The sequence below is a fragment of the Peromyscus californicus genome, unplaced genomic scaffold (genome assembly GCF_007827085.1).
Source record: "Peromyscus californicus insignis strain IS unplaced genomic scaffold, ASM782708v3 Scaffold_12__1_contigs__length_115047231, whole genome shotgun sequence".
Taxonomy (NCBI): domain Eukaryota; kingdom Metazoa; phylum Chordata; class Mammalia; order Rodentia; family Cricetidae; genus Peromyscus; species Peromyscus californicus.
This window is the reverse complement of record NW_026294413.1, coordinates 4,427,392-4,715,749: the sequence shown is the minus strand read 5'-3', so window position 1 is coordinate 4,715,749 and position 288,358 is coordinate 4,427,392. Positions and strand designations below refer to the sequence as shown.

General features: G+C 43.3%; 1 protein-coding gene and 1 pseudogene across 9 annotated transcripts; both read left to right on the top strand.

Annotated features, from left to right (window-relative positions):
• The first annotated feature begins 5,223 nt into the window (after nt 1-5,223).
• Nucleotides 5,224-5,643, top strand: LOC128107819 (60S ribosomal protein L34-like; annotated as a pseudogene).
• An 82,468-nt stretch (nt 5,644-88,111) lies between these two features.
• On the top strand, nt 88,112-256,860 carry Mbnl2 (muscleblind like splicing regulator 2). 9 transcript variants are annotated; one of them, XM_052732455.1, is made up of 10 exons: nt 88,113-88,349; nt 142,717-143,337; nt 199,853-200,017; nt 208,159-208,359; nt 212,476-212,739; nt 219,991-220,044; nt 220,695-220,851; nt 227,826-227,861; nt 229,131-229,225; nt 254,095-256,860. In XM_052732455.1, the coding sequence occupies exons 2-10, from the start codon at nt 143,164-143,166 to the stop codon at nt 254,107-254,109; spliced, it is 1,161 nt and encodes a 386-aa protein (XP_052588415.1). In that variant the 5' UTR covers nt 88,113-88,349; nt 142,717-143,163; the 3' UTR covers nt 254,110-256,860. The 9 variants fall into 9 exon arrangements, with proteins under 9 accessions (XP_052588418.1, XP_052588413.1, XP_052588415.1 ...); XM_052732458.1 differs by lacking the exon at nt 227,826-227,861 and having other exon boundaries at nt 88,112-88,349; XM_052732453.1 differs by lacking the exon at nt 229,131-229,225 and having other exon boundaries at nt 88,112-88,349.
• Nucleotides 256,861-288,358: the final 31,498 nt, after the last annotated feature.

Sequence of the window (288,358 nt, the reverse complement as noted above, 5' to 3'; positions counted from 1 at the left end):
ATCTCAGCACCTTTTGCTTAATTTTGCTATGAACCTAAAAGTACCCTGAAAATAAATCTTCTTTAAAACAAAGACTAAAACCCATCATCCTACTGTTAAGAGATGGTCTCATATAAAAGTTTCACTGATATTACCCAATTTGGTAAAAAAAAAAAAAATACCCCCAAAAATGTTTATACTAAGGAATGCCTAATACTTCCAGAGTGAGTGAGTAATGTTCACAGGATGTAATGGAATCCAAAATGATATTTGGTGGTAGTAATTAGTATTAATAAAAACTAAAACATGGGTTAATTTGTTCCATTCTTGGTACGAATACAAGTGTAGTCCAGTATACATTACCATATATTCGTACACACACACACACACACACACACACACACACACACACACACGGAGGCGAGAAAGGGAGAGAGGGGAGGGAGGGAGGGAGGGAGGGAGAGAGGGAGAGAGAGACAGAGAGAGAGAGAGAGAGAGAGAGAGAGAGAGAGAGAGAGAGAGAGAGAGAGAGAGAGATTCTTCTTTTGAATTAAAAATGCCAGGGCAAGAGCCAAGGCTTCAACCCACCTGTGAACTTGGGGACTTTCCACACAGTCTGCTTGCTGGGTGTATGTGGGTTTGATGAAACATGCCTATACTGGAGCCAAGCTCCATTGTTACTGTCACTGTTTATCTGGGAGACACAGTGCTTTGCCAGTGGACTGTGTGGGTGTAAAGTGAGGGGAGAGAGAGTGGCAGGCTAGGATTCCAGCCTGGCAGGCGCTGAGGAGGCACCTTCCCCTTGGTGATTGGATGAGGGTGTGCTCATGCTCAGCTGTTTGGTGCTTTGCCGTAAGTGAAGTATTCCTGGAGATAAATCCATCTGCCTTGCATGCCGTGTGTGCTTAGTAAATACTGAATGTCAACACTGCGTCCTGCTCAGGTTCACTAAGTCACTCTCTGTTATCTGATACTTCCCCAGAAAGAAGACGCAGCTTCCGGAGCGAATACATCACTTGCAGCTTCAGTGGTGACTCTGAGCCATCTGGAGCCAGGCAAGCCATCCATGGCAACCGAGTACCAGAGAAAACACCTAAAGGCTGCTGAGCCAGCATACGGTCACGGGCTCCTTTGTCCCTACTCCTTACAGCAAGTTTACAGGGTGCTGCTTCTCAGTGATTTCTAGATGGTGACCAGTTTAGAGGAGGCCAGTAGTTCAGAGAAAACTTCACGGAGCTGGTGTGGCAGAGGCTAGGCCCTAAGCCTACCTTATTCCCATTATCACAGTCGGACAACTCACAGCTCTACCCCATAAAGCACAGCTTTTACCCTAATGACATCACCCATCTTCTCGGTCTCACGCAGTTATTTTCTAAGAAGATGGATACCTTTCTCTGCTGTCTGTGCAGGGGACTTGTTCTCCTGGAAGTGAAACTAGGCAATCTGGTGAAGTATACCACTGCGTCACCTGTCAACCTGTGAATCAAGGCATGTGAAAGTCTGGGCCAATAGTTTAGAGTATGTTCTCCCCTTGTAGGTTAGAGCCACAGTGTGACGGGAGGGAGGGAGGGAAGGAAGGAGGGAGGGAGAGAGAGAGAGAGAGACAGAGAGACAGAGAGACAGAGAGAGACAGAGAGACAGAGACAGAGAGAGACAGAGAGAGAGACACAGAGAGAGAGAGTTGGAAATTGTTGCCACCCTCATAACCAAACATGGAGAGCTTCTCCAACCCAGAGTAACCAGCCATCCCACACTCCACCACAGCTAGGTCCATGGGACACAGGATGAAAGGAATAAGCAAGGCTGTTTACTTGCCCAGCACACATTCATGTTAAGTGATTTACCCAGAAATGCCATTTGCTCTTTGCAGTTATTCATGCTGTGATGCCTCCTTACCTTTTGGAGCTGCAAACCTGAATTTAACAGCATGCATGGTGTGAACTGCGAGGCTGCGTGAAGCGGGAACAAGATTAACTATTTCCCAATTGCCAGATGCATTCTAACCAATCTGGAAGCCTACAGGCAATGGCTCAAATCCACACAGTCTCCTTGGGTTGCCTTGAGACATGGGAACTTTTCCAAGAGAAAAATACAGGTATTTTACAAAGACCAGGGGACTGTCAGTAGTCATAGAATTAGAAAATCTGTAGTAGTTGGCCAAGCCCTGTACATCGTGAGCCAGCAGTTACATGGTACATAGTGATGCTGTCTCATTGGATGTCTTCCTGACCCTGGGGACGATCTTGACCCACAACTTAGTTCTGTGTTGCCTGGATTGATGAATCTATATGTTATTATTTGTGGTCCAGAAAAGGTGCTCTTGGTTATAGAGGTGCACTAGGCCTTTTACTTCTATATTGGCTCAGAAATGGAGTTTTGTTTCTGTTTTTCTTTTTCTAGACAGCTCGAGACTTTTTACCCTTAAAGAAATGGGAGACCATCAACTTTTTATTCAGTTGGACTTTGGGGTAAAAAGGAAAATTGAGCTTGTGTTTTCTTTCCTTCTGTCTCAAAACACTACAAATGTTAGAAATATTAGCCCTTACCGAAGAAGAACAGAGGCAAGATGCAAAGCTAGATTGGCTCGGTGTGTTGCCGGCCACTTTGCCAACAGCTGGTGATGCCAGGAAGTGTCCAGGCACTCAGAATGGCAGCACTTCGTGTTTTTAAGGTAAGTGTGAAGAGAGAGGACTGAAAGCATCAGAACTGTTTAATGTCTGGTTAAGAGTTCTAAAACCCACATGTCCTCTCTAGCTCTGCAAAACTCCATGGTCATGTTCCTTTCCTCTCACACTAGCAGAAGACTAAAAGTTTATTTATTAGAGTGGGTAAGAAGAAAAAGTTTGTGCATAGAGAAAACTCAGCACTATGCCTGAATGGTGCCCTGATCATGTGTAATGTTTCATCTAATAGGATATTTAATCCCAAATGATCATCCCTACTCATAGGTGCATAGGAGCAACACTGAAATTAGATTGTGTATATCTATGTCTATAAAATCTATAACTATACCTATATCTATACTGTAGCAGGAATCTTAAAAAGTTCTTATTAATAAGATCAAACCTGGGCCAGGTATTGGGGTGAATGCTGGAGTATCAGAGAAGCAGAACAAGCCACAGCTTCCTCGCCTCGACAGTTCCTCAGCTGATCCTGTTTCCTCAGATTGGAAGCTTCTATGCCCTCATTCCAATGGCTCTCAGCTGAACTGCTGCTCGAAAGCCTAAAAGCTTAACCAGCCAAATGCTTAACCAGCCAAATGCTTCTAGTTTATGGTCCTCATGCCTTATATATCTTTCTGCTTTCTGCCATCACTCCCTGGGTTTAAAGGCTCACTTTCTGGGATTAAAGGCGTGAGTCACTACACCTGGCTGTTTCCAATGTGGCCTTGAACTCACAAAGATCCAGAGGGATTTCTACCTCTAGAATGCTAGGATTAAAGGTGTGAGTGCCACCATTTTCTAGCCTTTGTATCTAGTGGCTGTTCTGTCTCTGACCCCAGATAAGTTTATTAGGGTGCACAATATTTTGGGGAACAAAATACCACCACATTTCCCCTTATTTTGTCTAAAATTAAAAAAAGCTTATAACTAATACAAGAAAAACTATCCAATAAGTATATACAATATATACAGTCAAAAACTACATTAACGATGTCTAGTCCATTAACATTTGACAGATTCATATAAAAAATTCCATTATATATATATATATATCTATATATATAACAATGTCAAGTCTAGTAACATTTGATAAACTCAGACAAAAATTTTTCATTACTTATCCTATGTAAAACAAGTAGTTCCTTTTTTAAAAGTAGATTCAAAAATTGATCTTTTTATCTTATCTCTATACCTGTATCTGTATATGCCCAAGTCACCCATAGTACTATAAGGATCCCTCCAACCATGTTTCTGTAAGTAACCCAATAAACTCATTGGTTAACCAGGCTAGGTTTGGGTGGAATAATATCTTTGTTCTGTCTTTGGTGCTCTGTGTATGATGAATAGACATTTGTTCTCACAACCCCAGGAAAAGTCATGCATAGCACTACATAAAGTAAATGAGCACAGAGCAAAGAAGAGATACAAAGAACCTTTGTGAAAAGGGTCACAGTGGCCGCAGGACCATGAACATAGTGAACACAGAGAAATTAGAGAAATCTAACATTCAGATGTGTGAGAAACACTTCATTTTTATCTCTTTTCTCTAGTTGATACTCATATTCTAGCAATGACAATAACACCTCCCAGGAAGTAAATTGGAATGTTGTTCGCTGAAGAATCTGACAGGTTAATGAACCTGGGATTATTTGTAGTCAAGAATACCTGACACTCTACTTGGAATTTTTTCCAAAAATAATCCCATTCAACAGGTGCTGTGGGATGGTCTGTACGTCAAGTGTGTTGCTGATTGGTCAATAAATAAATCACTGATTGGCCATTGGCTAGGCAGGAAGTATAGGAAGGACAAGGAGGAGAATAAAGCTGGGAAGTGGAAGGCTGAGTCAGAGAGACACTGTCAGCTGCCATGATGAGAAACAGCATGTGAAGATGCCGGTAAGCCACAAGCTACGTGGCAAGGTATAGATTTATGGAAATGGATTAATTTAAGCTGGAAGAACAGTTAGCAAGAAGCCTGCCACGGCCATACAGTTTGTAACCAATATAAGTCTCTGTGTTTACTTGGTTGGGTCTGAGCGGCTGTGGGACTGGCAGGTGAGAGAGATTTGTCCTGACTGTGGGCCAGGCAGGAAAACTCTAGCTACAAACAGATATCTTCCAGGGGTAACAAGGCCAACTCATGCATAAGCATACCTGAAAAGAGAATCAGTCATTTCAGGGGATCTGAAAAGCTGGAAGTGGAAAAATATGGAGTTTGGAATTAAAAAAAAAATCACAAATGCTTTGAAAAAATTAAGAATCATTACTATTTTCACAACATGAGAAAACAAAGTTCTTAGAAAGGACCATTCTGAAAGTAGAAAGAAAAAACAGCACCCCCAACAAGTGGTGCTGAGAAAATTGGATTTCCACATGTAGATGACTGAAATACGACACATATGTATCACTGTAACCAAATGGATCAAAGACCTCAATCTAAAAACAAAACACTAAAACTATTAGAAGAAAATATAGGCAACGTATAGGTGCAGGAAAGTACTGTCTGGTAGGACTCCATTCCCTCAAGAATTAAGGCCAACAGTTGACAAATGGGACCCCATAAAACCAAAATGCTCTTTTCCTCTTCTGGGGACGGTGCTTAGAGGCACTCAGAATGGTCCAGCGTTTGACATACTGTCATAGGCTTTCCTACAACACAGCCTCTAACAAGACTAGGCTGTCTCGAACCCCTGGCAATAGGATTGTTTACCTTTATACCAAGAAGGTTGGAAAAGCACCTAAATCGGCATGTGGTGTGTGCCCAGGCAGGCTTCAAGGGGTTCATGCTGTGAGACCGAAAGTCCTTAAGAGGTTGTCTTAAGAACCAAGAAGCATGTCAGCAGGGCCTATGGTGGGTCCATGTGTGCCAAGTGTGTCTGTGACAGGATCAAGCGGGCTTTCCTTATTGAGGAGCAGAAAATTGTTGTGAAGGTGTTGAAGGCACAAGCACAGAGTCAGAAAGCAAAATAAATATGCAGCTTTTTTAAATAATAAAGGTCAAGGCTTGGAAAAGAAAAAAAACCAAAATGCTTCTGTATAGCAAAGGAAACAATCAGCTGAGTTAAAAGAAATCCCCAAGAGTAGAAAGAATCTTTGACAGCTATGTTCTAGTAAGAGGATTAATATCCAAAATACACAAAAATAGTCAAGGAAACAAATGACCCTATTTAAAAATAGGCTAAGGATGCAAACAGAGAGTTCTCAGAAGAAGAAATAAAAATGGCGGCTAAATATCTTTAAAACAGTTCAAATTCAAACTCTTTGGAATTTCCTCTTACCCCAGTCAGAATGTCTAAAATCCAGAAAAGAACTGACAACAAATGCTGACAGGGATGTGGTGAAAGGAGAGCCCACATTCACTACTGTAAGATTGTAAATTGGTACAGCCCCCATAGACATCAGTGTGGAGAATGCCCACATTCACTACTGTAGGGTTGTAAATTGGTACAGCCCCCATAGACATCAGTGTGGAGAATTCTCACAAAGCTAAAAGTAAATCTACCATATGACCTAGCTATACCATCCTGTGGCATATGCACAGAGAGTAATCTTATACAACACAAATAAAACAAGACAAGAAAAAAAGAAGTTCTCAATATATGAATTGGAAAACAGAGCTCAGGGAACATTCTATAAGGAATGGATAAAATACAAATAGACAACTAGAGGAGAGAAAAAAATATTTCAAGATCCTCCATGTGTAATTCAGTTGATACAGTACATTTCTAACATGCACAGTACTTTGGCTTCCATTTACTGAACCATGTAAACCAGGCATGGTGGCACAGATCCAGTAAATGTAGCACTTGTGAAGTGGAGACAGGAAGATCAGAAGTTCAATATGATCCCTGGCTACATAATGAGTTTGAGGCCAGCTTCAGCTACTTCAGACCTGGACTCAAAAAAAAATTAAAGCTAGGATGTTAATTTATATATTTCAAAATCATGTAATGTAAACTTGAATTAGAAAAAAAGAGAGAGGGAAAAGTATCTAGGAAACGCTACAAATAAAATTTATAAAACTGAAGTACAGGAGTTTCTACAGTAACAATGCTTCCGAGTACAGACACAAATCACAGAAAGGCTCCTGCCCCCACACACTATTCTCACATTTCAGAATACTAGCTACGAAAACAAATTCATGAAGCTTTTTGAAAGTAAAACCAAATGATCAATATTCAGGGTAAAGAGTTCTCAATCCCCTGCTGGAAAGTAAAGATAAATAGTCAATACACAACCTCGTAATTCTCAACAGAATGTGGTTCCCAATCTAATTTTCTATAGGCAGCCCCACCCTCATTTTTGTGGGAGGACTAAAAAGGGAAGATATCAGACATTCAGGGTTCATGATTCCTCTTTGCACCTCTTCTCAGGAGGCTGTTGGAGAAAAGGAGCCTCTCGAACAAAGCAGTCAATTGATTTCTTTTAAGTTATTGTATCTAGGACACAAGTAATACCACAAAGAGCAGGCAAAGAAATTCACAAAGATGGTGGAGAAGAGAGAGCCCAAAACAACATCTCCGCACAAATATAGGCAGCATAGACTCGGGGTTGGAGCACGAAGGCAAAGACTCTGGGGAGATGGCTCAAAACAGAACCAGTCTCATCCCATTTGTGTGTGTGTACGTGTGAGTGCAAACGTGTGTATCTGCACGCATGTGTGTATGTGTCTGTCTCTGTGTACATCTGTATGTGTGTGTTTCTGTGTGGAGGGGTGTTTGTGTGTGTATCTGTGTAGGGGATGTGGGAAGGGTGTGTTGGAGTGTCTGTGTGTGTTCCAGGAAAGGGTAAAAGCCCTAATTTCTCATCTGCCATAAAAAAACTGAAATTTAAGAAAAGAGACATAGCACATTACTAGGATAAACTGATAGTACAAAACTAGTTATAAATTGGCATCAGAAGAAACTGTTGAGACATTTAGCTAAGCTTTGAAGGATATTTATTTTTAAGGAATATATATATATGATTTTGATTTAAAAGTAGATAATCATAAAGAAACGTATTACATTTAGAAGAAAGACTGCATAGGAAATGAGGCACTGAGGTTGGAGTGTATCCTCCTTAGCTCATAGGCAGAAAAGCTAATTCCCAGTGCAGCAGCACTGAGAGACAGGCTTTGCCGATGTGATTAAGTCACACGGGGTTGTTCTCATAAACGTGTCAGTGTTCTTCCCATGAGTGTGTTGAAAATGACTGGGTTCTTGTGACAGTGTGGACTACGCTCCCTTCCCCTCTCCGGCATCTGTCTTGTGTGCAGGCCTCTTGTCCTCAGTCGTGGGATGGTGCAGTCACAAGGCCCTCACCTGAGATGCCACCTCAGTCTTGGGCTTCACAGCCACTAGAACTGTAAGAGACAAACTCCTGCTCTTTATAAGTTTCCCAGACTCAGAAAGTCTTTTGCAGAAGCACAAAATAGACTACGACACAAGGTGCCAACGATCTGTGCGTGCTTGAATATTTCCTTAAATAAATAAATGACAGTATAGACTCCCACCCGGAGCAAGCCTTCAAGAGTTCTGCCAACCCCTAAGATCTAGTGCTCATTCACAAGGAGAAGGAAACTACTACATGACAACTACGCCGTGTTTGCCCTGCCGAGCAATTTTCTAAAGTGTGGACAGTTTGTCAGTGTGTCAGCTCCCAGGTAAGTTATGCCTACACACTTTCTCCTGTGCCCCTCCGCTGCCCTTCAGTACACCTCCATAATGAAGAAAATGGCCAAACTCAATCTAATGATCAACTTGTAAGTCTGTCTCCTCCCTCAGATGTTGAGTCTGAGTTGAGTTTTGGGTACTAAATACTGGCATTCACACTTAGCAGTGCTTACTGGACGTGTATCTAATGGGTCTAGAAGTTACGGAAATTCATTGAATGAAACAGGAAGGTGTCCTTTGGCTTCATCATCAGAAAAGGGTTGATTTTTTAAAATTCAGATTGGAAATAGACTGACTTTCTGATTCTTATAGGAATATTTAAAAAAGGCCTTTTAGCTTTCATAGAATTTTAGTCCTAGTAATTTTTTTACCCCCATTGATTTTTAAATATGGATTCTCATCAACCATAAAGAGCAGAAAATTATTAAATATACCAGTGTAACATGGAAGGCAACATAGAAGTATGCCATGCCCTGCATCTATCACACATGCCTAGCAAAGTCCCTGGCACAGGGTTGGTGCTCTATAAATGTTGAGTTAGGGTAAGTACTGATGCGTGGAAGGATGGATGAATGTATGCATGAATGCACAGATGATGGGTCCATGCATGCATGAGTATATGAGTTGATGGCCTATCTCACCTCAACTAAAAGAAGCAGTCCCAACATTGGGAGACCACCACATGAGATTATATAAACAGTATTTAACAGGTTATAAGAACAGAGAGTAATTTTGATTATCCAGAAAGAAATGTTCTAGATAGGTTTGCTAGTTCTTTGACTTCTAGTGAGCCAACACTTGAACAGTGTAGCCCTGTCAGCCGCATAAGTCTAATTGTAAACTGAGTCCAACTCCTGGGGCCATGCCTCTCAAGACATTCATCTCAAAGGCTCTTGTTTCCTTGCTTTAGATTCTAGGGAGCCAAGGGTCTAATTTCACAGATGGACTTTGGGAGTTCTTTCAGCTATTTTTATTTGAGTTGGAAACACATTTTCCATTTTCTCATTCCAGGTTGTTCTCTTTACTGATGGTTAATATATATATTTGAACCACATTTTAAATATTTTTCTGTTCCAGATTCAATCCAATTCCACACTTTCTCATTCATGTGTCATTTCAAGGTCATTATACTTACTGAGTATAATGTTATTTTCTTATGTCTAAAAGACAGTTTTGATGGTAGGGGAAAGACTTCCAGGGTGACTGAGCCTTCTTTATGGCTGTGTCTCAAACCAGTTGTGTGATTTAAGCTGAGTTGTAAGGAAAATGCAGACTGTATATGGCTTCCTTTGTTGCACTGGCTGCTTCCATGGTCATTGTCAAAGGAAGAAGCAATTATTATTAAATGATTATTAAACATCAAGACGCTTTCATGGAAAGAGATCACTGCTTCAAAATGAGAAGAGATATAGAGCCACCAGAACAGGATGCTTCCTGCTTACTGGAAGTGATGAGCACTTGGGCCTAATTTCTTTATTTCTGTCTAACTATATTTAGGTTGCACTTAACTTATTAAAAGTTCAGTGAAGTAACACAAAATCAAGTAGTTGAGATGCACCTAAACACATGCACTCTTATGCACGCGCACACACACACACACACACACACACACACACACACACACACACACACACTGAAGCAAGTGAGCCTATGAATTTGCTTTAAAGGTGTCTAGTCATCTTTTAAAGGCATCTTTTAAAACTTAAAAACATCTCCTCCATAATTCTCCTTTGGATGACTGCTCTTAGCTCCTTTGGGCTCATAGGTGGATCACTGGAGACAACCTTCTGACCATCGTGTTTGTACAATGTAATTTATGTGATCATAAAAGCCATTTAAGGCTAACGTCAGCCCACACTGGTTCTCCAAGTGAGGGTGTGCTGTCCTGATGTCCACACACAAGTCCTCCTTGATCTGGGGTCATGCTTCTAATGGACGTTGGCATCATGGGCAGATCTGGCTGACCCACATCCTTCTGTCCTAACAGCATCGAACACTGAAAAAGTGTTTTCTGCTCCCTGAGAGTGAACCCAGTGTTTCATCTGCACTGGTCAAGAATGTTACAACTGACCTACATCCTACAGCAGAGAAATAAACACATTTCCCACTCGTGGCTGCTAAGAACTCAGTGTCATCTCTTGGCCACACACATCTATAGGCTTTGAGGTATGGCTCTGTTCTCATTGATTGTCTAACAAAATCATTAACTGAATTCTCCTTGTTCCAAAATTGTACCTCATTGTGGAGACTGAGGCACATCCTTGGTGCATGTCAAGTGTCATACTGGAACTCTTACTTGACCCTAAAGTAATAACATCTTATTTTCTTCTGGTTCCATTAGGGGGAAAAAAACCTGTGCACACAATGCTGAGTTGTCTTGTTATAATTACTGGAACTCGAACAATTCTATGAACGAATAAGTTTAGGTATCACCTTGGAAGTGTCTAAAAGATGTATTTATCACAGAACAGCATGATCTGCATGGCAATGAATGCCTTTCATTACCCAATAGAATGTGAGCATCCCAGATAAGAACAGATGACAAAAAAAGTACTTGTTAAGCCCTGAGTTGGTCCATGCTGTTCAGTGGGCATTGGTAAAGATGTACCTACATGAAGTTTTGGGTTCACTTTTTACTACAGGAAGATGGAGATTTAAAAACATAAAGGCCCTATATTTTAGCATAGGGGTATAGAGACAGAAGAGCACATCCAACTGAGATCCTCACCAAACTGACCGTAAGAATGAAATGCATGAAGGGAGAATGGGAAACAGAATGCTTACCAGGTCCCAACCATGTGGAAATAGAAAGGGGAAAATGTTATCAGGGGTTCATATGTCTAACTTCTGTAGAGAGAACAGTCCTATGTGAACAGGCAAGTGAATGGGCATACTTTAACGTGTAAGTTTGTTTCTCCTGTGATGGCAGACCCTGCTGCTCATGCCTGAAGGAAATCACAAAATTGTGAAGAATGGATCTAAAAACTCCACTCTGGGGTTCATGAGAATCTAGTGCTCTTCACAGTTCCTTCACAGCCCCAAGAGGAAGACAGGGTGACCATGTAGGAGGGGAAGACACACATAGCATGTCTGGCCTCTCTCTACCAATGCAGACTGTAGCTAATATATACATTGTTGTGCAATGCTTACAGGAGAATAAACTTTTGCAAATCAATTTACTAGCAGTTAATTTTAAGGATCTAGCACAATACAGGGTCATTTTAACACCTAATGAGATCCGGGTGATCAGAGATCTCACATGTGGGGGCAGGCAACGATGGAAAGAAACAAATGCCTTGCAAATCACCAGCTTCCTGGGCGCCATGTTCTGGTGATCAGGGAAGTAAAGACTAATGAGACACTAGGAAAACTATTCCATCTGTTAATAAGGGCATTGCACAACTTCAGCTACAAAGTGATCAGATTTGTAGACCACCCGCAAACAACAACAAAGAACACACACTGTGTCTTAGTTAGAGTTCCCAAAATGTAGTTAAAGGGAAATGGGATAATTTAAGTTAGAAAAGCTGGCTAGCAACAAGCCAAGCTAAGGCCAGACATTCGTAAGTAAGAATAAGTCTCCATGTATTTATTTGGGAGCTGAGTCACAGGTCCCCAAAGAATAAAAACCCAACTACATTTTGGTGTACCAATGTGAGACTCTTGAATATCCATCTAGAGCCCGAGAAACCTGAAAAACAAAAAAAGGGATATGACTCCTTTAAGAAACTCTGCAGTATAGCTGAGCATTGAAACAGCCTTTTCCACAATAAGTAGAAACAAAAAAAAAACTAAGTAAAAAACACCTGCCACACTGCAGGGCACTGGCATTCCAGGTCTGGGGGGAATGAATGAAGTTCTTGATTATCTACCTCCAACCAGGCCTTCGAGCTTTAGGCTTGGCTTTCATGGACCCAAGAAGTGAGCAGAGCCAGCTGCCAAAGCCACATCAGTGGTCCTAATCATGCTGCTTAGCAGTTTCAAGGCTCATGTGGTCAAAAAAGCCTAGAGATACGCAGTCAAGAGGTTCAGACAGAAAAAAAAAACTCTCTAAACAGGTTGCAGTGTGTTTAATAATTGCTCATAGGCTTAAGAAAGAAAAGAGAAAGGACATAGACAGTCATAGAAAGAAAGAAAGAAAGAAAGAAAGAAAAACTTTATTATAGTTTAAAAATAATAAAGACATTAAAGAGAGGAGTAAAGTAATATGAAAAAAAAGAAAAAACCAAGTAGCAATGGGAAATACACAGAGAGTCCGGATTCTGTACATTGCTGCATTGGCCTTGAATTTTTTGATTGCTGATAAGCAAACAACAGTGACTAAGAGACATGAGATTAAAAGGGGGACTGTTGAAATAAATCATACTTTAAGAATGCCTTTGCTTTAAAATGGAAGTCAAAAAATTATTTGTCAAATGGAAGTCAAAAATGCTTTGGGGAAGAGGTTTTGCTTTTGTTTCCACAGGAAACAAGAGGCTGTGGATTCCTTGAGATTTAATGTGGATCAGGTTTGATCAGGGGAGACCTCCTGAATCTTGACGGGTGATGTATACCAATGAAGATTACAGATGGTCTTCCCAGGACTTGGCCATTATCTCAATTTTCTCAGGGACCCCAAAAAATGACTTCACCCAAAGACAGCTGGCACCAGTCTAGAGAAGATAATGCCCACATTCCCAAGAGATGGAATGGGTGGTTGTTGGTTATTTGGTGGATTATGGATGTTTGTTATCATTTAGGGGAATATAGGAATATAGGATAATCTCAGATATTTTACATTAGCATAAATTTTGGTATATTGATACAAATTTCAAGTCATTTTTGTTATACTGTATATATGTTTCTACTCTTGTTTGTGGTATTGTGCTTATGCAACTCATTTAAAAATGCAATGGATAACTAAGAAATGCAGTTAGGCCAGGCTGTGGTGGCGCATGCCTTTAATCCCAGCACTCCGGAGGCAGAGGCAGGCGAATTTCTGTGAGCTGGAGGCCAGCCTGGGCTACAGAGTGAGTTCCAGGAAAGACGCCAAAGCTACACAAAGAAACCCTGTCTCAAAAAACAAACAAACAACAACAATAGCAACAAAAAGAAATGACGTTAGTAGTTAATCTATAATAAACTTGTAGTCACAGTCACATTAGGTATGTTTTCAAGGTTATGCAGGAATATTTTAGACAGATGATTTTCGAACACTTCAAAGACCTACAGAATATGGCATTTAAGATGTTTAATAACTTGTTTTTCATGAAAATGAGACACATCTGTTCTTGATAGCACCAGTGTACTTCATAAAAGGATGATGGGCATCAAAGAAACTCTGTATGGAGCTTGCTTTCAATGTGGCAAGGTTAGCCATTTGGGCGAGAAAATGCTCTTGCCTTGACTGCTGACAGTGTGCTGTACAGACTGCACAAGCATCACACAGGAAAAAGACTGTTGAATTTTGCCAAGACAGTCCTTCCAGATTCCTACTTCACAGAAGAGTCTGCTGGATATTCTTTAGGACATAGAGGAAAGCAACTGGCAAATTGTGCCAATACAAGGCTGGACAGTCCTACATATTTCCTCCTTCACTGAAAAGTCTGCCAGATATTCTAGGTCTGTAGGCCGAAGATGGATGCCCCAATCCATTCATCCCCTATCCAGGCAGCCAGATGTCTCTATTGTTAGGTAATATTATATTCTTTTGGGGTCTTCAATGGAGTTAAAAACTAAATAGAGTTGTAGTTTTCCTTAGTTATGAGAGAAAGTAACTAGATATAAAACTTTGAAATCACTAAGATAAGATAGATAATGGAGTATTTACTCTGAATTTGTTAAATACAAATGGACTGAATATTGTTAAACATAATTCTTACATGATAACTGTTTTTGTTGTATACAGTTTTACTATGTTAAAGTTAAAACCTTTCATTTTTATTTAGACAAAAAGGGGGAAATGTTGTGGAATATTAGTTTAAGATGTGTTATATTCATTTATGCTGTGGAATATTTGTTTAATGATGTAAAGATGTGTTGCATTCTTTTACATTGCATTTGTTTAGCTCTGTGAAACTGTGTTACTTTGCCTGCCTAAAACATCTGATTGGTTCAATAGAGAACTGAAGCACCAATGGCTAGGCAGGAGAGAGAATAAATAGAAGGAGAAAGCCTAGGCTAGAGAAGAAGAGAATGGGAAGAGTGAGAAAGGGAGAAGGAGAGGATAATGCCAGGGGCCAGCCACAGAGTAAGAAGGAAAGAAAGCTACATAGAACAAAGGAAAGTAAAAATCCCAGAGGCAAAATAGAGTTAAAGGGAAACAGGATAATTTAAGTTAGAAAACCTGGCTAGAAACAAGCCAAGCTAAGGCCAGGAATTCATAAATAAGAATAAGTCTCTGTGTATTTATTTGGGAGCTGGGTGGCAGGCCCTCCAAAGAGTAAAATAACCAGCTATACACCATGACAACAGCAACTGTTATGAAGAAAAACATTTAATTGTATGACATACAGTTCAGAGGTTCAGTCCATTATCATCATGGTGGGACATGTGGTGTGCAGGCAGATATGGTGCTGGAGAGGTAGCTGACAGTTCTCCATCTTGTGCAGGCAACAGGAAGTGATATGCCACACTGGGTTTGGCTTAAGCATATATGAGAACTCACAGTCCACCTCCACAATGACACACTTCCTCTAACAAGACCATACCTACTCCAACAAGGCCACACCTCTTACTAGTGACACTCTCTTTTGGGGGACATTTTCTTTCAAACCATCACATTCCACTCCCTGGCCCCATAGGCTTGTAGCCATATCATAATGCAAAAATGCATTCTGTCCAACTTGAAAGGTCCCCATAGTCTATTACAGTCACAAATTTATTTAAAAGCCTAAAGTTCAAAGTCTCTTCTGAGATTCATGCAGTCTCTTAACTGTAATCCCCTTTAAAATCAAAAAGCAGATCACATACTTCCAACAAATAATGGCACAGGATATACATTACCATTCCAAATTGTGGGGAATGGAGCACAGTGAGGAAATTCTGGACTGAAAATGCAAGACAAAAAACCAGCTGGACAAACTCCAAACTCTGCATCTCCATGTCTGATGTCAAAATGCTCTTCAGATCTCCAACTCCTTTCAGCTTTGTTGACTGCAATGTACTGCTTTCTCTTGGGCTGTTTCCACTCCCTGTTAGCAGCTTTCCTTGGCAGACATCCCACGGCTCTGGCCTCTCCAGCATCTTGGGGTCTCTATTGTGGGGATTAACAAGGCAACTCCATGTAGTAAAAAGGAGGTTTATTTTGGGGTAACTTACAGCCAGTAAAGGGATTGGTTACAGGACCCAGGAAAGGTAAGATGTAGTCCAGTGGGGTTCTCTGTAGAGCTCTGCTCGGTCTGCCATCCAGCATCCAGGATCACCAGGAACCAAGAGGGCTGGCACAACCCGATTTTGGGTCTTAAGGACTCTGGTCTCAGCCCTGCCCCAGGGGCATGTCATAAGTATGCTTGTCAGTTACCAGAAGCCTCAATAGGGGTAGTACTTCCAGGTCAAAGCTGGAACAGCTACCCACTAAAGGTCTCCAAGGTAATCCAGGTTTCAACTTCACAGCTTCATGCAATGGCTTCTCTGGGCCTCCATCATGCCTTGACACATGCCTCAGTGGCTTTCCTTAGTTGCAGGGGAGATTTCACAACCCTTTTTTTCAATCCTTGACTCTAAAGCCAGAACCACATGACCAAAGTGGCCAAGTTCTGCTGCTTGCTGGGGCTGGAACATGGCCCCTTGTTCAACCACATACATCTTCATCAGCTTTCTGTTTTCAATGGTTACCTTAACTGCTTAAGTTTGGCTACCCTGGAACTTGCTCTGTAGACCAATCTTGCCTCAAACTCAGAGGTCTGCCTGCCTCTGCCTCCAGAGTGATGGGCTCTTGCTCGAGGTCCCCACTGTCTTTATCTCATTTCTTAACCTGTTTATCTCCTTGAACACAGAACTTAACTCTATTCCACTTTTGGCACTTCTTTTCTCCTCAAATAGTACATTTTGTATTTTCCTTGCATAGCTTGTTCCTTTTCATTATAAATCTTTGTAAGCATGAATACTTGTAACCATATGACAAAGTTTTGAGATTTTTTTCTGAGAACAGAATTAATCCAAATCTTTTCAATTTAGCTTCAGGTAGACTCTTCTAACAAGGATAAAAAGCAACCACATTCTTCACCAAAATATGACAAGAATGATCTCTAGGCAACATACTAAAATTCTTCTCCTCTGAATCCTCTTGAGCCAAGCACCCACAGTTCAAATCACCCTCAGCACCTCTGTCTTCCATACTCCTACTAGATGCTCCATTAAGTAGCACTGAAAACGTTCAACTGCTTTTCTTATCTACAGTCACAAGGTCCATATTCCTTCAAACAAAAGCAAATCAGGCCTATAACATCAATACCTCAGTTCCTGGCACCAACTTCTGTCTTAGTTAGGGTTTCTGTTGAAGAGACACTATGACCATGGCAACTCTTATAAAGGAAAATATTTAATTGTGTGGCTTATAGTTCAGAGGTTTAGTCTATTATCATGATGATGGGACATGGTGGCATGCAGGCAGACATGGTGCTGGAAAGGAAGCAGAGAGTTCTACCTCTTGCACAGGGAACAAGAAGTAGTCTTTCACACTGGGCATGGCTTGAATATAAATGAGACCTCAAAGCTTTCCTCTACAGTAACACTTCCTTCAACAAGACCACATGCCCTTCAACAAGGCCACACCTCCTACTAGAGCCATTCCCTGTGGGGGCCATTTTCTTTCAAACCACCACACTGTGCTATAAGACTCAAAGGAAAACAAAACTAAATCAAAAACAGATTCCAATTAACAAGCTTCAAGTTGCAGTTGCCAAAGGATAATCATTTTCATAATCTGGCCCCACCTTTCCTGTTTCTTTTCTAGGTTCATATATTTATGGGCTGTACAAAAGAGTAAATGGGGACCCAGCTACTGTGTATTTGATATTCAAATTAAAAAGGGATTCATCCTGAAGCCAAGGAACCCTGTCTTTCTGACACAGGCTTGCCATTCAGGAGCTTTGGAGGGAGGTAGCACTCATCTGCCAGGTCTAGACAAGTAGCTGCTGGCTCAGGTGTAGGAGTGCTCTGTGGTGGCTAGATTCATGAACTCCAGGAGGGGGGCTGACCTGTGAAAATATCATATGTGGTGACAACCAAGCAGGTGTCCTGAATCTATAGTCTGTATTTCCAGCTCAGGATTTTTTTTTTAAATCTGCTACCTCAGCACATGGAAAGAGGTTTCAGATGTTGAATCAATTTGCCAACCACTAACCTGTGCAGTTAGAAATGATCAACTTTAGAGAGAAGATCCGTGGCTGAACCACTTTACACAAGGTGCACTGCCCTGAACAGTCTGGGCAAGACCTTCCACACCTATCCCTGGCCCTCTGGCCTACTGGGCCAGTTTGGCTGCGAATCCATCGCTGGTAGTTCCATTTGCTCAACTGGTCACCACATGAGTAAACAATGTCTCCCAAGAGCATGCTGCCAGCATTTAATGCCAGCAATCACATTAAAGCCAGGGTCACAGCCTTATATTGCTTATGCCCCAGTTTAGGTAACTATATAATCTCCTGACGTGCCACTATCAACTGTGGGAGGCCAGCTCCCACTTTTTCCAGGGTTCCTATGAGGAGGAGAGAGGGATAAGAAAATATTAGCTAGAAAGATAGCAAAGAGGAGAAAGACAGAAACACAGGATAGCATTGGGAGGACCTGAGTCAATACCCACTGGCCTTTTCCATTTATTCAAAAGGTCTTTTTAAAACAATGCCAAGGGACAGGGCAAAAGACTTCCCCCTTGCAAGACCAAATCACGCTGCACAGCCAAGTGTAAACCCTTCCAAACACCTGGTAACCACGCCCGTGGTCAAATCATCCCCTTATGCAGCCCTGCTGGGTAAAGCAAGCTCAGGTTCTTGGACCCTGAGCAATTTGGGTCTCTGCAATCAACAAGTGACATTTTGCTGATGGCACTGCCATTGCCTGGAATGCACATCACTTACCTCAACCACGACACATGTATGTGCATTCTCATGCACTTCTGCCACTTGCTCTGCAATCCTCACTTATTCCACAGAATCCAATACTGTGATCTGTGTTCATCTTCATTCTCTCCATAAAGGAAGGAAGTCGGTGTTGATATTCTAACTGAACTGCCTCAAAAGTGACAATATTTGGAAGTAGAGCAGTGGCCAACGATATCAGTTAAAGACAAAGGAGAGATGAGGGTGGTAGCTCAGTTGGTAAAGCATTTACCACAGGCACATATACCTGACTTCAACTTCCAGTACCCACATTGAAGTCTTATGTGTCAGAATGCACTTACAATCCCAGGGCTGGGGAGGTGGAGAAAGCAGTACCCCTAGAGCTTGCTAGCCAGCCGGAATAGTTAAGTTAATGAATTCCAGGGACACTAATAGAACCTGTCTCAAACATAAATAAATAATAAAGTGGAGAAGCAATATAGGAATAGCATTTGATGTCAACCTTTTGCTGACACATGTACATGTACATACATATGCACAGACACAATGCACACACATACACACACAAAAATAAATACATAGATGGATGGATAGGTAGATAGATATGTAGGTGGGTAGATGGATGGATGGATGGATGGATGGGTGGATGGATGGATGGATGAATAGTGTGATGATGTTATATGGAAGAGAGTGGATCCTTAATCCAAATGACATATCTTTATTATTAAAAGAAGAGGATAATTTGGACACAGACAGAAGCACAAGAAAATAGGAACTCATATGAGAACAAGTTAGTAATCTGAGTGATTATCAGCAGTCCAGCGATGTCTGGGGCTCTGAGAAGCTGGAGCAGTCAATGAAGCATCCATCCCACAGATAGAGCAGAGGGAAGGAGCATAGCCACGCTGATGCTTTACTTTCTGACTTCTAGTGACAGTGATCCTAAATTGCTCTTGAAGCTACCAGATTCTGCCACATTGATGGGAAAGCTCTACTTAAAGAATGTAGTCACCATGCTCAACACTGCTGGGCGTGCTTCCTTGGCTTTTCTTGGTGATACCAACTCATTGTTGAGTATAACAACTACACTATATAAATTAGCATGTCCTAGCACAGTGTCTGAAACACAGTGGTACCTAGTAAATAGAGAATGAATGGACAGATGGAGGATGGATGGATGGGTGGGTGGATGATGGATGTTGGATGGATGAATGGATAGATGGATGGATGGATGGATGGACAATTGAGAAGATACAGGCAAAGGCAAGCTTTGCAAATGTTTGGGTGCAGAAGCATCCAAGGCATGAGGGGGAGCATAGTGAAAATATCTTTACTAAATTATAGACTGCTACGACTTTTAAAACATACTGATTGCAATAATTTTTATATTTTTCTTCTTTTATGTTGAGCCAAATTTAGACACATTTTTAGTATTTAAGAGCTTTTGACTCATTTTCTCTAATCCTAAATAATGCCAGGAGGGAAATGCCTCTTATCCTTGAGAAATCCAGTTCTGATTTTATCCTGATCTGGTGCCTGTCCATGACCTAGTCTACTTGACCACATAAATAGATCTGGTAGCAGCCTCCTGGGGGCAAAATGTCCCCACACATGTCCCCACATGGAGAAAAATAAAACAAGCTCTATTTACAAAACAAACTTTTAAGAGGTTGAGCAAAAATATAGCCTGGGGAAAATGAAGAGAAATTAGTGTTTTCATAATAATTCCTTCAAAGGGGAAATGTCACCTTAATTTAATTGGGGCTTTGCTATTATATTTCTTCTCTATCTGTGACACAGTTAAACTCTATTATCTAAAGCAGTGACCCAAGATGAGCTACTTTTCTCAAGGAAAAAAAAAAAAAAAGAAAAAACCTTGCTGACATCATTTTCCCCAAGTCTTTTGTGAGTCCTCTGGTTCTGAATTAATAATTCAGAAGAAGAGAGAGTGAGAGTAAGAATTTCAGTTGGAAGATTTGGGGCATGTGTAGTTTGAAAGCACATTTACCATTGTAGTAGAGATTTATCCCTAAAAAATTTAAATTAATGGTTTAATAATATAAATTATGCAGAGAAAGCCGAGCATGGTGGTATATCCCTGTTTCTAGCATTGATGAGGCTGAAGAAGAAGCATTCCTTGGAGTTCAAAGCCAGCCTGCGCTACTTAGCGAGTACCAGACTATTCAGGGGACATAACCAGACTGTCTCAAAACAACAAAAAAATCCAGATCAGCAAGTGCTCACTAACAGGGACAAGAAATGGCAGTCATAGTACCAGCAATTCCCTCACATCCAGTAAGCAGGACAAGCCCAAGAAGGATGCTGCTTATCCAAATCTTGAATTGAAAACAGCAAGCTATTGAAACCAAGCACATGCTTTGAAAAATATCCCACCCTGTGCAATCTTACTTTTTGTGTACACAACTCATACTGAGCACAGCAGGCTGGTCCACTGGGTGAGTCTCCTCCCAAACCTGGGAGCTGTCTCTGTCATGCATAGCTGTTGAAATGGTGGTTGTCTCCTCTCAGGCTATTGTTTACAATGATTTCAGACGCACAAGCCGCAATGCTTCCCGATCACATGGAATGGTTGCTACGCAAACACTAAACAGCAGTCACGCGTTCCTTAAAAATCCCAGCTGCCATGGAAAAACACCACAGAAATCACTTTAGAATATCGATGTGCTACTCCAGGTTGATCAAAGACAGTACTAGGGACAGACACTATTTTTTATTGTTCAACTTCAGCGATGTATCATTTTGAATGTTTCCTCCCAAGTTAAGCATATTATCAGATAGTGTGTAAACAGTGTAAATTCAGAAGATCCTTTCAGGGTCTAGTAATATGATCACATACTACAATAGCCCATCCCAGTCACCTGTTTTCATCATCATCCTTAGAACCAGGTGTGGATGAGACAGGTATTTGAGGCTAGGATGCCGACTGAACAAGATAACAGGTTTTTCTCTTGTGAGTGATTCTGAATGTGTAAAATATTGATGGGAAAGCCACAACTAGAAGGTCAAAAACACCTTTGAAATTCTTTTAATCCACCATGGTTCTCCTTCACTAAGCTCTCATAACAAAACTGACATCAGAGAAATGTCTTGACTGCTACCCAACATGGATGGATGTCCAATAATGTTGAACTAAGTAAGGAATGAATGGATATTAAAATATTAGGCAGCCACCTAGCTGAATACAAAATAACAATTTTTTCATTGAAAAAAAACTCAGGAATTTAACCCAGGTAACTAAAATAACAAAGTTAACAAAATGTGATGAACGTAGGAGAGTGCCTTTATCCTTAAAGAGATGAGTAAGCTGATTGCTGTAAGAACCACATGATCCAGAGTTCATATACATGATCCACACGGCTAACATTGCCATTGCCCAAACATGAGGTCAGTTAATACTTTTTGAAAAAGTAGATAGATATAAATGGGAACCACAAAACTGAAATTCTTACAGAAAACCAAAAGAGGGCGAGAGAGAAGTCTCCGCCGTGAAGAGTGCTGGCTGTTCTTGCAGAGGACCTCGGTCTGGCGCTCAGTACTCTGGGCACTGGGCAACTGGCGAAACTCCAGGGAATCAGGTCCTCTCTTCAGCAGCTGCAGGCACCTGCACTCATGTGCACAAACCTATACATGGACACATACCGTGCTCATAGTTAAGAGTAAGAGAATACTTTCAAAGAAAATATAAAATATAAAGAGGCATCAAGTGGGGTGGAGAGAGAGAATTCCCCTTCATTCCACAAATTCACATTTTACTGGGTTTTTGTTTTTGTTGTTGTTTTGAAAACAACTCAGGTATATTTTTTCCTTCAAAAAGATCAACTTGTTTAACACATTTAGACATGTTATAGATGAATTTTATATTTAATTGTGCAACTATTTTTTTTTAGAGGAAATCATCCTGGAGGGATCACAGACATGGCCTAAGAAGGACAGCCGTGCTCTCCTATTCCTCAGAGCTCCGTGCATCCTCAATGATTGGGAACATTTTGAAAATGGAAAATGAAGTCAGAAAAATAAGTGCATTCCATGTCTCTGAAAAGGTTTGTACAATTTGTTCCTGAATCTATCTATTTATCAATTTTAAATGGATTAGTTTCCTACAAAATTAGCAATATTGCAGTAGAGGAAAAAGATGCTTGGATGTTTTCTGCTGGCATGTGTTTGTTTCATTTCTGTTGTTTTTTTAAGTGGTCTAAAAAGAAGAATTTCAAAACTCATCAAACCTAATTAATCCCCAAATTAACTTCCAAGTCTCTTGTGGCTCTCCAGATTTGTCAAAAAATGAAGATCAACGAAAATAGAGGAGACACTGTGTAACCAGGAGGGACCAGAACTATCATACAAATATTGTATTTCTACCTGCCATTGCCTTCCTTTCTGACTTTACTTTTCCCCCAGGACTTGTCGGATTTTAATATTCTACCTCACTTTTGTTGGTGCTTATATTCCTATCACCTGTGTTCTGATTTAATCTCTGCTGTCGTGATAACCATTCGGACCAAAAGCAACTCAGAAAAGGAAAGGATTTATTTGTCTTACACTTCTGGGTCACGGTCCCTCATTAAGGGAAGTCCAGGCAGGAACTAAACTAGGAACTTGAAGGAGAAACCATGGAGGAACGCGGTTGCTGGGTTCTTCACAGGCCCACACTTCAGCTAGCTTTCTTATACAGCCCAAGACCGCCTGCCTAAGGACGGTGCTTGCATCAATTAATAATCAAGACAAGCCCCCACAGACATGCCCACAGGCCAGTCTGATGTAGGCAATTTCTCAACTGAGGCTCTCCTCTCAGATGACTCCAGGTTGTGCCAAGTTGACAATAAGGTTGAACAGGACACCCTGTTGAAAATAAATTTAGCCAAGACAGTTTTCTGGTGTGGTGGTTTTAAGCAGCACCTGGCACACAGGAGGCACTTGGACTTGCTGAAACAAATAAGCATGGTAAAGATCTAAAACTGATTGATGTGTTGACAAACAACGGCCCTGATCCGAGTTTGTTCCTTCCTTCCTTCTTCTCTCTCTCCTCTCTCTTTCTTTCTTCCTTCCTTCCTTCCTTCCTTCCTTCCTTCCTTCCTTCCTTCCTTCCTTCCTTCCTTCCTTCCTTCCTTCCTTTCTTTCTTTCTTTCTTTCTTTTTCTTTCTTTCTTTCTTTCTCTTTCTTTCTTTCTTTCTTTCTTTCTATGAAAGCCAGAGGTCACCCTTTGGTGTATTTCCTCAGACACCTCCACCTTTTCTTCATTTTTAGCACAGTCTCTCACTGCCTTTGAGCTCAAAATTCAGGCTGGGCGTCTGGCCAGAGACCCCCTGCCTTTGTCCCTGTGGTACTGGTATTACAAGCACACGCCTCTGTGCCTGGCTTTCTTTATTAAGTTTTTAAAATTTTCTAAGTCGGGCTGGAGAGATGGTTCAGTGGTTAAGACTACTGGCTGCTCTTCCAGAGAGGTCTTGGGTTCAATTCCCAGCAACCACAGGGTGGCTCAAAACCTCTGTAATGAGATCTTGTGCCCTCTACTGGTGGGCAGGCATACATGCAGGCAGAACCATGTATGGATTGTAAATAAATCATTAAACATTTAAAAAAAAAAAAAAAAAAAAAAAAAGCCGGGCGGTGGTGGCGCACGCCTTTAATCCCAGCACTCGGGAGGCAGAGCCAGGCGGATCTCTGTGAGTTTGAGGCCAGCCTGGGCTACCAAGTGAGTTCCAGGAAAGGCGCAAAGCTACACAGAGAAACCCTGTCTCGAAAAACCAAAAAAAAAAAAAAAAAAAAAATTCTAAGTCTAATTAATCCTTTCAAATTCTTTTTGTTTAACTTTCTAAATACTTTTTTAACTTTTGAGATCATAATAATACATTTCTCTCTTCCCTTTCCTCCCCCTCACTCTGTTCCCCTCCTTGATCTCTTTCAAATTCATGGCTTCTTTTCTCATTAATTGTTATTATATGCATGTATCTTGGCACATATATATCCCCAAATGTAACATGCTCAGTCTGTGTAGTGTTACTTGTATGTATGTTTTCAGAGTGACTCATTTGGTATTCGATAACCAGCTGGCATGCTCTTCCCTGGAGAAGACTCTTTCTCCCTCCCCCAACATTCCTCAGTTTCCTGTAATCCTTTCCCCCTTTCACACTGGCATGTTATTGGGCCTTCCCTTGTACAGCTTATCTTTGCTTCCTCCTGGCTTTTTTTTTTTTTTTTTTTTTTTTTTTTTTTTGGTTTTTTAAGACAGGGTTTCTCCATGTAGTTTTGGTGTCTGTCCTGGATCTCGCTCTGTAGACCAGGCTGGCCTCAAACTCACAGAGATCCATCCGTCTGTCTCTGCCTCTGAGTGCTGGGATTAAAGGCGTGCACCACCGCAGTCCAGCCCTCCTGGCTTTCTTAAGCATGTTCCAAATCCAGGTCCTCATGCTCACATGGCAAGTGCTTTTCCAACCGTGACATCTCCCCACTCACCCCACCTCTGAGTCCAGATTTCCTATCAGCTTTATCTGGAGCAGAATATGGTGCGCTGTTCCTTCAAGGACTCACTCCCAAAGTGCTTTACAGAAACAATAAGTTAAACCACAATCTATGATTCTTCAGCAAAGTGCTTTCCTATGTATTGCGTCATGTATGGCCTAGGAACCGCCATGCTACAAGGAGGTTACTAAAATCAGGGAAGTTACAAGGATTTCTCTCAAAGCACCAAACCCAGAAAACGCTGGAGACCAAGCATGGGGCCGGACTCTTTTGAAAGCCAAGTGTATCTCCTCTCCATACAGTCACACAGCTTCCCAGTTCTGAATGTCCTTCAGGCTGTGTGGGCTGTACCCAAGCTGCCTCTGTACAGCATCCCTGTCAGTGGCCGATTCAGGAGCCAATGGCTGCTCATCCCAGTATACACAGCACGACTGCTGGGAAGGCTTATCTGTAGTGGTCCCTGTGTGAGAGCCTTGTCCTCACTGTCTGCTCTGTTTTTACTGGATACATTTTTTTTTGTCACATGAAATAGAGAGGCTAATTATCTCTGGTGAGTTGGTTTTATTCACATCCCACCACAGTGGATTGAAAAAAATAAGGCAAAAGTGTGTCCAGACACTCAGCTAGACATTGGGCATAAAGTGATGATCAAGACAGACTTAAAAACAGACAACCCGTTTAACCTTTCCCTATCAGCATTTGGGCTCTTCTCCAAATGACTCCAACCAGAAGTAAATTAGAAATTTAAAAAAAAATTTCTCCACACTCATAACTTTGCGAGAAAATTCAAACAAGTCACAGCCAAATGTGTTACTCTTTTGAAAACTTTCTATGTCCCTATACGGCATCATGGGCTCAAAAAGATAGTGTAATTAACTTTCACATTTAAATATTTCATCTTTCCCATTGTTTATGACTGTGTTTGCAAGAAGGTCAAGTTGGGAAGTGCACAGGATTCCTGAAATCTGCCCATCCCCTTCCCAAATGCTGTCTGTTCTCTCTTTTCCTTTCTCTCTCCCTCTCTCTCCCTACCTCTCTCTCTCCCCACCTCTTTCTCTCTCCCTCTCCATCCTTCCTTCCCACTTCCACCATCTCTTGTTATTTTTTGCAGTTTTGGTAACTGAACCAAGAGCTTTGTGCACTCAGCTACATCCCCAGATCGGGCTCCCCTGTTTCACTGGCTGCCAAAAGGGGGTTTTATGGGAGAAAATGTCTTTGTGACACTACATTGTCTGACATGGCCTGTCAGCCCTTGTTTTAGGACAACTGTATAGATATAACAAGATCTATAAGACCGAGTAATCCACAAGGAGCACAACTTCATTTCTCACAGCTCTGGAGACTAGAAAGTACATGTTCAAGGAGTGAGCAGATAAGCATGCAATTCTGTCCCCTTCTTAAGGTGACCACTCATGTGCCAGAAGGTAAAGAGGCAAATAATATTAATAATAATAATCTAAACTGTTTCTTTGTACCATTTTATGTCATTCATCTCACCTTTCACTAGAATGGAGCTTTCACTCATGGTTGAACCCATGCCCAAAGTCCACATCTCTTAATGTCATACAATGGAGATTGAGTTTCATGAAATTGGAGGGGACATTCAGATAAAAATAGTAGGGAACTCACCATGTTACATTCAGTTTCACGACTTTAATCTTAATGAGACAGCTTCAATTTAATGCATTTTTCGAAAGAAATCCAATTGCTAAGAAAAGTGTCTGCTGAGCTGTGCTCACACTGCAGCCACATCCTTACAACCCCCTGTACTGTCCCAAGCTCCAAGGACAGTTTTAAGTGACTGTCCTGGTCATTCTGACGCCGCACACCACAGGGATACTGTGAGACAGGGCTACCCCGAGTCCTTCCATTTGGACACTTTTCTGTGACTAGGATATCCACTTTCTTACTTACTGAGCTCATGCATCATCCTGTGTACATTCATAATGGTGTTCAAGGCATGTGTGTATGTGAATAGTATCAGCTCCAGGTATTTAATATTAACTATGAAGCAGTCATTAAGTGAAGCGTTTCATGTTTCTATCTCATTTAATACCCCCATGAACCATTGTGGAACATAATTACACCCAGACTGGGTGAGTAATGTGCCCACAGTTCACAACAGAATCGTCGGCTTGTGTGAGCTGAAGCCTTGCATAGGATGTTTCTCTGTACTTAGAACTTTCTCCAGAGTTCACCCATGTCCAGTTAATCACCGTAATTAACTTTTTTTTTTTTTTTTTTGGTTTTTCGAGACAAGGTTTCTCTATATAGCTTTGTGCCTTCCCTGGATCTCATTCTGTAGCCCAGACTGGCCTTGAACTCACAGAGATCCACCTGCCTCTGCCTTCCAAGTGCTGGAATTAAAGGCATGCACCACCACTGCCTGGCCTGTAATTAACTCTTTACAGCTTAATGCTTTATAGCAACTTCTAATGTCCACATTTGACATGTGACTCCTCTTCATTAATAGTTAATATGGAGCAGTCACCCTGAGTGAGGCACCACAGCATATAACCTTGCTTAATACTTAGATACAATCATTGCTAGAGTTGAGAAAATTGAGGCACAAGGAGAGGTTAAGGATCTTGCTCAAAATCAGCCAGCTTATATATAGATCATGGAATTTAAACTTGTAATCAAACATTCTGTTATTGAAGTGTTGGCTGAAAATCATTGTATCAGTGCACTGGCTTCTTGGATTATCAGTATCTCCAAAAACAGCTTTATCAAACCATGAGAGCTAGAGATTGTTTTCTTTGAAGCTATCTATGTTCATGTACATATATGTTACACACACACACACACACACACACACACACACACACACACACACACTTCAAACTTTTCCTGGTGCCTTCAACCACAGGAGCTGAGTGGCTGTGTGTGGCAGTACACACCTAGAATTCTAATACTCAGGAGATTGCAGCAGGAGATTCCTGAGTTTAAAGCAAACCTTACCTAGATAGGAAGACCCCACACAACCAAAATAAAAACAATTTACTTCAGGAATCACTTAGCTTTTGAAACTCACAAAACCAAATATATCCCTCCTAGCTAGAAATGGCCCCTGTGTATGCTTTGCCTAGATTCCTATAGATACCAACAAAACCCCATATAAAGAAGGATGAGTCTACGGACAGGACATTTTGGGTCTGCCATTTTATTGTCAACAGCCCACTGCAGGATGTGAGCACAGAATGTACTGCTGAGACAGATGCCAGGATCAGTGGACACAGGAGGGGCGACCCCAGAGACAGGGTGCTCAGGGTTCTGCCTGATGCTGAATCAAGTCCATGAACTCTTACTAGCTCCACTCTTGTTCCAGAGCCTTCTTCCACCCAGCCCCAGGGACACTCCTGTCTCTTCAGTTCTGTTCTCCAGGTAAAGTGCTGGCATTCTATCCATGGCAGAGCACTGATTTGGATGTCAAATAAAATTGATTGATTTTATGATTCTGTAAAGGTCACCTCAAAGGGTGAAGTGATTTCTGCTGCAGAGGATCACCTATAAATCCAAGCTATTGTGACAAGCTTTGTCCTACTAGAAGAAGATGGATTCTCAGATCTGTCCTAGAAAAGACACCCGACTTCTTGCTGCTCTCTCTCCCCTCTCTCTCCTTCCCAGGGCTGGGATAGAACCCCAGGGACTTCCATAAGCTAGACAACCATCCTACCACCTAGCTACACCCTTAGCCTCAAATTTTTCCATTGGATGTGGCTCTGAGTCTCATGATCTTCTGGTGTGATGGTGTGAATAAGAAAAGTCTCATCTATTTGAATGCTTAGTCATCAGGGAGTGGAACTGTTTGAAAGGATTAGAAGGATTAGGAGGTGTGGACTTGTTGGGGGAAGTCTATCACTGGGGGTGGACTTCAAAGTTTCAAAAGTTCATGCCAGGTCCAGCCTGTCTGTCTGTCTGTCTGTCTCTCTCTCTCTCTCTCTCTCTCTCTCTCTCTCTCTCTCTCTCTCTCCCTGCAGATCAGGATGTAAATCGTTCAGCTATTGCTCCAGTACCATGCCATGATGATAGTGGACTGACTTCTAAAACTGTAAGCAATTAAATGTTTTCCTTTATAAGAGTTCCCTTGGTTATAGTGTCTCTTCACAGCAATAAAACAGTGAGTGACAAAGACATCTGGTGTCAGGGAAGTTTAAATATCTTACGACACAATTGCTCAATGAAAATTTGTTGTCTGGACGTAGAACTGTGGGAATGAAAACTTAAACCACCGCACTATTCTTTGGCATTAATAAAAGGATATCTGACATACCTGTTGATTACCCCATCATTGTCACTTAAAGTCCTGATCATGAGTTCTACAAATGACTGAGAAGGTCACTGTGTGGGCAGATGTGCTGAAAAGTGAAGATATGAGGCACATGTTATTGAGTGGTATTGTTTGTGGCATCTTTAAAGACAGAAAAATGACAGATATGTGACTAGCGGACACTGGTCTAAACAAGATGACCCATGCTTGAATTATCATTCTGTGCTCCTAAAACAAGGACCAACCAAAGGTAAGACACTGGGGGAACTTCAAGGTCTAAGGAGCAAGAAGGAAATGAAACTACAGCTCTGTACCCAGGGATGTGCTCGGGACAAGTAGACTAGGTCACTCCCCTCCCAGATGGGTAGAACTAGGTAAAAGACAGAGATCATGGTTCCAACTGTATGGGAAAGATGCTGAATAGCTTAATCCACAGATAATTGGCAGACGGGTCCTGGCATAAGCGTCTGATGTCAGTGATCCTACTCAATTCCCATGATTATCACTTTTACTTGCTAGTGTGCCCTGCACACTCTGTAGAGCCTACAGCCCAAGAGAAGCTTCTAATATCCATATCCAACTTGTCACTCTTCTTGGATTCCTTGAAACATTAGCAAAGGATCCCGTGGTCCACCCCTTACTGCTTACCCTTTCTGCCTCTTCCAAAATGACTCCCAGGCTCCTTCTTTGCCCCTGTCCCCAGTGTTCACACTTCCAGAGCCTAGTTGCTCTACTGCCTCCTTTTGTGGCATCTGCTCCTCGGTCTTTACCTGGCTGGCTTAGGTGGGATCTCACTTCTTCCAGGAATCTTCCTGTATCCCCCCTAAACCTGTATACCATAAACATTTACCACGCTATATAAAGCAGTCTAAATCATCCATATCACTGGGCTGTGGGTTATTTAAAGGCCAGAACCAAATACCACACAGTGCCTGTAACTACCTACCTATGTGTGAGAGAGAAAGATGAGTCTCACACTATGTGGCCCAAGCTGGATTGGAACTTATGTTTTTGAATTTGTACACTATTGTGTAGCTCAGGTTGACCGCAAACTTGTGATCTTACTGCCCCTCAGCCTTTGGAGTTTGGGTATTACAGGAATGTTTTAACATGCCTGATTCATAAATGACATTTTTGAAAGCTGTACTTTTTTAATATAAAAGAATCATAAAGATAGGGGATTTTTTAGAATAAAACGGTGTCATCTGTTAATAGGATCATCTTTAATGATGATGGTGGGTGGGAGAGAAGACATGCTAACAAAAGGAAGATTGCAAGAACCTTCAGGAGGGGAGAGCCTCAGCTTCCCACACTACAGACACAGCTTGTCAGTGTCTGTGATCAGTTCTTTCCTCCTTTCTTCTGACCACATGCAGGGCCTGATCCTTCTCACCACTGAAGCTGTACCACTTCCTCCCCCAAACCTAAATATAAAGGACAAAAATGGTGCAGAATCCTGGGACAAGGATAAACAGGAAAGAAGTCTGCAGTGGAAGAGAAATGGTTACCTTCTAGGAAGGTGAAGAGAGGATTCACAAATGACTGTTGAATTAGCAGAGGGAAGAAGAGCAGGAAGCTCCGTGTCTGCAGAGAAACGCTAACAAGAAACAAATTGATTCTTGCTGTGTATCCCAAGGCAAGCTGAAGGGCTGGAGGCATGGGGTGCTTGGACGGCAGGCTTGGAGTGGGAGGGAAAAGCAAGATGAGCTGTAGAAAGGGTCTTTAGTTCTCACCTCTCAATCCCAGCCAATGAGTCAGAATCAGAAGGCTTCTTTCCTACAAATTCTCAGCAAAGAGCCTCTAGCCTGAGAAAGATTGAGTCCATAAGAGAGAAGTGCTGAGTCACTGTCCTGGGAACAAGGACATCCAGGGAAAATGCGCACACTGGCTGTAGCATCCTCATAGTTTCAAAGGTTTCTAGTAACCAGACCTGTGTTCTTTTGATAATTCTGGAGAAGGATTCGTGGTCTTGTGCATGCTGGGCAAGCACTTTACCACTGGACTACAGCCTCTCCCCCCATAACCTCCCCTTCCTGGGACATTTCTGTTTAACATTATCTCTCTAGTAGCAGCCCCGAACGTGTAACTTGGTTTTCCTTAAAAAGAATGTCTGTGGAGGACATACTTATTCTGAGCACACATTTTGCAACTGATAACTGAGTACCTCAGAGACCTGAGCCCAACACAGGACTCTTCCAATGGGCAAACTCCCCGGCAGTCTAGTCAAGATATTTCCCACACAAACCTCTCCACCGCCATGGTCCCCTGCATGATTCGGAGGCGCTTCCCTTGCTGCCTCTCCTTGCCTCCTTCATCCTTCATCACCATCTCCACGGATTCCTCCTGTCACAGCTCGTCCCAACTTTGTGACTTTTTCTTAGAGGGTCTGAACCAACACAGTGTTTTGAAGAGTGGTGTGAGGAAGTAGGTACTAAGCTGGAGACAGGGAGCTGGCTCATTCACTACCTGGCTAACAAGGGTTCCTCCCCTGACCCTTCTCAAGATGGAGCCTGAGTACGGTACTGCTGGCTGAGGCAATGGCCAGACCACTGAAGATTTCATGGGTGGCAACCAAATGTTCCAGGAACCAGCAACATGAATACCCTTTGCTAGTATAATGATTCCAAATAATCAGGCATTTACAAGCTAAGAGAACAATGCCCACCCCCATTGTGGAACTGGCCCACGAATGCTAATTTGTACTGACACACTACAGGATGCTGAGAATCCCAGAGCAACAAACACACAATGAGAGGCTACTTATGAAAGCTGGAGGCCTTCTTCTTGCTGTCCCTGAAGGATGGGCACAGTCAGGGAGCAGACCCTGGACCAGACAGAGCTGTAGACCTCCAGATACACCTAAATACACAGGCAAGGAAGGTTCATTATCCAAGGCCAGTGTAACGGTTTACCTCCATGGTCAAATTAACTGTATTTAGAATCATCATAGACGTACACCTCTGGAGGTGTTACCAGAAAGGATAAACAGAGCAGACAAGACCTACCCTAAATATGGACAGCAGCTTCCAAGAGCAGGGATCCAAGCCTGAATATAAAAGTAAAATCAAGCAGAGTACCAGCATTCAGTTCCCTCTGCTTCTTGACTGAAGGTGCAATGTAAGTAGCTACCTCACGACTTGCCACCAGCCACCTCATGGCTGCCACCAGCCACCTCATGGCTGCCACCAGCCACCTCATGGCTGCCACCAACCACCTCATGGTCCACCACCATACCTTCCCACCATGATGAACTGTATCCTTGAACTGTGAACCAAATTAGCCTTTTTTCCCTCAAGTCATTTCCACTGCATATTTTGTCACAACAATGAGAAATCACTAACACAGCCAGCATCCTGGTTCAGAAAACCCAGAGCCCTGAATTCTGAAAGATGCAGAAGTATTTCCTCAAGGCTGTTAGCTCTGCACACATCCCTGATCCCTCAAAACATTCTGACTTATTCTTCCCATCTGTAGTGAAAACATTATTTCCTCTGGAAAGCTGCTTCTGAGCCTTGTTCTCTGTAAGGCAAGTGCCTCCTCCTTTTCTGCCTACAGTCATGAAACCCATGGTGAGCATCACAGCATCAGAATGTGCTTAGTCCTCATGAAGAAAATAATTACTAACCAAAGATGCAGAAAGATTTAGCAGGCGTCTTTTGAGTGGAGTCAACAGGGAACCAAGAGATGAGATTTTGATCCCCCACCTATCAAGAACATACTGTCTTGGTGGCACCATCTTGCAACACAAGATTAAGTACCATGTCCAGGGTCCCAAGGTTTGTGTCATAGTCACCATTTTGAGAAGTTTAAACAAACATAGACTCTATTGAATAAACAAGAAAATGCTTCCCCTTTACTCCCAAAGCTCAGCAGTCTGGCAGAAGAGGGGATGGAAAGACTGTCAGGGCCAGAGGTGGTGGATGGCTTCACGGAAGCAGTGCTTCCTGGACACAACAGGAAAGCTGGGTACATGAACTCACAGTGCTTGTCACAGCATGCACAAGACCCATGCGAGTCAAACCAGACGATGCCAGAATGTAGGGTGGGGTGTGAAATTCCATCACTAAGTGAGGAGCTACTGATCCCTCAGAGTCAGTTTCTTTAATGGTGAAACCCCTGATAGGTAGACTACATTCCAGGGCAGGTCCCACTCTCAAGAGTAGACAACATAAATTGGACTCCACAAGTTATTGTTCTATTAAGAATAAAACTCAGGGTTGGGTGTGTAGCAACAAGGAAGGGGCATGGAGAGGGATTGGAGATGGGGAATGAATATGATCAAAACATATTGTGTGAAGTTCTCAAAGAACTAATAAAAATACTATTTTAAAAAGACACAAGAAAAATGACCATATTTCCTTGGATTGACAGAGGTAGACACATAAAGCCAAGCACAAAGGTCTGCCAGGGTGGATATACTACACCATAGGAGAATGGAAGTACTTTCTGAGGACCCCCGTTAAGGGCCCAGGGAATAGTCAACCAATCCTTTACAAGTATTATGGCCAGAGAGCAAACAACAGTGCTGTTTTGAAGTACAGAACTCAAAAAACTCAAAAAAGCAACCGAGGCATGGAGCAAGAAGGTAGAGAAGTCAGGGAGCAGCTGCAAAGCGGTGGTCATGGCGGCACTAGAGGGCTCTCTTTGTGTTTGCTTGACTGAGAAGGGCATCCGGTTACATTGCAGCATTGGTGGGGTAATTAATGATCAGCTCACAGAAAGGTAATTAAAAAACAAATAAGCTACCCATGGAATAAAAAGCAATGAAAGTGTACTTTGTAGTGCAACATGAATAATTATTAGTGAACACCATATTTATTTAAGTAATAATTTGTTTTACAACCCTTTGGGGAAAAATGGAGGAGAAAAAAAAATGTGAGGGTGAATACTGAATTTTTCCAAACCTCCTCCAATCTCACTCTAAAAGGAAGGAACCAATAGAAATGTCTTAAATGAGCCAGGTGTGGTGGCTCACATCTGTAATTATGGGGGCTAAGGCTGGGGGTGGCCATGAATACAAGAGCAGCCTGTGCTTCAGAGAGAGATTGTGTTGATAGGGGTGGAGAGAGAAGGGTCTAAAGTTAATATCACTAAACGTTGTGATTTAAATGTAAATTATGCCCCCTCAGACTCATGTGTTTAAAGATATGGTCCCCAAGGAGGCAGCACTATTTTGAGCAGCTATGGGACACTTCTGGAGAGTTGATGGGAGGAGGGGTTTTTGAAATTGATACTTACTTCTAGTTCTCACAAAACCTCTGCTCCCTGATGTACCAAGATGTAAAGAGCCCTGATCACAGGCTTCTGCTATCATGTTTTTCCCACCCTGACAGCCCATTAAATCTATGAGCATTTCTCCCCTTCAGATGCTTATAGTTTGTCAAGGAGATGAAAAAAAAAAAAAACAATAAACACACTTAGAAACACAATGGTGGGCAGAAAAATCACTCAGTTTAATGTGACAGTGGTAAGTAAGTCTTAGAGGAGAAAAATTATATGCATTCTTAATTTGTCCTTGAGATGGTTGACTTTTTAAAACTTGGTACATGAATTGCTTTGATTAAAATTAAATAATTGAAGATTGTCTGTTGCTAGAGTTTTCCTGCCTGGCCCACAGTCTGGACAAATCTCTCACCCGCCAGTCCCAAGCCGCTCAAACCCGATCAAGTAAACACAGAGACTTATATTGGTTACAAACTGTATGGCCGTGGCAGGCTTCTTGTTAACTGTTCTTACAGCTTAAATTAATCCATTTCTATTAATCTATACCTTGCCACGTGGCTTGTGGCTTACCGGTACTTTACATCTTCCTTATCCTGATGGCGGCTGGCAGTGTCTCCTCACTCAGCCTTCCACTTCCCAGCTCTATTCCCCTCCTTGTCCCGCCTATACTTCCTGCCTGGCCACTGACCAATCAGTGATTTATTTATTGACCAATCAGCAACACATTTGACATACAGACCATCCCACAGCACTTCCCCTTTTCTTTTCTTAAAAAGGAAGGTTTTAACCTTTACATATCTCCAAAGTCAGTTTGGTATATTTGGGAATTTGGGCGTAGTTTCTCTTACTACTTCCTGCTGGAGGGGGGCGCTGTATCTTATGGGGACACAAAGAATATTTTAGGATTATGGAGTAGTCCATGAGGGTGTATCATCTGAGCCAGTTGCTTTGAAACGGTTCTGGATGTTGGATCATCTGGGCCATGGTGTCATCGGAGACCTTTCAGGGGGTCTTGGCTGGTCAAACCTGATGTGTCTTAATCTGGAACAAATCCATAGCCTCTGGCTTTCTGTGGAAACAAAAGCAGAATCTCCTTTCCAAAGCAACATATCTTTATATCCAAATTTTGAAGTCAAGGTACCTTTAAAATATACATTTTGGCATAACTCAACAGCTTTTGTAATCAAATGTTTTTCTTTAGTTACGAATATCAAAGAGAACATAATCCAGATTCTTTGTGTGGTAGCCATCTTTACGTGGCTTATTTTTTTTATATTAGCTTGAGCCTATTGCTTTGAACTGCAGCCTTCTAAGCCTGAAACGGCGCTGGTGCTGTGGCTGCTGGCTCCGCCCACCTCAGCTTCCCAACATGGCGGCGGTATGCTTACCGCCAGCTCTGGGAGCCATCGTGGGTCTATGCTTTTATGCAAGCAGCATGTAGCCCAGAAACCTTTTTTTTTGTTTTGTACTAGCAAAGGCTAAATCCACAATGTAGCTTAATGTGCCACTTGCAGAGGCCTCATTCCCGCCATATGGCGGCAGGTCGAGCGCGCACGCTAGGAACCCGCCAGTAGCTCAAACAGGCAGCTGCCGCCCATTTGAGAGAGACAATTAGGAACTGTTTTTAGCTCCGTTTTAGAATCCTTTTTCTCAGTTTTTAGGTGGAAACTCTTGCCACCACGTTGGACGCCATTTGTAGCTTGAGTTTTCCTGCCTGGCCCACAGTCTGGACAAATCTCTCACCCGCCAGTCCCAAGCCGCTCAAACCCGATCAAGTAAACACAGAGACTTATATTGGTTACAAACTGTATGGCCGTGGCAGGCTTCTTGTTAACTGTTCTTACAGCTTAAATTAATCCATTTCTATTAATCTATACCTTGCCACGTGGCTTGTGGCTTACCGGTACTTTACATCTTCCTTATCCTGATGACGGCTCAGGACTCAGCCTTCCACTTCCCAGCTCTATTCCCCTCCTTGTCCCGCCTATACTTCCTGCCTGGCCACTGACCAATCAGTGATTTATTTATTGACCAATCAGCAACACATTTGACATACAGACCATCCCACAGCAATTGTCCTGGGTGACTTTGAACTGTCAGCTTGACACAGCCTAGAACCAACCAAGAGGAAAGCCTGGACCAAGGAATTTCCTAGATCAGATCACCCTATGGGCATGTCTTTGGGGGACTGTTTGGTTATGAATTGATGTAGAAAGACCCAGCCTACTGTGGGCAGCTCTATTCCCTAGGCAGGTCTATAAAAAGCTTTCTGAGCATAAGTCTGCCTGCCAGCCAAAAGAAGCATTCTCTATGGCTCCTGCCTCCCTTTTTGGCTGTGAAGTAAGTTCTTTGGTCAGAGGTAATGCTATGAGGGAGAGAAACCAATCTTGCCTTCAAGTTCCTGCCCTTGAGTTCTTGCCTTGCCTTCTCTGCATAATGGAGGGTGACCTGGAACCTAAAATAAAAAATAAACTCCTTTCATCCCCTAAGTTGTTTTAGGTCAGAGAATTTTATCACAGCCACAGAAATGAAACCAGAGCAAGGACCAAATCACAGCAGCAAGGGGAACTTAGGGATAAATCACATGCTAAGCATGCTCTTCCCATCTGAAGAAAACAGCATTCCTGATGTGGGATGGTCTATATGTCAAATGTGTTGCTGATTGGTCAATGAATAAATCACTGATTGGCAGTGGCCAGGCAGGAAGTATAGGTGGGACTAACAGAGAGGAAAATTGAGAGAACAGGAAGCTGGGAGGGGAGACACTGCCAGCCGCCATCAGGACAAGGAACATGTAAAGATGCCGGTAAGCCACGAGCCATGTGGCAAGGTATAGATTAATGGAAATGGATTAATTTAAGCTGTAAGAACAGTTAGCAAGAAGCCTGCCACGGCCATACAGTTTGTAACCAATATAAGTCTCTGTGTTTACTTGGTCGGGTTTGAGCGGCTTGGGACTGGCGGGTGAGAGAGATTTGTCCTGACTGTGGGCCAGGCAGGAAAACTCTAGCAACAAATGGCGTCCAACGTGGTGGCAAGAGTTTCCACCTAAAACCTGAGAAAAAAGATTCTAAAACAGAGCTAAAAACAGCTTCCTAATTGTCTCTCTCAAATGAGCGGCAGCTGCCGGTTTGAGCTACTGGCGGGTTGCTGGTGTGCGCGCTCGACATGCAGTATGGCGGGAATGAGGCCTCTGCAAGTGGCACATTAAGCTACATTGTGGATTTAGCCTTTGCTAGTACAAAACAAAAAAAGAGGTTTCTGGGCTACACGCTGCTTGGATAAAAGCATAGACCCACGATGGCTCCCAGAGCTGGCGGTAAGCATACCGCCGCCATGTTGGGAAGCTGAGGTGGGCGGAGCCAGCAGCCACAGCTGCTGCAGCTTAAAGCAACAGATTCACAAAAAGACAGATTCAGATGTAATAGTTTAAAATGTGTGTAAAATATACGTAGGCTTGAAAGAGATTTAAAAGGTGATATATACAGTTACAAAAACAAATACATAGTTTTAAAAAATAAAGTCTTTAAAGAGACAGTAAAATTAATATAAAAATAAGCCACGTAAAGATGGCTACCACACAAAGAATCTGGATTATGTTCTCTTTGATATTCGTAACTAAAGAAAAACATTTGATTACAAAAGCTGTTGAGTTATGCCAAAATGTATATTTTAAAGGTACCTTGACTTCAAAATTTGGATATAAGGATATGTTGCTTTGGAAAAGAGTCTCTTTTGTTTCCACAGAAAGCAAGAGGCTATGGATTTGTTCCAGATTAAGACACATCAGGTTTGACCAGCCAAGACCACCTGAAAGGTCTCCGATGACACCATGGCCCAGATGATCCAACATCCAGAACCGTTTCAAGGCAACTGGCTCAGATGATACAGCCTCACGGACTACTCTATGATCCTAAAATTTTCTTTGTTTCCCCAGAAGATACAGCGCCCCCCTCCAGCAGGAAGTAGTAAGAGAAGCTACGCCCAAATTCCCAAATATACCAAGCTGACTTTGGAGATGTGTAAAGGTTAAAACCTTCCTTTTTAAGAAAAGAAAAGGGGAAGTGATGTGGGATGGTCTATATGTCAAATGTGTTGCTGATTGGTCAATGAATAAATCACTGATTGGCAGTGGCCAGGCAGGAAGTATAGGTGGGACTAACAGAGAGGAAAATTGAGAGAACAGGAAGCTGGGAGGGGAGACACTGCCAGCCGCCATCAGGACAAGGAACATGTAAAGATGCCGGTAAGCCACGAGCCATGTGGCAAGGTATAGATTAATGGAAATGGATTAATTTAAGCTGTAAGAACAGTTAGCAAGAAGCCTGCCACGGCCATACAGTTTGTAACCAATATAAGTCTCTGTGTTTACTTGGTCGGGTTTGAGCGGCTTGGGACTGGCGGGTGAGAGAGATTTGTCCTGACTGTGGGCCAGGCAGGAAAACTCTAGCAACACATTCCCCTTCAAATTCCGGCTTCTGCAACCTACTATTCTCTTTATAGACTCATGCTGTCATCGTTGGCTGTGCACAGTCTCTGCTACTCAATGGCCACTTTCCAGTCTACCCACCGATGTCATTGACCACTCTCTTTGACCTGTTGATCTCTCTTTCCTGATTTCATGCTGTTCAGTCATCTTCTGGCTTAGGTACCACAGTTTTCTTTTCTCTCTCCCTCTGGGCAATTCTCATCTCCCTACACCACCATTGAAGGGTCTGCTATTTTTGTTTGATGTATGAATGTGGTCAGGGAGTGCCCTGTTCAGCTGAGGGAAATTTGTTTTGTAGGTAGCATGAGAGGACCTTCCCATTCCAGTTTCCTCACCAAGGTTTCCCCTGGACTATGTGCTGGGGCTGATCCTAGCCATGTGTCTTCTCTCTGATTCCTTGGACTTGAATTCCAGACTTTCTTGCTTCCCCACTTGCCCTCACCTAAAGGTAGTTCATAAGGTCCCTGTAACTGTATCCTGAATCCCTGTGCCTCTTGGTCATTTCCCTGTCCAGTCCTCCTGAGCCACTGAGACAGGTTACTGCTTGTCCTCAGAGGTGACTCTAGAGAGAAAAGCAATGTGGTCTGTTAAGAGGACAATAAAAGAGGCCAAGGGAGGCTAGAGACAAGATAATGAAAATAATTATGCATAAGGATGATGCAGGGGAAAATGGACCGGACAACAAATCTGAAATCGGAGCCACTTAGAGGCAGAAAATTCATCTTCTTTTGCCATTAAGACCTAAAATAGAAAAACACTGAATGGTTTGGAGCATGGACAAGTTGTAATTTCCATAAACTTGGAGGTGAAATGAGGCACTGAGAATATGTAAGATTCATATGAGAAAAAGCAATTTGACATGGTGCAGATGAAGGATAACTGGATTAAGAAGGGGGCGGAAGGGAAGAAGAAGTGTTTGTAGCCCAGAGATGAAGGAGGTAAAATCAATAAAACTTCACAATGATTCAACTTGAGCTGATGAGAGAAAAAGCTGTAACAATGACCCCGGGATTCCGGCTTGAATAATTCTGAAGTCGACGGTCCCACTCAAAGGACAAGAGGACACTGGAGCAGTACCTCATTTGGAGCAGCACCCCGCTTTGAGCTTGAGGCATACCTGAGACATCGTAGTGATGGTTTCTAAGAAGCCAATTGCATACATAGTTTTGGAATGTAGAAGAAAGTCTGAGTTTACAATCGAAAGTGAGGGAGTAGCTGGTGGAACACCTTCCTCGTTGCCAAAATCTGTTAGTGGCTTTAGAAACCACAGGTCTATTACCATTTAGTTCTGTGGGTTAGAAGTCCAAAGTAAGTTTCCCTTCCATTCCACGTGGAAGCCCTAGGCAGGGTCTGTCCCGTCGCCTTACCCTCTAGAGAGCACATGCATTCTGCTTTCATCGCTCTGTAAGGCAATGTAGTCACAGCTTTCCTGGCTAGACTGTAAGCACCTCCGAGGGACTGTTACTCTGTCTACACAGATGGGGAAACACAACTTTCTTGATGTTTATTAAGTGGGGGACTTTTTGAAAGGAATGAGACATTTTAAATGAGATGTTGTTTTCCCCAAGTCTGATCAACAAGGATCAAGAGGTAGCTTAAGTCTAGGGAACAATGAACTTTTTAGTATTCCTATGCCTCCTCATTACACCTCATGAATTTTTTGTGGAAGTTTCATGTCCTGCCCCTGCAACTCTTACATCTGCTGGCTGAGGCAGCTTAGGGCGCAAGAGTATTGGACTTCATTGGGGGACGTAGAGTGGCTCTGACAGAGTAGCGCTTTTCCCCAATCTCGTTAGCTTGGGCCCCTGTGTAAGCCCAACAAGTGAGCAAAACAGAGTTACTGTCTCAGCTGGTGCTGACCTTGACTCCAAGCCATTGAAAAACTGCAGCCACACCAATTTGGAAGGACAATGTAAGGGTAGAACCCAGGCCTTTCCCTGGCCAGTGGGTGACTTGTGCAACCTGAGCACATCGATCCAGTAAAGAGCTCATCAAAGCAAAACTAGAATGGAGGTGGAAGGAGGAAGCCTCATGAGAACTCAGCTTGCACCCATTGACAAGTCACAGCAGTCATGAGCACAGCCGTCAGTCATTCCACTGCTGTTCTGCGTGGATTAAGTGTTCCGTTTGCTCAATCCCTCTGTCTTCCTCCCTCCATCCCTCCTTCTTTCCCTCCCTTCCTCCACCATCTTTCACAGTGAATATTGAGTATCAGTGACAAAGTGACGACAATGTCAAGTGGGGGTGAGGGTTGCATCACTCGGATGAGAACCACTTGGAGATGGATGACTTGAAGTGGTAATAAAGCTCTGGGAGAGCTTCCTTTCTCAGGAATGGTTAGTTCACTGATGTATCAGAAGAGTTGTGTTAGTCCATGTGGGACATTTTTGATCTGCCAAGGCAAGGCTCAAAATGCTGTAGGACAATCAAGAACCAGGCTTTTACGGAACAACTTTATGGTGCTGCCATTGCTACCACCAAACTTTCCAGTCAACCATGACGTCCTTCCTGGGAATAAGTCCCCTCTATTATGTTTTAGGTCTTGGCAAGGGACCTGGGTTTATCTTGGAAAGGAGAACACAGGCCACCATCCAGTAATTTAAAAAAAAAAAAAAAGACGATGAACAAGTATAATTTGTAAGTTACAGCAAGTATAGACATGTTTATTGCTATATTTAGAAGAAAATTAAGCTCAAGGCTTTTATTCTGTCGATAAAAATACCTGATTTGCTATTGTAGACTGAAAGTATATGTGGTTTACTGAGAAATTGCTACACAGTCTCACCAGGCATGATCACAGTACAGAAATCATGCGTTGCAGAGTATGGCTCCATTATGAACCTGAATCATTCAACAAGAAACTGAGGAAAGCTTAATATAGTTGTGCTTCGCCACTGTTTCCTTTCCCACTTCCACTGTTCAGTTCAACTGATCTTTGCCTGTCTCAACCACTCTTCCCTTCCGTGAGGGAGATAATAGAGATTGCAGCAAATTTCATCTCTGGAGGTAACTACTCAAACTGCAGCTGCCCTGTCTCCCAAGCCCTTCTTACCTCACTTCATCACAAACTTCAGATCATTGCCCCCCTTGTGCATGGCATGAGAAGCCATTACATTCCTTCCCTTTACTTGCTGCCTAAAGCTTGGGTTTCCATTTAGGAGATGCAGATTGGCAAACAACTTCTCTTCATCCCACTGACCTCTCTTCCTCTGAGCCCCTCGCACTTACATCCCACTGAACCCCCACAGGCTCCTCCCTCTACCCTCCATCCCACTCCACCACCACAGGCTCCTCCCTCTACCCTCCATACCACTCCACCACCACAGGCTCCTCCCTCTACCCTCCATCCCACTCTGCCCCCACAGGCTCCTCCCTCTACCCTCAATCCCACTCCACCCCCACGGGCTCCTTCCTCCCACCCACATCCCACTCCACCACCACCACCACCACCACCACCACAACAACAACAACAACAATGAACTTTTAATTAAAACAATCACCGAGCTTCAGTGAACTCCAGTGATGTGTGACTCTTACCTTCCCTCCCACAGCAGAAGTCCCCAGCTGCTGTCCTGTGGTTTATACCATGTCCTCATCCTGTAACCTGTGTTCCCACCCCAACCCCAAAACCAGACCTCCACCAATCACCAGTGACCAGAGCGTTTCCACCCCAATCCAAAACCAGACCTCCACCAATCACCAGTGACCAGAGCATTTCCACCCCAATCCAAAACCAGACCTTCACCAATCACCAGTGACCAGAGCGTTTCCACCCCAATCCAAAACCAGACCTCCACCAATCACCAGTGACCAGAGCATTTCCACCCCAATCCAAAACCAGACCTTCACCAATCACCAGTGACCAGAGCGTTTCCACCCCAATCCAAAACCAGACCTCCACCAATCACCAGTGACCAGAGCATTTTCACCCCAATCCAAAACCAGACCTCCACCAATCACCAGTGACCAGAGCGTTTCCACCCCAATCCAAAACCAACCTCCACCAATCACCAGTGACCAGAGCGTTTCCACCCCAATTCAAAACCAGACCTTCACCAATCACCAGTGACCAGAGCGTTTCCACCCCAATTCAAAACCAGATCTCCACCAATCACCAGATCTCACCAGAGCCTTTCCACTCCAATCCAAAAGCAGATCTCCACCAATGACCAGATCTCACCAGTGCCCAGAGGCCTTTCAAATCACAGGGTTCCTGTGTTCACTACTTTTCGCTTCTTGTCTTCATTTGGCACTAAGGACTTATTTCTCCATCTCTTCCATGAATCAAATATGTATTCTTTGGCATCTTATGAAACTGTGTGACTTTTTTGATTATAGGATGCATAAGAAATAGAGATTAGAACCAAATCATGGCATATACCTACATGTTTGTAATGAAATAACAGTTTCTGGTTGGATATATTTCCTTTGGATATATTATCACATTTTCTATAAGTAACCTCAGCTGTTTGAGGGGTTTCTATGTTTTTAATTATTATAATTATTGCATCATATTCAATAACACTATCATACTTTCATTTACAATGACACATGATATCCAGAATAAAGAATAAAATTCATATCTAAAAGACAATAGACAATTGTTCCTAGATCCATAAAGTATGCATAATTTATTCTAACACCAGACCCTAAGTAAGATCTAGACCCATGTGTCCAATCACTTATTGGGTGTGTCTTCCTGGATTTCTTAAAAATGCTTAGATTCAACATATCTAAAGCTGATTTAGATATGTTAATGATTTCACCAAATATTTATTACTCTAGGAAGACCCTCAAAATGACAGTTAAATACAAAATGTGATGATCTGAAACTGACTTAATTTTTTTTTTTACTTAATACATGTAATTTCATTTTTTAAAAAGGCAAATGGTCCCCAACTTGTAATGACTTGACATATGATTTGATTTGACTTCATAATGGTGCAAAAGTGACATTCATCAGTAGAATCCATACTTCAGACTTTTTATTTGTATTTTTTCTCAAGTTAAGAATGTGTAGCATGATATTCAGCAGCAACAGTGACCTGAGGTTCCCAGGCATTCCCACGATGGTGAGCAGAAACAACAGGCACTCTACAGCATACAGAGTTACTAAGCTAGGACCCTCAGTATCAATTTACAGTATTTTCATGTTACTGTGAGCTTAACAGGACCCATTCCCATCATAAATCAAGCAGCACCCAGTTTCTTAAAGCTGGAATAACTTTGAGTGGGAATCTTGTTGTCCAGGTTGCTCTAAGTCTGCTCAAGAATCTGAATAAGCCTCAAGCTCATACCCTAGAGTATGCAACCCACCGTTATGTTCCTTTACATGGTAAAAGAAATGAGATTGTCTTAAATTATCCACACTAGCCTCAACAGAATCACAGGCATCCTTTCAAGGGAGGAGAAAAGAGCCTGGGAAATGGTATGTGACCATGAAACTGAGATTGGAAGATGTGATTTGAAGGTTGAGACCATCAGCCAAGGAGCACAGGCCACCCTAGAAGCTGGAAAAGTCAAAGGAAGAGACTTTCCATTGGAGCCTTGAGAGGAAATGCAGGGCTTCCAACGCCCATCTCAGAAGTACATCATAATACGTTCATGTGCTCGGAGCCACTAACTTCCTGGAAGTTTGCTACAGCAGCCACAGGAAACATGACCCTCCTCCCTACTGAAAGTCAAAAGTACAGGAGCCCCACCCAACACCCAGCTTCAGAGGCTGGGCATCTCCACGAGAACTTGTCCCCTCCTTCCATTCCACTACCCCACTTCTTTTTGTAATATTTGTCCCAGACTCTCCTCTAGCTACTTTTGATTTAGATGGCTGAACCAGGTAGCCTTTAACCTAGACTCACTGTCTTGAAAACATGCTCTTTTCCTTTGACAGGCAGCAGGAGCACCCAGACTTTCCACCAGTAATAAACAGCTGTCTGACTCACCATTTGTCCAAAAGGCACCAACTGCACAAAGGTTTCTAGATCCATAAGCCACATACACTTTTCCTGAGATCTGGAATCATGTGTCCACACAGCTCTTCCTGTGTGTGCTTAAAGACATGTCTAAAACAAAAGGAATGGTTCTCACACCTTCTCCCTTCCTCTGCAACTCCAGTTCTGGTTATCAGCAAGCCAGTTGCCTCCACCACAAACCAAATCAATTTAGAACCTCCCGTCTTCCATTCCCAGGCTTCAAAACAAAAAACCATCCAGCTGTTTGCTTTGGGTTATCTATATTTTCTGATTAAAAAAGACTTTTGTTAGCCGGGTGGTGGTGGCGCACACCTTTAATCCCAGCACTTGGGAGGCAGAGGCAGGCAGATCTCTGAGTTCGAGGCCAGCCTGGTCTACAGAGTGAGATCCAGGAAAGGCACCAAAACTACAGTGAGAAACCCTGTCTTGAAAAACCAAAAAAAAAAAAAAAAAGAAAAAGTTTTGTTACTATTTTTACTAGAATTAAGCTATCAATGGGCATTGATAAAAATTATATATGGCTTTATATAAGAATAAATATAATACTAAAAGTGCTTTACCAATTAATGGAAGACTTTTCCACCCATGGAAATAGGTGCACATCTGTAAGGCAGAGGCAGGAGGAGTCCTTCAAGGCCAGCCTTCATTACATAGTGAGTTACAGGCCAAATTGAACTACGTAGCAGGACCCTGCTCCAATAAACAATGCCATAATCTTAAACAATGAACGCTGTTAACCTGTGGGACCTAAATGACATATGACATATGTTAGATGCATTATTTGCTTCCTAACTGGAACATTGCCCTGAGCCATCAAGGGCCGATTCCCAGGCTCATCCCTCTCCACTTGTGGGAACTTTCAAATTTAAGATTAGTCTAATATTAAAGAAAGAGGTTATTCCTTTTCTCATGTTACTCTGATGAATATTAAAAACAAACATTCAACTTCATTAAGATCATAACCTATTCCAGGAAAGAAACATTCCATTCTTGTTACCTCCTGTGCGCCCCCCAATAAGGCAATATAATGAAATTGGGCCCCAGGGTTTACCCAAGGAATCACTCAGTGACCCTATTGGTTTCTACTGACTCCTTTCCCTCCTTAAGGACAAGAATGAGACTTTCACCCAAAGGCATCCCTGCGCATTACATTTTTCTCATCTAGGTGATGGCATTCTTGAAGATTCTTCCTGAGTTTTGATGACATCTTAGAATGTTCAAAGTGCAGACAATATGGAAATGTGCACACCATGTTCTTTTGTAGCCTAGAAGAGAAAGCATGGGACTCTACTTTTCCAAATGGGTGCTAGTCATATGGTTTTCCTGCTTATAAAAAGTCCATTTCTTGGGGCTGAGGAGATGACTCAGAGGCGAAAATGCTCGCCAGACAAGTGAGAAGACCTGAGTTCAAATCTCTAGAACTCATGTACAAGCCAGATGCAAAGATTCTGTAGTCACAGTACTTCTGGGGGGAGACGGGAGGCTGAGACAGGGAAATTCTGAAAAATCAGGGGTCAGCTAGTCTGGAATACTAGGTAGAAAAACAAAGAAACCCTGTCTCAAATATAATAGAAGTCCAGGACTGACACCCAAAGTCATCCGCTGACCTCCATACAAATGAATGAGCACACACACATTTTGATTTATTTTTAAAGTCTACCTCTCATTATTAGAAAATAATATTTATAGAGAAGTACCAACTAATAGAGTTGTCTGTTGAAAAAGCACCATCTTATTAACAAATAAAAACAAATTAAAACCACTGGCATGTATTTGCTTTTGGTTTATATCCTCATGTTTTTATCTAGCTAACAAGTAACTCAGTTTTTGTCTGTGTCAGAGAGGGAAGAAATGAACCAGAGAAGCTATAAGGTTCAAAAATAGGAAAAGCAATCTCCTATCTGTGTCATGGCAGCAAGCGCAAGGACTCAGAGCCCAGAGCCACGCATAATACTCCCTAATGTAATTAGGAAGACAGGCCTATCTATTTCCCTCTGCCACTGGGAACTTCAAACTATGCAACAGGGGGAAAAGTGAAGGTAGTGCAGCATCATGCCCACAGTGCACCAATAGCTGAGATATTAGACCCCAGCCTACGGGAACCGGTGGACCGCTTGGTTTACTGGGAGACTCTGCCAGGGGACATTGTGTTTCTCATTGGCCCTGTTGACAGATTCATGCTCAGAGCAAGGTTGGTTTGGGTTTCATGGGGAATATTTTCCCTAAATTCACTCACAGAGCGATTGTCCTCTGAATAAAGCTACAAAGGGTGAATGATGCTTGGGAAGTGCCGGTGACGGATGGCCCAGCTACAGTCATTGTCAGGAATCAGGGAGCTTCTAAACGCTCAGCAGACCTCAGCTCCCCTCTCTTGTTTGCAGTAGCATGAGTAACCTGTGGGCAGGGCACCTCAGAGAATGCTTCCCTAGGTGACAGCCCACAAGTGAGGACACGCAAATGCATGCTGTCACTCAGATGCATGAGAAATTATTACCTCTTCTAGAGCTGTAATCATACTGTCATCTCGGAAGGCTGGACCTTGCTGGACACATGCACTCTCCCCTCTGCCTTATGTAACAGCTCAGAATCACAGACCCACATTCGCCACACTTACTGAAATGCCCATCACCTGACCTCTCGCATCTTATAGCCTCTTGAAGAAGCTGGCAGAATGAACCAAACATCTGCCCGCAACTAACGTGTGAATAATTTTTCCCACAAAATCAGCCACACACACACCAAGCCAAACAGAAAGCAGAGACCGGTGACCAGAAGGTCTGTCTTGGAAGCTTGTTTTTCTCTAAGCCCACACTAATTTCTTTCTGGCTAGGGACCAATGTCTCCTCAAGCACCAAATCTCCTCACATCTAGTCGCCATTACTCCATGCCTGTCGGTCCCCTCCATGTCATCCTTCACCGTCCCATGGTCCCATGCCTGACATCTTGCTCTCACCCATACACCCCCACCCTCTCCACAACACCAGCATACCATAACTTACACATACCTTGATCTGGCATCTTCCCCATGTGGGCTCCATGCTCCGTGCTGCTTGCACCGGGCATCAGGATGCCCATTTGCTCTATTCTAGTGGCCACTTTAGTTGTCTTGCTCACTGGTGGAACAGGAGAGAGGACCTTCCACTCTGTTCTATAAGGACATGTGTGTAGTTGGAAGCAGTAGATTCCTATGGCAAGGAAGGAAGGAAAGAAGGAAGGAAGGAAGGAAGGAAGGAAGAAGGGAGGGACAAAGTGAGAAAAAGAAGAAACCAAGGAGGGAATATGGAAATTAAAGGTGCAAGTGATACTTTTAGCTTTGTTAAGATAAAACTGATATCTGATAGAAGAACCAAAATAATTTCATGTCTCTATGGAGAAGGTTGTATATGTATAGTTATATTTATGTTTATGTGTGCATGGATACACATATAGATATGCACAAATATGTATATGTGTGTGTCTATGTTACTTGTATACCTGTATGCATTCTTCATGTTTTGTCTGTATACAAATATATGTGTGTATACACATTCATATTTGCAAACACACACTAACTTACACAAATTCTTAGTCTTCCTGCCTCATCTATCAGGCCAGCTACAGAACCCACACCATGCACATTAGTATGATTCCAACTTAAAGGGACACATAAGGACTTTTAATCAATTTTCAGCCTGTGGTTACTGGTGTTTACTTTTGGGAGCATCTGAGCAGCTTGGAAGACTATGTAGGCCACCTGCTACCTAGAGCTTTCTCAATCGCGCCTGATTATGACGGTGAGGGAGAAAAACACCCGTGAGCTCAGGCTGATATGTATTTTATCATTCAGTGTGAGTTTGGGCAAAGAAGTTCAAACCATGGATGTCAGCTGCAATATAAGATGCATGTGGCTCTGGCCACCTGCCACAGCAGGTCCTTGGCACAGTGTCCACGTGCTCTGTTAGCATGGCAGAAAACAAACTCCAACTGGCCACAGTAGGTGACAAGAGCTAGCATCCGGCCCTCCCTGAGAGGACCCATGCCCTCGCTGACAATGCCAATGATAAGAATACATTTTCCAGATCCTTTGTTCCATGTAAATAAGTATGTAAAAAGAAATAACAATCATTTAGACACAAAACCCTTGGCAAGGGCCAGCAGCAATCCTACCTCTCTCCTTCAGCTGGCACTTCACAGTTTGTCCAGTGTTTTGCATGCAGCGCTGCCCTGACTCCCTCCCACAGTGAAGGAAGAGAGGTGGAATGATTTTGTTTGTTTTCATAAGAAATAAAGAAAATCAGATCAGAAAGGTGAAGTTAATTTCCCAGAATTATCCCCTATAAGACTTGAAGAGCCAGGTTTATTTCCGATCCGAGATTTATTTGAAACTAGACATGCAGCCTCATACCAAAACGACAGATTTGGAGGAAGACAATTCCAGGTTGGTGCACATACAGCTTTGTGACCTGAGGCCGCTCATTTACCTTGTCTGGACCTGATGATCTCGTTGTTAAAATGGACGCATCTCCCATTCACATCAAGAAGATGCTCTCCTGGAAAGAGCAGCACACATTAGACAATCACAGTCCCTGTAGGGAGGACCACTGCATGCCCCCTCCTCATGCACTGTCACTTCTTCCCAGGGCCAGCTGGACGGGTTCAAGCCTGAGGCTGGTCTTACCGTATCCAGAATCAACCCCCAGCAATCTGCGCAAAGGAGATCAGGCCACACATTTGTAACTCAGGACCAGAATTTATCTTTCATTATAATTTATTATCTGTTGACTAGCACAGTCCCCTGTTGTTTTGAATACAGATAATAATAGCATAAAGATTTGTTGCTAGTGTGTGTGTGTGTGTGTGTGTGTGTGTGTGTGTGGTGAGGTTGGTGGAGGGGCACCAGGGAATGCATGTGCCCTTTTTACACACTTATTTACATGGAACAAAGGATCTGGAAAATGTATTCTTATCATTGGCATTGTCAGCGAGGGCATGGGCTGGAAAACAACTCTGTGAAGTTACTTCTCTGTTTCCACCTTCATGTAGGTTCTAGGGATGAACTCGCATAAGCCAGCCTTGGGCAGCAAGCACCTTAAATTGAGGTTTTAATGAGAGACGAATACTTTATTTAAAGTAAGTCAGACCGGGCGGTGGTGGTGCATGCTTTTAATCCCAGCACTCGGGAGGCAGAGACAGGCGGATCTTTGTGAGTTCTAGGCCAGCCTGGTCTACAGAGCGAGATCCAGGAAAGGCACAAAGCTACACAGAGAAACCCTGTCTCGAAAAACCAAAAAAAAAAGTAAGTCAGATGAAGTCGGGGCTGGAGAGATGGCCCTGTCTGTGAGGTGGCTGTGCACATTCAGAACTCCGACACACACGGGAAAGCCAAGTGCAGCATGGGAAGGTAAGACAGGCAGATACCTCGGGCTCACTGGCTAGTCAATCTAGACACTCAGTGAGCTCTGGGTACAGAGACCTTGCCTCAGAAAACAGCCTTGAGGGCCACCGGCTAAGGAGACAAATGTGCTTCACTCTAAGCTGGACTCACAGACTCACATGTTAGGAGAGAACTGACTCCTGACAATTCTCCTGTAACCTGCACATGGACACTATGCTTTCTGTGCACTCTCATACATGTACACACCATACCCACCCACCCCTACACACAAACAAATAATAACAAATAAAATGTTAAAATATGTTGAATAAGGTAGATAGTGACATCAACCTCTGACCTCCACAAATACGCTCACACATGTGCATCCACACACTTTCAAACACATACACACCAATGAATAAATCACTTTCCTGTTACAATTATACTACCTTGTATGCAACAGAGAAGGACTCATTCTGACAAGGGTTGCCACCAGAACCTTGCCCACATCAAAGTCACTTCAACCCACACTGTGTCATGTTTCAAATGTTCACTTCTAAGTGGCTTGCTTGAAGTTTAACCTCAAGTGTATCCAGGTCTGGCCACCCTTCTCATGAGGATACCATCACAGCATGGACAGAATGCTAGAGTAGTGGTCCTTCTGTGCTTTGCCTTAGAGGAAAGTCTGCACCAAACAAGGTTGTTTATCACCGTCTCTAGGGCAGACATGTTTGTGAATGGTAACACAAGATGTCACAGTGACATTCCTATTTTCAGGACAGTGAGGAAAGATGCCACCCTGCCAATAAGAAGACACTAGGGAAAGGAGATTCCCTCTCCAGCTGCAGCAAGCATTTGGCACAGGGCCAGAAGGGATCACCCACCCTGCATCTGCTGCGGTCTCTCAAGAAGAAAAACAACATGTTCCAGGCACACACTGGGGCCCAGAGCAAGACGCTCCTATATATAGGACACTCACAGTTTAGGTGTTTGTGGGCTGGGGAGCGACTGTGCTGCCTTTTCTAACCTTTATTCCTTGCTACTCCTTGTTACAGACACAGACACTCGTTAGCTGGAAGATCTGAAACACAGAAATACCCTGACCCCAGGATGACCAGTCCTGTTACTATGGCAGCTTGGCTGGTCTTTATAGGTTACCACCTAGACCGTCCACTGGAAGAAAGCAGAGGGAGAAAATAGTATCCTAAGAAGTTGAGGCATAATCTGTATCAAAGGGTATTTACCCAATAAAAATAAGGGATAAAAAGAAAAAAATATTCATTGTTCATTCTTTCACAAAAAATGTACCAGCTATTTTATTTATCCTTGATCCGACACAGTCACCTATTCTGGTGACACATTCATTGCTACCAAGATGGAGAGGGTTCAGGTGGGAACTGACCCGTTGCTGGAGACCAGATCAGATGGAGCCCACCTGGCAGGTAGCAATGTAAACGATCAGAAGCTGAAATGAGACCTAATCATTTGAAACTGCAGGCTGGGCTAACACCAGAGCTTAGAAAAATAATTATTATCTCACGGATAATGCCAGGTAGAAAGCAGAGAGAACTGAGGAGCCTGGTACACACAGAGGACTCTGATATTTCTGAATCTAGGCAGCCTTGTAGATGCCCAAGTGAGCTGCCCTAGTACTGCCCCAGATCCTAAGAGAGTACTGGAAAGATCTTTGAGATTATACAGCAAAGAATAGAATTGCTCAAGAACTCACCAGCACATGGCACACCTCCCTATGAGTTGCTACTGTTTAGGGAGCATGCAAAGGCACCCAAAGTAATACAGGCTACTGCCATTGCTCCTGGCTGCTCACTGTAAGTAGATGAAAAGACCTTAGTGCTGAAAACAGACATACTTCCATCAGAGCACAGAGAGAAATCAAGGTGGGTCTGACCTGAAAACTCCCTCTCTCCTAACTCACTTTCACAATACCAGAAGGTGCCATACAGGCCACTGGGGAAAAGTCACCAACTGTCTCATACAGTGGTGAAGACTGCATGGTGCAATACTGAACTACCAAGCAATATGTGCCTATGGGTGACATCACAGTATGGATATTAGGGCAACCAACTGCCTTTGATTGGAGTTGAGGCCCTCTCTACAGGTGGGGATTAATGCCTAATATTGTAAAGCTAATCAAAAGCCCATGGCTGTAGAGGCACATGCCTTGCTAAATGACTATGATGTTAAACCACCTTCCAAATTCATCCTTGATCAGTGGGCAGCAGTTAATGCAGAGGCTCCTAGTTGCTCAAAATGCTAAGAACAGGTGACTGTTGAAGGTCCAGCTATAAACAGAACATCTTTATCATGCACACTGTGCTGAATAGTTTTATGTCAACTTGACACAAACTAAAGTCATTTGAAAGGAGGGCGCCTCAATTAAGAAAATGCCTCCATAGGATCATGATGTAAGTAAGCCTGTAGGACATTTTCTTAATTAGTGATTGTGGGTGGTGCTATCCCTGGACTGTGGTCCTATAGGTTCTATAGGAAAGCAGGCTGAGCATGCCATGGGGAACAAGCCAGAAAGCAGCTCCCCTCCACGGCCTCTGCATCAGCTCCTACCTCCAGGTTCCCATCCTGTCTGAGTTCCTGTCCTGACTTCCTTCAAAGATATACAGTGCTGTGTAAGTGTAAGCCAAGTAAATCCTTTCCTCCCAAGTTGTTTGGGTCATGGTGTCTCATCGCAGCAATAGTAACCCTCACTAAGATACACACCAATTCCCACAGGCACAGGGAACTTTAGGAAAGAGGCAGGGAGGACCATTCTGAGAGCCAGAGAGGATGGAGGAGTGCTGTGTTCTGAATGAGACTCGGCTGTTACATTCATGGACACACAGCTGCTGTGGTTACTGCACAAGATGGTACCTGTCTACATTCCAGCATGGATGGGGAGGGGTACCTGGAGCCTCACCTCTCACTGAGGAGCTATTGGCAGATAATGGCTTCTTGGGAGGAGAGTCATTTTATTTAGTGGCATAGCCACTAGTAAGTTGCCTGTACTCCAACAAATAGCCCACATCTATGCTTATGCAGGCAACCATCCTTAAAGTCAATGAGTCATTTTAAGGAAAAAAAAAACACGAATGTAGGAGGTTTCTTGTTGGAAGAAAAGGGAGTCTAGAAGGGGCCAGAAGGAGATAAGAGAGGGTAGTAGGGAGTGAATGTTATCAAAATACACCATATATATGTATTGTTACCGACAAATAAATACAAGTATTTTAAAAATAGAACTCACTTGTAGATATTCTGATTCATTGCCCTATGCTGGGCTTAGGAGCTGGTGGTCCACACATAGAAGAGTGATTACCCAGAACAGGAGTTGTTTTGAGAGAAGGTGACAGTCAAGGAGTCATGATCAGCATCAGACTGGACATGGATTATTAGGAAGAGTCAGAAAGAGAGGAAAAAGAAGGCCAGCAGGCATGGAAGCCAGAGAGCTGTTGACTGAGGTGTTCTCTGAAATGCCTTCCTTGGGGGTGGAGACTCTCTAGATGGCATCTGGGTTCTGATGCATTAGGAGGACCTGGCCGGGGGGGGGGGGGGGGGGGGGGGGGCATGTATGGCCACAGTATTAAGGTCAAACCTCGGAAGGCGTGCTTGCTGAACACAGGGCTGGTAGGGACACAGGCAAAGACATTTCAGATTCCACAGGGATCAAAGCTGAGCCAGTGGGGCTGGGCCTGGGACTCATCGCATTGAGTACCTGCCTTGCTTTAGTTCTGAGTGTGATCCTCAGCAATGCGAACACCAGGTGTAATAGTGCACACCTGTAATCACAGACCTCAGCAGGTAGAAATGGGAGAATCAGAAGTTCAAGGTCATTTGGGGCTACATATTGAATTTGAGGCCGGCCTGGGCTACATGAGATGCCATCTCAAGACAGGAAATAAACGCTGAGCAATTAGGATAAAGTTCCATGAAGGAGTGAAGAGAGAAGGCTGTAACTGGATTTGACTGATGTTCTCACTGCCTGGGTTGAGTAACCAAAAGCAAAAATACTTGAATTTCAAATACTTTATCAGTAGCATGCAAGCAATTATAGTGCCCACTTCTTGGGGCTTTGTAGGGATTAAACATGATAAGCACAATAGCTGACGATTATTAGGTAGATGCTACCTGGGATAGATATGGTTACATTAAGGAGTTTCTTCTTTGCTCATTCAGTCCTGTCTTTATTAATCACCCTCCTTCTCAAGTGCTCTCAGACTATTGACTTGCTCCCCTTAGCGGATATATGCGCTGGAATCAGCCTGCATTTCCCACTTCAGTCCAACTTCACTTTCAAATGAAGCTGCTTGAGAGGTTCATCTCTATTCTGCCCTTTCCTCATATACCACTGTCCTCTTTACCACCCTACCCATTAAAATGCTTTTAAATGGTTCCGTAGAATTTTTACCTAACCTGTAGGCATGTGCAAGAAGGTTTCATAGAGGGCCCTCTGCCTACTTCCTACTTCTTACTTCTGTTTCCATCCTTCTTACCCACCCAACAGGTTCACCTCTTCTCTACTCAGTAATCAAATTGGACCTTGTCAACATGTTTTGGGCCTTCTCAATGGCCTCCACCATGTATTGTCACTCTGGGCTCCTCATTTCTCACTGTATTTTCCTCTATTGTAGCCAGAGCCTCAGTGTGTCCATTAGGATAGCCTCCTTAGCCTTACCATGGGAAATGCCCCTGTCTAGAAGTCTCCCTATCTCTCCAGGCCTCCCACACTCCTCAAATCTTAGTAAATCTACTAAATACCAAACAAGATTTTATGCCTAAAATGTTGATTTATTATATCTTGCCCCCACTCCTAGATGTCTGCATTTGAGTAATTTTACCACTGACAAAGTCATCCAGGTCAAACAACCCAGAATTGGCTAATGAAATGCTTTCCGCAACAGCCCACGTCCAAGTTTCAGAGGACAGAACAGTGCTACCCCAGAAAGCACACCCACTACAGCCATTTCTGCGGCCACCACCTAAACTCTCACACACTGTGGCAGCCTTCTTTCTCAGCTTGCTTCCGCTCCTGACAAATGGAGTCCATTCTCTACCTAGCAGCTAAGGTCACACCTTCTTACTGTTTACTGTGTTTAAACATCTTCCTGGAGCACCTTCAATGAACCCTTAAGATGTTTTGTGTAGCTGGTGGCATCCTCCCTTGATCAAAGCCCTCCCAGGAGCCCTCCAATGCTTCCTGGTTGGTATCTTTCTCCTCCCTCTAGCAATGCTCCAGCTTCACTGGTCTTTCTGCAGCTGAAACAGGTCAAGGTCCTCAACATTCATGGCATACTCTCACTTGAGCATTCTTCTACATGGAGGATTCTTCACCCACTTGGTGTATGGGTGTATCATTCTCAGCCTTAAAGCACTTCAATCATATCTCCTCATAAAGATGTCTTCTGAATATCCAATCCTAACCTATCCTCATGATCCACAGTGCTCAATGCCAACACCACCTTCCTCCATATCATTAACAACATCTTATACTTATTTATCCAATTCATTAGAGCTGCTTCACCCCCAACTGCACCCTCATTAAGATCAAAGGTCCAAAATTCCCTTCTGTTCAATCATATCCTGACCCCTGGCGTTCTACCTAGTTAAGTAGGCTCCTCAAAATACTTGTTAAGCAACCAAAAGAATTAAACTTACTAAAACTTCAGAGATGTTCTGAGGCTGCTTAGCATGGCTCAAACTCTTTAGCACACATATACCGAGGCCACCTATCTAGCCCCGTTCTCTGAACACCTGTTTGTATAGTCTGTACCTCCGCCATATCAATCCCATGCATCTTTTCAATGAACATCCTCTCTTGGGGCATTACTTCCTTGAACATTCTGTCTATGCCTTGTCCTCCTTGAGAATTTAGATGTTACCTCATCTGAGACTTATCCCAGTGTTCTATAATTCCCCGGCTCACTCGGCTTACACATCAGACACCCTCATGCAGTATGACCTGATTTTTCCCCTTGAAAGTATTTCATCTGTCTACAACCCTCCTTTCCTTTGTGTTGTGTCCCAAGGACATACTATTTGTTACTATATCATCAGAGTTGATGACCTTACATACTACATAAGTGGTACTCAGAAAAATTTATCAAATTTTAATGAATGAATGAGCATGTCTTTCTCAGCAGGGTTCTTGGAACAATTATTTCAAGTTACTCCTTTTCAGTCTTACTACAATCAATATGTTGATAATTTTAGGCTAAGAATTCAATATGGCACACAGGGTGAATTAGCATGATGTAAGCCATGGTACTAAAATTATACATAATAGTGTAATTATAGCTGGCTGGTATCAGATAAGTAGATGTGACAAGTTACCTTAAAAGGTTTGAGATGCATTTTTCACTAATGGTTGATTCTTGGTAATCTTGGGCATTTTAATATTGTCGATTGATATGTAACTCAGTGATGATCCATTTTACTTGTGGGAGTCTCATTTCTGCAAACTGTTGTTGTTTTTCTCTAATGGCACCACCACTATGGTTCTATACATTAATTACCCTGGACAGCATCAGAAAAAGGTAACTAGAAAACAATCCAAAGACAATTCCCAGAGCCTCAGGAAGATGAACATGTCCAAATAGCTACATTCCTTCTAGCCCAGAGAATGTTATTTTTCAAATAATTTAGTAAATTTTTTTCTTGAATAATTTTATACACATATAATGTATTCTAATTGCTGTCCCCTACACCCTTTCTTGTCTCTTTCCCATCCCCATTATCCTGCACCTTCCTAAAAGTCCCTTTCCCACATGTCGCTTTGAGACCCAGAGATTTTAACCAGGGCTACCTGTGAGACTATAGATCAAGAACTAGTCGATAAAATCCTGTTATTTAAAAACACACACTCCTTTCTTGCAAAATAACTAAAAAATTAAGCTGGAACTGAGCTGGAAGCTTCTTCCTGCTGGCCGCTTTCATACTACTGGAAGGTACAATGAAGGCCGCTAGAGGAGAAAAGGAGGTATCAGCGGTCTGACTCAGCTGAGAGCCCCGCAAACTACAATACCAACTTAGCATTCAGGACGTGCCCACTAGGCAATAGTGGCATGACCCTTCTGTGTGTAACCAAGTACTTCTGATTCATTTGAGGCCCATTCCACAAGAAGGGATTTATGCTTGCAGCTGTAAACTTGGTTTAAAAACACATCTGAGGAGGTTTTAGGCTGTAGGGGAAGACCTACTACTGTTGTTTGTCCAAATTAATACAGATCCAAGCCACTCTCTAAATACTTATGTGCATACCTATATTTACATATTATTCTTAGCCATCATTAAGGAAGCCTCTTTTGTAATGCATGGCAGTAAACACAGACTCAGATCGTACAAGATGGTCAGATCAAGTGATGGCTGAATGCTCTACCATAATCCTCTCGGCACGTGTTCTTTCTGAAATGTTGAAGGGCCCATTATTGTTGGTGGACATGAGCAAAACATCAAAACAGAAACCACTGTTCTAAGTGCAAGATGGAGCTAAATGATAAGAGAAACAAAAACCTTTACATACAGCCTATAAATCATCAATAGTTTCTGTACATAAATATTGATTGCATCAGATTGGAAGTACAGTGGAAAATACTTTGTAGATTATAAGATTACACTTCAATATTTCTTCCCCTCTTAAAAATTGCTTGGCACTCTTATATCATTCAGGAAAGCAAAATCTATTTTAAATTGATTGGAAGATTTTAAGCAATGGTCTATATTTATAGATGGATTGTCTTAGGGAAAGGCACCTATAAGAGATACCGAGGCACCCAGGGATTAGTAACAGTGAGAATGCACTATCCCCTTAGATCCATAGCAGAGAAGGAAGGAACCACAGAAAAGAAACACAGCAGCCACTGAAGCTACTGAGCTTCCCAGTGACTTCCAGAAATGTGCTCAGAACCAGGAACTAGAGCGCTTCTTCCTGGATTCAGGCCACAGACGTCAATCTCCGGACAGGTAGGAACGAGGGCGACAAGAAAGGACAATCACTAGTCATTCTTCTGTACCCCCTATGTACACACTTCTTCCAGAACAGTTTCCATTTCCAAGATGTTGTTTGCTCTCACATGGTTCTGCAGATCATCTTTGAGAGTCAGCAGCCTAGAAAGATGCAATTTAAACTGAAGGTCTCTCTAAAGTCACTTCTATGATCTTTGTTATTCAGATTGTTTACAAAGACCAAGGGTCACCAATTACTTTGCCCCCAGAGCTAGATTGTGGAATGCCAGGAAATTGCTTTCAGTGATACTGCAAATTAAAAAGCAGAGTCACAGAACCTCCAAAGACATCGATTATCCAGTCTGCTGCTTCAGGAGTGAGGTCAGATGCCTCCCACATTAGCTCTCCTATCTGTAAACTCAGCTGGGTGTTTTTCTCTAGTTTGAGTAAAAAATACACTTTGTTTGGGGGGTAGAGAAATTGTCTTGATATTATGCTTCTGCTTTTACTTAGAAAATTATTACTCTCTACGTGTGTAATTACCCTGCCTTATAGCCTACTCTCTCCACTAAATCAGAACAAACTGAAGAATAAATCCATAATCTCTACAGTGGATGCACATTTTGAAATAACATTATCCATCCTACAACCAGTTTAAACATGGTTTCTGGCTCCTAGCTGTTGAGTTTCTGTGTTTATCCATCTGTGTGTCAAGATCCACTTGATGTTTATTCATTTTCCTGGAACCATATTGATAATCTCTCATAAGTTTTCTGCTACAATTGGTTTTCTTTTCATTTGTTCCATAGACAGTTTTTCATTTGTTCAGGCATTTTCTGATTAGCTCATTTTTCCAGCCCGTTTTGTGCTCATGTTCTCTGCTTTCTCTCTGGTATTTACGTCTCTTAATATAAATCACACAAACACTGTCTCTGTGTTCTTTGATCTGCAAATGTGCCACGACTTTATCTGAAGTATTTCTAATTCCCCTAGTTTTGATTTTAGCAGTGTAGTGTTTCTCTAGGGAGTGGTATCATTGGGTATTTGGATTGTATCAGGATCCAATTAGACTAGTTAAGGTTATTAACTTCTTAAATGTTTGCCTGATTTTGACCCCTGTTTTCTCTCCGCCTCCGTGGTTGTGAGAGTGCACTTCACTGCTGTTTGATGCGAATACTGAGCAAGGTCAGACCCTGTTAGCAGGGAAGTTTAGTAAAAATGGGTCTGCAACTTCGGGCTCTTATTCTTCCACACTCTTTTGCACATTCAGGAGGCATCTATGATGCTTAGTTTTATATGTCAACTTGACTGGGACATGAACTGCCCGAATATTTGGGCCAACGCTATTGGGACATTTCTGTGTGGATGTTTTTGGTTGGCATTTAAATCAATGAGTTGAACAAGCAGGTGGTGAGCTTGTCTATTCAGTTGACAGGATGAGTAGAACAAAACTATATCCTTGAACTAGAGGCAATTTTCCTTTTTGTTCTGACTCTCTGGAAAATTCTGACTAATAAGTCACTTCAAATTTCACACACCTTTAACCAATTTTTTTTTTTTAAATTTTCATCTGCCAATCTTCTCTAATAGTCTCCCTGGTTTCAATAAATGTCAATTCCATCTTTCCAGATTCTTGGGATAACATTCATGCAATCATTCTTGGCTTCTAGTTTTCTAGTACATTCTACAATAATTCTTCAGAAACTCCATTGTATCTGACTCCAAAATACAAGCAGACACTGCGTTTGCCATCTCCTCTGCACCCGCTCTGACGCAAGTCATCATTGCCCCAAGTCCTACAGTAGTCAACTACCTCCTAATTGGCCACCATGTTTCTAATTGTCTATTGAAATATGGATGAGATCAGTCACTCTTCTGCTTATCAAACCACCAGACCCCCAACAAAAGCAACAGAGAGACCTTTCCCCAGCTGCCTCTCTGTCCTTACCTCTCCCGCCCCGGCCCTTCCCATGTGCGTTGGTTGCCATGCTGGTCTTCTAGTTGTGCCTCCAGCGGTACCATCCCCCTCTGCTCCAGGATTTTTCACAAATACTGTTCTGTTTTCCTGGGTTCTCACCCTCATCTGTATGGCAGTAGCCGTCTGTCAGGAAGCCTAGCAATTGGGAAAGAGCAGCCCTCTCTTCCTGTGGCCATCTCACCTCCCTTACCTTCTCCATTGCACCTGTCACGACTACACACAGTACAGTTATGTGCTGACCTCTTGGCCCCTGCACTGGATTATAAACTCCATGACGGTAAAAGTCAGTGTGGGACCTGTTCCCTGTTGGTTCTCTAGCATCAAGATCTTGCCTGGCACAAAGCAGGTACTTAGGAAATATTTGCTGACTGGATTAATGAACATTTATAAGTGATCATTGAGTATAAAAATGAGTAATTGTACATTTCTGAACAATGTGCTGTGGATGTGAGGGAAAGAGAAGACTCTTATCTAGAGACGGAAAGGAAGGCTCATCCCCAGGAAGCCCTAATCTTCCATGAACAATTTTCACTGTAGAACATGATGGAAGGTGACAGCAATACCACAGGAAGCTGACAGCACAGTGTTATCACTTGAGCTTCCAGTTAGACAGCCGTAGATTCACATCCCGACCCTGCCACTTGCTTACAAGCTAAGGGTCCTTTGGCTAAGCTCTTCACCTGCCCTCCATTTCCTGCGGTGTAACTGCACAGAAATGCCCCTTTCCTGAGGTTAACCTGCGAACTGTAGAAGACCGTGTGGTACGGGGCCAAAGTCTGACAAACCTGAAACATGGTACCTTTTTTTGGATGAGCAAAGAGGCATCACAGGGGAGAGACAAAGAAATGAAAGTTGTCGGACACAGGCGCTCAAGCTTCATGTTGTTGAACTTGGCAGTTACACAGGGAACGCTCAACCAGTGGGATCTTCATCCAAAGGTTCCAGTAAGTCATCGAGGGTATTGAGCAGGATTACTGCAATAATGACATGATGGACTCCTGCTAGTCAGTGTGAAAAAGGAGTAACACGTGCAAATATATTGCAGGGCTTCTAACCTAAGCCTTGCAATATTTATCAAGGTGTCCCCCATCTGCTCTCTGATATAGAGATTAAATGTACTTCTCCATATAAAAAGCTTAAGACATTCTGGCATAGTCACACTACTACAGTACTACTACTACTGAAGACACCAAGGACATTATCAGCAGCACTCCAAGGCCCCTGAACTGAAACTGACCTGAATGTCTTCTCCCTGAGTACTAGCTTTCCCGGAACCAGAAGGCAAACTTCCTGGAAGGGAGGCCACCAACAGTCCCACACAGCTATGTCACCTCTAAATAGCAACCTACAACTGCCACTTTACCAAACCAGCACAATCCCTAACGACATTCTAAACATTTGTCCTGAAACTCACAGATAAGTATAGTCCTCACTCATAATCAGGGAAACTTTTCTTTTAACACATGGAGACTATTACAGAAAACCACACCAATCAAAATGCAGCGTTGTGAACCCCAGTCCCAATGGAGACCTCTACAGTACAACTCCTATACCTAAGACTCAGAGATCATTACAGAAGAGGGGCTGGAGAGGAAGAAGCCAGTGGAACTGAGAAGTTACTGTGAGATTGTGTCCCCTAGGAATGTAGGAAACTATATTCATAAAGTACCACCAGTATGACTGTCTAAACATGAGCTGAACAAAGAAAGCAACACTAGACCTAATGTGGACAGGATGGTGCTAAACCCAGGAAGCCTCAACCTTACACAAAGAGCTACAGGCAAATAAGGAGAGCTGAGCGTAGGAGAAATAGTCTTCCCAGGTAAGAGCTCACCAACTGGTTATCCAATACCAAATGGTCTGTCTTGAAAATATGTATGGACAAGTAACAATATATGGACTGAGTAGTGCTGTGGGATGTCTTTCTGTACACTGTGAATATGTGTTGCTACCATTGGTTAATAAAGAAGCTGCTCTGGCCTATGGTAAGACAGGTTATAGCCAGGCGGGAAATCCAAGAGAGATACAGGGAGAAGAAAGGCAGGATCAGAGGAGATGCTGAGTGCTGCTGGGGGAGCAAGATGTAATGGAACACAGGTAAAGCCATGAGACGTGTGGCAATACATAGATTAATAGAAATGGGTTAATAAGATGTAAGAGCTAGCTAGCAAGTAGCCTGAGCCATAGACCAAACAGTTTGTAATTAATATAATCCTCTGGTGTGTTTATTTGTGACCTAATGGCTGCGGGACACAGAAAAACTTCTGACTATAGAGCAGGTTGTATTTATATATTTAGGAATATATGTATAGATAACAATTGACGAAAACAGAGGCTATGAATTTGAACAAAAGAGAGAAGCGTATGGGAGGGCTTGGAGGGGAGAGAGGGAAGAGGAAAATGATGTAATTACATCATAATCTCAAACATTAGAATAAAAATTAATGAACAAATTAAATAAAGTTCAAAAAGGGGTAGGCCATTCTGACCTAGGAATATTACTTTTGACTATCTCCAGAACCTCCCTAAAATAGTGACATTGGGATAGATGAGAACACATTCTTAGAACCTGTCTATACATAGAGGCAACTAGACTTAGATCTTGCAACTGCTCAGAACAAAAGCAAATTTGGGTGTTTTTGTTTTCATCCCTCCACCAGTAAGTGTCTTTAATTACAATTCAGAATGCCTGCCCTGACGGCACTGAGTGACTGACCCTACAACTAAACTCATGTCGTCATCAGATGCACCGAGAACCAGGTCTGAAGACGATTTCAGAGCAACCGTACACAGAGCATACTGCAGACTCTACTGTTGCCATGGAGAACAGACGTAATTCACACCTCTGAGCAAGGTGATAGAAGCCAGCACCTCCACCTTTGCATCCTGGAAAGCAGAAAGCATCCAGCTGATCCCTTCACAATTCCAAGCAGGATCTACTAGAGTCCAGGGTTGTCCTCTAAGTGGAGGTCCATTAAACAGGGACAGGCCCAGGTCACACTAGAGCTGTGAATAAGGCCAGCAAAGAGATCATCCTGAGCTGGGACCCAGGATGAAGACAATTCCCAGACACAGATAAAAGACATTTTTTTCTCAAAAAGTATTCTCAAAGAGCACACAAACAACAGTTTCTACTGCTCATAGGAATTGCAAAGCCAGGGTGAAAGAATATTAACTAGGAGTGAGAAGACTCTGGAAAGTTGAGTTTAGGGTTTCAATTCCTGAGGAATGTCGGTGGGATATGTGTGGCAGACATCTGGAACAGGGACTGACATCTGGAGAAGTCACACACGTGAAGATGGATAGGTGCAAGTGGAAGCAGTTGTTTGCTGAATCCTTGAGAGGAGTTTATGTACACTTGTCCTTGATAGCAGTTTTCAATTCCAAGAATATATGTATAGCTAGTGGAGTAAAATTTAAAATGAGACTCAGAAATTCATAGATTTTAACATTGCTAAGTGATAAATGTGTCTCTTATTAGCTACAATAATGTCAAATAAATTGAGAAGCTCTGGAATTCTTTCATTAAGACTAAGCTGTTAGTCTTAATGGACATACTATTGATTAATAATTATGTTGATACATTGAAAAAATAAAGTTAGCTATTAGACTTGGTATTATTAATTTGCCAATTTGGGCGCTTCTTACACAGACTTGAGAGGATTTTCTTCCCTCCTGCTCTCAATGAATTTTAGTTTTGAATGGTTTCCCTATTTCTTCAGATGGTTGTGTCAGTCAAGGATTGGTCAAGAAGCAGAATTACCACTCACTAAAATGTAAAGGAGTTGCAGGTGCTCAGCCTTTACGTCTTAGTGGAAGCTGGAGATGGGGGCAGCTGGAGCTGCAGACTTGGCTTAGAATGTACCCTGGAGCCTAAAGTATGGAAACCATTGGGTATGTTAGACCAGTAAGTACAGAAGAAAGCTGGGTATGACAAAAAAAAAAAAGAAGGGCAAATAAGACATTACTCTGATAAACTAGATCCCCACAAGGTCAATTGGGAAAATCTGGAGACTCCATCTGTGTCTCACGACCTCTAACTCTGAGGTCTGGTGAGACCTTCTAGAGGAGGGCATAACTCTCAATACAGAGTTACACATACACATTCTCCATGTCCTGGTGAAGTTGAAGGAGCTGATCTCCTGGGAACTGGGGGAACATGAGGTCAGCTGCTGAGTCATAAAATCCAAACCAGCTAGCATAGAAAGATGGCTTCCAGTTAACTCTGCTTCAGATGTAAATGTCAACTGCCTCTTATGGCCTGAACTAATCCAGAACCTTACATGGAAAGGAATCTGAGGAAATGTAGAACCACCCCACCCCCATTTGGCTAGACTGATTCATTACAGTTTGTAGAATATCTACTCATAATATTTACATTTTATAGTTCATTTGACTCTATGAAATATTAATCCACATTGAACAAAAACCCTGGGTTACATTCTTCACAAATTATATTTGTCATGAATTGACTATAAACATTTTTTGAGACAGGGTCTTACTGTGTAGCCCTGGCTGTCCTAGAACTTACTATGTATGACCAGTCTAGCCTCAAACTCACAGAGATCTGTTCACCAATGCCTCCTGAATGTTAGGATTAAAGGCATTTGTCATCACACCTAGCTTACAAACATTTTTGAAAGATGTATTTATTTTATTTTATGTGTATGAATGTCTTACCTAAAGTATGTCTGTGTACCACACACATGCCTAGTAGCCACAAAGGCCAAAAGAGGACATTGAGTCGCCTGGAATTGGAGTAACGAATGTTTGTAAGCTGACATGTAGATACTTAGAATCAAGCCCAGGTCAGTTGGAAGAGCAGCAAGTACCCTTGATCTCTAAGCCATTTCTCCAGCCCCTTAATAGAAATTTTGAATATATATCTTTAAAGAATCTATGGTGTTCTCAATGTCTCAAGCATGCATTTCATTTGAGTACTTAATTTAATATTCTAGCGATACTTCATTATTCTTTGCCCATTCATCTCTTTTTCCCACTTACAAGCTCAGATTGACTTCTCTCCTTGATATCATTTCCCTCTCTGACTCATTAAGATCATGAAATCAAGAAAGGAAGAAGAAAAAGGAGGAGGAAGAGGAGGAGGAGGAGGAGGAGGAGGAGGAGGAGGAGGAGGAGGAGGAGGAAAAGAAAACTTTCTTTGAAAGCCACATCTTCCTTGAAGACCTTGAGTGATGGGTGTTTAATGGCCTATCATTTTCTTCTTGGTGACATGAGGCTGGAGGCAGAGCCATCTAGTCAATGGAGGAAAAGCAGAGTCTCAAATGACCATCTTACCTTTGGAGGCACACAAACCCTTTCTGGGTTGCATCTGAGCTTGCAATTGTTTATTTTTCCCCTTCATAACACATAATAAACCAATGTTCTTCTTGTTTTAGACTATGAGAAGCAATAGTTTCCTTACACATAGTACTTTTAAAGCCCCTTCAGATGAGCATGATGTTGCATCTGTAATCCCAACAACTTGGCAGGATGAGGCAAGAGGATTGAGAGTTCAAGGCCAGCCTGGCCCATGTCATAAGACTTCGTGACAAAAATAATTAAATATGTAAAAACTAGTTTTAGACATGTATCTTGCTGTGTGTGCAGCTAGAAACACAGGTCAAGAGGTAAGTGAATGTGTTGGCAGATGGCAGGTGTGTTCACACACACAGGTACAACAGCAGAGAAAAGGGAACCACTTCAAGTCACTTACTTAATGTTAATTTTAAATACTAACATTTCTGCCTTTACAAATCTTCATAGATATTTTCTATTGGTGGATTTTTTTATTAAATAAAATTCTTTAGGACTTTGCCAGATCTGTTAACAATATAATCTGCAGAAGGTTTGAGGATTTAAGATTTTTACATTATAAACCAGTGATAATTGAAGCCCCTTCATTGTGCGCAGACCACAGGGGTTGCCAGGGTGTTTATGAGGCATGTAAACATGGGAACCAAAATTTTTAATGTTGGCTTTCTAAATCACATTTCTGTCACCACATAGACAAATACACTGCCTAAGTAACTTGCATGTGAAATAGTCTCATTTGATCAAACATTGTTGATGTGCAATGCCTGAATACAGATGTTGTGATTAATGGGGTGCTAGATTTAGGTTTTTCTCCTGTATAATGTCACACAATACCTACTAGACCACGGCCTTGTAGTTAAACCACAGCGTGAGAGGAGAAATTTGAAATGAGAGACTTCTCATAAATATTTTTAGATGTGATAATGGTACCATGATTATATACATTAATATATTTTTTAAGTTCTCATTTAGAAACACATGCTGGGATATTTACACATGAAATGCTCTGGTATCTTGGATTTAATTCAAAATATTATTTCGCTGGAGAAAAAAATAGACGAACAGGACTGGTTTCTGTGATAATTACTGAGGTCGAGCGATGCATGCATGAGGGCTTATTATGTTCACCCCACTGCTTCTGTTCATGTTCAGGGTTTTCCATGACAAAAACTTAAAAAATATAAACCTCAGTACTAGAACATGGGGCGGGTGAGAATGGACCCTAGGATTAAAATGAGCAAGACTGTAATTGCAGACTGGCCAGTTCCTAGCTCTCCAAGTAGAAGAGGGGTGTGAAGCTTAAATGGAGTGCCTGCAAAACATCTTCAAATAGCCCAAGGACACTTGTCATCATTACTCAGCGTCACCTAATACGTATGTCATCACTGTCACCGTCATTATTCAGAAGAAACCTTTTTCTCTGTAGCAACCTCATCTCCATGTCGCTGCAGCATGGAGTAAGTGTTAGGTAAATAAAAGACGCCAATGACCTTTGCAGGGCCTGAGATAGACGGGATGCTTGGGAAGGGTGTCAGACACTGTGCAGTGGGGAAGTAAACTATGCTGTAGGGTGGAAAGGGAAGGAAACAGGAAAAGCTCTTTATCATGAAGACAAACTCTTATCCAGATCAAAACGGTGTGGTACCGCACCCCCAGCTGTGAAGTGAGTCTCTTCACTGGGAAGCATCTTCAGTACATTTGGTCTGGGGCTGGATGATAGCACAACCCTGCAGGATTCCTTCTTTGCCAAAGAAATTGTCCAACGTTGAACCCTTCTCTCCCCTTCCAGGTCTGTGTTTCCTTCCCATTCTGATCTTCTTGTCCTTCCTTTATGGGGAACAATGTTGTTAGAGTAATGAAGGCCCTGGGTAAACAGACACACGTGTCTCCAGTGACAGGGAAGTTATAACTAGAATCAATGTTCTGAACTTTCTTCTCAATACAGACCACTTGTATGTGAAAAGTCAAAGTGAATTGCTTTGCAGAAGACATCTAGGTATTTAGGTGAGGGAGATCATCAGGATTTTCCAAAGCTCATCTTAGTGTATAGATGTATGTGGAAACAAACCCTGGTATTGCATTTCATGTACGGATTTGTAAATTTAATGCATAAACTACCCTAAGAACCGAGGTCCAGACCTTCAGAAGACTGTCTCAGCTTATGCCCTGTGTGGAACACCTTGACCCTCCTCCTATTACCACTGGCCTGCCCTCCTTTCCAAACACTTCAATTGCTGCCTCTCTGTGCTCCAGGAGAGCACGTCTTCACCTTGAGATCCACAAGCTGCTGTTTCCTCTGATCTTTCAGAAACACCCTCCTCCCTGGTGTCTCCATGGCTTGCTTCCCTGCTTCCTCTTGGTGCTGATCAAATGCAGGTTTCTTAGTGTGGTTGCCTCTGACAGCTGATTGATATTAGAGGCACCTACCTGACCCTATTCTGTATCCTTTTTCTCTGACTAATTAGTCTGTATCACATTTACCATGTTTAAACGTGGTGTTTCATTTAGTTATTTACTATCAGTCTTTCCTTTCTCTATAAAGGTATGTGTCTATGGATGTCTTACACTTTTTAAAAATTGTATTATATTATTGCATGCATGTATTTTGCCTACATGGATGTATGTGCACCATCTGCATGTAATGCCTGTAGAAGCCAGGAGAGGACATCAGATTCCTTGGAACTGGAGTTATAGTCGGTTATGAGGCAGCATGTGAGTCTTGGGAAATGAACTCAAGTCCCTTGCTCAAGCAGCAAGTGTTCTTAAGCACTGAGTCATCTCTCCAATCCTTATTCTTAAGCTCCTCAGTATTTACAGCCCTGCCTGGCACATAGCCTGAAAAATACAGATTTAACTGAGTGAATGATGAATGAACAAGTTAAGCCATCAAGGAAAATAGGCACAAAAATGTACAATTTGGAATTATACACATTAGCTCATTCATTTATTCATTTTATTCTACATCTCTTCATGATAAAATCCTCAACAAATTAAGCACAGAGAGAACATACTTCCATATGATACTAAATGTTTCAAACCCACAGACAGCATCATACTGAACCTGGGAACATGAAACACATTTTCTCTAAAATCTGGAACAAGAGAAAGGATTTTCTGTTTTGTCATGTCTGTTCAACACACTAGAAGTCCTAGCCAGAGCAATTAGGCAAGAGAGAGAAATAAATAACATCTAAATTGGAAAGGAGGAAGACAAATTATCCCTGTTTGCGGACAGAATAATCTTATATAGAGAAAAATCTAAGTTCTCTACCAAGAAAACTGTTTGGACTGGTAAATCCAGTAGTTACAGGACACAAAATCAACATGCGAAAACCTGCAACATTGCTGTGAGTCAACAGTACACTAGCTAAAAAGGAAATGGAGAAAGCAATCCCATTTCCAACTGCTACCCAAGAAACTATGAATAAATTTTACCAAGGAGACAAAAGAAATCTACAATGAAAATTGTAAGACACTAAGGAAAGATGTGGAAGATGGCACCAAAATGTGGAATGACATATCTTGTTCATGGATTGGAAGAGTGAATATTAAAATACCCATATTACTCAAAGTGGTCTGCATAGTATGTCTCCATAAAAGTTTGGTGCTATTCGTCACGTGAATAGAGAAGACTCATAAAATCCATATGTGAGCACAGACGTCCCTAATTAGCCAGAGCAACCATGAGCAAAGGTGACAGAGCTGGCTTCACGTACACAGCGGAGCCACAGCAACCAGAGCAGCTGCTGCTCTGAGCAGAGGTGGGTCACTTCTGCCGTCCACCTACATCTGCCTCCCAAGGCCAAACGGCAGTCTGAGATATTGGGTACAGTGATGCATGTCTCCTTCCTGGGAGGTAAAGCCATGGGACCTTCTCCTGAAATCTACACATAAGATGATTTTCTCTGTGCAGTTGGTTCCATGTTTCCACTGAGCAGCACAGGTAGAATGAGGCTGGGGTTTGTCAACGCATCCTAGAGCATCTCTGTGTTTTAAATATTTCCAACATCTATTCAAAAGCAGACAGTCTTATTCAGCCATGGGCATCTCATCAAGCTGTTAGTGATGTGTAAGCAAGCTGAAGACTCCTACCTTGTTTCCTAAACATAAAGAATTCATTTTTTATTAGGGAATTTGTTTTCATATGCTGGTTAAATTTACAGTTTGAGGGAAAAAAGAAACACTATTTTAAGAATGTTGAAAACTTCTGTTAATTGTGTAGCAATTAAATGACAGATCAAAGGGCATGGAGAGATGACTCAGAGGTTAAGAGAGGTTGCTGCTTTTACCAGAGACCAGAGACTGGTTCCCAACATCCACATCCAGTGGCTTACAACCATCTGTAACTCCAGCTACCAGGGATCCAGTGCCCGTTTTCGGCCATGACTGGTACTGCACTCGGGCACACAAACTTGTACACAGATACACACAGATACAAATAATTTTAAAAATAGTTAAAATGACTGGTGGACTTTTTCATGGAAACTCTTCTTAGTGAGTAGGAAGTAGTACTACCCACCTCACATCAGCCTGACTCCAAATCTTTGTAGATGTTGAATTCTGAGTCAATGCAGCAAGCTATAGAGTTATTGAGTGGTGTTTGCAGAGTTCTGCGTATAAAACAAGGCAGAAGCCAGGCGTTGTGACACACCCAGTTGCTGGAGCATCACCACAAGCTTGTTCTGTCCCAGGATCCAAAACAATGTAAAATACAATGGGGAGCTTGGGAGTTGGCTCAATTGTTAAGAGCACTTTGTGTATAAACATGAGGCCCTGAGTTCAAATCCCCAGCACCTACATAAAAGCCAGGCATGGTTGTAAGTGTGTAAGTGTGAGACCCTGTGTCAAGCAAATAGGCAGAGGGTGATTTAAAAAAAAGTCTGACATCCTTCTATCTGACTTCCAAATGTGTGTGCAGATCTCCATGCATGCCCCCTACCCACCTACACACACACACACACACACACACACACACACACACACACACACACACACAAAAGTAAATAAAAGGCAAGAACAAAGTGTTCCCCTTGACCTCACTCCTTGAATTATATTCCTTTTGAACAGGAAGCTGGGGTCTATCTGGTGGGCACTTATCACAGAGCACCTTTTAATGGACTCTAAATAGGGCGTTGCTGTTGGATTGCAGCCCTTCTCCTATTTTCCCTCATAAGAAAAAACTCTCGTTCAGAACAGTATCGTCAGGGGTGGCAGCTGTTTCTGCTGGATGTAGAATTAAGTAAAGTTACGACAGCGGGGCTTTTACTAAGATGATTTAATAAAGCTCATTAATGTTGTCGATTTACTCAGCTGACCCAGATAGAATACAAAACTCAACCCTGCTCCACAGTGATGTGTCATCAAAACAGATCTATGTGTTAAATGCACACCCAAAGTTAAATTTTAATTTCAAATTTAATCGTATGTTAAGACATATGTGGAGTGCCAAGGGAAAAAATATTGGTAAACCTGGCGAACATTCTCTACCTGTTTTTTATGTTTTCTAACCCAAGTATTTGTTCTCCCTCATTAGGTCAGCTTCACTCTTATGTAACACAAACAGTTATTTCTGAGATCAAAGATCAGAGCTATTAAATCAGTCGATAGAAAGCCAATGAGTAGCTAGAAATGGCGTCAGCTCTCAGTAAACATCCCTTCTTGTCTTTCAATTGTATCCATAGTCATGACTCAGCAAGAAATCACCTGACCCAGCAAGATCTACCTGTGATGCATTTGCTACTGAGGAAGGAAGGAAACATGGGTGTTTTCTGTCTCTAGGCAATCTTTGCCCACCTAATTCACCACATGGCTGCTGGGGCTATCACTGAGGCTACTCCAGGAGGCTGTGGTTCAATTACAATAGATTATTATCTCTCAGCCCTCCTTCAGCTGATGGGAGTGGAAAGAGGAGGAAGTCCACATTTTGTTACTGGCAGTAAAAATCAAGCCCCAACTGTAAAATTTGCATAATATTAGAATTAGGCAATGAGCCACATTAATAATAACAGGCACTGTTTATTGAGTATTTATTATTTCCTGAGCACTAATGCACTTAGTTCTCTGAAGTGTCCCTCCCCATGGCAGGAATGAAGATTCCTGGGGACTAGGGGTCTCAGGCTGATCTAGAATAGGTGCACCTGAACTTGAGTGCTGATTGGCACCTGTATCCACCCACGTTTCTCAGATGCCTCTTTGATTGATCACCTTGATAATGTTAACAACAGTGTAGTAGCACAAGTATCAAAGTGGGAAAGAGCTAAGGAAAAGAATGGGATTAGGGGTCAGCAGCAGGAGTTCACATTAAAGCACCCAGCTGCAGCAGACCTTGAACAAGGAATTCAGTAAGCCTAGGCCAAGCAACAGGCGTGGCTTTCCTGGGTGCTCTGAGTCTCTGGTGTGTCTCCTTTTCTTCCACTCATTGTCTTCTCCTATACTCCAGTCTCCCTCCCACTCCCCACATGGACACCATGGTAAAACCCCACCGGCGTGTGGAAATCCCAAGTATCTAGTTGCATTGTGTTTGCTAAAATGGACCTGAAAATGCCAGCTACTCAGACAGAGTGAGTCCAAAGGATTGTTTCAGCTCAGACAGAGAATCCTTCTTCACTGAATTTGTTTTTCTGAAGACTTGTGTTTCTCGAGGTATAACTGTTATATCAGTAGGAGTTACCCATTGGACATTCAACAACATCAAACATTTCTTTCCTGCAGGACTTCTCAGAGCCTTTATGACTCCAATGTACACTGGGAATCTCCAAATATGCAAATTTCCTAAATAAATCTCCTAACAATGCCTTTTTAAATCTTCTTAAATTATCTTTCAGGGTGGTATTTTAGCAAGAAAAACTGTGGGAATGTCTTGGAGTTGGGAGGTACTGATTAATAAATGCAGGACTCAAGGATTGTATATCCAATCTGTAACTTGGAAGATGGGGTGACTTCATAGCCTGGTGATTCATTCACACCTGTGCTTCATTCATACCCTTGGTTCATTTGCAGAGCTGAAACTGGAGCTTTTTGAGAGACCTATAGCCTGGCCCTGATAATACAATAGAACAGGGCTGCTCCTTGAATTCTAGAGGGCTAATTCATTGTTTATCTCACTAGCCTCCTGAGATATGGAAACCTGGTCCCTAGTCCCTACACCATTAGGGACAATGGGGAGGAATCTCAGTGGAAGATACATGTGGGTCAAGGCCTTGAGAAGAATTTGAGAGAATCAGAAGAAAACTGAAAAAGAATCAGAGAAGAAACAGAGTATATCCAAAAGTGGCCAGCCCCTAATAGAATCTACCTGGTTCAACCTTTACCCAGTGCAGCTGACTGGGCAGGTGTAAAGGTTGTACAGGTTGTGTACTACCCAACTCTGAGTGTGCACATACTTCAATAACGTTGACTTTGAAGGAATGACTAATATCTGAGTAATGTTCTAGAGATTTAGGCATATGATGCCATGGTTACAAGAATGTGTAACCCCATGATTACAAGAGTGTGTAACCCCATGGTTGCAAGAATTAACCCCACAGATACAAGAGTGTGTAACCCCAGGTTATGAGAATGTTTAACACATGGTTACAATAATTTGTGACCCCCTGGTTACAGAGTGTTTAACCCATGGTTACAAGAGTGTGTAACTCCATGGTTATAAGAGTATGTAATCCATGGTTGCAAGAAGGTGTAACCCATGGTTACAAGACTGTTTAACCTCAAAATTGCAAGAATGAACTTGAATATTCATTCAGCAACCAAATGGACCAAGAACGAATTCTTACAAAGCACTGTTTTGGTTGAGTGGTAGCTATGTTTTCCATTAAATACATTCTTTTTATTTTTCCAGACACAGGGTTTCTCTGTGTATCCCTGACTCTCCGGAAACTCACTTTGTAGATCAAGCTGACCCAGAACTCAGAGATCTGCTTGCCTCTGCCTTCTGACCACCATTAAACATATTTTTAAAGATGGGATCAAAAACTCTAACTGACCACCTCACCAGCCTACAAGACACAAGAAATGATCAGAATTCCCATGAGGATATGATTTGAACAAATCAACTGCATTTTAGTTTAATCTCTGTGTTTCTTTCATAATATTTCAGTAAATTTTGTACATTTCTGTTTTCCAAAGACAATCTTATCCTTATTTTCCTCTATATAAACAAGAGTGTACATCAAAGTTTCACTTGCCAAATTCTAGCTTAGTACCATCAAACTTGAGATAAATCTTTGCATGAGATTTAGAGCTAGCCTGTACGTGAGAACAGGTTCAAGTTTACAGAGGGGCTGCCCCACACTCTCCTGGATACTTAGGATTATCTATAATTTGCTTGACTCCCTTTCCATACCTGAAAGAAGTCACTTCCCAGATCCACTTGGAAATGATAAATTACTGGAAAGCCTGCTTCAAGCATGTGTGATGAATGCTTAACAATCGTTCCAGGACTGCAGACTGGAAGATAAATCAGCTAGCTCTTTTGTCCCTTTGAAAGTAGTGACATAGTCCTCGTTGGGGCATCAGGTTGTCCTATTAAAGTAGTAAGTACTTGTTAGTTGGGTCAGAATGAAAAATGTGTGCTCATCACCCATTTGGTAAACTTTCACATTTTCCTACAAGTTTAGTAACTCTATTTTTAGTTATTCTTAATAACAAAACTTTTCTTTAAGTGTTAGAGAGATGGTCAGTGGTTAAAGGCTCCTGATGTCAAACCTGATGACTTCAAGTCAACCCCAAGAATCCACATGGTATAAGGAGGACCAAGTCTCACACTTTGTCTTCTGACCTCCACAAGCATGCTGTGTCAAGCATCCACCCCACAGACACACAGAAAATAAGTAAATAAATGAATGTAAAGTAAGAAATTTCAAAGTCCTTTAAAAGAAAGACATTGGTTTCTAACCAAAAGAAAATGTTCTCATTATATCTAAGTGTGAAATCCTGAGGTGAGAGAATTTTTCGAAGTGCAGTCCAAAATAATAGTTCAGTGAGTTACGTAACTCAAAAGTGTATATCTTTAAAGTGAAGTTATAAATGCTTAATTGTGTTAAAAATAACTCTTAAGATTTAAATAGATGAAAAATATCATCTGTGTTTCTCAGTCAGGAATCCAGCAAAGTAAGAACTTTCCAAACTCCTTTTAGAGCCTGACAGTTAATAAGAGCAAACAAGGGTAGAAGAATTCTTGTTGCTGCAGCCTTGCTCTGGCTTTCAAAAGCGTGGTCTGATTTTCCCACAGTGCAACATGTATGTGAATAGTTTTCTGTTTATTGACCACAAATATTTTCCTGTCAATAGAAACATGCCAATGGGTGGAAATATAACAACTTAAGTGATTCTGTGAAAATGTGGGTCTTAATAATACTATTTATCAAAGCCACTCTTGGGATTTCTAAGCAGAGGAGTCATAGCCCAGTTCCTGGGACATGATGGATTTCTGGCTGTTACAATTCAGTCGTCTGGGTAAGGAGAATTTTCTGTTATGGAGGACACTAGGGAAAAAGAGGGGGAAGGGGCCAGGATTGGGGAGAGCATGACATTGGATGTGTGATGTCACACACTATGAGATTCCACACCGAGGTTTTGAAGAACCACAAACTTCCAGGGAGTCTTGAAAGATAATCCAAGAATATGTTGCTATCTGTTCCCTAGACCTCAAAACTAGGGCTGGAAACTGCACAGAGAGGATAATCTTCCAGCTCTGGGATCGAGACTATTATCTCCACATAATGTCTCAGGATTGGACTACTTTGCACAATAAAATTATCCCATTAGTAAATGATCAGGTTTGTTGGTAAGGCTGGCAACCACAGGGGTGTCTGGGTACCAGCCTGGGAGAGAGATGGTGCAGGCAAAGCCCTGCACACAATGCAGAAAGTAGCAGAAGAGCATTTTCCATCTGCCTTGCTGCAGAGGGGACCCACTCGTAAAGCTTTGCAAGAGAATGACTCAGGGATGTTCAAATACAGTAATGCTTTCCTCTTCCCTTAAGCCCGAAAGGCAGAGAGGTCTATGAAGCTGTGGTTTGAGATCTTGGAGGAAGCACGCGGTGATACAGGACCGGAATGATGTGAGGTAACCGCATCTGTGCACATTGGATGCTGTTGCTAAGGTGAATCTTTTTTCTCTCTGATCTCCCTGGAATAATTGCCTAGTCCTAGGAAAGAATATATCCATGACATGATCTCCTTTGAGTAGCAAATAAAACAAAGCCAGATGTTGTCTCTTTGAACAAATTATTTTTAAAATAAAGACAAAATTTGTATTATAAAATATAACATGTGTCCTAGAGAAAAACTGCCAAAACACTTCATATCAATTTGAGATTTTATATTCATCAAGAGCATATATCAAACTGGGCCTAGTGGTACATGCCTATAATCCAAGCACTCTTGAGATGAGGTCAAAACAGGAACATCAAGTTCAAGGCCAGCTTTTGTTACATGGTGAGACAGTCTTCAAAAAGAAAAAATTAACAAACAAAAAACTCACCAGCAAATCAAAAAAGTCAAACAGTGTGTATGTATTCTACACACACACACACACACACACACACACACACACACACACACACACACACACATACATTTCCAAATAGCTGCCAAGATAAGACTCTACTGAACTAGTGGACAGGGTGATAGTAATATACCCAGAATTCATGGTCATTGACAGAAAGGACCACAAAGGGATGCCTGGCTGTGCAGGAGAAGAGCTGTCACATTGACTCTCTACACAAAGAGTTCTGCCATTCTGTAGTGACCGCTTAAGAGCAAGATTTAGAACAAAGGAGAATTGGTGACCAGAACGATTCAACACAGAAGTTACTTCCTGTTCTCCATAGTGTCATGTGTTAAACCCTTGGGCCCCAGTTGGTGACACTATGTGTGAAGGTTCTAGAACTTGTAAATGGTAGATGGAGCCTTGTTGGAGAAAGTGGGTCACTGAAGGCCGGCCTTGGGGTTTATAGGTTGGCCTCACTTCTTGCTCATTCTTTCTGCTTCCTGGCTGAGGATGGCTTAGGAGCAGCCCTATCTCTGCTCGGCCATTATGCCTTCTAACCATGACAGAATGCATCCCCCAGGACTGTAAGACACAACAAACTCTTCCCTCTTTACCCATAACTCTTGCTCAATCTTGCTCACGATGTCTACTTTCTCTTATTTGTCTTAGTGTTGCCCTTTCTAATGACCATGTAATTTTCACATTATATTGCATGATTCTTAGTCAAGGGTATGGACTAAGAAGCCATCCACCTGGAGCAAACAGTCTCCTCTTTTGACTAGTGACATGTTATTAGTCCCATTTCTCTGGTTTATTTTCTAGTGCATAAAGTAAGGACAGAAAATCATGTGACATGTTTGATATGCTGTGCCAGACACACAATAACCACTCCCTGTACCCACTCTGTGGAAAAACCCCAGAGGAGTTCATCATAGAAAGTACTGAGCAGAGGAAAAAGGTGTGTAGCATGTTTTCCAGAAGTCGGGGTTTTCATTCAAAGACTGGATTTTAGATAAGGGTTAAGATTTGCAATGGCAGTGAACTAGGTGTATAGTTCACATCCAGCCACCAGGGGGCCCTCGGCTAGTCAGAAAACCTAGGCAACTGGTCTCCACATTGGCCCTCAGAAGAACTAGGTGACTGATGGCCAAACTAGGCGAGAGTCACAGAACCTCCAGCTTAACTGTGGTTCCCCCAATGGGGACAATGTAGCCCTGAGATGATATACACTTCCCAAATTGTTGACTACACTGAGGACCAAGCAGAAGGTGTTGAGTTGAAGAAAGTAAGCTTCTGTGGAAAATGCAAAAATTAAAAAGAAAAAAAATACCAAAATGTATCTCCTAGTAATGCTAATAGTAGATCACAGTAATTAAATGTGTTTCTAAACAAGAGGGTCTGTGGTGAAATAAATTCTCCAACACAGTAACATACACACTCTGGAGATTTACAAAGCACTTTCCCAGAAGGATGATCCAAGAAGTTTCATAAAACCAGTTCTTTCAAGCTTTTCACCTTACTTACCACAAATCCTTTCCTGCAGGAACATTTGGAGACATGTGCCCATCCATCCATCCATCTCACTTTGGGGACCACTGTGTAATGCTTAAAGCTCTTGGGCTCTGATCTCTGTGTCACTCATCTTAATGTCTTCTGGTCTCAGATGGGGTTCATGTATTGTGAGTCGGTGTCAGAACCTTGCTGGTTAAGACACCAAGTGACAATTCTAGTCGGAAGACGAGAGCTGGTGATGGAAAGAAACACACCCTGAAGTCTGTCAAAAGGGATGTTCTATTGGACTAAATCCTAAATTATGAGCCTTTTGAAGAATATGTTCTCCTCATTGCATGAAAGATACTTTCTAGGAACCTAGACTACTCATCCACCATCAGAATAGATGAAAACCCAGTTCACCAGTAACATAGACTGGGAGTTTGACCTTGTGATTCTGCCCATGTTTCAAACACTTGCCTCTAGTAACTCTCTAAGACCCCCTTGGAAGGGTCTGTCCAGCTTTGATGTCAGCCTTATGCATCAAACACAATTATGTATCAGTCCTGTGCCATGTTTTAGTTTCTCAAATTTTGTTTGCTTATTAAACAAACCTTATTGCCCACTCCATGTGTCAGGTAACGTGATATGTCAACCAACAATACCTAAAGACCCTGATTGTTGAGTATATTGCTTCCCAAGAAGCAGACAGACAATTATCAATAAATACCAGACAGATTATAGGTTGTGACGAAGGGGTGATGAGTTCCATGAAAGAGCATAGGAGGTAGAGCAGGGTGAGTGCCTCCTTCCCGCCAGACGAGTGTACTATCCGACCCACTTTCCCTGAGCCCTCGCTTAGGAGGAAAAATCACGCTGTTAAAATGTAGTATTCAGAACTGGAGGACACTTCAGAAACACTATGGAGGAAGAGATGGGAGCAGAGAGTCTGACAGTCTTTGGTCCAATATAACTCACCCTGGTGGTAACTGAAGGATGCTTCATGCTCCATAACTACTCACGAGATGGACACGTTCCCACTGCAGAAAACAGTCGGGAGCGTTGTCCCAGCTGCTGCCTCTGGGCGATTATCATCTGACCAGCCAGGCAGGAAAGTAGGTGGTTATTACGAGTGCCTCTGGCTACATGAGCTGCAGGACCAGGCAGTCTTTGCCTTATCTAGTACTCCCTTTGGGTCACAGGCATCTGCGATTTTAGAAAACCATAGTTTCAACACGTATCTCAAAACTTGTGAGATTTCAAATGATCTCAGGTTCAGGACTGGACATGTCCACTAACCTTTGGCCTGACTTTTTCTCTGAAACTTCCAATGTCCTTGGACCAGAGGTAAAAGGCATGATGCAACCATCCCTAAAAAAAAAAGAAAGAAAAAAAAATGGGACAATTTGACATTAACCAGTTTGTTAGAACTCTGGTTGGATTGCTGACTGTTTCCCAGGCTGTGGCAGCAGATACCCTAGGAGCTCACAGGGATACTGTGGACTGCTTTGTATTTTCAAGAGCAAGATAAGACTGAACACATGTTGGGCACTGCCAACTGCTAGGCCAAGGTGATTCGCAATTTCTGCATTAGATTTATACTGCCTTACTTTTGATGACACTTTTGTCTTTGCAAAGGGGGATTCTCAGTTGCTAGGAATACTGTTCCAGTCGGAGCTCAAGCTTTGATAATTATATGCAGCATATCCCCCATAGGAAAGCACAATCCATGAATAACTAATTGGAGCTAAATAAAATCTTTTTTTCCCAAATATTTTGCATTAACCTTCTAGTTACTGAACTGTTCAAACATAACCTGTAGGCTGTAACTATTTAGCAAGTGTACCCATTAGTACTGGAACTTTCATGCCTACTGAGTAGTGTTCATAATACTGGAAGGTGCTATGAATGCTGCCAGAGGAGAAAGGTAAACATCCACCTTTTGCACAAAATGGTGACCTATCTTCAAGTTATAACAGCTGCATAAAAGTTGTGGAAGTAACTAACTACTATCTTATTGGATTTAAGGCCCACTCCACGAGCTCATGCCTGCCACTGCTCAGACAACTGAAAATCTGAGACTTGATAGGCCATGAACCTAGGGAAAACTCAAATACTATTGTTCTGCTAAAGGAAATAAAATGACTCCTAATGACGTTCTGCTGTACTCATAGATCGGTGTCTAAGTCAGCCATCATCACAGAACCTTCTTCCTACCGTAGATGGGAACTAATACAGAGACTCACAACTAGACGATGTGCAAAGAGTGAGATCTTGGAATAATCATTCCGAAGTGGGATTTCTTCATCAAATCCCTCTTCTCAGGGATCAGGGAACCCTGTAGAGGAGGAGGCAGAAAGATTATAAGAGCCAGTGCTGATAGAAGACACCAAGGAAACCTTGTCTTCTAGACACAATAGGACTGATGCACGTTTGAACTTACAGAAACTATGGCAGCATTCATAGGGCCTGCCCAGGTCCAAGCCAGACGAGTCTCAACTCTGAAATGTGGACGTGGACACAAACTCTCATCCCCAACAAAGAATTTATCTCTAACAACTGCTTGAAAAGGAAAAACTAATTTCTCCAGAGGAGTCTCATGAGCAGACAAATCAACCTTAAGGGAAGGCCCCAGCCCCAGCAGGAGCTGGCCACCACAAAATGAACTCAGAGGTATTTGTGGAGATATTTTTTCTCATATTGCTTTGTTTGGATTTATTTTTGCTTGTATATTATGGGTTATTTTGAGTTTTCAATGGTGTGTGTGTGTGTGTGTGTGTGTGTGTGTGTGTGTGTGTGTGTACATGCACGTATGCATTTCTCGTGCTCTTTCTTAGATTTTTGATCTTTTTGTTTGTCATTTTGCTCACTCAGTTTTATCCTTGTCTCTTTTTTATTTGCCTGTTCGTTTTCTTAAGAGAGAGAAGGGGGGGCCTGGAGTTGGAGTGGTGGGGAGGTGGGAAGGATCTAGGAGATAAGGGAGGAGAACCATAATCAGAATATATGGTATGAAAATAACTTTATTTTCAAAAAATAAAAAATGTACCCATCAGCTGTTTGTCTCTGCCTCAGAATATGGTGAGATCATAACTGATGAGAGCTTCCTGAGCTGAGAGAATGTGGAAATTCCTGCCTCCTCCTTCTTACTGTTTTCTCCTTATCATACAGCATTTTCCTTTTCATGGGAATCTCAGGAAGGTTCTATAGCTCACAGACAACGATAATGGAAGCCACAGACAGCAGTGGGTGGAACTAACGTGCCCTGATCACTGGGGTCTGCTATGTTTCATGTAGGGGATTTCTCACACATTGGTTCCTTTACATATCCTATGCAGTTTGCTTAAATTTCATTTTCCTCAACCCAGAAGAAAAAATGCTATTCCTAATTTTTCCTAGAGTCCTCTGCCCCTACATCTATTAGAGAAAATTTAGGACTTAGTTAACATTTCTTAAGAAAAATTTGATAACTTTTCCTGACAATTAGAAAAACAATTTTCTATTCCCTATTGTGCTTTCAAAAATTCACACATTAAAAAGGAAAAATACAGCATTTCTACAGAACGTAAAAGTTCTTCATAATTTTAAAGAAAAATTGATCAGGGCTGAAGGATGGTTCACTGGTTGAGGGCACTGGCTACTCTTCCAGAGGACCTGGGTTCAATTCTTTGCACCCACATGGCAGCTCGCAACTGCCTGTAGTTCCATTTCCAGGAGGCCTGACACCCTCACACAGACACACATGCAGGCAAAACACCACTGTACACAAAATAAAAATAAATCATAAGAAAAAGAAGTTAAAATTTAAAAAGAAAAGTGGATCAACTAAAATTTATTCAGTGAAATGTCCGTACTACACATTATAAAGGATAAAAGTTATTAATGTGTGTTCTTTCCCCTTAAGGGCCTTCCAGCCTGGTTTATACAATCAAAGAAAAATAAAAAATAGTGCATGATAAAGGACTAAATGGGGAGGGATAGGCTAGAAATATCATATTGAAAGAGTAATGGGCAGTTGAATAGCCACAGAACATCTGCACTTACCATGAGTCTTCCTGTCTTACCCTAGCTGTGAGCAACAATCCTTTTCTCCCTGGCTTCTCTTCTGGTATGTCAAATACTTCCACTTTCCACTCACAGGAAATCTTGATTTTTCTATATCTTAGTTAGGCTTTCTATTGCTGTGATAAAATACCATGTCCAAAAGGAACTTGAGGAGGAAAAGGTTTATATGGCTTATACCTCTCACCTCAGCTCATCGTGGATGTGCTGTGGGATAATGCTCTTGTACACTGTAAAGTTTGTACCTCGAATTGGTTTGATAAAATGCTGATTGGCCAGTAGCCAGGCAGGAAGTATAGGCGGGGCAAGCAGACTAGAAGAATTCTGGGAGGAGTGGTGGAGTCAGGAGTCACCAGCCAGATGCAGAGGAAGCAAGATGAGAATGTTTTACTGAGAAAAGATATCAAGCCATGTGACTAAACATAAATAGAAATATGGATTAACTTAAAGTGTAAGAGTTAGTTAGTAATAAGCCTGAACTACTGGCCAAGCATTTATAAGTAATATTAAGCCTCTAAGTCAATTATTTGGGAAGTGGCTGCTGGGTATTCAGCAACTGGTGGGCAGGACAGAAGCTTCCAACCACACTGATGAGAGCTACAGCAGCAACCTGGAGGGGAGAACTGAAACCAGTGCCTTGGAGGAATGCTGGTTATTGGCTTGCTCAGTTTGCTTTCTTTTATACACCCCAGGACCACCTTCCCAGAGATGGTACCACCCACGGTGGACTGGGATCTCCCACATCAGTCATGAACTGAGAAAATTTGCCACCGCCTTGCCTACGAGCCCATCTTATGGTGGCATTTTCTCAGTGGAGATACCCTCTTCTCAAATGACTCCAGCTTGTGTAAACTCTGGAACTCACCATCATTCTAAACATCATCAAAAAACAATGTTTTCCTTGGTTGAAAACTTGTTAACTTTGTTTTACCCACCAAAAGAGGTGCATTCTCCATGTATGTGCATCTTAGCTTTGATAACATCTCTGCTTTTGTTCTTCTACCCAAACTTTATAAAACGCACACACACACAACATATATGCACATATACAGACAGACAGACACACACACACATATACAATATATTTCGTTTGTAATAAGTACTCAAGATAGGTATAGTACCATGTATATATACCATACTTAATTGATGGATGTAGTATTATATAAAATATATGGATACTCAAAGGAGAACTACACTACTTATCTGTCCATCTGTCTATACACACATATATTACATATTAGGTCCATAACCTCTCTGGCATCTCCATCAATCCTTTGTTTTCTCACTGGTACCATTTCAAGCTTGTCCATTTGTCCATCCAGCACCTACTGATTGCCTGTTCAATAACTGCACATTCTCGGTCCCCGGGGGGCCAACTACCCACAAGAAAAGCATGCTCACTTCTTATATTAGTCACTTTTGTGATGGTGCAACAAAATATGACCGAAAGCAACTTAGAGAAGAACGGGATTTATTTTAGCTTGTGGTTCAGGAAGGGGAAAAGGCCGTCATGGCCAGGAAGGCATGGCGGCAGAGGCAGGAAGCTGGCTGATCACATTTCCATCCATATACAGAAAGAGAGAGAGAACAGGAAGTGTGGGCAGGCTACAAACCCTCAAATCCCGTTCCACAGTGATGCACAACTTCCTACAAGGATCTTCAACCTCCCCAAACAGTGCTATCAGCTGGGGAACCAAATTGTTCAAACACATGTATCATTCAAACTCCCACCCTTCTCTCTGAGAGAAATGAAGTCAATAAGAGAAATGTCTTTTAGTAAAAGAAAAACTAACCCAGCAAAAACATCATCAAAATAATTGTAGTGAGAGACAAGTCAAGGGTAAGTGATCTCTGGGACATTTGAGTGGGGAATGGGGCCTGGAGGTCAAGAGCTCACAGACAGCTGTCACTGTGTCTAATAAGCATCTTGATGTTATTCTGTGTTGGGTTTCTCAACCTTTATCGTATTTGACATAGACATGCTGATCTAAAAATCACCACTGTTGAAAGCTGGTATTGGACAAATCAAAGATAGCTTTTATTTCAGTTGTTCTGTGCCCTTCTTACTTTGGGCACAATCTTTTTTCTTTAGGGTTGGACAGGGAACCTGATGTGTGTGAGGTGAGCTCTCTACTGCTGAGTTATAGTGTCAGCCCTTGTTTTTCTGTTTTGTGATAGAATCTCACTATGTAGCCCAGGCTGGCCTTGAACTCAGAAATATTTGGCATCCTCCTTCAGAGTGCTGACATTACAGGCAGGCACTAGCCACTATGTCCTGACATCATCTGAATATGCTTTATGTTTGTTTTCTTACCCAGTTTCCTTTTTCCTTAACATGTAACATCAGTAAAGACTAAGTTTTTTTTTTCCATATCAATTCAATCTCTTTACACACTTCCAAGAAACTTATATCAAGTTATAAAAAGGAGGAAAGAAGAAAAAAGAAGTGGAGAGGTTAAGAAGAAAACAGAAAAGGGGAATCCAACTTGGTTCTGCAGTGCGTGGGATTAATCAGTTTATCTCTTTAATACACATTGCCGTCCATCACCTCGAGTGCCAGCCACATAGCGATCAGATGCACGAGAGAACTTGATGACTTCTGATGCTCACAAGCTGGCAGGGAGGTAAACCTGAAATAATAACTAACAGAATTAATGTATAACCACACTCCATAGTAGGAGCAGCAGAGCGAACAACATCTGTAAAATCTTGCTGTTTGAAGAGTAGTCATGGACAGGCATGCTCACCTGGGAGCTTGTTAGAAAAGCAGAGACTCAGTATCCACCCAGGAACTCCTGAGACTGGATCTGCATCTTAACAAGATCCCTTGGGAATTTGCATGCACCGTTGAATTTGAGAAGCATGGCTCTCTAGTTCACAGGGCTGTGTGAGAAAACAACAGGTGGACCTGAGTTCAGCCTGTGGGATAGGGAAGGGTTCCCTGCAAAGATGGCCTCTGATTAGGTAGGGAGGCAAAGGCTCCATGGAGTCTTTGAAGACAGGTGGAGAACTTACATCTTTATCCTAAGAGCAATTCAAAGATTATATATGTAAATACGTGTATTTTATATGTTTATATTGTGTGTATGATGTGTGTGTGTGTGTGTGTGTGTGTGTGTGTGTGTGTGTGTGTGTGTGTGTATGTGTGTGTGGGGTGTCTGTGTGTGGGTCTGTGTATGTATGTGGTGTGTGCATGTTTTTGTGTGTGATGTGCATATGGGTGTGTGAATTTGTGGGGACGTATGTGAGTGTGGGTATGTGAATGTTATAGCGTGCATGTGGACATCTGAGGACAGCGTCAGTCTTCTCCCATCCTTTTGAGACAGTGTCTCTTGCCGTTTGCTGCTGTGTACATGGGGCTTGCTGGCTACCCAACACACTGGCGTCTCCTGTCCTCACTTACCATCCAGTTCTAGGTTTGAAGATGCACAGTGCCACAGCAGGCCTTTCATGGGCTCTGGGGAGCCCGACTTAGGACTGCTGCCATAACAAAATCCCATAAACTCCATAGTTATATAATAGAAATCTCTTTTCTCCCAAGTAAATGCTGGAGCTCTGAGGGAGGGTCCAAGTGTGGTCTGCATCTGGTGAGGATTCTCCTCCTGGCCTGCAGGACATCCCACTGTGACTTCCCAAGTTAGAAAGAAAGAAAAGCACCTCTTTCTGATATTTCTTCTTGTAAACACAGGAATGTCTTCAAGAAGATCCCATCCCCATGACCTCATCTAAACCTGATTACCCAAGTGCTCCCTCTCTAAATATCATCCTTTCAAGATTAGCCCTTCAGCATCTGAAGTTTGGTTAGGGGATGTGGGCAATTCAGCCCCTAATAAAGTTTTAAGCAAAGAAATATGAAAAACAAGATTTCTTTTAAAATGTTACTACTCTAGATGAAGTATTCTGAAAGGCTTGAAAGCGGTCAAGCCAGGGCCGATGACACAGGCCTGTAACCTCAGCTATTTTGGAGGTTGAGGACAGAGGGACACAAATTCAAGACCTGCTTGGGCTGCAGAGTGTCGCCCATAACATGAACAACTTAGTAAAATCATTTCTCAAAATTTTAGAAGGCAAGGACTGGGCTGTAGCTTAGTGGTGGAGAATTTACACACTGTATGAAAAGTTCTAAGGACATTATAGATTCAGAAAGAGGGAGTGTTAGGGGGAGAGAGAGAAGAGGGGGGAGAAGAGGAGGAGGAGGAAAAGAGACAAGATGAGAGGAGCAGGAAGAAAAGAAAGGAAGAAAAGGGGGGAGAGGAGAAAGGAAGGAAGGAAGAGTTCGGACAACACTCAGGAGCAACTATTATTTCAAGAGTTAAGGTAAAGGATGTCAGTCACTGGACAAAGGGACACTGGCAGAGAAGGAACAAAGTAAAATGTTCTAAATATTCAGGCATTAAACTTGACAGACTTTGACAAAGCATTTCAAGTTGTGGTTGGGGAGGAAGGCCAAGAAAAAGCGCCAGGTTTTGGGCTTGAACAAATGAGTAAGTATGATGTCATTTCTTGTGATACAGATAATCAGCACATGTGTGTGGCCTCTTGTCCAATACAGAAATTTCTGTAAGGATATCCATCATTTAGTGAACCTCTACCGCACCATCTTCGTGCGGATATTTTATGCACATTCTCTTAATTCATGTAGCACATGAACCTTGCCTTCTAAAATGGCAAGATCAACTCAGGCACGCTAGCTATACAAGGCTGCATTGTTGAGGGCTTAAAATAGCCTGGTACCATGAACAGTACAGAAGGCCTTTTGAGCATCAGAGAAGCTAGGGTAGACGAGGACGGCACAACAGAATATGACAAGTGACCCGAGGTCTACACACTTGGTAAGAAAGAAAGAAACATGAGGCAGAGAAGGGAAGTTCCTTTAGGAAGACAGTAGAGGTAAAGCTGACTATGAAGGCAAGGGCCACAACAGGCCCTTGGAACTCTATAATTTGGATTTTATGGAGGGACAGGTTTGAGTGTGAAAGGAACATGACTTTACATGACTTCAGAAAAACCTGTCTGGCAACAGAGAAGACCAGAGCTGAAGAGCCCTGTATCCCAGAGGCCACCAATTAGCTTTTGTATCATACAGGCAATAGGTCAGAACTCTGGCCTAGCTTGGAGGAAAGTTCTACGAGACTTAATTTCTTTGGGTGAGAATGGGGGTTGATGGGGGCTAAAATTTAAGGGATAAGATTAGGAGAATGGAGATTTCACGTCAGAAGCAAGAGATGGGAAAGAAGTTAATTTTAAGTTTGAGATCACGCAGGTGTGTGTGTGTGTGTGTGTGTGTGTGTGTGTGTGTGTGTGTGTGTGATCAGTGTGTGAATACTGGAAAAGGATGTCCACCCATTTGAATAGAGCTAATTTAAATTTTCAGAAAGAAAAACAGACTCAAAGCCTAGAACTCATGATATTGAGTGGAAATTAGAGTAAGTATTGAGGAATAAAATATGATAGTCTATTGAAGAAAATTAGTCTACAAATCACAAGAAATGCTGTGTTTTAAGGATGCAACTGCAAAATTTTAAAAAAGTAGAAATAATTACATTCTATCCTGTTGCTCTATTGCGGACACATTAAACAGTTGCTTATAAAAATATAGAGCTAGGCTCAGTCTTTCTGATGAATAAGGTCTTTGTTCTTGTCTGGAGTTAGTCACAGGACCATCATACTTAATTTTTAAGATTCAAAATGTTGTGTTTTGTGGAAGGAAAATGTGTGCTTATTGTGTTTTCTAAATGCCATATGTTTTTGTTTTTGTTTTCAAAGCATGCAGAAATGCTGTTGACTGGGGGGAAAAATAACCCTTTCCGTTCTTTTTTCTTGCTTTGTCTTGGGGGAAATCCCAGCATCTTCTGGGTCATCTTCTGTAGATTGAGACCAGAGGATGCCCCTTAGACAAGCTTCATGTGTGCTCAGCAGTAAACACCTTCCCGCAGTTATCGCTGCATTAGGGACACCGTGGGCCAAGACAGGAGTATTTATCAGATGGCGTCTAAGTCGGTTACAGCACACCTAATCCTCCAGTGGGTGCCAGTCAGCAGCCTCAAAGCTTAATGTATAGATATCCATTTTGTCGTTCGGCATTCCCTAGTTGAAGTCCCTATCGCTCTGGAAACTTAGATGGAAGATAGATGGGTTCCAGGAAGTAACCACTGCAGCGACGGCTGTTCTCTAGCAAAGCTGTGTGCTGGGGCTGCAAGCATGTTCTGGTCTTGAATGGGTACTCGGACTTGGTGATAATCTTCCTCAGTCATGGAAAATGCATGCATGTGTTTCGTAAGGTATTACTTTCCGTGACAAACACTGAATTATTTTCTTTATATATACGTCTCTATCCGTATGCTTTGTCAAACGGCAATAAGGACTTCAGTTTGGGGTACAACTGTATTCCCTGGCCATCTTAGGAGTTTCGTGTCTCCCGGAGTATTTACGATGCATCTCTCAGCTCTGGGCTGGCTGTCTCGAAGCGTGTTTGTCTGAGCTACCCCTCTCTGTGCTCTGCCAATTACGTACCACTTTGTCTCGGTGCTATGACTGCTTTCTTCGGAGAGGGAGATCCCTCTTCCATCAGTATGGACGCACTGTTTTCAGACCCTGCCAGCGCTGGGTTGCTGTGTCAGTCATCCTATGAGGACCAGTTTCAGACGAGGAGGACTGACGAGCTGGCCAGGGATTGGCTGGCCGCGCCTGGGCGGGGCCTGTGGGAAGGAAGGGCTGCAGCTCACAGCAACAGAGTTTAGACTGTCTTTGCTTCATCATCTGAAGGTAAAATTTTCCAGCCACAGCCGGCGGCTCGCAGAGTACAATAAACAGGGACGGACGGAGAACTCCTTGCATGGACCTCTCTTCCTCATGATGCGGTGGAGAAGCCGCGGCCACTCGGACCTGCCAGATGTTCTCGGGGTCACTGTACATGGGGAGGACAAGCAGAGCTAAACAAGGTAGGAGGACCCCCCCCACCTTTTTTTTTTTTTTTTTAATGTTTAGAGTTTGCTGCAGTGTGCTGCATTCCATGTGTGTGCTTAGGGAAGCCAGGGAGACCGGATTCCACTAATTCGAACGGAATACTCGCAGGAAACCCTGGAGTTTTACGTAACATTTGGATTTGAGAACAAGATGTGGCAAAGCCGGAATCTACGCCGCCCGGTTGGGGGTGAGGCATAAAACCGAGGATTTTATTTATTTATTTAAAGAACAGACCCATTTATCATTATTTTTTAATTATTTGAGAGATCCAGGCCATTATTTTCTTAGAGAATGTTTTCACTGCTATAGTGAGCTACAGGATAAAGTTTACATGGATCCTATTCTTTGAAAACATACTTGAAATTAAGAATTAAAAAAATAATCATGGTAAATAATCATCGGTTGAACGTTTGGAACCGAAATATGTCTGTTTCTTAGAAATTGGGGGCCACCCTGGTGCTCCAGGGCAACGGCTTTAATTGAGTTTCAAAAGCACATTTTAACCACCAAGCCAGAGGTAGCTTCCTGGCTAGTCTTAGACACTGTAGTTCAATGTTTACATTGCTTTTCCTGGCAGCCTCCGTCTTTGTTTCCAGCTTAAAAGTGGGACCATTATATTCAAAAGTAAAGCTGGGTTAATAATGCTTACTGCAATTATCTGATCTGTATGCATTTTTAATGAGAACACACAGCCAGCAGAATAATTTAATGAGAGCAGGCTAGCTTTTAAAGCTGGGCTCTCACTATGCCCAGCCAGATCAACTTTCTTGCCGAGAAGCAGCGGCTAGAAAGGTTGAAGCAGATTTATTTTTAACACACTTGGCCCAGGAGAAGGAAAAGATCTCTCTGTGTTAAAGAATTCTTTCTGCCCTTTTCCGTTTTAAATTTCTGCCAGGCATGAGGAAACCATGCTTTTTTGTTAGGCCTTGGAAGCATGTGTTTACAATAAATGTGTAACATTTTTAGAATAGTTAGCAAGCGCTGAAGCGAAGGAGAAAAAAAAAAACTTGCCTAACCACCACCCCCGTGAATGTTCCAACGTTCCTCTAAAAGTCTTACTGTCCCTTTAAAAGACAAAGATTAAGTAGGAAAATATGTATATTTAGGCGACAATGTGGAACAAAAGTGAAGCAGAAGACATTTTTACAGTCTACATAAGGGGAAGTTTCTTCCTCTCCATTCTGAGGGACAGCAGTGTTCATTTACAGAAGGGCGATGCCACGTAGATTCTTCTAGACCCACTGTTTTTACTTTCAAGGAGAAGTGCAGGACACTAGCCCAGAACTTCTGACGTCATCCCCCAACTATTTCTGCTGTGTGTTCTTTTATTCAGCTTGTGTAGAGGAATATTTCTCTCTGTCCAGGCCAGGAACATTCGCACTCCCAGTTGGCAGGACCTGAGTTATGTCTTCCCATTTAAACCCACAGCCCATCCATCCCCCTTCACAGGCCAAATGGGGTGGCTTCTCCTACCTGCCTGTCTGTGCAGGTTTTCTGCAGGCTTCTGGCTTGGCTAGTGAAAAGCCATGGGGAGCCTTGGGGAGCTGAATTTCACTTTCTTTCTGGCCTAACTCTCCCGTGGTGGTGCAGCTCTGTAAGGCTATCTATGTGGACCATCCCCTGGCCGGGGGTGGGGTGGGGGTGGGGGGCATTCCTAGCTCCCCTGGAACCATTATCAAGGCCCAGGTTATGCCACCAAGTTCAAGGTTGCTTGGATGGCGGTTGACAGCTGCTTCCACAGGTAAAGCACCAAGTCCTAGGGCAGACGGCTCAAAGGAAATAAAACACAATAGTGCCTGCTGTTAACCCTGTGTCACAGGTGGCACTCTGGAGACACACTTGATTGTACAGATCAGGGGAAAGGTTAGTGTTTATTGAGCTGCCTTTCAAAGAAAGAATTTGGGTTAGAGGACACCGCAGTTCCCAGGAGTCCCTGCTCCCAGCCGGCCTCCTCCTTCCCACCACTTACTTCATGTGGCCTTGAGCAAGTGCTCACCTCAGTTTTTCTCTTGTCAAAGAACATGTCATACTTATTACACTCGCCCTTATTCTAGAATTCCAGGGAAAGGGTCTTGTACAAACAACAATAACAAAAGTTGTTTGTCTCCTGGTACTGTGAGCTGTGTAAAGTACAAGGGAAGAGGCCTCTGTGTGGAGACGTTGTTGGCAATGTCTTGGGGTGTCTGGATGTAAGACCACAAACACAAAACCCTCCGGTCTCTGTCAGTTTCATACACATTTTCTAAGGATGTGTACGCCTAAACCAACAAATGAAATTTCCAAGCGTGGTTGTTTGAATTTCCCCCATCGATCTGATCCAATGCTCTAGAAGCTAGGTGAGCCGGCCTCTTCCAACAGTAGTCATCATCATGCCATAGAGCCGAAAGTGATCTGGTCCAATGCTCTAGAAGCTGAGTGAGCTGGCCTCTTCCAGCAAACAGGAGGCATCATCATGCTGTGGTGCCCAAAGTGTTCAGTGCTATTTTTACTTTGACTTGTGTCTGAAATTTGTGGAAGTGGAGTGAATACAAGAGAAAACTGGGTGGAAGGGAGAAAAGGATGCTTGTGAAATACACTGGCCATGTAGCGATACTGCTTAACAGCCTGCCTTCTCTTTGCTCGTTGTTTTAATTTGCTGTTGCCATGGTGAAAACAAATCAATATCACATGGCTCCCAGCCAGTCCCGCGCTCGGGGAGCGCCATAGAAATCCAAGAGCAGGTACTCAGGATTTCAAGCAGGAATCGGGAGAAGAGGATTTAGATACTGAGCTTAAGCGAATTCCTCCTGTAGAAGGAGTGGGTCAACCTGACACACGTGTTCTCTGCCTTCCTTCCTGCATTCTCTTACCAGCAAGAAAAAAACATGGGAAGAAAGACAGGCTGACATGTTTATGTTTTCCAAAATAACAAAACAGTAGCAGTGCAGAAGTAGGTAGAGGACACTGCAGTGAAGGGTTCTAGTTAATGAAGAGATGGTACAGGGATGAGAGGCAGTAGTTGTGGAGAACATAGTTTGGGTGCCTTCAGCACCTCCACAGAGAGCTATTCCTGAGAGGCCCCTGGGTCCTTAACAGCTACTCCTGGTCCGTCAGACAGAGAGAGCCGGTGAAGAGGAAGCAGGTGGGCAGTGGGGGTGAGGACAGCAGGCAGGAGCCTCCATCATGACAGAGCTGCAGGTCAAAAGTCAACCCGGGGAGCACAGAAGAACCCCAAGGTCACCACTGCACAGAGAACAGGACAGTTTTTCCTCCCACAAAAGCTGCAGAGGCCCAGTCTGAAGCTCCGAGGAGAGCAGGGAGGAGACCTCAGAAAACAAAGGATCAGGAACCCGAGCTTCCTTTCTGGAAAGAGCCACTCTTGCCGTTTGGAGCTGGGCACTTGGTATCCCGCTTTGGAAGGATGAAGTCCTAGCTGGGCTTCCGGGGCGATCGGTTACAGTACTGTTGTCGCTGTTGTCACTTCCAGCGTTTTAGTCAGACCAGTTTTTGTTTTCCTTCTTGAAAATGTGTGCAAAATGTCCCTTGCAGCACGAGTAGTCGTCTCAGTGGGGAGTCAAAGGTGATTCCCTGCAGTGTTTGCTCCAGGCCTGGGCCTCCAAGGGCTGGGCTTCGTCATCACTAGGCCCCGCCTCCGCTGAGGCACTGGGTAAAAACAGGTATGTTTGGTAAGGCCTCAGCTTTCTTTGCTGAGCCTGAGCCCCAGGCTGGTGGACAGTTTTCAGCTGGCCTTCTCTCACTCCCCCTCAATATGACAAAACATCTTGGACTCAACAATGTACCTTAGTGTTTTGAGAAAGAACGCATTGTCTCTTGGGTCAGCTATTCCATCAATCAATCAACAAGTGTTTGTTAAACATCCTTTGGGCAGGCTCTTGCATTTGGTTAGAACACAGTTACCTAGTACCTGCCTTTGTGTATAAGTACAAATACACCTGTCATAAACCCCAACTTTCAAAGGCTTTAAAACATCGTTATCAGCTATTATTAAGTTAGCATTGTTAATCACCAGATATTGATTTTAATCTAGACATAATTCTGGTATTTAGGGCCAGAGCAAACCAGATTTTAAAGAGGTTTTTAGATTATAGATATCTCTATTTAGATATCTGTGCTTTCTTCAGCTCTGCTGTATTTCTTACCATCAGTGATGCATGATTAACACAGAGGGAGATGAGCCATGGTGTCAGGGTGCTTGAAACATCCAGAACAGAGAGCTTGTGGGAGCTTTCCGAGTCTCAGCAGCCAGAGCTCCAGCCTGCAGTGGCAAGGGACCCTGGGCAAATCGTTTATAAAGCCTTAAATGCCAGCCAGAACAAAAGGAAATCTTAGACCCTCTCCCACTTCTGAGCTGCTGCCTGCCCCCAACAGCCCATGATGCAATTATGAGGAAACCCGATGCTGCCCCTGGAGGATTATACTTCCCCGCATTCTTTTGTAAATGCAGGGTTTGTTGTTGTTGTTGTTGTTTGGTTTTGTTGTTGTTTTGTTGTAGTTGATTCCCCTCTTTAAGTTGTTTTGATGGTGGTGGTCTGGGGGATTTTGCCCCTGAACATCTTTTCTTTGGACGAAGACAAGCCGGGTGAGGCAGAAGGACGCAGTTCGTGCAGAGCTGAGAGAGCGAAGGCTTAGAAGGCAGTAGCCTTGCTCTAAAGCCCTGGGTCTCCGTTGCGAAGGCGCTGGGCCCAGGTCAGGAGCATCCATGGCAAGCTGGCTGTTGAAGAGCTGCAGGGTGTGAGTCACCTAGGTGGGGACAGGAGAGGCTGTGTGACATGGCGGGTCTCTTCCCTGAGCCGTCTGCAGTGCACAAAGGCTAGGGAAGCAGATCCTTACACACAAGATAAGAGCACAGCACAGCTCGTCCTCAGAAGAGTAATTAACAGATGTGGGGCTCCTTGCCCTTGACCAGGACTTTTGCTGGCATTGTCTCCATTAACAGCCCCAAAGGGGAGTTAAAAGTGGGGACCTAGATTAAGACTCTCCGGGTAAAACTCCAGAAGCTGAGTTATTATTAGATTTAAAAACTTTTATTTGTTAGAGGACTGGGGATATACTCCAGCTGGTAGAGGGCTTCTCTGGCATACTTGAAGCCTTGGGTCAGTCCTTACCTCGTACCACAGACAACCAGGCATAGTGGAGTTCATCTGTAATCCTAGCACTCAAGAGCTGTAGGCAGGAGGACCGGAAGTTCAGAGTCATGCTTTGTTACACAGTGAGTTCTAGGCCAGCCTGGGCTCGTGCGCGCGCGCGTGTGCGTGTGCGTGTGCGTGTGCGTGTGCGTGTGCGTGTGCGTGTGTGTGTGTGTGTGTGTGTGTGTGTGTGTGTACTTTTATACTTCCCCCATCCCCTGTGGTTGATTGACTTGGATTTTGAAAGCACAAGAAAAACTCTTGAATGTCCCAGGTACCGGATGTGAGGATACAGAGTCATGTCCCCACCTAAGCACTTTCTTAGACAACATTAAACCTAGAGAGCATAAAGGTAAAGCCCTCAGAGAGGCAGATTTCTCAGCTTGGATTGCTTGAGTAAGCTTCAGCATAAAGCCAATGCTGACCCCATACCCCAACCCAGTCACGCAGCAGTGAGGTGTTTCTAGAATGCACAATTCGTGAATGGTTGTGAATGTCCTGCAGGCTAGAGAATAACCAAAGTCAACAATGACAGCAACGTTCACAGCCTTCTGTTCGTCAGAGAACATCTCACCGAGTCTCTTAAACTGGTAGAAAGATAGGGAGTGACTGTACTGGGGCATTCTTTACAAGCAAGATGCTTTACATGTATCTTACACAATTTGAGTTTAGAAGATTGTCAGAGCCCCACCAGATCAGCAGTGCTCCCAGTTTGCTGATAGAAGAAAAGAACTCTGAAGATTTGGTAACAGCCACATCATGGGAAAAGCCCAGCATGGCTAGAACTTAAACTAAGACCTCTGAGATTTCCAAGTCCTATAGGTAACCATAATTGTAGATTTTCAGCTGAATAAATAAAAGAGAGATGAAATTAAATAACTTACAGAAAGAACTGAAGTCTCAAGGTAAAAAGATAAATTGTTTTAGAAATTTCAGACTCACTTAGTCTCTAGTAAATTCTAAGTGTAATAGTTATGGTGACATCTTACAGGTATATGGTATTTCAGATTTGATGTTTATTATCTCCTCTAGTGATCAGAACCCCCACTTTCTGTTTAACAAATTAAATGAAAACAGGATTTGAGTGAGGTTAATAATATACTAGAAGTTTTAGTAGCCCCGAAGTGGAAAAGGTAGTCCTTAAACCAATGGAAATTTACGCATAGGACATTTAATGAGCCAAATGAATCACACTGTGGTCTAACTTGAAGCTTTCATATAATGCGTATTACACAGTTGAGCAGAGCCCAACCCTAGCAATCTGGAGAAGATAGTAATGTTTTTAATTAAGAGATTGAATTATCCTTTAAAAAAATCTATAAATTTCTGGCATCCTAAATACAAGCTTCAATTAATCAAACTAAAAGTATTAGGAAGTGCGTATGATATAGATGATTTAGTGCTTACAGTTTTAACGTTCTGAGAATTTGGGAAAGAAGAGCCGTGTTTGGGTCAGAAAGTAGACAGGACTTCGTGGAGGAGGGACACCTTGATGGGCTCTAAATGCAAGCATTTTGTCTACATCAGCCTTTCTAATTCGGAAAGTCTGTACCCCAGGCCAAGGATAAGATTATTTAATAGTAAGGGAAGAGCACAACTTATATATTACTTAGTGTTCTAAACTATCAATTTTCATATGTATGTGATGATGTATAGATCATGTTGGCATTGTTATTAAGGAACTACTGTTAGGATGGTTTCTGATTTAAAACCATGTTTTATAATAGGAACTGTATGATCAAGAGGCCTGGGGAGCCCAGGGGTCAGCAGCTGGGGGAGGAGGAATAGCGGTGGGGTAAGGGACCACGGAGAGATTGACTTTGCAGACTAGGGACTCAGTGTTGGGGGTAGTGAGCAGTCAGGCTACATGGGGCAGTTGGAATCAATAGGGTGGAGCCGAAGAGCCATGCAGCAGAGTTTAGTTTTTTTATCCTACAATATAACACTTCCTAAAGATTTTATTGGGATTTTTAAGATAGGGTTTGAGGTTAGACCTTTTGTCATGAGTGATGCCACTGGACAAAAATTTGACAATATTCCAGGTACAACATAGGGAAGAGGTGGATGAAAGTGGAGGAGAAGATCCAAAAGACATCAGAACAGAAAAACAAGAGAAGCTAGCCAGAGCTCAGGAAAGCTAGAAACACATTACAGCTCTATCATAAGAGACACTGATGGTAACGTGACTGAAAAGCAAGAGACGAGCCAATGGGAATAGGGTTGGAGGAGCAGAGATGCTGAGTCGTGAGCTTTCAACATGGCACTTTTAGCCAATAATGGGATAATCTGTGGAGTTGTAGATACTTGACAAGGCGGGAAGCGGGTGGAGAGGGGGTGGAGAACAACTCAGGCCCCAGGCTGCCAGTTTCTAAGCCTGAGACAGCTGTTTTGAAACTAGAGTTGATGCCACGGATACTCACTACCACATGGAAAGAGGGAACATTAAAGAGAAACAGTTGACCAATGGTGAGCCTTGAAAAAAGTAGTTGGTGGCCCAGAAGAAACTAGGAGCAAAGAATCAGGAAACTAGATAGACGTAAAAGAACAAGATAGTTTAAAAAAATAAGTAAGCAAAACTCTTGAGGACCATATCCTAATCTCCATGAATCCACAAGAATCATTTGTTTGCTTTTCTTGTTGCTGGGCAAAACACCCAATGAAAGCACCTGATGAAAGGCAGGTTCATTGTGGCTCACAGTTTGAGGGTATGGGCCATCAGTGCAGGGAAGCCTGAGTAGCAGGGCCTGACAGATTTGGCTGCATTACATCCACAGTCAGGACTGGAAAAGAGAGCTGAGGACCCCCACCCCCAGCCCCATTTCCTTGGAATGGTGCCCTCCACGTTTAGGGTGGGTCTTCTCATCTCAATTCACCCAATCTCAAAACTCCTTCACAGACATGCCCAGAGGTTTGTTGCCATGGTAATTCTAAATCCCATCCAGTTGACAATCAAAATTAATGATCACAGCCTCCTACATGTATTTTACCCTCTTAAGCAAGAGTCTCTGGCAATGGTCCTGTTGGAGGCAAGCATTTGTTTATAGTCATGTTTAAAGCTACAGAATAGTGGGTGTATAAGAGAACATTCCTAGCTGCATCTCCCATACGTATAGGTGACTTAAGAAATAGATTTTCAGAGGTAGAGCATTTAAAAGCAAAATTATCGAGACTTTTGCATCTGCCTTTTAAAATACATATTTTCAGGATGTCGCTAGTTAGGATGGTAATTCCAAAGTGACGTGTCACCAGACACTAGGTGTCTTGTTTTTCCTGGGTCTGGAAGTCTCTCTTGAACCCAGCATAAGGACTGCTTGGAAACAAATTCTCAGGTTGAAAAAGTGTTTGGTGTGGTTGGTACCCCCGCTTGCCAGATGCCTCCCAGGACTAAACCAGAACAGCACTTCTTGAGCATCCATGTACCTGCAGGTCACCTGGGGATCTTATTAAGAACATAGATTCCGATTCAGTAGGTCGGGAGGGGGGGCAGGATAGTTAATACTCTGCTTTTCTAACAAGCTCCCAGAGGATGAAGATGATGGTACCACTCATCCTACTCACCGGGAGCCTCTGGAACACTGGAGCAGCTTGCAGAAAAATACCTGCCAGTAGCTGATGGGTCTGGGATAGCTCACCTGAAGAGCCCACATAGGGTAGAGGCCAGCGCCCACTAGTCCGAGTAGCTTCTGAAGGGTGCTGAGTCTCCCTTAGAGGTCAGATCACACTGATGTCACTTCCTAGTCTTAAGTTAGTCTAGCCAGGACGGAAAAGGTGAAGGCAGCAGTGACAAGTGACGAGTGACTACATAGAGCCTGTCTGTGGACATCTCCTGTGCCTAAGATGTCTGTGATCATTGTGGACACAGACTCACAACCTGTACAAGAAGGTTGATCACCACCCCTAGGCAAGGCCTCTGAGTCTTATGTATCTGCTTCAAGAGATTCCCCTTTTTTTCTTCCCTAAGAAACACATGTTTTAATAATGTGTTTAAGAATAACCCCCCCACTTTTTTTTTTCTAGGCAGTGGGTGGATTTAAAGACCAAAATGTATCTACCTCATACCTTAAACACTCAGTGAATGAGTTTGAGGAACTCTGTCAGTCTCACTCTACCTTGAGATGTAGAGAACGTCTTCCTCTCCTTGTCCTCTCCAAAGGGTGTGATGAGTAAATAGGACAGGCCATGTGCTTTCGGCATGGCGTGTTCAACCCCACTGCATTCGTGTTACAGCCTATAAACAAAGACATCAGTAGAACGCACAGGGGAAGTCCAGGCCTGGGCAGAGATCTTACATCTTGTTAGGTCTTGTATCTTGTGCCCATCAGTCCTCTCTCCTCTTGGGCGCTTCCTCTTTCTCCATCTCCAGCAAGGCTCTCCCTTTCCTGGAGCCAGGAATGGAGCTAAACTGATTTAGGGGAAGTCTTTCCTGCCTGATTGCCTGTTTAGTCCACATACAGATGGGTGGGGGTGGGGCATGCTTTTTAATTGACCAATAACCTTTTAAGAATGAAACAGAGCAAATGTTTATCGAGCATACTGAGTGCCTACTATATAGACAGCCTCTGTTGAGAGCTGTGTCCGTTAATTCCATTAAAATGTTTTATGAAGAAAGTAAAGCACAGGGAGAGAGTTATCTGCCAAAGTCACAAGCTAATCAGGGGCAGAACAAAGGTGAGACACACCTTGGCAAGATTCAACACCTCAGGCAAGAATGCCTCCTTGGGGATTGCAAAAAGGGGGCTTGCTTAGGAAATGTCCATGGCACACCTACTCCCTGTGGAGTTAAACAAAACAGACAAAGCCATTGCTGGTATACTCTGCAGACAGGAAGTCATTTTTTTAGCCAGGGACATTTTTCACAAAGGAACTCGGTGTAGTACCAGGTCATGGCCAGGGAATTATCTCCGTTATTTGTTGAGAATTAGCTGGCCTTTTGTTACTTTTCAGCTGTGTGTGTGTGTGTGTGTGTGTGTGTGTGTGTGTGTGTGTGTGTGAGAGAGAGAGAGAGAGAGAGAGAGAGAGAGAGAGAGAGAGAGAGAGAGAGAGAGAGGGAGAGAGAGAGAGAGAGAGAGAGGGGAGAGAGAGAGAGAGAACATTATTCAAGTCTGAGGAGTTTTGTGCTGTTTTGACGGTGCTATCTGAGGGAATTCCTAGAACCGTGTCTGTGTGCATGGTGGGATGCCGGGGTACGGGGTAGAGCCCAAGGCCTCTCTCACACCAGGCAAACCCACTGAGCTAATGCTGTTCCTTCTCTGCTTTTAGTTTTGAGGCAAAGTCTTGCTAAACTATCCAGTCTGGTTACGGGTTTGCGATCTTTCTGCCCCAGCCTTCCTGTCGGTCAGGATCATTGATTGGCCTTTGACACCTGGCTGGGAACTCTTTCCGTCTTCTGCCCCGCCCTCACCCCCGGCCTGTGCAGTGTGTCTCCTGCCGGAAGTTCCGTCCTCCTCCAAGGGTTCACTGCTCCTGTGTAGCTGCTCTGGGATATCCGTGGTCTCCTCTGCCTGCTGCTGTGCTTAGCTATGGTCTTCTTTCTCCTGCTGATTCTCCTGCCCAACTCTGCTCCTAGCATCCCTACCAAGTAGCCTCCAGAGATTTAGTATTCGTGGGTATCTCTTCAGATCTGATGCTTGGATGGGAGACAGGATGCGTTCCTGTTTAGGAAACCCATCACTTGAGCCCTGGGGTACCAGCTTCCTGGCAGCCGCCACAAAGACCATCCCCTCAGGAAGCAAAACAAGCCCTATCTCTCAAGTCTCCCTGTTTCTCTTCTTCAAAGTTCCCTGGTGCAACTAAGCTGCAATTAAGAAACAGGATCAAAGGGACCTGCTGCCTCTGGGCCTGCTGGGGCCATTGGACAGCTTTGGTCTTTTTTAACTCTTTACTTCCCATGGCTTGTACTCCAGCTGGTAGCCTGCTCTTGGCACTCAGGAACTAGAATGGGGGAGGCTTTGGGAGACATATTAGAATGGGACGGCACTTCCCTGCCACTCAGATGAAAAATCAGAAGGAAGCCTCCAGTGGAAAAGTCACACCCAGCCTCTCCAAGAACCCTAACAAGCAGCTTCTAACAACTGCAGCGAGTGTAGACCAGCACAACCCCAGATGCACATAAACCACAATGTTTGCTTAGAAAATTCTTCCCTGTGCTGAAATGGGAGCGTGGCTCCCATCACCTTCAATGCTCACCCTGTTCCAGCTCCTGATGCTCTTCATAAGCTGGCCACATGTCTCCACAGAAGGCCAGTCCTTTGCATATGAGAGTCTGTAAGCTTCTAGGCTGGTCATTATGGCATCTTCCTTATTCAGGATATAATACTTTCATTTATGTAACCCGGGACACACACCACATTATTCAGGCATTTTTAGCCCATGGTTGATCCCTATGGAATATTGAACCAGCAAAGACAGAGAAAGGGTTGAGCACCGTTTCTCCTCAGCTCTGCTCAGGTCTAAACACAATGGGAAAAGCAGATGGATGTTCCACAATACTTTAAAATTATCGTTTTCTACCCTAATAATATGCTGCTGTTGCCTCTGGAAACATCTGCTAGCATGCTGGACATTGGTCTAAAAATGATGGATGGATCAGGACATGGTCTAAAAATGTTAGATGGATCAGACATTTTCATTGGTCTGAAAATGATAGATGGATCAGCCGGCAAAGATGTAGATGGTATACACGCAGAGAGAGATACCGTGTCACACGATGGGTAGAACACACTGAGTTGCTTTTCAAAGATGACGCGCAGGTTTTGGGTTGCCTTTCACTTTTCCGTTTGCATTTCTTCCTCAGTTCCACCCACGTGGCCATCATTTCTGCAGTACTGCCCAGTCCTGAGCTGAGGCCCTCTTTCTCAGACACTCAGAGACCCACTGTACCATCAGTAGGTGCCAAGGTCACCGAAGGAACTAATTAATCTCAGCTCCAGTCAGCAGCAGGCGGTGCCCACCTCCCCTCCCTTCCTGAAGGAGGAACAAGGAAGGGTTTTCTGGTTCTCTCCCTCAGCTGTGCTTGGCCTGCTCAGAGAACCCAGGGTAAAGGAGGGAGGAGACCACCTAGCTGGCTCCCTGCTCCTGACCAGGTGTTACTGTGGAGAAAACCAGGGCATGCTGCAAGCCTTCCAGACCTGCTCTGAGGCAGACTCCTGCTAGGAAAACCCTTAGGTTGATGTTTAACCTGAAGATCACTGGGCCTCTGTTCTATCACACACTGGGACCTCTTTTTCCTCTCCCTCCCTCTCCCTCTCTGCCGTTCTGTCTCCCTCTCCTTCCCTGCCTCTGTCTCCTTCCCTCCCCTCCACCCCACCCAACTGCTGCTTTTATCAGTGTCAAAGAAACCCTACCCACACTCTGCCATACTGAGATTTTACCTTTTCAATGAAAACTGCTAATTTTCTCACTGACCACTAAATAGCACGAATCCCCCACCTCAGGCTAAAATGTATGTTACATAACCCAGACCAGATTAAATAATTGATGAAGAAAAGTAATTGAGGGGCTGATGGTTGTAGGCATACTGGCCTGGGAGAACTCAATGTGCAGAGTTGGGAAATGTCACCATTCAGTACCCTGTAGATGCCTGACTGATTTCGCTCTCCAGGGGTGGGCAGACTCTTGGGCTAACGGTTCTGTGGCTGTAGAACTGTTGGCCATTCTCGTCTGCACTGCCTATTTCGATGAATTAGAAGGCAAGAAAAAGTAACAACATGCCTGTACACTTTGTCAGGGCAATGGAGTGGAGTTGTTGGAGAACCTTAGGACACTGCAGCCAGTGTCCCTTCTTTGGTCCCTTCTTCCCGGCTGTCAGAGCTGTGGAGGACCACCAGGGAGCTTCCTTAGGTCTGTGACATTCCACCTTCCTCACTGGTTAAAAGTGCAAGGAGATAAAACCGTATGTTCAACACAATAGCAGGGTCCCAAGAAACATGCTGCTGTTGGCTAATTCCTACTCACTATTACACCCCCTATTCCCTATCCATAGTCATGGGGGTGTAACCTGCACTGGCTTGCACTGGGGAAGGCAGAGATGGTCCACAGCATCAGTCCTCAGAATGGCCTGTCTCTAGACTCCTTCCAGCCCCTGCCAGGGAAGAGGAGCCAGGAAGGCTTTGCCTGAGTCCTTCTCCTCTGTCACGTTTCCCTTCTTCCTCTCACACTCCTGGGACTGAAAATTAGAAACGCTTCTCTCCTACACACAAAATTACTCCCTCACACACATTTTCCCCCTCCTGCTTTGACATGGCGATTGCTGCCAGAATAGGCTTCTGGAAGCACACAGTCTCCCGTGTGATGACTGGAGCTTTCCTGAAAACGCAGCCAGCCAGCGGGACCAAAGGAGTATGGTCACCCTTGGGGAATGCCTAGGACCAAGAGGACCAGGGTGCTCGCTGGGACCCTGCTGCACGTGCCTGAGTTAGTAATCTGGGTGCGTGTTACACAAATAATGTTTGCTTTGTGAAAACTGAGTGTGGCCACTTCTGTCTGAAATAAAAATATTATCAATCGTAGCTGGCTTCTATGTGCTGGCTAGTATAAAATCCTGAGAAGGCTCACACAGAAGGCTCACGATGGCTTCTGCTCCCCCTCTGGTCTCCTCTGCTGCCTCATGTATGTCTCTTCTTATACTCTGGGCTTCTGCAAGTGGGTCTTTTGGGTTCTCAAAATATCAGTGATCTCACGAGAAACCAAAACTGCAAAAGGTCATGTCACTCAGCTAGACATGTGACCCCAGGCCCTGAGGACATTAATATTTCAAACTTGAAAGGGAAATAAATCTTCAGTAACGATAAGGACAACAATTATTATTATTATTATTATTATTATTATTATTATTATTATTGCTGCTGCCTTTCATTTTCTATGAAAATATTTCCCTTTTCTCCATTTTTGTTTTATTCAAATACATGAAAGTTTAGTTTCTAGGATTTTTTTTTCTACCTGGATTTTAAGATTAGTAGAAAGAAGAAAGAGCTGGGGACCTCAGATCATCGCCTTTTATCCTTCACAGTGTGGCCCTCAGTTCCTGTCACTTCATTTAGGTAGAGGGAGTGATATCTAAAAATAAAAAATTAAAAAAAAAAGATAGAACTGGCAAGGTGGCTCAGTCAGTCAGAGTTCCTATCATTTGAGTCTCAGAACCCACATAAGACACAGCTTGGCACTATGGTGTGTTTGTAACTCCAGCTCTGGGGAAGCAGAGACATCCCTGGCCTCTAGCCACCCTAGCCTGCTTGGTGAGTTCCGGGTCAGCGAGAGCCCCGGCCTCAATAAAATAGTGGGCAGTGCCTGGGGTTGGTCCCCAGTCTACACACACACACACAAATAAAAAGTAAATAAAGTGGTTTAGGGTAGCAGACTCTCCAGTTCACAAGCCGTCAACACAGATTCAAGTCCTGGCTCCTATAGAATACATGGGAGTGACTAAATCACTTCAAACGTTGTTTACGTCCTTTGCAGAAATCAGGATGATCGGGTCAAGGAAATGGGTCAGTGGATGAAGTACTCACTGTTCTACCCTCCAAGCTTGAGTTCAATTCCAGAATGGACTTAAAGCTGGTGCGGTGACACATGTCTGTAATCCCTGTCCTCCTATGGCAAGATGGGAGGTGGGGACGAGAGAACCAGTCTGGCATACATGGCCATGAACAAAAAAAGATCATCTCAAACAAGGTGGAAGTGGATGACGGACACCAAATGTCCTTTCACCTCCACATGATTGCTATGGCATGCCTGCATCTTCATGGGTGCGCACGCGCGCGCACACACACACACACACACACACACACACACACACGCACGGAAGATTTTATTTTAAAGTCAAACTGATCATGCTTAGCTCTCTAGAATTGAGAAGACAGTACTGGAAGTACCTTGCCCACAGTGATTTGTGATTGGGGCTGATGACGTCAGTTTAACCTTGACCTGCAATACTATTGCATTCTACTTCCTGAAGTTCCTGTTAACTATTAAAAACTTTACAGAAACAATATACTATAAGAAAAAGATTTCTTCCCTCTTCTTTCCTTCATGGTATTTACACTCTTGTGTGAGATGGAAGATAAGTAGATAAGTCACTGTGGTAAAGGTCACATGTGCCACAAGGCACCTTATGAGTAGAGTTTGGCCATCCAGATAAGGCCGGAAAAGCTTCCTGGAAGAGACAGCATCTTCACTGGCCTCGGAGAAATCTGACAACAATGCACGCACTTCGGGAGCACCCAGGCATGACTATCTGGACCACAGGCTGCCCGCCAGGGAACACTTGGCACGGACTAGGTTATAGGTGTCTCTGGATGTCATAGCATGGATTTCAGACTTCATTCAGAGTATGGCAACCACCATGTGTTTGTGAACAGATGTGAGATAGGATCAGTCATGGCTTAAGGCTGAATTTAGACCCAAATGACAGGTACTTGGGTGAGTCCTAAAGGCTCCAAGAGCTGCAAAGCAGGAAGTGATGGAGTGATACAGAGCAAAGTAGTAAGAGCTTGGATTTATGGAGGTCAGAGAGGACCTGGAGACATAAACCGAGACACCAAAAATACCAAGTGATGTGGATGGCCGGAGCATGTGGGAGGCTGGGGTCCTAGATGTTCTGAGAATTGTGGGGTGCAGAGCATGGTGTGAGTTTGGTATTTATCCACAGAAGGCTGATATTTGAGATCAAAACAGGAGTTTGCTAAGGACACAAGTAATCTAGAAAAGAGTTGATGGCACGGCCTTGGAGAATACATGTTTAAGGGGTGTCCTAGGCACTTTATAGACATAAACACCCAAGGTGGGTGACATTTCAAAGAGTGTGCTTTGGCACAGATGTGTGGGCCTTATGACCTATCTAAGTGCCTTTGAATCTGTAGAACAGATTATGTTATCCACTTTGTCCTATGTTAAGGTTTTACATAACCAAGTGGTAGAGAGAAATAATGCCAGATCCTGACATTTAAGAAAGATAGGAGCTGGGCATGGAACCCTGGCATGTGGGGGTTAAGAAGACATGCCTGGCCATTGGGAGCTGGGCATGGAACCCTGGCATGTGGGGGTTAAGAAGACATGCCTGGTCATTGGGAGCTGGGCATGGAACCCTGGCATGTGGGGGTTAAGAAGACATGCCTGGTCATTGGGAGCACTTTAGGGAGCATAGTGAGTGGGAGCCTGAACTACAAGGTACTGCAAGTGTGCAATGTAAAAATGTTGCCAAGTGTGTGATGTTGTGGATATCAAAAGAGATGCAGTGGGCAGTGTCGTAGTTAGGGTTTCTGTTGCTGTGAAGAGACACCATGACCATGGCAACTCTTATAAAGAAATCTTTAATTGGGGTGGCTCAGAGGTTCAATCTGTTATCATCATGATGAGGAGCATGGCAGCGTGCAGGCAGACTTGGTGCTGGCTATATCTTAGCTTGCAGGGAACAAGAAGTCAACTTACAGGCACACTGGGGGAATCTTGAGCAAAAGAAACATCAAAGCCCGTCACCACAGTGACATACTTCCTCCACAAGGCCACTCCATTTGGGGGCCATTTTCTTTCAAACCATCACAGCAGGCAAGAGGAAACAGTTAAGATATGTTTGGTGGGGAAGGTGTGGTTGGCTGACAGGGGTACACCTTTGAGCCAGAGGAAGCTTCCGGGAATGAATTGCCTGAAGCCACAGGGAAGAAAAGGTTTGAGAACAGTTCTGTGAGTGGGTTTGATTCTTCCTCGGTGAGGTAGGTGAAAAGAATCAGATGTATCTGATGGCAGGTGGTAAATTGAGGTCTAAATGCTTCTCCAGGAAGCTTCCACCAGGGCTTTGTCAGAAATGAATCGTGCCCATCAGAATATATTGGGGAGAGGCCAGAAGACCGCACTGGTCCCCATTACTAATTACAGAGGAGCTTTGTATCACTTACAGGCTTAGCTGGGATGCAGCACTGTTGCTGTCAAAGGTGCGATGAACTTGACAGTTGTCTTTCTTCTGCTGTTTTCCTGGACTTTTGTTCATCCCCTGGGCTTCAGCAAAGGACGATTCCCGAGCCGAGCTCTGTTCCCTTAACATGGTCTGAAATGGTGGATATGCATGTGGAGCCGAGCTCTGTTCCCTTACTTAACATGTTCTGAAATGGTAGATATGCATGTGGAGCCAAGCTCTGTTCCCTTACTTAACATGGTCTACAGTGGTAGATATGCATGTGGAGCCGAGCTCTGTTCCCTTACTTAACATGGTCTACAGTGGTAGATATGCATGTGGAGCCGAGCTCTGTTCCCTTACTTAACATCGTCTACAGTGGTAGATATGATTGTGGAGCCGAGCTCTGTTCCCTTACTTAACATGGTCTACAGTGGTAGATATGCATGTGGAGCCGAGCTCTGTTCCCTTACTTAACATGGTCTACAGTGGTAGATATGCATGTGGAGCCGAGCTCTGTTCCCTTACTTAACATGGTCTACAGTGGTAGATATGCTTGTGGACTGTGCTGTCTACTTTAGTAATCCTCATGTACGGTATGCATAAGCCAGTGTCTGGTATTTAGTACATACTCAATGTTCTCAGAATAAGAAGGAATGAATGAAGTGTTTTATTTTCTTTAGATGAGGATTAACTGTGAGTCAGACTCACACAGATCATGCCTCATCATTCACCCAAACAGAGGCAGAATTTTCCATTGCAATGTAAACGAATACATTTCACCCTGGGAGTGTACACATTTCTAGGAAGCAGTGCTTTGTAGGACTGAAGACAGGCCAGCTGAGCCCCTGTATCTTCAACCAGGGATCTTTATTATTTTCTTTATTTATTCAAACTTCACAGAAGAATGTTGACAGATGAAGGAAATGGTCAGAGGGACTAGTGCTAAAATGCTGAACGGGGAGTTGTCTAGGGTGTCCTAAGTTTTTAAACAGCAAGTTCTAGTTGCTTAATTGCCATACAATTCTGGTTATAACACATCTGGTTATAACACTTCTGGTTATATTCATCTGAAGAAGATGGACAACACATCTCACAAAATGGACTGGCTTGTTTCTTCACCCTTGAGAGCCTGGCCACCTGAAAACCAAATAAAAGACAGGCACCCATGATCAAAGCCAGAATGAGATTTGAAGCAATGTGACAAGGCCATGTATCTCTGCTCCACCAACTTTACCCAAGTGTGATTCTAGAAGAAGAAAAACATGTTTTCTTGCCATCTCCTGTAGATGTATCCAACCTTCCCATCAAACAATAAACACAGAACCAATGCAAAGAAGAAAGCCAAGAGGTCAGAGCCAAGAGCCAAAACCTTACCCTTCCTCCTGCAGTGGTCCTACCTCTCCGAACCAGAGCTACCCCTGTGTTAAAGTCTTTATATAGAGTTCCTGTCCTGCCTTCTCATTGGTTGTAAACCCAACCACATGACCGCCTCCTCACAGCCTGTCTGTATAGGCCTCCAGGTTTTCCATGATTGGTATTAAGATTAAAGGCATGTGTATCCAATAATGGCTGTATCCCTGAACACACAGAGACTTACCCAGCTCTGCCTACTAAGTGCTGGAATTACAAGCGTACGCTACCACTGCCCTGCTTTCCTATGGCTTGCTAATAGCTCTGACCCCCGGGCAACTTTATTTATTAACATACAAATAACATTTTAATACAAATAAAATATCACCATATTTCCCCTTTTCTATTTTAATAAAAAGGAAAAAAAAGAAAAAGCTTATAACTAATATAAGAAAAACTATATACAAAAGGACAATAACTATATACAATATATACAAGTAATAAATACCTAAACAATGTCTAGTCCATTTGTATTTGACAAATTCAGAGAAAATAATTTCATTATCTATCCTATTTTGGTAAGTCCAAAATGTATCCTAATTAATCTTCAACTATAACTAACTAACCTTCAACTATAACTAACTAATCTTCAACTCCCTCAGAGACCCAAGAAGGAAATAATATTAGCTAACAAAAATAAAAACAGGAAGTGCACATAAGCAACCTCCAAAAAATTTGTGAGTTGACAGAAACAGACAGCTGTCTGGACAGTCACCTGAGGTTTCTCCGAAGTGCTGGGGCATCATCTTCAGCCTATAGGCCCAGCATATCCGACAGACTCATTTGTGAAGCAGGATGTACACAAGGTCAACAGTTCAACCTCACATTGAGTGAGAGTAGTCCATGTACCAGAAACACCTGAATTCCACCAGTGTCATGTCATGATTCAGGATTTCAAATTCTGGAAATTGCTGATGGTTTTCCAACTCAGCTGTCCATTCTTCCTGGCTGTGTATATATGGCTTCATCTCAGCATCCCATTCTTCTCCATATCCCTCCATCAAATGCCAGTCTACTATTGAGAGGCGTGAGCTAAGTTACTCTTCAAGAATAACTGTTTCAGCTGCTGTTCCATTGCACATCAGAGGCCATCGGCCCACTGCCTGTTCAGCTGCCTTCGAAGAAAAGGGCACTGTACCTTTTTCGAATTGCGAAGGCCACTTCAGGGATGGTGCCATATTGTCCTGGCCTCTGAAGATGCCTTTTGATAAAGCCATAACCACACTTGTTTTGGCAAGAATCAGTAATCCTTTGTTTTATGTCCTGTTTGTCCATTTTGTCCTGTTGATTCGAGGATACTTTGTTGTCCAGTAGCTAACTTTTGCCACAATGAAAGTTAACTCCATATGCAGTTTCTTCAATGCCCATATTTTCTCTGAAGTAGATTGGTACTGCCAGGAGCCGACATGTCTCATAGTCATAACAAAAAAGAAAAATTTTCTAAGTTATTAAAACATTTTAAATGCCATATTCTGTAGATCTCTGAAGGGTTTGAAGATAACCTGTCTATCTAAAATATATCTACTCAATCTTGAAAACATACCTAATATAACTACAAGTTCTATTATAATATCTAACTACTAACTTTCATTTCTTTATATCCTAATAGTTGGTAATAACATTCAAGGATCAGAAAATTGCATTACATTGTTAGATGAACGGTACAATTAGAAAAATATATATAACATTTTCTAACAATATCAATTTCAATATATAATTTGTATACAATATAAAACAATCCAATCCAATGTAAAGTATTTACATTTTTCTTTTCTTTCTTTCTTTCTTTTTTTTTAATAAGAACCTTAAATCTAATCTCCTTTGCTTAGCCTTTTTCCTAACCCTTGACAACAACTTGTAACCAACCCCCCTAATCAATGAAAATTATCCCAGACCCAAAACCCATTAAAAGACCAAAAAAACCAACCGCCCCACACCACCTCTTTGGGAATGTGGGCGTCGTATTCTTGAAATTGCTTCCTGCTGGGTATGGGCGAAGGTATCTTTATCCTGAAAGAAAAATTTTAGGTTAATTGTCAAATTCTAGGAAAAGTAAATATATCCTTCGTTATCCAGTCTGTGTATAATGCCAAAATTCAGGGTTTATCTCAAATCCTTATTCAAGTAGTCTTTGAGACTGGATCATCTCAGCTAGCTCTTCTCAAAATTGCTCTGAGCACTTTGTAGTTCAAAGCTGATCTGTAGATGATGTTTGTCAGCTTAGTGATGTTATTATTGTCCACGTGGAATTGTTGTTGTTGTGGGGCCCCATCTTCTTCCTGGAGACTTCAGTTGATGTTAGGCCTAACCGTGATTTCCTGCAAAAAACTGATAAGAGACTCGAACACAAAGACTATATATGCGACTTTTTAGAATTAGTTAGTACTCTATATGACCATTTATATCTTAACAAAGTTTAAAATGTATATATATCTATATATATTGATCTTGTAAATTTTGATATAAAATTCATACTTTAAGAAAAGTTTAAAGAATCAGAATAGAATCAAAGAGTTGAGATTCATAATAGAATAGTCCCTTAATTAATTTGGCTTTTCTCCTGTCCCATAGCAGAAGATGGCTCTTTTCCTCTGGCATGATACAGGGAGTTTGCATTTTCCTTTTAACAACATGCTTGAGTTTAAAGAAGGAGAGAGCCATTCTCCAACTCCAAAGTCAGCTTTAAATTTTAATTGAACTGGGACTATTAGAAGTTAAATAGTGTTAAATCTTTAAAGAAAAGCAGAAACAAACATTTAGGAAGACATAAAATTTTTTTAGATAACATACCCATACGCCATTTCACTCTGTTTCTTAGGATAGATGATTTGTTCCTTTTCTTCAGTTGTCTCATTTGTCCAGTGTTCTTCAAATTCCTTAACCTTCATTCTCCTAAAAGACAAAAACAAAAACCTTTCCCCAAGGTTTTTTGGGGATGTTCCTTTTTGACAAGTTATCTGATTAAATGAAAAGGCATGTGTTACTGGTGTAAGTTAGTTTAAATTGGATGTTTACGATAGTTGATGAACTATCACCTCCTCTAATTAAGAGGTCTCTCTTGTTCAAATCGAACCTTTATCAATTTTGATGGTACCCACAGCTTATCTTCTCCTGTAGAAATAAAAGCAAAACCTCGTCCCCAACGTAACACATACCCTGGTTTCCATTCTGAGGTCAGCACATCCTTAAAGTATATAGGTTGATTTAATTCTGTAGTTTTTTCTATTATCCAATGTCTCTCTGCAGCTGTTGTTCCTTTCTCATTGGCATTGAGAAAATTCAAAGTTAATAGAGCATTATGTAGTCTATTTCTGGGGGTTTTTGTTACTCCTTTTTGTTTATTTAGCATATCCTTTAGAGTTCTGTTTGATCTTTCTATAACTGCTTGACCTGTAGGATTATGTGGTATACCTGTAACATGGTTTATATTATAATAAGCAAAAAACTGTTTCATTTTAACAGAGACATATGATGGAGCATTATCAGTTTTGATTTGTGCAGGTATACCCATAATAGCCATAACTTCTAGCAAATGAGTGATTACAGAATCAGCTTTTTCAGAACTCAAAGCAGTTGCCCATTGAAATCCTGAATAAGTATCGATAGTGTGGTGTACATATTTCAGTTTTCCAAATTCTGCAAAGTGAAACACGTCCATCTGCCAGATTTCATTCCTCTGAGTACCCTTTGGGTTACATCCTGCTGGTAATGGTGTTTGATTGTAGAAGGAACAAGTAGGACATTTCTTTACTATTTCTTTGGCTTGTTGCCAGGTTATGGAAAAATCCTTTTTTAAACCTTTACTATTTACATGATGTTTTTTATGAAATTCTGAGGCCTCCAGCACATTTCCTATCAATAATTTATCAATCTCATCATTGCCTTGTGCTAGAGGGCCTGGCAGACCAGTATGGGATCGGATGTGAGTTATATATAAAGGATGACTCCTTTTTCTGATTGTATCTTGTAATTGAATAAATAATGAAGTTAATTCTGAAGCATCGTGGATAAATTCTGCAGTCTCAATATGTAATACTACTCTTTCAGCATACTGAGAGTCAGTTACTATATTGAGAGGTTCTGAAAAATCCATTAATACCAACAGAATAGCATACAATTCTGATTTTTGAACTGAATTATAAGGACTTTGAACCACTTTACTTAAATTTTCTGATTTGTAACCTGCCTTTCCTTGTTTGTTGGCATCTGTATAAAATGTACGAACTCCAGATATGGGTTTTTTCCTCACAATTTGAGGCAAGATCCAATCAGCTCTCTTTATAAGATCAATTCTATTGCTTTTGGGATATTTGCTGTTAATTTCTCCCAAAAAATTACTACAAGCTTTTTGCCAAGCTTCATTTTCTATCCATAATTTTTCAATGTCCTCCTTAGTTAAAGGTACGACAATTTCTGCTGGGTCTATTCCTGCTAATTGACGAAGTCTCAATTTTCCTTTCCAAATCAAGTCAGAGATTTTTTCCACATAAGTTTTTAATTTTTTATTTGGTTTATTTGGTAAAAATATCCATTCCAATATAATATCTTCCCTTTGCATTAATATTCCTGTTGGGGAATGCCTAGAAGGTAAAATAACCAAAATGCAATCCAGCTTTGGATCAATACGATCTACGTGCCCTTCATGTACTTTCTTTTCTACCAAGGCCAATTCTTTCTCAGCTTCAGGTGATAATTCTCTTGGACTATTTAAGTCCTTATCACCTTCTAAGGTTTTAAACAAATTATTCAGTTCATCATTTTTTACCCCAACAATAGTTCTTAGATGAGAAATGTCTCCAAATAATCTTTGAAAGTCATTAAGAGTCTGTAGTCGATCTCTCCTAATTTGCATAAAATATGGTGATATTTTATTTGTATTAAAATGTTATTTGTATGTTAATAAATAAAGTTGCCCGGGGGTCAGAGCTATTAGCAAGCCATAGGAAAGCAGGGCAGTGGTAGCGTACGCTTGTAATTCCAGCACTTAGTAGGCAGAGCTGGGTAAGTCTCTGTGTGTTCAGGGATACAGCCATTATTGGATACACATGCCTTTAATCTTAATACCAATCATGGAAAACCTGGAGGCCTATACAGACAGGCTGTGAGGAGGCGGTCATGTGGTTGGGTTTACAACCAATGAGAAGGCAGGACAGGAACTCTATATAAAGACTTTAACACAGGGGTAGCTCTGGTTCGGAGAGGTAGGACCACTGCAGGAGGAAGGGTAAGGTTTTGGCTCTTGGCTCTGACCTCTTGGCTTTCTTCTTTGCATTGGTTCTGTGTTTATTGTTTGATGGGAAGGTTGGATACATCTACATTTGGCGCCCAACGTGGGGCACGATCCCACGACCCTGAGATTAAGAGTCTCATGCTCTACCGACTGAGCTAGCCGGGCAACTTTATTTATTAACATACAAATAACATTTTAATACAAATAAAATATCACCATAATCTCCATTTCATAAACTCATCACACTGCTCCAAAAATTGGTTTTGTTTGCTGCCCAAACTCTTTGGAAGCTTGGTTTAAAAAGGAGCAGATTTCTTGGCCTGTTCCCCAAGATTCTGACTTGGGATGTCTGGGGTGGGGCCCAGGACTCTACATTTATTGGAAGAATCCAGTGATTTAAACACAAATTATTCACAGACTTCCTGGCACACAGTCTTAGGGGCCATTTAAACTCTGCATTCAAATCCTGGCCTTGTTGCAGAGTAGATGCACAACTTCAGGCAACTGGAAATCTATTTGAACTTAAGTTCTCCCATCTTTCAGATGGTGTACGTTGTCTACTTCTCTGAGGAACAGAATTAAATGGAGTCACCTACATAAAGGGGGTACACAGATTAAACAATCAATTAAGCGTGTAATAGTTAAGATACGTTTTTTGGGGTGAGTATACAACTACAGCCTTCTAAGCAGTTCTAGAAAGATCAGCAACTTCAACATAGGATTTCTGCAAATTCATCAACTCTTGTTATCCCTCACAAAGACCGCATTGTTCTTTCAACAAAATACAGAAGGCCTTATCACTGCAAAGGAATTTTATGCCAGGCTTTGGGGAATGTTTACATTTGGTAGAAATGGTGAGCCCCTGGGACATGTTATCTCATACTAAAGGGACCATCCTATTTCCAGCATAGTGGAAACATGGTTGTTTTTTAAAAGGGAGGGCCTACATTTGGAAAATTTCTCATACTGCATGTGTGAAAATAGAGCACTTGAACAAGCTCCATAGTAGGCCATGCCTTGAGCTGTTTTGACATAGATAAAATTAATTGTCTCTACTCTGCCTGTTTTTAGATTGTTCAAACAGATGGTAACTGGACTATGTTCGGACCCAACTCCTGAATTTAAACTTTGGAAATGAATGAGTGAGTGAGTGAAAGAGTGAATTTCCTCTCTAGAGCTAAGAAATACTCCTGTGACATCTGTCAGTCTGTCCTGGCCCTCTGGTCCCCCAGGAAGGTCAATGGCTTTGTTGCCCAGAGAAAGAATAAGCAAGGATGCTTCCAGGTGCTTCCTTGAAGCAGACCCCACTTCCTTCCTGGATGTGATGACCCAGTTGCTTGTGTTAGAAGACTGTGTCACAGCCTCTCTCCCAACCCCCACTGAGAACTCTTTAACAGGAGAGAGACTTTCACAAGTAAAGTGTTTGCTGGAGCTCGGGGTCACACAGTTTGGGTCGTGCACAAACAAAGGACTGGAGCGCGGTCTAGAATCCATTTGATCAGAGCACAGGGAGCATCTGGAACAGAATAGTGAAAAGGAAATTCAAAAACAGAGAAGGGAATGAAAATAGAAACATATAAGATCCTGGGAACTAAACGTGTAAGGCTCAGCTTTTACTTAAGAAAGATTTTCAAAAATTTCCCAATCTTCAAATTTGAAAATCTTCAAATACATCCCAAATCATCTTCAAAAAAGTCCAGTCCCTCCATTCAGAGAATATGGATTAAAATCTGTTTGTTTCATACCCTGTTGCTATGGAAAGGAAGCAAAACAAAATGATTGGCAACCAATCAAGAAGTCAGAGATATGCCTAAGGGCCGCCCTACAAAGGCATGAGTACACACATGCACATACACACGTAGATACATACATACATGTGTATACAGACAGTGGAGAAACCTGACATCAGCTCTGTTTGTATTGACCCTGAACACATGATGCTCACATAATATAGGAAAGCGGGGGAGGCCAATCCGGAGTAAGCAAGTCAGATATGATTGTGATTGGCATAGGCCTTGCCTTAAGCTGAGTAGTATACCCGGCGTAGACAGCAGTGAATGAGAGTAGAATTCATCCCATATCAGAGGAAACTGCTCGAACAAAAGCCAAGAGGAGGAAATGAGCTCCTATTGTGTATACACATGAAGTTCCTTGGGAAGGAAATTGCCTGGTTCAGCACACTTCCGCTACCTTCCAAAGCTGCCAAGGGAAGGCTGGGCCTATACTCAAAGTCCAGAGATGGTGTCTCCCTCAGCCTGGGCTAAGCTGCAGGGAAATGGGTAGGATTTTTAGCAAATCCACTCACATTCCTAGACTTCCAGAAACTTGTATTATAGACTAGGTCTTGGGAATACCAAAGACAATTATTAGGGTTTTTCTCTTGTTGTATTTGAGGCTGTGTGCCTATAATGGAGAACAGGTACTTAGTTTGAACATCCTGCTCTTTATAGACTTCATCCATTCCTTAGGGCCCATCAGCCGTTTCCATGTAGGTGCCCTCATGCAGGACCACCTCTCTGCAGGGCCATCACTGCTCGGTTGAGGGTCAGACCATCAGAGGTGAGGCCCTGTGACTGGCTCGTGGAGGCTTTACTTTCGGGTCTCTTACATGGACAATAACAGCACCAACACTCCTGTTTCCTGCCATTATCTATAGAAACACAGCCTTCGTCATGAGCATTTGATTTTCTTGGGCACCATGTGCTGCCTGGCACTCGTCCTGAACCACAGAGACCAGCCATTTTCGGTCCTGGAAGATATAGGGGTATAGCAGAGGCAGAGGATTTTATGTTCCAGTCAGCATAATCAGTGAATTACCTAGGTTTCTGGAGCCCCCAGGGTAGGGCTTGGAGACACCTAATAGTCTTAAAAGAGCTTAGATTGAGAAGAACTTATTATTTTTTTCTTCTTTATGTTGCTTGATTGACAGTTTGAGTACAGTTAAGCTCAGATCTGCAGGGATGCTACTATAACTGGCGTGCATGGTGGAGTCATTTTCCACTGACATCATCCTCTGGAAGTGGTTCCTAAGAGAGGGAAAATGAAAGCAGAGGAGGGAGGCGAAGGACACTGAGTGCCTTCGGTGGAGAGCCCGCCATCTTGCCTGCAGACTCCACCTCCACATGGAGCTTGGCTGACCCAGTCCAGTCCCCTCCCATGTCTCCCAAGGGACTGTCTGCAGCTGTGGCCCGTGACATCTATAGACACTGTGTGTAGGAGTGAAAAATGGATTCAAAGACAGTATTCCTTGAATGCACCAAGTTCCAGTGCAGTTTAAGTTGGCGATTTTCAATTTGCCCTGGAGGGTAAAACAGTCTTGGTCCTTATTTTCCAGCCTGAGCCAGATGCTGTTCAGGGTGCTGGGCTCCAGAGATGCTCTGGCCTGGCCTCAAGGTCGGTTGGCCAATCTTCTAGCTGTAAACAGAGAACAGCATGGTCAACCTCAAGGAGGCAGGGCAAGGTTGGAGGGGACAGAGCTCAGAGTGGGTGGCCCTGGCTCTTCCTGGCTGCAGATCAAAGGGCCGGCTTTTTCTGAGGAAATCTGAACAGAGCTTGGAAGCTGTGCTGAAGGACAGCCGGCAAAGAAAGAGGAGAAGAGCATCACAATGGCCCGGTCCTTCTAATTAACAAATGCCTGCTAATTACTTGCTTCTGGGACTTATCAAGTTTCATCTATAAACTGAAATTAACGGGCACATAAGCTGTCGGCTTTGCCTTCTTCCTGCTTACCTGCTTCCTTCTTCTTTCAGGGGAACCATAGGAATTAAGAGTTAACTTTGCCAGCAAATAGCATAAGGTGATGCAGAGAAACAAGACTGCTTTATGCAGTGTGGACAGGGCTGGGGAGTGGCCGTTTTTGCCTTCTGGCACACATCTTGGATCTCATTACTGTTCAGCAGGACTGTGGGTAAAGAGTACAGGGAAACTTGTACCTGGGTTCTTGCTTGTTCAGCACACACTGTCTTCCACAGCAGGGCAAACACTTGCAAAGCGACCACATCCTTCCCCCTGGCTATGCTGTGGACAGAATTTTACTCTCCCCTCAAGCTAGAAATGCCTGAGAGAAAAACAACAACAAAAATTTCTCACATGACATTGAATAATGGTGGTTTCCAAACTCCTGGTAGTTGAGTCTAATTTACAGAGTGAGGTCATAGGACTGCCTGGAAAATTCCAACGTGATTTTTGTATTTAGTTTATTCACGTAGTACTGGACGTCAAAAAAAATTTAAAGCCAACTCATAAACTATTTGCTATGAGTTTATGCTTTCTTGCATTTCAAACATCATGACTTTTGTAGCTGTTCTGAGTAAATGCAGGGTGTAGTTTTGAAAGCAAGAAATTGAAGGACATGAGAGAGAAATAGGCCAGAGCCTAGAAATACAGCTGAATAGATCAAAATCAGAAAACCTAAGGGAAATGTGACATCTGGAAGTGGGGGATCATATTCAGGATGACTCCCCTAAGCCATTGAGGCTTATTGGAAACTATGACACTTGACTTTTCGGGTATTCATGGAGCTTTTGTGACTTTGTTCTGCAGTGCAGACCGACTGATAATGTGCCTTGTTCTACACTGGCTTTGTCATCTCAATTCCTCACCCCTCACATAATGGCCTGTTTGTTTTGAGGCTGGTGTACACTGGCCAGAGAATCAGACGTTTGTTACCCAGTGCTTGTTTTGAAGAAATCAGTTCTGGGTACATCTTCACACTGTGCATAAAAATAGAGGCTTCTCCTGGTGAGCTGTACTGCACAGGCACAGGGAGGATCCTATGTATCCCCTACTATGGAAAATGAAAATGAAATACGATAAAACTTCATTTCGGTCTAATTACTGAAGAACCTGAATTATACATTATTCATAGAGATGTACAGTTTTATTAATTATGATGACATACAGCAATTTGAGAGGCCCAAGGATATGCTATCTAATAATGACCCTTAAGAAGCTCTTATTAATGAAGAGATAAGAATGATTTATAAGTGGTATTAAGATATTTATATCTAAATGAATGGTAATGAAATGCCTGAAAAGTTTGTTCTCATAAGTAGGGTAAATATTCACATCAGAATTATGTTAAGATTGTTAATTTATTCATGAAGCAAGCCCCTTATACCCTTTAATTTCATCAATAGTTCAGAGGTAAACTTTGGCCTAGTCTGGGGGCGGTTTCAACTCACATGGGAAATCTGATCAGTTACTGGTGGCTGTCTGCCTGGAAAATTTGTTGTGAGATGTTCTTAGGTACCAAGTGAAAGTTAGAGGGGAAAAGAAGCTGGGATTAGTTAGTAGTACCTGCCATGACTGGAGAAGGGAGGGAGGACCTTCATTTGCTACCCTTGCAAAGGCTGGTCCAAGCCATTCTTGGGAATCTTCATTACCTACGAAATGATAATGACTTTTGTCTTACTTTTGACACTGTTTCTGGGTGTCTTCAAGACCCAACAAATAATGACTCTTTTTACTGGAGTGGTAGTCATTCCAGTGTCTTAATTTACTTCTACTTTGAAGAAGGATGTTTGAGTTGCATTTGTTTAGCTACATAGAAAACATTTTTATTTTCATTACCTTTGAGGACAAAATTATTTTATAACTCTTTTGAATGTTTTTTTTTTTAAGGTGGGAGAGGGCCGTTACTCTGAAATGAGCCCTTTGATATTGTGTTTTACTGTTTCACATTAATTTCAAGTGTAATTGTTATTTTAAGTGAGGAAGCACTTATTTCTCTCCATGAAAATAAATTTGGACATCAGTTTGAGTCCCCAGATTGCCACCACCTCCGTCCATTTTGAAGCTAAATGATAGATAATGTGAAAGACAAAACAAAGTGGTGGGGAGGGCGGGGGGGGGGGGGGGACACGGACAGACGGACAATACCCTTAGAGTGTCTGCTATGGTCTAGGCACTTTGATATTTGCTTTCAAGAACTTTTTTTTAATCTAATGCTACCAGCCGTCCAAAATATGGATATTATTATCCCAGTATATAGACCAGAAAAACATGGTTTTGAAAGTTTGACTGTTCATCCAGTGTGGAGCTGAAATGAGAACAATTCTGTTTAGAGTTTTAGATTTAAATGTGTGTCATCTGTCCCAACTATTAAGCAGGACTCTTGCAGTGACATTTTATGCATCCAATAACAAGAACTGGAGAACTCAGCAATGTGTGAACTCTCTGTCAATGTTAGGATGTTAGCTACTGATCTCTGTCACTGTCTCTGTCTCTCTCTCTGTCTGTCTCTCTCTCTGTCTGTCTGTCTCTCTCCTATTTATTAATTTCTCTTGCTCAAGTTTTGACCCTGTGCTGAGAAAGATTCTCTGTCTAAAAACGCACTTGAGGGCAGGCCTCCCAAATGGCGGTTTCCTTCCTGCTGAAGGACACAGACCTTGGCTTTATGAGCTGCTAACAGTTAGTTTTTAGCACAGAGCCAGGAGATTGTCTTAATACACTTAGAGATGTTCCAAAAATAGCATGGGGTGGGTGGATCATAATTCTGAATCACTTATAGGGTCACAGTGAGACCCATCGGCGCTGGTAATCTTGGGGAGAAAGTGTTGATGAGCCCCAAGAATTAAACCAGCAGTTTATTCTTTGTGACTGTGGCACAGTCCATGTGTTGAGGGCCTATTGTCTGCCTGTGGAATTTAAGGAGATACGCATGATAAAAGCGTTTTTATTCACTGGGTAAAACTCTGTGTAAACATCAGCTGATTATATCCGTGGTAATAATTATATATATATATATATATATATATATATATATATATATATATATATATATATATATATATATATAAAATTATAAAACTGTGAAGAGAGCTCCAGGATGGCCCAGTGTGTTTCTTTGAAAAGACGATTCATTACAAATGACAGCATAGGGCACTGGTTGTTTTTTTCTTTTTAAGACTTCTTAGAGGAATGAGCACCTGGATTCTGTCTTCATGTTCACAATATTAGAATTCTGAAGGATGTTTTTCCCCTTTAAAAGGTGTACTCAAGCTACACTACATCGCTTTTGAAAATTCCGGATTGCCATTTGATCCCTGCTGAGCTATCAGGCCAGGACTGGACATGGCTAAGCGAGACTTCACTCCCAGCTGCTGGGGCTCTTAGAGCTGGTGTCCTCACTCCCATACCCTGCCTTCCTGTTGACTGATGGGAGTCAGTGATACAGTGAGGAGCATTAGTGGGTGTGTTGCAACCTGAAGGGTCGTGGTTAGGACAATGGTACTGCTGGCGTTAAATCCATGTAGGAGTATAGATATTTTGTTTAGTTCATTCATTAAACAACTGAGAGAGAGAGAGAGAGAGAGAGAGAGAGAGAGAGAGAGAGGTGGATTAATTAACCATGTCACTTATTTCACATTTTAAATCATATTTTGGTTTATTAGCATTATTTCTATTTTAAATCCCTTTATAGGCAACTAATATTTGAATTTATAGGCTAGTCAGTTGATCTTCCTATAAATAACATTGAGTCAAATTAAAAAAAACTTTTTTGGGGTGCAAATCTTTCACCTTCTATCTTTGCCGTGACACAGCCCTGTTCTTGTCTAGGGCTTTTGTGTTCCATGGGAAATATCTCAACAGCAGCTCCTGGTATTTATTACTCCTCAATTTAGCATGCAATTATTTATTTTTTTCCACAACAGTTCATTCTGTGTTTTGTAGTTGTGGTTGAGACTCTTGTACTTGGTTGAATAGCCAAATTGGCCGAAGTATCACACAATGACACGGGTCCTTAATGCCACCGATTCGATGTTCACCCCACATCTCGGCCGCCCATCTCCAAATCCTGGGTGTCGGTCTCCAAAGGTACCACGCATAGCTCAGTATCTCTGTGTGAATCATGGAAGACCGGAAGCTGCGTGTTAATCATTGCTTTAAGAACAATACACTCAAAATCAGACTCTTCTGGGAACCCCAGATTTTCCTTCTGACATCTCATGAGATCAAAGGGATCCGCACTTGCAGGGCAGAGCCCTTCATGTCACATTCTGACTGCCACTTATGGTGTCTTAGAGGTTGATTTTACATTAGTTATGTTTTATTATTAGAAACAATAATAAGCAGTTATAATTTAACATTTTATGCCAAGCCTATGAAAAGTGTTATGCAGATTTTACTATTATTAGAAAGCTACAATTTACAAGCCATTGTCACTCTATTCTCTGCCTTTTTTTTATTTGATCTCTTAAACATTGGCCAGCCCCCTTCCACAACCCACTTACTGTGAATTGGAATTATCCAAATTATCGTTGAGTTGTTTAAATACTAAACTCATTTTACCTCATGACTTGTTCTTCAGTAACACATAATTTCTGATACACAATTTGGACAACAGACTGATATTTAATATGCCTCTTGGAATGTCTGAGCGAACATGGCTCTCAACAATAGAGCTGTATCCAGGCTTAGTGAAATCGTGTGTTGTCTATTTTTCCACCTTCTCTTATTTGAGAATGTTCTGACATTCTGGAAGGTATGTCCACATTTCAGAAATGATCATCTCTAGATCCTAGTAGCATATGACCTACCACTATTCACTTTTAAATGAAGAAATAATATCTTTGTATCTTCAAGCTATAAGGGAAATTTTTAGATTTTTTTTTTGTCGTAGGTTGTTTGTTTATGTTTCAGTTTATCTTCTGAGGGTAAAACCTTTTTTTCCTCAAGAAAAAAAAATGTATTTAAAATCATATAATAAGTATTTGGACCTGCTATGCTACATTGCTGGAAACCCACTTTTAAAGATTTAATAATACTGTTCTTAAAATTCCAATATTTTGAGGCCATATTTGTTTTAGCATTTCTTGTCACTTAATATTCAGTTCATTCTAATTGCTTATTTTTATGCATTATGTTGTGATTGTGATCTGGGCACATAAATTCTAATTTTCTAATTTCTAATTTTTCTAACTTCTGATTTTTTTCTCTCAAAGTGGGATTTGAGGAATTGCTATATTTTTTAATCCTTTACATCTCTCAGAATATTTTACTTGCATATTAGAACTATGATGTGATTGAATACTTTGTAATGGCTATTAAATTTCTCCTTCCAAACTTACATTTTGCTATTGGCTTCTACTGTTTTGTGTTGTGAAGGAGAAATTGGACCCCACTCAGTTCCTTTGTGGTTAGCTCTGGGCCGAGGGCTTCAGTGATTTTGCTGATCTTCCGCGGCCCTCATGACTGCTGGGAGAGTCCAGACCCATGGGTGTGGCCAAGACATTCATACCTCTCAGTATCTCCATTCTCAGGGCTTTCTTGAATCACTGCTTACATTTAATTTGTTCTTTTATTTCATTATTTTCTCTCTATGAACATTTAATAGTTCTGTGATGAAATCTTTGTCTTCTTCCTTGGGTTATTTTAATCTCTTTCTTTTTTTTCTCTGTAGTCCATAAAGTCATGTATCTCCATCTGATGGATTCTACTTGAACATTGATAGTGTATTTTACCAAATTCAGACTTGCATTCTTCATTTAAAATGTCAGTGGCCCCCTTCTTATCTTACATCAATGGCTGCCACACTTGCTTTGTGCCCCCCGCTTCTTGTCTTATGTCAACGGCTGCCACGCTTACTCAGTCTCTTGATTTCTTTCCAACTCTTCTTCTTTTTATCTTTCTTAAATTCAGTTTTCTTGATCTTCATTGAAAACTGGAAAATATGCAGCTACATGACAATTTCTTAAATTTTACTTTTTCAACAACAGACCTTGTGCAATCCTTTTAATCCTCCTTTTGGTTTGTGGAATGTCTTGCTCAGTCCTTTCAGATCTTCCTGGCATACGTGGCTGTTTGTTCTGATTCATTCATTCATGCTGGATGAAAAGAGACCTGCCCAGGCCTGCCTCCACTCTGCTCAAGCCAGGGCACAACATCTTACAGCCTATCGGTAAGATTTCTCTTGATGTTATTTGATTCCGTTCAGTGTTGCAGCCGCTTCAGCATGGCGTGGCCTCAGTTTCCTATTGCCAGGAATAACTTCTCCCTACCTGTGCCCTTCACTCCACCAGCGTGCCAGCACGCAGCTCAGCCAGGCCTCCTTCCTGTCGCCACTTCCCCTCTGAGGGGAGGTACCTTGGGCTGCCAGCTCTTGATTTGCCTTGCTTCCGTTGTGACCAGTAGAAGCATGGGGACGTCAAGTCTTCCAGCAGATACTGTCCCTAGTTCCTAACAAACTTAAAGGTGTCTTTGTCCTAGAGACTTTGGGTCCAGTTAGGTCTGCTTAGTGTTCAGGCTGACTCCTCCTGTCCTCAGAGGCTTGTCATGTGGTGGCTTTATATCATTTTTATTTATTTGCTTGCAATAGTTTTGATTCTCAGAGGGATACAGGTGCCTGTCTTCAACAAGAGAGTCCTATTCTCCCCTTTTCGGATTATGTTTTTAATCTAATCAGGCGGTGACTCTGAATGGGGAATAAATAGCATAATTTTACTTGACAAATTAGCCTTCTCTTTGTGTTTTCCAATTTTTCAAGTAATACTTGCTGAACCGGGCATTGCTTCTCCGCTCATGATTTCTGTTGTCTTGCACTCTAAGTTCTTATGTATACTAAGCTCTTGTTCAAGGACTTTCCAGTTGAGGATGGAGTGGGAGGGCTTAGTGAATAGAAGGGCCTGCATACAAGCCTGATGGCCCGGGTTTAATCCCTGGACCCACAGTGAAGAAGAGATTGAACTCCCAGAATCTGTGCCCTGACCTCTGTTTGCACATTGCACAGGTGCACATATCCACTCCCATGCACAAACGGAAAAAAAGATTTTTTTAAGGAGTTTCTAGTTGATTCCACTGATTTATGTGTCTGTTTCTTCAAACTGTAGCTTTCATGGTTTTGGAAAACATCCTTATGCTCTAAGACTTACCCATGTACTGTAATTTTTTTCCTAGAAATCTCTGTTCAGTTCTCTGTTTCTTCTTTCAGAGAAATATCAAAATAATCGTTTATGCTCCCCCCCATACATACACACTTACACAAACCTTTCCTAACACTAAAAACAATCTCTGAGATGTTAATAAAATTGTACTTACTCTACAATTTGGGTTAGTAAGAACTAAAATTTAAATTTAAATTGATTTGTGTTTATGTGTATATTTGTGTGTCTGTGTAAGCGTATGCCACGTGTGTTTGAGTACCAGCAAAGGCCAGAAGAGGGCATTGGATACCCTGGAGCTGGAGTTTTGAGCTATCCAAATTAGATGCTGGGAACCAAAGTCAGGTCCTCAGCAAGAGAAGCAAATGCTCTTAACTGCTGAGCCCTTTCTCCATTTTAAATAATAATGGTGAAGTTGGAGATACACATCAGTGGAAAAGAATTTTCTTAGTATGTGTGAGCCCCTGGGTTCAATCCCTACCACAGGGGCTGTGTTAAAAAAGAAACAACAAACCCTTTAGCCTTGGATTTGATCCCCACAGCTACAAGAAAAAGTTGACAAAGAAAAAGAAGAGAGAGAAAGAAAGCTACTGGACAATACCTGTGTCGACTTTATTCAGACATTACTTTACATCCTGAAGTAAATGTCACTGATGTTTGTGCTGGTCCAGTGTGCTTTTCAGTTAGAATCATCCTAGCTGTTTTCTGTTTATGAAGCTACTGTAGATTAAATATTCTTATTATATATTCTACCTGATGACTGGCAGCAAGCTATAGACACTTTATTCAGGAGTCCCATTTCCAGCAGTATGACTGAACCCACTTTTTCTGTATGAGGGTTAAATTCAATTCTCTCGGGTTTTCTGGTCTATAATCACATCATTTGATGATAATAACATGTTCTCCCTTTGTCCCGTAACTGGGTCACATAGTCCTACTACATATCAGTACGTGTGCCTATTACATATTAATGGCCTATCTCTTGACTTTTGGAAATTTGTGAGCAGCTTGTATTTTATAGCCTATTGTGGCTACAAGTGTCCCCAAGAGACTTTTAATGAATTATAGCAACCAGCAACAGATTTTTTATCTTTCTAAAATCTACTTAGACATGGCATATTTATTAGATTTTTGATGTCAAAAATAAAGTTTCAGGTAGTATGTTTAAGACCATTATATATAAATTCCGTGCTTTAAAAAAATTGATTGTGGCATACGTTTAAAATAAAGATGAGTAACCCTTTCTTGCTTTGATTCATTTCATCTATCCATCAGTCCATCCGTCCACCTGTCCTCTATCCTACAACTCCTTAATTCACCCTTGTTAGGGACATGTAGTTCTGCTGGCATAATTTTTTTCCCAGAATGCTCATTGTTCAACAAATGCTACCAAGCAAAAACATGCATACTCATTAAGCTCTTATGTTCCAGTTAATGCTAATAAGTTAGAGGTACCTGTGACAGAAACGTTATAGCAGATTTCACTCATGGATGCTATTTATTTCTTACCGGAGGCCAGCTTCTTGGGCCCCAGAGTTTCTCATTTGAAGAAAGTTTGGCATTATGCAGATAATTGGAGAGAATTTGAGCAAATTTCAAGTTTGATAGTTTTCTTACTAAAGGAAAGCCTTTTACTTTATAGAGTAGTGACACAAACATTCTCTCCAGAGATGGCATTAACGTGTATTAATACATAGAAATGATCACAAGATATTTTCTGAGAACTTGCACTCTAGAAAATGTGTTAGATTTTTCTTGGGAATTGTCAGTTAATTTTTTTTCTAGACATATCCAACTTAAACTGTTAAATGCTGCTAAGACTTAGCATTTAGATATTTAGAAAAAAAACTTGTATGAAACTGAGCCACTCACTGTTTGGTTTTTGTCATCTTATCACAGACCCTCTGGGAAGTGGGAGTCTCAATTAAGGAATTTGTTTTCAACACATTGGCCTGTGGGCTTGTCTGTGGGGCATTTTTTGATTGCTGGCTGGCGTGGAGGGCCCAGCCCACCGGGGGCGGTACCATCCCTAGGCAGTTGGGCCTGGGCTATATAAGAAAGAAAGCTGTACAAACCAGGAGAAGCAAGCCAGCAAGCAGCATTCCTTCACGGCTTCTGTTTCAGTTCCTGTCTCCAGGCTCCTGCCTTGAGCACCTGCCCTGGTTTCTTTTGATGACGACTCTAACACGTGAGTCATATCAGCCCCTCCCTCCCCGTATTGCCTGTGGTCATGGTGTTTATCACAGCAACAGAGAAGCGAACTAGAACAAACCATTTCCAAATGTGACAATAATTATGATTTTGATTTTTCTTTGTGAAAATAAACTATAATCCACATGGAAATTTTGAAACATTGACTACCTTAAATTTTAGATACAGAATGAGGGACTTAGTTGTACCAATCAGAAAGAAAATAATAGCATTCTAAAGTTAGGCCCAGAAGATTTTGCTTGTAAAAGTTTCAGTGAAACAAAAGCAGTGCTGTTTGCTATACCTTTGAAACGCACTTCCAGAAACTTACAAATCTGAACATTTGATTTGAACTTCCCTTTTGACGTCTTCCTTTCCCTGTGCCCCATCCTTTATTTTTGAGTCATAAGATTGGAGGATTTTATGATCCTCTCCAATTCTCCATCTCCCTTTAATTTACTGTATTGTGCTCAGACAGAGTTTAAGTTTTAAAGGAAAATACATACCCGACAGATATTTTGGAAGCAATCATGGCTCATACTGAGATGAGCACGTGGCACGTTACTTTGCAGTTGCATACACAGCTGATTTCCCTATTTTTTAGTAAATAAATTAATGCATTGGGTTTCCCAGCCTCAGTGGTGGTGCTGACATCAGATTGTTCGCATGTTGGTTCCAGGCCCTCAACTCCGCAGCAGCGTTATTACCTCCTCTGAGGAGGGTTAGAGAGTCAGACGAATTATCAGCCATAATGAACCCAGGCTTCTGCTTCAGGGTTAACAGAGAGAATCCCTGCGGGTCACGGGCGTCTCCCTGGAGATCCGTCCCTCTCTAAGGGGCACAGTTGCTAGCAGGTCTGAGGTAGAAGAAGCCTGGGACAGATAGCTTGCTGGTCAGTATTTCTCAAGTGTTTCTCTTGGATTAACAAGCCTTATTTATTTACAAAGGCTCCCAAATCTTAATTTCTGCTGCATCACTGTCTGTGCTAATATCAAAGATACATTTCAAATCACTCACCACTCCCAGTATCTGACTTTCTCTTTGGCTACCAACAGCTTCAAGTACAGCGGATGCTTCTAGAAACTGCAGTGTTTACATTTGGCTCTATAGCCATTTGTGTCTGGGCCAAAGACAACCACTGCTTTGTCTAGACTCGTCACTTGTATGTGGGTAAACTGAGGCTGAGAAGGCAATTGTGACTTGCCCCCAGATCTCCCAGCTAGTATGTGATGTGCAGGAGTGAAAACTCGGTTCTTTGAACTCCCAGCTCTGTCCATTTTCTGACAAACAGGCAATTAGGCTATTCCCAGAGGGGAACCCTGTGTATGCAAAGGAGGGCCTTTACTGTCTGCACTCTGGAGGAAGAAATGCTGGCCGCCTTTTCTCTCTGGAACCTGCCTTGGAACTAATGAGCTATGTTTGGGGTGGAGGAAGAGGGCAGCCAAGTGAGTGTTCTGTGGAGCATCCACCATCCACACAGAGTCACACACTCACACTCTAAGTGACCAAGTGTGGAAGGAGAGTCAGGGAAAACTAAGCCACCAGTTTATGACAGAGAACAGTGAACCCTTACAGTGGACTAGCTTGGGGTCATAGACATTTATTATCTGATTGGTTAAAAATTAAAAAACCATGTTGGAACCATAACTTGCCAAAGTTTGGAATGCTTGCTAGTTGAGTGTGATGAGGCACTAGTTACAGCAGCTGGCAGAGTGATGAACCGGTAGACGCCGATGAGCCATTCTCACTGGAGAAGTGGAAACAGGAAGAGACTCCCACCCTCGCCGGTTGCTGCAGAGTTGATCAGTGACCACCGTCTGTGTGGCAGCCCACCCGGGCCCCAGAGGCAGCAGTACCAGTGTTCTTCAAGTCTTCCAGACTCTCTCAGTGGCCAGTGCAATACTCAAGTCTCAGCAGCGAGCAGAGACAGCTGGTGAGGTTTCAAGGTGGGTGTCTCATCCAGGGCTCATGGTTGTGTCTCTGGACTCTTAGCCCTGTGAATTTAATTGAACAGGATTTTTCCCATCAGACATATCCTTTTGCTAAATTGTGAGTGAGTTCTTTTGATCACCACCAAGAAGACACATTTCAGTGGGCGAAATGCCATTTACGTTCACATACGCAGGGAGTTCTATTGTAATCCTAACAATCACTCCTAACAATCACTTCACATTGCATTGCTAGTTAAAAATAGACTGTGCAAAGTCACACTTTAAAAACAAAAGATTAATGCATGGTTGTCCTTTCATACATGTGCTAGTGCCCAAAAAGAGACAGAAGTAAAACCTTTTTGGTTTTGGAATATGCAGGACACATATCCAAAGTACTTAACGGAATAGCTGAATAATAATCTGCATACTAGAGAAAAGTGGCGTTCAGATCCGTATTCTCCCTCCTTTCCTCTCTCTTACCCTCACTCCCTCCCTCTCCCTCCCTCTCTCCATCTCTCTCTCCCTTCCTACCTCTCTCTGTGTATCTCTCCCTCCTTCCCTCCCACTCTGGGCTCTCTCCCTCTCTCCCTCCCTCCCTCCCTAACCCTCTCTCTCTGTCTCTCCCTCTCTCTCTCTCTCCCTCCTCCCTCCCTCCTTCCTCTCTTCTCCCTCTCTCTGTCAGGTTTGGTTTCATTCTAAGCCATTGGTTCTCTTGAGAAAGAGGTCAGACCAGTCTGAGGAGCAGGCAGGCTTAGAAGAGCAATTGAAGTATGCACATGGGAACACGGATGATAAAATCATTTCAGAAAATAATGAACAAGTAACTTGAGAGTTTGTCTTGAGGGTGGTATCACAGGTTATGCCGGGTTATTAATTTTCCAGCTCAGCAGTGTGTCTCTTAAAAAAAAAAAAAAAAACTTAAAGGGAAATGGATATGTTTTTTAAAGAAATGCAATGCCATGGGTAGAGGGAATACCAAGGCTGAGTGGAGTCCACCAGACAGCAGGCTGCCTGGGAAAACCAAAGTGTTTCCACCTGGGTACTAATTGTGTATTGGAAAATAAGGAGTGAGGTCCGTTGTGCTGAGAGCACCAGCGTTTACAGGGTTCTTGGTCACAGACGTGACCCTAGAGCCTAGACCTCGGCATTGGTTGCAGTGGACAAGACTGTGAATGATAGGTACAGCTTCCTTGTAGGGTGTACTCATTGGCCCTGGCACTTTCATTATTTATGGACAGGAGTTAGGAGGCTCTTGACCTGGTCTCTCAGTTTCCCCTTCCATAGAATGGGGAGAAGCCTGTTTGGCACCCCAGATGTGCCTTGGGACCAAGGCCATAACAGCCAGCAGTGGCTTCCTCTCTCCCTGCTTCTCAGTGGCACTCCTCAAACTGTTGGCCCATGGTTACCATGGTGACACAGCACCGGGTGAAGTTGCTTAGAAATAATGACAAGTGGTGGCAGCGGGGAAGCAGAGTTGGGTGGTGATTGGTCTCTGAGGAGTGCCTGGGTCTGAGGAAAAGTAACAAAAGGAGCTGTGCCCAAGAAAAGGGAGAGACAGAGGCGCCCACTGCAGGAGCCAGCTGCTGGTGTCCCCCCATCCCACAGGGAACACTGATGTCATCTTGCAGTGCCCACATGTGCCTGGGCTTACAGCTTATAGACTATACATAATTGCCTAGGTCATTTTATTCCTCAGAGTTCGGACTTGAAACACAGTAAACATTGGTTCTTGGTTTCAGTTTCCTTAAAGATAAGACAAATCGTTGACTCAAACCCATTCTATAGCCCACTTCATTCTTGTGGCTTGAGTCATTCTGTGTCAATGGCAATTAAAGGAAGTATGGCTGGAATGGACTTTCCAACTTCCCCTTTTCCGGAGTTAAGTGAAATCACTGCAAAACAAGATTTTTTTTTTTTTTTTTAAGCTATTGTCAATCGGTTTCTTCATGTTGCCCCTGAAATCTTGGGTTCTGCTCTTAAGTCAAATGGTAGGGCATGGGAAAGACTTGCTCTGCCTAGCATAAATGGAGAACCATCATCTGTATGTCTCATGCCTGTCCACACAGTGGCCTACAGAGTTCAAACAAGATAGTAGTTTTCTGTCTTTCTAGGGTCTCAGAAACCCATGGAACTTTCCTTCTCCATAGCTCATATCTGGTTCTGTTCCAGGGTTGCTGTCTCCTGAACAAGTAGTGGGATTGGTCAGATGGAGAGAAAGGCCAAGAGCTGAAAGCTTCTTAGCATGATATCTCCACCTCAAAAAGCACACTTTAGGCCCTGCCTTACAGGAGGCCACTCTCTGAGGCCTTCCCCAGGCACCTGTTGATCCCAAGAGATGTGTGTTAGCTCAAAAAAGCCAAGCCAAAGAGGGAAGCCTGGAATGCCATCTTCTTCATGGCCTCTCAGGCCAAGAGCCAATTCTCCAGGCAGTCCAAAGTACTGGCACCACTGATCTTGACATTCAGAAGCCCTCCGAGGTCTGCACCCTCAGCAGCTCCCCACACCGCACAGGGAAGCCTGGAATGGCTGCTGCCCAGGGTCTAGCGTGCAGAAAGAGCCTGTATTCTGTGTTGATGGGAGAGAAAGCAGGAGGAAGGATAATCCAACTGGCGGTGAGGTGCCGGTTCCCCAGACCCCTGTCCCTCATGCAGTTCTCTGCTCAGTCCTCTTGACCCTCTTCCTGACCCTCCTTAGGTGCTGAGTGTAAGAGAAGCAGCACGAGCACCTCCACTCCCCTCCAGACCCCTCTGTAGTGCTGCCCTGCCAAGCCTGTGCTCTGCAAATGTCCCCCTTCCCATGACATATGCTCCCATCAGATCCCATGGCTCAAAGGGCCTGCTAACAAATCTAGGCCAAACACAGCTGCGTTGATAAGATTTTCACAAGAGTCCCTAAAAATACATTTCTCCTTAAATCAGCCTTGCCAGTCACCAAGCAGCTACAGAGCTTGAAGGACAGAAGCGGCTTCAGAACCGGCCAAGCCCCCTCCCTCTTAGAGCTCAGAAACCAGATTCCTGGGGAGCAGAAATAACAGCAAGAACAACAGCGGCTGAGGACTAGTTCCAGCCCCATCATGAAGATGGAACAAAGCGCACTCTAAGGGCAGGCTCAGACTGTGAGCTCTGGAGTTCGTTCAGCCGTGTGTACACCCATTCATCTGCTCGCTCCTCGCTCAGCAAGGTTTTGTCCAGTGTTCACCATATCCCAAAGTTGCATGTGTTGCTAGATGTCGGGGGATATACACGAACCTGTACCTTTCTCATGGCTGTTACATTCCCGCTATGAAATAACTATGTGAGCACTGGATACTGACAAGGGATTTGGAGGGAGACAGAGCAAGGTAAGCCAGCGTGAACATAGAGGACTGATGCAATATTACATCAGAAAAGGCTTCCCCATAGATGACCCCCAAGGTGTGACTGTCTGGGAGAGTATTCCCAGCAGAAAGATCCGTGAGGTTAAAGCTTGGAGGCAGAGTGTGTCTGGTTAGCTGAGGACCAAGAAGAAGGCCAGAATGGCTGGAAGGAAGGAAGCAAGGAGAGAGATTACCAGAGGAACTGTGGGGCCAGTCACAAAGGTCTTTGCAGACGGGTGCGTGGTCATAGAAGCTGTGGGACCAACCACGATGGTCCTTGCAGACCATTGTAAGGCTCTTGACTGTGGTATCCGGGGGCGTGGGCAGAGAGGCGAGCTGATCTGCCTCCATTTCTGACTAGATTCCTTCCTGCTGATCTGTTTGAGGGGACGTAAGCGTGAGGTGGGAAGTAGTGTGAGTAGATAGCATGAGAGGCTGTAGCACAAAGGAACACAGAGAAATAAAGGTGACTTGGGTGATGACGGAGAGGTGTGGGAGATGGATAGCAGCCAGCTACTGAGACTGCTTGGGAGATGGCATCCACGCTGTTCATCTGTGTCATATGCTATCTGGGGGAGGAAGAGAAGGACAGAGGAGAAAAAGAGGAGCAGAGAGGATAGACATCTGGGAGACATCATTGTCTAAAGCTATAAAAATTGACAGCGACTTTAACACCATAAAACTGGACAGAGATGTGCTTACGCAGAGGCCTGGTGGGTACTGCAGTCTGCTTGTGTTCCAGCCTGTCCAGCTCCCACATGCTTCTTTCTCTTCTAGTTAGCACAGGCCACCAGGCATGAACTCTGATAGTTCTCATCCTTATTACCTTCCACCTGAAAAATCTTATTGCAAATGATGCTGGGTAAATATTTGTTCTAAGAGCTCTCCCTGGTCTTATCTCACCACTAAATATGCTAACCCCAGGGTGAGAGCTGTTATTATCCTGGTAACCTATGAGTCGGTTCCACACTGCACTTCCTCCAACAGGGTCTGGCTCTCGCCTTTCTCTCGGTGACACTTGTGTGTGTTTCTTATTGCACCTTTTGTACTGACTTCTGTTTTCTGATCATGTGTGATAATGCTGTGCTGAACCATTCTTGGTGAGGGATATCAGCCACACCCACTTCTGACATCACTCACTTCTGTGGCTCAGCATGTACACAGCCACAGCCACACATATGCACACATGGAGATATTTATGGGCTCCCGTGATGCCATGCACAGTTTCTACTCAGGGGGGAATAGCCTTGCCACCTACCTCAGCTGCTGCCTCCTGCGCTCTAATCTCCCCAGACCTCTGGACTTTCTGATACGCTGTACATGTTAAAGCCCTTAACCTTTGAAACGTACACCTTCCTTCTCATGCCATTGTTCTAAGTCAGCCAGGAATGGGTAAAGAGATAAGACCAGAGTCCTCCCTCCAGGAGCAGGTCCTGCCTTTCCACAGAAACTCTAGTTTCTGACACAGCTGATGTTTCTGCCTCTGCTTTCCTCTCATGTTACACTACCACCGGAAGTCCGCATTCTCGCCTCAGGCAGCCTCAGAGGACCCAGCCCCACCCCTCCTGCGTGGCAGGTGGACAGCTTACCTGGCTGAAGTGGCGGGGCTGCTGCGAAACAGCTAGCTGCCTAGAGTTGGTTTTCCAGGTGTGTGGCTTCAAGCCACTCTCTTTCTACCCAGAAGGGAAGATTGAGCAGCTTATCTTCTCACCCCAGGAACCAGCGACTTCTTTCCTCCTCCCTCTTCAGGTCATCTGTAGCTCACCAGCTCCCGCCTCCACCCACCACCATCTTCCCAAGCTCCTTCCTGTTTCCTTTCTTCTAACCCCGAAAGAAGGGAGCCTGGGGAGGTGAGTTGGGGAGGCTGCCCCTCCTCTAGGGGCTCCTTCTGTTACTCCGAGCAGCCCTGAGGTTCCAGAAACAGAGCTTCCAAAGTCCCATCTGACATCAGTGCAGAAAGCTTGAGACATTAATTCCCTCTGCTGTTCTGCTGTGTCCCTGTACCTCCAAGTACCCCAGGGTTGTGTCTGTGCCTCGGCTGCTCTTGTCCTCTCTGCATGTGGAGAGTCAGGAACACCTCGCTGCTAACCGCGGTCCACACATGTGCCCTGATGTCCTAGCAGTGACAGCCATCGAGGGTGTCCTCAGTGTTCTGCCTCCTTCTCCCTTCATGCTGGATGATTCAGAGGAGTTTCTATCCGTCGTTTTTTCTTTTTCCGTCATTCACCTGGTGCTTCTTACTGCTGTCACCTCTAAGACACTAAGTGAACTGTGCCTTGTCCTGTTCAGGTGGCCCTTTAGTCTCCTAAAGGAGACATACACAAGTCTGGCTTGCCCTTGGTCTCACTCAGTGAGTGTGCATGTCTCTTATCCATCCCATGGCCTGAGGAACTTGATTCCACCTCATGTTCGTGCCCATGACTTCTACACCCCATTTCCAAATGGCCTCAACTTCCTGATTGACACTTTCACCTAGGCCACAACATCAGGTCCTTCCGCCCACGTAGAACACACTTTGAAGTTGGAAAGGTTACTCCTTGCCAATGAGTTTCTAACATACACGATCTGTTTGTGGCCTTTCCTTGCTGTCCATAGTTACAGTGGAGTTTTATCTGAATTTTTCCTTTCCTTTTCAACCTTTGCTCTAGCCTGTGCCCAGACCCCTACCTCTTGCAAACTCTTCCCGGACAAATGTTTGGAGATTTGCTACTCCATGGAGTTTTCCCGAGGCGAAGTTTCGTATTCCTTTTTCTGGTACTATGTGAGGTCCTTTACGCTCACTCCGCCAATGCACTGTGCCAGTTCAAGTGTATCTGGGCAACCCAGACCCCATGACACTGCTCCCGATGAGGCCCAGCCCTGCCCAAAGTGTGCTGTGGAAACTTAGGGCACATTTCTCGAACTTAATGGACATGAGTACACAGATTTTGATGTCTTGTGATGGACACGACTCTATGAAGAACTGCCATGGGCTTTCATGGCCACTAAATGTTCTGCCAGTCTCCTAATGTAAGAAGTCTATTCATAGTGATAGGAGCTGAGGTCTCAGCTCTGCTTCGTCTTGTCTGCACCAAGGTTTCATTCTGGGCTGCTAGTGTAATTGAATTGTTACAGACTACAACAACTAGCCATTGGGTAAATTGAGGTGTGTTCCCTAACTGCTTGGGAACTTCATTCAGGCAGGTACTGTGTGTGGACGTGCACACTCTCTCTCTCTCTCTCTCTCTCTCTCTCTCTCTCTCTCTCTCTCTCTCTCTCTCTCTCTCTCTCTCTCTCACACACACACACACACACACACACACACACACACATACACTCCATGTAGTCTCTGAATATCTCCTTCTACTACTGCGGGCAACCCTGAGATTCCAGAAGCGGAACTGCTCAAGGTCCCATCTGACATCAGTGCAGCTTTGAAAAGCCATGCCACCAGTCATGTTTGTGCCAACCTGTTTCTGTGTCCATCACACATACGCTGTATGCACGTAGACATCAGCTTCCTAACATCCCCTAATACATATATGTGCCTTGATAGCTTAATTGTCGACAGCTATGGCAGTACATTGATTGTTTTAAATGTATGCCCACTGACTGCATGAGGCAACCCTTCTACTTGCTAATATTAAAAGTGGGTCAGAGGGGAGCCCCAGCCTCTGTAGGTGTGTTTATCCCCTTTTGCCTCACTGTACCTGCAATGCCTGACATCCACAGCTGAAGGAAGGAGACGATCATTTTGGCTCACGATTTCAGAGCATTTCAATATGTCTTGGTGGGGAAGGCGTGGTGGATCTCAACTGAGGGTGTCGGTTGTGTGTGGCAGTCTGTTCACATCACAGCAGCCCAGGGAGCCGATCAAGAGGTCCCTCAGTCTCTCAAAAGAATGCCACCAGATGAGGAGCAAACATTCAGAGCAGGAGCATCTAAGGGATATGGCAGACTCAAACCATAACAGTCGGCAGATGAAGTGGCCATTAGGCTGGTGTCGAGAGGGAGGGAGAGAAGGACAAAGGTCAGCTGGGAGGAATTGTTTGCTACAGACTGTGCCAGGGAAGGAAAGAGGAGTTCACACGGGAATTGGGGGCCCACCATCACCCTGTCTGGATGCAGCCATGGGTTCCTGACCACCCAGGAATGTTATCGAATACAGTTGCTTTTCTTACAATACTGGCATCTCCTAACTGAGTTGTAGTTGGATAGAAAACACAATGGGAAAAAAAACCCCACAATTTGAATACAAATATGTGCTGAATATATTCTATCTGGCTGTGGGTATAGGAGTATATTTAGAATTTTTCTCTTTTCTAATTAAAGATGGGGTTTCTGTCTGTGTGCATTTCTGGAATTGGCCATGAAAGTAGATTGGAAATGTTCACATATTAAAATGAACCCTGTATTTTATGACTTTTTCACTTGTACTTTAAGACATAGCACACATGGAAGAAATTAGCTGAGAATCTTTTCCTTTATTGCCTTTGTCATAGATAATGCTGACCTGTTTGTGACCTTGGGGGTCTCTATCTCATTTCCTTCAGTGATATATCACAAGGTGTGTTCAAAAGAACTGGGTAACATGTGAAATGGAGATGCCGTCCGTCAACAGCCAGAACTCTGTCCTTACTCAGAGTGAGGGCTTGGAGCTGTCTAGATGAAGATGTGTCAAAGGTTCTGGAGCTTACATTATAGAAGGGACTCCATGACTCACATCCCCCATCACAGAGAGAGTTCTTCAGATAAATGTACATACACACATATATACCGTTGTTCTTCAGACACACACACACACACACACACACACACACACACACGCATGCACATCATCATCGACTTTCAAGGCTATTAGTGATATAGGACTTCTCCACCTGCCACTGTGTGTCTGTTTATGCAGCATATATTTACTAACACAATTATGCCCAATAACATGGTTTTTCAAAACTCCCAGTACTTTCTGGTGACATTCTTAACAAGCTTTGAACAACCTTGCCTCAGTTTATACTGCTGCCTCATTCTTAGAGACATTAGTGATACTAAGACAGCTTAGGAATTTAAAACTAAAACTTCATGTAGACAGCTCTGAAGAGTCTAAATGAACATAGACTAGCTACCGTAAAGAGAGTCCTTGTGTTATACTACTGATTATATTATCTTTCCACAGACATTTGTGGATTGTGTGGTACTGTCGCCTTGATCAGTGAGCTCAAAGGGACTGGCCTGTCTCTCAGTTATCTGGAGGGAAGACTAGAAGCCAGGCCAGCAAAGTTGGTTTTCATCCCTTAACTCTCAAAGAACCATTTTATAGATGATTTTTAATAAATGAAAAAGAAAACAATTTAAAGGAGTTTGGAGAACAAAGCTTTTTGGTGATAACCATGTTGGCTGCCCTTCTGGTTTCTGTGAAGAGACGGTTGGGTTCTTACTTTCCTCCCCTTGGACTGTCTCTGTCACTGCTGTCTGTCTCTTGGTCCGCTGAGCCATCTGAGGGAAGCCTGGGTTGACATCTCTTCCCCAAGGCAGTGATTACTGGACAGTATCACACCCCAGTCCTCAGAGTGAAGTGGTTCTCAGCCCTGGTGCTTCAGCTGGTGGCCCCTCCAGACTCTTCTCCTGTCACTGTGTCTGCACTGGATAAGCCAGGGATGTGGCTGATTCATTGATCAGTAGAGAGCGCTCACCCTGAACTGTTTTAAACCAGTCGGTGGGGGTGAGGACACTCAGAGATCAAGGTACTCCCAGGAAAGAAAGATTATTTTATTTTAGCGTATTTAAGCTCATGCCATGGCATAGCCTATAATTCCAGTCCTAGTGGACTGAGGCAGGGGAATTGCCAGAGTTCAAGGCCAGTTTGGGTTATATAGTATATGCCTAACTAGCCTGGGCTAAAGAGTAAGAGCCTGTCTTAAAGACCACGCCTACTTACCACCTCCACTACCACCCATAAAAAGCCCAGCATGATATCACATGCCTGTAACCCCCAGCTATCTGGAGGAGCAGGCTGAGAAGGAAGGTCAGTTTGAGCCCTAGGCTCTCCAGTACTACACAGTGAATAGAGAGACCCAGCCTCAAACCAAGAAACAAAATACATATTTTAAGAATTTAAATGTTAAGAATGGGAAACCCAAAGATTGTAAAGATGAGAAATAGGAAGTCAAAGAGACAAGAGCTCTTCACTGTAATTAGATGTATGCAAAATAAAATTAAAGGCGTCCTATCCTATGAGTTACTCAGTGGCTAATGAGTCCTTGACTGTCTGACTCAGAAACCGGTTTGTTTTGTAGGATCCTTTAATCAGTGCCGCAGGAGGCCTTGTCTGGCAGACAGCTAGAGCAGCCCAGGTGACCAGGAGTGAGCCAGGAAGGCTGTGCTGCAGTGCACAACAGTTTCCCTTAAGGCGGTCTTAAATTTTGATCAATCTCAGGCTCAAGATTGGACATGATTGATGTTTTTCCCTTCAGAAATGTGCAAATTATCCACCAAGTGATGCCTCTGCAGGGACACCTGGGGGGTCCTCAGCCTGGGCTTGTCTGAGGGTGTGGAACCCAAGGGAAGCCACCTCCTCCTCTCCCACAGGGAAGGGCCAGGCATTCCAAACTTACTGGCTGCATAATTTAGCAATTGTCAAGGAAGCTCAGCAGCAAATTCTTTTATACAGTCCAGAGTCGCGGCTCTCTGAAAAGCTAACGCCTAGAATAGTTTTAAATAAATTTTGAAAAATGGAAATGCCACGTGAGGAAAGGGCCCTAAAAATAGTTGACATTGGTGTGTGGAGTTGAATGGAAAGGCCTTCCGAATTTCAAGAAATACTACAGAAAGCCATTTATTTTTGAACTTTGAGCTAGTCTTTCCTTTAAAAATCGTGAGCCTGGGTATCGGGCTTAGAAAGGATGTGTGCATGTGCTTCACAAAATATCCCTTTCTCTCTGAAAACTGTGTCACCAAGAGTCACCAGACGAAGGCCCTTTACAAAGCAAGCCCACCCTCCCTCAAAGGACTATATTTTGAAACACCCTGAGGGGAGCATGTTGGTCTGAACCCTCGTTCTCCCAGAGAACTCACCTGGAACTGATCGCCTGGGTGTCTCTGCTCATCTACTTTTGCTTTGCTTTGACTGGTCAGACATGTAGCCACCAGGGGATGCTCCTGCCCCCCTATAGCTGCTTCTGGGGGAATTGGTGGGCACACAGACATCCCGCTGGTGACCCGGAGCAAACATCTTTCTTCCTTCACCATCTGGGTACCTAGCATGGAGTAAGGCAGCAAGGGTGCTGATTAACGTGGCTCTCGAGCTTGCACACTGGTCACTCCAGAGGGCTGATTAAACACAGGTTGCTGGCTTGCCCTGAACTTCCAATGTAGGCTCTCTGGGAGGACCCGGGAATCTGCATTTCTCCATAAGCTTCAAGGGGCTACAGTGCTCCTGATTCAGGTCCTTCCTGCACTTTGAAGATCACTGGGCTCAGGATAGCAGGTGTTGAGACTGAGTTATTCATCACTGGGGCAGCTACCCAACCCAATCTTCTTGACAACAGCAGAATCAATCAGGGTGCCTGCTGGAATGTTTCTATAGGTCATAGCCAAGTGACCCTGTCAAAACCTTATTCTGATACCCTTGAACTTGGTCTGTATTAAAATGCAAATGTTCATTGTTGTTCATTCAACAAACATTTATAGGGCATTTTCTACAGACCAGGTGCTGAGTAGAATTTAAAGGATTCAAAAAATAACAGCAAAAACGTATTATATATACAAAGCAAATTCCCTAAGAGCTTTCACTATGGTGGGAGACAGTTGGATAAGTTAGTATCTACAGTATTATCAGTATTTACAGTTCTTATAAGTTAAGAAGTAACAACACATTTATTTAAAACTAAATGGCGAGGCTTGAGGGCTGTAATAGGTATATTATGTAATATGTATCATCCACAAGATAGTGTCTTGCTCCCAGAATCGCTGCTGGGGAAGATGTCCCACCCAGATGCAGTCATGGCTTCCTGACAGAGCTTCTGTGGAGGAGGAAGAGGCTTGAAAGTGGGTTTCATCAATGAATATTTATGGAAGGACTCTGTTTTATCACCTTGCATTGGGATGCCTCACTGTTTATAGTATGCTGTTGTATTTCCCCTGTACCCAGTCCTGTGGCAGCCACCATGAAAATGTAGGAGAGACGGAAGGAAGTAGAGAAGTTGACTTCCCGGGAATAGGAAATCAGGGACACTGGTGACACATGGAGTAAAGGTGCCAGCTTGCCGTGTAGTGAGTCCGAGGCAGCGTGACAACGTCATCACATCCTCCTTCTCACGCCGCCTTTGACCTCAGTGTGTATTACAACAAAGCACATCTTTGCATGCTGAGCTTCCTCTGGACGTGTGCAATGTGTATTTAGATTTCATAAAGTTTGCAGATTGAAAAAGGGGGCTCATACACTCACCTTGGCCCAATCGTACTTGAACATTCTCCAATAGCTGAATGGAGGGTCAGTTTGAATTGAACTTAAATGGAAGGATAAAGACGTAAAATGCAGTCACTTAGTCATACTGGTTGTGTAGCCACAGGGAGGTGGCTCCCATGTTGGACAGCACAGCCCAATGCATATCTGTTCCTTCAGCAGCATGCAGCCTAGCAGATCCAGTACTGAATTAGGTCTGCGTGTGGGCTTATGCCAGCCTGGTGCCTTGGTAACAAGCTAAAACTTGGTCTCCTCCATCCTCTTCTGTCATCATTGCTCATCAGCTACGATGGCCTATCCCAAACCTAATTCAGTCTATCTCGTCTTTCAGGGTCCTACAGTTACCTGCTTGTATCCACTTGTGACAATGCAAAGAGGTGGTACCTTTGATGACTAGCTGCATAATCTCTAGAATAAGGACAGAGAGCATGCTGGGTAGATGGATGCATGCCAAAGATTTATTAACAGACTTACAACAGCAGTGTGTTCCTGTTGGGTGCACACCCCTTTCTTTAACATAAAGTAACTGTCATCGAAAGCTTGCCAACTTTGTTCTTAAAAGCAAGTTTATGTTAAATATTTACACACAGAATCTTAAAAGAATTTATATGTAGAATCTTACTTAACCCCTCCCCTGCAAAAAGAACCCCTATAAGCTGAAAGAAGAATTGTATTAACCAGGGACTATAACATGGGTTGTTGGGAAAATTGATCAAAAATTTAAAAATTCAATTTGGTAGGGGTAGTCACTTCAATAACGCAGTGGTCATCGTTAAAAACAAGGTACTGAGTACTGAGCTGACAGTAGATGGTAAGTGCTCTCACCAGAAGAGCAGGAAAGTATTTGAAGTTACACATATGGTAGATAATCTTGTTTAATAATTTGTACTTATTTTAAAACATTGGCTATACTCCATAAATAAGTTCTGTTTCATTGGCCAATGAAAATAAATATTTTTAGAGGCCAGTTTGTCATGATAGTTTGTAAACGCAAATCCTGGGTGCTTTGTCATAACTCTTACGTGGGAATCCTTTCTCTGGACTGAAAGCATCGCTGTGTGTGACTTTTGTGAATAAAGACCATTAAGTCTTTATTCTCGCCATCTATGAAGAAATGCCTAGGTTTGCCTATTTCTGTCCTACCTGTGAAGCCTGTGGGGAACTCCAATGCCTTCGAGGACAGCATGTACCTCATCTTTGTTGCCTTGTAACCTGCCCAGGACTTTACATAACGTTTTCTGAGTATGAACTGAATGTGTCTATAACACCGTCTGAGGTCCCTTTATTGCCGATGCCCATCTCTGCTGATGAGCAGAAACATTTCTTAGCTACTGCTTCCCCAACCCTTTGTTCTCCACCGGTTTGGAGGTGGAACGGAGGTAATGAAGCTGCAGGTCCAGGCCAGTTGGTGAAACCTGATACAGAGTAAATTTGGTTATTAAACTCATCTTCTTAAGCTCCCTCGCCTAAGCTACTTGATGTTGCTGCTGCAAACACACATTGCCAAACAGACAAGTGGGAGCCTGCTTGGCTCCCTCAAATATTTTGTAATTGAAGTTAGCTGTGTCACAGCTTTCATTGTTGCCCGTTTCCTTAAATGCACAGGGGTTTATAACTCATGCAAGTACTTTCTCAGACAAATAAGAGAATTATGGGGTTGAAAAAGCAGTTCCCACCCTCCCAAGAGAAGTCTTGCTAAATCAAGGTTAAATGATCAGATCAACGTCCAGGACACCATCGTGGTCTCTGCCAGAAGAGACATCAGCTCTCTCCAGGATGGAAAAGTTCAAGTGCAAGAAAGTCTCTTTGACTTGGTTTGCCCAACGTTAACTAATTTTTTATCAATTACGGGACTCATTTTTTTTTGGGGGGGGAACATTTGTGAACCACTCAATCACTGCCCTCTGAACTTACTTAGTACATGCTATTTTGAAATCCCGTCATTATCACTAAGTGATGGGATGCATTCCGATATGTGCATCATTGGGTGATCTCATTGTACAAGCATCATCAAAGGTTTTCTTGCAGGCCCAGATGATATAGGTCAGTCACTTGATGTGACCTTTTGATGCAATCAAGACTTGAATTAAACACAGATGTTTGGGGCTGCCAGCTATGAAACATGGCACACTGTGTCCAGTGAACTCTTTTTAGTTAGGACGAAGAGTGTATTCCAAAGTGCCAGGACTTGTAGTAAGTTGAAACAGTAGCAGGCGCACTCCTTACTGTCGAGTGTCAATGCTGTACTTCTGCATGGCAAGCAGTGAAGTGGGTGTGTTTGCACCAGCGTCATGCAAACACATGAGAAACGCATCACGCTATAAAGTTGTGCTGGGAGGTTAAAAGTGACCAAGACCTCGTTTGGCCATGTGAACTTTTAAGCCCCATTCTAATTTTATGAGTGTCTTATGAGTGCCCTGCCACTGACACCTCCATAAGGGTTTAGCATGACTAATCTATTTCCAATCTTCACAATGTGCCCTTAGCTGTAACTTTTTAGAAGGACGTTAAGACTGAGCTGATGTATACATTGGTTTATGTTACATACAATTTCTGCAAATGGTCAATTTACAGACTATAGTCTTTTATTCATGTTTATCTTGTTAGTGTTCAATTTCAATGTTATTAATTTCATAATCCTTGAAAAATTAAAGCAAATAAAATCTGCTGACCGTTGATATCTGCACTTTAACTTACAGTGTTGTTGTAGGCATGCTTTTTAATCTTTACATTCTAAATACGAGAGAACCTTTTTTTAAAACTTTACTACATTTTTAAACTTGATATGTGAATGGTGTATGGGGGTCAAAGAGCAACCCTTAGAAGTCAGTTCCCTCCTTGCACAATATGGGTCCCAGAGATCATGCTTGGCAGCAAATGCTTTTACCTGCTGAACCATCCCACCAGCCTGGAGAGGACACTATTAGGTTGTGTCTCAATTAAAACGAAGCGGAACTTGATTCAAGTTAACTTGCATTCATCCTGTTCTAAGTTCAATCGGTCAACAAGCACTTCTTGAGATCCCAATAGATGCCATGAACTAAGGCACCTGGGAAACATAACTACAAAGCATTGTCCTTACCTAACAACAGATTGCAGGCAAGACAGGCACCAAGCAAGTAGCAGAAGCAGGAAAGGATTCAGAGAGCAAATATCAGGAGGCTCCGTTTACCTACACCAGCACCAAATCACTGTAAACTCAAAAGAACTCATGGAATGTGGAACCCATGCTCTATCCAAAATAATATTATCTCCATTTCATAGGAGAGACACATCCCTACAGTTGTTTATAGCATTCCCAACAATAAAATCAATGACCTAAATGTGAAATTAATTGGGAACCACGATACTAATACACTGTTTGGTGATTAAGCACATTAGATGGGATTGTTTCAAAGGGCCTAATTATTGTGTCTGCCACACTCATCTGTTTGAGTCACTCCTAACTCTTGGACTGTTGCCTAGATCATTCTGCTGTACAGTTGTAGTTGTTCCAGTTGCTCCGTCCTCTCCCTCCTCCCACACCTCTCCCTCCTCCCCCTCCTCCCTCTCCTTCTCATCTTCTTTCTGTCACTTTCCTCATGATACTCACGAAGCTCAGAGGTCTATACTTTCACAAATTCTAGATCCTAGTGGATAGTTTGGGTGTTTGATTCTTCTGAGCTTGGGTGCAAGTTGATGTCTGATGTTTTACAGGTCCGTGATTTAAAAGTGCCTGGTGACATCACTTTTGCTGGCAACAGCCCTCAGGGGACTCTTTTTGTGTTCACCTCTTGTGGGTTTTGTTTGCTTGTTTGTTTGTTTAATTGTTTGGTTGGGTTTTGTCAAACATACTTTACCCTGACCCTATGAGTAGATGAGGTGATCTGACTTTGCTAATCTTTTAATTTCAGAATCTAAAAAGGACGAGAAGGAAAGGAAAACGCCATTCTGTTCCAATACAAAGATCTGAGAGGAGTGTTTTCCAACATCCTCCAGAGCTGGGAGCATCAGAACTAATATTTTCCCAAAGAGTGCCATCATATTGAAGTCACTTTATTACGGAGAGGTCTATCTGCAAAACATCAAGAGACTAGGACCCTGGGAGCCGGAGATGACAGTGAACACACTTCGCTTGTGGCTCTCAGTTTCCCAGTGGGGCCTGGTGATCGGTGAATGACCGACCGCCTGCTGATCAGTTGTCTCTTCCCTGTTTCCTGGATTGGACTTCATTAAGGAATTCATTACTTACCTTCAGACTTACATGTGGGAGTTTTCACAATAGTAGTTTTGGGATCATTGAGACTTGGATTCATTTCATCATTTAACAGAAAGGGACAGAATCCAAAGTAGTTCTCATCATGGCCTTGAACGTTGCCCCAGTGAGAGACACAAAGTGGCTGACCCTGGAAGTCTGCAGACAGTATCAGAGAGGAACGTGCTCTCGCTCTGACGAAGAATGCAAATTCGCTCACCCCCCCAAAAGTTGCCAGGTTGAAAATGGAAGAGTAATTGCCTGCTTTGATTCCCTCAAGGTAAGACAGTCATTTTACCTGCCACCTCCGGGCTGAGTTGGGCTTGCAAAGGGGCCACTTTGCAGTGAGCTCTGCAGAATTTACCGTTCACTCTGATTCTGTCTTCTTTGTGATGGCCAGTGGGAGATTTGTGTTTTGGTTTTGTTTGCTTGGTTGTTTTTTGTTTTCACTCAAATTTATTCCTGCCAGGCATACATGAATTTTTTACATATCTGTGTTTACATTGAAAGTACATGGTTGTGTATTTCTGGTCTGGCATGGCATTCACATACCCAAGGATTTCAAATAAAATTCAGGCTATTGACAGTTGAATAAATGTTTTATCAATGTTTGATCTTCTCTGGGTTACATAAAGGTGAAGAAGCCACACCTGTCATTTTCGTGTGCTAGTCACTCTGACTCACATCTCAAACAATTTCTCTTCTTGTGGCTTTCCTTCTCATCCAGAGCCTTCCTAAAATGCTTCTTGAGAGCATTTTCATTCTGTCTTAAAATGTTTTACGGCTAGTAGAAATTACTGAGTGCACACTCAATACTGGGTTCTCTGAGGACCTACTGTCTGTAAGGAACGTCATCAAAGATCTCAGTGTGATTCAGATGTCCTCTTGATGAGCTCATGTCTGGTGGGAAAATAGGGCACAGCGGCAAATATTGTGGTGCAGGAAGAAAGCTGTGTGCCATACAGGAAAAGACAGAGCACTTCTCCAGGAGGCCTTAGAAGAGAACACTGGCTTCCGGCTGACAAGGAATGTTTGAGGAGGCTGGCCTACCCCAGTTGTGTTGGGTTTGGTAGGGTTTGGGTTTGAAGAAGTGGAAAAATTCAATGAAAAACTTGGCAGATGTGGGATAGTTTATCTCAGACCTCTCTGAGGTTTACTGCAACCCTGACATTACGCTGCTCTGAATTCCAGATAGGCTGAGGTATTCTTAAGGGCACAGTGACATTGTGATACTAGAGACGGTTAAGTCAGACAGCTTAATGTTTTTGCCTATGAAAAACTCCAATGTGCTCACCAATCTTAAAAATATTTCTCATGCTCTGACGTCCAACTGAGAAACCACGGTGCTGGTTTATGGAAGTGACACGACCCCATTCTCAGGTGTTTGAGGTAATTAAATCATATGTCAAAAATTATGTCTCAAAGCAGGGAAATAGCCCAGTTTGTAAAGTCCTTGTGAAGACCCGAGTTTGTACTTAGAATTCATGTGAAAAAAATAAAACAAAACAAAAAACCAGTCATGGTGGAGGCATTTGTAATCCCAGTCAGTGCTTGGGACATGGAGACAGGAGGATGTCTGTGGCCAGCACAGCCTAGTTAGCAGGTTCCAGGGATAGCCTCTGCTTCGATGCTTCAACGGAGGGTGGATTGCATCTGAGGAACAGCATCCAGGCTGTCCTAAACTCTACCTGTGCACACACACACACACACACACACACGTACACGTGCATACACATGTATAGAAATACACACACAAAAATCATGTCTTAAGAGACATAATTCAAACTTATCACTCTTGTAAATAAGTCTTCAAACCAATGTTAATATTTATGTATCTTTAAAAAGAAAACCCTGTCTACACTAAAAGCAGAAGATTCTATTTTTAGCTCAGCAGAAGTGAAATTTGAGAAGTGGGATGTGTGCTCTGTCTGTTAAGCTACCACTACCTTAGTCCTTTGTCAGAAGGGTTCATCAGACTAGACTAAAATGAAAGCTGGACAGATCAATCGTAATTGATTTGGACTCCAATAATTTGAGTCCATTTGTGTATTACTATTATTTTTTTCCTTTCATCAAAAAAGGAAAGGCAGTCTGAATTTGCCTTTTTAGTCTTCACAATGGAAGTGTTTCCTATAAAAAGCAGTGGGGGTTTAAAGCTTTAGTCCAGTATAAGACTGCGTCTCTCAGTTTTCCGAGAGAGATGACACCTCCCAGACATACCGTATGCATAAGATACTTGTCACTCTAGAAGTATCCCCAGGGAACCCATACCCAGCAGTTCACTCAAGGTCACCCAGCTTGCCGTCCGAAGACGAAGAGTGCATCTTAGGCTTTGTCATTTAGAAAAGTGTACTGATATTTTTGACTTAGATGGCTTAATATTTTTGTCCTCATGACATCCTCCTTTTTTTTTTTTTTTGGTGTTTTTTGTGAATTTTCACTTCCTTATCATCAACATATGTATTAGTTTGTTTTAATGTTACTACTAAAATTACCCAGTGGAAGAGGAAAAATGATCTAGAAACACGTCAGAGATGAGGCTCTAACTTCTCAAGTCATCTGTAATTACTTGTGTTAATCTAGCCTTCTCTAGTTGAACAGATAATATTAAATGTTACCATTTTTGTAAGTTTCTTAAAGTTAGAGAAATATAGGGGAAATACTATCAACCTACCAAGGCTCAGTGCCCTTAGAATACCTCTGGCTAAACTTGCAGCTATAGCCCTGATCCTTACAATTCATCACATCACTTGGGCTCACCAGGACCACACTCATTCAGGACACGAATGACATTATGTTTAACACAAAATTCAAGGAAACAAACCACGAGCCTGTTGAGCATTGTTCAAGAGAAAGGAGACTTTCAGATTCGTTTCCAGAAGTGTCTGGTGCACTCTCTGTCCAGTGTGGGAGTATCCTGGTATACTGCCTCGGGCTATCAGTCCCCCGTGAGAGCTGTGGACTTGCAGGTGACTTAATTTGCATGTGATGTTATATGTGTTGAGTTATCAAACTGTAAAGAATGTGAAAGTTGCCTCCAGGCCCAGAGAGAAGTTGGGCCTCCGTCTGAACCCCTGCTCGCCCTGCGCCCTGCCCTCCCCAGGTTATTTGTGCTTTGCTGACTCCAGGCCCTCAGCAGTAGTGAGGACATACGCTGGTGAAAATGACTAAGGTGTGCACAGCTGCTCGCACACTGGTATGTCCATGTGGCAGCGCTGTTCTTAAGATTAGAAGTTGCTACGGCAGGACACACGGCTTACCCGTTCAGAAAAGAGCAACTCAAAACATGGTGAGGCTGATCCCCCAAAGCTACTTAACTGTTTTATTTAACACAGGTTGATCATCTCTTATTCAGACCTCTGTAGTGTGAATTCTGATTGGTCTTAATAAAAACCCAGAGTCAGATATTGAGGTAAACCCTGAAAGATAAGGGGAGTAAAGGAGCCTACCACCAGAGAGACTTCTTACCTCTGCCGAATCCTCAGACTGAAAAGGGGGCCACGCTCCTGTCTCCTCCCACCTTATATTCTTCTCTCTGCCCAGCCATATCACTTCCTGTTTCCTCCTCCCTAGCGCTGGGATCAAAGGCATGAGATCCCAAGTGCTGGGATTAAAGGTGTGTGCCACCTCTGCCTGGCCTCTATGATCAACTAGTGGCTAGCTCTACCCTCTGATCTCCAGGCAAGCTTTATTTGTCAGAGCACAAACAAAATATCAACACAGTCCTCCAAAGTATGAAAATTTTAAAATCACTGGCATAATTCTACCGGTAGAAGATTCTACATCTGACTTCATGGGATGAATTACAGTCAAAATTAGAAGAAAAAAATAGTTTAAAATCTGGGGAAAGTCTAAAATACTTCTAGACTGAAGCATTTGGGGTGAGGAATATCCAAGCTGTATATTAAACAGGATGGCACTGTTTGTGAAGCCACCTGTAACAGAGACCATGAACAAAAGCTTTCAGCGGCTGTCCCTGGACTCCGCTCCCTACTTCTTTACAGAAAAGTTACTTTATCCCCTTGACTCCAGCTTCTTCTTGCTTAGCGTTGAGTCTGCTGTTACTCCACAAGGTTGCTGTGAGTTCTGCCCGACTCCCCACATCCCTACCCGGGGCTGAACACGTCAGGAAGTGGCAATGCTGTTTCCTTTCCCTTCCACAAGTGTCCCGGGACTGCCGCTGATTCTGATGATGGACTTGAAGGGAGGCCGCAGCTCCTCAGTCCTACAAATTAGTCACGACATTAAAAAATAGGAATAATAAGATTTGAGATTTTGATGTCATTTGCTAAAAGATGTTTTGTGAGCACTATGGGAGTATTTGTAAGTATGAGAGGAATCTCTGCTGGTGTGTCAATAATGGGACCCCACACTTTTTTTTTCTTCTTGTTATATTTGTACATGTGGTTAAACTTTCCTGTAAGTACATGCTGAAATAAATTTGTAGGTGTTAGAAAATGGTTTTCTGAGGTGCTTGGAAGGAAAGCAGTGAACATAAAAATGCTCTAAGAAGAGCTATGTTGGGGAGACACATCATGGTTCTGACAGCGGCGTCTGTGCGTTGTACCACTGTTCCCTGGCTGCAGCCTGTGGGAAGAGAACACGGCAGCTGTGATTTTATTCTGAGGGTTCCAGCTCAGTTGTGAGCCGACATCACAGCAATGATTTCCAGAAGGACAGCTCACATTCTGGAACACTGTTCCACAAGTTAGGGTGACTCCACAGAAGCCAAGCTGGACAAGACTGTTTTACAAGCAGAGAATTCATCTGCTGTCAGAACTTTGACCTTGACCAAATAAACCCCATCTCTGTTATCCATGAGATGCTTTCCCTCAATGGCTGCCATGTTTGGGAATTTTCTGTTCAGATTCTTTTTCTTGTAACTGTCAGGAATTAATCTGGGCTATTTTGCAAATGGGAATATCTGAAAAAAAATACATGAATTAACTTTAATTGTTTATTGAGACTAGGGGTTTCAGTTTTCTTAAACAGTTGAATTCAGCTTTTAAATGGAAAACCTACTTTTAAAATCGTCTTGCTAATTTTGGCTGAAAGTATTCCCAGAGTACTTGGGAAAATTGTTTAGACAAATTTTAGAAACTTAGCTATTACCTTTCTAAATAAAAATTAGTTGATGGGCTGTGGAGATGGCTGTCCGTGCAGTGGTAAGTTCAGATCTCCAGCACCCATGTGAAAGCCAAGCCCATGTGTGGCCATGTGGTCCTGTAACCTCAGCATTTGAGAGACAGGGGCAGGTGGGTCCCTGGGACTCACTTGCCAAGCAGCCTCACTGAAATGGTGAGCTACACACTCACATATTTGCATCCCTTCAGCACATAGCACAAACATGCACATACACCACGAAAACACATGCACAGAAGTACTACTTCCGAGGAAGACAGTGTGATTCTTCCGCCACCCCAATCGGATGTCACTTCTCCCTGTTCAGGGCCTTTAAGCGGCTTTTCACTTCATGGAAGATAACCCACTGGTCCAGTGAGATGTGTCTGCATCCTGTGCCAGCCACCTGGCTTCCTCTGAATGCTGTCTGCTACTCTGGCCATCTAGGTTTCTCCTCTCGGTATGCCCAGCAGGCTTTGCTTCTGGCCTGTTGTTGTAACCTTTGCTCTGCTTAGAGCTCTCTTGCCTCATTTCTGTGGACAGTTTGTCCTCCCACATGCTCCAGTGGCTTCTGTAAAGCATGTGAAGCTCTCTGCCAATTCCACCATGTCTGGGACTCTACTACCCCCTCCTTAGGCTTTCTGTGCTCCCTAAATCCAGCAGCAGAGTGGCTACACACCTCCTTGTTTATTGGTATCTCATCCACCTACTTCCTCTATTCTGTGAGAATCAAAGCTGCTTAGGATGAGGATTGTGTCTGCTAAGATCACTGTGGTGCTCCACGGCATAGAATGGTATCTTATGTATAATAAATGACCAATAAAAACCTGTTCAATGGTAGCAAGTGTTCATCGCAAAAGCATGCCAGTTTCTTGGACAGGTTGCAATATATGATTATTTTGGGTGTGTACTATGTTATTTGGCCCCTGAAAGCTATACAGTACTTAGCTGGTGTACCGTGGACTATGGCCGTGATACAAGTATCACAGCAGAGTTTAAAAGCAGGAAGTTCTCTGCAGGAGTTTCAAGACAGGTGTGACTATGGAAGTGCAAGGCCTCACTGAGAAACGGACAACCCATTTCCTTTTTCAAGCTGCGTGTGTTGTCACACCTGCCTTTTCCTACTTCTGATTCTTTCTAAATGCTAAGATGAAAGAAAAGGACCTCATTGTTTAATGGGGTCCCAGCAATAAGCTACCTGATGGTGCAGTGAGCCACAATTTAGGCTTATAATTTATGGGTAAGAATTTCAGAAAGAAAACAATGAGAAATTTCTTAAAACCATGTTAAAATATGTAATTGGCTGACCTGAAGCTGAAGTGCTTGAGTTACTGGTGGCCTGAAAATCGAGGCTGATTATACGCAGTAGTTAACGGATATTTTGTAAACTGTGTGCCTGCTTTTGGCCTGAATTCAAATACAGTCTCAGACATTTTTAAATTTTCAGTAGTAATCATTGTAGTCGTATGGCATCCTTTTTCAAGTCATATAGACTAGTCACTTTTGTACTGTCTCATAATCCTGCTAGACAAATATGTTAAATCAGTATAATAAATGTGGGTATAGATTCAAAACTTTAAATATTTCAGTTGTGACCACCAAACTTGTAAATGGTAGAGAAAGGACCTGACCTCAGGCAAGTCTGGCCCCACATCCACTCCTCCCTCTCAGCTCCACTTGTGGGATTGATTTTAGAATTCCTACCGTCTTAACAATATTCATATTTAGTAAGTTTAGTATGTTGAAGTGGGAAATTTTTAGCATGGAAGCTCCCAGGAATAAACATGTTTATATACTAGAAATTTTAAAATTAAACAAGAGAGAAATTATAAGGAAAAAACAAGCTACACACAATATTTTCTTTTCTTTGTTTTGTTGTTGATTTTTTTTTTTTTAAGATAGGGTCTGTCTGTACAACGCTGACTGGCCTGGAACTCACAAAGATCTGCCCGTCTCTGCTTCCTGGATGCTGGAATTAAAGAGTTGCACCACCATGCCTGGTGGTGTGGTTTTTCTTTGTGTGATGCCAATATTATATTATCACTCACTAGATTGCTGTCACAAAAATGATTTTGGCTCAGGGTGGCATTGTATCTGTAACTTATGTGAGTCTAGAAAAAATAAAGTCAGCTATTAGTATTGTGGGGTTCAGTACAAGTCCAGGCTTTAGGGGTCCCAGGAGTCACTGATTGCATTTCCTATTTAATACATCCACTTTTCTATCACCTGGCTTCTGTGTTGCTGGATAGGCCAGGGACTAACCCTGTGCACACTCCCTGTGCCTTTCTGCCCTTTGTATGTCCCCTAATCCTGGAAGACAGTGCTTCAGCACAAGCCCGTAGCTCCCAAACCACAGGAGCACACCTTGTTCTCCTCGGAGCCCAGCTCCTAATGCGGCTCTGTCTGGTCCGTAGCAGAAATGCAAGAGTAACCGGGGAGAGAACAGAGGCACTAAGGGAACTCTCTAACTGCAGGTGGACCCACTGATGTCCACCAGTGATTTCCAGACCCCAGGGCGTTGTTGACATTCGCCACTTTGCCGTTTTCTTTAACGGGTCTACTTCATGGTGCAGCCTTGGTCATGCTAGAATTTTCTGCTGCCGCACTCTTCTCCTGGCCCTCTGCCCCCGTCCCGTTTCTTGTTTTTCTCTGGTGCCACCTTGTCTGTCCGTTGCTCCCTAACAGTGGGTCCATGCCAAGATTCAGGCTTGCAGCTGCCCATTCAGACTCAGGCATTGCCTCTCAGAGCTTGTCCACACTTGGGGGTTCAATTCTCCTCTCTGCCAATGAATCCCAAAATGGACGTGTGCCTTTCTGTGCACCCTGTGGCTTCATGTTACTCTATCTATCTCTACAGGAGTGTCTCACTGTCTCCTCCTGTTCAGCAGATGTGAGTCGAGACACTGCCAGGCGTGTGGTGGGCTCTCTTCCTCCCCTTCTCCTGGTGGTGTCTTCCTGTGTGACTTCTTCCTCCCCTTCTCCTGGTGGTGTCTTCCTGTGTGACTCCTTCCTCCCCTTCTCCTGGTGGTGTCTTCCTGTGTGACTCCTTCCTCCCCTTCTCCTGGTGGTGTCTTCCTGTGTGACTTCCTCCCCTTCTCCTGGTGGTGTCTTCCTGTGTGACTCCTTCCTCCCCTTCTCCTGGTGGTGTCTTCCTGTGTGACTCCTTCTTCCCCTTCTCCTGGTGGTGTCTTCCTGTGTGACTCCTTCCTCCCCTTCTCCTGGTGATGTCTTCCTGTGTGACTCCTTCCTCCCCTTCTCCTGGTAGTGTCTTCCTGTGTGACTCCTCCCCTTCTGCTGATGTCTTCCTGTGTGACTCCTTCCTACCCTTCTCCTGGTGGTGTCTTCCTGTGTGACTCCTTCCTCCCCTTCTCCTGGTGGTGTCTTCCTGTGTGACTTCCTCCCCTTCTCCTGGTGATGTCTTCCTGTGTGACTCCTTCTTCCCCTTCTCCTGGTGGTTTCTTCCTGTGTGACTTCCTCCCCTTCTCCTGGTGGTGTCTTCCTGTGTGACTCCTTCCTCCCCTTCTCCTGGTGGTGTCTTCCTGTGTGACTCCTTCCTCCCCTTCTCCTGGTGATGTCTTCCTGTGTGACTCCTTCCTCTTCTTCTCCTGGTGATGTCTTCCTGTGTGACTCCTTCCTCCCCTTCTCCTGGTGGTGTCTTCCTGTGTGACTCCTTCCTCCCTTTCTCCTGGTGATGTCTTCCTGTGTGACTTCCTCCCCTTCTCCTGGTGGTGTCTTCCTGTGTGACTTCCTACCCTTCTCCTGGTGGTGTCTTCCTGTGTGACTCCTTCCTCCCCTTCTCCTGGTGGTGTCTTCCTGTGTGACTCCTTCCTCCCCTTCTCCTGGTGGTGTCTTCCTGTGTGACTCCTTTCTCCCCTTCTCCTGGTGGTGTCTTCCTGTGTGACTTCCTCCCCTTCTCCTGGTGATGTCTTCCTGTGTGACTCCTTCCTACCCTTCTCCTGGTGGTTTCTTCCTGTGTGACTTCCTTCCCTTTTCCTGGTGGTGTCTTCCTGTGTGACTCCTTCCTCCCCTTCTCCTGGTGGTGTCTTCCTGTGTGACTCCTTCCTCCCCTTCTCCTGGTGGTGTCTTCCTGTGTGACTCCTTCCTCCCCTTCTCCTGGTGGTGTCTTCCTGTGTGACTTCCTCCCCTTCTCCTGGTGGTGTCTTCCTGTGTGACTCCTTCCTCCCCTTCTCCTGGTGGTGTCTTCCTGTGTGACTTCCTCCCCTTCTGGTGGTGTCTTCCTGTGTGACTCCTTCCTCCCCTTCTCCTGGTGGTGTCTTCCTGTGTGACTTCCTCCCCTTCTGGTGGTGTCTTCCTGTGTGACTCCTTCCTCCCCTTCTCCTGGTGGTGTCTTCCTGTGTGACTTCCTCCCCTTCTCCTGGTGGTGTCTTCCTGTGTGACTTCCTCCCCTTCTCCTGGTGGTGTCTTCCTGTGTGACTCCTTCCTCTCCTTCTCCTGGTGGTGTCTTCCTGTGTGACTCCTTCCTCCCCTTCTCCTGGTGGTGTCTTCCTGTGTGACTCCTTCCTCCCCTTCTACTGGTGGTGTCTTCCTGTGTGACTTCCTCCCCTTCTCCTGGTGATGTCTTCCTGTGTGACTCCTTCTTCCCCTTCTCCTGGTGGTTTCTTCCTGTGTGACTTCCTCCCCTTCTCCTGGTGGTGTCTTCCTGTGTGACTCCTTCCTCCCCTTCTCCTGGTGGTGTCTTCCTGTGTGACTCCTTCCTCCCCTTCTCCTGGTGATGTCTTCCTGTGTGACTCCTTCCTCTTCTTCTCCTGGTGATGTCTTCCTGTGTGACTCCTTCCTCCCCTTCTCCTGGTGGTGTCTTCCTGTGTGACTCCTTCCTCCCCTTCTCCTGGTGGTGTCTTCCTGTGTGACTCCTTTCTCCCCTTCTCCTGGTGGTGTCTTCCTGTGTGACTTCCTCCCCTTCTCCTGGTGATGTCTTCCTGTGTGACTCCTTCCTACCCTTCTCCTGGTGGTTTCTTCCTGTGTGACTTCCTTCCCTTTTCCTGGTGGTGTCTTCCTGTGTGACTCCTTCCTCCCCTTCTCCTGGTGGTGTCTTCCTGTGTGACTCCTTCCTCCCCTTCTCCTGGTGGTGTCTTCCTGTGTGACTCCTTCCTCCCCTTCTCCTGGTGGTGTCTTCCTGTGTGACTCCTTCCTCCCCTTCTCCTGGTGATGTCTTCCTGTGTGACTTCCTCCCCTTCTCCTGGTGGTGTCTTCCTGTGTGACTCCTTCCTCCCCTTCTCCTGGTGGTGTCTTCCTGTGTGACTCCTTCCTCCCCTTCTCCTGGTGGTGTCTTCCTGTGTGACTCCTTCCTCCCCTTCTCCTGGTGATGTCTTCCTGTGTGACTCCTTCCTCTCCTTCTCCTGGTGGTGTCTTCCTGTGTGACTCCTTCCTCCCCTTCTCCTGGTGGTGTCTTCCTGTGTGACTCCTTCCTCCCCTTCTCCTGGTGGTGTCTTCCTGTGTGACTCCTTCCTCCCCTTCTCCTGGTGGTGTCTTCCTGTGTGACTTCCTCCCCTTCTCCTGGTGGTGTCTTCCTGTGTGACTCCTTCTTCCCCTTCTCCTGGTGGTGTCTTCCTGTGTGACTCCTTCTTCCCCTTCTCCTGGTGGTGTCTTCCTGTGTGACTTCCTCCCCTTCTCCTGGTGGTGTCTTCCTGTGTGACTCCTTCCTCCCCTTCTGGTGATGTCTTCCTGTGTGACTCCTTCCTCCCCTTCTCCTGGTGGTGTCTTCCTGTGTGACTCCTTCCTCCCCTTCTCCTGGTGGTGTCTTCCTGTGTGACTCCTTCCTCCCCTTCTGGTGATGTCTTCCTGTGTGACTCCTTCCTCCCCTTCTCCTGGTGGTGTCTTCCTGTGTGACTTCCTCCCCTTCTCCTGGTGGTGTCTTCCTGTGTGACTCCTTCCTCCCCTTCTCCTGGTGGTGTCTTCCTGTGTGACTTCCTCCCCTTCTCCTGGTGGTGTCTTCCTGTGTGACTTCCTCCCCTTCTCCTGGTGGTGTCTTCCTGTGTGACTTCCTCCCCTTCTCCTGGTGGTTTCTTCCTGTGTGACTCCTTCCTCCCCTTCTGGTGATGTCTTCCTGTGTGACTCCTTCCTCCCCTTCTCCTGGTGGTGTCTTCCTGTGTGACTCCTTCCTCCCCTTCTCCTGGTGGTGTCTTCCTGTGTGACTTCCTCCCCTTCTCCTGGTGGTGTCTTCCTGTGTGACTCCTTCCTCCCCTTCTCCTGGTGATGTCTTCCTGTGTGACTTCCTCCCCTTCTCCTGGTGGTTTCTTCCTGTGTGACTCCTTCCTCCCCTTCTCCTGGTGGTGTCTTCCTGTGTGACTCCTTCCTCCCCTTCTCCTGGTGGTGTCTTCCTGTGTGACTCCTTCCTCCCCTTCTCCTGGTGGTGTCTTCCTGTGTGACTTCCTCCCCTTCTCCTGGTGGTGTCTTCCTGTGTGACTTCCTCCCCTTCTCCTGGTGGTGTCTTCCTGTGTGACTCCTTCCTCCCCTTCTCCTGGTGGTGTCTTCCTGTGTGACTTCCTTCCCTTTTCCTGGTGGTGTCTTCCTGTGTGACTCCTTCCTCCCCTTCTCCTGGTGGTGTCTTCCTGTGTGACTCCTTCTTCCCCTTCTCCTGGTGGTGTCTTCCTGTGTGACTCCTTCCTCCCCTTCCTCTGGTGGTGTCTTCCTGTGTGACTTCCTCCCCTTCTCCTGGTGGTGTCTTCCTGTGTGACTCCTTCCTCCCCTTCTCCTGGTGGTGTCTTCCTGTGTGACTTCCTCCCCTTCTGGTGGTGTCTTCCTGTGTGACTCCTTCCTCCCCTTCTCCTGGTGGTGTCTTCCTGTGTGACTCCTTCCTCCCCTTCTCCTGGTGGTGTCTTCCTGTGTGACTTCCTCCCCTTTTCCTGGTGGTGTCTTCCTGTGTGACTTCCTCCCCTTCTCCTGGTGGTGTCTTCCTGTGTGACTTCCTCCCCTTCTCCTGGTGGTGTCTTCCTGTGTGACTTCCTCCCCTTTTCCTGGTGGTGTCTTCCTGTGTGACTCCTTCTTCCCCTTCTCCTGGTGGTGTCTTCCTGTGTGACTCCTTCCTCCCCTTCTCCTGGTGGTGTCTTCCTGTGTGACTCCTTCCTCCCCTTCTCCTGGTGGTGTCTTCCTGTGTGACTTCCTCCCCTTCTGGTGGTGTCTTCCTGTGTGACTCCTTCCTCCCCTTCTCCTGGTGGTGTCTTCCTGTGTGACTTCCTCCCCTTCTCCTGGTGGTGTCTTCCTGTGTGACTTCCTCCCCTTTTCCTGGTGGTGTCTTCCTGTGTGACTCCTTCTTCCCCTTCTCCTGGTGGTGTCTTCCTGTGTGACTCCTTCCTCCCCTTCTCCTGGTGGTGTCTTCCTGTGTGACTCCTTCCTCCCCTTCTCCTGGTGGTGTCTTCCTGTGTGACTCCTTCCTCCCCTTCTCCTGGTGGTGTCTTCCTGTGTGACTCCTTCCTCCCCTTCTCCTGGTAGTGTCTTCCTTTGTCTCCATTCTGTTTGAGTCTGTACCGAAATTTCTCCTCCATAATATGACACCTGTTATATCAGACTAGGGGCTCTATATCTTCCAGTATGGCTGGAGTGAATTAAATCAGAAATTACACTTTCCAAATAATGTCACATTCTGTGGGTCTGGGGGTGAGGATTTTAACGTGTATTTTGGGAAAGCGTACTTACCTGAAAACACTATAGAAAGCCTGGCTAGGCATGGTGACACCTGTAATCCCTGGGCTCCCAGCACTTGAGAGCCCGAGGCAGGAAGATTATTGCAAAGTTAAAGCCAGCCTGGGATGCATGATGAGTTCAAAGCTAGCCTGTGGTACATATTTTGTCTCAGAAACAAACAAACACTGTCATCTAATTCAGGTCTGATTACCACAGCCTGCCTTAGCCACAGGGGCATTCAAGTAACCATGGATTGAAATTTTTAAAAAAGAAAATACTTCTGAACTGAACCATGCAGACCTTTTTATCTTGTCATTCCCTGATCAACACAACGTTACAAGTGTGTGCCTAACATTTGGATTCCGTGAGGTATTTTGAGTAAGCAGGGATGAGTATAAATGATAAGTAGAGAAGATCAGTATTAAAAAATGATGTGGGTGCTTGAGGTGCAGATACCGCACTATTTCATATAAGGACTTGAGAAGTTAGGATTTAATATCCAATGGTGGTACTGAAATCCATTCCCCATGCATACTGAGGGAGGGTTCATTTATTCATTCATTCACTCATTCTCAGTCATTAGCCGGATGGGCAAACTGAAAAGAAACCAGAAACGTGACACACACTAGTGCCTCTGCTCTCAGTGCTCCAGAGACTGTGCAGTTGGTGGGAAATGCAGACATTGGCTGCAGAACACAGTCTCTCTGCAGACAACAGCTGCTGCCCAGGTGTTGCTGCTGTGTGGTGATCCAGGTGCCTTAACGAACCAGTGGTCTGGCTACACTCGGCAGTCCGTGAGATAACGACAGACCTTGGAGTGCTGGCAGGCCGGGACCAAGGATGTGTTCTCCCAGCAGTCGGCCTCGTTCATCCATGAGATGGGCACCGCCAGACACTGTGGTGTTCCATGCCTTCCATCCTCACAATCGCCAAGCACAGATGGACTTGTGAGCTGCCCGTACACATGGAAGATGATGTTAGCACTGCACTGGTGAGTCCCTTGCTTGTTTTCTCTCAGCTAGGTTTTCCCTGCCTCACTGGCCACTCCTCCAGATGGGGAGTCTCACCGTCCTCCATCCTTGCATCCCTTCATATCCATCATGGACGCTTACTGCTCTTGTGACCTATCAAATGAGTATTCACCTGTAAGGCCCTGAACTTGCTGGCCCATCTGCCAGAAATCTTGACTCCTGATATGACCTCATCTGATACAATGCCTAGAAATATTGGTGAGCCCTTCTTACATCTTATCTCGGCTCTAATTTCTTCCTTAACTCTGGTGTCCATTGCTTACCCTGAGTCTCTGCATAGGTATCTGAGTGGGGACTGAACTTAGGACCTCACCCATGCTAGGCAAACACTCTACCACTGAGCTGCATCCTCAGCCCCATTCTTCCTTCTGTTCCCAGTATTCTCATTCTCAATAGGTGGTGTCATTCATTCAGTTGATGAATTAAGGACCTTAAGCCCAGCTTGCTTCTCCTCTTACTGTGGTGGTGGTTTGAATGCTCAGTCATCAGGGAGTGGCACTGTTAGGAGGTGTGGCCTTGTTGGAGTAGATGTAGCTTGTGGGAGGAAGTGTGTCACTGGGGATGGGCTTTGAGGTTAGTGGTTCTCCAGTTTAGTCTGGCATTAACTGAAATATCACAGCCCCGCCCACAAAGCCCCCTCAGAAATTATCCTGAAGTAGTGTTTTCTATTTGTCTGTTTTTCTCCACTAGGAGGTAAAGCCATGAGGTAGAGATCTCATTCTTCCATCCCAGTATTCGGCAGCTATTGAATACAGAAGTACACAAAGAAATATATCCTAAAATCTTAAACTATTACTGTTATAATAAAATTCGAATCACCTTTCTGGGTATCAGTTTCTCAATTTTCCCGTAGCTTATGGAAAATACCAGCACTAAGGGCTCTGCACAGTAGGGCTCTGGGGTTGATGTCCCCAGACATCTGTGGGTCATGTTCAGCGGTTACAGCTGTCCCAATAGGCAGGATATATGGAGCCTTGTCTCAAGTGTCTCTTCAAAGCTATTAAAATGCATGGGTTGGGCTGGGTTTGTGGCTCAGTGTTAGGGTGATTGCACAGCACACATGGTGCCTTAGGTTCGATTCCCAGTAATGCACACACACACACACTGGGGTGGGGAGCAGTGAGTGGCTTTTTGAACCACTCTGGGTGTCTCTACAATTCTCCAAACTCGTTACAGACTGAGGCTGGTGTTTGACGAAGTTTCTTCACCAGTCAATTATAAAACAAAAACCTTGACTTGTATTTTTACCTATGAAGTTAAATTCAATTCAGAAGTTTTTTTTAAAGTCTGAGGTTGTTTTCTTTTTGTTTTCTCAATTACCATATTCTCTTTTATTTTATAGAGCCATTATCTTTAGATGACTTTGTTTTTTTTCTTTAGTTCCCTGCCTAGGCAAAAGAAAAAGCAGACTGTAACATGAATCTTAGAAGGTCTTATTAATAAAATCAAACCTGGAGCCAGGTATTGGGGTGACCGCTGGAAGGTCAGAGAAGCAGAACAAGCCACAGCTTCCTCACCTCTCCCAATTCCTCAGCTGATCCTGTTTCCTCAGACGAATCTTCCGTGTCCTCATCCAAATGGGTCTCAGCTGAACTACTTCTCGAAAGCCTGAAAGCTTAACCAGACAAAAGCTTCTAGTTTCTGGTCTTCACGCCTTAAATACCTTTCTGCTTTTGCCATCACTTCCTGGGATTAAAGGCGTGAGTCACCATGCCTGGCTATTTCCAGTGTGGCCTTGAACTCACAGAAATCCGGATGGAGCTCTGCCTCCAGAAGGCGAGGATTAAAGGTGTGAGTGCCACCATTTTCTGGCCTCTATATCTAGTGGCTGTCCTGTTCTCTGACCCCAGATAAGTTTATTAGGGTGCACAATATTTTGGGGAACACAGTACCACCACAGCAGACAATTCTTTGTCCATGTCAACTCTTACTAAAGAGCACTGCCCCTTCAATTCAAAGGCTGGGCTCTGCCGTTCGTTCGGTACAGTCTGCACTGAAATGGCCCCACGTGAGCTCTGTCTTTGTGTCGTACGTGCTGTAAGTGTCTTGTTGTTTTTTTTAATCCCTGTTAGACTCTACGTTTGAGAGGACTTTAAAAGTTCCCTGGGCATTTTTCTGTTAGCAAATAAGGACACTGTGACCCTTCAATAAGCAAACTTCCATCTTAGAGTGGGAGACAGCCCTGTACCCCTCCCTTCACTGCAGAGACCCTGGAACGTGGAATCTGTTTATGCCTGCTGGAACAAATCCTCAAGAAACCTGGGGCAGCTGTCAGACAATGCCACCCTGGAGCTGTGGAGACCGGGCCAGCTCAGCAGGGGCTACACCAACAACGAGCTTCACCGGTTCACAGTTTTCCCATGAACTGACCCTACTAATGCTAAGTAGCATATTCCTTCCACCTGCTTTGATTGGGTTTCTTCCGGCTCAAAGATTACAGCGCAGTCCGCACCACCCTTTCTCGGCACTGTCAGAGCCAAGAACAGCACCAATACTCTGAGGACAGATCCTCCCCTTGAAGTGCTGCCCTTTAAGCTTAGGAAGTGGGGAGTGAGTGAGTGTTGGCCTCTTTCTTTGCAGTCACGATTAGCTAAGCCACCCTGCCCGACCAACTAGAATTTTAGCAACGTGACTGACAAGACCATTTTCTTACAATTTGAGGCTGTAGACCTACACTGAAGATTAAGCCTTACAGCTGGTGATCTTGAGAGGATGATGGACTAGAAAATTCTTCCAAGACCTTAAGCTAGTTACAGCAGAAGAGTCAACTTTCGACTTCTTAAAATTTCATTGAATTTAAAATTTTTTAAATTTTCATCTTCCCAGAACATTTATTTAAAAAAAAAAAAGTACATGTGATTTTTGGCTGAAAGGGTGTCATTGGGTGCTTAAGGCGCATGAATCATCCAATGTTGGGGAGATAGCTTAGGGGGTAAAGTGTTTGCTGTATGAGAAGGACCTGAGTTCAATTCCCAGGAACCATGTAAAGTCAGGTGTGATGATAAGCGTGTATAATCCTAACATGGGGGTAGTGGAGACAGGACTATTTTATCTATCTATCTATCTATCTATCTATCTAGAGACAGGAGCTTACTAGACTGACAGACTACTAACTCCTGTCTCAAAATAAATTAAATTAATGAATACTGTCCAACAATGATTGAGACATGATACTTTGTGTTAACCTCAGGCTTTTACATGCACCACATACGTGTGCACCTCACCCAAAAGATACATTTGTCATTTTAAATGTTAAAAGATACATTTGTCATTTTAAATGTTAAAAGATACATTTGTCATTTTAAAAAGCAGAAGCTTACTTGGTGAATATAGTGTATGTAAGTTGCTATTAACTAGCCATCCAGTTCGGGCTCAAATCATCCAGTTCGGGCTCAAATCTCATATGAAGGCGTATCTCAAGTGTTCCTATCCCGTAGGAAAATCATTAATGACACCAGAGAGATCCTTTCCACACCTGCCATGAAACTCAGCTCTGACCCAGATGCTTGGAATCTAAAATTAATCATCTGCAGGCTTTGTCAGAGACTGCTAATTCACAGATCCCCGTTTCCATTCCCATTGGGCACCCAGCTCTTCACAGAAGCCACAACATCTGGAAAGCACTGGGTAACAGCGTTCTTAATGAGGAATTCCATCCAAGCCAGTGTGTTCTAAATGGAATGTGAGGCCAGGAACAAAGAAACTTCACTTCCTGGAGAACTGAAGACACCTGTATTCATTTAAGTGCTCTGCAAACAATTATTTAGCCCCTACTAAGCGCCAAGCACTGTATTCAGTTTCTGAACAAGAGCCGGGGACCTTGCTTTCACGGAGTTCGCAGTTTTACGGAGAAACAATGACAGTAGCAACACAAGACCAGAATAGGTTGAAATGGACACCAGGCCCCAAGATTTGCTGAGCAGACACGCCAGAAGAGCCTCGTGTGACCTTGACTTTGTTTGATTCGCAAACATAAGCAAACTTTAGCACCAGCTATTCCTTCTAAGTGCCTCATCTAAAGCAAAAGGGACCCAGGCTCCACCAATCTAAAGCACGCAGCAGCTGAATCACTTTGTTCAGATAAACTCTTTAAGCTTTTATTGTCCCTCGGTTCACTTTTTAACAAAAGAAAATAACCATAACTTATCAAAGGCACTATTCATTCATGAAATACTGTGCATCCACAGTGTGAGCGCCCTTGAGCCAAGCGTTGGAAATTAGTTTGCTGACCTCATGGGCTGTCATTCTATTTGGGGCAACATGCAAGTAAATGGGATATAGGTTTCCTCCCCTTCCAAAAATATATTTGTGTTTCCCACCTGCCGTTGTGATGGAAAAGAAGCAGGGGATTCCAACTGAAACAGTGTCCTTAGGGACAACTTTATGCAGAAAAAGATGCCTAGGATGCTGCCTCCAAGGTGTTGCTTTGGCAACTGTGACCCTGAGGAGGAGGATGCCTGGTGAAGAGGGACTTTCCAGGTACAGAGAAAAGGAAGTGGCCAGCATGGGATGCAAGTCTTTACCAACGCCTAGGAACAAGATTGCTAGGCAATGAGTGGGAGCAAAGCCATGGAGGACTTTACATTTTCTGTTTGACACTGGGCTAGAACGCAGGGCTAGTAGGCCCTGATTTGCCTTGTGGAAAGCCACTCTGCCTGGGGAAGTTACAGAAGGCACTGGGGACAAAAAGTTGGTGTGGGGATCTTTGGCTCTTTAAGAAATGGCAGTGCCCCTGGCTGGATGGTGGTGGCAGAGGCTAGCCAGATGTGTGTGAATTACAGTGTGTGTGTGTGTGGGGGGGGGTGCACACAAGAGTTCATTTTATGTTCTCTGCTGTGGTTTTGCAAACTTTTACATTCCTCCTGGTCCTTTGTTCTCAGTGGTCTCTAAAGAGGTCGTCTCCATGTTGGCGCAGAAGCTGAGTCTCAGGTGGCGCAGCCCCTGGAGAACGTGATTTATTATCTCCACAGACTTCAATCTGTCCCTGCTTATCTATCCCACTCTTCCTTTTCATTATAGTCTCAATGTACCTGTTGTAGGTGAAGCTTCTATTGTGTTCACTTCCTCCTTGGCCACATCTTGAGACCATTTGGAATTGTATTAACTATTTCTTGAGCACTTTTTGCACATCTTAAAAATTTTGTTTACTTCTATTTCTGGTTTGTGTGTGTACCTGCTTGTTTGTGTGTCCAGTGCCTGCAGAGGCCAGAAGAGAACATTGGACTAGAGTTACAAGTGGCTGTGAGCTGCCCAGTGGGAGTGCTGGGAACTGAGTGTAGGTTCCCTGCAAGACCAATTAAAGGTCTTAACCACTGATCCGTCTCTGCAACTGTTCCCTTAAATATTTTAAACAGAAAATTCTACTTGATTTTTTTCTTTCTTTCCTTCCTTCATTCGTTCCTTCCTTCTGTCCTTCCTTCCTTCCTTTCTTTTTTCTAGACAGGGTTTCTCTGTGTAGCCCTGGCAGTACTGGAACTTGCTGTGTAGACCAGGCTGTTCTCAATCTCAGGAATCCACCTGCCTCTGTCGCCCGAGTACTGGGATTAATGGTGTGTGCCACCATGCCGATTTCTACTTGATTTTTCATTTCTCAGAATGAATTTTAATTTCCAACTTCAATCATAACTAAAAACCTAGATTATACTTACTGGATCTCAAACCCATGTTTTTAATTATAGCCAGGATCCAAACTCCTCCATCAGGTCCCTCCATGTCCTCCCAGATCTTTAGATGGCTGTACTTCCAGTTCTGATAACTTCTTGATAAATAATTGAATTTCTTTATTTTTTTCTAGAAGTTTTCATTAAGTTCATTTTGGTTTACAAATCTCCTAAAATTATTGTTTCCTCAAGGTTTCAACTTTTATCCCTCAAAAGAATTAATTTTGCTCTTCTAAGTCAATGTTCTTTCTAAATACTATTTGTGACTTTTTTTTTTAACCAAGGAGATGTTTATATTATATGAAGAATTTGTGCTTGGTCTTAATTATCAATTCTAAAAAAGATAAATTTATTTCTTCTTAAGATTTTCTAAAATTTAATTTTGTGCTTGTTTTCTTTCCTTTTTTGAGCCCCACCCCGTTCTAAGCAGAAGCCGTAGTGTGGTGGTCAGTCTTTATTATTTGAAACACTTCCCCCATTCTCCTATTTATTATTTAAAGCACATCTACTATATAAAACAGCTGTGGCCATACCTGACAGACTTTGGTTAAATAACATTCTCACATTTGTGATGTGCTCTTTTTCCCCCCCAGTCTTACTTATGCAGGTGTTTCTAAAATATGCAAGCCATTTGGGACATTTCCCTTTGAAGTTGCACTATTAATTTCTAACATTTTATCATTAAGAAGCTTACATTTTTTACTTGAGAAATGCACTCAAGTGTTTTTGGTGCAGATTAAAATTGATGTTTGTACATGACACATGACACCTGAGAAGATGCATTTCCTGTTCTGAAGGTGCAAGGTTATATACACCAATGTGTCAGTCATTCACTCAAGCTTAAGTAATCCAAGTACTTTATGTTCATAATCATTTATCTTGGTATCCTAGACCAGCTGGAGAACTACAGTATTAAAATGCGTTTTAATACTGCTGTCTGTTTTCCTATATGTGCGTTTTCTTCTGTCTCTAACATTAATTTTTCAGGGAGTGGTGCCATGTTATCCTGTGCTTAGTTTTTCCCTATTCTCTTGGTGTTTTTAAGGTTCTACCTTACTTCACGATGAACATGACCTTTGGTTTAGTTTATTCATTGACATGAGTAATGTCATAACTTGAGTATACAACTACTGCCTTTAAAAGGAGGGGGATACTTTCCTGATGTATCTTGTTCCATGTCTATATTTCCAACTTTATTATATTGGCTGTTAGCTCATGTGAGCATCCTTTCTTTGAATTTGATATTTAAAATTGGAATTGATCCTGAATCAACACCCAGTCATTAATCATGAACTCGCTGGAACACTGACACTAGCCTAGGCTGCATAGCAATCCGAGGCTCCTCTAGATGCTCGTCTGGGCTCGGCTAGGCTGCATAGCAATCGGAGGCTCCTCTCCATGCTTGTCTGGGCTCTTATATCAGGACCTGCAAAGTGAGTCATTGGCCACATTGTATCAGGTGAGAGGACTGCACCCAAAGAGATGGAGCTCATTGGTCTGCTGGTGTTTTACATAGACTAGATAGAAAGTATGTTAACAGTTAATTGTTACATGTCAGGCTGTCAGATACACATCATTAGTTGCAGGTCTTCAAGGAAAGAGATAGACGCATTAACATCAACAGTCATCGAAAAACTGACATGGAAGAAAGCTTTATGGACTAGGTAGATTTTTAACTGCGGTAAGAGAACTATTGGACTCTGTGTCAATAACCCCCCAATGCCATTGCTGCCTATTGGTCAGATCCAAAAATGAATTCTAGGACTCTGTTTACATGTGGTTCCCCCAGTGATTTCAATGCATGGCCAGATTTAGCAAGCATATGTTCTCATCACAGACTCTGAAACTGCTTTCATCACATATAAATCGATTGTGTATATCCTGTTGGATGTTTCCATTTGTCTTACAAGGTTCAAGTAAAACACATAACTATGTTAACTCAAATACAGCATTTTCCAAGTCAACATTAAAAAAAAGAAAAGAAATCCAAGCACCTGCTCACATCCCTTAACTTTTTATTCCTGTGTCAATTTTAATTAATGCCTGTAAATCACTGGCTGCAACTATAAACAGCAACATCCAGTCCCAACCATGAACAGCTTGAAATAACAATGTTGTCATTCATCAGAAGAGGAGAGAAGTCACTGTGAGAAAGCATGTGATATGAAGGGGTGGCTGCATATGCTTACCCAAGAGAAAGAAAGACTTAGAAGACATAATAGCTCTCTCCAAATATTTAGAGTTGGCATGTTAGGAGGAAGGGCTACTTGGTCTCTGTGAAGAATGGGACTGGAAATCTGTAGGAGGATACATCTTTGCTCAATATGAGAGGGAAGTGGATGAGCATGCCTTAAGGGCTGAAAGTTTTGGTCTCAGGAACTGCTCAAGTAGATGCCTGGGATTGATTTTTGGATTAAGTGTCTTTTAAAGTTCGTTCTACACCAGGGATACTAGGAGACAGTCCCATGCAGAGCTAATTGCTAAAGCGACCGATCCTAGCTTGGCAGTACATATTTCCTCTGGTGTCAGTGTTGAAATATTTGGTTGCCCAGCAACCAGTAAATATCTGCGCCATGCATCAGAAAATGGTTAGTTTGTGTGAGAGTTGATTGTGTGGTTCCTAACACCACATTATTTCAATCCTGACAAAGATTCTCATTAGAGGTTGCTATATATCAAAATGGCATTGATCTATGACTGGTACAGCCCTAATGTTTACCAAACAGCTATTCTGCTTAGCCACCATGCACCCATTACAGCTGAGCCACCATGCACCCATTAGGAACATGTTTGATCCAGGCAGGCAATGGTTGGGAAAGCAGCAAGAGAATCTGCAAAGCTATTAAAAATGGATGGTCTATCTAGACAAGTTCTTGGATTGGTGGTACAAGTTGAATCATGAACTCTTCAACTTTGGAATCCTGTGAATATTTAACACATGACTCACACTAGCATTTAAGGTATAGAACAGAGTTTAAATGCATAATGCACTTTAGTCATAACTTTCCATTCGTAGTCTCCTAGGAAACTAACAAAACATATCTGGATCGTTTAAGAGTTTGATCTCATTTATTAACAGCTGCTTTATGTTACAAGAACCAAAGAACTATGATTTGCCATTGTTCCACATTAAACATCTGCCAACCTATCTTAATAGGTTTTCTTAGTAATAATGACTCAGTACATAAGATAAACCATGGAACCCTGTCAGAGTCTACCCACACTAAATAATTGAGACACTCATTTCCGTTCCTTTGTGTGATCTCTCAAATCCAAATTGTAGTTTTAGAAAGTGATTGATTTTTGAGTAATTTCTTTCTCCCTGAAAGATTTAGAACTGCTCTAGGTAACTTTTTGTTAGCCAGTTCAAGACATTGGTGCAACAATATAATTAATCACATTTTTTAATGAAAGTGATGGCACATTAATTGGTAATTTGGGGATGAGAGTTCTTCCTAATTACTTATTAACCTTTAAATCAGATATACACAAGGGAAAAGAACAAGATTGGTGTCTGAATATAAGGAAGTTTTTTCAAGGTGCTTTTTATAAAAAGAATCTAATGAAACTGTCCCACCTCCCACCCAGAGGAACCTTTTTTACATTAGGAGCTAAGTGGCATGATGCTTAATATATTAACTGGCTATAGAAGGTTGTATGGATCTATTTTGGGCCCGTCAGTCAGTGATTCATCATTAATAGAATTATGGTTGAATAAGACGGTAGAAGTGATGCTATCATAAGAATTTCTTTTACCATTTAAATTTGCAGATAGTTGCAAAGGGTTCTGTGAAGAGGAACAAATGCTATTTTTAGTTGAGTTGGTCTAGTTGGGAATTTTAATCCACATACTAGAAAATGAACAAAGCTAAATCTACAGACAAGTTCTAGAACTCTGGTCCGAAATGATATATGAAGATTCAGAGCTGAAAAGGTTAACTAGATAAACTGTGGCATGAACTAAACTCACTGCCGTTTAAACAGTAGGTGCATTTAATTGGTTGGACATAAACTGAATGAAGAGACAGATAAATGGATTTCAGAGGACAAGGGTCCAATTTCATTTTCTCTGATGGGAAAAGGAACCCATCCTGGGGCTGTCTGCTCCTGTGCTCCTGCTCCATTGAATACGAGTTATTTGAAGGTCAGGGTTGCTTTTTTATTTCTTCCACAGATTCATTTTCTGCCTGAGCCTTATCTCTGGGCCTTTGCCCTGCTGACTTTCTGAGTTCTTACCTGTGTCTTCATGATCTAGTGGGAATTTATTGAGGGCCTGATGCGTGCCAACTTCTGCCTATGGATAAAAGGTACAGCAGCAAGGATACCGCAGACTGAAGACAGTCTGACAAGAGATTGAGATGAGTATCATGTAACTGTCAGACAGGGTGATGGGTACCAGTGAGAAGGCAAGTGTGTGCTGGAGAGGCCCGCGGATGGGGAATAGAGAACTCTGACTTGAGGGTAGAGAAATCGGGGGAAATATCTCACTGGACTGGACTGGCAGAATAGGGTAGAAATGAATTCGAGGGCAACGCAGAAATCTTGTGAGGTCACTTGTCCTCAGCCACCCCACTTCTGACTCTGGCATCTTCTGTGTCTCCCTGTTCTATCATCCACTTAAAGAGTGATGCTGGTGAGGACCACCCTTGGACCATTATGAAGCAGTCCAGAATGAGACACTGCTTAATGGACGTGCTGTAGTTCATACAGCAGGCGTAACATCCACCCACTGCTGTGGTTTGCCTCCCGTTTCCAAGAAACTGTGGCTTTGTATGTCTTTCCCAAGAAGCTGTAGCACTAGAAATCACATGCAAAGAAAATACTAAACTGGCTAGAGTCACAATAATGAATAAATGAATGAATGGTCAAACAAGTAAGTAAATATGCAGGTAAACAAATAAAATCATTCTTGAAAGGAGAGAACAGGCAAAGAAAGAAGTGATAATTATGGCTGCCATTTACTGAGTAGATACTAGATGTAGTGGGCTGGATGGAGCCTTTTTGGTGTATTACATGTAATTCTTCAAACAGTTCTGGAAGATGGTGAATTTAATCAAACCAAATAAAACAATAAAACAACAACCGAACCTCAGCTCTGTGGATAGAAGTCACAAATGGGGATTGTGGTAGTTTGATTAGGAATGGCCTCCATAGGCTCATATTCTTGAATGCTTGGTCATCAGGGTGTGGCACTACTTGGCAGAAGTGAGAAGGTGTGGCCTTGTTAGAGGAAGTGTATCACTGGGGGTGGGCTTTGGGGTTTCAAATGCTCAAGCCAGGCCCAGTGTCTCTTACTTCCTGCTGCCTGCAGATCCAAATGTAGAATTCTCAGTTCCTTCTCTAGCACCATGTCTGCCTGCCTGCATGCTTCCCACCATGACAATAATGGACTAAACCTCTGAACTGTAAGCAAGCCCCAGTTAAATGTTTTTCTTTATAAAAGTTGCTGTGGTCATGACTTCTCTTCACAGCAATAGAATACTAAGACAGGGCTCTAACTCAGTAGTGGTTTCTTGAGTTAATTAATGAATCCATATCCTGGAATGAAGGCCCCCAGGAGATCAGAACTTAAGGACACCTTAAGGACCTTCACCTTAGCTAGAAAACAACAAAATGGAGACTTGCCAAGATTCAGTGCTTGATGTGAATTTTCCCACAAACCAGGATGATTCTGACCTGACAAGTCAGTTCATGCCCTCTTCCCTCTATGAATTACCAACTTGGCCATCTCCTTCTTCAGCACGGCCACGCTCTAAGTTTATCCAGAAGTGCTTTCTTCTCTCTGTAACTTACCACAGGTTCTGTTCATAGGACAGTAGTGTGTGCTGGGAAGACTCACCAAGCCCATTGGAGTGGGGAGGAATGAGTATGTTATTCTTCCTGCTTGTGCCGAAAGAGGCAGGACAGGTTGTATGTGCCTTGCTGTGGCAGCCCAGAGATGATGGAGCTTATTCTCCATGATGCACACTCAAACTCACTGGCACAGGAGAGCTGATCCTCAAGGTTGCCCAAGGTCATTCTGAGAAGCTAGTATAGAAGCCCTGTAATCCTGTAATACTGGATGGGAACAGTAAAGCAAAGAACTTGCAGTGTGCCTGCGTGGTTTCTGGGGAAAGCATTGGGAAAAGAAGGGAATTAAAGTTCTCATCCTGAGAAAAATAGGGCAGGGTTGAAAATCATGTGGTCATCCCAATGTTTCAAGTCCAGATTTCACCAAGTATAGTCATACGTAGTTTGAGTCTCTTATAGTCCGACATTTTAGCTACTTTTATTAAAAAACTACTGGTTCATTATCTAGTAATGTCTTCTCTCTGTTTTCCTATGAACTGAATAAAATGTGAAGACCACTAATATGCTGTGTTAACAGGGAGTTTTCCAGTTTCACATAAAACTGTGGACTTATGCCTTCATGGAAGTAGAAACTGGCTTATACCAGTAGAAAAAATTGTAAACACATTGTATCATCAAATGTTCTTTCTGTTCAATTCATCCATCTCACGTCTAGAGAGTTATTCTAGAGAAATACCTGTGTATGTGTACAGAAAAGCAGCGTTTAGATGTTCACGCAATGGCGTTAATAACAGTGAGAGGTGAAGACCGTCACAAAGCTGACCAGTGAAGGAGGCTGTGGAGGGAACAGATGAAATATGGCTCATCAGTGTTGTGACAGTTCAAATTTTTCTGATTTTATATATCTATTTGTGTGTTCATCTTTCATTTACAACAATTATATACTTAGGTGGCCAGGAAAAAAAATGCCAAAATGGATTATTTAGAAAGAATGAAAAGTTTGCGGCCATGTTTTGTGCACTATTATCTGTTTGTATTTAAAATACAGAAAAGTGAGTAGCAGTAGCTACATGTCACTCATGATAGATACAGCTGTATATGTCAGTAGTAGACCCAACGATTACACGGTGTTTAATCATATGACTTAGGTGAATAAGCAAGAAGCTTCTCCTCTCTCATCACAGAGTGTATATACACCAAGCCCCCAGTTCCTTATCTGCCACTCTGTAGACCGTAGGGTACTCCTTTATAGCTAGAGGTTGGAAATCCAGCTCTAGCAAAATGCCCACTCATACACCCACAGCTTCACCGTAGAAGGAAAAAAAGAAGACACTTGTAAGTCACCAGCTCTCCTTCTCCACAGCCAGAAATAGAAAACAGAGGGGAGCATGAAACTGTATTCTAAGGTGATAATGAGGCAGGGTATCTCGGGAGGACATGGATTTGTCAGCTTTCTTTAAATCACTTCCTGTGGTTGAGGGAATTATGGCTGAGACCCACGCCTCACCTGCCTGTGCTTCTGTCTGATTTGGAGTGGTGCAGCTCTGTGCAGCCCGGCTGACCTACCAACTGACTCTTCTACCACTGCCTTTCCCTTCCACTTATCTTCAAGATGTTTTTACCTCCTGCTTCCGTGTTAACCACCATTGGTTAACCTAACTGCTCAGCATTACCAGATTATAACCATTAAGGAGTTTGAGCCAGGCAATGGTGGTGCATGTCTTTAATCCCAGCACTGGGGAGGCAGAAGCAAACAGATCTTTGTGAGTTCGAGGCCAGCCTGGTCTACACAGCCAGTTCCAGGGCAGCCAAGGCTACACAAAGAAACTGTCTTGGTAAGAATAAATAAATAAATAAATAAATAAATAAATAAATAAATAAATAAGAAGGTTGGGTTACAACTAACCTTACTCTCACTAGCATTTTCCAGTTCATTTCTTAGCTCCCACAAATATATTGGTCATTCATAACAATGACAGCTATAGTGAGAAATTGGAGTAATAAGCTAGAATTACCATTGACACTAGCTTCCCCTTCAGAGACACCTACCTAATAGACTAAGCAAGACATCTGTGTCAGAATGAATGAATCACAATGGCAGTTGATGTGTTCAAGTCAGTAGTCAATCTATTAAGAGGGACTTCAGAATGGAGGTGATGACTAGGACCAGAAGGCTCCAGTGAGGCTTCCTTAATGAGATGAGACTGGAATTGTTCAACCATAAAGACAGCAATACGTATCAGGAATATTTAATTCAATACATCACTAGAATTGATAGCCTAAATTTACAGATGAAGAAAATTAGGCAATGGGGACTAGAGAGATGGTTCAGCAGTTAAGAGCTCTGACTGCTCCTCCAGATGACCTGGGTTCGATTCCCAGCACCCCCCTGTCAGCTCACAGCCATCTGTAACTCCAGTGCCAAGTGGTCCTAACACCATCTTCTGGCCTCTGTGGGCACTGCATGCACATGGCACACAGACACACATGCAGACACAACACCCATACAAATAAACTAAAAATGGAGAAGACTCAAAATTTCCAGTTACATGAAATGGCTGACATTAATGATTCAGCATTAATAAGTAAGTAAGAAGCAGGATTTGGTTCCAGATCAAAGATCTAGATAGTTCTAGAGCTGTGTGGTTTCCAGTCATGTCACTGTGACTTGCAACTTTTCAGACTGGACAACCAGCTGATGCTGTGGTCTGTAGAGGGGGCAGAAGAAGAGAAGCCCATGGCAGATGTCACTGGGGGCTTTTAGGATCAGGTCTCCCTGGTGTCTGAGTTGCTCTGGCGCAGGAAGATTGAGTTACCCACAGGAAGTGCTGTAGGAGGCTCCACCTGGCACACTCTTCTCCCTTAGCCCCAGGGAAAAGAAACCCTGTAAGTCAGTCCAGATCCCTGGCCCAATTTCACAAATCAGTTCTGAGGAAGGTTTTAGCTAGCAGAAAGGAGATCAGCCTGTATTCGTTCTGAAGTAACAAATGCTGCCAGAGAGCCCTGGAGCCGTCCGGTCTCATGGGCACTGGTCTCTCCCTGTTGCTTGTGGTCAGTCGCTAGAAACAAGAGCAGGCTGCCTCTTCCTGTTTCCAGAACTACCTGGCCTCCAAGCCGTGAACCCTGTGCCTCTCAGATTTCTTCTGGTTGGCTCTTTCTCCGTTCTTTCTGAGGTCACTGTTTGCTCAGTGGTCACAGCCTTTCCCTTCCTCGCAGTTCCCCAGCGGCTGCTTTCGCATGCCCTCGCACTTGGAGGCCGCCATTCTTCCTGGTACCTCAGCCTTCTTCCTCCCTCGGAAGCCCCTCTCCTGTGGAAAGCCAGAACCGAAGGCCCCCTGGTGTGTTGACTGCTTATTTGTTTTTTGATCCAAGCCATAAGCAGGTCTCGGTTTTAATAGGTTTTCCTCTAGCTTCTTTTGTTTGGTCAAATGAGGAGGGGAGACAGCTCCAGAAAAATACTCAAAGCTTTCTGTAACATGGAGGGACTGAATGCCAGAAGAAATGTTTTCCTCTGAGGGATTTGATTATGGAGTGTGGTTGGGTAGTAAACTCCTCAGGGGCCTTTAAGCAAAATGGCAGGAGAAGACCCTGCCGTGTGTATTGTATGGCATCACTCACAGACTGGCTCCAGGTGGAAAGAGTCTTCACTGCTGTTTATGGAGTATTGGCATATGGCCGCACCATGCCAGGCCCTTGAAAAGCATCATTTCATTTCATCTATATAACCAACACTGTGAGACCATACTGACTTTTTAGGCACTGAAGCCTGAAGAGGTTTATTTTCCCTGCTACTTGATAGAGTGGAGTTTGACCTGTAGAGCTCTGTTCCCGATATGGTGTAGGTAAATACTTAACTCTTCCCCACAACAGCTAGGAAAACAGACACACGGGTGTGGTCTTTGTCCACTTCCCGAGCCCAGACTGTGGACGTCAGGAACAGAACTGAGAGAACAAATGAGGGTACTCCAGAGGAAGGACACAGGCTGAGCTTCAGAGGCCGGGCCAGCTCCCTTCAGTGACACGCCATCAGCACTCCCAGCAGTCCATGAGAAAGTTCTTATGCTGTCACTTGCGTGGTTGAGCAGACAGGTCCAGAGACCGGGGATAACCACAGGTCCTGGGTGGCTGAGGAGAGGTTTTAAGTCCACCCTTCTCTGGAGCGCTTGGTAACCTACCTCACTGCATTGCTTCGAATGTGGCTCCACGCTGAAGCCCAGAACAAGAAAATTGGACTTGGTGGTGAGCATGGACTGGTTAAGATTTTGAGGGGTGAGGCAGGAGGAGTCTATTCAAGTAGAAATTTCAGAAGTGGACAAGAGTTAGCAGATCCGAACGACAGACATCATGAAACAGATACCAGCTCCCCAAGAAAATGCCAACAAGTAGAGGGCTCCGAAAGCTGGGCAGGCCAAGGTGTGCCCATAAATAGAGGCCAGAAGACAGTTGACATCACGGGGGAAACTGAGGGAGCCAAGGTCAAACCAACTCAAGGTAGAGGACACAGAAACAAGCCTCAGGACTCAAGTACATCTTGAGCCGGCCAGCTCTTAGCTCGTTCTAGCCTGCTTAGGATGCTACCATGATGTCTTAGATTATGTCAAATTTATTAGAAATATATTATGTTCCAGTAAATGCTGGAACCATGAAGGACGATGAGGTACTTTCTCTCCCAGGCATCACTGCTGTGGCTACAGAATGTTCTGTTTCATGGTGGCTTCTTCTGACTTGTTATTGTTTTCTAATAAAGTGTTACTCCTCATTCGCCTTACATAAACAAATAGAAAAATAATAATAGTTTATACTCCCACTGAACATTATAGGAAAGCACAGACTTTCATTTAATGAGGTTTGGAGACAACATAGCAATTTTGATATCCTGTCAAGCTTGTTAAATTGCGATTCTACCAGGATTTTACATGGAGACGGAATTGGCACATCCCAGGGTACAAATTAGGATATGCATCAACTCCTTCGGGTCACTGGGATATAATTTAATACCATAATTGAATAAACGGCACTGTTGTGACCTGAAAAGCCCTGTCTCAGGAAGTGACTGGGGAAGTTGAGGCCATTGTGTGAGTGTTACAATAGTGTCTCTTCAAGCTAAGCCCAAGTCCAACGTTCTGTGATTTCAGAACTACTGATTGAATCGACTGTTGACTGAGCAAGAGTCTGCAGTTTTAAAAAGTTCTCTGGCTAATTTGACTGGAAGGTGGTTTAGGAAAGAAAGATTAGTCACCTATTTTATCCACCTAAACTTTGCAGGAATTGTCAGTCAGTGGGAATAAGTAGTAAAGGGGTCTCTTTTTTGCCTATGCTGGCTGTGTGTCTTGAGTTAAAATTTATATTGAAAGCATACCTTTTTATGTAAGTCAGAACTGTAAACAAGTATATTTATTTACTATGCTAACTTTTCATGTAATGATGTCTGCTAATAGCCTCTGCTTTCTGTATTCTCTGGTACCCATTTCCTGGGATAACCATCTGAGAAGTGAGGATTCCATAGCCTAGGTTGACTTTCCCTAGTCCCCAAGTTAAAAAAAAAAGAAACAAAAAAATCTAAAGCTTTCTGAGTAACACACAAAGTGACCAGCGGATGCACACCATGAGACTTAGTTTCATACACAAAATTGCCACTATGGTGTAATTGACTTCAGGCTACATATATAAGATATATGAAATGTAAATGAATTTCATATTTAGACTTGAGTCCTAATACAAGTAATCTAGAGTCTGAAAACTTATGAAATATCGAATAATTCTGGTCCCAAGCATTTCAGATAAGTCATGCTCAACATGTATGCTATGATTATTAGCTTTCTAGATGGTTGATTCTGGATCCTAGATCTACCTCTTTAATATTTTTTTTTAGTTATTTAGTTAAATAAAAATATTTTTATTTCTTGTGTGTGTGGTGTGCATGCAGGTGTGTGTGTATATGAGTGTGCACATGTTTGTGTGCTGTGTAGGTCACAATCGCCAGTGGGTCCCAATACTGAACTCTGGCTGTCATGCTCTACTCTGTGCCCTTCACCCTCTAAGCCACCTCACCGGCCCACAGAGCTACCTACCCTCCATAATGTAAATGACATGCTTCAATCATAGTTATAAAGATGAAATGATGGTCTAGAAATGCCTACAAATACAATGTAGCACCAGGTAAGATTAAAATAATATGCTCTGTGGGCCGTTCCTGGGAAGAGAACATTGGAAGGAAATCAACTTTGCTTAATTTGACTGTATTTGAGTTTCATGCCTTCTATCTAACTTACATGTTGATAATCCACCTAAGGCTTCATGGGAAATTCAACCTTCTGTCTTCATTGGGCTGTCTAAACATATTCTTCCTTCTTTTAATTACCATTTCCTCTCCTGAAAGTGAGGAAATGTTCATTATGACCTTCACAAAACTGTTAAAAAGATAACATTCTGTTTAGCTTCCTGCCTCCATTTATCAGTAGTTCTAACTACATTCTTTTGCTGAATATAATACTAATAGTTAAAGTGTATTTTTGCGTGAATTACTATTATTCTCATTCTCTCTCTTCTACTCTTATGTGTAATTAAGAAATTGCTGTAATAGGAGTATTTCCTCCTTAACTAAGTGCAATCTAATGCTTGGGAATGAGAATGAATCTAAGATGTGCATAAATATAAATCAGCAAATGAATTGGTCCCCAGTGCTCAACCAATATTGGGTTGGTGTAAATGTAGACTAACTGCCTGAAAGCCTAACTCATTACTTTAAGACCAAATTCTCTACTTTTTGTGTATTCTTCTGGTGGCTTTCACATGAAAAGCTCAAGGCATTTGACTCAGATAATCATTTCTAACAGGACTTGAGCAGGAAGAAAGGGGGAAAAGGGAAAAACAGGGTTAGGAAAAGAGTATAACAAATGGAGGAATTGCTGTTTTCCACATGGGTGTGCGTGTGTACAGACAGACTAACAGAAACTGTAGTCATCAGTGACTGAGCAGCACCTGTGCCTAGCCTGTGCCTCTTCCTTTTCCTCTTCGCATACAGGAAAGGTGGGAAAATTCAGATTTTTCTCTATGGCGTAAATTCCATTTTTCTTTGCATCCTCCAACCTCCCTGGCCAGAAGAATCTAATTCAACAGGATTTTTCAGATGAAAGAATCATTCCAACCTTATTTCCCACTGCTGCCCAACTCCACCAGTATGCCTTTGATCCGATCACCAATATGAATTGGATTGTCACTTTATGTGGTCCCTTTCCGAAACTCCTCATTTTCCTTGCGCTCTCTGTAGTGTTTAACAGTACCGAGGGCTCTAGCCTTGTTTCCGTCTTAAAGCCTGACTTCTGCTTCTCCTGGTACATGTTTCTGAAGCCTTCCATCATCACCTGGAACGAACTGACGGCAGTCTCTCTGGCCACCAATATAGCTGGAACGGTGTGTACCACACCCTTCTGCAGTGATAGTCAGCGGGATGGGAGGCTGGTTCTGGGCTGTCAGTGTGAGTGCTGGGACCTGAGCGGCAGTTTTACTCCTTGGTGGTCTTCACTTAACTTGCACCGTTTAAGGAAAAGAGGAACAACTATTTCTAGAGAAATATTCCAAGCCTCAGCAAAGGGAAGAAGGGAATAAAAAGCATGTACTAGTAGGAAACAGTCTTTGGACATTGGTCTCTTGGTACTCAGTAGCACCTGATATTGGTTGCCAAGTAACTGTAAGTTCCCGTCTAGTTGGGAATGGATTCTCTACAGGATTCTCAGGAACTTATGAAGGTGCAACCTTATCTACATTTTTCAATGTTCATGAGGTCTTCCTACATACCCTTTAGATCCTCAGTTCTCATTAGGATAGCATCTTAACATTTCTATGCATGTTCCTATGAGCTCCCTACTTAAATCCATAACTTTCTTTAAAACGAGCAAGAAACATAATCTTAAAGATTGAGTTTCTCAGCATCCAACGCATGATATATTTTCCATAAGAGTATATTGACTGTGGGCTAGGAAGATGCCTTAGTCAGTAAAGCGCTTACCACAAAAACATAAGCCAAGACCCTGCCTAAGCTTAGCCTCCAGCACCCACATAAAAATGGTCAGGCACAATACTTGCAATCCCAGTGCAGGCCACCAGCTAGGCTAGCCAAATTGGAAAATTCCAGGTCCGTAAGAGACCCTGTCTCAAAACAACAAGAGAGAAAGAAGTGAGGGAAGACACTCACTGTCAGTCTCTGCCCCTACCACCCACACACCCGCAGAACACACACCCACATGCACGCCCACATTCACACACACATTGACTGACTGACTGACTATTTGCCCTGCCATCCTGCCAGCTCATCACAGCCCTTCTTTTTGTTTTTCTTGGTGGATACAAGTTCAGGGACATTTGCAAAGACATACTTTGCCTTTCAACATTTAACTTCCATTGATTTTTTTTTTCACTCTTTATGCCAGAGACTTAAATTGATTCCAGTCGTTTAAAAGAAATGTATATTTTTCTTCTACACATTTTAAGGGGAAAATATTTAATGTATTTTCCCTAGACTAAACCAAAACCAGATACCTTTTCCAGAAATGTATGAATGGACAACAAAGCAATTTCTTTGGAAGCTAAAATACCATCATATTGGATTTCAGAAAAGTTAAGTGATCTCGTCGTGCTTATGTGACTCCAGGTGGAAGAAAAAGTCCTTAGTCAGCAATTGGAGAAGAAAGAGTGAATTCAAGAGCTCTGTTGTACAGGCTCATGATAGAAAAACTGAACGATTTCATGTAGAAGTAGTGAAGCAAATTATATTAGTCAGTGAATATAAATTGCTCTTTTAAAACAAAAGAATATTCATGACATTTTTCTGTATAAAGATAAAATAGTTCCCTTTATCATGGAATCATAAAATCTTGGGTCTGGAAACTTTGGAGGATTAGATTATTTTCTGTCAAGTGCCAAGCCGGTGACTCCTCTAGGGCAAGGATCGTAATTTCTGCTTCCTGTTCAAAATACGAGCAGTGCTAAGCCAGAAGCAATGCCAAGCCCCTTAGATAACAGGCATCGTTCCGGTGATGATGGTTGAGAGCTGTGGGGGTGGAGAAGAAAAGTCCTCACCCGTTGGGATTGTGCCTCACTCTGATAACAACCCACTTGGAGCCACAGAGCTGTTATAATAATGGGGATTATTTCCTTGGGATTTCCCTTCTCTCACTCATTAACATGACATGCAAAGCACTACACTGGCGCTTTTGTTGCTAGAGCATTGGCCCGCTGCCATAACGCCTGTGGGCCCAAGTTCATGGAGACCCTGCACGTTGACCCACCATTCAGAACCTGTTGTGAGAGCCTCATCTTCCTATGAACACAGCACAGTAACTTACCCTGGGAGTTCAAGATCAATACTCTGCATAGAGTTAGTTCAGGAAGTCCCACCAGCTGTCATGTAAGGGTAATTAACACATTTCTCTCAATTATGCATGCTGGTTGAAGAATTTCAAACATTTGGCTGGATAACAAATCTATCCCCTCTGTTAGAGAAAGGTCATCCCTCTGGCCATCTGGATATTTACTTTTCTTTAGAAATGAGCTTCTTGGAATTTTCTGTTGGGGTGGGGGGCAGGAAGTGGTGAGGACAAAGGGAATGTTCTAGTAAAACTGATATCGTCCCACATTCAACACTGCCCAAGCCGACACATCAGGAGTCTTAGATCTTACCTTAACCCTTGCTGCTTTGTATTACATTATTGACATGCATCATGTTTAGCCTGGATGCAATCATGACAAAAATAATCACAAGTGACTCTGAAATGTTGACCTCTGCAGCAGGGTATTTCTTGTAGGTGTTCCTAAAGGGAGCAGGTTATCGTTGGGGGAAAACTAATAAAGACCACTGAGAGGACCCAAGCATGGACAGGCCAAGGCTCTAGGACCATATACATTCTAGCAAATGGAAACACTGAAATGATTTTAGGACAATGGGCAGGGTTCTCAGTGACTAACAAGGCAAGCATGGCAAGACCCTGTGGAGGAGAAGATGATGCCTCGATGTGGGACTCCAGAGTATGGGAGTCAGAGGGTGAGGTTGGCAGCAAGCTACTCTGGGTGTGGGCAAGGGAAAGAGCCTGTTATATTTGGAATTTGAGAGTGATGCAGGGGAGAAGATGCATGGGTCAGGTGGAGAATATTGATGATGAAAAAACCCTCTCACCTCAAAGGTAGTAAACAAAAGTTCATATGGATCCAGATTTGAGTGAGCTTGGCCTAGGCAGCACAGAGTTAGACTGCACCAGGTTCCATGTTCCTGTGCAGAAGCAGGTTCATGGAGTTTTACAGTCGAAGAACAAGGAAAGTTATAAATCAAGGCATTTGAAAAAACGCGTGGGTGGGAACTGCAGCGAGGCAGGATAGGAGAAGCTTTCCGATTGGCCTCCCGTGCTGTCTGCTGAGATTCTTAGCCTGTGGATTGGTGGAAGTGAGTGCCTAGCTAAGTTAGTAGATACTAAAAGGTTTCTGTTTGTCACAGGATGTTAGTTCTGACACAGAGATGGGCAAGGAATGGTTACTCAGGGAAGATTAAACTGGCCTAAGATAGAGCATATTTAGATGCTGGACCTGTACCATCCCAACCCCTCCATATCACTGCAGCTCTGGTCAGCCAGTCAGTCCTTGCTCTCTTTCCAAGAATCCTTGTTCACAATAGAGATGACAATGGCACCTTTAAACAGGCTGGGAAAGACCTGGGTGACAGAGAGGTGAAGCTAGACATTCATTTGTTTGCAACAAGGAAAAATTTTGAATAGGAAAGTAAAAAACTTAGAAACATTTTTGTGATTATTAGAGGATGAAATACAAACTTTTGTACCTTGAGTTTGGTTTATTGGAAGACTGTCTTTTTTCTGTTTTTTTTTTTTACTCTTTATTGGCATATGGTAATTATATATGATGATGAATTACATTATGACATTTTCACACATGTATCTTATGTGTATTTTGGTAGCAGTCATCCATTCCGTGTTGCCCTCTCTTGTCTCTTCCCATTCCAGGTGACTCGGAGCCTCTTTCCAACTCGTTCTCTTCACTTGCTGTCTGTCCTGGGGTGGGCACCCAGTAAGTTCCATGCTCCCGGCAAGAACATGGGTGAAAGGTTTTGAGTAGGAGTATGGACTCGTTGCCAGTGTCCTGCACTCTTGAAGAAAGTGGTGGCACCTTTACAGAAATAGTCAGGTACAACACAGGCCACTGAGGGGGTCCTAAGCCAGTGGTGTGGTGTCCTCACTGAGGGGACATTTGACACGAAAAACAAATCTGTGGGAAAAGACAGAGGGAAGACAGTCAAAAGGAGAAGCCTGGAACAGACCCTCCCCCCGCCCCCCAGCCCTCAGAAGGAACAAACCTGCTCATTTCTTGATCTTAGACGTCTTGCCCTCTAGAAACCTAAGTCCGCATGTTTCTGTGGATCCAGCCCCTCAGTGTGTTTCAGGTCAGCCCGGAGACAGTAAGTAGTGACTGAGGTGGGAAGGAATGGAGTCACTACTTACTGTAGTAGACGATGGTGGCAGGGAGGGGTGAGAGGAAGGGGAAAACGGAAGTGCCACAGAGGTGCTTCCTGGGTGACAGCAGCAGTGTCAGGTAGGAAGTGCCATGAGGCGCGTGCAGCGCTCGTGTGTGACTGGACGTGCAAGGTCTCAGCTCTGCTGAGTTTGTGCTCTGACTCCAAATGGTCTCATAATCCCAGTTACCCTGCCTTCCCTTCCTCAGAGTCTCCAGCTGATTGTGTGTGTGTGTGTGTGTGTGTGTGTGTGTGTGTGTGTGTGTGTGTGTGTGTGAGTGTGTGTATAAAACCTTGGACCGTCTTAGGCCTCATATCCAAGAACACACAGTGTTAATTACAGTTCTGTGTTAGATAGAATCAGTACGTGCCCATGTGTGCCTCTGCATTTGAGTAAGAGTCATAGCCTACCTGTTCTTAAAAGGGATTTAAAGGAACTTTAAAAATCTTTTTTTTTTTTGTAAGGAACAACTAAGTAGAAAACAGACCCAAAGGAAAGAAACAGAGTACAGGTCACCTGAGATGAACTCATTATTGGGTTTGAACTTTAGCACTGGGTTTCCTGGCAGTTAAGGCAAAAAGAAAAACACGTGCTTATTGTCTGATAAAAATCAGTGTAATATGATTAGCTCTTGAGGAAAACACATAGATAGGCTGAGTGCTCAGATGGGTTACATTTAAGAATATACCAATTCAAAATGCATTAAGAGCCATGCAAAAATCCATACTCTTTAATCCAGTAATTCTACTTATACTGAGGAAATTTTAAAAGGAGAGAGGGAGGCGGGGAGGGCGGACTGTGTGTGTGAACATGCTTGTCTTGGAATCATTTGTGAAAGTGCAGTACTAGAAAGAACCAGAAAAGGGAACATAGTCACTCCGTTACTGTGCATTTGTTCAAGCACATGTAATTGACCTTGTAGACAAGGCTGTCTGGCAACAGAGAGACATGGTTTACAGAGACTCGGTAAGAGTAGTCGGAAGTGGGGTCTGGGTTGAGATGGCTTGCCCGTTAAAGCACCAACTGCACGAGGCTGAGGCCCCCGGTCCAGATCCCCAGAACCCCACAAAAAGTGGAGCATGGTGTCAGGTGACTATAATCCCAACAGTCAGGATCCTTGGGGTTTGAGCTTACTGGCCAACTGGTCTAGCCCAGTTTGTGAGTTCTGGGTTCAAAAAGAGTCTGTCTCAAAAGGCATGGTGGAGAGCAGTAGAGGAAGATGCTGACATCAACCTCTGGCCTCTGCGCTCACACTTTCACACACAAACACACACCAGTCAGGAGGTAAAATTCTGTGTTTACCAAAATTATCTCTATAAAAATCCGAGATATGTCAAAGGAGGGTCCTCAGTCATGGTAGTAACTGTGATAGAACTCTTCTCTTCAGGGTGAAGTTCTCCTCACACCCCATATTTCCCCATTTCTACAATGTTCACAGTTAAATTTAGGAAGATGAACCAGTTCACATACTTAAACTTTGCGTTTAAGTTACACTTTATGGAATTATGTTTTTAATTAAAAACAAAGAGAAACATTTCAGAAATGCCAAGCTAGCAAGCTGAAATTAAATTATCTAGAAAGTGCTGTTAATGAATTTCTTGAAACCGCTTTGAGTATTTAGAAATGTGTTTTTAAAAGGCACAATCATGTGGATGAACCGTAGTCACTCTGTGTTTGTCTTGAGGTCACTGAAGCTGTTGAAGCAAGCTGTTGAAGCAAGCAAGGGGTCCAGGGCTGAGGAAGGTCCAGTGAGCCCCTGTCCTCCCCATGCTCCTGGGCCATCACATTTGAGGTCGTGGCTAACCTGCCCATTCTTCCTCATTCTGTGCCACTCCCCATCATACTTCTCTGAAGTAAGGCAAAGGTCTTTTTATTCCTCTGTCCATTTGATTGCAAACAGTTATGACCAAGAACTCACCCTGAGTGTTGGGCTGAAACACTGTAGCTTTTAACGTTTTTAAATCTCTGTGGCATGTAAGAAGATTCTAGAAAAGATTCCACCTAGGCAATAGCTTGAAAAGAAATGGCACATAAAAGAAAAGTTTTGGTGTGTATGGCAAAAACTGCCCCAGCCTTAGGCAGGGTCCTTCTAAATATGTGAAAACAGATCAGTATCATGCACAATAATAGAATTCAACTGTTGAAAAAGAAAAAGACATTAATAAAATCCCATATTCTCTCATGATCAAAGCAAAGATGTTTCTTACCTGCCTTCAGCACTTCTGAGTTCTTGGACTAATCCCATGGGCTTTGGGGTCGTGAACTCTACCGTTTCTCTCTGCTCTGCCATCTTTTCCTGGAGGCACATGTTCAACAGGTTTGTTTGCCCTGCACTTTTAATGGTTTCTAGATTGTTTTCATGGCAACAAACCATGGTCCAGAGTAATTAGGAAACACCTCCACGGAGAGTCCACAATGGCAGACCCTTGCACTGTCTCCTCTTCACATGGCTCTTGATGATTAGTGATGCTCTGACCATTGCCAGTTAGTTTCGAACTCGAGTTATCACTAGGGAGCTCACAACTAACATTCCAGATTTGACATTATTTTTACTTGTGGGTTTTTGAAATTTTTAAATTTCTCCATAAACATTGAAGTTTTTTCCTCTGAGCTCCTGTCTACTGTTCTCACCATCTCTGATGAGGAACACACTTTCTAGAAGTCTCTGTGCACTAAATTAATGATTGTATTTGTATCTGTATTTTGTCCCTTGCAGTAGAATTTATAACTTTGGGAATGTCATATGGGTCTTTGCAAAAAGCTTTGTCTACAAGTGGCCTTTGGTGGCACGTATGGCCACACTGCCCTGGAGAAAAACCACCATCCAATTGAGTAGCAGTGCCCAATGAAACAATCAGAAGCCCAGAGAGAAATAAACTCTAGAAAATTCTTAGGAGAAATTACAAAAAGAAATAAATGCCCCAGAGCCTCAGGACCTTGGTCTTGAAAGTGGACACTCCTAGTCCCACCCCCAGATTCTTCAAGTCCAGTGGCTTTCTTAGCCTTGTGTTTGGCAGGCTAAGGGCTCATCCCATGCAAGCTTAAATTTGAAAAACAGAAGCTGAATTGTCCATGACTGCATGAGGCAGTTTTCAGGGGTCCTTGCTTTTCCTTCCTGCACATTTTTGTCCCCCTGGGGCTCTTTCGCCCTGCCTCTGCCCAGAAGACAGAGCAGGGAAAACTGAATTGACAGCCAGATGATGGAACCTTGCAGCAAATTGAGAAGACAAAAGAACTTCAGCAGGGCTGGGGATGTAGCTCGGTTGGTCCGAGTGTTTGCCTTCCACGCACATAGCCCTTCGTTCCACCCCCAGCGCCACATGAAAGCAGGGTGTGGCCACACACGTTTGTAGCACTAGCATGTGGGAGGTAGAGGCAGGAGGATCAGAAGCCAGAGGTCATCCTCAGCTACATAGGGAGTTCAAGGTATGAAACGCGGAGTGAGAGAAAGAAAAAACTAAAACCTTCAGCAGAAGGATGAAAACTGAGTGGTGGGCACTGGAGGGCTACAGAGGGTGAAAACTGAGTGTCGGGCTGGAGGGCAACTATCTTGTAGGGTTCAAACGGTGGTGGTGGTGGTGGTGGTGGTGGTGGTGGTGGTGGTGGTAGTAATGTGCCCAGGGATCTTCTCTGCTCTGTCCTAGAGAAGCTGAGGTTGCCACCACAGATCAGTGGCTTTGTCCCCACCATGGAGCCCCAAGTGGTGGCTGCAGCAATGACCTGCTCCTTTCCCAGATACTTGTATCTTAAGGCTGAAATGAGGCTGCTGGGAAGGCTGCTCCTCTCAAGGACGGACCCAGAGGGACCTGAAGGGTGGCATCCTGGAAAGAGGAAGCCCACTGCCTCTGGGCTCCTTGTATTTAAGCCCTCCAGACTCTCCTAGCTCTGACCCACCCCCCCAACCCCCATCACAAGGGCAGTGCTAAATGGAGTTCTGTATGAGATCAGCAGTATTTAGCGATTGCAAGATTGACATAATGCACTTCCTCATAATTTATTAAAGTTGCTAATACATTTTAAAAAATATGTGAAGAGCATGGAAGTCTCGCGGTAATTCGGGGCAGTGCATTAACCCTCCATTGATTTTTGCATCTCACCAGAGTGAAAGCCAAACCCCTCTGTGATGATGAGTGAGCCCCAGCCTCTCAGCACTTTACTCTTCAGACTCTTCAGATTAAGTATTGCTCTTACCTCACCCAGTGGCCCAGTGATGCACCCTGGTGGCCATTCCAAGAACACTGGGACCCTGCCTCCTGAACCTCTCACGTGGACATTCCTTGATCACTGCCTCGCAAGTTGAGACATTCTCCACTCAGACCTCTTAGGGTTTCTCTCACTTCCTTTTCTCCCTAGTACTCACCACCGTTGTATTTGCTGTATCTATGCCTGTTATTTGCATGTGTGTTCAGGTGAACGTTCACTTGTGTACACTAGTAGAGACGAGAGGAGAATGTCCAAGGCCTTCCTCAATCATTCTCTACTTTATTTGTTGAGGTAGAGTCTCTCTCTCTGAGCCTGGAGCTCACCAATTCAGCTAGACTGACTAGCCTCCAAGGCCTGGGGCTCCTCCTGTCTCCACAGCCCAGCACCAGGATGACAGGCATCCACCACCAATGCCTGGCTTTACACGTGGGTGCTAGGATATGAACTCAGGCCCTCAAGCTTGTGCAACAAGCATTTTATGGACTGAGACATCTCCATGGCTCCTCATTGTTTGTTTTATTAATTGATCCTGCTGAATGTCTGTCTTCCTGTTTTAGAGTGTAAGTTCCATGAAGACAAGATTTTTGCATTGTTTCATTATTGCCTTCTCTCTGATGTGAGAACAGTTCCTGTGTAGACCACCACATTCAAATATGCAATGGCTAGGTGTGTGAATGAAGGAGTGAACCTGATAGCATATTCACTGCAAGGACACTCTTGTTGGAATCATCTTTCTGTCACAGTTCACTTCACTGAAATAGCAGCTTGAACACCAAAGTTAGAACTTCCGTATCCAGGGGCTTCTAGACAGGAGGGAGGAGAGTGGAGGCCCGGCCCGAGGAAGGTTTTGCCCTTGGCTTTGTAGGGGACTGAATCAGAATCTTTGCTATCACCCATGACTCTGGGATCACTGACAAACTATTCACCTTCCCAGCTTTAGCTTCTGAGGATGCAGAACCAAGATGAGCAGACAGGACCCAAGGTTGTTATAAGAAATAGAATCAACATATGCAAAACATAGAGCATATAGAAGCCTTTATTAAAGTGAGACCTATGTTCCTATTTAAAAACCGTCTGTATTGATGCATAGAAGGTTGCATTATTGATAAAGTGGGGATCTCTGTCCTTGCTGCCAGTTTTACTTTAGGGAATACATTGAATCTATTTAAAAAAAAAAAGTTTGGGCAGTAGTATCTTTGGTTTGATGGAGGACAGATCCTCCTCTATACACAGTGTAAGGACTGCCAAGTGCAAAGAACAGCCTCTGAAGGGTTCAAGTCACGCTCAGGCTCTGTTTGCTCACCCATTGCTTTCATCCCCTAGGTTTACAGGACTCTTGCCTTGGGAAATCTGTCTTCTAAAAGCCCATCTGTTCAGCAAACACAGACTCAGGAATTGCTCTCCTCAGGGCCTTGTGCTCCCTGCTCATGGCTATTCATGGAGGCTTGAGTGAGCTTCTGCTGGGAGGAGCATAGAGACTGTACCAAAGATGGAATCCGGCATCAGTACTGATGGTAACCTCACCAAGAGCAGGCATCAGGATCAGGTGCCATCCATACACACAGATTGTCTTAGAAATGCACAGAAGGACAACTTGATTTCTCAGGAACCCTGGGCAGTGGGTGGGAGTTAGTCAAAGTTTGGCAGACAGTTCAAAATGGAGGAAAGGAGAGGGGCTGTTGCCCTGCATTCCTAGGGACACCCTCCTCCTAGGTTTTAGTCATTAGGAAACAAAACACTCATAGATTTCTAAAAGGCACAAGCCTAAGAGTGTAACTGCAGTTCTTAGATGATTACTCCATTTACAGCCTGAAATCTAGGGCCTCAATTTTGCCCTCATAGGGCATCTTCAGCCCCAGTATAAATGAAAGAATCCAGAGCAGCCCGTCAGGGTCTCTCTGATGATTGGTTTGATGTATTAAAATCCAACCAGATTTATAAAATGTACTCCATCACTTTAATTGAATTTGTAAAGATGTATGATTTATGAAACATTGCATGGATCCTTCTTGCTAATATTAGACTCATATAACTTATCACTACAGTGTCTTTCCTGTCTGTCCCCATGTCTATAGATTACAGGTCTGTGTATCTAGAGTTCCTCATGGATGGGAGCATCTTGCTTTTCATCCTTGTCTGCCCTTGGGCCTAGCATGGTTCCAGACACATGGCAGGAGCCAGTAATATGTATTCAGAGCAGGTGCTCAGGCAGGGCTGGGTGGGATCAGCTCTGGGACCTTCCCCTTACCGTGTATGCCCTTGGACAAGTTAACCTCCATGCATCTTGGCACCCATACTTGAAACTGAAAATCAAAATAAGCCCCACCACACAGGCTAATTGCAAACCTTAATAAGATCATTTCTGTGAAGCCCTTGGCACCATGTTTAGTGTGTTTCAAGATTTCAATCAATGTCATTTTTAATGATTACATGAACATGTGAAAAGATAGTAACCAAGAGCGGGAGCTCTGGGGTCACTGTGCTGTGTTCACGTCTTGGCTCTGTCTCTTGCTACATATATTCATGAGGATGTGATAATAGTCTATGTGGTACCCTTGTCCCGCCAGCCGTCAAATGGAGGGGTCTCCATCTCTCATTACTAAGCAAAACATTTAGTATAATATCTAGCAGGCAACTGAAGCGATTCATTTAGTAATTAATAAGAAAACTGGTATATATTCAGTCAGTTACCAAGTATTACTACCATATACATATATGTGGGTATGTATGTATATGTAATGCTCTTTTTCAAAGATGTTATATTATTTAATAATGTATTAGTTAAGTTTACAAATAAATCATTTTGATAGGCAATTTCTGGACTGTTCTCAATCAAATCTCCAACTGGTAGCAATGGATGGGTCACATTTAGAATTTGCTAGGAAAACTTATTCCAACTGTTTACTCAGATGTCCAAAGAGGGAAAGGAAGTGATGTGTCTCAGCATCTGTTTGTATTCCATCAGGAGTTAGTTCTGTCCTGGGCCAGAGATTCTGGTTCCGATGCTGATGCTGAACCCAATTGTCCAGGCCCATCTCAGAGAAACACTCAAAAGCAAGAAGTCTGAGAAACAGTCACAGGTGCCTACCAAGGATGGGCCACAGCAAGAGCAGTCTCAAAAAGCTTGGGAAAGAACACAGCATGTGATCAGGACTTTCTGTGGTAGGCAAGTTCACCACACCTGATAATAAAACCAGAAGAAGCCCTGTGGAATACTCAGACCTGAGATCTCTGCTGTCCAGTATGTAAACATTGCAGATGAGAGGCAGTGTTGAAACTGAGAAGAAAGTAGCCCCGTGGTTTTCAGAACTGGGGTAGCAAGGCAGCATTAGCCAGGACAGAGATTCGGAGTCATTTCTGGATCATGCTGTCCTGGGAACTTGGACCTGCCTGAGATTAGGGGAAGGAGGAATTAATGCGTTAGATGACTGCGACACGGGACGGTGCGTCAGACAGCAGATGTCTTCCCTTCACTCTTTCCCCGCATTGCCACTCTCTTTCACACCACCCTCGAAGGTAGCCTCACCCATGGGTGGGACGGCAGGACGCCTGGCCGCATGTGTAAAGCAACTGCAGAGTGTTGTCCAAGTGCATCTACTCCCCTCTCCGCCCTCCCACTAGAGTTCTCCCCTCCCCTCCTTCCTATTAGAGTGCTCCCCTCCCAACATGCAATTTTAATATCAAGGATCATTTTTTATCAAGTCACTCCCTTTAATCAGAATTTAAAAACTATCCCAACATTTCTCTTGCAAAACAGATCTTCAGAGACCCAGTAGGCCATCCTGAATTACTGATGAGCTCCTCAGTGAAATGTTTTTGTTTGTCACTAAAGTAAATCTCTCCTATTAGATTTTCCAATAAAAATTGGGTAGCATTTAGGCTAATGAGTTTCATTGGTAGAAAATCAGGTACTTGCTAAGAATTTACCAACAGTGGTCATTTATTTCTAAACAAGCAAGGTGATCTTGCTGCCCAAGTTAAGGAAGTTAGTCTGTCTATAGAGCCAGACACTGTAGTGTGATATTATGACCTTCATTCCCAGGAAAATATATACATTTCTTCCAGGTTGTTAGATTCTTGGGGCTGTTAGAATGCAGGATGGCTTAGAGCAACGGAAATCCATGCTGTGGCCACTCTGGAAGTCTACAGTCAAGGGTCAGCAAAGCTGTGTTCCCTCTAGAGCCTCCAGGAAGGATGGCTTTCCTTCCTCTCTCACTCATCTGGTGACCTTGGATGTCCTTGGCATAGAGCGCTCACAGATTTCCCGTTTGACAAATAGCTGGACCTGAGGGCTTGGGCCTGTACTCCCAGCTACTCTGGAAGCTGAGGCAAGAAGATCACAAACTCAGTACCTGCCAGGGCAGGCAGATGACCTGGTGAGAGCTTGTCTCACACTTTTTTTTTTTTTTAATAAAAGTCAAGTAAGGGCTGGGGGGTTATTGGTTGTAGTATTAAGGCAACTCCACATAGTTAAAAGGGAGGTTTATTTTGTGGGGTAACTTACAAGTAAAGGGATAGGTTATAGGGTCTGGGAAAGGTGTAGCGCAGTCCAGCAGTGTTCTCTGGAGAACTCTGCTCGGTCTACCTCCAGCATCCAGGGTCCAGGAACAAAGAGAGCCGGCCCATCCAGATCTCGGGTCTTCAGGGCTCTTCTCTCGGCCCCATCTTGTAGGTGTGACAGTTACCGAAGCCTCAATGGGGTAGTACTTCCAGGTCAAAGCTAGAACAGCTACCCACTACAGGGGTGGGGGATTGTAGCTTGATGGTAGAGCACTGGACTTGCCTAGTATCTGCAAGCAGAGTCCTTACTACTGAGAAAAAATGTAAATTAAAGAAAAGACAAAACTAGAGCACCAATCGTGCTGAATCGTGCTCACCTACAGACTTGGTGTTCATTGAGTCACATCTGAGAAGACCCTGTCTCCTTTAAGGTCCCGTTCACTTTCAGGTAATGAGTGTTAGGACTTCAGTAGATCTTTTTCATGGAAATACAATTCAACACGGAACATGGATCACCTGATATTATGCCCACCCAAAAGTTCATAATCATACCTGGTCTTCTGTTCTTCTTAAACTGATCTTTCATATGCTGAGCCAAACATCTGTTACTCGGGGGTTTCTTCCACTGTGCCCAGGAGGCAATGGAGAGCATTCATATTTTACTAATGGTGGACCAAAATGCATCTTTGTTTGACTTTAACATGACCTTGGAAAGTGCCCGTGAGTCTCTCTCTGAATCTCATCCTTCTTTACCCTTAAATTGGGGTAACAGATTACAAGGGTGCTGTGAAGCTGTAATAAGATAGTGTGTGTGAAGACTGCTTTGTAAGGTGCGATGTGAATGTTCCATTGTGAGTCTCTTAAAAATGGTTCTGCAGAGGGGGTGATTCTGTAGAGGGGTGGTTCTGCAGAGGACGACAGCACAGATCTGAACCGGTCTGCTGGATGGGAGCCCAGGTCTGCTCCTTATGAGTTGCATGGCCTTGGTATGCTGTTACCCCCACCTCCCCAAGCCTCTGTTCTATCCCATAAAACAGGGTTGTTAACAGTACCTCTTTTAAGAGCTTGTAGTAAAGATTAAATAGGAATGATCTTCGAGAAGTGCTTAAAAACTGCCTGCTACATGATAGGTACCGTATTACATAACCCTTGCTATTTTTGTCAAGGGCAAGGCCACAGCATCGTGTCCCGTGTGCAATTCCATCCCAGCTTCTGGTATAAAGCAGAGCTCCAAAACCGTCTGTAGGATGGATAGCGGGATGGAGACACCATTGAGCTCCCCCCATCTCCCCTGTAACCGCTGTGCTTCTTCTCCAGCCGGTACCCCAATCCTGTGCTGTGTGCAAGCCCTTCCCTGCACCTACCCAGCCTGGCTTTTCTGAACAAAGCGCAAGTTCCCTCTGCTTCAGTTGGGTCGATGGGTCATTTCCAAGTCACCAAATGACCCAAAGCAACCTGAAAAGACTGTCTTTTTCTTCTGTGACTCAGCACAGGTGCACTCCTGGAAAGTCCCCCTACTTTCTTCTTCCTTCTCCCCACATCTTTCTACTCTCCCCCGCTAGCCCCCCTTTGCCTTAGCACTACCCGTATGACCTCTGACCCTCTACCCACCCCTTCCCGAAAATGTTGCCACCTCTAATACACGGGACGACCAGGCACTGTGGTGTTGTCACAGATATGTTTATCACCAGGTGTGATATTCAGACCAGTTCACCTTAAGTGCCTAGCTATTGGATATCAGCCAATCAGAACGCAAGGAAGCGCTGTCTAGGAGGCCCCCTGCTGGGTTGAGGTGAACTATTTGACAGCTGAGATCCTGCACTGGTCAGTAGATTGGGGGTGGCATAGGAGTAGACAGAGAAGTGGCAAAAATACCTGACACCACAGGCTTGGGAAAGTGGCTGTTTTCTCTCTACAACAGTTTTCCTGTGTTTTAATGAACAGCACAGACACACCAGTGCACGCTTGCTAACTGTCAGCCTTTAAGGCCGACAGTCTGTCTGTGTCTGAGTTCTAGGACTGCCCCGGGGGTGGGGCCGGGTGATTCTCCAGACAGTAGTTCAGATCAGGCTGAGAACAGCTGCAGTAGCAGGTGGTGTGGGACGGTTGCATGCCTCCGTATGGACCGTGCATCCTGGGAGACTGACCAGCCTCTGGAGTTGGTGATGACCGGTGACGGAAGTGGCAGCCAGCTAAATTCTACGAATCACCACTTCTTACTCCCTACCAGGACCCTGTGCCCTCCACTAGATAATCCAGTTAAGATTGTCACGTCGGTGTCCAGCCCTTCCTGCTGGCGGGGGCCAAGCTCTTGACAGTGTGTTCACATGGCGCCTGGTATTTAACCCACCATGACATTCACTACTCTGAAACCTTTCTGTGTACAAGTGTATGTGTGTTCATGTGTGTATTGGTGTTCATGTGTGTTCACCTGTATGTGTACATGTGGAGTCCAGAGGACAACATTAGCTGTCACCTACCTTGTATTTCGAGATAGCATCTCTTATTGGTCAGGAACTCTCTAAGTGGTCTAGGCTGGCTGCCATGCAGCCCCAAGGATCTACCAACCTGTCCCCAGCACTGGGGTTAAAAGCATGTACTACTGTGCCCGGCTTTTCCCCACTCTGAATCTTAATTACCACTTCATGTCATGGAGTGTGGCACATGATAGAGTCCACATATCTTGTGAAAAATAAGAGGAAAGCCATGGGTAACATCCACTGCAAGCCACTGTGTAAGAGGTTGGTGCTGTGGGCCCCACAAATGAGGCAGCAGAAGGGACCAGCCCTCCCCCACAGGAAGAACCTGGAGCCGTGCTGTGAATATTTCATGGGCTCCTTCTTCACCCTGGCACTGTACACGCTTATGGACACCATGTCAGAAAAACCCACAAGTCGCCACTAGACAGCTTTCTTGCCGGGTTGATATGCATCGTGGTCTACACCAGCCATCCTCCCCTTGTGACTCAGAAGACACTTACATTTTACTGAAAACAAAATAGGAATGGAAAAATTTTCAAACGAGGCATTTGGTGCCCAGAAATTTGTTTCCCTGAATCTCTAGAGAACTCAGGGGTTATTTTTGGTTTCACCGATCTCTCCTTACTGGCAGGTTTTCAGTTCTAACGTGTAAAATGAGGAGGAGGAGCAGGCTCAACCGTCAGGACAACAGTGAACACTGCCCTGTCACGTGGCACAGCAGTGTGGGAAACCAAGATCGCCAGGCAATCAAAATCCATTAAAAAAAAAAAAACATGCTTATGTAGGCTTTGAGATGCCAAGTGAAAGCAGTCTGACTCCCTTACCTTTCTTCTCCATTTATTGTTTTATCTATTTTAAATTGTCACAAAAATAAAGGCATGTGCCAATACCACCAGTTCCCAAAGGAGCAGGTAATTCCTTGGCATTCAGTGAGACCGTTCGAGCCCGCCCGCAGAGCACACCTGTGACAGACAGCCTCCATTTCCCCAGCCCTCCAGTGAGGGCATCTGCCCTAAATGCAGATGTGGAGAGAAGCAGCAGAGGCACTCATCCCCTGCCCAGGTTAGTCCTCCAGCCCTGTGGAGCACCTTGCCTTGTACCACCGTTGGTGTAGGTGATAGAATGACACCAAATGGCTTTTTGGGGGAAAGGCAACATGGCGCACACACCCATGCGTCCTGAGTCCCATGCTGCCTTCTGCTCCACTGAGCTCCAGCAGTGCTCTCAGTGGGAGTGGCACAGCTGGAATTGCTCATGACTACCTCCTGGCATGTATGGTTTCTCCTCCATGGTAAATCTTCCTCAGAGCTCCCTGCGTGCTTCTTCCACACCAAAGAAGTGATGGAGGAAAAGGAGCATGTCCCAAAAGAGAGACAATTGGAAATATCCCACTTCAATATCTTTAATAAGTGTAACGGTTTTGCTATTTACCAGGAAATTATTGCACATAAAGTCTGTAAAAGATGAATTGCATTATAAATTGAACCAAGTAATAAGCAGAAAGGACCTGCTTTAGATCCGTGCATAAGAAGTTGTTCGTTTTGATGGAAGTTCTGGTTATCGTTTACTCCCAAGCCTACAGTTTCCTTCTAATCCCAACACCCTTGTGTGTTTGTATTTTATCTGCAGTGTTGTATGGTTGGAGCTAATAATACAAGGAACTCGTCGCGTGGCTCAATTCCTTGATTTAAATTCAAAAGAAGGCTAAAAGCCTAATCTGTCATGTGCTTGGAGCAGAGCTGTTCCAGGCCATAGTAAATGTTATGAATTAAGTCCTGATGTAAATAACCACTCCATTCTCCTCACATTTACTTGCAGAAGGACCAGAAGTTCCAGTCAAATGTTAATTCAACCTGGATAACCCGACTCTGATACCTAAGAATAATGAAGCTGTGAAAATGTAGCTCCCCTATCAAATCACAGCCCACTCTACCCTCACTTCACAAATCTTGACAGACTTTGAAACTAAAGGGAAATGGAGGCTATGGAACTGGCCCACTCAGCCAGTTGAGTCTCTTTGAAAATATGTGATGAATTATGTTTCTGACACAAGGATCAGATGGTGGTCTGCCAGGTGAGAGTTTTCACATTTGAGCTGTGTATACTGTTGGCACTTAATAAATCCTCCTAGCCCTGACCAATTTGGACTCAATCCTTTGCTGACAGTGTTCCTCGTGCCCGGCTACACTGACTTCTCACAATTCTCAGAACATTTCTGGGCCACAGCCAGCAGACGTCCCAGTGCCATCTTTTACTGTAACTGTTGGGTTTTGTGGATTTTTTTCTTGTTGTTGTTTTTACCAGATTGAGAGGATTCAAGAACAGAGATGTCAAAAAACCATACTCATCCTTTTATGTATATTTTTGGAGCAACTTCTGCCATCCCCCAGGCTCTAACAACTGTTAGAAAGCATTGAGGTAGGAGAATAGAATTGCTCTCATCTATGAGATGAGAAAACCAAGACGTAGGCTTTTATAAGGTACTAGTGAAAGTTCCCACAGCCATCTGGAGAGAAAGCCACAATCAGGACTTTCCAACTGTAACACCAAGTGCTTTAAACTCTGGGTGAATCATGCTGTGTGGACCAGCCCTAGCAAGTCTCAGCAGAGGAGACAGGTATTAAAGAGAGAGAGAGAGAGAGATCTAAGGCTCTTTGAAAAGATAAATACCCAGAGTTGGCACTGGGTGTGAGAACAGGAGTAACAAAGGGTTAAAGAGCTTGGTGCGCCGGCCAGACAGAATCACAGCTGCAGAGAAACTACACATCCCGTAAAGTGGCTTTTTAAAATGCGTATCATTACTCATTGAGTAAAGAAGGGGTTAATGGTGATGATGATGATAATTACGATAATAAAGCTCAGATAGTGCTTCCTATTTGCCAGACACTATTAAACATTTCATATGAATTAACTCTGGATCTTTGTTGAGAAGCTATGAGGTTTAGAGAACTGTTAGCATCAGTGTTTGCAGATGAGACATATGGAGGCCATAGGTGACACTTTCTAAGTTCCCCCAGCAATGGGAACAGAGCTGGATTTTAAGACCTATTAGTCTGGTTCCTAGTCTTTTTCTTAATCCTTCATGTAAGCCTCTTCTCCAGGCCACGTAGGGATCTCAGGAATGTAACCCCTGGCCAAGAGCGAACATCCTGACTGCAGGTTTCAGGAAGTTTGTGGGATGCCAGGATCTAAGAGGCCCTTCGGTGGCTTTTCTGTGCACATCAGTGGTCCAAGACATTCAGTGTTCCCAGGAACCACCTTCCATGACCAGCAGTGGGCTCTAGGATATGAGTGTCACTCTGAGAGCACATACCATCTGGCCTGATGGTTGCACTGTGCAAGGCCTGCCCCCGGTCTTGCCGCAATGTGACCTGTTCACATGGACACATGCCTGTAGAGAGTCCAGAGCCCCCAGTGTGACCTGTTCACATGGACACATGCCTGTAGAGAGTCCAGAGGCCCTAGTGTGACCTGTTCACATGGACACATGCCTGTAGAGAGTCCAGAGCCCCCAGTGTGACCTGTTCACATGGACACATGCCTGTAGAGAGTCCAGAGGCCAAGCAAAACTGAGAGGGGCAGCTTTCAGAAGAGTAGCTGTGAGCTGGTCCTCACCAGGAGCCCATCTTCCCCAAAGGACCATTTCAGAATCTATGACCCATCATGCGGCTGAGGCAAACACGCAATTAAAATTATTCCTCATGAATTCAGTGTTTCGGTTAGGGTCTGTGTTCCAATTGTAGGACCACCAATGCAGGGAAAGCAGTGGAACAGATTGGCTGTTAGCTCCTACAGATGCTCTATTGTCCAGGAGCAATCCTTAATTCCTTAGTTAATATATTTTCCTTCTTGGTTCCATACTCCAGTTGACTTTCTCAATTAGGAGCATACTAGGAAAAGATTCTAAAATCTACTTGTTAGAAAAAAGGCAATTAAAAAAACATTTTTCTATTATGCTCTTTCTTTTTTACTCCAACCTGACTCTGAAGTCTTTTCTTTGCCGAAGCTACACTTTTTCCATCCCATGCCACATGATTTAATGACTATGTAATTCTGGTAGCTCAGGTCTGTTGTTCTGCCAAAGATGGATTACACTCATTTAGTAACTCGCTTCATCCCGTTGCGGATCAGCATGGGTTCTCTGTATTGGAATCCACCATGGTTGCTTATTTTAATAAATTCAATTCTGCTTGAAATTCAAACTTCATTCTGAGCACCATCTCTGAACTAAATCTTCCTGGAGTGGAGATTGTTTGGGGAGGTAGAATTAACCACACAAAATCAATCAGAATTCTACTAGGATTTTTAAGCAAGTCATTCTGACAACAATAAAATTAGTAATGCAGAATTGAATAACCAAGGCAGCACTTGAATGTACCACAATGTATAAATCAGACGTGTTAATCTCCTGCTTACAAACTTTCAAAGGCTGAGAAGACCGTGTCCCTTAACTGCGATCTCGTCTTTTCTTCTCCTCTGGTCTCTACCCACTTCTTCCTGCCTTGTCTTTCTCACCTCCCCACATCGCACTCACACCCACTCCGGGCTCCAGCCTGGGAAACCACATGCAAGTTCTCGGATGGGACATTCCTTCCCCAAGCATATTCTCTTCCTCTGGCGTGCTTAGATTTTATTCCTCCCCAGCACATGCAGCAACACACCATGCACATACTCAGTATACATGAACATAGAGAACACAACACATATAACCACATACCATAGACACCATACATTCCACATATGTGTACAACACACACACACACACACACACACACACACACACACACACACACACACACACACTCTCGCTTTGGCCACGCCCCATTCCCTTGTTGGGTTCCTGTGCATCTTTCCGTTCTTAGTTTAGATAACACTTGTCCTTTCCGGCCCTCTCCCACCATTGCTCCTCAGCATTCCCCTCTAGATCGTATCTCATCATTTATAATTACACAGATTTTGGTTACCTTCACCGTTACCACCAGCCCACAGGCTTCATGAAGGAAGACAGTACGTCTCACCTTTGAAAAGCATGAAGCATAATGATTAGTAGTAAATAGCTGTTGAGAGAATTGATGAAAGAGACTTTGGCCTGGAGTCTTACAACCATCTACCATCCCAGCACCTGGCAGGCACCCTCATCAGAGGTGAACGAGCTTACATGAGCTGTGAGTTGCAGACTCCAAATTAGTCCTTATTGTGAGCCCACCTCTAGCCTCAGCCTGAGCTCAAGCTTTCAGTTACTGAACGACCCTCCCAGAGCACTGTGGTGGTGTACTCCCAACTCCAGTCCACCCAGCTTTCCCAGGGTTGGACCTCGCTTCCTGCATTCCCGGAGAAAGGTCTCTCCCAAGAAGCAAAAGAGAAAAAACATTAAAACCAGGGAAAAACAAAAAACCAGTCCTAGCAGCTTCAGGGAAATTTCTGCTACATTGTTGTCTTCATTTCTTGGGCTAGCCTCAGGAGACACTATCTCTGACACCTTGGTGTCTGTCTTTCATGATGGTCCGTGGAAAAGCTTTCTTTTCTTCACACTGCCCCCTCTCGTTCAGTCTTGACAACCTGCTTTTGATAGTCAACAGTTTCTCTGTGCAAGGATGCATGTCCTGAGAAATCTTGTGCCTTCACAAGAATTTTTCTGCAAATTGTTTACTGTGGCAGATAGCTCATTATATTTTGACAGTAGCTTTTCCTTTAGGATTTTGGAATCCTGTAGGATCTCTTACTAAAATTCTGTTTCCTAGAGTCGCACAGTGCTTGAATTAGTATGCCTCAGATATCCAGGAACTAATATTCCTTTAAGTATTGGTACCAGTCTGAGCTGGGGCTTAGGGCTCTTTGTTTATGTAGGGACAGTTGCAAAAGTACAGAATTGAAAATAACTCCAAACATGATATTTGAATAATCGTGATTAATTAGCCTTTATCGCAAAAGTTTGTCCCATAGGAGAAACGAAGAACTGATAAGAATAGTAGTAAACCTGTGATCTTACACTTGCTCTAAACAAAATGCCATATACAAATAGTTTTCTTGCATACTCGTAACATTTCTCGAACTTCCCGCATGCCGGACAGCTCTCTGAACTTTATCCACGTCTTAATTTATTTAGCTGCGTAACAGCGCTACAGGGAGAAGGCGGTCATTATTGTCCTTGTCTAAATGAAGAAGACAGTCGGTCACTCCAGGTCATACGAGCTCAGGGCATGTGAGCTTACTGATGTCTGCGCACCCTCCAGTGCACAGACCAAGCAAATAATTGTCTCTCCGTCCCAAATCCTCACATATGGGTATGTCAGTATATTTTGCCTTTGTTCTGCATCCTGTTCTTCTAAGAAGGATGCAGAAGCACTAGGTTTTTGTCTTTCCTGGATTTTAACTGTTGCAAATAAATATCTCAGTGAAGTGATGGAGTTGAGTCAAGCAAGACATGGATTTAACGGTCTTAGCAAATAGATGATCTGGAAGTATTATCTTCTTCTTTGGATCCTGTCTACTATTCAGTGAAGTAGGGATTCATCACTACTGTTATAAGAAGAAAATGAGATAACCACATATAAATTGCCTGGGACATTGATGATCAATACCATTCTGTACTCAAAGTGAGGACAATAGGAAATTGAATTAATTCCCATGAAAAGGAAGATTCCTTCAATAAATGATGAATCTAATGTTACAAATCATGTTCTATCACCAGAAAAAAATGGCTAATATAGTTCTCCAAGGGTTCTGGTTGTAAAAAGGAATAGCAGCATTGATAGGAAAACCATGTTTTCCAGCCAATTGAGGTCTGTTTGAATAGTGACAAAGTTAGAAGATTAGTGATCAAATTGATAATTATACCCCTAAACAGTCTACCATCCTGATGCATTGTGGACATTCTGCTGATTTCATTCCCCCCTTTAGAATCCTGCTTCTCCAGCCCCTGCATTCACCCACCTATACATCTGTGTACACAAACCCACACGTGCATCTGGTCTGCAGTTTCTTGGATGTCATGTGCCAAGTACAGTGTATATGGCTGAAGAGTTGGTTCTGAGGTCACAAGAGGTGCCTTAGCTTTTATGCAAGAACTCTCCTTTGTTTAATCCCTCTGCACTCAAACTGATGGGAAGTAGCTGAGTTTCAGGCCCCATCACCGCCTTCCTTCACAGATGACAGAATTCATCTGGACATCTGACATCAAGGTGGCTGACTCACTGACTAGCTACATGCTGAGATGAAGGAGCTGGCCCCATCTGAATGCTCTCCTGGAGATTAAATTTTAACAAACTCGTAGGCTGGGGGGATAGTCAAGAGAGATAAGAAAGAGATGTAAAGTAAGAGATGATTGAAATAAGTTCATAGGAATGGAGAGACCCTGGGAAGTCACAAAGCGTTGAGTAAAGCTAGGATTCCGAAATGAAGACAAAAACAATCCAAAGCAGATTTGCAGAGAATCAGAGAGATGGGGAGGATGGTCAGGTTAGATTCCAGGAGCAGTCCAGCTTCCCTGGCCATTAGAGTAGACACAGGAACACTCCAGCTCCCCCGGTGCCATTACAGTAGACACAGCCTCAGGATGTCTGTTTGCATACAGGATGCTGAACAGGAAATCCACAACAAGAACTTGAGGCTAAGAATCTGATGTTGCTTATCCTAAAGATTCATGAGATATCAATTCATTTTCATGTCTTTCCCAAGACAGTAAGGCAATTGTTCACATGGTTGAGTTGAACTTCAAGATGGCACAGGTTGATGGCACAGACTACCAGAACTGAGCCTGGGACTCAGCTCTGCCCATCACCATGCCTTCAAGGGGAAATTGTCACTAAAGGAGACACTAGAGATGCCGAAAGTGCAGCTGGAATTAGTGAAAACACAGAAAGAACTCCAGATGTTATACATCAGTGTGGCTGTAAACAAATTCATTCCACCAAGCTTGCTTTAATTTTTTTTATCTGATAAACAAACCCATACTCTTTTTTTGCCTGGTTGCAAATAAACTGATTCTTTAGGGAATGGCGATATTCCAACTGACTAACAGTTTGCTGCTCTCTCTCTAGAAATTGCATAATTCGCACATCAGTGTAATTCTCATATGACTGGCAGTTTTGCCAACTTTGGAATTTTGCAATTCCATATGCAATTACTTTTCAGGTCTGCTTGTATACACACCCATCACCTGCTGTGTTTTATTTTTCCTCATTTTACCAGTTTCCATGTCTAGATGATAACATAGCCAGGAACACTCCTCATTCTGTCATTCTGGGGAAGGGTGAGGAAGGATGGCAGCTTTGTTTATGTATCAGACTTGCAGGTGCTTGTCCCAACTCACACTGCGACATCAGCTGGGTAGGTATCAGCAAGCAGTTCGGGAGCTCTGTCCGCATTGCCTCACCATCAACAGCTGCACACTGATCTCTTGGCCAGACTGGAATATGCACTTCAAACCCATCTCCATGGCACATGTGCAGCAGCCAACTCTTCATATGTTCACATCACTCAAGCGTGTACAAACTAGTGGTCGGCAAAGACCTTGTGGGTCAAGATAAGCGTGCCCCTCTGAGTGTGGAGGCCTTCCTCCTTGCTCTCGGCTGTCATCTCTTTGAAATGGGTTATCTAGACTTGACATCAAGAAAGACAGGAGGAAGAAAGGGGGAGGGGGGAAAGAAGGGAAAGAGAGGGACCCTGATAATCATGTAATATTTGATTCATTCTTTGTAGCGCGCGCGCACGCACACGCGCACACACACACACACACACACACACACTTGCGCACTGCCTTGGAAGATAGGAAATGAAAGTAATGACTGTACATTGCTGGCACTGGAGTGGTTAGCTCCCTACTGCAGTCCTAACCCCAGATTGTCCATTTTGCAGGGCCGCTGCTCAAGAGAGAACTGCAAGTACCTTCACCCTCCGACACACTTAAAAACTCAACTAGAAATTAATGGGAGGAACAATTTGATCCAGCAAAAAACTGCAGCAGCGATGCTTGCCCAGCAGATGCAATTTATGTTTCCAGGAACACCACTCCATCCTGTGGTGAGTGTGCCTTCTCTAAGGATGGGCGGGTGACTGCAGGATCGGTAAGGGCAGTGCCATGGTGACCAAAAATGACCTCCCCTTACTCTGTCACTTTGATTGCAATTAAAACAGATAGCTCTGAATCGCAATGGATGCTGAAAATTAGCTGTGTGTTTCCCTTCATTTAAATGGAAAGATACGTGTGTAGAAACAGGACAAGGACAACGTCTAATCAATACCTGGGAAATCTGCACCACACCAGCTCTTTCTCATCAGTAAACTCTGTTTTAAACCATCTTCATGTGGAAATTGGTCCACATTTTTATCTGGAGTTTGTGATGTCTGGCTATGTGTTGGAGAGGTTGTGATGCCTAAAATAGTTTAGCAATGCTGTGGGTACTTTGTGCAGCTGAGTGGCATCACGGAATCATGAGGAAAGTGAGAGAGGAGACGAACAAGCTCTCAATGTCATGAAGCTAATAAGCTGAACTTGAACTAGGTCATTAGCCAGGGTGCTCTGTACAGCATGCTCCAGCTGGAGGCAGACAGCAGCCGTGTAAGAATGGATGTCACAAGCAGCAGCACACCAGGAGATGGCCTGCTTGCTTCATCTCCTGTCTCCCCCACGCCTGCAAAGGGTGGGCCGGCTGTTGCGACGAGAACCTCAGACTCAATGTCCCAGGGAGTTGAATGTATGAATACGTATTGTATAATGTTTTTCTCCCCGATGTCAGTGTTTGAGACAACCTCCTCAAAGGTCTAGAAATCGCTTTCGAACTAAGGCCCTAGGGGAGAAAGGAGTGCATTCGACGCCAGTGGGTTTCACTTACAATGTGAATTATTTGTCAAAAGCAAGATAATTTTTAAAAGGCCAAAGTGAGTGAATTTTCACAAAAGACCATTATATAAAAATCAGTCTGTATTGTAGTAAAAGTCTGTGTGAGTGAGCACAGCTAAATTAAAAGGGATGGCGACCAGTGAGTACCATTTTCTCTACTGTGTTCCTGTGAGATGGGTTGGGGAGGGTAGGATGGGCAGGAAGAGTGGAGAGACCCCAGCCATTTTTTAGCAGTTCTGCTAACCTCCAGGCAGAAAATGACTCCAAGATCCACCTTTGCCCAGAGTGGGGAAAAAATGCAGATGATTCCAAGGTAAGACAGATGTAGCCTTTGGGGATAGACAGATGCATGACGGGACTGAGTTAAGAGTCAGGCAGGAGAGAGGAGGATATTGCACAAGAAAAGGTTGCCTGAAGGAAAGAGGTATCAAATCAGTCATCACACAGGACCGGGAAGAGCTATCCCAGATGTACAGACTTACGCACGCAGAGCTTGATCCAAACACTCGCCATTTCAGCGGTTCTATTTAAAACCCCACACATGCATAATTTATGATTCATTTTTTGATGTGCACATAAAAATTATTTTATTAAATTACCTAAATGTTAAAATAATGTACTTATACATATTAAATAATGTCTATGGCAGTAAATTTAATATGAGCCAGGTCGATATAACAACAGTGTGTTGTGTATCTCAGTCGTTCAATCTATACACTTCCTGTTTATTTAGAATTAATAAGAATTGAACCTAGTACTCAGTCCTGTTCATACTAATAAGAAAAATATATTCATGCCGTTAAATATTAGTTGAACTATATTTGAGAGTAATGTTTATGTATTTGCCTCAGATATTAATTAGAAGTTAATCACTATTCTGCTCTGAAAAGGAAATGGCCCATTTAAATATTGTAGTACTGGTTTTTAAATCACAAGATGTATTAAAGTGAAGAACATGCTAAATCTAACATTCAACAACTTACCAACAAATTTTCCTCAGAACTTTAGAAATGACTTTGTATCTTGGTCAGTTAACTGAATAATGGCCCTCAGGTTCTTGCTTCCTATACATGCTGAGATGTATACATATGAACACAGAGTCTTTGCAACTGTGATTATAGTCCACAGATGGTGAGATTCTCTTGGAGTAAATGTGATCACAAGTGTCCTTAGAAGAGATTGGCAAAGGGAGAGTTGGTACAGTCAGAAGGCCACATGTCTACAGAGGCAGAGACTTGATTGCTCACAAGCCAAGGAAAACCAGCAGCGACCAGAGTGGAAGAGCCAAGGGGAGGGTTCTCCCCAGAGTCTCCAGAGAGACAAAGTCCTGTCAGTACCTGGCGTACAGCACAGCCTCATGATGTCGGACGTCCGGCCTTCTGCACTCTAACAGGATAGATGAGTGTTGTATGGTATGGCAGCAATAATCAACTCAACAACAAATACATTGATGATCAAAGAAGCAAAAGCTACTTCATTTTGTGTCCTGCCAACCTCACCTTCTTTAAGAGATGCTTCTTTTTCCTTCTAGCCATCTCTGAAGTCATTCCATGAAAATCTCTCCACAATATTTTCTGTATTTGCAAGCCAGTGGCTACTTTTTGTTTTCCTTGTTAATCTGAACACTTGACTACCCAAACTTCCTATGTTGAGGCCCTGCCTCCTCAAGGTGATGTCATTTGGAATTTGTATTAGGCTAGGTTCTCTAGAGGAACAGAATGAGAAGGGAACCTACTAGCCTAGCTTCCACAGTAGGGGTGGGTACTCCAATACTGAGCTGGAGAGGCAGATAACCATGGAGTTGCCAAGTCCAGGAAGCCGAGCAGGTTCTCTGGCACTGAAAGCCCGGAAGATGCCTCAAGAACTGCGGACATTAACTCCATGTTGAAAGGTGGAAGAAACCCAGGTCTGACGTGAGTGGAGAATTACAGCAGAGGCAGCAGACACCCCAGAAAGGCAGGGGCTGCAGGGCATGCACTGCTCAGCTTTTGCTTCAGACTTACTCTGTCTGGACCATCTGTTGGGAGGTGTCACCCCACACCCCCACCCATCCCCAGTCACTGTTGTATATACCAATCCTCTCTGGAAACACCTACAGACCCACAGATGTGTTTCTCTTGGTAAAAATGATAACTAAGGCCAATCACCAAAGAGGAGGTTGGAGCCATAACAAATGGGGTTAGTGCCCGGAGGAAAAGAGATTCACCAGAAGCAACCATCTTTGAACTAGCAAATAGTTCATGGCTATTGAACTCAAGGCTCACTGGGTTAAGGTACTTGCCACCATGCTGGACCTGACTTTGATTCCCAGGACCCACGTGGTGGAGAGAACCAGGTCACACAAGTTATCCTCTGACCTCTATACATATACACACAAAGAGGTATGTGTGAGGTAGACAGACAGACAAACAGACACAATTAAAGGTGCAGTATGAAGCAGCAAGTGAACCCTCACCACACATTTGATCCGCCCGTGCCATCACCTTGGGTCTCCCTGCCTCTAGACCTGTGGGAAGTAAATGTCAGGTGTGTAAAAACCACCCGGTCTGTGGTATTGTACTCTCACAGACCAGATTCATGAGTAATCGTGTCGGTCCTCCCAGTGGCACTCGGCACGTGTAACATCTCTCCCTGCTGGACACTCCCTTCCCCCTGACCCTTCATCTCTGTCTCTTCTGCCTAATTCATGCTTCTCAACTCCGTGTTGAAGTTTCCAGAATGAATATTTATTTCTATTTACCCTCTCTTTGTTAGCCCAATCTGTTCCAAAAGCCATAATTTTTTTTAAACTGGCTAAGAACCAAATGTGTGTCCCCATCCCAAACATCTCCCTAGGTCATAGATCTGTCTTTGTCTGAACTCACCTTAAAATTTCTTGCATGAACACATTCAAGACTGAAGTCTGGATCCCGCTACATCCCCATTTCAGTAAATGGAACCGTCAGCCAGCAGCCGCAAGCAAACCCAGGGAGTAGCCCCCGCTGTCCTGGCATGCAGGTCATCCCCAGGTCCTGGCCTATCCACTTCTCTGCTTCCCATCTCCTGCATCTGAACCACCATTACCCTGGTTTTTATTGTGTTTCTTAACGCCTCCTTCTAAAGTCTTGATCTCTACTTCTCCTGCCCACCCCAATGCTTCTCTTGTAGGCATCGGAGGGAGGAGTCCTTTAAAACATAAGCCGGATCTTATAACTCCCTTGCTTTTAATTTTAGCTTAGAAAGCAAGCATTTTATTTGCATTTCCCTTTGGCTGATCCCCCTCCACCCTCTGCTCGCACTTCATCTTTCTGCCCCCAGTCTTTTCCTATTGTCCCCCCGCCCCAGTACCTAAGGACCTTAAATTTTCACCATGTCACTGGGCACAATGACTTGAATATTTAATCTTAACAGTGGCCCATAAAGTCCTGTGAAGTCTACTTTCCCTCCAACTCTGGTTACCTCAGAGCTGCTGGTAGAGTATACTAGGAAAACAAAGGAGAGGAAGCAGAAATACGGAGGGAAGGCCGGGGGAGGAAATAATAAGACCAGCCCTTCAGAAGAGATTTTCCTCTGGAAGGCTTTCTGTGGATCCTGCCCTCGGGCCTCTTTAGCTGTGTATTAGCACTGAGAGCGGACAGGCACCAAACGGAGGGTGTCTTAGACCTCTTGGCAGCAGCACCATGCGGAAACTACAAGCTTATCATCAAGGCTGGAGTCCTCCAGAGTGATTGCTCTGCTTTGTCTCAGCTGCCTGTGGAAAACCGATCTCCAACGCCATGATCCGTGGCTGACGTGGAGTCTCTCTCAAGAGTTTCATTTAAAACCAGGATCTCAGAGCCACTTTTCCTAGTCAGCAGGAACGGACACAGCTGATCAGAGCAGGCCCACACATCCATCCACAGAAGGCTCAAGCCAGAGGAGGGGCATACACTGCTCTCCATCTGTGCTCCAAAGACACGCAGACACGGTATATTGATTCCGAGTGACCTGATCTGTGGAATGCACAAGCAGGACGGCAGCCCATCCTGGGAGACAGGAGTCCAGGATGCATTGCTTTGACTGACCCTCAATAGCATTGACTTTGGCTTAATATTTCAGGATCTTCTCTTTGACCAGCTCTCACCTGCAAGGCTGTAAATCCCTCGGCTGTGCTTGCTTCTCACGGATTAGTCTGGGAAGATTAAAGAAGACAATGTATGTGATAATGCTTTGAACATGCTTGAACCGCTCACAGATGTGAAGTATTATGGTCTGTCATACTACTGCTAGAGAACACACATCTCAGCAAATACCATAAGTGTATTTCTCACTCATCCAACTTCAATGAAGAACACTCTATGTTAGAAACATTAGATAATTGAAGGCAAAGACTGCAGTGGTGTGAATATTTACGCTACTGGTGAAAGCAGCTCTTTGTAGAGTTTGGACAATGGGGAATAGAAGAGAAGTAGCCATTTATTCAGCTGAGCCACTAAATGACTTCACCTGTCCATTGCAGATGAGAAAACTCAAAACTCAAAGAAGTCTGTTTCCTCTTCAGGAAACAAAAATAAGTGGGAAAGGACTGTATTTGAACATAGGTCTCTCTACGTCTAAAACCTATAATTGTTTTTCTTGTAAATGGCATTATGTCTTAGTGAAATGTTACCACTATCATCTATAATACACACTGAATATATTTCAGAACCTTAAATCAGGTGAACAAATAACATAGTTTTGAAGGCACAATTTGACGTTTTGATGGAATAAATTTGTAGATATCAGAAAGGACTTTAGAAAATACGTACTGAGACTCTCACAGATATCCAAGGGTCCATGTTCATCTGTGGGAGAAGAGCATTGGGAATCTACATGCATTAAAAGAAAAGAAGGGCTGGAGAGATGGTTCAGCAGTTAAGAGTGCTTGCTGGTTTTCCAAAGGACCCAAGCTTGTTTCCTAGCACCCAGGTTGGACAGCTCACGGCTGCAGGTCCTGGAGCTCCAGGGCCATCTGAGTCCCTCCTGTGGCCTCATGGGTACTTTAAACACACATGGCACACACATGTACAGGCACAGGCACACCCATGTAAATAATAAAATAAATGCAAAAATAAGGTATTTACATCCATAAAAATCAAATCAGAGTTGTTTCCATTTTTTCTAAATACTAGCTTTGTTAATTCTTCTCTGAACTGAACCACATGGTACAAATATGGCCTTTAAAAACTATTTTCATTCCTCATTTATGAGAGTGGTCCCCGAATTTGGTCACACTCTCTTCATATCGTAAGGTTCCTGCCAAGATTTATTCCACCAGCTTTTGTCACTGTAAAACTCCACACAGCCCCAAGGCGTTTCAGATACAACTGGCCCATTGAATCACTGATGTGTGTGGCCTTTCAAGGCTGATATTTTTAATCCTAAAAGAAATGTAGTCCTTATACTATTAAGTTACTTGATTTTTTTCAGTAGTACTGAATTACCAAAGTGACTGTTACTAAAAAGCCACAACTTTCTATAATTATGACTCCAATGGGTAACACATCACAGCCATGGAAAATTCTGTAGAAAGTCAAGGAAGAAAACATCCTAAACCACCGTCCCTCTTGAGTGTGCAGAGCTCAAGTTGCAATGTCTCCCAAAGCAAACATTATTTCTGAACCATAAAGATGGAAGAGTTCCTTGTGGGAGAACTACCCAGCATTCCTCCAAAACCATTAGAATCCCCCCTTCAGCTCTTGGCCATTTCTCTGAAGACTTGCAGCCTCTCTGGAAGTCTCTATACACACTATCAGTAATTTGCTGTTTCCCGACATGGTCATTCATAAGAGACATTGCTCTGTTATCCTAAATGAAAATATACTCACTCAGACCATTAGTTTTCCCATGTGTTAAGCAACTCATCTAGAATCTAAGCAGACGAGAATGTTACCCACAATGTAAAAATAGAGAAATATGATGACACACGGCAACAACACAGCTCGGTGCTAGAAAGTCACATTAAGACGTGACTGGAAATATTTGAGAACTTAATGTGAAATCGGTTTACAAAATTGTCTGTAAATCTGGGGATAGAGCTCAGTGGAAAAGCACTTGCCTATCACATATGAGACCTTAGGTTCAAGCCCCAACACTTCAAAAAAGAAAGAAAAATCCACAACTGAAAACCAAGCAAACAAATAAAGACCCATTAGGTCCAGTTCAATGTACAGTTTATTCTTAGAAAAATCTTCAAAAACCGTGTTTACAGTGCTTTGTCAAAGTTAAAAATGTATAGCCTGCATGGTGACTCATGACCATAATCCCAGAAGGCTGAGGCAGGGGACTGCTCGGTTTGCAGCTAGCACGAACTATGTTATAGTGACCATCTATCCTGGAATGTGTATTGAGACTTTGTTTAAATAAATAAATAAATGTGAAATGAGGTTTGTTATCCAAGTATACATAATGCCTTTTCTGCACGGCGGTATTATTTAGATATTTATTAGATGGAACTTTTAAAAATAATAATCCTACCAACTCACAATGTAATCCTTCTTAGCTAGGACTAGAGTGATGGAGAACACAGTTAACAAGAGACTGGGTGTGCTCATCATTGCTCTTCTAACTGTATGACCCGGGAAAGTTTTAGAGGTCATGTGACAAAATATTCACAGTTGAAAATTGCAAGCTCTCCCATCCTACCTTTCAAGAATGGAAGGATGTATTGACACATAGTAGGGTAGAGCAACATACAGTAGGTACACATGAAAACGCCTGTGAGTTGGGGATGTAGGTACTAGTAATGAAAGATGGAAACATACTGGTAAGTCTGAGCAAAATAGACCCCTAGGAAATTCCACTGTTTGAAATGTGTGAATTTGGCCAACTTGAATATCAAGCTATAATCAAGGGATGTTTTATTCATGTCCCTTGTAGAGAGTTATAGGAAAATACACGGATGACCAGTCTATATTCTGTAGATCTCACTGCCTTTGGATTGGAGCACTCAGTAGTTTGGAATGACAGGTAATTTGGGTGAAATTAGTATTTTCGGTTGCTGAGAACATTTTCCCAGGAAAAGTTTAGTCTGTTCCTTGACAATGGTTTTCTCTGACGCTCTCCAATATGTTTATACAGTTTAGGTAAGAAAGGATCTATGATGTTTTCCTTTTGAGGAGCAAAAGAAAAAATGAGAGGGAGTGTCTAATGACTTTTGCAATTAAGAGTTGAATCGTATAATTAATACAAAGGATATTCTAGGAAGGGGAAAATTTTCTCTCAAATGGCATTTACTGGGGATTGTGTGAATTTTTGCTCAAATGACACTTGTCGGTAAGTTCTGTACTAAGTAAGTTTTTCCTGTGTCATTTTCCTTTAACAGCCCACTTTTCCAGTAGGTCCCACCATAGGGACAAACACGGCTATTAGCTTTGCTCCTTACTTAGCACCCGTCACCCCTGGAGTTGGGTTAGTCCCGACAGAGATTCTACCCACTACACCTGTCATTGTTCCCGGAAGTCCACCCGTCACTGTCCCGGGCTCAACTGCGACTCAGAAACTTCTCAGGACTGATAAACTGGAGGTACTTCAATTATGTTTGTGTTTGCAAATGCATTGATGGTAGAAATGTATGTCTATTAGAATGGATGAATGCTTATGAAATAATTTCCTCCTGCAGAAAATACATGTACATGTACGTGCGCGCACGCGCGCGCACACACACACAAGCACGTACTGCTGTAAACCCTTTTATTCACAATTCTTTAATGTAAAATTAATGCCAAGTATAAAGGAAATTAGCCCAAAGGCAAAGACTAACTTTGACATAAGCAAAAGTCAGTTGCACAAGTTCTATGCATAAGAAGAAAATATTGAGCTAGACATGGTGGCCTGTGTCTATAATCCCAGCACCAAGGAGCTGGAGTGAGAATCCTGCCACAAGTTCAAGTCCAGATTGGGCTACAAAGAAGTCCTTGGTCAGTGTGGGCTAGAGAGTAAGACCCTGTATCAAAACACTAAATAAATATCAACCAATAGAATATGGGCGTCATCGGGATGTAAGCCATAGAATTGGTCTTGGTCCTCACAAGCCCTTCCTGTGTGCAGCAGCAATAACCCTTACTGCACTCCAGGAAGTGCTGAGAATAGAAGCCCAACAATCAGGAAACTGGGAACACTTGGGGACAAGACTTGGAGGAAACAGGACTTTAGCTCTCAGCAGTTGTATGAATCAAGTATGGATGTTCTAGCATGTTCCAGATGCTGCAGCATCTTAATGGTTTTGCTGGTAAATAGGAAAAGCTGAAGGCTGTATTAATTTGGTTATTGATATGTTGTCTTTAACATATAATATTTAATTTAACATAACATATTTAATTTAACACAAATTCAAATGTTCTATAACATTCAAAAGGATTAAGTGCATATATTTACACACACACATACGTACTTTTACATTTGGACCAAGCAAATCCTCCTGGACTTTGTTGAACAAGATTTTTCTTTAATAAGAGCTAAGGATTTGCCTGTTACTCCTGCTTCACTATGCCTGTGGTAGTCAACAGAGCATTCCATACAGTTGTGTAAAGATCCTGATAGATGTTTTGAAAGGTTCCCTTCAATTCCATTATTGATTATAATTATTAGGTAATTTGTATATGCTTAGAATACAGACATATTAATATTCTTCCAGTGTGCATTCATTTTAATACTAATCAAATAAATCTTGAGAACAAGAATTGTTTACAACCCCTGGCAAATGTTTTGGAATTCAGGATGTCAAACTGCAAACATTTTCAAAAATACATTTTTTTTCCTTCAGCTTCTAGCTAGAGTATATGGGTCTCTAGATGAAGAGAATGTAAAGTCTTGTCACTACTGTTCTGGAAACTTTAGGCTGTCCTTTGGCTACTGAGATCTGTTCTGAGAATGGGGGCGTTTGGGGCTCCACCTGCTAGGGTTGAGGGAGTTTAGGTACTCAGGATATGACAGTGAAAACCAAATAAAATGAGAATAGTTGGAAGCAAAAGGTCCTTCCCAACAGGATTGGTAGACAAGGGATCTGCTTTTCACCTGTGACCTTAACAGATCAGCTTTGGGTTCATTTCACACCAGGAATGACATCAGCTGCCCCTAGTACACCTGTGTAAGTTCCAGCCACACCTATGAGGTTCAAATAGATGGGAGTCAGAACCTGATAAACCTGAGTGTGGTGACACCATCACTTGGGGATTAAGAGTTCAAGGTCAGCCTCTGGTACATGGTGAACTTGAAACCAGCCTAGGCTACATGAGATTCTGTTGAAAAACAAAATAAACAAAAAACAGAATCTAGGTGAATATCTGACTAGATTTTAATTTAGAAATTTTTGTACTGATGATGGAACTGTGGACAGTACCCAGACAGGAAGAAATTGTGAATATCTTTGAGGTTCAACCCATTTACCCGTCAGCCTGGCTTGGCCATGGGTCAGTAAAACACTGTCCCAGATATGACTGACTTTCAAAGACTTGAGCTTCATAGCTCTGTGCCTTCAGTAATATCATTGGTGACCAAGAAGCAAGCCACTGTTTACATTTACTTGCTGTGGGACTGGAGCCCATGAGAAGCAACTTTCTTATTCTGTGGACCTTTTCCTGCTGGTATTTATAAGCAGGAATGAATTACATAAGTAATATGCATAGGCTTTTCTATTTCATTCTGTCTATAATGAAGAATACTCTTCGATGTCTACAGGAATCTTTCTATGTATAGGAAAATCATGGTTCACTAGAATTCTCAAAGGATAAAGAAGTTCAGTTATTTGAGATTTTAGGAGACAAGGAGATTAAAAATTTCTCTAAATCAACATTTCTAACTATTCTATTCCCTCTATTTACTTTACCCTTTTCCTCTTACTATTCTCTTTGGGAGCTATCAAGAATACTTCCATGAGTTTAAAATGAGAGTTTTGATGTCCTGGTGCAGTTTTAGGTATGATACTTTTGTAGAATGGGGGAAAAGAAGGGGAGGCAGGAACCTTCAGGATCATTGAGCTTTGCTCCTCATCCTCAGAGATGTGAGCAGATGTGCCGTTTTCACAGGACCTGTTTACACACTGGGGTAGCTCGGACCATGCGTAAACCATCTTTCTGTGCCAGGAATCTATAGCGCCCCAGAGTGACTGTCCAAGAAGGGAGTGACAGCTGTAAAATGTCTGTGTTGTGTAACCAGCACACAGGTATTATAAGACATAGGTAGACAGAGTGACTGAAGAAACCCTGAATGGAAGAAAAAGGGAAAGAAGGGAGGAGAGAGGAGGGGAGGGAGGGGAGGGAGGGGGGGAGGGGAGGGGAGAGTGAAAATGAAAGGGAAGGAAAAAATGAAAAGAGAAAAGATAGTGTGTATGAATACATAACTATGGCTCCATAAACATTGTAAAAAGGAGCGAAGAATAGCAGTAGATGATAGACAGACACATATAGATGCGTGAGTTAATGATAGATGGGTAGATTTGTGCATGTGTTATATGACTGTGACAGACATTCAGAGATGTATATGTAAGTAATGAAAATATGATGTGCTTTTCAGGAACAGTGATGACTTTGTCCAATTATTTTTCCTTTGTTGTTTTAGGTAAAGAGCAGATTTCAGATTAATTTCTCCATTTCAATATTCACCCTAGAAAAAGGGACAAAGCAAAATCCAAATTAGTTTGTTAGCAATTCTGGTAACTGGGGTTCTAGAGCATAACAATTTTACCCTCTGTGAACCTAAAAGTACCATGAGGGGAAATGGAAAGGGTGTCTGTCTCCTCCTCCTCTCCCCCTCCTCCCCCTCCTCCTCTTCCTCCCCCTCCTCCTATTCCCTTTTTCCTCCTCTCCCCCCTCCTATTCCCTTTTTCCTCCTCTCCTTCCTCCTCTCCCTCCTCATCTGCCCCTTCCTCCTCCTCTCCTTCCTCCTCCTCTCCTTCCTCCTCCTCCCTTCCTCCTCCTCTTCCTCCTCCTCCCCTTCCTCCTCCTCCCCTTCCTCCTCCTCCCCTTCCTCCTCCTCTCCTTCCTCCTCCTCCTGTCCCTCCTATTCCTCCCCTTCTCCTCTCCCTCCTCCTCTCTCTACTCCTCGCCCTCCTGTTATTCCCCCCTCCTCCTCCTCTCCTTCCTCCTCCTCTCCCTCCTATTCCTCTCCTCCTCCTATTCCTCTCCCTCCTCCTCTCCCTCCTCCTATTCCTCTCCTCCTCCTATTCCTCTCCCTCCTCCTCTCCCTCCTCCTATTCCTCTCCCTCCTCCTATTCCTCTCCCTCCTCCTCTCCCTCCTCCTCTCCCTCCTCCTATTCCTCTCCCTCCTCCTCTCCCTCCTCCTATTCCTCTCCCTCCTCCTCTCCCTCCTCCTCTCTCTACTCCTCGCCCTCCTGTTATTCCCCCCTCCTCCTCTCCCTCCTCCTATTCCTCTTCCTCCTCCTCCCCCCCTCCTCCTCCCCCTCCTCCTATTCCTCTCCCCCTCCTCTCCCCCCTCCTATTCCTCTCCCCCTCCTCTCCCCCCTCCTATTCCCTTTTTCCTCCTCTCCCTCCTTCTATCCCCCTTCCTCCTCCTCTCCTTCCCCCTCCTCTCCCCACCGTTCTCCTCTCTCCTCCTCTCCCTGCCCTTGGTCCTCTTCCCCACCTCCCCCTCCGTGGCCACCAGGCTTTCTTCTGCAGCGCTCTGCTCTTTCCCCTTGTCTCAGGTATGCAGGGAGTTCCAGCGAGGAAACTGTGCCCGGGGAGAGACAGACTGCCGCTTTGCACACCCGGCAGACAGCACCATGATCGACACAAACGACAACACCGTAACCGTTTGTATGGATTACATAAAGGGGCGTTGCATGAGGGAGAAATGCAAATATTTTCACCCTCCTGCACACTTGCAGGCCAAAATCAAAGCCGCGCAGCACCAAGCCAACCAGGCCGCGGTAGCCGCCCAGGCAGCCGCGGCCGCGGCCACAGTCATGGTAAGTGCACCGCCCGCGCCTGCACCACACTGCGCCTCCCAGGCCGCGGGTGGTGCTTGCGGGTGGGAAGGACAGCTGGGAGACAAGGCTGCCATTCCCGCTGCTCCGCTGCCTAAGTTCTGTTGTCATCCCCCACCCCTTTTCGTTTTGTTCTGTTTTTCCTTCCCTTCGCAATAACTAAATCCCCGAGGTGCAGGAAACCCAGGCCGTGAGCTTTGACCCTCTGCCATCGGGGCTGTGAGCCCCATCCTTTCTTAACTGCGATCTTGGGCCGAGGGCCTTGCAGTGAGTCGGAGGCAGTCCGGAAGAGTCAAACTCAGAGAGCAGACAAGAAAGCAAGGGATGCAGCCAGCTGCTGAAGTCAGTCTAGCAGAGGAACTAACTGTAGCCCTCAGAGAAGCCCAGCGACCAGCGACCCCGCCAGACACCAGCTACTCCTGTTGCCCGTCTCTTCTTTACCTTACACCCAGGCGGCGCTTGCCAACAGCCCCAGGGAAATTTCAAGCACAGCGGCAACTCATGAAAGAATGAAAATGGAAGGGAGCTAGCTCGCTGGTGCTAAAGCAAAGGAACTAGAACACCTATCCGGGCTGGCCCTTTGATTCTCTTTGCTGTCCTGTAGGAAACAATGCTGTTACAGCTCCTGGATCTCAGTCTCCAGCTGTCCCGTGGCCACCAGGGAGCCTGTTAAGACTCCAGAATCTCAAGTCTCACCTAGACACCCAGAATTAGAACGCTAATTTTGTTTGTTTGTTTGTTTTTGTTTTTCAGGACAGGGTTTCTCCGTGTAGTTTTGGTGCCTGTCCTGGATCTCGCTCTGTAGACCAGGCTGTCCTCGAACTCACAGAGATCTGCCTGGCTCTGCCTCCCAAGTGCTGGGATTAAAGGCATGCATCACCACCGCCCGGCTAGAACTTTAATTTTTAAAAAATAAATTCCCAGTTAGGACCGAGAAAGATAGCTCATTGGTTAAGAGTATGCCCTATTCTTTGGGAGGACTGGAGTTTGATTCCCAGCATTCACATTAGGCGACTCACAACAGCCTGTGACTCTAGCTCCAGGGGGCGCTAACTCCTCTGGCAAGTGTGCATCCTCAAACACACACACACACACACACACATACACATAATAGTTAAAAATTCGCAGGTGTTTTGTATGGTGTTGATATTTGAGAATCACATGCCTAGACCACTCCCCAATCTTGGCTATATTGAGGAATCAAGTGGATGGTTAGAAAGGATCTAACATTGATCTTAACCCCAAAGCAGCTTGTTGGAGTGCCGTGGTCTGGACGGGGACCAGGGACATGCCCTGCCAAGCTTTCAGGTGACTCAACTCCAGTGCGCATCCATAGCTGAGAACCATGGTGCTAGGTTGCAGACATTTCTAGTGGATTTATCTTAAAGTGAGACATCTGCCTCATCAAAAGTCTGTTGTAATGCACAGTGGGCACAGTGCATCCATTCATAGGGAACATTTAGAAGCCTGCCAGCCATGGAGCACCTGCTGGGAAGAGTAAATAAAGGAGGCTGGTTGCTTTGCCCTCAAGGAGCTTGGCATGTATAAGTGTGAGCAACAGTGCTCCTCAGCCACAGAAGAGAAAGCAGGATGGACTCATGAGGGTAGGAAGAACGCAGAGGCCAGTCCTTCCTGGGAAAGAATAGACAGGACTTCGGAGGTGAAAGGGATCTCCTGAAAGTGTGGTCTAAGTGCTGGAGAGATGGCTCAGTGGTTAAGAGTACTGGCTGCTCTTCCAGAGGACTCAAGCTCTATCCCAAGCACCCACATGGTTCACAGTCATCTGTAAGTCCCATTCCAGTGCACCCCATACCCTCCTCTGGTCTCCATGGACACTGTGTGCAAGTGATGCACAGACGTATATGCGGGTCAAACACCCTTATATACAAAATAGAAATAAATCCTTAAAAAGTTGTTTAAGAGCACTTCCTAGCCTAGCCGATACAGTCCCACAGTGATGAGCAACCAAGATGTAAGAGGGGCTAACACATCCAAACACCTCCTTGCCACTCAGCATTCTTTATGTCAGTGTTTATGAAGGTTCAGACCTGTCCCAAGTGGTCTTGATAGTCTGAGCTCCAAGCACCTTTCAAAGCGTGTCTTTCCTATACCTTGCTGGGGGTGGGGTGGGGTTCTCAGACTTTGTCTCTGTAGTGTCTTGTGTTCTGTCCTTTCTCCTGTCTTCAGACAGTCCACTGAGTATGTAAGTAAGTCCCTGCCCATGTGGGGCCAAGTGTACCCACATGAGGGAGAAATGCTCCCATTAAGAGCTTTAGTGAAATCTAGAACTCCGAAACTCATTATACTTGGGAACAAGGAGGAGTGAGGGAAAGATAAAGACATACAAATAATTCTATGTATGTGAAAAGTGCATGATTTTAGAGCAAATGTGTCCTTTGAATGTCTCAGTGCAGAGAACTCTGTCTCCATCTGCTCAGTGAGTGTCTTACTCCATGAGAGTCTTCTTTGTAGTCACTTGTTCAGCCAGCTCCAGTCAGTGCTCTTGGTGTTGACCAGTAAGGTCATGTTTCTCCAGGTCATTCATTTGATAAGCCACACGAGGTACGCGGGGCACTCCCTGGGCCAGCTGGGACTCTGGTATTGAGACAATGCTCAAATGGCTTGGCTTAAATGCTCAAGTTGGTTGGCCAATGACTTTTCTGCATCATGTAACACCTCCAAGGAAGAGGGAAGAAGAGCAGGGCTTGGGAATGCTGGGGTGTGAGCAGCTAGCGGCCCTGCCTCTCCTGCTTGCCTTCGGCCCTCTAGCATGTTGCTTCTACTTTCCAAGGCCAACTTCTCTCCATGACACAGCCCATAGCTTGAGACATCTGTAGGATGCCTTCCTACAGCTGATGACAGAAAAAAAGAATACTTTCAACACAGGCTCTAATTAGGGGGAAAAATCATTGTCATTTTGTCATCTTTGTGGCTGTCTCTGTGGTCAAAGTGATAGGAGCCCATTATCCTGGGCCACAGTGGCCGCCTCAACATAAGACATGGTAAGCTCTAGAGATTAATATGGAAATGTTTGTTCCTTTAATTCAAATACCTGTGAACATTAAAGAACATGATAGTCACAGTGATTACCGTGCTCAGCCTTGATGTTATCCAAGCTCTGGTTATATCTGCCTATTTCCTGGAAGTAGGAGTTTCAATACACACAATCAATACCAATCAGTCACTGAAAGGGCAGTGTACCTAATCTATGTCAATGGCAGGTAACCCAGCATGGTGGAGATATGAGCAGAAATGCCCATTCACCCAAATAGGTCATCCCCCAGCCTCACAGTCTGAAGCCGTAGCTGAGCTCTGCCACACACCCTCCTCCACATTCCCACGTAAGCTCATCAGAATGCCTCACAGTAGATGCTGTGAGAACCAGTTACCATAGTTTCTTGGATTGTTACACCGTGCCCAAATTTGGAGAGCTGAGAAGTCACAGGATCCCGAAGCATCTTCCGAGGCAACCCAAAGTGATGTAGTCTCAGAGCAAATCCAGCACCTTTCTCACAATGACAGGAAGATTACTGCATCTGTCATGTCTTTCTAGTTGACATGAGAGGCTCTTTGTACCAGCCTGGATACAGTTTGACGAACCTAACAGGCACGATTAGCCAGAACACGGCAGAAAGACTATTATTCTATTTCCTCTTTTAGAAGGGACAAATGGGAATGCTAGTTGCAGTAGAAAATGTTAACATTCCATTCACCTGACTTCCTTGGCTGAAAACAGCACACTTCCGTGGTGTAATTTCTTATTCTTGTCCAGAGATTTTTTTCCCCCTTATTTGAAATAATCAGACATTAAGAAAGAATTTAAATCTCCGACTCTCAAAAAGAATCTCAGTTTGAACCTTATTCTTTCATAATACCTCTTAAAACATAAGCATCACCCTCACCAGAACTTTTCAAATGTGAGGATAAGCTAGTCGAAGGTACTCTTCGGTAGTTTCAACACAAAGGGTGTTTGCTCTTCATGTACAGTCTTTGTTCACATAAACCAACATGGGGTGACAATGGAAAGAACTAGTCTGTAAAAGGAAACAGGACAAGCTGCCACCCGCCAGATAAGTTTCAGTTGTCCCAGAGAACACGCACAGGAACCCTGAGCACCTGCTTCTCATCCGTCTCACTTTATGAACCAGCAATCAGCACTTGGGATTGTTCTTGCAGGGTCTCCTGGCCCCTGGGTTTGGTCCTCCCCCTGTAATGCTGGCCTGGGTGATTGTTCTTCTCACCTTGACCTGAAGTGGGATGGTTCTTTGACGCTGAAAAGGAAATCTCAGCTTCACATAAAGTCTTGTCCTATGTGTCCATCTGTTCAGACCAGCTGGAGGCACCCATAGGCCAGAGGATCAAGAGCACAGACAAGGCCATGGAGACTAGAGCCCAAGTATCTGGCATAAAGTAGAGTTATAGTTAAACTAACCCTTCTTGACTGGTACCAAACAGGCTCCTAGCTTACATTGGGCTCCACCACCCCTAAGGTCAGGTCTAAGCCTGAAGGTTGACCGATCATCCAGTGCAGGTAAATGTGCCAGCAGTCAGTCTTACCTGGACCAGCACATGTGTGCCAGAAACCCTGTAGTGACATGGCTCTTCATCTGCACAGATTTAAAATATATATTCTGTGTGCTTCACATTATAATCTACATAAAGCCTTAATATGTATGAAAACCTTAACACTTCAAAACCTCAATGTATCTTAGAAGATATTTGCATCTAATTAAGGAAACACACTGTGCAGTGAAAAAAGGGGACATGTCACTATCCCCACTTTACATTCTCAGCTTCGTTAACTGACCTCTAAAAATTAGGTTTCAACTCCAATAAATAAATAAATAAGGAAAAGGAAAAGAAAAAAATGGCCATGAAGTTTCCATATGCCTGCCCTAAAAAGAAATAGTTGACATGACTTGTTCCACTTGGAGAACTCTCTAAAGGATGCTCTGTTCAGTCAAAAGTGTGTCCCTGAGCACCAGCCTTTAGAGACTCAGGCTCATCAAAAGATCAATCCACTAGGAGCTTCAAGTACTGGGAAAGTGGGAAACTGAGGCTGAAAGTTGAGGACAGAAGATTTTGGATTCGGCCAGTTGGTAACCATCCCCTGTGTTGTCCCAGTGTGGCCTGGGGGAACAGCTATGTAGCCTTCTTTAGGGAATCAAGGTCAGTTGAGGCTCAAAAACCATAGCAAGCTCTTAGGGCCAACAAGAAGGCCCAGTGAGTAAAGTCATTTACCGCCAAGCACGATGACCTGAGTTCAGTCACTGGGACCCACATGCTGGAAGGAGAACTGTCTCCACACATTTCATCTTGCATACATGTACAGGAACACACACAAATACATATAAATAAATGAAAAAATGCAGACCCTGCATTAGTTAACAATTTAAAACTGTACAGGGATGAAAGATTTTAACCAAAATGGAATCATGGAAGGTTCATGGTATTGTATAATATCCAGGAATTGCTAGGCATTGTGGCCCATGCTTTTAATTCTAGCATTCTGGAGGCTGATGCAGGAGAATTGCTGTGAGTTCAAGACCAGTCTGGGTTACAAAGTAAGACCTTGTCTCAAAAACAAAAAGGAATATCTATGAGTTTGAGCTGTTTTTATTTTCAATATTCAGTTTTATTTTGAAAAAAATCAATTTCCTATTATTTGATGGCCTTTATCCAAACTGCCTCCCAGAAAATTCTATTCAGTATTGGCCATTCTCTGCCCACAGTTCTTCCCATTTTATATCTAGTCTCTTTCTCCAAGTTCCATAGCTGCTAAGCTATCTCCTCTCATATTTTTTATCTTGAATCATCAAATGATGAGCAACACTGCATTTGCCAAAGAAAATATCATTAATTGTTCCCATCTTGAGGGCAAAGCACCATCTCCTTTCATTTCAAATACGATCATTCTCCCACAGAACTTCAGACTGTGAATTCTATCAGACATACCTTGGGGATTTACCTATTGTGCCAGCCATAAAGGGGGATATTTCATTGTTCCTATTTGCATTGAAGCTGCTCCCTGGATTTCTTTATTTTCACAGAATCCTGTCATAGAATTTTTCTATCTTTTAACAATTAACCAGAAAGAGGAAATTTTTTTCATTGTGGTCTAAATCAGTCCAGATTCAATACTACCTTGGTTGTTTAAGTAACTATCTTCCCAAAAGTATGGTTCTAAGTTAAAGGTTCGCTTCTCTTCTGAAAGCAGTTTCCTGCCATTTTAACTGCTTGTTCTAGTGAAGGTCCCACTTGTCATTAACCGGTTTGATCACTGATCATAGCTAAAAGTACAAATAGTATTGCTAAAGAGAAATTGTTTTAGTACCCAAGGACACGAAATACCTTTTTAAAGGGTACTTTCTTAGTATAACCCGGTAAGTTGTTTGAAATGAATTATAATTTCAAATGTAGTAGAAACAGAACGGATGATAAGTTAGTAACTAGAAACAAAGCAGAGTGAAAGTGAACAATTTGGAATATTCCTGTTAAATTCAAATCACAGTAGGTTTGGGACGTTAATCCACATGATAAGACCCACACTAGCAGAGTGAAGAAAAGAACTGAGACAATTACCCACGTGATTCAGCCAAAAAATAACGACCCAAACCCAAACTGTTTTGCCTAAATAATCTTGTGTTTGAATATTTTTTGCCTGAATTTTTTTTGTCTCAGTTTGCCACTTCATTTTGTTAGGTTAGATCTAAATTGAAACACACCTAAATGAAGACTTTTCAAGTTTGGATGTACTTTAGACTTTTCAAGTTTGGATGTACTTTATTTCTTCATTATTTTATATCTGAACTAACTTATCAGATGTTCTCCGGCCCCGTGGTCCTTAAAAGTTTTGCATTTCCCCCTCCCCTGAAGCAGTATAAAAAAAGTGCTTATGGTGTGTATGCAGCTGCTGTTTTAATATACTCTCCTGAATTTCAAACGTCTATATTTTACTCTCTTAAATGCTTTTAACTAAGGTACAGTAGATGCATTTTTGCTTCAGTACTAATTTAAGGTGTAATGTTCATTTCTCTAGAGAACGTTTTTGTTGTTGTGCATGCCTAGTGTTCTGTACGTTGTATACTGCATTCAGAATATTTTTTTCCTTCTCACCTATCCACAATGCAATGCCGTTCCCATGATGCACCTCTGCTTGCTGTTTACCTGTATGTTAATTCGCTTGACTCCCATTGGCCCACTGCCATCATGTGCTCGCTGCCTGTTATTAAGACTCAGTCGACTGCCAAAGCACTGAAGCGACCTCTCGAAGCAGCTGTAGACCTGGTACTTTGACCTTTCACCTTTCGCTTTGCATGTAGCTTTTCAGAGAACCAGCTGAGAGTTGTATGTAAAATACTGGTTGCAGCCAATCATTATTATTAATTTTAAAATGGAGGAAATTCAATAAGGTGTTTAGTCATCTCATTTGCATACGTAATCTGGGAAATAAAATGAATCCTAACAAAATTTAATACCTTTTCCAAATGAGTGAAGCAAATTTAAATTATGTGGCTCAGAAAAATGCTCATTATAATTCTTATTAATCTTTAAATTCAAGAAATTGCCATTCAGTTGAAGAATAGATATTAATAATAACGCAAATGCTCCTTTCTCCCCCTTAGAGTAGTTTAACCTGTTTTAAAAGCTGAAGCCATTTTTTTTTCCATTGTTGTTGCTTGATAGTTTTTCTTTTCCTTAGTTGAGATGCTCCTGTTTTTGGGTTACAGAATTCATGCTTTCGCTCTCAATAACAAATTCTCACTCATTCGACATTGCCGCTGTTTAAATTAAGGTGCATGGCAGAGGCATCTCTTTAGCTGTCATTTTTTAAAGAAAGAAAGAAAGAAAAAAGAATGTTGCCAATGATGATCTCTGTGGACACAGAACCCGCGTGCCTGAAGTTGGACACATCCTGTCAACTTCTTCCCTCCTAGGCCTTCCCTCCCGGTGCTCTCCACCCTTTACCAAAGAGACAAGCGCTTGAGAAGAGTAACGGAGCCAGCACGGTCTTCAACCCCAGCGTCCTGCACTACCAGCAGGCCCTGACCAGTGCGCAATTGCAGCAACACACGGCGGCGTTTATCCCCACAGGTACGTGCCCTTACCGTCCATGTCTGTGTCCTGTGTCCTTCCGGTCATGTGCTTTCTTCTCGTTTCTTTCAGCTGTGTGGTGGCATCTAGTTGGCTTTAGAAGGTGTGAATACAGCCTGACCCCACCACAGCCGGAGCTATCCAAACCTGTTGACTTGCTTTGATAGCTAAAGGCAGTTAGGATTCGAAAGTCAAATGTTGGGTGGGATTTAACCAGAGACACGGGAGCAGTTAAAGCTTTGTGTTTCTTTCATTTACCCAAGGCCTGTAAAATAGTTTATGTAAGATTTTTTTTTAGATAATTGAAATTTGTCCTTAACACTCTATGACCTAAAAATATAAATTCCAATAAATACTAACTTTTTTCCCTGCTTCTATTCAGAGCACTAAAAAGTCTAAGGCTATTCAAATTACAGTAATCCTCTACTCATATTTTTATATTCATTCTCTCTCTCTCTCCATCCTTCTCAACTCTCACCAAGTTCACAAGTATTTGGAGTGCTTGTCTTCCGTTTCTGAGCCAATGAGTGATGAGAGGGGGGCTGCCATCCCTTAGCCTACCATTGACCGGAGGCCGTCTGTTAACCACAGGTCTCAGGGGCAAAAGGTCTTCATGAATTCTTCATCCAGTTGACTGTTTTACAAATGAGAAAACTGAGGCCCCCCATAATCATGAGAAGTGACTTTCCAAGGTGGCACAAGTGACCAATACCAGGCCTGGTGTCTGATGCCTGGTCGCACTTACATAGCATTGAACCGCCCATGGGCTCCCACATGGCATATACAGACTTCTCCCCAGAATCAGGTTAAAGTGGAATTTTTTGAAGGGGCATGAAAAAAAATCAATTCAGGTGAAGAAAAATAGTATCCACTCTAACTCTCCTCCCTCATATTTTACCCAGTTCAGTGACTTCAGACACAGCCACACTCACATCCCCCCACACACCCACACACCCACACACCCTCACCAACATGGTCATCTTCATTTGACCAGTTCTTCTTACCTTTTAATCTCTGTTAGAAACCGATGACTGAAACCTTGTTGGGAAGAATATCCATTGAGTTTTTCCAAGTGAGAATTCGTCATCCCATGATAACAAGTAGACATTGTCACTAATCTACATGATTGGATATATTAATCTCCTTAGATTCCATAGCATATGAGGAGTTAGGATTGGAGGTAGCTAGCTTTTATTTCAGTAATAGTCTTTGTATAAAAACTGTAAATGAATAGTAACCTATATGAGTTAGTACTTTAAATGAATTAGTAACCTATAAACTATATTTATATTAATACAGATGCACTACATCAGAAAGTACCTGAGTTCTGAATCTGTCTTAAAATACCTTCATTTTTTACCCTATTACAACATTAATTAGTGGCATCCCATGCTGTTCTAGCTTAGCTATATTTGTGATAGTAACCCACCTGAAATAACATAATTACCAGGATATTAGGTTACCTACCAGAAGGAAGGTTACCATAGTCACCTGAGGATCCAGTTTTGTTACTACAAGTGTCTCCTTGTAGACCTTGTGGCAACTATATATTTTAAGAGAGAAAAAGATGCCGGGCGGTGGTGGCGCACGCCTTTAATCCCAGCACTCGGGAGGCAGAGCCAGGCGGATCTCTGTGAGTTCGAGGCCAGCCTGGTCTCCAAAGCGAGTTCCAGGAAAGGCGCAAAGCTACACAGAGAAACCCTGTCTCGAAAAAAACCAAAAAAAAACCAAAAAAAAAAAAAAAAGAGAGAGAAAAAGATTATTGAATGGAAAAATATGAGTCTGTTTCTGAAGAATGGATCATATAGACTTCAGCATCTCCTGAGAACACCAGGGAAACCTTGAACTGAGCATTACAAAAGTCTCAGCAGCCTCCTAAGGCTTGAAAACAGTAATGACTGGCCGGATAAATCATCAAAAGCTTCCTCACTTTAAGTATTTCCCAAGCAAGGGTAAATAGCATACCTTCGGCAGTAACTTGATTCCTGTGGATGAAACATGTTACTGATGAACAGTCCCTATGAACTGTGGTTGTGTATGCCCGCCCTCTGGTGGATTCCCTAGGAACAGCTCAACTGTGCTGGCAACCTGTAGCCTTTGGAAGCCAAGGCATGGGCTGTAGCCCACCCAGTTCTGTGAATTCCAAGTGTTTATAGCATCTTTGCTACATGCTATAAAGATCACAGTGGATAATCATGTGCATTTTGTGTATTGGAGTGGTGTCTGAACTCCCAAGAAATTCATCACACTTCTCTGAAAGGATAGAAGAGGAAATAATTTTATTAAAATAAAATTAGCATAAATTCTCTAACCAATTAAATCCATAGCAGACATCTCCATGGTTATGGTAGGCTTTTTTTGGTTTGTTTCTTTGTTTCAGGATATATTACTTATAAACCATGTTTTCAACTTTATGACAGTGATAATAATCATTCAAGATTTATCCTGGTTGTTTTTAAACCTCTGCTGATCAGGCGATGATGTTATATGGTAATTTTTTAGCAGATGGTTAACCTGTTATTTTTAACAAACATTTTTTAAAAAATCTTTCTGTTAATGTTTTACATAAGCAACTATCCACAGATGAATTGAAGGCATTTTTTGTGTGTCCTCTTGGAGATTACCCTGCGTTGAAAGGCCATCCATAGTAAAGCTTTGATATGTACTAAAATCCTCCCATTGACACAATGTGAATTTGGATTTTAGGAGATGTGCCTCTAGGCTGTAAAGATGTTAATGTAAAATGTCACACAGGGTGTGGGCTTCTTCCCCACAACCATAGTGAGATAACTACCACCTTGGCTGGTACCCTGGCACATTCTAATGGGTGGGATTTTTCTTCTTTGTGTGTGGTGGTTTGGTTTTTTTTTCTGATAGAGGATGTTTTAAACAAGAAGGTACACATTTCATTTGCTATGGTAGGGAAGTGGCAAAATCACACATGGTCTCAGAACCTGCAGTGTTGTGAATAGCTGTGGGCACCTCTGTGAGAAGTGCTCTGAGTCGCTGTGAGTGTTCCTATAGACATTGTCATTGTTCATCAAGATGTCACAGTTCAATCGGTGGTGAACAGTTATTTGCATTTTGCAGATGGAAAAACTGAGGCTGTGTTTACACTACAAAATGGCATGTAAAAGTAAGAGCGTTCCTAGATAGTTCCTGGCTCACAGAAACTTAAGTATCTGTGCAATGGAGGAAGCAAATATTTGAGAAGGCTTTCTCCATAGCATCGGCATCCCGGTGACATGCCCCGCTGGTCACAACAGAGGCAGCGCAGTCCTTCCTTGATTCTCTTTGAAATACTTCGTTACATTGGAAGTGCATAGGGAAGGCTCTAGACCAGGCATGGCCCAGTAATAAGAAACCACACATGTTACGTAAAGTGTTTACACACTTGTAAAAGGATTGTTTATGTTGGGTGGAAACTGTCTACCTAAAGTCAGAACGTATGGATTCCATTCAGTTCAGCAAGCATTCCTTGGACACATGCTATGGTCTGGATTGCAGACCCACAAAGAGAATGCAAATGGGTAGAAACCAGAGTCCACAGTATGATGGATGAGCCGGGGTCTGGGCATGGGCTCGAGGATGAAAGAGAGAGGCAGGGTGTTCATCTTCAGCAGGCAGTGGCACAAACAATGCAGAGGAGGAGGCTTTTTCCACAGCAGGAGAAATTGGCTAAGGACGTTGAAAAAGGAGTAAGATTTTACCATTGGAGGGAGAGCACACTGGGCAGGTATGGCAAGAGCAGGTTTGAAGAAGAGAGCAGCATTCGCTGTGGTAATAGCACAAAGTACCCACAGGATCCGTGGGAAGAACAGAGGGCAGGGCCGGGGTGAGAGGTGGGAATGAGGCTTACAAAGGAGAACAGGACCAGAATTCGGCATAAAGAGAGCAACCCACAGGCAGAAGCCCCGCACTGCCCATGTTCCAATAATTCTTGGCAGGTAGAGAGAGGCCCAGTGAGGAAGCATGGTCAAGCACTCCCAAATCCAGGGCACGAGCCAGAATGACACTGTGCAAGTCCCACGTGGTGCCTGCCGGCGCTGCTTCTGGTGGTTCACACCCTTTGTCCACTCACAGGTGGCCCGGGAGGCTCTGGAGAAAGCCCATTCACGAGAGAATACGAAAGAAAGGGGGATTTTATAGAAGTAACTTTGAAAACTGACATAGTTGACTTTTAAATGGGATATTTTATACACAAGCCCTTTAAAAGCTTTCAGGAACAAATTTCTCCCAAAGAGCTTCTTACTGCTGGCTGGAACATTGATGCCACACAGAAGTACCCCAAGATGCCCCATACACCTTGTCAAACATGGCCTCTGCCCTTCTGAGTTCACAGCAGAATGAGAGAGAGAGAGAGATGCTAAACATCTATGTAAATAGATTGTTAAAATTTAGAGTACTATGAATGAAAAGGCAAAGAGTTCAAATAATTAAATAGAAATTAAAATAGAAACTGACTTCGATGGCAGGAGGGGTGGGAAAATTGAGAATGAAATGATTTTCTGAAGAAATGACACATATTTTGACACATGAGAGATGAAAGAAGTGGCTAGAGTGATTTCTAGACAGGAGGAGGGGGACAGCTGTGGGGAGCCCCCAAACAGATCAAAAGAATGGTGTGTTCAGTTGAAATCAATAAAGGGCCGTCCAGAAGGACCCTGGTACCATGAAGAGGGATGCAGTGAGGAGGCAGTCACAGCCTGGGCTAGAAGGGCCTCCAGCCTCACAGCAGCAGAGGCCAGCAAATCCTCCCAGAAGTGGGGTGACTACCAGGGCAGAATGAGGAGTAGGAAGGAGGAAAGCCAGATGTTGTCGCACTAATGGCATGGGACTTTGAGAGTCACCCACCTATCAGATAAGCAGACAGGCACTCAGCTGGGCAGAAGCAGCCTTGTGCTGGCTCACTGGGAAGCAGGACCTGGGCATTTCCTGAGGGAAAATGGCATCAGGCAACAGTTGGAGCTGAAGCACCACATGGGTGATGACATCCACCAGGTGTTTCCAGATGTGGAGGAGACAGTGTGAGAAAGAGCACAGCTTAGCATGTGACATTGGAGACCCTTGTGAAACCGAGGTGGAGAGGGCAGGACAACATTTGGGTAAAGAGGTCTGCGATCTGGCAGGACACAGAGCGCGGAGGCCAGAAGTTCATTGATAACTTTGAAATGTATAGGTTGAAAGACACCTGGAAGACCCACAGATCAGAAATAAAAATTAAAAGGACCCAGGACAGGATCTAAAAACTCCAGCATAGATAGGGAATTCAGTACAAGCTTTTAGAAAATGAGTGTGTGTGTGTGTGTGTGTGTGTGTGTGTGTGTGTGTGTGTGTGTCAGACTAAGAATTCAAAGGAAGAAAGTGACTTAGTGTACAAGATGTAGGCAAGTGCAAAACGGCCGTGGAATTGTGAGTGAAGGTATAAAAGTGTCCTGCCAGTTTGGGTAAGAGAGTGAAAATAAACCAAGTTGGAGAGGACTGAAGGACAAATGGAATTCAAGGAAATGAAACTGGGTGTAGACATTTGAACATGTAGACAAATGAACTTTCTAGACATTTGGGAAAAGTAGAAAGACAGGGTTGGAAAAAGAGATTACATCAGCTGCAAAGGATTTTGAAGCATGTGAGTCCATCTGTATGTCTTGGTGCAAGTGTGAAGTTGGATGCACTGGCACATCCCTGTTAAAGAAGCCAGCAGAAGCCCACTTGAAAACCCTTTTCCTAACTTAATAATGTTAGACTGGTCAAAATTAGGTCAGGCAAGAAGTCCTTATCAAAATGAATAAAGACACATAGTTTCCAGAGTCTGAATCTAACGTCTCAGCAGGTAGTTCTGACACCGTCAGCAGATGCACCTACGTTCATTAAAAATCCCACTTGGACATCTATTCACATGACTCTGAATTTCCAGGACTCCTTAGATTGCCTCATCTTACATTCTGAGGGACAGAACCGGTAGCAGATAATCCCTCAGAGCTCCAACACATCTTTTCCACTGTCCTGACTGGCATCTCTGTTCATGGTGGGAACCTGGGGATGTGTGTACATTAAGGCCATCCACAGATAATGTAGTTCTTCCCCAGGAAGCACTGACATTGTCCTTCCTTCCCCACTAACTTAGACACCAATCTGAGATTTCTTAGACACTTCGATCCCTCAGAAGTTACCTTGAAAGGACCATGATCAAATCTCTCCCCTAGGACCTTGGGTAGTCCCAGATCGGCATGATTGCTGCATGATCAGGACCTCACTGACAAGTGCCACCCCTTTGTCATAGCGAATCTCGTAGCAAGAAGAGATCCCAGACCGATGGAACTGGTTCTGTTCAGGAGTTCTATACTCATTCCTAGCATCCAAGTAGTAGGTTAAGACTCCCCTGCCCTGCCTGGCAGGGCCCCCATTTAGAGACTATGAACTCTTAATTCTGTTCTTATACTTACACTGCTACTGACATGACACATTTCATCACCAAGCAACTTTTAAAGCAATGAGTGTAGTGCACTCTTACGAGTTTCAAATCTGACCTGAATTTAGCATGGAACTCTATTCCGGCCTTGCCCTTGACTCACACTGCACACAACCTTGGAGGAGTTACTGTGCCTCAGATTTTTCATCTGTAAAATACCCACTCTCCACCTTAGAGGATTAACTCGATAATGCCTGGAAAATACTTTGAAGTCTTCAAAGAAGGACACTGTGGTGCCATCACATGTCATCCTTACTAGAATCATGTTGACTTGATGAAAGGGGAGAGTAATCAGAGAATGGGCTTGGAATCTTATTGGCTTAAAGTTAGTCGGATCTATCTGTGTCTGTACTGATGATGTGAATGGCCCTAAAAACTGTGTAAACTAACCCTACTTATTTCTGGTTGTGCTTGAATCTCACTTTGAATGTTAACTCTAAACCGCTAACCTGTTTCTTTCCCTTTATCACTTTTTCCACCCCCACCCCCCATTGCATGACTTCAGGGTCAGTTTTGTGCATGACACCCGCTACCAGTATTGGTAGGTTTCAACCTTTTTTATTTGTCTTTTATATGATGTACAATGCCTTCACTGTTTGACATTGATTTCAGAGATGGTAGAAAATGCTTTAGGAAGTAGATCTGAAGGCCTAAGGGCTTTAGAGTTAACATGTAAGCTATGCCTGTGTATTAAGAAAATGATGGTTTTTAATGTGACCTCTTATGCTAGAACAATCACTACAGAGACATAAAACCACAAGTACAAGTGTGCTTTTTAATGATTTGTGTTCTGTTTCTCTTTATAGTTTATCTGGTTTAGCATGAGGCAAACAAAGGCAGGCTAATTTCATCAATGTTTTAAAGTTTCATAGTGGTGTGCCTTTATCTCCTCTTTGCTGTGTGTTAGAGTTATCAGAGTTTCCCAGAAGTATTTATTTTTGGAAAAAATTTATACATGGATGTATTTTGAAATAAAGTATCTGAACTTTCTTGCTTAATTATCTTTTTAGAGTGTTGACTTATTTGTGATATATATATATTGTATCTCCACATTCCCTTAGATGGGAACTTTTGATAGTGGAATCACCTCTCACATTCAGGGCCTTGGCACAAAAGTCTGTCTTCAGGACATCCAAGCAGTTTCATGTAAGAGTTGAGAAAGTAAACATTGGCAAAATGGATCTGGTTACTTCATAGTAACCACTCTAGAATTTACACCAAGGCCATTTTTTTTTTTTTGCCTCACTGTTTGTTGACCAAAATAAAACACGATCCACTGAAATTCCAGTTTATAGATGTGATGCTGAATTGGAAAAAAAAATTTTTTTTAGTTTAACCACAATTAATTCCTAAGTTCATCTTATCTTAAATTAGGCCTATTGAGCCTTCAGTGTTTTAGAATTTGTGATTAGTCTACTTTGATTATCTTATATTCTCATTTCATTGGATATTACAAGTTCTCATATTTTGAGAAGCAACCATTGTTATAGTCACAATACACTCTGAATTGGGAATGGCTCTGTCATTGGAAGCAAAATGTTTACAAATACATCAATCAAAGCAGTGTGCTTTGGCCTTTCTGGGAATCACTGATTATGTTTGAAGACTTCCTTTAATTGTACTTGTAATAAGCTATTTTCCCTTTTTATTTCTCTCCCATGCTTACCTGCTTTGCATTGTGATTGCATGCCATCTGCTGGTTTAACCCATGATGGCTTGCTGCTCTGATATTCACCATGCCAAATACCACTTCTATTACCATAATGCTACACCCTCCTGTTCATTGCTCCCATGGTTCCCCTCCTGAAAGTACCCATGATGCACAGCGCTACGTCCGCCACTGTCTCTGCAGCAACAACTCCTGCAACAAGTGTCCCCTTCGCAGCAACAGCCACAGCCAATCAGGTTTGCTCCTTTTAAAGCTTTCTTTCACAAATCCCGAACTCTAAATGAGTGCTGATATTTAAAAAAAAAATTCTCAGTGAGAATTTTTTTTTCATGTTTATCCATCAAATTTTATTTTTTTAATTAGTTTATAGCAAGCATTTGTGGACAGGTTGCACTTATTTAGAGTTAACATTTACTGCAAATAATGATGTAGCTATGTTTTGTGTTGCACTGTTTGTTTTCGTACCTAATATTGTGTAATTAACCTGACAGGCTTAAATTCCTTTTAGTGCAGCGTTACTCATCCAGTGGTTTGTGAGTTGCCATCTAAGAAGTGTAGAACCACACCTGTGGGTGCTCCCAAATCAGCTACACTTTGGTTCGGTTCATTCTATAGTGGAAAAAAATGAAAACTCTCCTCCCCTCTTCTAAGTGTCAAATTGGAGGTCTGAATAATCCTTATGAACACTGATCTTGGTCACAGATGCTGACTCAGTATCCACTGGAAGATCTGTTCAAATCTGGTGTAAGAGCACACCACCCTAGGAGACCAGTGTGGCCAACCCTGGGCTCACCATGGTGGGCTGGAGCTGAATGTGAGAATTGACTGTGTTGGCTTATGCCTGTGCCACTGGAACAAGGGTGATGATTCTCACTGGGGAGAGCCAATGGGCTGTTTCCTACTCTGTGGTCAAAAGCTGACCATGTCCCTGATGCTGCCCAGCAGCCATTTTACACACATTTGCTGGCCACAAGAGACAAGTGTAAGACAGCAGCGTGTCCTCTCAACTCACCTAGAAAAGCACCTGACACAGAGGCCCTCCCTTCATAGGATTATTTTGGGGTTTTTGTTTGTTTCCTTTTGTGTTTTGGTTTCTTTTAAATAAACTCAGCTGTGCTGAGAAAAAGTGGAAAAGATAAAAAGTAGCTTGGGACACCAATAGGAAGGCCAGGCAGACAGGGAAAGTGGTGAGTTAGACTCTGGGGAGACTGCACCAGGGCGTAAGTGGCTGTTCCTGAGCCTCAGCTTGCAGGCTGCAAGGGCAGAGTCAGCTCCGGTGAACACATGACCCTGGTGCTCGGGGCTTGCACTAAAGGAGAGGAGGGGCCACACTGAAGAGCATGAATAAATGTCACCCCCACTGTGACATCTGGTAAAACAGAAGACTGAGAGGAAAGGGATGGAGCCAGGCCAGGGGACACTAGAGACAATTAAAGAGGACATGTCACCACCTCTCTGCTCTTCACAGTGCAAGCCTGGCCACCAAGGAATACCAACTTGGCTTCCAAACCAGTTCCACAAAAAGCAGCAAATACGTTCCTGAACTAGGAAAATTGGGTTCTGCTTATTTGTTTGTTTGGTTGGTTGGTTAATTGGTTGGTTGGCTAGTTGGCTGGGTGGCTAGTTGTTTGGCTGACTGGATGGATGGATGGATGGATGGATGGATGGATGGATGGATGGATGGATGGATGGTTGGTTGACAAGATGGATGGTTGATTGATTGGTTGTTTGGTTTGGTTGGTTGGCTGGCTGGCTGGGTGGTTGATTGGCTGGCTGGTTGTCTAGTTGATCCAATGGTTTTAGACAGGGATGGGAGAAAGGAGAGACTATGCACCCTTGTAAGTAGGTTCAAAGCCCTTCTCACTCACTTGTCATGGAGCAGCTGGATGCCTGCTTTATAAGTCTATGTCCTGCCTCTCAAAACCAGATTCATATGAGTTTGATCCAGTTTATGCTACAAAATCCCTTGATAGGGAAACAAGCTTCAGATATAATTCTATGAAAGTATCTGCTTCAGTAAAATTTCACCTGTGCTTTCTGGCAAATTGAGCGCCCCTGATTCTCAGAAGTCTTTCCTAAGAAAGGAGAAGGGGGCAAGATAAAGAAATGCTTTAGAGCTTTAGGGTAAATCCCTGCCTGCATCACAAGCATGCAGCCATGAGTGACAGATAATAGTTTCTGGCCTAGTGTTTCTGCAGTGCTATTTGTAGAAAGAACTGAAGTAGTGGAAGTATAGAAAGGCTTACATAGGTGTGCAAGGGAGAAAGGAGTATACGGGCTAGCCAGAAGCTTAAATGCCACTCTAGGATGTGATTGATAAAGGAATTAACAAGTTTAATTGAGATGTAATCTAGATCAAGGAAGCTAGAGGAGACCTGAGTGGCTTCTCTAATCCTAGATTACTCCGAGTTTTGCAGTTTGTTAGGGACAGTTGTTGCTGGGGTGGCACATTGATGGTGAAGAGAAATGGGCTGTCAGTTCCTTTGGAGGTCTGCTTACGTATGGGGGAAAGCACAGGGAAGCAGATCGCTGAAATATAAGCTTTCAGATGTGATAGTCTTTATCTCAATGAACTTCAAAGAGCCAAGCACCTACCGAAGAGCTCTCAGCACCTAAGGACAGGAAACTCAGAGGTGGTCAATGACTGAAATAACAGGCTTCCATCTTGTTAAATGCCAGTCGAGTCGGGCTCACGAGACCCACAAAAGTCAGTCAAAGCTCATGAACAGATAGATGGCCTTAGAGATCTGTGAATGTTTGGCAGACCCAAAGCATGACATCAGGAAGGAGGTAAACTCAAGGTGGGGAGTGGAGCTGGGGAGGGCAAGGTTCACTGAGTGACAAGTACTGTGCTCGCCCTTCCCTCAGAGGCCATCTGTGTTTGCACGAAATGCAGTTGGGTTTCTACAGTGTTTGGGTAATTCAGATCCTCGTTCAGATACTGAAAACTGCATAGGTACTTGTAATTAGATGCAAGAGATTTGAAGGAGAAACAGGGCAGCCAGAACTCCCAGGGGCGCCTCTCCACTCAGAGCTCTTTATACCAACCCCAAGAGACACCACCAGTCAGTAAACCATAGCTTCAGGCGAATCACCTGTAAAAGTTTCACAACCTTAGACTAGTAGTTTGAGAAAGACAGAATATAAATACATTCAGGATTTCTTTTTTTTTTTTTTAAGAAAATGGCACTTAGCTCTAGAAATGGATATGTAAACAAAAATATAGCAAGCAAATTTATTGAGTTATTTTCCAATTTAATTAATGTCTTTGAATCTCAATATATTAAACTATGCTTAATAATAATAATAATAATAATAATAATAATATAAAACATTTACTATGAGCTGGACGGTGGTGGCGCACGCCTTTAATCCCAGCACTCAGGAGACAGAGCCTGGAGGATCTCTATGAGTTCGAGGCCAGCCTGGTCTCCAAAGCGAGTTCCAGGAAAGGCGCAAAGCTACACAGAGAAACCCTGTCTCGAAAAAAGCCAAAAAAAAAAAAAATTTACTATGTAGCAGTTATGATTCTAAATGTCCTCTCATATATTACATAGTATGTCATATGTTTGACTTTATTACATATTATATGAAATTGTGTGTGTGTCTAAATATAGATACCCACTCAATCCTTACCGGTTTTATGAGATTGGTAGAATGCTAATCTTTCTCATTTTATATATTGTGAAACTGAGACAGTATTTACCTGCATTACTTGAAATCACACAGCTAATAGTCTTGCTCAGGTTTGAAGCCAAGCGTTTGGCTGTAGAGCCTTGCTCTGTGTCCATAGTGTGCCGCCTTGCCAAAGTCACATCTCATAAATGTAACATAAGCCAGGTTCAGAGTAAACTCTAACTTTATGGGGGAAGAGGAAGAGGTCCTCCTCAAGGCTCAGACTAAGGAGAGCACTAAGCGGGAAAGACGAATTTAGGCATAAAGGCCAGCTAGTTGTCTGAACACCAGGTCATGTTTAGAAATCATATAGTGGACCTCACTAGGGTTAGGTGATGTTATAATCAGAGAAAAGGATCCGTAATTTCTAAAGAGTAAATCTAAGGAAGAATCAGCTAACAGGCCTAGTAAAGTGGTTGCAGACTTGATGACTAGCTTCTACCAACCTCAAAAATGTCCTGGCAACAAACAAAATCACACAAAAAGAGACATAATGTACAAATTAATCAGTTTTAGCCTAATCACAGGACTAGAATGTGTAAATCTGGAGGCACCTATGTTAAAATAAACAAAAGATGCAGAGGTAAACAACTTAAAATGTGGGTTACCTAGTTTTTTATTATAGATATTTTATCTAATAAAAGGATGCAGATTAAAATTCCTATAACCTAAATGATTACAGAGCTCTGCTACAATTTTTTGTTTTGTTTGTTTAGGATTTTGGATTTTCAAAATCAACTTCTGTTATTTGAAAAGATAAATATACATTTTAGCTTCTCTATTTATATTCAGAGGTATTCAGTTCCCTTAAGATTGGCCCTTTAAAGGCCTAGTTAAAATCTAGCCTGTATTGAGTCTTCCCTGAGGCCCCCAGTTCCAAGTGTGCTCTGATTCCGCAAGAACTTTGCATGTGGCTTACAGCACTGTCCTTGGACAGTAAGGTAGTGCACAGGTACAATGGAGGGGAGGGATGTAAAGTTTTTCTAGAGAAGAGCCAGTGATCTGATTGGTCGGTGTACAGGTGTGGCGTCAGGATGTCTGACTCCAGACAAGCATTAGCCTTAATGTCAGATTAAAGGACTCAGCTCCTTGGCCACTTTGGGGATCTCAAGAAGAATAGTCTTGGGAACAGAAGCTAAAACTGAGCAGATGGATTCGAGGCAGGAGAGTCTGCAGAGATGCTGAAAGGTTTTAACAAGATCCTAAACTGGAGCAGTGGCAGCCGGCAAGTGCCCGGCCAGCCTCACCTTTGGTGTTAGGTACGGAGTATAACTTAAAGCCAAAGACAAACACCAACACCTTCACGCCATGACCAAATCTGTCCAAAGAAATGTCAGGTGGCAGGAGGAGATGGGGGGTGGCCTGAAAGGTGACCACAGGAAGTCATTTCTTGGGCTCTGTGTTCTTTCCAGGGCAGAGCTTGGTGGCCTCACTGGTCATCCAATGTGTCTTCCCCAATATGTGGCTACCGAGAACTACTGACACCTAGAGACCCAGCCCGGGGGCACAGAGTCCCCTCAAATGTGAAGAGACCACACTGTCCCGACTCTGTGTTTTAGCTGTATGGGTAGAAAAGGACAGTTATCCTCCAGTTCACTCCATTTTGTGAGCTGTCTGGGAGAAAACTATTACAGCCTGAATATTAGTACTCTCTGGAGCTCCAACACAGTGCCTTCAAAACTAAAGTCACATGATGCTTCCAGCACTGTGTGAACTAACAATCATATCTCTAAAGTGTGCCAATTTGTGTTCATGGTCATGACCTTCAGACTTTATCACACCTTTTGAACACCCCTCCAAAGGTTAAGCCCACTAACAGAGACTTGGCTTTAAGAAAAGTTTACTGGAAATTAATTGATAATGTATATAATGTATCATGTATCTATCACCATCTTTGTTCAATCACATTTACTTATTTAGGGTGTGAGTATGCCTATGTGTTTTCAGCCACGAATGCATGGATGAGGAGCTTGAAAGACAATTTCCAGGAGATGGTTCTCTCCTTCTACCATGTAGGATCTAGGGACTGAACCTCAGTCATCAAGCCTGGCACCCTGTGCCCTTACCCTCTGAACCATTTCATCAGCTCCCATCTTTGTATTGAAATATCGGATAAGCTAGAAAATTCCATTTTTAGACATACCAGATATAGGTTTGTTATATCTGATAATCAACCTCGATAATACTCTATCAGAAAAACAATACAATTGTCTGTAACCAGGGTTATACATTGTGTATAACTGGCCTTGATGAAAGTTGCTTTTAAGGAAAGACTACCCGGCCTCACTCATTCCTCATGTGACTGAAGACATAACCCCAGAGCCACGGAGGTAAGGTGATGTTCCACCTCACCTCCTCACAGCTCAGCCTTGTAAAATTTCTGTTATTCGACACCATCTGTTGGGACTATATTCGGACAAATGTAGGAGGCACCAGCATTTCCCACTCTTCATCACTTGACCCATTTTAGGGCCTGTGTTTATTTCACAAGAAGGTATCCTGGTTCTGCAAGGCCCAGTGTGGGAGGAGTAGGCCCCTGTCAGATCTGTCTCCAGAAATACACAACAGAGTGGTCAGCCCCTGTGCAGAGGATCAAAGCCAAGCACTCCATTCTCCTAGCCTGCCCATTCCTGAGAGCTGAGGACAGAAAAGCGCTGGTCCACATATGCTGTTCTCCCAAAAGAAGCCAAGCCCACAGACCGTCGGAGTCTCCCCCTGCGGACAGCAGGCTGGGTAGAGTTCTCCCTCTGGCCACCTTTCACTGCCGGAGTGGTTAAGCCGCTTGGAACATTTTGTTTGCATCCTTAGTCAAGCTGCTTGGTGACCGAATCTAACTTGCAGTGTACAGAATAGAATCCAGATTTATTGGCGGGGGAAAATGTTTTCAAAGGAAAGTACACTGAGGTGTAAGTCTTAGGTGAACTTAGATGTATAAGGAGCAATGGTAGAGGAAGTTTTTCTTGTTTTGTTTTGTTTCTCTCTTAGAAGTCAGGGATCCAGCTGGTGAGGTGGCTCAGCAGGGAAGAAGCTCCCCTCACCACAGAAGCCTGAACATCTGAGTTAGGGTCCCAGACTCACAGTGGAAGGAGGAAATTGGTACCCAAAAGTCCTCTAGTCCCTATATACATGTGCATCATGACACACGTGCACTAGCATTGACACATACACATTGTATGCATGTGTGAATCTGAGTGTATGTGAACTACACAAAGAAATCAGAAAACGGAGAGACAATAGCCTTTTCTTTTCTGGCCTCAGAGGTAGCTGCTTTGGGGACTGTAGGGAGGCTTAATTAACGAAAGGATCTGCAGAGTCCCTGAGGAAAGCTGAGTTATGTAAGCACTGTGATCCAGTACAGTTTCATTTTCCATGAATAATTCACACCTCACAGTGAGAAGCTTGGGCAGACTTTTGTGTACAGCACCTGAAGTCACAGGGCAGCTCCATTTCCCTGTGGCTGAGGGGAACCTGTCAGGAGTCCTAAGGTGACACTTCCCTGCCTAGTGCATGGTCCTACCTCAAATCCTGTCATCGTTTGCATTTTGATGGGACTTTGGGATGAGGCTTCTTTTTGAGTTAAAAAGTTTCATTCCCCAGAGCACATTTGCTGGTGATAGTAAAGCCACCTCTCTAATATTAGGCTGCTGGCTTGGAGCTGCATGGATATGCAGTTTATCCTGTGTGTGTTATTCCCAGCTGGAGGTTTGTGAGGAAGGACAAACTAGCCGCAGTGCATGAACTCAACCCTGTGTCCAAGGGCTCAGTGATGGGTCGGGTTTTCTCTGTAAGAGCCAAACAGAGCAAATGTTTACTCCTTTCTGCACCCAAATCTGGATGCCTTCTGTGTGTGTGTGTGTGTGTGTGTGTGTGTGTGTGTGTGTGTGTGTGTGTGTGTTTTGGGGGTGGACCCCAAGAGACTGTGGCTGAATTTACCAGAAATGATGTTCCATGGGTCACAGGCAAACTGAGTTTTGATCTGGTCTCTTTTCCCTCTCCAGCCTTCTCTCTATGACAGAGGACTGGAGGAGGCAGTAATTTCTAAGACCACATATATTTGAGTCTACTGATTATTTCAAAGTCTATTACAGTTGGGAGGGATGCTAGAGATATTTAGGGGTCAGTGGCTTAGTAAAGAGATGTGAAATCATCAGAACATTGTCATTAAAAATGAAACCCCATGTGTAAATATCACTGCATGGAAAATAAGCTTCAAGGTAAGATTCCATCCCTAAAGTAGCCAGGGACAGACCTCTGTGGGATGGGGGGAGACTGAGAGATGGTAAGGTGCAGACCAACTTGGGAAATATGTAAAAGGTAAACTGCTTGCTACACAAATACTAAGACCAGGGTCTAGATCCCCAGCACCCCGTGTAAAAAGCTGGGTGTGGTGGCACACACCTGGAACCCCAGCAGAGACAGCCAGAATCTTGGAGCTCACTAGTCTAATCGAATCTTTGAATTCCAGATTCAGTGAGAGACCCTGTCTCAAAAAAGATAAGGTTGAGAATGGTTGAGGAAGATATACCAGATATCAACATCTGGCCCCAACATGTGTACACACACACATACATACACATGTACACACGTACATGCGCACACACACACACACACACACACACACACACACACACACACACAAACACACACACATACATTGTTTTTTTGTTTTTTTAAGAGATGCTATGGTTACAATAGATCTAAATAGGGTAACAGTTTATCTCAGGTGAGCTAAAAACCTTGCTCTGGTCCTGTTGGGTGGGAGCATGGAGTAGAAAATGCTATGGTCACTCATAGAAAAGAAGGTTGAACAGGGGAGTCCACGACACAGGAAGCTGTGTCCACAGAGACTGCGTGGACTGAGAGGCCGAGTGCAAGCACCGTGAGGAAGCTGCTCTGCCAGGGAAGTACTAGGATCAGGACTGAGGGAAAAGGAACTGGGGTAGGATGAAGAGTAACGACAAAATCCAGGGGCTGCCCTCTTCCACCCCACCACACAGCCCTCCTCCACCCTGTCACACAGTCCTTTTTCACAGCATCTCACTGTGGACAGTTTTACTTCGATTTGTCCTGAACAGATCAGATGACTGGTCTTGTCTGACAGGGGTTTATGAAGAACTGTAGCTGTTCTGGCCATTGAAACCCATCAATCTTCAGCATCGAGTGTGATACACTGTGAATCTTGTCTGTTTGTCCAGCCTTCAGCAATCAGTCTTTCGGTCTGCTGTGATTCTTGTCTGTTTGTCCAGCCTTCAGCAATCAGTCTGTTGGTCTTATCATCACACCTTGCTCTACGGGGTTCAGACATGCAGAGCCCATGTTGATAAGCACCCTTAAAAAAATACAGACCCATTGTCATGTTCTCCATGAGGCATTTCTAAAAACAGCATCATTAAATTGGTTACTGTAGGGCATCACTCAGTGTCCCCTAGTCATGGTGCATCAAGTCTGAAGACTTTGATTAAATAATTCTGGTAAAGGTCAGGAAGTCAAAAGAGCAAATTTACCACAGTTATGCCATACCTGTAGAATAATATGTGGTATGTGTGCATTGTCACGTGTGTGTACATGAGTGCAGGAACACATGTGTGCCTGAGGTTAACCGTAAATGTCTACCCCAATCACTCTCCATCTTTTTTTTATATATACAGTGTCTGTCAGTGACCCTGAAGCTCACTCTTTTAACTAGACTAGCTGGTTAGCAAGCCCCAGGAACCCTCTGCTTCCACATTCCCGACACTGGGGCTGTAAACCAAGCCTGTAATGCAATCACCACTGCACGCAGGCCTTTACACACATGCATGCTGGAGATCCCAACTGCACTCCCCATGCTAGCAGGGCAAGGTCTTTTCCCACTGAGCTCTCTTTCCTGCCCTAGAATAACATTTTTATGTGATACAAGTTATATTATAAATTGTAATTGGAGCTGGAATCGGTCACCAAAGTGCCTTGCCCAACTCACATAAATTAGCAAAGGAAGCAAGCCCAGAACCTGATGATTTGGGTCTGCCTAGAGCAATCTTTTCTCCATTTTGCCAGCCACCTTCCTGAGAAAGTACTTTAAATGATTGTGGAAGGACCCTGAGGGTTATAGAGCACCAGACAGCATGGATGTAACTCAGGCCACCACCCGCTTGAAGCACTTGCCGTGTGCCAAACATCATGCACAGCCTTTGATGTGATTATCTCTCTGAAAGCAGAAATGCCTCTGAAGACCATTAGAGATGTGGGGAACATGCCCAAGGTCATACTGTTAAGAGGAAAAGCCAAATTTCAAACTTCTCCAAACTTCTGTAAAATATCCATTTTATAGTAAAAAGACCAAGAGTATTGGAGTGACTTGCTCACAGTTATACAAGGATGAGAAACTCAGTCCCCGAACACCACATTTAGGTCTCTTACCCAATCAAAGCGTGGTTCACATCAAGTTGCTAACTGTCATTGTTTTGGGACAGCCTGGAACTTTGCTTCCTCCTTAGAATGTGGAGGTCTGTAACTAATCAAAGATACCCAGAGAAGTTAAACTTGACCCTTTGTTTCTCTACAAGTATTTTTCCAGCATTCATTTCACAACTGTTCCATCAATCATTTTTTCCATCTGTGCCATTGTTGATCTACAATAAGTGATGAGGCCAGAAAACTGCTTCTTATGTGGGTTCAGGACAGGAGGCATTGTTTGAATAGATTCCTATTGCTCATGTTCTTTTCTGGGCCCTTATTGACCCCTGAAACATGAACTAGAAAAGAAATTTCGAAGAGGAGACCTAAGAAGTGTGTAAAGGTGAAAAGGAGTCTGCTCTGTGCCTTGGACAGGGCGTTCGGAGTTGTTTGCTTGGAACTGTATGTTGGTTTGTTAAACATGAGCTGGAAGGTCCCTGCTACTTCTGCTGCTTATGCAGGAGCTACGTGAGAAGTGAAGGCTTGAAAGTTGAACCCCAGATATTCATTTGTTAACAGGATGGGTGCATGGAAGTGTCCACAGATAGTCATTTTCTCTAAGCACTGTGATCTAGAAATAATTAGTAAATAATGTAGCTTGTGAAAATGTTTCCGTTTTGTGACTTTGACTGGGAGATTAGAATAGTTTCAAAGGCTGGGGCTGCAGCTCAGTGGAAGAGCACTTGCCTCACATGCATGAGGTCCTAGGTTCAACTCCTATTACTTGCAAAAATAAAAAAGATAGTTTCATGTTGTCATGTAATATTGCCCACAGACACTTGGTAAATACATCAACTAATACTCACAACACTGTAGGAGTGCAAAGACTTTGAATTCCCATCGTAAAGAGGAGGAATATCAGGAATAAAGAGGTTGAATGTCTTGCCCAGAGGATGCATCTACTGAGCCTGGCTGCTCGGTTCCCCCATGGGTTCCCCTAACTCTAAGGAATGAGAGATTCTGCCCTTCGGGGGACATCAGCTTCCCACTGTGGTGGGCACTGTTCATCAAGCACTGGTGCAGATTGCATTCTTACAATAAAAGGTTTCAGTTTGCAGAATGATTGTTATGACAGTCAAAACTTCAATGAAAAAAATCAGAGAAATTCAGTCTGACTCCATTGTCACTGACAGTCAGTATGTATTATAGAAAGGGAAGCAAATGCATTTGATACTCTAAAAATTGTTAGTCTCATCAAAAACCCAGCATATTTCCAACATATGAGACACACCATTCAAACCTATATCTAAATACACAATAGAATTATTTGAATAACTATTTAAATAGAAACTGAAACTGAATTTGATTTAGGATTATGATTCCTAAAATAATAGCCTTAGGGAAATAAACCAACCGTTATCGAAAACCTCTATTACATATCAGACTCTTTATATGCATTATTTTATTTAATACTCATTATTGCTCTGTGAAGTACCTCATGCATTTTCCAGATGAGAACAAATCGTAGAGAATAAATGGCCCACAATTCGAGCAAGTATGTGGTGGCTGGATATGTTTAGGCCTCAGGCCTGCATGCCTGCATTTCCTGTGCTCCCCAGCACATCTGAAAGTGTTATAGGTCCGTGTGGGGACTGGCTGCTGAGAACTCCTGCCAGTCGGGCTCAGGAGGGAGTAGTTGCTGTCATTCAGCAGGGCAGCCTTTGGCCATCATGCATGCCTGAGGGAATATGTTCAGTCCCCAGCACTACCAAAAGATTGAACACAAAAAGTTCAACTGCTGCCTTTAAACATTTCAACCATTTCAGAAGTTCTCACAGAGGTGAAAACTTTTTAAAGTCTAAATTCAGTATTAGAATTTGTCTGCAAATTCTGGTGGTTGGTGAGATTGACCATTCAGATTTCAACTCAGCTATAAAAAGTAGAATGTAGAGGAAGAGAGTGCCATTTTGCCATTCCAGGCTAATAAGCCAATGGGGAATGCTGGAAAGAGTCAGCTGGAAGTCCTCTCATCCCAGACTGGGACTGTTTATTCTGTAAGCAATAAATATTTAAAACGAGACAGTTTTTCTCCATTGTCCCCATGGAGCCTCATGGCCACATCAACCTCAGTAAATAAACTGAGCGCTACTAGTTAAGAAAGAATGGTGTGGACAACCTGCAGGAGACAGGTTAAAAAGAGAGAGCAGCTACGAATTCAATTTATTCGGAAGTAAAAGCAGAAGAACTAAATTAGAGAGTCAGCTGAGGGTGGTGATGGGTCATGTGCAGAACTGAGGATCCCATTTTACAGCCAGAAATAGGAAGGAAGGATAGGTAGGGGTGGAAGGTGGTTATGGTTTGGCAAGACACAGAGACAGACACAGTGTGAAACACACTGTATGAAACCGAAGCACCCAGAAGGCTAAGGCAGGAGGGAGGGTCTCAAGGCCAAGGCCAGCATGAGCTGCGTGAGACCCTGTCTCAGTGAGAACAAGGGCTGGAAGTGTGGCTCACTGGTAGAGAGTGGAAGTGTGGCTCACTGGTAGAGAGTGTTCCTATCATGCACGTCCAAATCCCTGGTTCAGTTCTCGGAACTGAAAACTCAAGTGTCAAGAAAGGAGAATCCGGAGTTGGTGTCTAATGGGTGCAGGTTTCACTGAAGAGACCAAGCTTTCCAGGCGGACTGGGGTGACAGTAGGAAGCACAGGGAATGGACTCTGTCGTGAACTATACGTTTAAAGTGTTTTAAATAGAAAGATCTCATTTTATGTATACTTTACCACATTTTTAAACAGACAGAAGAGCTAAATGAAGACTTCTCCAAAAAAGAAGGGATTAAGAATTGTCGAGAAAGATGTCGGAGTATTAGGCCATTACTAATCTTACATTCTTCTTGTGATGAAATTCCCACTTGTCCCCATGTTCCCCTTTAAGAGTTCTGTTTTCACAAGGACGATGACTGTGAACAGCTGTGAGTTTTCCTCAGTGGACTGAGTTTGTTAGAAGTGAGGTTTATCCTGGGACATCAGGCCTTATTAAAAAAAAAAAAAAAAAGCCTGCTATTTATTCCCTGACAGTATGTCACTTCTTGCTCCCTCTCAGCATTGGATATTAGGAGCCATAGAGCTGGGATTCTGGGACTGAGGAAAATAAAAGATATCCCCCTTTCTCATGGGTCTTACATAATAAAGGGTATAGACAATGAAAATTTGCAAATAATTATAGTCCAAGTAATTATGGGATTCAGATCACCTCAGAAAGAGCTGACTATTGATGAGGACACTTGGCAATAAAGAAATAAAGAATGTGACTGCTTGGTAAAGCACCCTCCTCTGGCTTTCCTCTTGCCCCGCACCAGGGTTCCTGGACTTCTAGAGGTGTTGTTGGGGAGAGCTGGTTGTAAAGTCATCTAGATACCCACCACACCGAGGGACAGGTGTACTGCCAGCAAAGGGAGAGACAGATGGGCTCAGGCAGCTCACAGGTCCACTTGGTGGCATAGCTGAGACTCTGTGTCCCTCACATCTGCTTTCTGTGTTTTCCTTTACACTAGAGCTTCAGACACAATTGAACAGCCAGATTAGTCTCTCTCTCCCTTCCTTTCCCCGCGCCCCCCCCCCACACACACACACCAGGCAAAGAACTAAAAGAGGGTTTCAGGGTCTTCAGTGTCCTGGAAAATGTGTTGGAGGGCAGCAGCATCTCACTGCCTTGAGAAGTGCCTGAGGAGGTTCCAACACAGGAAGATAAGCTTCCACACCCAGCACTTCTCGTCCATCTTCCTGCTCATCCCTCTGGACGGAGCATTTGGTGGTGTTTTTGCCATCGGGGCCTTCAAGCCGGACCCTAATGTGCTGAATTCCACACTCTGCCCCACTGTGAAAGCAGGTACTGCAGCCAAGATGTGCCCAGGACGCCAGGCTGGACACTGGTAGCAGATACAAAAGCAAGGCAGTGAGCAGCATTGGGGACCTTATGTCAAATACTGCAGGAACACATTTCTGTGAGTCTCCTTTTCTTTTTGACCTGAATCTTTAATTTATTACTGTAAGGAAAACCACATGATTGTAAAAACAAAACAAAACAAAACAAAACAAAACAAAACAAAAAAAAAAAAAACCCGTGTTGTGTGAACAAATCTTTCTGAAATTTCTTGGCACTTGCTGTATAAACGGATTGTTTTTAAAAAGTAAAATAGTTTCTTCAGGCCTTTTATTATTTTTTTAACTTGGACACTGGTGTCTTTTATTCATTTTTCATTCTTGAGTTATTAACTCATAGCTGTGAAAGCTTTAAGATAAACTTGATATCAAAAATAACCATAAGCCAATAATAGACACATTGATTATTATCCATTTATACAACAAAGAAAATCTTAATAATATGGTGCCTAAATTAGCTTTTCCATGTAATTTTTTTTCTTCAGTTCAGCCTCCATGCCCAGAGGTCTGCACCAGTGAAATCACTCAGGAGTGGGCTGCCTATAACCACAGTCTCACTTCCTACACGTCTTATTGCAAATATTCTAAATATTTTAGGATATTTACTATATAGTAGGGAAATGTAGCCTTCTTTAACATATACAGTCTGCATTTGGAAAGTGTATTTTTAAAGTTCTTTGACCCGTGGCTTTGGAGCTCAGTTTTCCTGTAGAAACAGCAGTGGCCTTGATGGTTAGGTCACCACATTACCTAGAGACGCACTGTAAGGGTTCTTGTGTTCTTTCTGACCAGACTTCTTAGGTGAGCTCAGTCCCCAAAATGCTTTCTGCAGAAAAGGAGCCTTGGCCACAGCACGCCTTCTAGGTACCCTTTACAGTGTAGTTCAGACTCATGGCATGCTTACTGGAGAACAGTGTGGACAAAACACTGTCCATGCACATGGAAGTGTCTGTTTCTTTAGGATCTGAGAGAGAGAGAGAGAGAGAGAGAGAGAGAGAGAGAGATCAAAGGCACATGTCTCCTAGACTATGATTAAAACAAAATAGCCCTGTTCTGTCTTTTGCTTGCTGGAGATGGAGTAGCCATAGTCCATGCTCAAGTCCACCACTGACAAGTCAGTAAGGGACAGTCTGTGGAACAGTACTGGGATGTACAGTACGGTGAAAACCTGGGGTGTGGAGAGATGGCTCAGGCAGTTCAGTGCTTGTCATGTGAGTATGAAGACCTTTGTTTGAATCTGCAACAGTCATAAATAAAGATGAGCATAGGGATGTGCATCCATAATCCCAGCACTGGGGCACCAGAGATTCTGGGGCTCGCTGGCCAGCTCATCCAGCCAAATTGGTGAACTCTGGATCCAGTGAGAGATCCTGTCCCCCCAACAAGGTGATGAGCAGTTGAGGAAAACTCCCTGCCTGTATTGACCTCAAGCCTCCACACTGACATACACGTACACACACACACACACACACACACACACACACACACACACACACACACACACACACGTGCACATGAACAGAATCTGAGACTAGTTCCTGGGTGGCTGTGAACTCCTCCACACCACCCTCCCCCGCTTCCATTATACTGTGGCTTGCCCTGCCTGCTGCCTTTCTTCCTGGCTCTCACTTGACCCTTCCAGTCTGGGGCTCAGTTTTAGTTTTTGCCTTCATTCACAGCTGCAGAGCAAACATGATCTCACAGCTCTTCTTTTATGAATAAACACACAACACCCTTCAATATATTTTTAATAACACCACAGGGCCAATACCAGGGAAAGAAAAGAACGGGGCAGGGGGACCCGCCATATTTACCTTCTCCTTATTTGTATGCAAAAGTCAGTCGTCCTTGGGGGACACATATTAGAATTTCATGTGCTGTTCAATTACAACCTAATATAAATGTTGGTGGAAGGTAATCTGAGGACAGCCCTCCCACCTCAGAGTGAAAACAGTGGAAACGATCCTTAGGATTCACCCACAGGTGGAAGAGGAAAGCCAGGACTAGAGTGGGGAAGAGAGGCCTTGCTGTTAAGAGTTGGATGAGGAAACCCCCATGAGTCTTGATTTTCCCCCATGGGTAAGCTGGCACTGCACCCCATCATTGGAGGTCAGACAGGAGATGCACATGAGGAGAGTTCCCGTCCCTGTTAGAAGGATTCACAGTGGCAGGAAAGGCCCACCTGAGCCATCTGTAAAGGGAGGTGACTTTTGTCTGGTTTGTGTACATTAGCAATTTCTTTGCAAGCATATGCAAGCCCCTTACTTCCCTACATTATATAGTATGTTTCAACCACATAAATAGTTGTGGACACAATTTTTTATAGCCATCTAGTGATTTCATTTGTATGGCATTTGGTAAAATGAGGAGTTATTTGTAATTAATTCTATGTATTATTTCTATTGGAAACAGTCACTCTGGGGCAACCTTGAGCATTTCAGAGCACACAAGTAAGGACCAGTCCTGCCTCAGTGTGAAAACACTCCAGAGCTGAGCTCAGAGTCCCACTGCAGTAAGAACACACGGAGTCTAGATGCTTCCACACACAACTTGTGTTAATATGAGTTGTAGATGCTTGATCAAATCAGGAACTTCCACCTGTAGATGTTATCCTGATAACTTGTCAGTGCGGGCCTTGGTTAATAATCTTTAATGAGGGTGTATTACCACCTTTCATACAGAGAGAGCCCAGTTACTAATGTTTTACATGGCATGTATATTATCATATACATGATAATATATATATATTAGAACATATACCCAACATCTTCCATTTATTCATGGACGCATAAGGCAGAACAACAGTTGGAACAAAACTGCTGTTGGAGAACTACCGAGTGTCAGAGGCATGTCATCCAACCTGTTTTCTTTTCTTGGAATGAAACTGTCAATTTGACCATTTGCTCCCAGGACCCTGGGTTATACCTCTTCTGCACAAATAAAATCTACATTTCAAAGTAAGTTAAATGTGGTGGCATGCTGCCTTTCCTCAGAACAATAGTCCCCTAAAATAACAAGTAAGACTTCTTTTTAGAGTCTGGGGTATAAAGGAATTGGTAGAATGATTGCTAGCATGCTCAAAGCCCTGCTTTTGGCTTGCAGCATCTCAGAAAACAAGCCCTGGCAGCACATGCCTATAATGCCAGCAGTAACGGGGTTAGAAGCAGGATAATCAAATTTCAAAGTCATTCTTGACTACCTAGCAAGTTTGAGGCCAACCTTGGACTAAATGAGACCCTGTCTCAAGAACAATCTTAAGACAGCTTTTCAAAGTATCCTTGCATGTACCACTAATTATCTCTGAACTTTTGATACAATTAATTTATAAATAGTCATGAGATGGGCTGAGGAATGTATTTATTTGAAAGTGTACATGTATTGACATTAAAATTGTAGCTTTAGTTAGTGATTTCAATCTCATTTCACCAAGAGACAGAAGACATTTGTGTTTGGCTTCAGTAATTCATACTATGATTAAATACCAAATTGCACTGATCCAAAAATATGCAGATGTCTATGTGCTGCAATCCGAATACTCCGTGGGTTTTTCCTCTCTGATAACGTCAGGAAACTGACAGTGATGGCGGCCGCACAGAAGAGGGGTGGAGCTACAGAGCAGAGGAGGGGAGAAAATTAAACAGTGGGAAGTCTGAGCAGAGCATAAAGTCAATGGAGTAGTAAAAAGAACACGGAGAGGAGAGGGCTTGGGACACACGTCATCGACAGAGCTCATTTAGCATGTGCAAGACCTGGATTCAATCCCAGCACGGAAAAGCAAGTAAAGAAATAAATATCAGAATGCTAGGCAACAGGCAAGTCTCTTTTTAAAAAAAAATAGTTTTGTTTCAGAAAATAGGGAAACAGCCTTCTGCAGCTGCGGAGCCCTGTGGCCGTGGGTACAGTCTTCCATGGCTGCAGAGCCCTGTGGCCGTGGGTACAGTCTTCCATGGCTGCGGAGCCCTGTGGCCGTGGGTACAGTCTTCCATGGCTGCGGAGCTCTGTGGCCGTGGGTACAGTCTTCCATGGCTGCAGAGCTCTGCGGCCGTGGGTACAGTCTTCCATGGCTGCAGAGCCCTGTGGCCGTGGGTACAGTCTTCCATGGCTGCAGAGCCCTGCGGCCGTGGGTACAGTCTTCCATGGCTGCGGAGCCCTGTGGCCGTGGGTACAGTCTTCCATGGCTGCGGAGCCCTGCGGCCGTGGGTACAGTCTTCCATGGCTGCAGAGCCCTGCGGCCGTGGGTACAGTCTTCCATGGCTGCAGAGCTCTGTGGCCGTGGGTACAGTCTTCCATGGCTGCGGAGCCCTGCGGCCGTGGGTACAGTCTTCCATGGCTGCGGAGCTCTGCGGCCGTGGGTACAGTCTTCCATGGCTGCAGAGCTCTGTGGCCGTGGGTACAGTCTTCCATGGCTGCAGAGCCCTGTGGCCGTGGATACAGTCTTCCATGGCTGCAGAGCTCTGCGGCCGTGGGTACAGTCTTCCATGGCTGCAGAGCTCTGCGGCCGTGGGTACAGTCTTCCATGGCTGCAGAGCCCTGTGGCCGTGGATACAGTCTTCCATGGCTGCAGAGCTCTGCGGCCGTGGGTACAGTCTTCCATGGCTGCGGAGCTCTGCGGCCGTGGGTACAGTCTTCCATGGCTGCGGAGCCCTGTGGCCGTGGGTACAGTCTTCCATGGCTGCGGAGCCCTGCGGCCGTGGGTACAGTCTTCCATGGCTGCGGAGCCCTGCGGCCGTGGGTACAGTCTTCCATGGCTGCAGAGCCCTGCGGCTGGGAAAAAGCTCTCCTGAAATAGTTGCCTCCTTTAGACATGTCCTTCAGGTGGAGGTTTTGTTTGCTAGCCATGTTTTCCCTCTGCTATCCTGGCCCCAGCCTAGAGAACTGTTCCTTTTATCCTTGTATGACAAGCAGTGAAACAGTCGCAGGGAAAGGGGCATTCTATTTTTCCAGGATATTTCACATACCCTGAAAAGCTACAGAGATGTCTTCTGTGGCCTAAGGGTCCCTGCTCATGCCTGCACTGCCTGCTGCCTGGTGGTCTTCTGCGATGTGACGCTGTCCTCAGTTACTTCCTATGTATTCATCCAGACACTCAGCCAGATACTGGTGACTCCTATGTACCAAGCCCCCATCCTAGACACCAGAGACATAAAGGGGAGTTAGACATCCATCCTGAGGAATTTGCTGAGGACTTGGTTAATGTACCTACCTGGAAATATCCTCCACAGCTTGAAGTTCATGATACAAAGATCCTCTGAGGTTCTTTGGTAGTTCAGGAAGGCCACACAAATATTTTATAAGGTATATTTTATTTATTTCTCCAGAGTCAGCCATTATAAAGACAGCATTTGATGGCTAGTCATGGGGGAGATTTAAGGAAAACATTCCTTGCTCTTCTTTCATTGTTTAGTGGTTTGGATGCATGGGTGTATTCACTGAAATGTCATCCACATCAGTTAAGCAAAGCTATTCTTAATGAGTCTAGTATTTGAACTACTATCTCTGAAGATAAGATATCTGAATCTTGGCAATGAGTGTTTTCTGTAGCGAGGGTAAAGGTTTCTAGAAGCCATGTAGAAACTTGCCCTTTTGAGAATATACATTCAGCTCCCAAAGATCATCCACAAGAATAAACTCAGAGGCATTAATACATGGTCTCTGAAACACTAGAGCAATCTCATGATGCTTTGCCTTCTTTCTTTTTCACTCTCCTGCATGAAGATGGGCTAAGTCAGGTGCTGAGTTCATGGCACTGATGAGTTCAAATTCAGTGTTTCCTTTTCTGCACAAACTACTTTGCTTTCAACCATTTCACACTCGGGCCAGATCTCTTGCAAGTGATGGATGGCTCAGCCTAAATCCATCATCATTAAGAAAGAGACAAGACAATGTGAATATTTCATAGCTAGTGACTGAGTCGAGGACAGAATGACTATTTTCTTTTTAGGTAGTGGGTGTCTGCTGGTCTAGTGCCCTACTCCTGGGGGTGAACACTAAGGGTCTGGAAGCTGCAGGGTTAGCTCCCCAATAGTTATTCAATCCCAGTCCCACCAACTTTCCTGCCACTGTCTGCCCTGAGGATGCTACAACTATTGCTCTACTCAGGAAGCAGCGGTCTTGACTTGGTTGGGCATCTCCTCCACAGAGTGGGTCTGATGCATACATCCACCAACCGCCTGTTGCCGAATCCGCCCACAGACGTCATTCTCCGTCATGTGGGTCAGCACGCTGTATATGCGTGCTGACTGGCCCTGGCGGGCTTGTATCTCCTTAGACCCACCCAGACCACGTCTTTGTGACTTTTTCCGTCGTCCATGTCACACATGTCACTACGGACACACGAACTAGTCGGTGGTATGTCTGATAGGAAGACCCTGTTGATGCTTTCAGGAGCCATTCATGCTTTTTCTTCAAAAAAAAAAAATCAGACCACTTATGGACTATGTTCACACTGAGGAGAATCATCAGACTGTTAAATACAGCAGCTTAAGGGATGTAGTTTAATTAATTCATATGATTTCCTTTCCTTATTGATAAGTAGATTGCAACCATCTGATGGTTTTGCATCACACATATTGTTACAACCAGAGGAACCCCAAAGGATTTGTGAAGGCACGCCTGGTTGGAGGTCAAGTGTGTCTGTCTTTTCTAAATTGAACCATACATTTTGTGGGTATCAGCTGTCCTCATTTTTGTGTTGTTCTTCTTTTAGTGGGAAAGGGATTTGAAAATGATATTTTCAGTTCAAAGTTTTGACTTACCATACATGACAGACCATAGTCATACTTAAGAAGTTTGCCCCTCCAGTCACAGTTCTGTTTCAGTAAATACTACTTCCTTAAGGGAATCACCCACCAGGAAGATACACAGAAAATGGGTCTTGTTCAATACATTTGATTTTTTTTCCTGCCACAGCTTGCCAGTGTTTCACAGAAGCTGAAGCAGTGGCTCTTTGGTGGGGTAGGGTGGCAGGAGTTTCTTGCATTCACTGGGAAGAGGCTGGGGTGGGATGTAGGTGATCACTGAGGGCCAGCACCAGCTCCTTCAGACAGCACACACTGTCCTCCGTTTCATGCACCTGGCTGGTTCCTCCGGACTCGCCCTATGGCATCCCCTTTCTCTGATTCACAGGCTCAAGGGGGCTCTTCTGAGCATCCTTCTCAGTTAGCATGTTATGAGGTACAAAAAAGGCTTTGGAATCACAGCTTCCCTTCATTCATGGCATGGATCTGAGACAGGCCACCATTTTCATGCCCTGAAGAGAATTCTCATGCCAGGAGCAAAGTGAGCAAATATCTGGTTATGCAAGACTTCCATATCTGCAAAATATGGCTACAGCACACACTAGGCTCATATCTGATAGATGTTCTCAGCGCCTACTGAAAGCCAAGAGTGTAGACACTAAAACTCAGGCAGAAACAGAGAAGGCCCTTTAGGAGAAAGCTAGCTAGCTCTCCATTTAACTTGTACACAGACTTTTGCGGACCTAATGAAAGTTTTCAGTTACCTCCTCCAAGAATGTCTGGACTGCAGTGCCCTGAATTAGACACCTTGGCTAGCAGCCTCAGCTTGGACTAAAGGCAGGAAAGAAGCCTGTTGTGCTTAAATTTGATGGGCTGTTTTAAAAGTTTTTCAATGTGTGTGCAGGGTGTGTGTGTGTGTGTGTGTGTGTGTGTGTGTGTGTGTGTGTGTGTGTGTGTGTGTTCATGTAAGATTTCCCACACGGGCTGAAGACAGAGGCCTCAGGTGCCCTGCAGCTGGAGGTACAGGCAAGTTGTAAGCCTCCTGATGTGGGTGCTGAGAACCGAACTGGGGTCCTCTGAAAGAGCTGGAAGCACTCTTAACCGCTAAGCCATCACTCTAGCCCTGATACTGTAATTAACCATTTCTAAATATACAAACTCAAAATTAGGGTTTGTCCAAATCAGATTTGTAGGGTATGCACCAGGTCACCTATAACACCTAGAAGCCTAGTCTTTTAAGAATATGACTTGTGCCCATACTTAATGTCCAGGCACCTCTGAAGCCTTCAGTCTTGGGTATGAAAACCATCATGAAGAATGGTGGAGAGAGAGAGGTGGAGAGCTGAAGAGGTATAGTAGGAGATACATAGATAGTGTAGAAGAAAATCTCTGGGGCAAGCCTGTAGAAAAAGGTACAAAATGTACCTATTCGTCTTTGAACTGTAGCCCTTTAGCATCAATTAAGAATAAAACCCAACTAAAGGAAAGAAGGTAAAAAACTAGAGAGAAGTCCCTGACACCATCTTCACTTCCTGCAGCACCCCAGACACCACAGATACAGGGGTTATGTGTCTCCTAACAGGAAAAACAGTCATCAAAGGGACAGTTTTGAAATGAGTGGCATTGGTTTGCTGCTGCTCATCACCTTAATGTTCTATTTTCAAGGGTCTCTTTTTTTCCAAGGGACACTTCACCCTAGAGCAGTAGTCTCAACCTTCCTAATGCTGTGGCCCTTTAATACAGTCCCTCATGTTGTGGTGACCCTCAATCATAAAATTATTTCATTGCTACTTCGTAACTGTGATTTTGCTACTGTTATGAATTGTAGTATAAATACCTGATATTCAGGATATCTGATATACAACCCAGGTGGGGTTGCCACCCACAGGTTGACCACTGTCCTAAAGTGTACTTCAGACAGGCCCAACAAGTTAGAGTTCTCAGAAAAGAAAATTAATAATAAATGATACTTTCACGAAAAAAAATGTTGCCACCTCCAAATGGAACTTCTAAGGAGAAAAACTGAATGCTTTCCTGACCCCTAAGGTCAAGTTTTGGAACCTCTTGAAGTCCACAGCTGCTATGAGTATAACTCATCCTCTTTATCTACACATACATTCCACAGATAGACAAAGGTACAGCCCTGAACAGCCAGTTTTCTGGTCTAGATTCAAAGTAGCAGTCATGACTTCAAGTTCAACAACACCAGAAGCCACTTTTGACTTTTGAGTAGCCTGGAGCAGAGGGGAAAGGCAGGCTGGGTGAGTCTAGGCAACTTTTAGTTACAACTTTGAGACTGAGTTCCAGTCCAGCTACTCAGTTTTCTCTTTGTCACACACAAGTTCAAAGCATTGTTGTAAATTTCTATAATGCAAATCTACCCATTCTCATTTTACTGGGCTTTCTGTAGGGTGCCTGTCTTTCCAGGTGTTTGTAAATTTCATTCTGTCTGGCTTTTTAATTTCTGCCAATAAGCAGGATTGTGCATTTTCAAAACATACATTATTATATGTTTGTCTCAGGAACTAGAAGATTCCCCTAAATCTTTCAGGAACTCTTGCTATAGCAATGAAAGGTAGAGGAAAATGGGACATGATTTGATGTCTTAGGAAATGGTCCTGATGTACAGACAGCATGGAAGCTCGGGGATGAAATAGAAGAGATTCCTATTTAATAATCTTATAAAAAGTTATAATCTATTTGGAGAATCTAAATATTACCTAACTGTAATGGTGTCATTCGAAGACAATATGATAAATGCATTCACATATTAGATCCTGTGTTAGTATCTACATATAAAAATTATATGTTATTCTTATTCACATCTACCAATATATGAAATAAGGAATGCTATTTTCCAAATTAGTTTCAAATTCCAAGGAATTTTTTTAAGAACAAAAATAGGGTAGGGGCTGGAGAGATGCCCAGTGGTTAACTTGCTGCTCTTCCAGAGGACCCAAGTTTGGTTCCCAGCACCCAGGTTGGGCAGTTCAGAACCTCCAACACCCTCTTCTGGACACCCACCCACATGTAGCATCCTCACTCACAGACACATATACATCCATATAACTAAATATAAGTAAATAAATCTTAAATGAATAACCTTGGTATCTGAAATTTTGAACTTTCATTTCACATAAGTATTTTTTGTAAATCAGCCCATTTTCATCAGTTCTATATACATCTGTATGCCTCAATAAAGGATGAACGTGTTTATCACTTAGACTTACTAAAAATACTACATATGAACTATTGGAGTGTTCAAAGAAAAACATCCATATACATAAACTCTGACGTAATAGGATGATGAATTGCGTTTATAGACATGGCCCTTTTCCTGGGAACAGAAGCCTGGCGTGTGGTGATATTAGCTGATGTTTACCATAGCGGTTTTGTCAGTTATTTCTTGGAGATTTTTGGCTATTTAACAAATAAACTTTTGTTCATTAATTATGCAGAGTAAAATCAAAACATTGCACAAAGAACAAATAGTTTTGATAAAATTTTACATCTAAGCTTGATATTTAATGGCGTAGACCACATAGGCAAAACTCCCTCACCTTTACAAAAGGATAGAGTTAGAAAGGGACATGATTGGACTGAGGGTTTAGCTCAGTGGCAGAGTGTTTGCCTAGCATGTGCAAGGCCCAGGATTCAAAATCTAGTAATGCAAAAGCAGGGATGAGGACCTTGGAGATTAATCCCGAGGACCATAGCTTGAATTTAATAGTAAACTATTAAAGCTTTGTTTGAGCTTTATCTATGCTTTTGGGTTTCTTAAGAATATCTTAACTGCTTAATTAGATTGTTACCTGTTTTCTCTTTACTCTGACATTTAAGCATATTCTGCATTTGAAACTGGTTGCTGTTATATTTTGGAAACAAGATTATGTTTGATAGGACTATATCTTTGAATTACAAGTTAATAATTAAACTACCTGATTGATTAAGTCTTACATATTTATAGTTAAGTTCATAAACAACTTTCAGAGAATAAATTCTTTACTTAGGCTTTCTTATTGCTAGAGCAAATATCAATTTGATAGTCTTGTGAACATATAGCAAAGAAATATGAAGCAAATGATTTAGGAGATTGAGGTCTAAACAGACTGCCTGCCCACATACATGCTGTCATGGTGCCATAGAGAACACTGTGTGTTTGAGTCACCATTCCTTACCACAACTACACAGAAGAAATTGCTAAGTGTGAAATCATCAGCATGAAGGGTAGAGATTTTACAAAGTTAATGGTTGTATCAGAATTATGAGAAATTGAAGATCATTCTACTTTCACATATCTTTTTGCAAAGAGTAAGACTTAAGCTCTTTATTTTCCCTGCAGAAAGTCTAAATTGCATTTGTCTTTTTCTTCAACAGATAATTCTGAAATAATCAACAGAAATGGAATGGAATGCCAAGAATCTGCATTGAGAATAACTAAACATTGTTACTGTACATACTACCCTGTTTCCTCCTCGATAGAATTGCCACAAACTGCATGCTAAATTTAGTTCTTCTGGACAGACCACAACCCTAAGGCTAGTTCTGCTATGTCATATATGAGTATTAAATATGGTATGCTTAGTATATTCCAGCCTAAGATAGTTAACTACCTGAGACCAGCTGCGATGTTCAAAGGCATAAAGGATGAGGTTTTCTTTTACAGGGTTCTAAGCATAGTTTCTGTCCTAGGAATATTGTCTTATCTCCATAACTATAGCTGATGCAGAAAGTCCAGCCAATATACTCATTTCGACTCAGAATATTTCAAATTTAGCAATAAACAGTTAGCATTAGTTTAAGTACTTATTCCAAGGGCAGGTTCGATTCTAACTCCGATCACCACCATTTCATTTCCTGACTGGATCAAAGGGTATGATTCACTTCTTGACGAGATGAACACTGCAGCAAAGATGAGAAGTGAAGTAAAACAGATACCTGCCTCGCAGGTCTAAAATTTGAATGGCAGTTCAAGCACAATTGCTGGGGACACATCCAAGTGTGGGTTTCGGTTTGCCTGGAGATGCCGCACTGAATCATGGGATTCTAGAATAACATTGCATAGATTGAAAAAAAAAAAAAAAACTTTGCACGGTATGAGCTTCATACCCCACCCAACAAAGTCTTGAAGGTATTATTTTACAAGTATATTTTTAAAGTTGTTTTATAAGAGAGACTTTGTAGAAGTGCCTAGATTTTGCCAGACTTCATCCAGCTTGACAAGAATGAAAGGCTCATGCCAATGAATCTAAGGGAATGGTCTTTCAAACTCGCCCTCCGGTTGCCTGTTACCGAATAGCTCTTCTAAACTAAAACCTAGTCCAACAGGGAAGCTGTAGGTGGGGAGGTCTGTATAATATTCCAGTTTAAGTACGTCTGAGTTTAGTCACGACAGATGCAAACTGTGACTTTAATCTAAATTACTATGTAAACAAAAAAGAGGTAGATAGTTTCACTTTTTAAAATATCCATTACTGTTTTTGCATTTCAAAAGTTGGATTAAAGGGTTGTAACTAACTACAGCATGGAAAAAATAGTTCTTTTAATTCTTTCACCTTAAAGCATATTTTATGTCTCAAAAGTATAAAAAACTTTAATACAAGTACATACATATTATATATACACATACATATATATACTATATATGGATGAAACATATTTTAATGTTGTTTACTTTTTTAAATACTTGGTTGATCTTCAAGGTAATAGCGATACAATTAAATTTTGTTCAGAAAGTTTGTTTTAAAATTTATTTTAAGCACTATCGTACCAAATATTTCATATTTCACATTTTATATGTTGCACATAGCCTACACAGTACCTACATAGTTTTTAAATTATTGTTTAAGAAATGAAACAGCTGTTATAAATGGATATTATGTGTAATTGTTTAAAACATCCATTTTCTTTGTGGACATTTTAGTGATTGAAGTATTTTGACTTTTGAGATTGAATGTAAAATATTTTAAATTTTGGTATCATCGCCTGTTCTGAAAACTAGAGGCATCAACCATATCAATTTTTTTTGATTGAGAAAAAATCTGCATTTAATTCATGTTGGTCAAAGTCTAATTACTATCTATTTATCTTACATCAGATCTGATAATTGTATCAAAAGAAAAATCACATTCTGAGTATAATCTTGCGTAGTGCTTGTATCGTGTTTGTTTTAATTTGTGGAAAGATATTGTATCTAACTTGTATTACTTCAATAGTTTTCATCTTTATGTATTATTGATATTTGTAATTTTCTCAGTTATAACAATGTAGTTATGCTACAACTTGCCTAAAACACTCATACTTATTTTTTTCTTTACTTATTCATTTAAACTCATGGAGAAGATAGTAGACATTACTAAAAGGTAAATTATGGGAATCACTGAAATATTTTTGTAGACTAATTGTTGTAACTGTCTTTATTTTCTTTCATTTCATGATTTTTATTTTAAAAATTATTAGCACATAGCTATTTTCAGCCCTTTAATAATGGAGCATCAAAAACATCACCTGTATCCCCCAGCAAATATAGATGACTGTATTTTTTACTATGATATCCATTTTCCAGAATTGTGATTATAATATGCAGAGAGTCAAATATGCCATTTACAATAAGGAGGAGGCAAGGCAAATGCATAGATGTACAAATATATGTACAACAGATTTTGCTTTTTATTTATTTATAATGTAATTTTATAGAATAATTCTGGGATTTGAGAGGATCTAAAACTATTTTTCTGTATAAATATTATTTGCCAAAAGTTTGTTTATATTCAGAAGTCTGACTATGATGAATAAATCTTAAATGCTTTGTTTAATTACAAAAACAAAATCACCAATATCCAAGACAGGAAGATGTCAGTTCAACAGCTACAGCAGTTAGGAAACTAACTCCACTTGTACGGGACTCCATTTCACTCTTGATTTTCAGGGTGTAACAGCACTTCACAGACATGTTCTTTCAGCCACATACCACTGGTCACATTTCTACTAAATCTTTCCATAACACTTCTTACAGAATTCCCTCATTCGTTATCTTACAGTGTGAACAGGAGTCTAATTTGTATCAATTCTATGTTTTGGTTGTAATATTCAGTTCACTCACCCAATGTACAACCAATGAAATAAAAGAAGCATTTAAAAGGATTGTGTGGGCTTCCTTCTTCTTTAGACAGTTAATTAGTTGGACAGAAATGTTTTTACTTTGGTGCAGACATCACTTAATGATATGAAAGAACCAACAGTACTTTTAGATGGGAGATGGGCAACGCTTTGGTTTTATTTATTTACTTACGTTTTTTTTTTTTTTTTTGGTTTTTTTTGTTTTTTTTTTTTGCTTCGGGCTTTGGCTCTTTCCTTTCACACTTTCATTTGAGGGGTATATACCACTGTGCATATGGAAGTTAAAGGACAGTTTGAGATAGTTGATTCTCTCCTACAATACGGGACCTAAGGATTGAACTCACGTTGTCAGGCTTGGCAGCAAGCACATGCATCCACTGAGCCAGCTTTCTAGCCCCAGGCTTTGGCTTTTCACAGCAAAAAAAATAATTTAGTATGATCACTTGGGAAATACATTCAGCATCATTTAAAATTAGCAACAATACATTCCACCATCCAATGTTGTTGGAAATACAGGCCCACATTGGAACACCAAAATGTTGTTGGTTATTTTTTGTTCTTACTCTTTTGGGGGGGGCCCCGCCACCCAACTCCCAAATAAATCACGCACAGAGGCTTATTCTTAATTATAAATGACCGGTCTTAGCTTGGCTTATTCCTTACCAGATTTCCTTAACTTTAAATTATCCCATCTACCTTTTGCCTCTGGACTTTTTCCTTTTATTTCTGTATATCTTACTTTCAATCTTACTCTGTAGCTGGCTGGGTGGCTGGCCCCTAGTGACCTCCTCTTCCTGTTGTCTTGCTCTTTTCTTCTTCTCCTCCCAGATTTCTCCTCTATATATTCTCTCTGCCTGCCAGCGCCACCTATCCTTTCTCCTGCCTTGCTATTAGCCAGTTCTTTGTTACACCATCAGGTGTTTTACACAGGCACAGTAATACAGCCTCACAGTGTTAAACAAATGCAACATAAAGGAATACAACACATCTTTGCATCATTAAACAAGTGTTCCACAGCATAAACAAATGTAACACATCTTAAAATAATTCCACAACATTATATAGTCCTTTTGCTTGTGATTCTGATTAATAATGAAGAGACATGAACATAGGTAAGTAAAGGGGGGGCCGGGGAAAGAACATGAATTTCATTAAAAGAAAGTGACCGTTAGCCTGTGATACAGGCTTCTAGAAGGAGCTTAAGTGAGCAGTGTGATTTGGAGCTGATGTGGAGGACAGAAAGGTGAGTGCTATATGCAAAGGGCCTGGCCACATAGACAAAAAACAGAACATACCCTGGGTTGGAAGGGAATCTGTGACTCCTTGTGTCCACAAACCAGTCTAGTATCTCAAGGGCTGGAGAGATGGCTCAGTGCTGAAGAGTATTGGCTGCTCTTCCAGAAGTCCAGGGTTCAATTCCCAGCACCCACATGGGGGGGTCACAACTGTCTGTAAATTCAGTTTCAGGGGATCTGACACTCTCTTCTGGCCACCACAGGCATTGCATGCATATGGTGCACAGAGATACATGTAGGCAGATCACCCATACGTATAAATAACAATAAAGCTTTAAAAAAAAAAAACCCTTTGTCTCAAACCTGAGAGGATATGAAAGCAGCCTACTTTATCTCTTTAGCATGAAAGTATTGAGATATAAGATGTCAAGTGTCTTACGTAATGCTCTGTCAAAGAAAAATATTATTTCCATTTTGAACTAATATAAAAAGGATATTTCAGACTCAGAAATCATTCTTTATCCTTAACCAAAGTTTGGTGGGTTTTATTTGGTTGGTTGGTTGGTTTTTGTTTGGGGGTTTGTTTGTTTTTTTCAACACTATGTAATTAGGATCTGCCAGGCAAAGTGAAATATTCTTCAACATTCTGATGCTTCTAAAGCATCAGAAATATTCAACACACTGACTCCCTAAAGGATAATTTCCCCATTTAAAGCATCCGAGTGTGTGAGAAATTGAGCAACTATGGCTGTTGGGTACTTCCCTGTCCATAGAAATGACTGAGTCGTGAATAAACGTGATTCACGAAGAATGAATTGGTAATGACTTCGCTCTGTTCCTTGGTGGAGAAGGTGAGGGGAGTGAGTGGTAGGGCAGGAGATCCAGGCTCCAAACCCCGTGGTAAACAGTCTGTGTAGATTTCCATCAAGTCCACGCTGTGTCAGTGAAGAGAATTGCTAATAACTGACAAGTGATTCCGGCTGCTGCAAACATTCCTAATGCAGAGCACAGCAAATACATGCCATTATGTACAGTGTGATTCTAGGGCAACAGTGCCTTTCAATGTCTACCCCTCCACCACCCAGGTATGGAGATCCACAGCTCCGCCCAGCACCTTTGCCCGGCACGTCCCACATGCCTGGCCAGACAGCACACAACTTCAATTTCTTCTGTCTCAGTTCCTTCAAAAGCTGATTGCCTGCCACCTCGAGGTGTCTTCCCAGCACATTGCATGTAACTTTCGCATGTGTTACTTGACTTAATTTTAATAAGGTCATTTCAGATACCCCCACACATTGAGCTGTTTCGTGAAATGGGGTAGAGGCAGTGACTGACTTGGTTCACATGCATTTTACACAATCTCAAGCTTTACAAAGGATTCCTTATACTCACAATGTAGATGAGAAATAAAAACTCATGAAAATTAGGCAACCCTTTCATGGATTGGAACTTCAAGCCTTGGCTCATTCTGACTCCACAGCCATGTTGTAGTGAACTTACTTTGTGGCATTCTCCAAGCTAAACTTTCTTTATAGTTCTGAGCACAATATGCATGTAGGCTTAAAGTGAAGTGTAAACTTAAGCAAAAAAATTTTGCTTCAAATAAATAGCTTTTCTTCCCTATCACGAGAATACAATGTAATAAGAAATACTTTGTAGTTACAAACTACAAAGTACTATTAGACATTTAGGACAGTGTTTAATTCTTTATTAGGACCAGAAGTACCCTCTCTCCAGGGTATCCCAGTTTTGTTTAGATTTGTCCAGTTCCATATGGTTCTGCTAAAATAAAACAAAATGAAAGCCATTGGAATTTGCCCAATAATGATGTTCCATGAAGTCACAGAGCAGTCAGACCCATAGATACAGTCACTGAGAAGATGCAATTTGAATGTCTGGGGGAATAGCCAGAGAGAATGAATTTCTGCATAAAGGTCACACATGGAAGGCATCCCACTAAAATCCAATTGTGTCCAGAGAGGCTAAGAAGTTGGCTGCTGCTCTTGTCAGCCTTTGTCTCCTGACTTTACTGTGGGTCTTCCCAGGCCTCTGGTTTATGTAAGCAAAAGAGATCCACATTGGTTCTTGTATGCACATTGAAACAGTAGAAATGAGGTCAGTCTTTTTCTTTTGCTAGAAACTCTTCTGTTCACAGGAAAGCTCTCATGAGCACACAAGCCAAGTGCGGTGGTTGCCAGGGACCCCTTCCCTGGCCTCGACTGAGTCCTCAAATCAAGTCCATGTATTGAAATATGAAATACATGAACTTACAGAGGGAGAAAATGCATCCAAAGTAGCTTAAAGAACACTAGCCCCCAGAGCTCCAGACGTGTCTGGATAAATTGATTAGGTTTATGCAGATGTACCAAGCAAAGCACAGAATAAATGCATACCCAGGACTCTCGCATATTTATATGGAGTATGATCCAAATATTAATCATCTGTAATGACAAATTCTTTTCTTGATCTAAAGAAAGGAAAGATCAGCGTCTGCATGTCACAATAGTTTAGCGGCTAAGAGCTGATTTTCTGCCCAAGTTTAACTCTCAAGTCTACATTGAACAACTTCTAAGCATCAATTTTCTTCATCCATAATCTGAGCCTCACAATAGAATCTATTTCACTGAGACATAATGAGATTTAAGTAAGAGGATATGTAACAGCCCCATGGAGCAGGCTATGACACAATTGCTTGCTGGCCATCAGTTACTCCCCCTAAAATAGTTTTCAAATGAGTGCTTGGGTCCCACCAGAATTATTTATCTCCTTGTTCTATCCATTTATTGACAATGAAGGGGCATCTCTTCTGTTTACTCAGTGACAATTAATAAGCCAAAAGCCTGTGGCTAAATTATAGGAAATTTATGACAATAATGAGCCTCATTCTTTTTGTGGAAGCCTCCAATTACATCAACTCAACAAATATTCAGTAAGCCCAGAGTAAGGACATCTTAGCAGTTCAGGGGTCAGGAACACAAGCAAGTTCCAACCCCCTGCCCACCAGAGGCTCTCGGTTAGCTCCTCATGAGGCTCTGGGTAGAATCCTTCTGGACAGTCCAGTTTCTCGTGAGGGCTGTCCACCCTTGCCATCCTTGGCTTGTAGCCATGCTGCTCCAGCCTCTATCTCTGGTGTCACATGGTGTCCTTGTATGTCTCTTTAGATTGCCTCATAAGGACACCAGTCATGCTGAATGAAGGACCACACTGATGACCTTGGATTAACTTGGTAACATCTGCAAGACTGCTTTCAAATATAGACATATTCACAGGAGTTAAGAATGCAAGATGCACTTTAGAAGAATACATTTGGACCCTTATCAAGTAAATGGGGAAGTTGGTTTCAAGGCAGAATGCTCCCCAGAGGCTCTTGTGTTTGAACACTGAGTTTTAGGACTAGATGAAGGAAGTGGGTCACAGGCTCCACTCCCCATACAGCTTCTGTTTCCTGACTGCAGATACATTGTGACCAGCTGCCTCACACTTCTGCCACCACGCCTTCTCCCACTGTGTCCCTTAAAGTATAAGCAGAAATAAACAACCCTGCAAGCTCTCAGGTACCTGATCGCAGTATTAAGGAAAGTAAACAATGCAATAACAGCAGAAGGAGCTCCTCCTCTGAGCTGCCTTGACAAGATACAACAGAGAAGTTTCCAATTACAGAAATGCATTTCTAACAGCTCTGAAGGTGCCTGTGGGACTATGTTCATTTCTAGGCTCCAGCTAGAATCCTTCTTGGACTCTTTGAGCTTCTGAAGGTCACCCCCAATTCTCACCATCCCCCGATTCTGGAACTGCCACTCCAGTCTCTGCTATAGCTGTCACCTGACCTTCTCTTCCTGTCACCAGCTGCGCATCATCGTACAGACACTCATCACGTCTATAAAGGCCCACCCTGAGGACCTCACAGTAACTTGATCAAACACACAGACTTTTGTTTCACAGTTGTGTGGCTTGGTCTGTTTGTGAAACTCCTAGCAGTGGGATCAGGTGTAGTGGATAGCTGTTCTGTCTATGACCTTGAAGCACCACCCTAAAGATGCAGCAGGTAACCCTTAAGACCTGAGACACACATAGACTCTCCCTTCTCTCCCTCCTGGGCTTAGATGCAGGACTGACTCAGGCGACTGGAACAGTGTTCCAGAACCTGTGACAATTCTGTTCTGCACAGTGAGTTTTTCTCCCCTAAGAAATTCCTTTGCCCTTTAAGCAGACTCGCTTTAATCAGGCCTGTCCCTAACGCTTGGGTTGGCTTAGGGAATCTACTCCTCATACTGGGTTGCCTTGCCCAGCCTTAATACAAGGAGAGGAGCTTAGTCCTACTCGGCACGCCACTCTTAGCTGACACCCATGGGAGGCCTGCCCGTTTCTGAACAGAAACAGAGGAAGAGTGGAGGGGGGGTGCAGAGAGGAGGTGGGCAGAGCAGGAGGAGAGGACAGAAGGGAAACTGTGGTTGGGATGTAAAACAAATAAAAAAGTTTAATTAATAAAAAAAAGAAAAGTCAAGTTGTCTATATGTTGACAACAAGAACAAATATTAACATTTTGTGGCCATATTCTGGGATAACTTCTTAACATGGAATGTCTCATTTAATCGTTACACTGACTCTCTATGAACATCCTTATCTACAGGTGAGAAGCTAAGGATAATGCATTAGTAACTTAGCCAAAGTCATCCACACAGGCCTGACCAGTGATTTCAGTGCTTTCCAACTCAATCCTCCAAGCGAAGACCTCAGCCCAGCTACAGAACTGCTGTGGCCTTGCTGGAAATGCAGCATCCCAGGCCTCACCCTAGCCCAGTGAAGCTGCTGGGGCCCTTCCCGTGTCTTTAAAGGACTCAAGCATGTGGGAGGTCCTGATGCTGACACTTCTTACTTTCCCTAACTAGATCCTAACTAAAAGATGTTAGGTTATTTACACTCTAACAAGGAAAGTCTGCCATTATCCTCTATTTTAAACAAACCAACAAATGATAACAGAAAACCTTCACTGACTCCTGGTTTCGCAAGACTATTTTGGTAAAATTCAAATTTGTTTCCTTGATAAGTGGCATCACCATATACAACCTGCAGTGAGAAGCATCACCACACTCAACCTGTGATGAGTGGCATCACCATAAACTCAGCCTGTGATGAGTGGCATCACCACACTCAGCCTGTGATGAGTGGCATCACCATAAACTCAGCCTGTGATGAGCGGCATCACCACACTCAGCCTGTGATGAGCGGCATCACCACACTCAGCCTGTGATGAGCGGCATCACCACACTCAGCCTGTGATGAGCAGCATCACCACACTCAACCTGTGATGAGTGGCATCACCACACTCAACCTGTGATGAACGGCATCACCATAAACTCAACCTGTGATGAGTGGCATCACCATAAACTCAGCCTGTGATGAGTGGCATCACCACACTCAGCCTGTGATGAGCAGCATCACCATAAACTCAGCCTGTGATGAGCAGCATCACCACCCGGCATCACCATAAACTCAGCCTGTGATGAGCGGCATCACCACACTCAGCCTGTGATGAGTGGCATCACCACACTCAGCCTGTGATGAGCAGCATCACCATAAACTCAGCCTGTGATGAGCGGCATCACCACACTCAGCCTGTGATGAGCAGCATCACCACACTCAACCTGTGATGAGTGGCATCACCACACTCAACCTGTGATGAACGGCATCACCATAAACTCAACCTGTGATGAGTGGCATCACCATAAACTCAACCTGTGATGAACGGCATCACCATAAACTCAGCCTGTGATGAGCGGCATCACCACACTCAGCCTGTGATGAGCAGCATCACCACACTCAACCTGTGATGAGCAGCATCACCATAAACTCAGCCTGTGATGAGCGACATCACCACACTCAACCTGTGATGAGCAGCATCACCATAAACTCAGCCTGTGATGAGTGGCATCACCATAAACTCAGCCTGTGATGAGTGACATCACCACACTCAGCCTGTGATGAGCAGCATCACCACACTCAGCCTGTGATGAGCAGCATCACCACACTCAACCTGTGATGAACGGCATCACCATAAACTCAACCTGTGATGAACGGCATCACCACACTCAACCTGTGATGAATGGCATCACCATAAACTCAGCCTGTGATGAGCAGCATCACCATAAACTCAGCCTGTGATGAGCGGCATCACCACACTCAGCCTGTGCTTTGCCCCGTCTTAGTTACTGCTCTGTTGCTGTGAAGAGACACCATGACCAAGGCAACTCTTATAAAAGAAAGCACTTGATGGTTTGTTTAACAGTGTCAGAGGGTTAGTCCCTTAGCATGGCAGGAAGCATGGCAAGAATGGTGCTGGAGCAGTAGCCGAGAGCTTTACATCCTGCTCATAGGCAGCAGGTGGAGAGACACCAAATCTAGCGTGAGTTTTTAAAACCTCAAAGCCCATTCCCAGGGATACACTCCCTCCAACAAAGGCCACACCTCCTAATCCTTTCCAAGCAGTTCTCAACTGGAGACTAAACATGCAAACATATGAACCTATGAGGGCCATTCTCATTCAAACCACCACAGCTCCCATCCTAGACCAACTGCTGTTCAATCCCTCTAGCATCTACTTTTCAAACACATGGAGTCCTTTCTGCCTCCTGAATTCATGAATTTTGTTCTTGTCTCTCTTTCATTGCACTGAGTCTGTTTCTTCCAAAGGCAATGTCACCTTACCCTGGCTCTCAGATGGCTCCTTCCATCTCATGTCTGTGTGCACTGCTCTCTTAGCACCTACCACGGTGTGTAATGATTTTTTTTCTCTCATTTCTGATGTGGATGCATGATTTACCTCTCTCATTGGACTGTGACACTATGATGGAGTTCACCACCATGTCATCCTTGCTTAAAATGGTATCCAGCTCTGAATTTGGTGGCACAAGCCTGTAATCCTAGCAATAAGTAGGCTAAGGCAGGTGAATCACTATGAGTTCCAGGTCATTCTGAGCTATAGTATAAGATCCTGTAGAAAGAAAGAAAGAAAGAAAGAAAGAAAGAAAGAAAGAAAGAAAGAAAGAAAGAGAGAGAGAGAGAGAGAAAGAGAAAGAAAGAAAGAAAGAAAGAAAGAAAGAAAGAAAGAAAGAAAGAAAGAAAGAAAGAAAGAAGGAAGGAAGGGAGGAAGGGAAGAAGAAAAGAAAGAAGAGAAGGGAGAGGGAGGGAGGGAGTCTGGAACATACTAGCATTCAATAAATGGCTGATGGATGAATCACTAGTGGTATTAGAAGAGACAGGAAAAAAATCTAAAACAGGAAATACAATCACTTTCCTGCCTAAGGAGCTAACTAGAAACCTAATCATTTAATAATATTTTGAGCCTTTAATTTGTGTGTTCCAAAGTGCCAGAAAACACACGCACACAAAATAATAATAATTTACTTCCTTATTAGACTATAAAACTGTCTGAAGTTTCCATAATCTAGTTACAATCTACTTTAGGGGAGAAAATATAGATGCAAGCAAAACACAAGATGTATATTGGAGGTGTTTCCTGATGCTTTCCAAATCACTAAGCTGATATCAAGTCCACACAGACCGGTGAGAACAGGAAATGTTACAGAGGGCTCCACAGAGGGCTCTAGAGATGGGCTGTAGGAGCAGTAAATACAGAACTGGGCAAGGTGCGAACTCCTGTTACACAAGAAACAACAGGAATATAACTGTAGGCGTGTGTGGTAGGATGGATGGCTGAGGGAGGGCCAGTGTAAAGCACTTGCTCCATAAGCCTGAGAACCGGAGTCCAATCCCTGGAACTCACAGAAAGGTGAAGGAGAGAATCAACTCCACACTGCTGTCCTTTGACCCACACACATGCACTGTGGTATTAGCAGTTCCTGCACACACACACACACACACACACACAAATAAATGAAATAAAATAGAATGGATGGAAGATGTTCCCCATGCAAAGAAATGAAAGGTACTCCAAACACTGGAGGGAGCCGGGAGGTGGTAGTTTGTGCCTGTCATCCCAGCACTTGGGAGGTGGAGGCAGAATCAAGTCGTTTAAGACTAGCCAGTCGTTTACATGAGACCTTATCTCAACAAGCTAAAATCAAAATAGGAGGCAACGATTTTTACAAGACAAACAACTTAAAAAAGATGGAGTCATGGGTGCTGTGGTGAAGCGTTCCTTTCCTGCATCCTAGAGTGCTAAGCAATCAGCCCATGCTTGCAGCTTCCTTTAAAAATCCTATAAGCCAAAGACAAATGCCCAGTCCAAGTCTCCCTCCCTCCTTCAGGATGGCCTTTTCCAAATACACAAGGGAAGGCTACCAACCTGCAGCTTTGCCCAACCTGGAACAGTTCTGCAGTTACTCCCTTTCCCCCGACAAGCCAGGGCCTACTGGACTCACCTTCACAGCCTCTACCCAGCCATGCTGCCTCCTTCCTCTTCCTCATGGACCTGTCCTGAGTGTTCATTAATAAATTCTGTGTGTGATGGTCTTCTGCCTCCCAGGGAATCCAAGTAGGGATCAATCATTTTCAAACCCCACTACTCAAGCACTTGATAACATTCTAAACTGATATGAAAAATATATTTAAATTTAAATTTTAACTTTTTTTAACAAAGTAATTTGATGGTGAAAGTTTCTTACCAAGGATGGTGTTAAATTCACTCCTGTAGAAAAGAGAGAATAGTGAGAAGAAATTTCAAAATTAAAATTTTTATTATCCATTCAAAATATGGCAAATTTCCCCATACCTTGAGGGAAAATACAACTTTTTTTAAAGTCTGAATTTTTATTCACAGTGGTTTACATTCCTAAGCCCATATCAATACTTCTTTGAAAAGAAACCAGGAAAAAAATAAGTTTACATGAAAGCCAAGTATCTGCATAAAATTCAAATAAAATATACTGTTTACATTTGTTGAATCTACACTAGAAGCAAAATTTATAGAACTCCAGAATGCAGTTCTCACAACCAATCAAAGTCATTTTAAAGCTAACTGAGAAGATGTCTCTGAGTTGTTACATATTGTTTGCAAGTTTAAGTGGATCACACTTGGGAATTAACACCTTTGGTAATGCACTATTGATAACAGCTTCCATTAAGACATCAAGGAATAATTTAAAAACACATGTACATGTGGTCAATGTGTAGATTATCCCAAGTACTCTAAGAGTCAGCAATATGCTTTGAATGCAAACCACATATTAGGAGTTTTCCCTGTGCTCAAATCTTTACATAGATCAACCAACACACTTAAGGCATGAGCTGATTGCTACCTGAGGACAAAAATTCTGTAACTTTTACCCAGGATAGCCAAAAGAATCCTGTACAATAAAACAACCTCTGGAGGCATCATGATCCCCGCCCAAGCTCAAGCTCTACTATAGAGCTACAGTAATAAAAACAGCTTGGTACTGGCATAAAAACCGACATGTGGACCAATGGAATTGAATTGAAGACCCTGACATTAATCTGCACACCTATGAACATATAATTTTTGACAAAGAAGCCAAAACTGTACAATGGAAAAAAGAAAGCATCTTCAACAAATGGTGCTGGCATAACTGGATATCAACGTGTAGAAGGCTGCAAATAGATCCATATCTGTCACCGTGCACAAAACTTAAGTCCAAGTGGATCAAAGACCTCAACATAAATCCAGCTACTCTGAACCTCCTAGAAGAGAAAGTAGGAAGTAGTCTTGAACGCATTGGCATAGGAGATCACTTCCTAAATATAACACCAGTAGCACAGACACTGAGAGAAACAATCAATCAATGGGACCTCTTGAAACTGAGAAGCTTTTGTAGAACAAAGGATATGGTCAACAAGGCAAAGCGACAGCCTACAGAATGGGAAAAGGTCTTCATCAACCCCACATCTGACAGAGGACTGATTGTAGTGGGTAGCCATTCCAGCTTTGATCTGGAAGTTCCAACCCCCATTGAGATTTCGGCAATTGTCACACCTACAAGGTGGGGCCAAGGGAGGCGCCTGGAGACCGAGATCTGGATTGGTCAGTGCTCTCTCTGTTCCGGGACCCTGGACGGTGGAGTTGGGCCAAGCAGAGCTCCAGAGAACACCGCTGGACTGTGATACACCTTCCCCAGACCCCGCGACCTACCTATTCCTTAATTTGTAAGTTATGCCATTAAATAAATCTCCTTTTAACTACGCGGAGTGGCCTTAATAATTTCACCAATAACTGATATCCAGAATATATAAAGAACTCAGAAATTAGACATCAAAATGCCCAACAGTCCAATTAAGAAATGGGCTATAGAACTAAACAGAGAATTCTCAACAGAGGAAACTCAAATGGCTGAAAGACATTTAAGGAATTGTTCAACATCTCTAATTATCAGGGAAATGCAAATCAAAACGACTCTGAGATACCACCTTATACCTGTCAGAATGGCTAAGATCAAAAACACTGAAGACAGCTTATGCTGGAGAGGATGTGGAGCTAGGGGAACTCTCCTCCACTGCTGGTAGGAATGCAAGCTTGTACAACCACTTTGGAAAGCAATATGGCACTTTCTTAGAAAATTGGGGATCAATCTCCCCCAAGATCCAGCTATACCACTCTTGGGCACATACAGTATTTTTTTAAATGGGTAACTTGACAGTAGGTGAGCATGAGTGCCCTCTGTTGATTGCTGGTTTAGACAAACATTCACCAACCTCACTACAAGCTGTGACCTACCAAGGCCTCAGAAGTGGCTCCAAGCATGGATGGGGAAGGCATGCTAGCTGAGCCCAAGGCCTGGCCATCCATTTTCTACCTGTGTGACCTCAGGTAAATGAGTGTATTCCCTGCTCCATTTTCTTTTTATTTAATTTTTATTTTAATTTTTTTCATTTTACATACCAACCACAGTTCCTCCTCCCACCCCCCCACATCTTCTCCTTCACCCCCCATCCACTCCTCAGAGAGGGTAAGGCTTCCCATGGGGAGTCAACAAGGTCTGGCACATCAAGTTGAGGAAGGACCAAAGCCCTCCCCTCTGTATCAAGGCTGAGCAAGGTATCCCACCATAGGGAATTGGGCTCCAAAAAGTCAGTTCATGCGCCAGGGATAAATCCTGGTCCCACTGCCAGGGGCCCCACAAACAGATCAATCCATACAACTGTCACCCACAATCAGAGGGCCTAGTTTGGTCCCCTGCAGGCCCCCTAGCTGTCAGTCCAGAGTCTGTGAGCTCTCCCTAGCTCTGGTCAGCTGTCTCTGTGGGTTTCCCCATCATAATCTTGACCCCCCCCCCTTGCTCATAGAATCCCTCCTCCCTCTCCTCGACTGGACTCCAGGTCCTCAGTCCAGTACCTAGCTGTGGATGTCTGCATCTGTTACTGGATGAAGGCTCTGTGATGACAATTAGGGTAGCATCAATCTGATTACAGGGGAAGGCCAGTCCAGGCGCCCTCTCCACTATTGCTAGGAGTCTTAAAAAATTGGGAATCAATCTGCCTCAAGACCCAGCATTACCACTCTTGGGCATATAGCCAAAGGATGCTCAATCATACCACAAGGACACTTGCTCAGCTATGTTCATAGCAGCATTATTCCTAACAGCCAGAACCTGAAAACAACCTAGATGCCCCTCAACCAAAGAATGGGTAAAGAAAATGTGGTACATTTACACAATGGAGTGTTATTCAGTGGTAAAAAAAGCAAAACAAACAAAAAAAATGAAATTTGCAGGCAAATGGATGGAACTAGAAAAAATCATTCTGAGTGAGATAACCCAGACCCAGAAAGACAAACAAGTTATGTTCTCACTCATAAGTGGATACTAGATGTAAAGCAAAGGATAGCCAGGCTACAGTCCACAACCCCAGAGAAACTAGGTAATAAGGAAGACCATAAGAGGGACAGGCATGAATCACCTTGGGAGGGGGAAATAGATAAGATCTCGTGGGCAAACTGGGAGGCGGAATAGAGGGAAGGAGATGAGGGATGAGAACATGAGGGAATGGGATGGTCGAGTGGGGGGAGCGATAGAGAGGGAGGGCAGAAAAAGAGATACCTTGATAAAGGGAGCCATTCTGGGATTAGGGAGAAACCTGACACTAGGGAAATTCCCAGGAATCCACAAGGACGACACCAGCTAAGACTACTGCTCTATTTTTTGATGATAAGGTTTGGTCTCATGGGGTGACTATGAGAATTGTCAGTTACTATGCACAAAAGTCTTAGGACTGTGCCTGAAGTATACAAAGCAATAGTCACCCTGTAGCTGAAGTTTTCTCCAGTCCTGCCTGGCCCACGGTCAGGACAAATGTCTCTTACCCACCAGTCCCACAGCCGCTCAGACCCAACCAAGTAAACACACAGAGACTTATATTGCTTACAAACTGTATGGCTGTGGCAGGCTTCTTGTTATCTAGTTCTTATATCTTAAATTAACCCATTTCTGTTAATGTATATGTCGCCATGTGTTCCATGGCTTTACCTGCTGCCTTTACATGCTGCACCCTGGATGGCAGGCTGGTGTCTCCTCCCACTCCACCTTCCTGTTCTCCCAATTCTCCTCTCTGCTAGTCCTGCCTATACTTCCTGCCTGGCTACTGGCCAATAGCTTACCAGTATCTTACATGTTGGTACTCATGGCGGTGGCTGGCAGCATCTCCTGACTCAGTCTTCCTGTTCCCAGAATTCTCTTCTCTGCTTGTCCTGTCTACACTTCCTGCCTGGATACTGGCCAATCAGTGATTTATTTATCAATCAATCATCCACAGCATCACCCTTGACAGACAAATCCAGTGTTTGGTGTCTACTACTTACAATGAGTTTCTTTGTGAATGTCATTCCACGGGCAGGCCAAGCACTCAGTCCTGCTCTTGGGAAGGTTAACTGGGATGGATAGTCAAGCTCCCTTGCTATTAGGTGAACCAGGGCACTTGTCAGGTACTGGCCTATCTCAGCAAATAATTCAGCAATTTGTATCTTACAGTAATGAACATTCCAGAAGACCATTTCTAGGGCATGATGGAATAAATACACTGGATGAGTCTCTGGAGAAGAGCAGCAAAGACAGCTAGATAAAATATCCAAGCTGCCTTTGAATTGGATTGTGGAACTATGAAGGAGGAAATAAAGGGGTGATTCTGTAGCCTGACCCAACACCGTGTGCATCTTCCCCTAGTAAACTGGACTTGCCAGCAGACCATGCTTGCTGCCAGCAGAGAAGCCGATGAAGAACCTGAAGGCCGGGTCAGTGTTCTGTAGCCTGTCTCAGGCACAAATTGAAGGAAGAGACAAAAAATTGCTAGGATTCAAGGAATAACTTTAATGTTTTTTTAATCAAAATTATCAATGCTGGAGAGACAGTTCTTTTAGTGAAGTGGCTGCCCTGTAAGCATGGGGACCTGAGTTCAATTCCCAGAACTCGTAAAAATGCCAGAGGTGGTGGTACATGCTTGCAACCCCAGAAGTGGGGAGCCATCCTAATCTCATCAGTGAGTCTCAGACCAGTGAGAGACTCTGACTTTAAAAGCAAGGTGGATAGCACCTGAGTGCCATTACACCTCAGGGTGACCTTTAGCTTCTATGTGCACTTGCTAGCACACACACATGCCTTCACCCTTGCACACATGCACACACACATATGCAAGCATACAAACACAAAAAATTAAAATTATTGTACAAGTTCCTTGTAAACAAAAATAATAAACTTGTAAGCAAAGATAGGCTATTGCTACTTACTTGATTTGCAACTTAGACAAAGACAGTAAGGCCATAGGTAAATGCATTTATGAGAACAGATATCCATTATCAGTGCAATGAAGAAAACTATGTTATCTTCTCTAGGATATTAGCATAGCGTTAGATAAGATGACATCTGTTTATAATACAAAGTCTCCTGACAAACTAGCACCACCCCAAAAGGATTTAGACAAAAGTCCTTCACCAAATGAATGGCATGTGTTCAAAGGGTCCCCTTTACCATTAGGGCAAGGCAACTGTGAACCATAGTTGCTTTATTTCCACACTGTACAGGGACTCTTGGCTACTAATGAGATATAAGAAGTGAAATGTGCAAAAAAAAAAAAATGTGAAGAAAAATAGGCAAAGCTCATTTTTCCAGACTGTCATGTTTGACAAAGAAAACACCAAAGAATCATCAGCTATTTAGATGTTTATGCAAATGTGCATATCAAATAGGCAGGATTAAAGTCAATATGAACTAATTAAGTTAATCCCATTTGTTGTCATATACACATCTCAGTGGTTTCATTAAAAAAAAATTTGTTTCTCATAAGGATAATTAATAGAGAGCAGGTGCAAGAGGGGCCCAGCTTATTGCAGTCACTTGGGAACTCAACTGCCGAGAGATGCCCCCTTACACAGCATGTGACTTTCAAAGATGTCAGAGCATGAACATCCCACAGCACACCAGGAATGGAAAGTGGAGCTCTAACCGTGGTGGCCCTAAGCCAGAACCCAGTGCAGTGAACAGACATTTGCTCACACTGCACTTCAGAAGTCAGTCACATGGGGCCATACCTAATTGGAAGGAAAGCTGGAGTGTGGGGAGAAAGGGGAACAGCCTCAATAGAAAGCAAGGTTATCTGCCACATAGACTGGTTGATAGAAATAGCGGGTAAGACAGCATGGAACTGGTAGTCATGGTCTGACCACTGGAACACAAGCATAAAGCTGAAGGTAGCCTACTCTAAATAAGGAAGCCCGGCTCATGACGGAGGGGAAGGCAGACAGTGAAGGTCATGGGCACACAGAGACAATGCAGGAAGTGGAAGCCTGCCTCATGATGGAGGGAAGGCAGACAGTGAAGGTCATGGGCACACAGAGACAATGCAGGAAGTGGTACTTGGCATTTTGGTTGTGCAATGGATAAAAACAGTAAGTTGAATACATACTACACCATACAGGAAAATCGTTGACTCAATTCTAATTAGATGGATGAAGTGTGAACCTCATTAGTCTTATCAATAAAAACCAGGAGCCAGGGGGGCCGGAGAGATGACTCAATGGTTAAGAGCACTGGCTGCTCTTCCAGAGGACCCGGGTTCAATTCCCAGCACCCACATGGCCGCTCACACATGTCTGTAACTCCAATTCTAGAGGATCTAACACCCTCATACAAACACACATGCAAACAAAACACCAATGCTCATACAACAAAAATAAATAAAAAATTAAAAAAAAAACAAAGTAGGAGCCAGATATCAGAGTAAAAGCCTGGAAGATCAGAAAAGGAAGGGAGCAGCCACAGTCACTTCCTCTCTGCTCCAACCAAAAGGGCCCAGATCCTATCTCCACCCCACCTTATCACTTCCTCTCTCCCCTCCCAAGTGCTGGGATTGAAGTCGTGAGCCACCACTGCCTGGCTTCTATGGTTAACTAGTGGCTAGCTCCGCCCTCTGATCTCCAGGCAAGCTTTATTTGTCAGAACACAAACAGAATATAATGCAACAGATGGAAGTGTTAAATGTGAAGGCATACATTCAAACAGTAAACTTAAGTGTAAAACTAAACATTTTGGGGAACATGGTTGTGCTCTCTAGTTTTTTGTCAACGTGACACAAGCTAGAGCCATCTGAAAGTAGGGACCTCAATTGAGAAAATAAGACTGGGCTGTAGGCATTGTGCCTGTTGGGCATTTTCTTTATTGAAGATTGATGTGAGAGAGCCTAGACCATTGTGAGTGATGCTGCCCTAGGTAGGTTGTCCTGAGATATATGGGGAAACAAAGTAAGCAAGCTACAGAACAGTGTTTCTCTGCGTCTCTGCTTCAGTTCCTGCCTCCAGGTTCCTGAGTTCCTGTACTGACTTCCATCAGTGACTGGGTGTGACCTGAGAGCTGTATGACAAAATAAACCCTTTCCTCCCTACACTGCTTTTGTTCATGGTGTTTTATCACATCAAGAGAAAGCAGACTAAGACAATGGGGAAAAAACATCTTTGAGGGTAGGGCAAGAGACCTTAGATGCTTAAAAGGAAACTCAGACACTTGAAGGAGAAGACTGACTAACTTAACTCTTTTAAAAGTGAGACTTTCAGAGGCCTGGAGAGCTAGCTCAGTGGCCACTAGCCTGAAAGCCTGACTTCCATGGAAAGTAGAGAAATAGATGTGATTCCAGTGAAGTTGTCCTCTGACCTCCATATATGTGCCATGGCACACATGTACCTGAATATCCTCACACAAACCCACATGCACACAAATAATAAATAAAATAAAATTTACAAAATTGAGACTTTCCATTTATGCAGAAAGCACTAGAAGGACATGAGATGGCACAAGACAGAAGAAGATACTCAATACCTTTACAAGAGATAAAAGCTTAGTTGTTATGCCCAGATCATGACCCCAAAGAGACCACTGAAGACCTTAGGTACAGAATGCAAAAGCAAGGTTTATTTCTGTTTACAAGCCGCTGGCAGGGAAGCTCGATCCAAAGCACTCACTTGTAGTAGCAGTGAGGCCAGGAGGAGCTTGCTCTTTCTTTGTGCGGCTAGCTTTTTAAAGGCAAAATTCACAAGGCCTTCAAAGGGGTTGGGGGGGGGGGAGTTGCACGGGTGCAACTCGGATTGGTTTATTTTTATCTCTGTTCTCTTTTAATTGGGTGAGGGTATGTAACCTTTGAATTTACTGGTTGGTGGTTACAATTATCTCTTTGGGGGTAGTCCAGCACAAGTCCCAGGCTCTGTCCTTGAGCTGCCATGGGGGTTGACTGGCCTAGCACGTCATGCACATAACTCTAAGTTGGTGAGGGGCCCCAGACAGTAAACATCTGACTGAACTTTGAGCAGTCAGAGTACGTGCAGAAAGGGAACTACTGCAAGGACTATGTCTTTTGTTCATGGCCCTCCCAGAAACAGCTTGCTCAAGTCTCAGGAAACTGAAATTGAGGCCTGATCTCTGAGAGAAGACTGAGCAGCCTGTTATGGCATCTGCTTGGTCCTTTCATAGTATCTGAATATGTAAAGGATGCCTGTAGCTCAATGTGAAAAGAAAAACAACCCAATATAAAAATGGGTGAAAGATCTAAAAAGGCCTTCACAGAAAAGATGTGGAAAATTTACCACTTCCATCAATAATTAGAGAAATTCACATTAAAAATCACAGTAAGATGGTCATGATGACTCACACTCATCATCCCAGCACTCAGGAGGTACAGGCAGCAGAAGTGGGAGTGTGAAAGCAACCGAGCTACATAGTGAGATCTGTCTCAAAAAATGCCAACCAAGTAGTCAGTAGAGCACAGACTGGGGTCGCTGTCAGTGGCAGAGCACTTGCCTGGGTTCAGTCCCAGCACCAGCTCACATCTATCAGACCATTACATGTTGAACAACAAATTCTACAGCATAGAGTTGCTGGTAGTTTAAATTGGTACCATTACTTTAGAAAACTTTTGGACATTATCTCATAAAGCAGAGTATGTACAACAGTAAAGGCCTGGGTTGAACACTAAGCCCATCTGTGGTGATACTGTGTTCCCCCAAATATTGTGCACCCTAATAAACTTATCTGGGGTCAGAGAACAGAACAGCCACTAGACATAGAGGCCAGAAAATGATGGCACACACGCCTTTAATTCTAGCATTCCAGAGGCAGAGATCCGTCTGGATCTCTGTGAGTTCTAAGCCACACTGGAAACAGCCAGGCATGGTAACAAGAGCCTTTAATCCCAGGAAATGATGGCAGGAGGCAGAAAGGTATATAAGGTGCGAGGACCAGAAAGTAAAGCTGGTTAAGTTTTTAGGCTTTTGAGCAACAGTTCAGCTGAGATTCATTCTGGATGAGGACTGAGAAGCTTCCAGTCTGAGGAAACAGGATCAGCTGAGGAATTGGTGAGGTAAGGAAGCTGTGGCTTGTTCTGCTTCTCTGATCTTCCAGCATTTGCCCCAATACCTGGCTCCAGGTTTGTTTTTACTAATAAGACCATTTAAGATTCGTGCTACACCCATCATAACCAATGATGACAACAGCTGAGATTAATAAACATGCAACCGAACCACCTGTATCAGCCACTTGCACCAATGACTTAGGTGAATGTAATCAAATACACAAGGGTGAACACTCCTCCATTGCTGGTGGGAGTGCAACCTTATACAGCCACTCTGGAAATCAGTATGGCAGTTTCTCAGAAAATTGGGAATCAACCTACCTCAAGACCCAGCAATACCACTCTTGGGCACATAGTCAAAAGATGCTCAATCATACCACAAGGACACTTGCTCAACCATATTCATAGCAGCATTATTCTTAATAGCCAGAACCCAAAAACAACCTAGATGCCCCTCAACCAAAAAATGGATAAAGAAAATGTGGTACATTTACACAATGGAGTACTACTCAGTGGTTTAAAAAAAAATAAAATCATGAAATTTGTAGGCAAATGGATAGAACTAGAAAAAATCCAGACTCAGAAAGACAAACACAGCATGTACTCACCCATAAGTGGATATTAGATGTAAAGCAAAGGATAACCAGACTGTAATCCACAACCCCAGAGAAGCTAGGTAAAGAGGAGGACCCTGAGAGGGACCCACATGGAGGGCCCCAGAAAGGGAAGCGATCTTAACTAAGATCTCTTGAGCAAACTGGGAGGGGGTCCAGGGGAAGGGATGGGCGATGGGAATGGGAGGGACTGAGATGGCAGAGTAGAGGGAGGGATGGAGAGGGAGAGCAAAGAAAGAGATGTCTTGACAGAAGGAGACATTACGGGGTTAGGGAGAAACCTAGTGCTAGGGAAATCCCCAGGAACCCACAAGAATGACCCCAGCTAAGATTCCTAATGGAGAGGGTGCCTGAACCAGCCTTCCCCTGTACTCAGATTGGTGACTACCCTAATTGTCATCATAGAACCTTCATCCAGTAACTGATGGAAGCAGATGCAGAGACCCACAGTCAAGCACTGGGCCGAACTCCTGGAATTCAGTTGAAGAGAGGGAGGAGGGATTATATAAGCAAGGGGGTGGTCAAGATCATGATGGGGAAAATCACAGAGACAGCTGACCCGAGCTAGTAGGAGTTCTTGGACTCTGGACTGACAGCTGGGGAACCTGCATGGGACCGAACTCTGAATGTGGGTGACAGCTGTGTGGCTTGGTCTGTTTAAGGGGTCCCTGGCAATGGGACCAGGACTTATCCCAGGTACATGAACTGGCTTTTTAAAGCCCATTCCCTAGTGTAAGAGCTAGTCAGTAGTTAGCCTAAGCTAATGGCTGGGCAGTTTTAATTAATATAAGCTTCTGAGTGATTATTTTATAAGTGGGCTTCGGGACTATGGGGACTTGGCGGGATCCGAAGAGAAACTTTCCAGCTACAAAGGGATACCTTGCTCAGCCTTGATGCAGAGGGGAGGGGCTTGGTCCTGCCCCAACTTGGTATGCCAACATGTGTTGACTCCCCAAGGAGGACTTCCCCTATGAGGAGAGATGGAGGGTTGGGTGAGGGAAGTGGGGGATAGGGGGTGGGAGAAGGGGAGGGAGGGGGAACTGTGGATGGTATATAAAATGAAAAAAATAAATAAATAAAAAAAGAAGTCATGTGAACCTAAAAATTACATGAAGAAAATTAAAAGTAGTACTTATATCTTTAAAAAAAAAAAAAACCACAAGGGTGATAATGTGGTTGGGTGAGTGCCTTGGAAATCAGATTTCCTGGCCTCCAATCTTGTCTCTGATCACTTAACTGATCATGTAGTAACTGTCATCCCTCGGCAAGACAACCTCTGAAGGTCTGTTTTACCATCTATAAATGAGAACAGTGCGGGCGAATATTTAGTGAGTGTCTTTGTAAATATGGTTACTAATTCAATGAAAATTGTAGAGGAGATGAAGACAAAGGAAGACCAGGGTGGCCCAGCCTGGAATGGCCTCCACTCAGCAAACTTAGACTTCATGTATTATCTGATTTTACTGTCCTCTCAGAACTGTGACAGAGGCCACAGATGAGTCCCAGGGAAAAGTCACACTTGGCATATTTGTTTTTCTTAGCCTGAACAAGTGTTCTTAACAATTTTACCTAAGTTAGAAAAGGAATTCATAAATCCTACATCCAGTTTCTGAGCATAAATGCAGAAAATGAAGTCACTACTATTTTAAAAGCTATTTGCTCGTAAAACACATTCACATTCCCATCTCCAGTGAAATTAAATCTTGCCTTTGAAATAAAGGTCTCTGGCAGAACCATTCAACAACACCTTGGTTCCAAGCAGGGTTTTTCCCTTTGGTACAGAACACACTGTACCCTAGTCAGAAAATGACTGATTTAATTTTAAAGGGGAGACAGTGAAAGCATATAACTTCTGAGCACATTTAAAAATATCTACACCACATCATTAAAGAGAAAGGAGCGTTTGTGAGCCCTTCCACTTTGAAGGTTTTATGATAAGCAGAGATCATAAAAGATATCGTGTGGTGTGTGTGTGTGTGTGTGTGTGTGTGTGTGTGTGTGTGTGTGTGTGTGTGTGTGATGGGGTGTGTGTGTGACATGGAGTGTAGAACTCAAGATAATAAAGATTTGACCACAGCATCTACAATTGATCTATGATGGAATTTAAGGGATTACCATGTCATTAAATATCAGCTTTAATGGTTGAATAATTCTTATAAATATGTTTACCTGACTCTCAGTATTTTCAACTTTTAATAGTTTTTTACATTTATTTATTTGTGTGTGAGAAGGAGGAGCTATGTGGGGAGAGAGAAGGAGAGAACATATACCATCACTTTTGTGGTGGTCAGAGGACAACTTGTGGGAACTGGTTTTCTGTTTCCTCAATGTCAGTCCTGGGAACCATCAAGCTCATCTGGTCAGGCTTGGTGACAAGTGTCTTTACTCACTGGGCCATCTTCCTGACCCCTACTTTGAGTTTCTCTCTATGTATGTGATTGGTTCTTTCAAAAGAGATTAGAGAATAAATATGAAAAAAATCTTTTGGGTATTTTTGTCTCATCTTGATCCCATTCTGTGCAGCTCCAACTTGGGTTCTGCTTTCATCCCTATACCTGGTGGAATCCAAACAGGAGAAGTTGCTTTCACTAGGTTGAGCATAGCGAGTTCTCAGTCTGGTTGCAGGTGTGAGTTTGTCTAAACATTTGCACAGGTGTTTGAATTTTTCCAAATCATTTGGAATCAAGAATTAAAGGTAATCTCTTTTTCTTCTCTTTCCAGCAAAACTGGAGAGAAATGGTACCCATGTATCAACTTCATTGCCACATTTCTGACCATTCAAGAACCCACTATGGAATTAAGATATAAGAAATAAACAAGGAACATGAACCACCTCCAGACTTCATATTCTATGTGTATATACAACTCAGCTGAGCCCCAGGAAGCCTTCCTGATTTCACACCTCTCCTCTTGAGTTTGCACCACACAGATTTTAAGAGGGATGTCTTCTAGAACCATGTGGAATGTTATTTTGAATTTTTAACTTACGTACATGGTGTCATAGAATATAAATTCATAAATTCTCTTGTAACTTACTTTGCTCAGAACTATATGTACAGAGTCACTGTATACATGCATAAGGTTCATGGTCATCATCGCCAAGTAACATCCCACTGTATAAATATACCGTGAGTAATGCCCTGGCCTGGTGACTGCTGTTTATTCACTGATGTGTGTCAACATTGTGTATTGCTTCCCTCATGCTGTGATAAAATATCTGAAAAAAAAAAACAACCTAAGAAATCCAGGCATAGTGGACACACCTTTAATCCCAGCGCAGAGGCAGAGGCAGAGGCAGGCAGATCTCTGAGAATTCAAGGCCAGTCTGGTTAGTCTACACAGGGATTTCCAGGACAGCCAAGGGCTACATGACGAGGCCTATCTTTAAAAAAAAAAGGTTTATTTTGGCTCACAACTCATTTGAAAACAGTGTTCACCACGTCAGGGAAAGCATGGCAGTGAGCTCACAAGGCAGCTGGGCACACTACACCCTCAGTCAGGAGGTAGGAAGACGAATGATTGCACTCAGCCAGCTTTTCCTTTCCCCCTTTACTCGGCCCAGACCTGGGCCCATGGGATGCTGAGTCCCACATTCAGGGTGGCTGTCCCCTTCCAGGTCACACTGTCTGGAAACACCCTGAGGTATATTACCCCTCACAGTCATCTACAGCTTTTCATGTGACGTCACCCCCCACCCTTGATACTGCCTTTGATCTGCTCTTCCCTTGTGACTTCACTCTTTATTCTAATTGTTAAATTGATTTCTCCACTTCCTAACATTTCTACCTGTTTGGGTATTCTCTTCCAAAACTTGTCCTGTACACCAACCTCTTTTTCTTTTTCCCATGACACTTTCCCCCTCCTCTCTATACTTCTTCCTTTTCCACTTGGAACACCATCAAATTAATCAAGCTTTTTCTTTATGGCCTAATAAGTTCCTCCTTACCCTCAGGTCATAAAGAAATCTACCTATATGTTCATCTCTGGTAATTCTACCTTTCAAATTATTCCACTGAGAATTTGTCTTTATGTGGAGAGTGAATTTCATTTTGTTTTTCCCTGGAGGGTACTGAAATGCCTGGCACTATTTATTGAATAGTGTATCTTTCACCCACAGGTCTGCCCATTTTCACAGGCATGAATCAATTTTCTATGTGCAGCGTGTGGCTTCCTGTTCTTTTGTTCTGGAAGAAGTTGTTTCTTTTCATTGAAATGGTCCCCTTAGTAGCCGTGGCTGGAAAAGTCAGTGGATAGTAATCTTTCTTATAAGAGTGGGAAAAATACATGCCTGTTTTGAATAATAATGAAGAAAACATGCAATTCATTTTCCTCCACATTTAGAAGATACTGTATTGCCTTCCCCACAGTCAGAAGCATGCATGGGAAGTCAAGTAGGAGGCTTCCTTTATACCTAATCTTACCATCTACAGTTTTATAGTTTCCCCTATTATCTTTGATGATGTGAGTTAATATAAAGTTCCTAGACACAGAGGTGTTTATGTTGCTTGAGGTTCTGTATGCCTTTTCAATTTTAAGATTTCTTTTTAACAATATTGCGACTCCTTGGGACAGCATTTCTCCCCAGACTCTTCCCTTCCTCGGGGAACTCTCATTGGTGGTTTACTGATGTCTCTCAAGTGTCCTCCCATCACTTATTCCCTTCCTCTCGTATTTCCCATCTCGTCTCTCTGCAACACAATCTGTACGGCTCCTGCCAATACCCTTCACTCTTCCTTATCTCTTCACTACATCCATTCTGCTGTTAGTCATTACCATCTTTATTGCTCGTTTTTAAAATACAGCTGCACTTTTTGTTGTTGTTAAATCCATGTGTTCTTCTCTATCCAAATGCCGGCTTAGAAGGAGAGACCCCGCCCTTCTTTCAATCTCAGGAGCATTTTAATCACTTTCTTTTTGTTATATTTTATTTTTATATGTTGCCCAGGCTGGCTTTGAACTGACTGTATATCCTGTTGGCAGCAAAGGCATGTGCCACCACACTCAATTTATATGGTGCTTGAGATTGGACTCTGGGCCTCATAGGTTGTAGGCAAGTACTCCACCAAATGAGCTTTAGTTTAAAGGCTCCTGTGGGGCGTTTACCCACCAACCCCACAGTTCCCCAGAGTTTTCTTGAGTGTGAGCAGCAGGAAATATTAGATAGAAGGATTTATTGCGGAGAATATTGTGGAGATAAACAAATAGAAAATAAAGGATAGCCTCGAGAGGACCTGGAACCTTTTCCAACAGGCCCTGACTGTCTCTGCCCCAGGGTTTTTATAGAGACGCCAAGGGGGTGGAACAAAAGACCTCCTCCCCCAGCACAGCCAAGTGCAGACCATTTCAGACACCTGCACTCAGGCTCGTGGTCCTAATCATCCTCTATGCGGACATGCTGGGTAAAACCACGAGGAACCCAAAAATGGGCTCCCACAGGCTCCAAAAAACTTCCTTACTTAGCCTAAACTTTAGGCCCTAAAGTGTCTCTCATGCCTATGAGTCAACTAGTGTTCTGGGCTTCCTGTCCCCACTGAAGTGCAGCATCTCTGTCTTCCACATCCACATGGAGTAATTGCTGCTCCTTTATGAAGCAAGTAAGTGGTGTTTCAGGGAATCCCACCTCTGTGGAGGCAGCACTTGGATTGAACTAGAGATCCTCCAGCATCTTAGGCAAGTGTTCCACCACAGTATTACTCCTCTAGTCCATTGGAAGGAGTTTCCTGAGCTGCTTTGCTGGCTCCTGGGTATCCACTAGACAAGAGAATTACAGATTTGACTCAGACCCAAGTAGGCTTCCAAATCCCAACTGCTGAAGCACTTACACACTTCAGAGTCCATGCTATCATCCCAGGTCTTCTCACCTCCTCCTCTACCCTAAACTCCCTCCAGTTCACAGGTTTCTCTTCCCCCAGCTTCTCGTTCTCCTTATAGCCCTGCTCTTTCAATATTCTCTCTCTCTCTTTCTGTCTCTCTGTCTCTCCTTCCCTCTCTCCCTCCCTCCCTCTTTCTTGGTCTCCACCAGTCCCCACCATCTCTCTGCACTGCTCCTGCTTCTCTCATGGCCAAGTACGTCTATTGCTTTCTCTCTGCTCTGGACTCTTCCAGATGCCTCTGGCTGTCCTCTCTCTCATATCTACAATAAAAACTTTCCACTCAACCATACCGTGGAGTGATCATGTTGTCTGTTTACATGAGTACTTCTGAGTACTGGGTATTATTCAGTACTTCTACAGCATTCTCTGTGTCCCCACCTTACTGTCCAGGCTTCCCTCATTTCTTCTTCCTCTTCAAGCTCACTAAAATCTGTCCCATTGTGTTGTGGAATGATCTTTTTGTGCACTGTGAAGATATGTTGCTCTCGGTTTAATAAAGAGCTAAATGGCCAATAGCTAGGCAGGAAGAGGTTACGTGGGACTTGCAGACAGAGAGAGAGCACTGGGATGAAGAAGGGTGGATTCATCAGGAGACTCAGGGAGAAGCAAGATGAACATGCCATGTTAAAGAAAGGTACTGCCACATGGTAGAACATAGATAAGAAATATGGGTTAATTGAAGTTGTAAGAGCTAGTAAGTAACAAGCCTAAGCTATTGGCCAAGCATTTATAATTAATAATAAGTCTCTGTGTGATTACTTGGGAGCTGGCTGGAAGGACAGAATATTATGCCTACACTATAGTTAAAAAATTATTTTTTAAGGTCTAAAACCTTCCCAACATCTTCCAAAATCCCCACATTGGAATTAATTTCTGCCTTCTTCTTCCTCCTACACAGACTTCCTTCATATTTCTATCTTAACACCAGCCTGTCTGTCTCACATTGCTATCTACAACTTTGCTTCTGTGCCTGTTTTATTTGCTAAGACCAAGCACAATGTCCTCTGCACCAGAGTTGCAACAAATATTTGTCCAAGGAAACTGGATGAAAATGAACTACAAAGAGTTTATCTCTCTCAGATTCCAATTTTTACTTCTCCACTCGATATTTATCTTTAAAACAATAGTTTTGTCACTGAGTCAAGCCTTGGGAAGAAAAAGAATAAAATCTTGAATTTCCTTTTCAGTGTTGAAGAGGAAGCCCATAAATGACACCATCCTGAAAGAAAGAGAGGAACTAAATCCACAAGGGTGGGGCCACAGAACAAAAGGAAATCTTGTTTCCTAATTTCCAAGTGGTTGATCCATGCTATTGAGTTAAAGCAATAAAACATGGCATGGGAGATGCTCAGCTAGTAAAGGCTTACTACCAACCCTTGTGACTGGAGATTTGGGGGGAATCCCTTACTAGGGGCCATATGATACCAGGGAAATTACACACACACACACACACACACACACACACACACACACACACACACACACACGAGTTCTTAGTCTCGCTAATAAAAGAATTTTAAAAAAGACTTGAGAACAATTTTGTCAGTGTTTTAAAGGAATATACCCCAGGGCAAGGAAGCTTTAAATCTCAACAACTCCCCAGAAGAGGGGAATGGAGGGGAGAATGGGGGAAAGGCCGTGCTTGTTTTTGTTTTTAACTTTTTGAGTTAAATTGGCAAGGAGTTTAGCCACTTTGGAGTAGGTAGCAATGTGGTAAGGAGATAGCTTCAGAGAAGAGAGGAAATTCAAAGTATCAGGAAAAGAATACTAAAGAAAGAGACAAGAGACAAAAACAAGAAAAAGAAAAGTCGCACCTTTCCAAATAAGAAAGGTGGGCAGATCCAACAAACCCGGTAACGACCTCGTGGTGGCTTGTGGGGACTATGCAATGGGGCAGGACCTCTGTGAAGGAAACGTCCAGGATCTCATTAAGGCAACTATTACTTTGCCCATCTCTCTGGAGTGGTTTAAGGCAAGCCCACCTTCATTGCCTCCCACGTTTCCCTGCTTCCGTATTGACAGATCTGTTGATGTTCCCTTTGTTCAGGACTTATTTAGGCAGCCATGTTGGTGAGACCTCATGGGTCTAGCCTCTGACATTTCCAGGAGACACCCCCTCCCAGAACATTCCCTATTCCTCTGGCTCTCACAATCTTTGTGGATTCTCCTCTGCAATGCTCTCTGAGCCTTAGGTGTGAAGATGCGTGGCTTGTGTTGTAGGTGCATCAGCTGGGACTGGATCTGAAACTCTGCTTTGGTCATTTGTTGTCTTCTGCAATTGTCTTTGTCTGTTGCAAAGAGAAGTTTTGCGAGGGTTGAGAGCCAGGCTTCTCTGTGGTGTAAGGATAGTATCCAGACTGTAGTTAGGAATTACACTGGTTTAGTAAAGTGAACAAAGAGCTGCTCAACTAAGAAATGCTGAGAGTGGAGAAAGAGCCTTCTCTAGGGAAGAGCGTGCCAACTGGTTATCGAATGTTCATCCCTGAAAACATATGTACAAGTAACAGTATGTGGACGAGAAGGTTGTGTTGATATACTATATCACACACTAAATGAATAATTTTAAAAAGTAAAAAACAATAACAGCAAAATAATACGGCTTGGGAGTTCCGCGGGTGGTTTCAACAGTGGGAGAAGTAAGAAGGAAGTAACTTTCAGTCAAGTGCACTCCGTTCTCTCCGTTTTCCATCCTCCAATGGAAAGAAAGAAATGGGAGTCCATACAAAAGCCAGCTGTAGGTTTATCTGTTCAACAACAGTGAATCAGCCATTCACAGCATCTTTCATAGTAATTTTCAGTTCAGCCTGCTCTCAAAGAGAAGGCTGCTACCCATTTACATAGTCAGCCTTTGGCTTACATACTTGTCTTTAAGTCTCAAGAATGCTAATTCCTGGGTGTTTCCATTCCTTTCCTCACCAAATTCAGGAACGTCCTTGCTTTTCAGCTAAACATTCACCAAATATTGACAGAGGTCCAAATCCTGGGCTGACAGCTAGAGGCCAAATGATGCAGTAAAGCAGGCCTGACCCCTGACCTCATGGAGCTTCCTTTCCTTTGGGAGAGACAGACAGGAAGATAATTTCAAGGACAGATGTGGATTTCCAGCTGTCAAAGGGACTCTTGTGGAAGGGTAGATTTCTGAGGCAGCTTAAAAGGGACAGGAGGAGAGAGAGCCTGGACTTGACCTTTCAGCAGACAGGACCATGTTTGTTTGCACACTCAGAAAGGCAGCCTCTCTCCTACACACACGGTTGCTGCTAGAGGAAAAAGATGGCTTTGACAGACGTTTATAGTGCACAGCCCACGTTGTACACAGCTTGTATCCCACATTTCCTTTCAGTAGCCCCTCCTTGCCTGGCTGGAAGAAAAGATGGGAAGTCTGTCTTTTAGCAGGACAATGCCATTCCAAACCCAAGAGAGGTATGTAAAATGGGGATGTACATTCTTTCTTAGCTACTTTATGCGGAGGAGAATTGTCGTCGTCGGAGGGGAGTTCTGGGTCTGCTGAAGGGTGGGGAGGGGGTTCCTCTGGTCAATTAGCAGGAGAAGAGTTTTAACTTGATCAGCATGCAATTGCCATCCTGCATTCTTGGAGAGACTTCTGAAAAATAAGTTCGCAGGCCGTAAGCAGACGAGTCGGCCAGAGCAAAACTGAGAGATTTCTGGGGAGGTGAAGAGAGGGTGGGTGGTAGAAGAGGGAGACAGAGTGAACCGTGGGAGGAAATGGGCACAGTGTTAATTCAGGGTGACAGGGACTGGTTCCACTGCCAGGAGCGCTGCCCCAAAGTGAGCTGGCAGAAGCCACAGGGAGCTGCAGAGCAAAGAAGGCAGGAAACGAGAAACTGGAAGACCAATGAGAAGAACGGTACCTGGGTTAAGGGCTGAAGGCTTCTTGCAGCCAGAGTTTCTACGAGGTCTTTGCAGATGTATGAGGAACAAACGCATCTGTTGTAGGGTGAGAGTCACTGGGAGAGCCCATGTGGGACATTTTTGGGGATACATGGTGTGGTGGTTTGAATAGGTATGTGGCCCCCATAGACTCATGTGTTTGGATGCTTGGCCCATAAGGAGTGGCACTAATTAGGAGGTGTGGCCTTGTTGGAGGAATGTGTCACTGTAGGGGCAGGCTTTGAGGTCTCCTATGCTCAAGCTATGCCCAGTGTGGTACTGTCTCCTGCTGCCTGCAGATCAAGGTGTAGATCTCTCAGCTCCTTCTCCAGCACCGTGTCTGCCTGCATGTTGTCATGCTTCCTGCCATGATGATAATGGACGAAACCTCTGAAATTGTAAGCCAGCCTCAGTTAAATGTTCTCTAAGAGTTGCCGTGGTTGTGGTGTCTCTTCACAGCACTAAAACCCTAAGTAAGACACAGGGGTTCAGTGAGTAACCATTTAAAAGACAGGGTTAAAACACAAGTGTGGGGACACTGAGGAAGAATGAAGTAGCACAGGGGAGGAGCCTGATAGGAGGGAACAGAAGCTTACACGGAGGAGAAGGCTTCGGCCTGAAGTTCTGTCTGGTCCCTGGCTCTGAGGCCCCATCTCAGATCAGTTAGGATTTGTTGGGGTAGAAGCAGCACCCTTTGTGAGGAGAGTTCAAATCCCAGTAGTAGTCAGATCTAGTCTTGGAGTGCAGTGGTAGACAAAATATCGAGTTGATCTTGAAGGCTGTTAAGCTGATCTGACATTTTTCTAAGGTATATTGAAAGCTGGTGAGACAGAAAGGCTAACTGACGCAAAGAAGGCTCCAGGTCAGCTGTCTTAGTTTTGAGTCAGAGTGGCCAAAAGAGGAAGGAGTTGGATGGCCCATGGCCTGTTAGTCCCACTTTTAGAGGTCACCGGAACTGCTTTCAGGGTTTTATTGGCAGGGAGGGGACACCAATCTCTTTGTAAGTTCTTCAAGCTGAAGAAGTAGAAATGCAGAAGGGCCGTAGTTAGAGTGCCTCATCAGAAAGTCCATCCAAGGCCACGAGAAAACGTATCAGATGGCAAGCATCCAGCGCATAAGCCGGGCGGTGTCACCTAGTAGGGAACATTAAAGTTAACGAGGACATTTTTTTACATCTAGATTACCATAAGTCAATAGAAGGTTAAATATAAAGTTAACATAAGGTTAAATGCAACTGTACAACTGGCTGGACCATGTTCTGTCAAATGATATGGTAACTAATTAGCTCTCTGTTACATCAGACTCCTGCATAAGAAAAGCACCTGGAAGCTTTGAAAACTAAGTCAGTTAGAGTCACCACCTAACTGACAATTTAAAAGAGAAACAGAATCATACAGCATCATTTTCATAGGATTGTCTAGCAAGGTTTCAAAAAAAAAAACCCACCACTTGGAAATCCTGAATAATTTTCCAAAGCCATGAATTGGATGACAGAGTATCCCTCGGTAGGTGAAAAGCCCCTGGAACCTTTGACCAAGTGAGTCTCGAGACAAGATGGAGGGGCCTCACACGAGCCTCTGAGTTAGGGCCGTGGGTTATCTTGCCAGACACTTGGCTGTGTTGCCTGCATGATGTTGTCTGAGTATGGTCTCCTGTCAGAAGCTCACACGGTGCCAGAGAGACAGAGAAAAGTGAGCAGAGAGAAGGATGGAGACAGAGTGGAAAAAATGGCTGTCTGAGACAGATGGGTGACCCTGGCAGCCCCATGGATAAGGGTGATGGAGGTCTGTCCATGTGGAAGAGGACCTGGGTCATTTGTGAACCTCAGATTTCCTTCCTGGGTTTCAGTACCGCATGTGAGAATTCTGAGACAGGGTAAAAGGGACAGGTGGCCGAGAGAGAGAGAGAGAGAGAGAGAGAGAGAGAGAGAGAGAGAGAGAGAGAGAGAGAGAGAGAGAGATTGGCCATTCAGCAGAAGAGACTGTGTTTATGGGTGAGCACAGCAAAGGGCAGCCTCTCTCCTGGGTGAGTGGCTGAGATTGCCAGAGGGAAAGACGACTGTGACTCTTTACAGGGACTGGGGTAAGGGTCAGAAATGGTGGCACACAGCCCACACAGG

Coding starts and splice junctions, on each gene's coding strand:
- Mbnl2 (XM_052732453.1), top strand. CDS start 143,164: ATGGCCTTGAACGTTGCCCCAGTGAGAGACACAAAGTGGCTGACCCTG. Junction 143,338..199,852: donor CCTGCTTTGATTCCCTCAAG/GTAAGACAGTCA, acceptor TCCATTTTGCAG/GGCCGCTGCTCAAGAGAGAA. Junction 220,045..220,694: donor TCGAAGCAGCTGTAGACCTG/GTACTTTGACCT, acceptor CTTCCCTCCTAG/GCCTTCCCTCCCGGTGCTCT.